Genomic DNA, 288,358 nt, shown 5'->3' with positions numbered 1-288,358 from the left:
ACGCCCCCTCTTCTTGGGAGCAGAGCGAGAGAGAAACTTCTTCAGAAGGATAAGAGCATTGAGGTTCTCCTCTGGCTCCCAGGACCTCTCTTCAGGACCAAACCCCCTCCAATCCACCAAATAAAAAGTCTTTCCTCTTACTTTCTTGGTGTCCAAGATCTCCTTAACCTCGAAGGTGTCTGAAGGACCGCTGGAGGCAACCGCAGGGCTAGGAGTCTTGGTAAAGCGGTTCAGAACCACCGGTTTCAGGAGGGAGACATGGAAGGAGTTGGGGATTTAGAGGGTAGGAGGCAGCCGAAGCTTGTAGGCGACAGGGTTGATCTGCTGTAGGATCTCGAAGGGTCAGAGGAACCTGTTAGCAAATTTGTATGATGGCACCCTCAGTCAAATATTCCTGGAGGACAGCCAGACCTTCGTGTCAGGGAGAAACTGAGGGGGTTCTCTTCTCCTAGTATATAGGGAATTGGTGAAAAACGGTTGGAGACGGCGCTCCTCCGAGATCTTAGTTGTTTTTTTGTTTTGTTTTTTCTTGAATCCGGCTGCCACCCACTGCGTTCCCTGGGAGGAATGATCCTCCTTTCAGGAACAGGTTTGTACGAAGGGAATATGTAAAAAAAATGCAGTAATTTACGGTATCGGCGCCAGGCAGAGAGGAAATGATGATGATGACAGACGGTATGATCGGTATGAAGGGACCGGTATGGTCCAGAAATGCGTCGTCCATTGAATAAAGAAAATAAGTCTTTTAAAGATCATACCATCTGTTATCATCATCATTTCCTCTCTGCCTGGCACCGATATCGTAAATTACTACATTTTTTTTACCTATACTCTTCTCCTAGTGTCCGCCTTCCATTTCATGCGGTCGACCGCCAGCAGGATGGATGATTGAGTCTGCTGCCAGATCTGCAGAAAGTCCCTAAAAGCAGCGTCAGCATCTGGTACCTCGGACGTATCAGGCATCGGGAGAGGAATTCGTGGGTGTTGGCCATACACAATAAAGAACGTTGCATTCCTTGTGGACTCGCTGGTGTGATTATTGTATGAGAATTCAGCCCACGGGAGCAACTTCACCCAGTCATCATGCTGCTTGGAGATGAAGTGGCGTAGGTAGTTCTCCAAGATCTGATTGATCCTCTCGACCTGACCATTGGACTGAGGATGGTAGGCTGAGGAAAAGTCCAACTTTACACCTAGGAGTCTGCAGAGGGCTCTCCAGAACTTCGAGCTGATCAGACACAATATGCTGTGGCAAGCCATGCAGGCGGAAGATGTGTTGGATGAAAAGCTTGACCAGTTGAGGAGCAGATGTAAGACCGGTCAGAGGAACGAAGTGGGCCATCTTCGAAAATCGATCCACCACCACCCAGACAGCACTGCATCCAGCAGAGAGAGGCAGGCCAGTGATAAAGTCCATAGCTATAAGCTGCCAGGGAGCATCGGGCTCAGGCAATGGCTGGAGCAGGCCATCAGGTCTGGAGTGAGCGACCTTGTTAGCTGCACACACTGAACAGGAAAAAACAAAGTCCATAATGTCTTTGGGCAGCGTGGGCCACCAGAAATGATGGGCAATCAGATCTTGGGTCTTACGGGTACCCGCGTGACCTGCCAGTCTAGAGGAGTGTCCCCAGTGGAGGTTTCTCCCTCTGTCAGCCAGGCGCACAAAAGTCCTCCCTGGAGGAATGTCCCCAACTTGCATGGGATTGACAGAGACAATGCAAGATGGATCAATAATGTTCTGTCTCCAAAGACCTGGACAAGGCATCGGCCCTCACATTTTTGTCAGCCAGGTGATAATGGAGCTCAAACTGGAACCTGGTAAAGAACAGCGACCACCTGGCCTGACGAGGATTCAGCCGTTGGGCCATCTGGAGATAGAAGAGATCCTTGTGGTCCGTAAAAATTAGGATAGGATGAGCTGTGCCCTCTAGTAGATGTCTCCACTCCTCCAGAGCCAATTTGGTGGCCAGTAACTCCCGATCCCCAATCGAGTAGTTGCGTTTTGCGGAAGAGAAAAGCTTAGAGAAATATCCACATACCATTGACTTGCCCTTGGAACCTCTCTGGAACAGGAGTGCACCAGCACTGACAGTGGAGGCGTCCACCTCCAACAAGAACTGTAGAGAAACATCTGGATGATGGAGGATAGAGGCTGGTGTGAAGGCACTCTTCAGGCTTGTGAATGCGATATTGAATAGATATTCATAGTGTCCATCACGGGTGTTAAATGCAATCTTCCATTCATCACCCCGGCGAATCCAGATTAGGTTGTAAGTCCCACGCAGGTCTAGTTTGGAAAAAATCTTGGCATCTCGTATACGATCAAACAGTTCTGAGATCAATGGCAACGGATACTTATTTTTCACTGTGATTTGGTTGAGACCCCAGTAGTCGATACAGGGACGCAGGGAACCATCCTTTTTCTTGTCGAAGAAGAACCCAGCTCCTACCAGGGAGGAAGATTTCCGTATGAAGCCCCGCTCCAAGTTCTCTTTAACTAGGTGGACATGGACAGGGTTTCTGGTAAGGAGAGAGGATATACCTACCACGAGGAAGGGTTGCCCCAGGAATCAGCTCCATAGGACAGCCATACGCCTGGTGTGGGGGCATCGTCTCCTCCTCCCTCTTGCTGAAGACGTCCGAAAATGCAGCATAATGACCAGGCAATCCTGCCAATGACTGAATCAGAGGAGGCTGAGCCGAACTAATCTGTTCCAGGCAACGGTTGTGACACTCGGGACCCCACTGGAGAACCTCTCCAGAGTTCCTGTCCAGGACTGGGGAATGTAATCGGAGCCAATGCAGGCCCAGCAGCACAGGGCTAATGGCCTTGGACAAGACAAAGAACCATAACAGCTCGGCGTGGAGAGCTCCCACTTGGAGCCTCAGCGGCTTGGTCACAGTTATAACTGGGTCTGGCAGAGATAGTCCATTTACCTATGCAACCGTCAACGACCTCTCCAGAGGGGTAGTGGGTAATTGAAGAAGATCCACCAGGTCTCTACAATTGAAATTAGCAGCGGATCCAGGGTCCAGATACGCAGAGACCCGATGCGTTTTCTCACCGGACACTATGGTCACGGGTATGGACAATTTGGACGGAAGTACTTTTTTACCCAAGGTTGTCTCTCCTAGCAACCCTAGGCTTTGGGACTTTTGGGGACACAAAAGCACAAGATGGCCTCCGAGGCCGCAATATAGACAGAGTCCCGATGTGCGTCTGCGTTGTTTCTCCTGGGTGGATAGCTTACACTGGTCCATCCTCACAGACTCCTTAGGAGGATAGGCACCTGAGGACAGCAGAGGCCTCCCTCCCGACGAGCTTCTTGGAGCCGTTCTCGGATCCTCATATCAATCCGGGCGGACAGAAGGATGTGGTCATCCAGGGTAGACGGTAGATCTCAAGCGGCAAGTTCTTTAATCTTAGGAGACAGTCCCTGCCAGAATGTAGCCACCAGAGCCTCTTTGTTCCACAACAGTTCTCCTGCCAGGGTGCGGAAGTGGATGGCGTACTCGCCCACGGATGTGTCTCCTTGGCGTAGGTTTAACAAGGAAGCCGCTGCAGATGAGACTTGTCCAGGCTCCTCAAACATGCGAAAAGTCCAGAGGAAGCCCTGGAAGTCACAGGTCTCTAGTCCTTGTCTCCCCCAGATAGGATTTGTCCATGCAAGAGCCTTGCCAGTGAGGAGAGAGATGATGAAAGCGACACTTGTGCCATCAGACGAAAATTCCCTTGCATACAGGCTGAAGTGGATCTGGCACTGGTTAAAAAAATGCACAACAGGTACCTGCGTCTCCATCATAGTGGTCAGTAAGTGGCAAAGAAAAATGGGGATCAACACTGCCAGGAGCTGTAGTCTAAGGTTCAACACTGCCAGGAGGTGTAGTAGGAGGAACGGCAGCTTGTGCCTCCTGCTGACATGCGAGAATGTTCAAGGCCTGGAGGAGTTGGTGCTGTCGATACCGGAGATCTAGCATATCCGCCCGCATCTCTTGTGACGTCATCTTGGTCTTGCATCGACCAGCAGGGTCCATGGCCTGAGCGTACTGTCATGTTGGGTTTTTGGACCCACTGGCCCGTACCGCCTTGTGGGTATGGCAGCTGGCCAACAGGGCGCAGGTCACAGTATATAGTTCGTATAGGGTACCTGTGGCAGCTCGGACAGAAGCAAGGCAGGCTCGACTGGGACTAGGCAGCAGGCAGACATCAGGTGTGGTGTAGCAGGACAGGCGTGGTATGCAGCACAGCATGACTACAGCTCAGAACGGCTCTTGACCAGGATAGCACGGGATACAGGATACAGGATACGGGAAACACTGGGAATTGGAAGACACTAGGAGACCATTTGCATAGACTAACTTAGGGTACTACAACAATGCTCAGGCATGGGAGGAAGGGGCTGGGCCCTTCTTATAGACCAGGGTGCTCATGGGCTAATTAAACATAAAAGTCTTGTGCGCGCGCTGACCCTTTAAGAGCGGGCACGAGCATGCGCACGCACCCTACGGGACCCGGCCGAGGTGAACGGAAGTGAGCGTTGGCGTCTCCTGAGGAGGAGACTGGGCCAGCGCTTGCAGAAGCATGGCTGCGGCCGTCAGGAGGTGAGTGAGCCTGATGGACATGATAGTGGGTAGGTATATGCAAAAAACGGAACCTCAAAAATAGCGCTGCTAACATCCAAAAAGGGGAATCCAATATTTCAAAATAAAACTACATTTATTTGAACAAGCATAAAACAGACTACGCGTTTCTACGCCGAACTGACGTGTTCATCCGGTAAAATTAGGTATTTGACAAGATGAAGACGCCAGTTCGGCGTAGAAACGCGTAGTCTATTTTATGTTTATGTCCGTAAATAGTGCGTGTGAACATACCCTTAAGGATAAGTTCACACTAGCGTTGTCTCCCGTTTAGGGTCTCTTCCGTCAAAGGAAACCACTAGGTTTCCGGTGGTTTTCAAGGCAGCAAAAGTGCTGCAGACTGTAGATTTGTAGGTGTAAGGTGGTAGTAGGTTTTCTCACCTTTTTGGATTGTTCTTGAGGTCACATCTTCCATATACGTATATATCTTTGTAGTTATTCCAACAGCTTGGCTGCCTCGATCAGCATCTGCTTGGGGCTGGTAACGACAAGAGTTTGCAGAGTAAAGAAGAATAAGGATTTTCATCGGCGCTGCCCGTAAAACCACAAGAGTTGTGAAGTTTTTAAAAAAACAAATATTTTTCACACAAAATATTTAAATTTTTATTAAAACTTTATAAGCCTTGTGGTTTATGGTCAGCGCCGTCAAAAACCCACATTCTTTTTTCCTGTGCTAACTTTCAACATTCGATGCTAACCTAGTATGGTCCTCACCAGTCCAATGCAGGCACCTCATTACCAGCTCCTTACAGTCGGTCTCTCGCAATGAAGCAGCTCTTACCACTTTCTCTCCTCTGCGTCCGCCATCACCCTGATACAGTACGGTATATGCAGCCTTAAAAATGACAGAGCTCTAAATTTATATGTAATCAAGCCAGGCACCGTGCCTTACCTGGTAAAAACAGTCAACAAACATAACAAGATGCAATATATACACAACGTCTTTGTTAACTAGATTGTTCACCCTCTTCTTCCATGCAGTATATCTTCTCCCATCATAGCCAGACCGTGGTCGGTTTTAACACTTCACAAGCGCCACCTAGTGGAGGGATAAAGAAGACAGCAGCAACAATACAACATAACAGTACTACAATATTTTGCTGGTGTTAAAATGACATTGTTACGATAGGCACAAAAATTAAAAAATACATTTTAACTTTGGGAATTCATTACCAGTATATTACATACTGTTTGTGGTTGGTGTTCCACTCTGGCCTGTTTATGAGGAAGAGAGCAGCTATCTCAATTTACTGTGAAGCCCAACATTAAAAAAAAAAATTCCCACAAAGAACATTTATCACTTATGACAGGGCTTTACAGTGTATAGTAAATAAGAATGACATTTATACAAAATATGGTACGTTTTTTCGAGCTATAGCAGAATACACATCATACAATAATACAATTCACCATCAGGTGAATGTTATACTTCTTTGCTTGGGTCACCTGACATTGAAATTATTATTCAAGGAGCACCTATTTGTTCTTCCCCTTATGCTTACGTCTTAGATTTTTGTCTTGCTGAAAAATAAATTGAATGCTGTATAACTTGTGACTGCTTTGTTCTTTTGTTTGAAGTTTTAAGGTGAGATCAGCATCTGCACTGCACCAAAACTGCTGTGAGAATCACAAGACTATGCAAGTTTAACCTTTCCCTAGCTTATCATCAAGCATCAAGTAAAATGTCACCTTTGCAGCCACCAACCTCTTATCACTCCATGAAGTACAGGATTAAGTTAGGGCTCCATGACATACATGTATGTCATGCTGATCGCGTGGGCGCAAAACCTGTGCCCGTGCGATCCACAGCAAAATCTCAGCGGTGATTGAAAACCGTGCTACTCCTTTAGATGCTAAGGTCAATAGACCGCTGCATCTAAAGTGTTTGATAGAGGGAGGGGCGTCTACCATTAGCATCTGCCTATTAGGTCATGCCTCCAATAGTTTATATCAATATAAGGAGACTACGGCATTCGATCCGTTGCAGGTAAAAAATTATTTTAATTTAAATTTTACATTTTCCATGTATTTTGAACAATTATTTCTCACATATACCTCAGTAAATCAGGTATGCCGGCATTTCAGTCCTACCAGGAACTAGTTCAAGCCAGTGACCTACAAAAATATATAGAGTATAGCATATCAGAATACATAATAAATCAAATTTACATCGCCTCTAAAAATATATATTTATCTATACAAGACATGGGCATATAATTAAGTACAAACCAACAAAAAAGAATGATATCCCAACCTCTAAATATCGCTTAACCTGTTCCCGCACCACGACGTAATAGCATGTCGTGGAGCAGGGGGTGATGTTTGCAGCGGGCTTACCCGCTGAGCCTGCTCCGCAGGCAGCGGATGTCAGCTGTGTATTACAGCTGACACCCATGACTAACAGCTAGGAACAGCGTTCTCGCTGTTCCTGGTCATCTAACCCCTTAACCCCTTAATGACCAGCCTATTTTAGACCTTAATGACCAAGCCATTTTTTACGTTTTTCCATCGTCACATTCAAAGAGCTATAACCTTTTTATTTTTGCGTCGACATAGCTGTATAAGGTCTTGTTTTTTGCGGGACAAGTTGTAATTTTTCATAGCACCATTTTGGGGTACATAGAATTTATTGATTAACTTTTATTAACTTTTTTTGGGGGGAATAGAAAAAAAAGTACAATTTCGTCACACCTTCTTGCGTCCTAAATTTACACCGCTTACCGGGTGGTATAAATAACACAATAACTTTATTCAGAGGGTTGTTACGATTGCAACGATACCAAATTTGTATAGTTTTTGTATGTTTTCCTACTTTTACACAGTGAAAACCCTTTTTTTTTTTTTAATTATTTGTTTTTGTGTCCCAATATTTGAAGAGCCGTAACGTTTTTATTTTTTCGCCGATGCAATTGTAGGAGGGCTTTTTTTTAGCGGGACAACTTGTAGTTTTTATCGGTACCATTTTAGGGTAGATGCGTCTTTTTTATCACTTTTTATCACATTTTTTTAAGGCTGAATTCAAAGAAAACAGCAATTTTTGATGGTTTTTTATTTTATTTTTTACGACGTTCACTGTGCGGGTTAAATTATGTAATAAGTTTATCGTTGGGGTCGTTACAGACGAAGCAATACTAAATATGTGTAACTTTTTAACTTTATTTTGTTTGTTAATAATAAAGCAGTTTGTAAAGGGGAAAAGTGGGTTTTTAAAAAAATGTTTCATTTTTTTTTTTTTCCGTTTTTTACTAGTCCCACTAGGAGACTTCACTATGCGATTATTCGATTGCACTTATAATACACTGCAATACTTTTGTATTGCAGTGTATTACTGCCTGTCCGTGTAAAACGGACAGGCATCTGCTAGGTCATGCCAGAGGCATGATCTAGCAGGCAGACCTGGGGGCCTTTATTAGACCCCCGAATGCCATCGGGGGTCTAATTACTTTTTGACCAAGTGGGTGTTGTGGAGAGTGTCATACACTTCTCCCCATTCATTTACTCAGCACATAGCGATATAGCTATGTGCAGCCACATAAACACACTATAACGTTACTGCAGTGTCCTGACAATGAATATACATTACCTCCAGCCAGGACGTCATCTCTATTCACAATCCTGACACTTCTGTAGCGTCTGTGTGAGATTTACAGCAAGGCAAGCGTAATCTCGCGAGATTGCGATGTAACCTGTCATTTAAAACGTGATTACGCTTGCCTTGCTGTAAATCTCACAGAGACGCTACAGAAGTGTCAGGATTGTGAATAGACATGACGTCTTGGCTGGAGGTAATGTATATTCATTGTCAGGACACTGCAGTAATGTTAGGGCGTGACCAGATGTGGCGTATTTTTTCCGCCACTGTCCGCATCAATGCCGCACATAATCTGCGTTGCAGATTCTGTTGCGGCTCTGCCTAAAATGGGCACTAAATTGATGCGTACTAGCCATTGCGTATTGAGGTGAAAGTACTTTCCCTTCTCTCTATCAGTGCAGGATAGAGAGAAGGGACAGCCCTTTCCCTAGTAAAAGTAAAAGAAATTCATACTTACCCGGCCGTTGCCTTGGTGACGCGTCCCTCTCTTGACATCCAGCCTGACCTCCCTGGATGATGCGGCAGTCCATGTGACCGCTGCAGCCTGTGATTGGCCTGTGATTGGCTGCAGCCGTCACTTGGACTGAAACGTCATCCCGGGAGGCCGGACTGGAGGAAGAAGATGGGAGTTCTCGGTAAGTATGAACTTCTATTTTTTTTACAGGTTGGTGTATATTGTGATCGGAAGTCACTGTCCAGGGTGCTGAAACAGTTACTGCTGATCGTTTAACTCTTTCAGCACCCTGGACAGTGACTATTTACTGACGTCGCCTAGCAACGCTCCCGTAATTACGGGTGCACACACGTAGTCACCCGTAATTACGGGAGCCCCATTGACTTCTATGGGCCTGCCCGTGCCGTAATAACGGCCCGTGATTACGCGCGTTATTACATTAGTGTGCATGAAGCTTCAGTCTGGCTGTAGACCTAGAAATACATAGGTCCAGCCAGAATGAAGAAAGATCATGTTCGTAAAACAAATACGCTATGCAGCACACATAACATCTGCAGACTTCATTGCAGAATTTTGACTCTCCATTGAAGTCAATGGAGAAATTCCGCAATGAGTCCGCAACAAGTCCGCTACACGTCCGCAACAACCAGTGTATGCTGCAGACACCAAATTCTGCACCGCAGCCTATGCTCCGCAGCGGAATTGTCCGCAACGTGTAAACAAACCTAACGAAAAAGGTGTGGAAAGCTATGGAGAAACGTGTCCGCAGCTGAATTCCAAAGCAATTCCGCCACGTCTGGTCATGCCCTTAGTGTTTGTGTATGTGGCTGCACATAGCGATATAGCTATATCACCATAGTTACATAGTTACATAGTTAGTACGGCTGAAAAAAGACACATGTTCATCAAGTTCAACCAAGGGAAGGGAAAAGGGAAGGAAGAATTTCTACACATAGGAGCTAATATTATTTTGTTCTAGGAAATTATCTAACCCTTTTTTAAAGCCATCTACTGTCCCTGCTGTGACCAGCTCCTGCGGTAGGCTATTCCATAGATTCACAGTTCTCACTGTAAAGAAGGCTTGTCGCCTCTGCAGCTTGAACCTTTTTTTCTCCAGACGGAGGGAGTGCCCCCTTGTTTTTTGAGGGGGTTTTACAAGGAACAGGATTTCACCATATTTTTTGTATGTGCCATTAATATATTTATATAAGTTAATCATGTCCCCCCTTAGTCGTCTTTTTTCAAGGCTAAATAGGTTTAATTCTTTCAATCTTTCCTCAGAACTTAAATTCTCCATGCCCCTAATTAGCTTCGTTGCTCTTCTTTGTATTTTTTCCAACTCCAGGGCATCCTTTCTATGAACTGGAGCCCAGAACTGAACTGCATATTCTAGATGAGGCCTCAGTAATGCTTTGTAAAGTGGTAATATTACATCCCTGTCCCGCGAGTCCATGCCTCTTTTAATACACGACAATATCCTGCTGGCCTTTGAAGCAGCTGATTGACACTGCATGCTGTTATTGAGTTTATGATTTACAAGTACACCCAGATCCTTCTCAACAAGTGAATCCGCCAGTGTAGCTCCCCCTAGGACATATGATGCATGCAGGTTGTTGGTACCCAGATGCATAACTTTACATTTATCTACATTAAACTTCATCTGCCAAGTGGACGCCCAAACACTTAGTTTGTTTAAATCTGCCTGCAATTCATGAACATCTTCCATAGACTGAACTATATTACATAGCTTGGTGTCATCTGCAAAAATAGAAATAGTGCTATTAATCCCATCCTCTATATCATTAATAAATAAGTTGAATAATAGTGGTCCCAGCACTGAACCCTGGGGTACACCACTTATAACCGGTGACCATTCAGAGAAGGAATCATTGACCACAACTCTCTGGATACGGTCCTTGAGCCAATTCTCAATCCAATTACAAACTATATTTTCTAAACCTATAGTCCTTAATTTACCCATTAGGCGTCTATGGGGGACAGTGTCAAATGCCTTTGCAAAGTCCAAAAACACTAAATCCACAGCGGCCCCTCTGTCTAGACTTCTGCTCCCCTCTTCATAAAAACAGATTAGGTTAGTTTGACAACTTCTGTCCTTAGTAAAACCGTGCTGGCTGTCACTTATAATGCTATTTATTGTCACATAATCCTGTATATAGTCTCTCAATAGCCCCTCAAACATTTTCCCCACGATGGATGTTAAGCTTACTGGTCTATAATTACCTGGGGAAGACCTAGAGCCCTTTTTGAAAATAGGCACCACATTTGCGCTGCGCCAGTCCCTTGGCACTATACCAGTCACTAGAGATTCTCTGAATATTATGAAAAGGGGGACAGAAATAACTGAACTAAGCTCTTTAAGAATTCTAGGGTGTAACCCATCTGGTCCCGGGGCCTTGTGCACATTTATTTTATTTAATTTAGCTTGGACCATCTCTACATTCATCCAATTCAGTATATCAACTGATATATTAACAGCACTGGCATCGGCTACATCAGCTGCTCTTTCTTCAGTTGTATATACAGAGCTAAAGAACCCATTTAGTAACTCTGCCTTCTCTTGATCCCCTGTGATCAACTCCCCATTACCATTATCTAGGGGTCCTACATGTTCAGACCTTGGCTTTTTAGCATTTATATACTTGAAGAATTTTTTGGGATTTGTTTTACTATCCTTGGCCACCTGCCTTTCATTTTGTATTTTTGCTAATTTTATTACATTTTTACAGATTTTATTAAGCTCTTTATATTTTACAAAGGCTACAGCTGTACCCTCAGATTTGTATTTTTTAAATGCCCTTTTTTTGTCATGTATTGCCCCTTTCACAGAAGGTGTAAGCCATGTGGGGTTTAATTTGAGTCGTTTATACTTGTTATCTATAGGAATAAATTTTGCACTATAATAACTCAAAGTAGATTTGAAAATCTCCCATTTATCATTTGTCCCATTATTTGACATTAGTTCTTCCCAGTCCATATCCTGAATTGCAGCCCTCATCCTGGGGAAATTGGCTTTCTTAAAATTAAATGTTTTTGCCCTCCCAGCCTGCGTTTGTTTTTTACAGTATAGGTAAAATGTAACTATATTATAATCACTGTTACCGAGGTTTTCACGAACATTGACATTCCCAACAAGATCTGCATTATTAGAAATGACCAGATCCAACAGAGCTTCACCTCTAGTCGGGTCTTCCACAAACTGGCCCATAAAATTTTCCTGCAACAGGTTGAGGAAATGTCTCCCCTTTGCAGTTGAAGCTGAACCATGACACCAATTAATATCCCGGAAATTAAAATCTCCCATTATCACTACAGTATCCGCCTGTGCAGCCCGCTCCATCTGTTTATATAGCTGAACATCCATCTCCTCAGTTATATTGGGGGGTCTATAGATTACACCAAAAGTAATTTTTTCAGTGTTTACCTCCCTTTCTAGTTCCACCCACAAGGTTTCAACCTCCTCACAGTATTCACCCACTATTGTCTCTTTCACACTCGCCTTCATATCATTTCTCACATACAGACATACACCACCACCTTTCCTATTTGTCCTGTCTTTCCGAAAAAGTGTAAAACCCTGTAGATTTACAGCCCAGTCATGTGAAGAGTCCAGCCATGTTTCAGCAACACCAACTATATCTATATTTTCTTCCAGTATCAAGGCCTCCAGCTCCCCCATTTTTCTTGCTAGACTTCTGGCATTTGTGAACATACACTTTAACTTGCCTGTCAGTTTTTCACTTTTATTATCAGAAATGTGATTTGACATTAATCGGGCCTTTTTATTTACACTGTTGTTTTGTAACGAAACGATCTCCTTATCATGTTGTCTAGTCCTCTCCCCACATTCTGTTTCTCCCCCCACCAATATAGTCTGACCCCTCTCTAACCTGGCTACCCCTTTTTTTTCTACATTGACCTCCCTCCTCAGCCCTAGTTTAAATACTCCGCCACCCCAGCTAGAATTCTCTCCCCCAGCACAGCGGACCCCCTTCCATTTAGGTGCAAATCATCTGCAGAATACAGTTTGTACCCCAATGAAAAGTCAGCCCAGTGCTCTAGGAACCCAAATCCTTCTTCTCTACACTAAGACTTCAGCCATGCATTTAACTCCCTGAGCTCCCGCTGTCTTTCCTGTGATGCGCATGGCACAGGCAGTATTCCTGAGAATACTACTTTGGAGGTCCTTCCCTTCAGCTTGTAGCCTAGTTCTTTAAAATTATTCTTAAGGCTCCTCCACCTACCATTTATTGTCGTTGGTACCCACATGGACCACGACAGCTGGATCATCACCAGCCCCTCCCAGCAATTTGTCCACCCGTTCCACCACATGCCGAACCCTGGCATAGAATCCCCTACGACTATCAATTGTCTTGGCTTACCTGCATTACCATCCCGCCGACTACTAGCTGGGCTGTTCTCCCGGCTGTTAGGGAGATCAGTATCCACTAGGGCTGCCATTTCTGAGACTGACACCCTCGCATCATCACCCAACTTGGCAATTTTGCCTGGAATGTCAGAAACCGGATCGGCCTTCCTTTTCTTTGACCCCTTTCTACTGCCCCTAACTACATTAACCCAGCTACTTACCTGATCCTGCTCACCCATGTCTTCACCCTCCAGTTCTAACCCACTAACTGCATGCTCCGTGAGCAGCAAGCTCAGCTCAAGATTGTCTATCCTCCTCAGTGTTGCATTCTGCTCCTCCAGATCTCTAATACGAGCTTCCAGGTGACCAACATGCTCACATCTGCCACAGAGATATTCACCCTGGAACTCCGGCTCCAGTCGTGCATACATATGGCAAACTGTGCACTGAAGAAAACCTCCAATCTTGCTATCCATTATCCAAGTTACAAAAAAAACAGCCAACAGGTGTTAATCAAAAAGAAAAAGAAGTAGAAGAGCACTTACTTGGGCTTTAACTCCTCTTTTCAACTCCGGTTTTTGGAACTCCACTTGATCTACAACCCACTTGTTTTTTCAAGCCACAGAACCATGTGCTGTGTAAATGAATGGGGAGAAGTGTATAATGCTGATTGGTCACTGATTGGTCAGCGTCATACACTTCTCTCCACAATGCCCACTTGGTCAAAAATTAGGATACGCCCAGTCGTCCATTAAGAAACTCATTAGCATAAAGCTAAAATAGGTCATAACTCCGTCAAAAATGATCGTTTTTCTAAATAAAAAAACACAGCTGTAATCTACATTACAGCGCCGATCATATTATGTACAATATAGGGCACTTATAATGTGGTGACAGAGCCTCTTTAACAGAAGTCTGTAAAACTGGCAATATACTGCAAAACATTAGTATTGCAGTTCATTATACCAGTGATCGTTAGATTCTGGTTCAAATTCCCTAGGAGGACTAATGAAATGTGTAAAAAAAAGTTAAATAATGATTTTAGTAAAAAAAAAATATATATATATATATATATATATATATATATATATATATATATATATATATATATACACAGTGGAGGAAATAAGTATTTGATCCCTTGCTGATTTTGTACATTTCTCCACTGTCAAAGTCATGAACAGTCTAGAATTTTTAGGCTAGGTTAATATTACCAGTGAGAGATAAATTATATTTAAAAAAAAAAACAGAAAATCACATTGTCAAAATTATATATATTTATTTGCATTGTGCACAGAGAATTAAGTATTTGATCCCCTACCAACCATTAAGCGTTCAGCCTCCTCCAGACCAGTTACACGCTCCAAATCAACTTGGTACCTGCATTAAAGACTGCTGTCTTAAATGGTCACCTGTATAAAAGACTCCTGTCCACAGACTCAATTAATCAGTCTGACTCTAACCTCTACAACATGGGCAAGACCAAAGAGCTTTCTAAGGATGCCAGGGACAAGATCATAGACCTGCACAAGGCTAGAATGGGCTACAAAACCATAAGTAAGACGCTGGGTGAGAAGGAGACAACTGTTGGTGCAATAGTAAGAAAATGGAAGACATACAAAATGACTGTCAATCGACATCGATCTGGGGCTCCATGCAAAATCTCACCTCGTGGGGTATCCTTGATTCTGAGGAAGGTGAGAGCTCAGCCGAAAACTACACGGGGGGAACTTGATAATGATCTCAAGGCAGCTGGGACCACAGTCACCAAGAAAACCATTGGTAACACATTACGCCGTAATGGATTAAAATCCTGCAGTGCCCGCAAGTTCCCCCTGCTCAAGAAGGCACATGTACAGGCCCATCTGAAGTTTGCAAATGAACATCTGGATGATTCTGAGAGTGATTGGGAGAAGGTGCTGTGGTCAGATGAGACTAATATTGAGCTCTTTGGCATTAACTTAACTCGCCGTGTTTGGAGGAAGAGAAATACTGCCTATAACCCAAAGAACACCGTCCCCACTGTCAAGCATGGAGGTGGAAACATTATGTTTTGGGGGTGTTTCTCTGCTAAGGGCACAGGATTACTTCTCCGCATCAATGGGAGAATGGATGAAGCCATGTACCGTCAAATCTTGAGTGACAACCTCCTTCCCTCCACCAGGACATTAAAAATGGCTCGTGGCTGGGTCTTCCAGCACGACAATGACCCGAAACATACAGCCAAGGCAACAAAGGAGTGGCTCAAAAAGAAGCACATTAAGGTCATGGAGTGGCCTAGCCAGTCTCCAGACCTTAATCCCATCGAAAACTTATGGAGCGAGCTGAAGATCCGAGTTGCCAAGCGACAGCCTCGAAATCTTAATGATTTACAGATGATCTGCAAAGAGGAGTGGGCCAAAATTCCATCTAACATGTGTGCAAACCTCATCATCAACTACAAAAAACGTCTGACTACTGTGCTTGCCAACAAGGCTTTTGCCACCAAGTATTAAATCTTGTTTGCCAAAGGGATCAAATACTTATTTCTCTGTGCACAATGCAAATAAATATATATAATTTCGACTATGTGATTTTCTGTTTTTTTTTAAATATAATCTATCTCTCACTGGTAAAATTAACCTAGCCTAAAAATTCTAGACTGTTCATGTCTTTGACAGTGGGCAAACTTACAAAATCATCAAGGGATCAAATACTTATTTCCTTCACTGTATATATATATATATACATATATATATATATATATATATATATATATATATATATATATATATATATATATATATATATATATATATAAGATAGATAGATATACATATATATATATATATATATATATATATTTAAAAAAATAAACCTTTTCCCATTTTTCCTCTAAAGTAATGTAAAAAATAAACAAAATTGGTATCGCCGTGTCCGTAAAAGTCCAAACTATCACAATATAACATTATTTAACCAGAATGGTGAATGCCGTAAAAAACAACAAATTAAAATGCCGGAATCACGTTGTTTTGGTCACTTCTTATCCCACAAAAAATAAAATAAAAAGTGATGAAAAAGTCTCATGCAGCCCAAAATTGTACCAATGGAAACTACAGCTTGCTCCGCAACAAATAAGCCCTCATGCCACACAATTGATGGAAAAATAAAAAAGTTAAGGCTCTCAGAATGTGGCAACACAACACAAATTTTATTTTTAACAATTAGTTTCTTCCTTGTATAAGTAGTAAAACATAAAAAAAGCCTATATAAATTTGGAGTCGCTGTAATCGTATTGACCGGTAGAATTAAGTTAACATGCAATTTTTACCGTACGGTGAAAGCTGTAAAACGAAAACTCACAAAAGATTGAGGAATCTCTGTTTGTTTCCTATTCCACCACACAAAGAATTTTTTTCCAGTTTCCCAATACATTATATGGTATATGATACAATAAACTGCAAATTATCCCGCAAAAAACAAGCCCTCATATTGCTTTATTGACGGAAAAATAAAAAAGTTATGGCTTTTGGAAGGTGGGGAGGAAAAACTGAAAACGAAAATCCAAAAAATGGCTGTGACGAAAAAGGGTTAAAATCGATATATCAAGAGATAAGTATTCCAAAAAAGTCATATTATAAATGTAGCCAACATTATGTAAGTTCTATAAATATGAGGCAAATTCTATTAGAGAACAGGAAATCAAAGGAAAAATATATATAAGACAAATAGAAAAAAATTAAATAGAAAAAATGAAAAAGAATAAGACAATGAAGAAGAATCCTTCAATATCATACTGCACAAATATTACTCGCCGTAAGTAGTATATATAATTAAGAATCACCAGAGAGCAAGGATCATTAAAGAAATTGTACAATTGTATCTCATTTACATATGCAAAGCAAAAATAGGCATTGAAATCCTTGCAGCAAAACAGATTGTAGTTTGCTGCAAGCATTATCTCATAGTTTACCTATCAGTGTATCACGTACAGACAATAATGCTGCCTAAGCGCAGATGAAAATTCAGTCATCATACTACCAAGCGTTCATCTGCGTTTGCGCATGTCCTGGAAACTAGCGCAAGCGCAGTCTGTTTTCTCCGAGGCTGCTGGTGGATTTGTCATGTCACATCACCCTACCTAGGTCTCTTGTTTGCGCAAAGGGTGCAATTATTCCTTGTAGTTTCTGAAGGAAAGAATCACTATGAGGCCTCGTTTACACGAGCGTGATATACGTGCGTGCGACGCGCGTGCTTTTCACACGTGTCGTACGCACCTATATTAGTCTATGGGGGCATGCAGACAGTCCGTGAGTTTTGCTCAGCGTGAGTCCGCTGAAAAAAACTCACGACATGTCCTTTCTTTGTTCGCGCATCACGCACCCATTGAAGTCAATGGGCGCGTGAAAACCACGCATGCCGCACGGAAGCACTTCCGTGCGAACTGCGTGATTCGCGCAACAGCTGTCAAACTCTGAATGTAAACAGAAAAGCACCACGTGCTTTTCTGTTTACAAACATCCAAACGGAGAGTCATAATGATGACGGCTGCGCAATAATCGCGCAGCCGTGCATCATACACTGATGACACACGGAGCTGTAAATAAGGCCTATAGGTGAGAGATTCTAACAATAGCTACAAGATTTTGGGTAACAAAATCATTATTACCAGACTATGTATGGGCGAGTAGAGTCCCCCGAGAGACTGTAGTTCTCAGTGGGGCATAGTCTGGGATGGAGTGAAGGCATGAGGCAGAAGATATAAGGGGCGGTTCCCCACGATCAGTTAACAGTATGTCAATGCAGTACATGGAATTTTGAGATGCGGAGAAACATGAGTATGCCCTGGTATTTGGATGCAGGTATCTCCAAGCATCTTCCAAGCCTAGACAATCTGCAAAAACTCGAAGGGAAGTAGACGAGGAGGCAGATGCAGAAGATACATTGGACATTCGATCAGCTATTCTGTATTGAGTTTTATTAAAGTCCACCAGCCACACAATCGATGTACCCTGACATCATAACATTGAATACAGGTTGTAGGATATCACATTAAAAGGGTGAAAGTACATATATACATGCCAAAATTAGCACTGCAGCGAAAAATAGTGCATTAATGAAGATATAGTGGTGCAGAAGACCCCTTGTCCTGCACTTAAAGAACAAAATTTGTCTTGTATATGTTTAATTGTAAGTCGCTACTATCATACAATATCAAATTGGACTTTATTGCTTACTAGAGTGAGTCAAGATCTGACTACACTGGTATGTTATGTGCACTACGTGTTTCAGCACTGGCTGTCAGTCTCTGAACATTGTATCTACTGTTCTGTGTACACTGATCGTTGCAATGTTTCTATTAGTAAATAGACATTGTATCAATTCCTTGGTTCTATGCTATGCACTGTTTGTGTCAATGTTGGCTAGCTAGTTCATAGAAATGTAAGGTTATTTAAATGCTCGTATTTACTGAAAAAATCAGCACTTGCTGCTAGTTGATATTCTCAAGATTGAATTACTGTTGGAGTATCGTGCTAGATTTTATAAAGTGTCTATTTTACAATTGTTATGTTAATATAACAGTCCACATTTGTTTGTTATGCCACGCTGGTCATTTCTACCAGAAATAGCAGTGATGCGGTAACCTGTGTGAATGAGCACTACAGGGAGTGCTCTGTTTCTTAATTGCTCAATGTCAGTTCCCACCCTGCGTTTGTGAGAAGTTGTGAATAGCAAGACTCTAAATGACGGCACTTTATAATGTTAGAATGAATGAAAGGTTTTGTGTTCCACTTTTGCAAGTGACATGCACCTACGATCCTCGTATTAGGGAACAGCAGCTAGATTTTATAAAGTGTCTGTTTTACAATTTTTATATTAATATAACAGTCCACATTTATTTGTTTTGCCACACTGGTCACTTCTACCAGATATAGCAGTGATGCGGTAACCTGTGTGAATGAGCACTACAGGGCGTGCTCTAATTCTTAGTTGCTCAATGTCAGTTCCCACCATGCGTTTGTGAGAAGCTGTGAGTAGCAAAACTCTAAATGACGGCACTTTATAGTGTTAGAATGAATAAAAGGCTATGTGTTCCACTTTTGCAAGTGACATGCACCTACGATCCTCGTATTAGGGAATAGCAGCAATGCAGTGATCTAGCTAGGTAGCCTTTACGTAGGTGAACTTAGTGAGTGCTATAAAATTAATTAGAAATGCACTTGCTGATGTGCTCTATTAGTTATCTGCTCTCTGTTTATTATCACCGTGTTCACGGAGAGGCAGTGAATAGCAGCACAATGTTAAATTAGCTGGCCTCTATACGTCAGCTGGCTTAGTTAGTGCTGTCAGGGATTTTACCCTGCAGCGTCTTTCAGGATACTCGCACCACTCTCCTATAAGGAGCAGCGCTTTTGCTTTTAAGTCGTTGCCGACTATTGATTGATATTTGTAGGTAGCATTCGATTAAGCTAGGACCTTCAACATTGAATTAGTTAATATATCTGGACACCCGACGCGCGTTTCGCCGGCATTCCGGCTTCCTCTTGGGGTGTAACCCGCCGGTTCTGGCGCCCTTATATATCAGAAATGCTGAGTGACAGCTAAGGGGGCCAATAGGATTGTTTTGATTGTAACAATGTGTAAGTGACAGGTAGATCAATTCAGAAGTCTGTCACAAGGCTCAATATTATGTCTTGACAGAAAAATCAATTTTGAATGATATTTTATTTAGATATTGATTATTATTCTTAGTTTCCTATATTTATTAAAGTTATGAGTTGCTAATATATATATGGATGGCAGTTATATTTCAAATTACTTTATATCAAGTTTTTACATATATATATATATATATATATATATATATATAAACATCTAGTTTAATCAGATATGCCAAGGGTGAATTCTTTAGTGTTATAGAGGTTGCTATGCTCAAATATTAGATGTTTGTTTTAATGTCCATATTTTTATCATCTGATTCTTGTTCTTTCATATATATAGGGAAAGAGAAAGGGGGACACAGAACGCCCATCGTGACGAACTCCCACAGCATCTCTCTCATGGTAAGTTTATGATAATGGTTTATTAATTATTTTAAGTTTTGTATCAAAATATTTATTTGTTTTTATAGATTTAAAAGGGATTTTTAGGGGATTTTTATATACACATATATATATATAATATATATATACATATATATACATGTCTCACAGAAAGCAACCAAAATTAAAGCTCTCATTTAGGCCATTTGGATTAACAGAATTCATCTGAAAAATCCACTGACTTTCTCTTTTTAGAAGGGCTTCATCCAAATTACCTCCTCTTATGCCCATTTTTAGCTGGCATATCGCCCATCCTTTGAGGTTTGTCCAATCTAAATTATGATGTTGTTTATAATGTCTAGCAATTGGGGTCGGGGTAAAGGGTTTATTTTGTGCCTGACTATCCTGTTTATTTTTCTCATAATTTAGGATTGAACCAATGTGTTCTCTGATTCTAACCCTCAATTCTCTTTTAGTCTTGCCTACATATCTGAGGCCACAAGGGCACTCGAGGCAGTAAATGACACCTGTTGATGAACATCTTATGTGTTCCCTTATTGTGTAAAAATTACCTGATCCATCCAGGAAGGTTTTTGTACTTCTTAAAATTTTGCACGCCCTACATAACTTGCAAGGATGGAATCCTGGTGCTAAGATTTTTGGTTGATTATTTGTTCGGGAGAAATGACTTGAAACCAAAATGTCTGAGATGCTTTTACTTTTTCGATAGCCTGTTGGAATTCTTTCTCCCAAAATTTGTTTCAGATCTATATCAGTTTTTAGGACATGCCAGTGTTTGTTTAAAATATCAAGCATTTTATTCCAGTCTTCATGATAGTCAGTGATAAATCTCGGTTGGCGTGGAAATTCAGAATCTTTTTTCTTTGGAGTTAAGAGATCAGTTCTATTAGTTCGTAATGCTATATTATAGCCTTCTTTTATGCTTCTATTGGAATAATTCCTAATCTGTAGTCTTGATTTTAATTCTGCAGCTCTTTCCTTGAAAATCCCAAATGTTGAACAGTTGCGTCTCAGACGCAGAAATTCTCCTTTGGGAATTCCCCTGATAGTGCTAGGAGAGTGTGCACTCTCAGCATCTAACAGACTGTTGGTGGCAGTTTCTTTCCTATATAAATCAGTATGTAACTCTCCATTATCATCTTTGTATATTTTAATGTCCAAAAATGGTATTGAGCTATAACTGAAATCCAGGGTTAATTTAAGATTTAGGTCATTATCATTGAGTTGGTGTATAAATTCATGAAGGTTGGAGACAGTATCACTCCAAACCACCAAAATATCGTCTATAAAACGCCGCCATAGACTGACATGGTTTGTGAAATACCTAATTTTGTCATCAAAGACGATCATTTCTTCCCACCAACCTAAATAAATATTAGCAAAGGTAGGAGCAACTGCCGCTCCCATTGCAGTTCCGCGAGTTTGTAAGTAGAAACGACCATCAAATAAAAAGTAGTTCCGAGTGAGAATGAATTTGAGGGCCCGCAGGACAAAGTTTTTCCGTATGGGGTTATAATCGGTGTCTTTTGATAGAAAGAATTCTACAGCTCTACATCCTCTGGAGTGGTCAATACTTGTGTAGAGACTCTCCACATCACAAGTCACTAGTATCTCATCTGGGTTTAGATTTATCCCTTCTATCTCTTTTAAAATCTGCATTGTGTCTCTGGTGTAGGAAGGAAGCTGGTAGACTATATCTCTAAGTTCGTGATCCAACCAGATACTACATTTTTCGGTTAAATTTCCCACACCAGAGACTATGGGTCTTCCTGGGGGATTCTCCTTGTTTTTGTGTATTTTCGGAAGCAGATATAGAGTAGATACTCTAGGATCTTTGACAGATAAATATTTTTTCTCATTGAGGGATATGGCTCCCAGGCCATAGCCCTCTTCTATCATGATTTTATATTCTTCTACGAATTGTGATGTGGGGTCACCCCATAATGGTTTGTAACAATTTCTATCTAGTAGTTGACGTTTTGCCTCATGTATATATTTATCCTTAGGCCAGATGACAATATTACCACCCTTATCGGATCGTTTGTAGACTACATCATCCCATAATTTAAGTTCATTTATCGCTTTTTGTTCTTCCCGCGAGATGTTATCATTTTTTATATGGGCCGGGAGTGACAAAATGTCCCTACTTACTAAATCCACAAAAACTTTTATAGCTGGGCATGTATCCATTGGTGGCATCGTGGTAGATTTTGGTTTGAGATGTTTTTTGGTTCCAAAAATTGGATTATTAGTTTCTTCTTGATTAAGGTTTTCCAAGAGAAGTTCTTCCAGATCCCTAATAGTTTCCATTTCTTGCTCAAGCAGTATGTCATCTGGAAATATCAAGTTTTGGTTTTCCAGCAAGGTATTTTGCTCATGTTTGGAGAAAATCTTTTTATAAGTGAGTTTACGTCCAAAAAGATGTAGATCTTTAATAATAGAGAATTTGTTTAATTTGGTTGTCAGGCAAAAATTTAGACCTCTTTTTAAAATCCTAGCTTGTGCTCCTGTCAGAGAGTGTTTAGAGAGATTTATGACTTGTAGTGAATCCAAAGGTACAGTTTTTGTATTATTTTGAGTTACATCCTTTGATCAAATCAATCCTATTGGCCCCCTTAGCTGTCACTCAGCATTTCTGATATATAAGGGCGCCAGAACCGGCGGGTTACACCCCAAGAGGAAGCCGGAATGCCAGCGAAACGCGCGTCGGGTGTCCAGATATATTAACTAATTCAATGTTGAAGGTCCTAGCTTAATCGAATGCTACCTACAAATATCAATCAATAGTCGGCAACGACTTAAAAGCAAAAGCGCTGCTCCTTATAGGAGAGTGGTGCGAGTATCCTGAAAGACGCTGCAGGGTAAAATCTCTGACAGCACTAACTAAGCCAGCTGACGTATAGAGGCCAGCTAATTTAACATTGTGCTGCTATTCACTGCCTCTCCGTGAACACGGTGATAATAAACAGAGAGCAGATAACTAATAGAGCACATCATTCACACAGGTTACCGCATCACTGCTATATCTGGTAGAAGTGACCAGTGTGGCAAAACAAATAAATGTGGACTGTTATATTAATATAAAAATTGTAAAACAGACACTTTATAAAATCTAGCTGCTGTTCCCTAATACGAGGATCGTAGGTGCATGTCACTTGCAAAAGTGGAACACAAAACCTTTCATTCATTCTAACATTATAAAGTGCCGTCATTTAGAGTCTTGCTATTCACAACTTCTCACAAACGCAGGGTGGGAACTGACATTGAGCAATTAAGAAACAGAGCACTCCCTGTAGTGCTCATTCACACAGGTTACCGCATCACTGCTATTTCTGGTAGAAATGACCAGCGTGGCATAACAAACAAATGTGGACTGTTATATTAACATAACAATTGTAAAATAGACACTTTATAAAATCTAGCACGATACTCCAACAGTAATTCAATCTTGAGAATATCAACTAGCAGCAAGTGCTGATTTTTTCAGTAAATACGAGCATTTAAATAACCTTACATTTCTATGAACTAGCTAGCCAACATTGACACAAACAGTGCATAGCATAGAACCAAGGAATTGATACAATGTCTATTTACTAATAGAAACATTGCAACGATCAGTGTACACAGAACAGTAGATACAATGTTCAGAGACTGACAGCCAGTGCTGAAACACGTAGTGCACATAACATACCAGTGTAGTCAGATCTTGACTCACTCTAGTAAGCAATAAAGTCCAATTTGATATTGTATGATAGTAGCAACTTACAATTAAACATATACAAGACAAATTTTGTTCTTTAAGTGCAGGACAAGGGGTCTTCTGCACTGCTAATTATTTTTGACCTACATTGATAAAGATAGAATTATTTTAACATAAATATATTAGTAAAGTTTATTATTTTTATTTCCTACTAGAACCACAGTTCTTTTCCTCTCTTCCTTTTTCCCAAATAATTTAATAAGCAATTATTGGTGGTATACACCTTTGTGGTTCTCTCTAACTCACTTTGTATATAATAAATAAGTGAGGGTATCAGCAAAATCCCTGTTTTTGAAGATATAGTGGCCATCTTAGTCAGTAGACAACTCTAAACATTTAAAAGCTACTGATAAAACTCTTCTAGTATTAGCAGTGATGGTGAAATAGTATTCCCACCAAATCTACAGTCTATGTAACCATCAAAGCCTCCACCCTTCCATATTCTTGAATACACATGACATCAAACATATGGAACTTAGGCCCCATGCACACGACCGTGCCTGTAATTACAACTCATAATTACGGGCAGGGCCGGACGCTGACAGTCGTCTGCATTTACAGGCCATGCTCCCATTATAAAGTATGGGAGCATGGTCCGTAAAATAAAAAAATAGGACCTGTCCTATTTTTTACGGACAGTTTCTACGACACGGACACCTTCCCATAAAAACTTGTAGTAAAGATCACCCCTTCGATATCCACTAGAAGAAAATAGACTATCGATATCTACACCGTGTTCCAAATTATTATGCACATTGGATTTAAGTGTCATAAACATTTCATTATTCATTTTTCAATTAAACTCATGGATGGTATTGTGTCTTAGGGCTCTTTGGATCATTGTAATCAATCTCAGACACCTGTGATAATTAGTTTGCCAGGTGTGCCCAATCAAAGGAAAACTACTTAAGAAGGACGTTCCACATTATTAAGCAGGCCACAGGTTTCAAGCAATATGGGAAAGAAAAAGGATCTCTCTGCTGCCGAAAAGCGTGAAATAGTGCAATACGTTGGACAAGGTATGAAAACATTGGATATTTCAAGAAAACTTAAGCGTGATCATCGTACTGTGAAAAGATTTGTGGCTGATTCAGAACACAGACGGGTTCGTTCAGATAAAGGCATAATGAGGAAGGTTTCTGCCAGACAAATTAATAGGATTAGGAGAGCAGCTGCTAAAATGCCATTGCAAAGCAGCAAACAGGTATTTGAAGCCGCTGGTGCCTCTGGAGTCCCGCAAACCTCAAGGTGTAGGATCCTCCAGAGGTTTGCAAGTGTGCATAAAGCTATTATTCGGCCACCCCTAAACAATGCTCACAAGCAGAAACGGTTGCAATGGGCTCAGAAATACATGAAGACTAATTTTCAAACGGTGTTATTTACTGATGAGTGCCATGCAACCCTGGATGGTCCAGATGGATGGAGTAGTGGATGGTTGGTGAATGGCCACCATGTCCCAACAAGGCTGGGACGTCAGCAAGGAGGTGGCAGAGTCCTGTTTTGTGCTGGAATCATGGGGAGAGAGCTGGTAGGCCCCTTTAGGGTCCCTGATGGTGTGAAAATGACCTCTGCAAAGTATGTAGAGTTTATGACTGACCACTTTCTTCCGTGGTACAAAAAGAAGAACCGTGCCTTCCGTAGCAAAATTATCTTCATGCATGACAATGCACCATCTCATTCTGAAAAGAATACCTCTGTGTCATTGGCTGCTATGGGCATAAAAGGAGAGAAACTCATGGTGTGGCCCCCATGTTCCCCTGACCTCAATCCTATTGAGAACCTTTGGAGCATCCTCAAGCAAAATATCTATGAGGGTGGGAGGCAGTTCACATCAAAACAGAAGCTCTCGGAGGCTATTCTGACATCCTTCAAAGATATTCAAGCAGAAACTGTCCAAATACTCACAAATTCAATGGATGCAAGAATTGTGAAGGTGATATCAAAGAAGGGGTCCTATGTTAACATGTAACTTGGCCTGCTAAGTTTTTTTTGATTGAAAGAGTTTTTGATTTCTGTAAATATGACCTCCTGATGCTGCAAATTCAACAAATTACCATTTTAGTTCTCTTTACAACCTTTAAAATATTTTGATCTCTGTTGTGCATAATAATTTGAAACAGTGCATTTTGAGTTTTTTACTTCTGCAAAAAAATCTGTTATCATTAGGAGATTTGTTCAATAAAATTTGCATTATACTCCAACGGTTGATGGCTTGAAGATTATACTGACTGTCATTTGCATAGACTATTTAGGAAAATCAGCGAAAAATAACATTTGCATAATCATTTGGAATGCGGTGTAGAGATCCGCAGTGAGAATGTGCGCGTGTTATTTGCAGAAGGATCTGGCCGTGATTTGATGTGTTTATGCCGGATATTGGGCGTGGTTAGGGGGCGTGGCTTAAAATTTCCCCCTTTTCCGAATTCAAAAGTTGGGAGGTATGGCACTAGGGGTTAAATTACTGGAATCTGAGTTTTCTCTGATACTGTGGTTGTCAATCACAGCCACAATTCTGCAGGTGATTGCACGTGCACATCTGTAGTGATCACAATAAAATACTTGCACGGTATCATGCAGGAACTACATTCTGAAGATGATGTACAGTACATTTATGTAATTTTTAAGGAAGGGGTTGAACAACGATCAGCTGCTTGGAGGCACTGGCTGAGCCTGCTCCATGCTTAGTGGCTGTCGGCATCTAAGCTGTTAGAAAGAGGGAGGGGGCCCGACCTTCATCCCATCAGCTAGGATCCCTAATGAAGGCCCCCAGGTCTGCCATCTTGGTCTTCTCATTAAAGAGGCTCTGTCACCAGATTTTGCAGCCCCTATCTGCTATTGCAGCAGATAGGCGCTGCAATGTAGATTACAGTAACGTTTTTATTTTTAAAAAACGAGCATTTTTGGCCAAGTTATGACCATTTTCGTATTTATGCAAATGAGGCTTGCAAAAGTACAACTGGGCGTGTTGAAAAGTAAAAGTACAACTGGGCGTGTATTATGTGCGTACATCGGGGCGTGTTTACTACTATTACTAGCTGGGCGTTGTGTATAGAAGTGTCATCCACTTCTCTTCACAACGCCCAGCTTCTGGCAGTGCAGCACTGTGACGTCACTCACAGGTCCTGCATCGTGTCGGCACCAGAGGCTACAGTTGATTCTGCAGCAGCATCAGCATTTGCAGGTAAGTAGCTACATCGACTTACCTGCAAACGCCGATGCTGCTGCAGAATCATCTGTAGCCTCTGGTGCCGACACGATGCAGGACCTGTGAGTGACGTCACAGTGCTGCACTGCCAGAAGCTGGGCGTTGTGAAGAGAAGTGGATGACACTTCTATACACAACGCCCAGCTAGTAAAAGTAGTAAACACGCCCCGATGTACGCACATAATACACGCCCAGTTGTACTTTTACTTTTCAACACGCCCAGTTGTACTTTTGCAAGCCTCATTTGCATAAATACGAAAATGGTGATAACTTGGCCAAAAATGCTCGTTTTTTAAAAATAAAAACGTTACTGTAATCTACATTGCAGCGCCTATCTGCTGCAATAGCAGATAGGGGTTGCAAAATCTGGTGACAGAGCCGCCATAATGGAGATAGATAAAAGTATAATAAACTGCAATGCACAAGTGGTACTAAAAAAAAAACCCCACATATGTGGGACTAAAAAACAATGTCCTTTTACTAATATAGAAAAAAAATATTAAAAGGTTAAAAGATAACCCCTTTTTCTATTTTTCCCTAATGTTTTGTAAAAGATAAAAAAGAAACATAATTGGTATTGCCGCATCAGTAATTATTTATCCAGAACAGTAAACGCTGTAAAAAAAAACCAAAAGAAATATCCGCCAGAATGGCTATTTTATTAGCTAATCCCCCCAAAAAATTCAATAAAAAGGCTCACAATCTAAATTCCCTATTGGTATGTTTTTGGGGTGTGGGAGGAAACCAGAGTACCCAGAGGAAACCCACACAAACACAGGGAGAACATACAAACTCCATACAGATGTTGTCGTTGGTTGGATTTGAACCCAGGACCTCAGCGCTGCAAGGCAATAGTGTGAACTACTGAGCCACCGTGCTGCCTGAAGATAAAATTCTCATGGTGCCACACACCATACCCCTAAATATAATAGCAGAATACACTTTGTCCCTTATTATAATAGCACCATACACTGTGTCCCTGATTATAATAGCACAATACACTGTTACAATGTGTCCCTGATTATAATAGCAAAATACACTGTGTCCCTGATTATAATAGCACAATACACTGTTACACTGTGTCCCTGATTATAATAGCACCATACAGTGTGTCCCACACAACACAGTGCTCCCTGTAGTTAGTGACCCATAGATCCTCCTGTATATAGTACCCACATACAGCCCCCTATAGATAGTGCTTCACATATAGCCCCCATGTAGATAGTGCCCCACATATAGCCCCCTATAGGTAGTGCTCTACATATAGCCCCTCCTGCAGATAGCGCTCTACAAATAGCCCCCCTGTAGATAGTACCTCACATATAGCCCCCCTGTAGATCATGCCCTACATATAGCCCCCCTGTAGATCATGCCACTCACACATTTAAGTGAAACAACAACAACTTTACATACTCACATTGATCCCATCCCCACGCCGTCCTGTGTCAATGCAGCCCTGCTCTCTTCTGAGCAGGTCGGCTGGGGCAGAACGACGCTTGCGTCGTTGCAGGTCGCTAATTGGCAGGGCAGAATGACTTGCCCCGTCAATCAGCTCCTTTCAACAATGGAAGCGGCGCAATGACGTCATCGCGTCGTTGAAAGGCGCTGATTGGCTGGACAGAATGACTTGCCCCGCCAATCAGCACCTTTCAACAACGGAAGCGCTAGCCATTTAGCACTTATGCATGTAATTGTATCTGCGTCCTATAGAAGCAGGTACAATTAGTGCAGGAGGGGAGGTGGCGGCTGGTTTCAGTTGGGGTGACTGGTCGCAGACCCCACCATCTCAGTGGGCCCCCCCCCCGCTAGCTACGCTACTGACTAATCAGGTGTCGTGTTTCTAAGACCTGCTCGAAAGTCCACTTCCTGGCACTTCCCTTTCTAGACAGAGCTCTTACGTCTGGCACTGTGCTAATTGCTGTCAGAAATGGACATTAACTTTTAAATTTCATGTAGTCTGTCCTTGTTGCAAATTGAATAAAGACTTTTTTATTTTTACTCTTTAATAATGGTTGGAAAACAGGGCTTATTTCTGCCGGCAGGCAGCCTTTTTTGAATTTAACTGTTGCACGCCCACCAACTATTGAGGTCCGCTCCATTGTATTTTTGCTAGATCAGGTTATGGCTTTAGCGGTACGACTTGACCGACGTCTCAGGGAACGACGACTTGAACGTGTTTGTGTATTCTCCTCTGACTTCCCCATGATGCCTCCCGAGGTTCCGTTGCTTCGTTCTTCCACGGAAGACTCGGAGGTACCTATGCAACTCGGGGCCTCCGTGTCCCCCCAACAGCGTAGAGAGTTCCGCAGGAAGAATGGTCTCTGCTTCTACTGTGGGGATGACAAGCATCAAGTGAACAACTGTCCTAGGCGTAAGAATAAGCAGCCGGAAGAACTTCCGCGCCTAAGTGACCATCGGGGAGGTCACTTGGGCGCACAGGTATTTCCCGTAAATATGAAACGTATTAAAATCTTGCTTCCCTTTCAGCTCTCTTTTGGTGGTAGGTCTGCTACCGGCAGTGCCTTCATGGATTCAGGGTCTTCTGCTAATATTATGTCTGTGGAATTTGCTATGTCTCTAGCTATGCCATTGATTGATTTGCCTAAACCTGTCCCGGTAGTGGGTATCGACTCCACTCCTCTTGCTAATGGTTATTTTACACAGCATACCCCTGTTTTTTAACTCCTTGTGGGCTCCATGCATTTGGAGCAGTGCTCTGTACTGGTGATGGAGGGATTATCGTCCGATTTGGTTCTAGGCCTTCCCTGGTCGCAGTTGCATAATCCCACTTTTGACTGGAATACAGGGGATCTTACCAAATGGGGTAATGAATGCATGACGTCATGTTTTTCTGTTAATTCTATTTCTCTCCCTGAGGAGGTGAACACTCTACCTGAGTTTGTTCAGGACTTCGCTGATGTTTTCTCTAAAGAGGCCTCCGAAGTGTTACCACCTCATAGAGAATATGATTGCGCAATTGAATTGGTACCAGGAGCTAAGCTCCCTAAGGGTAGGTTATTTAATCTCTCTTGTCCCGAACGTGAAGCCATGAGAGAGTATATCCAGGAATGCCTGGCCAATGGTTACATTCGCCCTTCTACTTCTCCAGTAGGTGCTGGCTTCTTCTTCGTAGGGAAGAAGGATGGTGGTCTTAGGCCATGCATTGACTACCGAAACTTGAATAAGGTCACTGTAAGGAACCAGTATCCCCTTCCTTTGATTCCTGATCTCTTCAATCAGGTTCAGGGGGCCCAATAGTTCTCTAAGTTTGATCTACGGGGGGCTTATAACCTTATCCGCATCAAAGAGGAAGATGAGTGGAAGACTGCGTTTAACACGCCCGAAGGTCATTTCGAATACCTCGTCATGCCCTTTGGGTTGTGTAATGCTCCCGCGGTCTTCCAGAATTTCATAAATGAGGTTTTAAGAGACTACCTGGGGGTATTTCTTGTAGTGTACCTTGATGACATACTTGTGTTTTCCAAGGACTGGTCCTCCCACATTGAACATGTCAGGAAGGTGCTCCAGGCCCTTCGGGAAAACAAACTGTTTGCTAAGACCGAAAAATGTGTGTTTGGGGTGCAGGAGATACCGTTTTTGGGTCAAATCCTCACTCCTCATGAATTCCGCATGGACCCTGCCAAGGTCCAGGCTGTGGCGGAATGGGTCCAACCGGCCTCCCTGAAGGCGTTACAGTGCTTCCTGGGGTTAGCTAATTATTACAGGAGATTTATAGCTAACTTCTCGGTCATCGCTAAGCCTCTTACGGATCTCACTCGCAAAGGTGCTGATCTCCTCCACTGGCCTCCTGAGGCTGTCCAGGCTTTTGAGGTCCTTAAGAAGTGCTTTATCTCGGCCCCAGTGCTGGTTCAGCCCAACCAAATGGAGCCATTTATCGTGGAGGCTGACGCGTCCGAGGTGGGAGTGGGGGCTGTCTTGTCCCAGGGTACCAGGTCCCTCACCCATCTCCGCCCCTGTGCCTACTTCTCCAGGAAGTTTTCGCCCACTGAGAGTAACTATGATATTGGCAACCGCAAACTCTTAGCCATTAAATGGGCATTTGAAGAGTGGCGCCACTTCCTGGAGGGGGCTAGGCACCAGGTTACGGTCCTTACCGACCACAAGAATCTGGTTTTCCTAGAATCTGCCCGGAGGCTAAACCCGAGACAAGCTCGATGGGCGTTATTTTTTACCAGATTCAACTTTTTGGTCACCTATAGGGCTGGGTCTAAAAATATTAAGGCTGATGCACTGTCGCGTAGCTTCATGGCCAGCCCTCCTTCGGAGGAAGATCCTGCTTGTGTTTTGCCTCCAGGTATAATCATTTCCTCTATTGATTCTGATTTAGTCTCAGAAATTTCGGCTGATCAAGGTTCAGCTCCCGGGAACCTTCCTGAGAACAAGCTGTTTGTTCCCCTGCAATTCCGGCTAAGGGTACTTAGGGAAAATCATGACTCTGCACTATCTGGCCATCCAGGCATCCTGGGTACCAAGCACCTCATTGCCAGAAACTATTGGTGGCCTGGGTTGCTCAAAGACGTTAAGGCCTACGTCGCCGCTTGTGAAGTTTGTGCTAGGTCCAAGACTCCCAGGTCCCGACCAGCGGGCTTACTATGTTCTTTGCCCGTTCCCCAGAGACCTTGGACCCATATCTCCATGGATTTCATCACCGATTTGCCTCCATCTCAAGGCAAGTCGGTGGTGTGGGTTGTAGTAGACCGCTTCAGTAAGATGTGCCACTTTGTGCCCCTCAAGAAACTACCCAATGCTAAGACGTTAGCTACCTTGTTTGTCAAACACATCCTGCGTCTCCATGGGGTCCCTGTCAATATTGTTTCTGACAGAGGGGTACAATTTGTTTCATTGTTTTGGAGAGCCTTCTGTAAAAAGTTGGAGATTGATCTGTCCTTCTCCTCTGCCTTCCATCCTGAAACTAATGGCCAAACTGAGAGGACTAATCAGTCTCTAGAACAATATTTAAGGTGTTTTATCTCTGACTGTCAATATGATTGGGTCTCCTTCATTCCCCTCGCCGAATTTTCCCTTAATAACCGGGTCAGTAACTCGTCAGGAGTCTCCCCCTTTTTCTGTAATTTTGGGTTTAATCCACGGTTCTCCTCCATTTCACCTAGTAGTTCCAACAATCCCGAGGTAGATGTCGTTCATCGGGAACTGTGCACAGTCTGGGCCCAGGTTCAGAAGAATCTAGAGGAGTCCCAGAGCATACAAAAAACTCAGTCAGATAGAAGACGTTCTGCTAACCCCGTTCTGCTAACCCCTTGTTTATGGTCGGGGATCTGGTGTGGCTATCGTCAAAGAATTTGCGCCTTAAAGTCCCGTCCAAGAAGTTTGCTCCCCAGTTTATAGGGCCATACAAGGTCATTGAAGTCCTTAACCCTGTCTCCTTCCGACTGGAGTTGCCCCCGTCTTTTCGAGTACACGACGTGTTTCATGCCTCCCTCCTTAAACGCTGCTCCCCGTCCTTGGCTCCCTCGAGGAAACCTCCGGTCCCTGTTCTCACCCCTGAGGGGGTAGAATTCGAGGTGGCCAAGATTGTGGACAGCAGGATGGTCCAAGGCTCCCTCCAGTACCTGGTCCATTGGAGGGGATACGGGCCTGAGGAGAGGACTTGTGTACCTGCCCGTGATGTTCACGCTGGGGTATTGCTCAGGAGGTTCCACCTTCGTTTCCCCAATAAACCAGGTCCACCTAGAAAGGGTCCGGTGGCCCCTCATAAAAGGGGGGGTTACTGTAAAGGATCTGCCAGACACAACTTCTGTGTAGACGCCCATAGGTAATCAGTCTGCACATGCTTCTATGTCTGTGAGACTGACTCCATCTTCCACCACCCAGGATGGCAGGCTTAGGAGTGGGAGAGCCTATCACAGCCTGGCCAGATGGAGCTAGCTCCCGCCCTCTGTCTATTTATACCTGCCTTTCCTGTTCCTCCTTTGCTTCTGATTCTTCTCTGTTTGTTTCCTGGCCCTGCTGCAGTTTCTTGAACTACTGATCCTCTGCTTGTGATTGACCTTGGCTTTTCTGACCACTCTTCTGCTCTGCGTTTTTGTACCTGGTTTGACTCGGCTCGTTCACCTCGCTTGTTGCTCACGGTGTTCCCGTGGGCAACTTCCCCATTTCCCTGGCTTCTTTGTACCCTTGTCTGTTTGTCTGTCGTGCACCTATTGAGTGTAGGGACCGTCGCCCAGTTGTACCCCGTCGCCTAGGGCAGGTCGTTGCAAGTAGGCAGGGACTGAGTGGCGGGTAGATTAGGGCTCACTTGTCTGTTTCCCTACCCCAACATTACAGCACTTGAGTAGGAAGGAGAGGGATATCCCCATGGATTGAATAACAGGGATACTCCTGAAAGTCCTAATAAGGCATGGGTACACATCTCAGCAAAAAAAACTGTAAACCATGGGAAAATATGAGTGACTTTGGAGGGGGAAGAGAGAAAAAAACGTGGAGGGGAAAGGGGGGGGTACAGCAGGTGTAATCCTTACATGTCAAACAGAAATACTCCACCTTAGTAGTCTAAGTTCTTAGTACTACAAACCTTGAGTAGTCGCTCAATGGTGTGAGAAATCAAGAGGTTGGAAATATTTTCCTGTTTAAGAGATAAAACCTGAATAACTGCAAAAACTTGAAATGTTAAAGTCATAGTATGACCCGCTATATTCTATGCAGACTCAAGGCAGTCAGGTGTTATGACGAAGGGTGTTGCATTTTTCTCCGGGTTTCTCCCATAAGGCAGATAGGTGAGAGTTCGCAGATGGAGACTGTGAGGCAGGGGTACCATCCCTGGAGATGATCTTGAACGGTAGTGAATTTGTGGCTGTGGTTTTGTTATGAAAAGATTAAGTGGATAGGAAATTCACAGCGATATCTAATATCATGGAGGCCTATAACTTGTAGCAATTGTTTGAGGGCCCACCTCAGTAGAATAGTGAACGGAGTGATGTCCGTGAAAATTTGGATTTCACGCTTTACAATTTTGAGGACGTCCTTGGATCTGGCTGCTTTCATAAGATTTTCCTTGGTTTGACAATAATATGTCTGGGTAAACCGTTTTGGCAGGGCCCCATTAGGGCTTGTATACACATAACAAAATTGTTCCAGAAAATTTCTGCAGCAATTCTGCAGAAACTAGCAGACATTCCACTGCGGAAAAACCGCACCATTTCCTGCGTTTTTTACTAGAGAAAATGGTGTGGAGTTTGCTACGTTTTTCTCAATGCTAGGAGATGGTGACATCTCCTCTGAATAACGCAGCAATTCAGTCCACTTTCTGCAGCAGGAATGGACGTGCTGCAGTACAAAAAATACTAGGCGCAGGTGAATTTCTGCTCAGAAATTTTACACACCCTCTTTGCTGCTACTGTATTCTGCTGCATATTTTCTGCCCGCATTTCTGGACGGAAAATACGCAGCAATTCCATTACATGTGCACAAGCCCTTAAGGCTCTATGGGATTATGGTTGGACTCAAATACGATTATTTTTTTTCCCCCAAATCTTCTATTTTGCTGTTGGCCATTTCTAGTAGAACACTAGTTAAAGTCAGAGATACTGTCTGGATTTTTATTAAATTTTGCCACTGTGGTATCCAGTTTACACTCTATTGGGTCTAAGTGTTGGCACAGGTCTTTAAATTCTATTTTCATCTATGAAGTTAATCTGCTGTAGACCTTCTCTAGTTTCTTTTGTAAGAGTTGGGAAAAGCGAGCATTAAGGACTTTGTCCCCCTAGTATCCTGACACTTGTGGTTTGGCTATTTCCCCTGCGTTTGAGGACTGAGAGATCATGTCTGCCATGGCTTGGTCCATTGAAAGCGGAGCAGATGCTGTTGGTACAAATAAATCTGACTGTGGGCTTTGAGCGGCTAGAAGTGGGCTAACTGCAAGTCTTTCAGAGTGTTGATTTACGGCAAAAATAGGTCCGTCTGAGAGTCAGTAGGGCCCTGTGGTTGATTTAATGCCATTGCTGATGTCAGAACTTGATCTGTAGTTTAAGATGTGGACCGGCCAGTGGGCATCTTTGCAGGGCTTTTCGCCATTCAGAAGAGCAGAAAAGAGATTCAGGTACTAGTAAGGATAATTCTGAAGGGTAGAAGAATGAGTAACTTGCTAATGATAGCATTAATATTGCTGAGGCGGCACAGGGCTCCATTATCACGTCTGTTATGGAGCTCTGGTTACTCCGCTCCCACAGTTCAAATCTATTTAGCGCAGCTTTAGCTTTTCAGAATTGTGGAGGTTTAATATATCTTTACAGATCCAATGTTTGGCTGCAGCTATGGAGATTCAGAAGCTGAACAATTAAACTCAGCTATAATGTCCCAGTATGTTACAGGAGCAAAGCTTGAATATTTTGTGTTGTTGAAGCTGAAGTTTTCCAAGTCTGTAGTGTTATATGAGGCTCTCACTGTGCTCACTATGTGATATGAGACCCAATATGGCCCTTATAGGAGACACTGACCTTTCCAGAAGTATTTTTGGGCAGGAGGGCCCTATACAGGGTTTGTAGTTTCTAAAGGCAGGCTACACTGCTTTGGGCTTTTTAAAAATCCATGCCGCGTAATTCAGCGTCTGTGGTAGTCTACAGATTTCCAGCTATGCTGCAGTCTGTGAGGCAGTGTAGGCCAGTCCTCAGTCCACTCTGACGAAAGATGAAAGTCTGGAACAGCGGCTGGGAGAGGCTGTATGGGCTTTGTGTTGGCAGGATTGCTCCAGATTGTCTTCTGAACCAACAGAACTCCACTAAACACGTCCGCCTCATTTTTTGTGGAGCCATGGTCCCCTGGACATTAATTTTAATAAAATATAACAGTATATTAAGTGGAGCTCTCAATGGGGCACAGTGACTTTTTTGTGTACGCCCTGGGTGACAGTTGTTTCATAGGCCAAGATGTTTGTTGGCCAATCATAGGGATCAGATTGTCAACCGGTCTAACCCCAATTTTCTGAATCTTCCAATCATTCATTGTTTATGGCATCCAATCCAGGTAGTAAAAAAACTAAATCATGATGTGTATGTGGTATTTGATTCACTCCTAAACATTGTCTTTAAAGGCTAACAATTGAAGAAAAGGCTGCATTCATCTCCTTATCGCAGAGTTGACCATTTTAATTTTCTTTCTAGAGACTTAATCCTGATTAGCAGCAAAGGTGATGAGGTTGATATTCCCACATAATTAAAGAACATTGCTTATTACCAGATAGTGATAGTAATGAGTATATCTTAATGCAATATCACATTATCTCCAGCAATCTCTTTATTATTTCTTCTTTTCTGAATGATAATTAATTTATTTCCCTCAAGGATAACAGGCTGAACCTTGTAAGCCCATGCTATTTTGGTTCTGGATCAATCATGATTAAGGTGTAGATGGTGTTTGGATACAAAGTTTTTAATTTGTATGAATGTTCTATGAAAGGAAACCATTTGCGATTACAAAAATACTCAGGGTAATAGCCAGTAAAACATTCAATAATTGTCCTACCTTCAAGGAGAGGTGTGGATCTCGGAACAAAAAGAGGTATTAGTAGTTAAATTATTACAACCTCTAAAATACAGATTATGGAGTTCAATTTAGAAAGATCTGTTCTATTTTTGGACGTCGTCTGTGTTAATCTTGCTTAGTTTCATAGGCGTCTTTATTATCTAGACCGGGTCTAAGGAAAAATGTGTTGTCTTTGTGGGGGTCTTTAATAAAAACACATAGTGACTCTTTTTCACATATCCAAAAGTAGAGAGTTACCACAGCACTGAACAGCCAGAACGGTGCACGCCTCTTCAGAACCCGGTCCAAGGTCCTCAGTATCAGGCAAAAATTAGACAAGGAGACAGCACTTCCAAAAATGTAGAAAACCTTTAATCACCCATGCAACGTTCCAATCCCTCAGGACCTTTCTCAAGAATGAGAAAGGTCCTGAGGGATTGAAACATTGCATTGGTGATTAAAGGTTTTCTACATTTTTGGAAGTGCTGTCTCCTTGTCTATTTTTTGTCTTTTTCACATATGAGATCCAGGAACAGGTTATTACATTTTTACACTTATCCATCCAGTTGTCAGAAAATGGGCACCTGCATACCAATATCTTCAGGAAACTTATGGGAACAAATAGCTTTTTAAGATGGGATAGTTGGCACTCACAAACCCTGTGCAAAGAGATCCATCCCTAAAGGACAATATTTGAAGGCCCGCAGGAATTGCTCAACCATCTCAGATTTAAAGATCTCTGCTGGGGAACTTAGAAATAGATTCCATAGGAGGGAATACCCAGATGGGATACTAAAGACAGCCTACCAACATTCCTTACAGACGAATAGAAAATAAACGTTAAACCCTAAAAGTAGATCAGAGGAGGGAACCTCTAGCCGGTTCACAGGAACCTATGATTCTGCGCATGCAGAGGCGCTAGAGATACTCCAAACATACTGAGATATTGGAGAAACAGTAAGCGGCAATCCGGTCATCGCCTATAGAAGGGGCCGTAATATTAGAGATAGACTGGTACACAGTCACATGAAACCTGTAGAAATCTCTCAAACCTAGTAAGGGAAGAAGACGGCCGGTACCTTTAGGTGTGGAGCATGTTCTGTTTTGATAGGCAAACTTGGTCCAACAATATTAAGTGTCCCTAAACTCCCTCTGTATGTTAGGCTTAAAGGGAATCTGGTGGAAGTGGGTGAAAAATCATTTTTATGTTACCTATAATTATCTTCTAAGTAGCTCTTAACTTTAGTATTCAGTTTTTTTGTGTTTCTGCATTGTATGCTAATGAGCATAAAAGAGTCATATCTTCGTTTGAAAAGAGTAATATCTTCATTCCTCAAGCCTTTCCAAGTTAATCCCGCCTCCCTACTTTTGATTGACAGGTTACTTTTGATTGACAGCATTCAGGGTAGGCCAGTTTTCACCAGTGAGTGGGCATAAGAAGAGAAACAAACTAGACTGCCGTATTATTACCATAAAAGGCGCAAAATGTTTGCAGACCATTATTTACGGTCGGAGGAGAAGTTTAGGAGAGGGGATAGCTCCAATGAACTTCTGACATCAGCGGCCAGCGAGGGGTGAGCAGCATTCAATAGGTGAAATGCTGGCGATAGGTTCCCTTTAAGTGCTCTGTTATATCAATATAAAACAATATATTCTGACGGTTAAATAATATTTAATGTCATGATCTTGTTTATTATTTTTTAGTTGCAGATGAGAGGAACATTAATGGAAACAAAATTAACCCTCCCCTTCTGCCTACCAATGTAAAGCAACTGACAGAAATCAATTTTCTAAGCATATGAAAACACTAAAAATTACAAGTGTGTCTGAATGCATACGAGTTAATGCCACCATAGCTCAGAAGTAGTTATTTTTCATTTTCATTATGTTGCTCGGTTATTTGCAGCTGTGTTTAGATAATACTAGGCCTTTCGGTGTGTGGGATTACCATGTAAAGGACTACAGCTCCCATGATTCCTCTCCCCTCTCACAGACATTGCCTATATTTAGAGCTGCCGGCGTGCCCCTCTATTACAAGTTGCAATGTAGTGCTGTAGTTACTCCCTGTCTACTGAGACACAGCTCTGCACGATCTACTGCCCAGCATGTGAAACATAATCCCTCCAGAGTCCAGAAGGGAGGTGGGAGAACAGGAAGTAGTAGAGACAAGAGGAATGTTATGCGTGACACCCAGTACGACAGGGAGGGGAGCTAACCATGTGTTCAGTGTAAAGCCACACAAGTAGTAAACACCAGGAGCGTGGTCATGTGTCTGCATGTGAGACTGACTTAGAGATTTTAGCTACAGACCGTATATTAGTAAGTGACTAATCTTACTGCAGTCAAACTATTTGATCGCTTCTATAATGCTTTGGTATACCCAGTACACCAAAGCATTATTGCCTGTCGCTGTAAAACTGACAGGCAATTTATCAGGCTGTGTCTTTGGTATGGCCTAATAGGCATATAGCCATGGCAGACCTGAGAGCCTTTGTGACAACCCATCGGCACCCTGTGATCGTGTTGCAGGGCACTGATGGCGTGACAAAGGGAGCCCCCTTTCTCTGTAGCCACTTAGATGCCGCAGCATCTGAGTGGTTAGATGGCCAGGATCAGAGGGTACACCGTGCCATACACTGAGCCTACCATTTCGTCCTATTGTGGTCAAAAGATAATGGTATGCCCATTTGCAGGAAGGGGTTAAAAAAAACTATTGCATTAACTGTTTAGGAATTACAGCCATTTTTTACATAGTCCCTCCATTTTCACAGGCTCAAGTAATTGGACAAACTAACATAATTATAGATATAAGCATTGATTTTAATACTTGGATGCAACTCCTTTGCAGTCAATGACAGCCTGAAGTCTGGAAACCATGGACATCAACAAATGCTGAAATTCCTCCCTTGAGATACTTTGCCAGGTCTTTACTGCAGCTGCCTTCAGTTGCGGTTTGTTTTCAGGTCTTTCAGTCTTCAGATTTGCCCTCAGTAATTGAAAAGCTCAATTAGGTTGAGGGCAGGTGACTGACCCAGATATGAAAGAATATTTAATTTCTTTGCCTTTTAAAGTTCTTGGGCTGCTTTCGTGGTATGTTTTGGGTCATTACACATCTGTACTGTGAAGTGCCGTCCTATCAATTGTGCAGTGAGTGTTTGACTGAATCTGAACTATCTCGCTCTATACACTTCAGAATTCATCCTGCTACTTCTAGCTGCAGTTCCATCAATAAATATCAGTGACCCAGTTCCATGAGCAGCCATAAATACCCATGGTATAACACTGCCTCCATGTTTGACAGATGATGTCCAGATATGCCTCAGATCAGGAGCTCTTCCTTTCCTTTCCCATACTGTTCTCTTCCCACCCTTCTGGTACAAGTTAATCTTGGTTTCATCTGTCCAAGTAACTTGTTCCAGAACTGGGCGGCTTTTTTAGATGTTTTGTAGCGGAGTGTAATTTCACCTTTCTGTTCTTCCATGTTGCCAGTAGTGTGCATCTTGAGATAAATCCTCTATATCTACATTCATGAAGGCACCTCCTGAATGTAGACTTTGACCTCCTTCTTGGCTTGACTAGATGATGTGAAGATGTGAAGGGGTATTAATATACCAAGGTAAACAATTCTGCGATCATCCACTTTAGTATCCACTTTATATCAAGTCTAGAGTCAACGCAGCCGTCTACCAGGAAATTTTAGAGCACTTCATGCTTCCCTCTGATGACAAGCTTTATGGAGATGCTGATTTCATTTTCCAGCAGGACTTGGCACCTGCCCACACTGCCAAAAATACCAATACCTGGTCTAATAACCACAGTATCACTGTGCTTGATTGGCCAGCAAACTCGCATGACCTAAACCCAATAGAGAATCTATGGGGTATTGTCAAGAGGAAGATGAGACACCAGACCCAACAATGCAGACAAGCTGAAGGCCGCTATCAAAGCAACCTGGGCTTCCATAACACCTCAGCAGTGCCACAGGCTGATCGCCTCCATGCCACGCCGCATTGATAACACCTCAGCAGTGCCACAGGCTGATCGCCTCCATGCCACGCCGCATTGATGCAGTAATTCATGCCAAAGAAGCCCCGACCAAGTATTGAGTGCATATACTGTACATACTTTTCAGTAGGCCAACATTTCAGTGTTAAAAATCATTTTTGGAAATGGGCTTATATAATATTCTAATTTTCTGAGACACTAAATTTTGGGTTTTCATTAACTGTTAGCCATAATCATCAACATTAAAAGAAAAAATGCTGGATATGGATCACTCTGTGTGTAATGAATCTATAGAATATAGGAGTTTCACTTTTTGAATTAAATTACTGCAATAAATTAACTTTTTGATGATATTCTAATTCATTGAAAAGGACTAGTATATACACACACACACACACACACACACACACACATATATATATATATATATACATACACACACACACACACACACACACACACACACACATACATATATATATATACACACACACACACACACACACATACCACACACATACACTACCGTTCAAAAGTTTGGGGTCACCCAGACAATTTTGTGTTTTCCATGAAAACTCACACTTATATTTATCAAATGAGTTGCAAAATGACTAGAAAATATAGTCAAGACATTGACAAGGTTAGAAATAATGATTTTTATTTAAAATAATAATTTTCTCCTTCAAACTTTGCTTTCATCAAAGAATGCTCCATTTGCAGCAATTACAGCATTGCAGACCTTTGGCATTCTAGCTGTTAATTTGCTGAGGTAATCGGGAGAAATTTCACCCCATGCTTCCAGAAGCCCCTCCCACAAGTTGGATTGGCTTGATGGGCACTTCTTGCGTACCCTACGGTCAAGCTGCTCCCACAACAGCTCTATGGGGTTGAGATCTGGTGACTGCACTGGCCACTCCATTACAGATAGAATACCAGCTGCCTGCTTCTTCCCTAAATAATTCTTGCATAATTTGGAGGTGTGCTTTGGGTCATTGTCTTGTTGTAGGATAAAATTGGCTCCAATCAAGCGCTGTCCACAGGGTATGGCATGGCGTTGCAAAATGGAGTGATAGCCTTCCTTATTCAAAATCCCTTTTACCTTGTACAAATCTACCACTTTACCAGCACCAAAGCAACCCCAGACCATCACAATACCTCCACCATGCTTGACAGATGGCGTCAGGCACTCTTCCAGCATCTTTTCAGTTGTTCTGCGTCTCACAAATGTTCTTCTGTGTGATCCAAACACCTCAAACTTCGATTCGTCTGTCCATAACACTTTTTTCCAATCTTCCTCTGTCCAATGTCTGTGTGCTTTTGCCCATATTAATCTTTTCCTTTTATTAGCCAGTCTCAGATATGGCTTTTTCTTTGCCACTCTGCCCTGAAGGCCAGCATCCCGGAGTCGCCTCTTGACTGTAGACGTTGACACTGGCGCTTTGCGGGTACTATTTAATGAAGCTGCCAGTTGAGGACCTGTTAGGCGTCTATTTCTCAAATTAGAGACTCTAATGTACTTGTCTTGTTGCTCAGTTGTGCAGCGGGGCCTCCCACTTCTCTTTCTACTCTGGTTAGAGCCTGTTTGTGCTGTCCTCTGAAGGGAGTAGTATACACTGTTGTAGGAAATCTTCAGTTTCTTGGCAATTTCTCGCATGGAATAGCCTTCATTTCTAAGAACAAGAATAGACTCTCTTTTTCTAGCCATTTTGAGAGTTTAATCGAACCCACAAATGTAATGCTCCAGATTCTCAACTAGCTCACAGGAAGGTCAGTTTTATAGCTTCTCTAAACAGCAAAACTGTTTACAGCGGTGCTAACATAATTGCACAAGGGTTTTCAAGTGTTTTCTAATCATTCATTAGCCTTCTAACACAGTTAGCAAACACAATGTACCATTAGAACACTGGAGTGATGGTTGCTGGAAATGGGCCTCTATACACCTATGTAGATATTGCATTAAAAACCAGACGTTTGCAGCTAGAATAGTCATTTAGCACATTAACAATGTATAGAGTGTATTTCTGATTAATTTAATGTTATCTTCATTGAAAAAAACGGTGCTTTTCTTGCAAAAATAAGGAAATTTCTAAGTGACCCTAAACTTTTGAACGGTAGTGTGTATATATATATATATATATATATATATACACATACATATATACATATATATGTATACACACACACACACACACACACACACACACACACACACACACACACACACACACACACACTGTTCTGTTCCACTCCATAGGCCATTGTTAGGGTATGTTCACACGCTGAGTCAAAAACTTCTGAAAATACAGAGCTGTTTTCAAGGGAAAACAGCTCCTGATTTTCATAAGTTTTTTAAGCCACTCGCGACTTTCGCTGTGTTTTTTTACGGCCGTTTTTGGAGTTGTTTTCTATAGAGTCTATGAAAAACGGCTCCAAAAACGTCCCAAGAAGTGACTTGCACTTCCTTTTCATGGCCATTTTTCAAAACGGTCCATCGGAACAGAACGCCGTTTTTCCCATTGAAAGCAATGGGCAGATGTTTGTAGGCGTTCTGCTTCCGATTTTTCGGGTGTTTACGGCCGTGTGAACATACCCTCACTGTTGCTTCTTGTTACCCAGTAGCAACTAAAGTTCTCCTTCAAAATTTGTCTTTTAATTTATGCAAGAACTGTTTCCTGATTCTGCTCCTAATTTCATTACTCAAGCCAGTGTCTCAGTAATTAATACAAGAAATAATTAAACATGAGTAGCTATTTCTGTCTGTGTATTTGTAAAGGTTATCTGTTTATAGAAATTGAACAGTTTACAGATTCCTAATATGCATCTTGCCAGTTTCCCTTGTACATTCAGAGGGTACTAAAGGAATAAATCATTTTAATTTCTTAATGTGTAATCAACTGTTTTTAATTTTCTTCATTACAGCTATTAACCAAGGTTATGATAAGCATGATTTTAGCACTTCTTGCACGTGTTATTTTTACTGCTGCACGTCACAGCTTCATTACTCTTTAAGGAGAATCTGTCACTATTCAGAAACGGTAATGAAAATGTCAAAAATGTACTATGGGGCCAGAACTTAGTTCTCTAATTTCAAATTAAGACACTAACTTTCTAAAACATTGAGGTGCAAAAGTCATATTGTAGGATATACAGAAGATCATGATGTAACTTGCGTGAAAAGTTGTGTAGCATGTCTGACTTCAGGTTATTATATCTCGATTCCCAAGCTTTAAATTATAGCAAATAATGCACACTATGCATTACAGAGGTGGTCTAGTTTAGAAAACCTTTTGCATTCACGCTATTAGAGAATGTTGAGTGAAGAGTGCCTAAAAAGAGTGTCTCTTGCTCTGGACTACCTGTCCTGAACTGCATTACACAGAGAACCCATTGATTTGAATGGGCACTGTATAACACCTTTCCCCATGGTAGCCCTATAGGGAAATTGAAGTCTTACTGCCGGGTTTCCTGTATGGATTACAGCTGATTGCTGGGGTTCCCAGCAGGGGGAAACTTTTCTATCTGCTTTTTGTTAATATTATTATTATTTTTAAAATGCTAAAACATCTGGTATATTTTACACATTCAGATGAGGTATCCTTTGAGCTATTACAGTGCATGACTGAGTAAACTAGATTAGTAAAGTGTAGTGTAATAGTTCAAGAAATTCGCATTTCCGACCAACTAACTCTTGACCTTGAGAAGACTTGGCAGGAAGGTTAAGATGTTGGTTAGGGTTTATGTGGGCAGTAATATCTGAGATGGCCTATACTCAGAATGTCATCCTGTTTCTAAGGGCTTGTTTACACGAACGTGATATATGTCTGTGCAACGCGCGTGATTTTCACATGCGTCGCACGGATCTATATTAGTCTATGGGGCCGTGCAGACAGTTGCGTGATTTTTACTCAGCGTCAGTCCGCTGAAAAAAACTCACGACATGTCCTAGATTTGTGCGTTGTTCGCGCATCACACACCCATTGAAGTCAATGGGTGCGTGAAAATCACGCATGCCACACGAGCACTTCCGTGGGACGAGTGTGATTCGCGCAACAGCAGTGAAAAGGATGAATGAAAACAGAAAAGCACCACGTGCTTTTCTGTTTACAAACATCCAAACGGAGTGTCATAATAATGGCGGCTGCACGAAAATTACCCAGCCGCGCATCATACGGGGCTGACACACGGAGCTGTTAAGTGCCTTTTGCGCACGCAAAATGCCGCGTTTTTGCGTGCGCAAAACTCACGCGCTCGTGTAAACCCGGCCTAAGGCTGGGTTCACACGACCATGTTACGTCCGTAATGTACGGAACGTATTTCGGCCGGAAGACCCGGACCGAACACAGTGCAGGGAGCCGGGCTCTTAGCATCATAGTGATGTACGATGCTAGGAGTCCCTGCCTCTGCGTGGAACTACTGTCCCGTACTGTAATCATGATTACAGTACGGGACAGTTGTCCTGCAGCGAGGCAGGGACTGCTAGCATCGTACATCACTATGATGCTAGGAGCCCGGCTCCCTGCACTGTGTTCGGTCCGGGTCTTCCGGCTGAAATACGTTCCGTACATTACGGACGTAACATGGTCGTGTGAACCCAGCCTTAGTGTGATAGTTGCTTGGCCATTTTGAAAGTTCAGATGTCTTAAAAAAAACACTAAACCTATGAAAAAAGTCAACAGGAGATAATCTTGCCAACACTGTTTACCAGTCTGCAGGATCTTCTGCATGTTCCTGAAACAGTCTTGTAGAAAACCTGCAGAGAACGCAGGGGTTATTGTCCTACTGGTTTGTTCCATTTTTGGCTGGTGAACGACTGAGGGGGCAGGGAGGCATAGAAAAAGAGGGCAGGGTTTAACAATCCTTGTGTCCTACTGCAGACAGGGCAGAGGGGGTAGGCTCCTGCTGTAGCCAGTTGTCTTACAGCAAGACACTTTATAGTGAGGAGGAGGTAGAATTGGCTGATCTCCTGAGACATCTTTATAAAGGACAACTTTATAAAAGTGTCAGTATTAATTGCAATGAGACAGAATAGGGTCAAATGAAAGCAGGAGATATTAGAGAAGAAATCTGAAGTAAAATGAGAATCTATTCTCTAACATTTTCAGAAAGTCTCTTTCTTTTTGAACTGTTGCATCAGCAGGTAAAAACTTGCCTTTTAAATCTTTTTTGTGGTCATAAATGATAACATTTTGAGATATTTAACTTGAGCATCTCTGCATTTTGTTGTATAACAATACAGCAGGTTTTTCGGGTCAGGGAGCTGCAGCCGTTCCAGTGAGCACTACCCCCCCCCCCCCACCCCACCAAACAATTCCTTATATCTGCTTACTGCACTCCTCTGTATAGGACATGGTGCAGGTGATTACTGGGGTTATCTGTAGTCACACTTGAAGTTCTAGGTTTTGAATAGGGCATTAAAGTCTTCAAGCAGTGGGCCCTATGTGTGGCCATTACATAGAGCCTCAAACTAAATCCATTTAAAATGTACAGCTAGGTAACACAGCATGAGGGTAGCCCTGACTGTCTGTAGTTCTTACAGGGTTCATGTAATGGGTTTATTTATTTTACTCTGGTCCCTCAAATTCAAGTTTCCAAGGTGCTCTGCACACTGTAGGTTCTTAACACCACAGGAGAAAACAAAATGGCTGCATGTTACAGGGCTGTACAGAAGAACTTGCCAAAATGATGCCCCTTCTCAGACATCACTTGGCTCTGCGGCTATTGCTGAAGCTTCATCTCACAGATGTACTGTTCTGCCCGCCCCATACATGAACTCTGAACATAATACTGAGAGCTCTCTGCTTCATATTATCTGCTTACTTGCATTTGTAAAGCTGAGAGAATATCTGGACTGCAGCAGAGGGCTCTCAGTATTACCAGCATTATGTACAGAGTGCATGCAGGGTGCGGGCAGAGTGGGATGTCTGAGGTAAAGCCGCAGAGCAGAGTGATGGTACAGGAATGTTGTTTGAACAACTTCTCTTGCACAGTCCAGTAACATGAAGCCATTTTGTTAACTATGTGGTTAAGGACGTACAATGTACAGAGCACCTTCGAAAGTTGCATTTGAGGGAACAGTGTAAAATGCAAATGTATGTTACATGACCTTAGCTTTCCGTTAACATTACCATTGATTTTAATTGTTTTGGCAGAATTACGCAATAGACTGCGCTATTGTTTCCGCAAAAAAAAAAAGACGGGAACCTTGTGGAACGGAGGCAAACCGATGCCATTAGCAACTGAAATCAATGGTAATGCTAACGGAGAGCTATGGCTTCCGTTTGCCTTTCCGTTGATGGGTTCCCCTGACGGAAAGGTCTGACTGAACCCATCAACGGAACCTAACGCTGATGTGAATAGGGCCTAAGTAGGTCAATTTTCCTAATCATGGAAATTTGCATAGAGTTAATGTTTTTGCCAATGCCGTTTTGCCAACAACCACAAACCGACATGACAGTGTACATTTTAAGGGTATGTTCTCACGGCCTATTTTCAGACGTAATTCTGGCATTTTACGCCTCGAATTATGCCTGAAAAAACGCCCCTAATACACCTACAAACATCTGCCCATTGATTTCAATGGGAATTACGATGTTCTGTTCCCACGAGAATTTATTTTACGCGTTGCTGTCAAAATACGGCGCGTAAAATGACGGCTCGTCAAAAGAAGTGCAGGACACTACTTGGGACGTTTTTGGAGGCGTTTTTCATTGACTCCATTGAAAAACCGCTCCAAAAACGGCCGTGAAAAACGCGAGTTGTTAAAAAAAACGTCTGAAAATCAGGAGCTGTTTTCGCTTGAAAACAGCTCCGTATTTTCAGACGTTTTTGCTCACTGCGTGTGAACATACCCTAAAGGTCCCTGTTCATAGTGCATCTCTCCATTGATAAGAGCACTTTAATGAGAAAACTGAAAATTTTAAGTCATTCAGCACAAAATTGGTGAAGTGTAACAGCAAATATAAACATCATTTAGCTTTAAGGGCCAAAATTCTGCAGTTATTGAATATCTTTATAGAAGTTGGAGCAATATTTTTTCTCAGAGCTCTAAATCACCTGCTTCCGTTCACACAGCCATAGAATTCAGGCCTCATTTACACGAGCGTGGGCGTTTTGCGCGCGCAAAAAACGCCGCATTTTGCGCGCGTTGGCATTGCGTTTTGACTGCGTATTCGCAGCGTTGTTGCGTTTTAAACGCGCGCACGACTAGCGTTTGCAACGCGCGTCAAAAATGCAGAGGAGAATCATGGCAAGCCTGCCTACAAATCTGCCAGCTAGCCCAACCCCTGCTTGCTTGTAGAAGCAGGTTTATCACCTTAATCTCCGCCTCTGCCGAGCTCGTCCATGTGTGGAATGTGCCTTTGGCATTATGTCCAGCAGGTGGCGTGTCTTTCTGACGCCAATGCAATTGTCCATGCAGAATGTGACACGCGTTATAGAAATGTGTGTCGGTCTGCATAACTTCTGCTGCATTCATGATGCTACCTTTGATGCACAATATATCCTTACACATGCAGGCAGCAGCCTCACTGTCCCGGTTACTCCTCTCGGCCGATCTCTCTCATCCTGCCCTCGCGTGTGGGATACTTTGGCGGCATATTTTGAGTGTCGATCTTGACCCGCACCGTGGGTGCGTGATGAACTTTGAAGGGTTCTCTGTTGTTTGTCTGCTTCCCTCCACACGTCACATGTGGCGTGTGGTTTTTTTGTTTTTCGTGGTTGGTGTTGGGTTAGGGACTTGCAAAACAAGAGGAGTCTTGACGCGGGTTGCGAGCTTACATCTTTCGGGGTTTGAGCAGGGCTTTAGAAAGTTGGCAACCCTCTTTCTGGAGATAGAATCTTGTGTGGGATAAAGTTTTGAAAGTCCAATTGCTAGTGGACATAGTTTGCCTCGGGGCCCATGACAGCACCTAAACATCCGCACCTCTTGCAAACCATATCACACCCCGAGTGTTTAACTCAAACCTCATATCACGTGTGTATGCATTGGACCCAAAGCCCAGAATTGTGCGAGAGTATAGGCAAAGGAAATGTGGCCCAAACATTGTGTTGTGTGGTATCAATGAATAACAACACGAAATCCAACCATTAAACATGCAATTTTTTACTACTGTGTTTTGCAAAAACACCCAGATTTAGCTTCCAAACAAAAACACCAACATGGTGTATAATAATAAACATCAAACCCAAAAAAGAACGGCGACTCGGCATCCCTGCACCACAACCAACTGTGGCGTCCAAAAATCAGGCCACCAACACACTCAAAGGTGTTGGTACTGGTGGCCCGGGGACGAATACGCATGCATTTCAGCACCACTATGCTGGACCTGGAGCTGTGTAGGTTGTTCCTCGCCAGCATAGTGGTGCTGATGTTGTCCCTGGTATGTTGGGCCAGGGAAGTGGGGAGCCATAGGGCGCATATACGGATGCGGCCGTTGCATCTGGGGGGCTGGGTGGAATGGGCCAGGCACCTGGGGCGTGGTGGCCGGCATGGCTGAACTGCGCCACTGTTCAATGGCCGTGAAGTACACGTTCGGATTGTGGGGCGGCCTGGAAGCGTCGATCAATGTTACGATCGACGCTTGCAGAAGTCCCATACGGTCCATGGGGACCAGCCGGAGGAGGGGAACGATGCTTTGGCCAAAGGCGTCGTTCCCGTCCTCATCAGCGGCTCGCCTTAGATACTCCAGGACACGGGTATCTACCTGGCCAGCTATGGAGGCCTGTTGAGCACGGGCACGGCGAGTGCGGGCACGCACGGGGCGCTCCTCTGCCGGCGAGGCGACGGCCCGTGCAGACTGCCCAGGGGCGGGCTCCAGGGGTGTCGGCTCTGGGCTGGGGGGCAGGACATGGGCTGCAGGAGGTTCTGGCAGAGACTCGCCAACGTCTGTCTCCTCGGCGGTGTCCTCCAAATTGTCGGTGGTTCTAGAAGGAGAAAATAACGTTAGAACAGAATATTGAACAATGCCCACAACAACACGATGGCAAACAGGACATGGGCGAACACACATTAGACACATGCAAAGGCAGAAACTCTTACGTGCGCATCTCCATGATGTCCTTCAAGAACATCAGTTGCTTGGTGTACATATAGGGTCGCTTGCGAGATGCGCCATCCCCGCTGCGTCCCCTTTCACCCATTTCACGCCGGAATTGGTCACGGCAGCTCCGCCACCGTGTTTTGATATCTTGGACTGTTGGATTAAAAAACACATATCACGCCATCAGAACTATCACCTCTCACTTCTAAATGATGGGCCCTGCACTGCCAATGACGTGGTACACGGTGATGCGCCTGCTCCACCAAAGTTCCTCGTGCTAATGCGCAGAAGACACATACAGGGCCCCAGGTCTTCAATAGGGATGACATGCATTGCCAGAAAATGCCTGGTACTCACCCAACCGACTGCGGTCCCGGGTTCGGCCACTCTCCCACTCCTGCTCGAAAAGGTCCTTGGCGACCACCTCCCAGGCGTCCTCCTTGACCGTCCGGTTGTGGTACGCCTCCAAGCGCGTGTTCCAGATCGCAGGATGTTCCTGGACAAGGACGATGAGGCGCTCCACGTCCATCCCACGCGGCATGGCAGCAGATGATTCACAGAGGAAGATACCTTCAACAGTCTCCAGTCACTTACTAGCCTTGCCCACTCGCAGTGGAAACGCAGCACTTCATGGTTTTTGTTTGCTTTGTCCAGCTTTATAGACTGTTTTTCATGGACATAACAACTCATGCGTGATTTTCGCGCATGCAACGCAGGAGCGTCCGTGTGTCATGCGTTGTTTTCACGCACCCATTGACTTCAATGGGTGCGTGATGCGCGAAAAACGCAAGATTTTAGAACATGTCGTGAGTTTTACGCAACGCACTCGCACTGCGCAAAATTCACGCATCGTCTGCACTGCCCCATAGAGTGAAAAGCACGCGCGTCGCACGCGCGTATATTACGCTCGTGTAAATGAGGCCTAAAGGCTACGTACACCTTTGAAATTGTAAAAAAAAATTTTATAACGTTTTTTCCAGTGTGATTGGTGCAACTTTCAAAATACTTATTATTAAAAATTATTTTAACTTTTTGAAACACAGCTGCTTTGTATTCTGTATACAGGGCAGCTATATCTAGCGCTGAAACCTGTATCCGTCAGATTTAAGATTTAATATATAAAGTAATACCTTTACCTAGTAGTTAGCTTGTTAGGTCCACTGGACACGGCCGAAGCCATAATCATTATCTGTGATTAAGGCCTCATTTACACGAGCGTGTGCGTTTTGCGCGCGAAAAACACACTGCGTATTGCATGCGTTGCCATTGCGTTTTCTATGTGTATACGCAGCGTTGTTGCGTTTTTAACGCGCGCACGACCAGCGTTTAAAACGCGCGTAAAAAACGCAGAGATCGTTAATGCGAGGCCAGCCTACAAATAGGCCTGCTGGCCCAACCCCTGCTTGCTGTGAAAACAGGTTTTGCGCCTTAATTGCAGCCCCTGCGGAAACCCCAGTGTGTGTTTCACCATTTGAGAAGTTTTTTGAGTTGCAAGGCACAGTTATGCCTTCTCAGTCGCTGGCACGTGTGCTTCTTACGTAGATGACCTCGCGTAGTTTTGGGGAACGGCGACCCATGCTGCAGCACCAGACGCGTGGAAGAAGTTGCATTTGGGTTCATCCACTTGTGGCCCAAAGAACCTCCAAAGGGCATTTTCATACTCTGTATGAGGACTTACGTCGGCACCCCGAAAAATTTAGAGCGTTCTGCCGCATGTCTGTGGCCACATTTGATCTTCTGCTTGAGCAGATTCGCCCTGGCATCACCTACCAGAATACCAACATGCGGCGCTGCATTTCCCCCGAGGAACGTCTGCTTGTGACCTTGAGGTATGTGTGCACTTGCAATTACTTGTTCAATGACGCTGTCTGTTTTCCAAGTCCCCACTAACATGTGTTGTTGCTCGCTTTTGCTTTCTCTTGGATTTTTAGATTTCTGGCCACAGGCAGTAGTTACCATTCGTTACATTTCTAATTTCTTTTGGGAGTGACCACCATTTCCTTCATTGTGACATCCACCGGTGTTGTGCTGTGGCAGAGCTTAAAGACCACGGTCATGCCTCAGCCCACGACAGAACAGTGGCTACGAATTTCGGAGAGATTTCTTCAAGCAACTCAATTTCCTAACTGTACTGGTGCCCTAGACGGCAAACACATTCGGGTGAAGAAGCCCCCACGCAGTGGCTCGCGATACTATAAATACAAACAGTTTTTTTCTATGGTATTGTTGGCCTTGGCGGACACAAATTATTGTTTCACTATTGTTGACATCGGCTCGTATGGAAGCCCTGCAGATGCCCGCATATTCCGTTCATCAAGAATGGGGAAGCGACTTTTGAATAATCGACTGGCGGTGCCGGAACCTTCCATCCTCCCTGGCTCCAGCGGACCCCCAATCCCATATGTCATCGTTGCGGATGAGGGGTTTGCCCTGACAAGGCAAGTCATGCGGCCTTTTGCAAGAAGGGGCTTGGATGACCGTCGCCGCATGTTCAATCTCCACCTAGGCCGAGCTTGCAGATGTGTAGAATGTGCCTTTGGCATTATGTCAAACAGATGGTGGCAATGCAATTGTCCATGCAGAACGTGACACGTGTCATACAAGCGTGTGTAGTTCTACATAACTTCTGCCGCATTCATGATGCTACCTTTGATGCACAATATATCCTAACACATGCAGCCACCAGCGACACTGTCCCGGCTATTCCTCTCGGGGGATCTCTCACATCCGGACTTAGTGCGGGATACTTTGGCGGCATATTTTGAGAGCCCATCAGGAGCCGCACCATAGGGGCGTGATGACATTTGAAGGGTTGGCTATTTTTTGGAGGTTTCAGGACACAGGTCCCAAGTGGCCAGTGTTTGTTATTTTAGGTTATGTTCGTGTAGGGTTAGGGACTCGCAATACATGAGGACCCTTGATGTGGGTTGCGAGCTTACATCTGTTGGGGTTTGATCAGGACATTTGCCATTCGGGAACATGTTTTCAAGAGATTGAATGATGGTCGGCCAATAGTTAGGCGACTCCAATTGCGACTGTCCTTAGTGTGCCTAGAGTCACATGACAGCACCCAAACTTTCTCATCTCTTGCAAACAATGGCAAACCCCTATAGATGAACTAATACCTCATAACACGTGTGCATGAATTTGTGCCCAAGCCCAGCAGTGTGAGTGTATAGTCAAAATACATTTGTGGCAAGCATTGTGTGGAGGGGTGTGAAATAAAAACACCACGCAATTGAAACAGTGAACAACCTGGTTTATGTTTTCTCTTCACAGTATAAACACGGACTGCAAAGAAACACAAGTAGTCATCAAACTAGAAACACCATGGTGGAAAAACGGCAGAGGGCAGAGTTTACAGCCCTTCAAAACTCTGGCTTGAAACGGCCAGCACACCAACACGTTCACAGGTGCTGGTAGTGGTGGCCCGGGGAGGAGTAAGCGTGCATTTCAGCACCACTATGCTGGCCATGGAGCTGCTGAGGATGTTCCTCTCCACCATAGTGGTGCTGATGATGCCCCTAGTAACTTGGGGCAGGGAAAGGGGGAGCCATGGGTCTCATATAGGGGTGAGGGCGTGCGCTAGGGGTGGGTGGGTGGTATGGGGCGGGCAAATTAGCAATGGTGACTGCCAGGGCAAATCCGCGCCACTGCTCGATGGCAGTGAAGCAGTGGTGCGGATTATGGGGGGGTGTGGACGAGTCGATCAAGGTTATGATGGCTGCGTGTAGGCGGGCCATCCGATCCTCGGGGACCCTCCTTAGCAGAGGAACAATTCCCCGGGCGAAAAAGTCCTGGCCGTCCTCGTCCGCCGCTCGCCTAATGTACTCCAGTACCCGCGTATCCACCTGTCCCGCGGCGGATGGCTGCTGAGCTCGTCGGCGTCGTGTTGTGGGTCGCGGGGGGCGCTCCTTAGGTGGAGAGGCGACGGCACGGCAGACTCTACAGGGGCGGGGTCCAGGGGTGTAGGCTCCGGGCTAAGGGGCAGCTCTTGACCCGCGGGAGGTTGCAGCTGTGACTCTGGCAGGTCAGTATCCTCTGTGCTGTCTTCCAAATTGTCGGTGGTTCTGGAATTTGAAAACATCATGAGAACACAATAGAGATCATTGCCCCAAACAACACGATGGCAAACATGACCTGGTCAAGAAAACATTTTACACATGCAAAAGCACTATTTCTTACGGGCACATCTCCATGATGTCCTTCAAAAACATGAGCTGCTTCAGATATATGTAGGGGCGCTTTCTCGAAACACCATCTCCACTTCTCCCTCGGTCCCCCATTTCTCTCCGGAACTGGTCTCTGCAGCTCCACCATATCGTTTTGATATCCTGGACTGTTGGAGGACAAACAAATACATGGTCACACATTGCGACAATGCCCGAACAACTCAGCCCTAAAATAAATGAGGGGCCCTACCCTGCAAATGACATGCTACACGGTGATGCGGCAGCAACAGAAAAGGTCAGTTGGCCATTTAGCTAAAGACACATACAGGGCCACAGTACTTCAATAGGGATGACATTGCATCGCTTCTAAACACATTGTACTCACCCATCCTACTGCGGTCCCGGGTTCTGCTGCTCTCCCATTCGGCCCCAACAAGTGCCTGGCCTATCTCCTCCCAGGCGTCCTCCTTGGCCGTGCAGTCGTGGTACGACTCCGCGCGGGTGTCCCATATTGCAGCTTTGGCCTGTACCAGACTGATGAGCCTCTCGACTTCCAGCCCATGCCTGCAGTTCTCTTCTCTGTGCACTTTCTCCAGACTGGCCCACTCGCAGAGGAAACGCAAGCACTTCCTGGTTTGTGCTTGTTTGGACCGGCTTTATAAACTCTTTCTCATGGACATAACAAGTGATGCGTGAAAAACGCGCATGCAACGCAGGAGCTTCCGTGTGTCATGCGTGTTTTTCACGCACCCATTGGTTTCAATGGGTGCATGATGCGCGAAAAACGCACGATTATAGAACATGTCGTGAGTTTTACGCAACGCACTTGCGCTGCGCAAAATTCACGCATTGTCTGCACTGCCCCATAGAGTAATATAGGTGCGTACGATACGCGTGAAAAGCACGCGCGTATTTTACGCTCGTGTAAATGAGGCCTAAGACTACAGCCGGCCGCAAACAGTCGTCTGCATTTGAAGGCCATGCTCCCATTATAAAGTATGGGGAGAATGGTCCATGTCCTATTTTTTACGGAAGCTTTGTACAGCTCGGACACCTTGCTATAAATATACGGGAACGTGTCCGTCGGCCATAGAAATGAATAGGTCCGTAATTACGGATGAAATCTACGGTCGTGTGCATTGGGCCTTAGTCAGCAGATCTGTAAGAAATCGTTCACATCTGTGTTGGAGACTCCATTAGGGGCCTCCGTCACAGGTCCAGCCAAAAATACCGGAAACCATAGTACAGCATGTTGTGCTATTGTTTCCAGTAAATTGACAGAACTGTTAAGGTCAATGGGTTCCGTCAAGCGCCAATGTTAGTCGTGCAATTAAAATGGCGCTTCCAGTACTTTCAATTTTCTGCTCCTCTGAAAGAGCAGAACTACGGGAACACTAACGCAAATGTGAATGAGGCCTAAGGCAGGAATGCTCAAGCAGAGAACATTTTTTTTTTGAGGGGTTTTAATTCAAATACAATAATTATGAGCACTGTCCCTGCTCTCTGTAATTTATGTTTCAATGGAAGTCAGATTTCCTATTTATGGCCAATGATACTCCATATTAAATCTAAATTAAAACAGCTTCTTGACGATAAAGAGAACTATATTTACATTCTTATAAGAATCTAACATGCTGTTCAGCCTGTTTTTACAAGAAATTACTTCACATTGTGCATTTGTTTAGCGTTAATAGTGTCACAACAGGGAGGATACATTTAAAACATTTTATTTTTTATACCACAGCGAAAGCAGAATGGGAGTTTATTACTATACATAATTTGAAAAACATTAACTTTTTACTGTATACACACACACACACACACACGGGCTGATGAACCGATGGTGGGATTTGGCAAGATGTATAAAATGTAGAAGATTAAGTAATTTAAAATAAATGATAAAAATATGTTAAAACAGACAAGCTGTATAATTTGATTTAGTTAAGTGGAAAACAGACATAAAACTCAGCATAAGAACGACCTACAAATAATATACAAGGTCAAATGACTAACAAAATTATACACGTATACAAAATAGTGCTGGATGAGCAGAAAATTCCTTATGGTAGGTTATTTTCATGGTCGAGACAGCTGAAGAGCCACAAGTTGGGAACCACAGGTGTAGAAAAAAATTAAAATGTGTAGGAGCAGCTATTCACACTAAATGTTGTCCTCCGTAAATATTGCAATTGAACAAATTTACTGGAAATCTCCAATACGAGCGGCTGCTTTTTCACTTCGCATAACTTCACTTAGACTATACATATTTTTATTTTCTGCCGTTGAATCCCCTAAAGACATAAGCAGACAGCGGGAAATAAAGTACTGATGGTCACCAGTCATGTGAAAATGAAAGTATCATAGGATCATAGTTTGTAAAGGTCCAAAAAAGACAACCGTTCATCCAGTTCCACCCATTATTCTCCTTCAATTGTCAATTAGGTTTTTATTTAACCAGGGCCTTTTCATACCAACAAGAAAATACATCAGCTATAACCTCAGAGAAGCAATTGATGCGGTTCCTCAATCTGGGTAGGGTTATAAGGACATCTCCAAGCAATTTGAAATTCACCATTTTAGTGAGAGGAGTGGTTTAGAGGGAAAAAAAAAAAAAAAAACACCTACAAAAACAGTTGCCAATCTTAACAGGAGTCGGTGTCTTAAAATTCAGTCCAAGGTCAGACCAGTTAATGATCAGAGATACAAAGAAAGACCCACGCTACATCACATGACCTCTTGTACAAGCCTGTGCAAGCACAGTAAAGTTTTATGTTCATAACTGCACAATTAGGAAAAGTATGGCTTTCATAGACGGGTGGCTAACAAAAAGCCCCTTCTCTCCAAAAAGAATATGGCAGCACTACTGAACAAACTCTGAATCTTCTGGAACAATACCCTTTGAACTTTTGAGCCCAAGGTGGGAATGTTTGGTCAACATAAACAGTAAGATGTTTCGCGAAAACCAAAATAGAATATCACCACAAATACCCGAAACCAACTATCAAGCACAGGACCGGGATACTTGCAGTCATCTAGATAATGAAATCCACTTTATACCAGAATATTCTTGAGACGCATATAAGGCCATCTGTCTAGAATCTGGGTTGATATTGGTTCATCCAAAAGGGCAACGAGCCCAAGCACACCAGAAAATCGACATTTGATGGACTAAAAAAAATAATCAATCAAGGTGTTGGAAAGGCAAAGTCTAAGTCTAGACCTCAACCCTATTGAGATTCTGTGGCAGGATCTCAAGAGTTACAACAAAGGCCCCCAGGTCTCCCTTCAGTGAATGCCTATTAGGTGCTACCTTACACTTCGGGTCACGCTACTACTTTTTTAAGCATGGGTAAGTGCACTAGTTAGGCTCTGTCAGGTTTTATATGTATATCCAATGCACCAGCCACTTTAAGCATGTGTAAGCTCTCATACTGAGCTTCTTACTCTTCCTCTGCGTTATCCTGACCGATGCCTATTTGTGTAGATATATCCCAGATTGGAGTTAATATCAATTTGACCTCTCATGCTATACATATTGTGTGTACAAATCTTTGATTAATGTACATGTATATTGGTGATCCAGATACAGACTTGTTTTAGATTCTGTTTTTTGTTATTAATAAAGATTTTCTATTTTTCATACTTGATAATTATGGACTCTGTTGTTCTCTAGTTCGTATATTCCATTGTTAGAGTCCTTATCTCTAATAACCTTAGTGGGTGGTTGAGACTTTTGCTTTACACCCAGATATTTATGTGTCCTGTGAGACTTTCTGTCTAAATAAATGGCCTAATAGATGCCTGTCAGTTTCACACTAATAGGCATTACACACTGCAATACAGAAGTATTGCAGTGTATTATAAACGCAAACTATATATTGCACAGTAAAGTCCTCCAGTGGGACTAAAAAAAAAATAAATTTACAAAGTTGAATAAAGTTTATAATAAATAAAAATCCCAAGTAATGAAAAACCCACTTTTTCCCCCTCACAAAATGCTTTCTGAGAAAAATAAAAATAAAATTATATATATATATATATATATATATATATATATATATTTTTTTTTTTAAAAGCTACACATATTTGGTATTGCAGCGTCCATAACGACCCCAAATCTAAGACGATTGTTATTTACCCTGCACGGTGAATGTCATAAAAACTAAATCATGGTAGAACTGCTGTTTTCTGTTCATCCTGCCTTCCAAAAAATGTGATAAAAAAAAGTAGGCTGTACCCCAAAATGGTACCAATAAAAACTACAAGTTGCCCTACAAAAAAATAAGTCCTCGTACTGCTACAGAAAAGTTATGTTAGAACTGTGCCCGACAGACCCCATTGAATTATAATGGTTTCCGTTGCGGTGTCAATCATCTTAGCAGAAAAAAAAATATCGCTGCATGCTATAACATTTCTTCCGTCAAATACGATAGATTTTTCACAGCTGGTGCTAGAGACGCCCAAAAACCTCTGGCTAAAACAACTTTTTTTTTTAAATTGGATTCTTGAATGTCAACCTGAATGCAAGGAGGGTGTGTGTGTGTGTGTGTGTGTGTGTGTGTGTGTGTGTGTGTGTGTGTGTGTGTGTGTGTGTGTAATAGTCTCAATATGCCGTATTGTGGCATCATTTTTTATTTTAAAATGATTTCCATCAAATGTTAGTGTTTAGAGGTGATAAATTAAACAGAAAGGGAAGAGCTTTTACCCCGATTGAACATAAGATCTTTGCACTTTGTCTTATCTTTTCAAGATTACCGTGATTTACCATGTTTCCAAAACATTATTTCAATTTAAAGGGGATAGAGATATATATATCTCACACTCACACACACTTTATTTTTCAAACCTGCAGGGATTTTAGGTGTTCAGTGTTCGTGGCATAGACCCGCAAATTCTGAGCTGCTTGTTACTGTGAAGGGTCGACAAAAGCTCTGGGGGCAAGAAGTTCTCTACTCCTCTTGGTGTGTCTATGAAGGGCTAGCCGTCTGACTCATTCTGTCAGCGAAGCCAGCCCCATCACACTGGGTCAATTTAAAGTAGCATAGATTGGCAAAACATCCTCATTCTTCACATATAGCTCCGTCACAATGCAATGAAATGCTGGTACAATATACGACAGGAGTTTATTAAAGTGCAATGAATTACAGTGTATGATTAGGTTACTTTAATGCTCTGGTGTTATTACAAATTAAAAAAAAGACATATTTATGACATATCACAATTTGGACCGTGGAGGTATTTGGTATTGTGTATTTTTCCATTGCAGGAAGATAGGCACGTATCACTGATAAAGGGGTCAAGGAGTCTTCTTCTACCTATTGAATAAAATAACCGCATGATTCATTTGACTTCCCTTCTTCCACACAAACAAGTCACGATTCATTTTTAACTCATCCCTTGGTATAGCATTTACTGCCAAGGCATGATAAGGATTCCACACTGCAGAATAGCTTTTCCACACCAATAAAAAGATTGTTCATCACAACAGTGCTTTCCTAATTAATATACCGATTATCCTCCACAACAATACTTCTGCGTGGAATAGTGTCCATTTCTACAACTACATACTGAAATTCATACTTCTTGCTTTGTGGGTTCTGCAAAATAAAAGGGAGAGAAGGTCTATATTGGTAAAAAGAGCATGGATTTCATGGGGCTGGGCATAAATAATACAGAAAATAGAATATACCTCTTTCAAATCCACATGCACAACACCTTGCAATCTTGGCTCTGAACCGGAAATGTAAAACTTCAACCGCATATACGTCACGCCATCTTTTAAGTACTCAGTGGAGCTAAAAACAACAAAACAAAATCAAACACAACACAGGATGAGACATAGGACAGTAAACTTACAAATGCTTCCATCATTAAATTAGCATAGTAACAGCTCATCAGACTCTGGTATTTTCACCGGCAACATACACACAATACATACGCTATATGGCTAAAAGTATGTGAACACCTGGCCATTACATCCTATATTAGCTTGATGGACATCCTATTCCAAAACCATGGGTGTCCATATGGAGATGGGCCCCCTTGTGTGGTTATAACAGCCTTCACTCTTCTAGGAAGGTTTTTCACAAGATTTTGGCGTGACTGTGGGAATTTGTGCACATTTATTCAAAATAGCAGTTGTAAAGTTAGACATTGATGTTACACGGAAGGTGTGGCTAGCGATTGGCGTTTCTATTCATCCTAAAAGTGTTTGATGAGGTTGAGGTCAGGGCTGTCTGCAGGCCACTCGAGCTCCTCCACACTAAACTCTTTTTGTGCACAGTCTTAGGCCTCATGCACATGATCGTAGCCATGTACACGTCCGTGATTTTTGGGTCGGCCGGCAGCGTCACCTGCAAGCCGCCCGCAAATCGAGGGCTGTGCACATGGCCACGTCCATTATTTCCTACAAGCCTGGACCGCAGAACACGGCCGTAATAAGATGCCTGTTCTTTCTGCGGTCCGGGCTCCTGGGCCATGCACGGACTGTGGAAACCACAGTCGTGTGCATGGCCTCATAGGAATGAATGGGGTCGCAATTTTCCCGTGGATTTTCGGGGGAATTGTGGCCGCAAAAGCACGTTCGTGTGCATGGCGCATTACTGGAACAGGGAAAGACTTTGCCAAACTGTTGCTACGAAGTCGGCAGCATACATATGTGTAAAATGTCTTTGTATGCTATAGTATTAAGATTACCCTTCACTTGAAATAAGGGCCGAGTCTAAACCAGGAATAACATCCACATACCATTATTCCCTCCTTCCCATATTTTACAGTAGGGACTATGCATTCCGGTAGGTATCCGCCATACCTAGATTCATTCATCAGACTGTCAGATAGTTTAATGCGATTCATTACTCCGGAAAACATGCTCCAAAGTCCAGTGGTGGCGTGCTTTACACCACTCCAGCTTGCGCTTGGCATTGTGCATGGTCAGCTTAGGCTTGTGTGCAGCTGCTCGATTATGGAAACCCATTTAATGAAGCTCCGAACGCACCGTTCTTATGCTGATATCACTTCCAGAGGAAGTTCTGATCTCTGTATCGAGCGATGCAATAGACAATTTTTACACAGCAAGCACTTTAGCACTCGGCAGCCCTGTTTTGGGAGTTTGCATAGTCTACCACTTCATGGCGGAGTTATTTCTGGACACTTCCACTTCAAAATAATAGCACTTTACCCGGGCAGATCAGAAATGTCACAATCTGACTTGAGGGAAAGGTGTCATCCTAGGACAGTCCCATGTTTAAAGTCACGGAGCTCTTCAGTCCGACCTATACTACTAATGTTTAGTCTATGGAGATTGGATGTTTGCAATGTGTGTGGATGAAACACCTGAACTATGGAAAAACTGTGCGCTGCACTTAGTCAGCTACAGACATTGAATGGAGCGACAACGGACATGTGCGACCGCCACTCAATTTAAAATCCTCCTGTGGATAGGTGATAAATGTTAGGGCCCATTCACACGAACGTGAATCTCATTCGTGTGCTGCGAGTGATTTGCGCATCAATTCCATTAAAGAAAAAAAAAAAAAGTGCCTTGCGAGTGCGTGAAAAACATGCCACTCGCAAAGCACAGATGCAATAACGCGCGTAAGTCTGTCACGCTTGTGTGAACGTAGCCTTAATTGTGGGAAATATGAGCGTAAAAGATCTTGTCAGGCGCTGCTCATCCAAAGATGGACACATTGAATGTCTTTTTTAATGAACCTGATTTTATATAGATCTGAGAGCATTTGGTTACAGTTAATGTCAAGTAATGATAAAAAAAAAAAAATATTACATACAGATTTTCCAGTGTAAAAAGTTTGAGAAACGTTGCTTACATTGATATTAGTGTGCCGTATTTAAAGAATTTTAAGAAAATTATCCCTTTTAAGGGGTTTACTTTGAATCTCATACTTACTATTTCAAATCTACGTAAATGTTCAATACCCTACATTAATACATACGCAACATGCTGTCGTCTTCCACGCCTCGTGGCCTCTCCGAATGCCTTGATAGGCTCACCAAAAGCTCCAATAACCTGTGCATATATAAATAAGAAAACAACAACATGAAAAACTGTGATTAAAATGAATTTTTCCCACAATATAGAGAATAACGTAAACCGCAGGGCCACAGAATTTCTGACGTTCTATTTTACTGGTGAGCCAAATTGTATTGCTTTGTTCTTAACCCCTTCACAACCGGGAGAATGTTCACGCTTAAAACCTGCATTATAAAATAAAAAAAAAACATTATACCCCCCCATACCAATATATTTTTATGAAGGAAGACCCCTGGCACAATTTCAAAATGCCACCCAGCACGTAACACCTATGGAGCGCCTTCATGCAATTTTGTAGTGTAACTTTTGTAAAAAAAAAAAAAAATCTCTGCAGAAAAATGTATGCTTGCAGCTAAAAAGTATGACCCAAGTAGAGCCGGAGACACAACACCTCCTAAAAATAAATGTTCAAGATCTACAGAGTTCATACATGCCATTTTTGCAAATATCTTCACAAAATCACCATAAATGGAGACCAAGACGATCAGCAATCCAGATGACGGAAAATTTGCATGGATAATATATTTTTTCTTAAAGAAAATTTATTGCAAAGTTGCTAGAAACCAGGTATAGTATTAGATCAGCATAAGTTGTATGAAAAGTTTATGTCCATTGAACTAAGCGTTGTGCTTACCTCGGGGTGTTTCCGGCACTTCTCAAATGCTATTCCATATAATTTACTGGGACTTGAAGAGGAGAACAGTTCTGTGAACACCACATATAAGAGTCCCCCTGCACAGTAACAGAAGTAATGTTAATGCAAATATACACACAACTATTGCTGCAGTGACCAGCCGAAAAAAAGATTCTACCTACCGGTAACCCCAGCTCCAATAATGGCTACAATCAGATAGGTAAAGTCGGCTCCCGCTCGCTTCACTGCAAAACAGGACAGCAATGGATGTAACAAGCACTGGCGTTGTGTCCTCATTTCCCATTCCCTGGCCGTAGTGTCACATTTTAGGTAACAGCACAAAGATTCGGACGATCTCTAGGTATTGTGAAGAAGTAGTTGGTGGCTTTCTGCTATGTGGGTTCTCTGATATATGGCGCTATTATCTACATACCTTTGATGTTTCAGTTTCCGGTCACTAGGCAGTGGGGCCCATCACACTTTACTATGGGGCCTATGAATTCTGTTTCCGGTCTGCTTACTGACATATTTTAGTAAATGTGCTGCTTTATCACTACTGTAAAATATATATATACCAACTATGTGTGTGCGAAAATGACCAATTCTAACAGTGATACCAGTGAGAGACCGCAGTGCCCCATGATAAAAGTGAAAACCGAGTCTCTCTTTCATTCTTTGTGCTTGGGCAGATAACTCGGCATATAGGAGTGCTCATGCCCGGTCGTTACCCTAAGGAAGGCAGCTTATGAGTGCCATGTGGATTTGCCTACCCCTTGGGCATCATGGAGTTCAGCCAATAGCGTTTAGCATGCCCTACTCCTGTATGAACCTTTGTAAGCATGTTGTGAAGTGTGCGAACCAGACATGCTACTCTTTATATAAAGTGTATATGTTTATGTAGAATTCCTTAAAAAAAAATTACGGTGACAACTCTCAGAAAAATGCAACATTGCAAAATGCAGGTACCTTTCTGGGCTGCAGTTAATGGAGGGGCCCCTTCAGCCCTGGCCTGCAGAGAAGTGCGCTTGTTCTGCTCCCGAACCTGCGACAAGCACCTGCCTGTGAAGATGGGCTGCACCCAGCAGCGGCCAGTAGAGGGAGCTCTCCAACCGTGGGGCAGTAAGAATAGGCTGCTATTGGCGGACCTGTAACTGTATTCCAGAGAATCCGGTGAGCAGTAAAGGAGCGGCCGCCTTCTCACCGCAGCTCTCCACAGAAATTGGCACAGACTCATGACTACCACCAGTTATGTTATCAACGCTCAGTTGCATGCCTGTCACTGAATGAACTTCATGTGTCCTGCCTGCCGCTAATACAGGCCCCACTACTGACCTCTGCACAGCCTTGTGGGAGTTGTAGTTCTAAATGACTCGTCTCCTCGTGCGAATACTCAGAACAGGACTACATATCCCGGCGTACACCGGATGATGACCCCCAGTGGCCGGCGCGTCACGTTAACCCTCTTTACAGTACCTGTATGATAGGCAGCAGTATGACGGAGTGTTTAGAACGTGTCACTGCATCCCTCCGTATAAATATATTGTCCTTGCTGTGCACAGGAGGATTCTGAGAATCGGTGGACAGCTGCTCCTGGCATCGCCAGTTGTGCATATTGTAGCATCGCCTGGTAGCACACAGCATGTACTGTGGGGTGTAGGAGTAGCCTCCCTCGCCTTGGATCACATCGTGTCTCTCATCCTCACTATAGCACATTCTTAGCACTCCAGCCTACACAGTCGAGCTCATTCTGCCACATGGACCATAATAAATGATACGTTTATGTTTTATTCCACAAGACATTATGATGAGATTTTATTTATATATATATATATATATATATATATATATATATATATATATGTATGTGTATGTTTATATTTAGCTATATAGACCACGGCGCACAGCTATCACTGCACAATGCAAGCGGCAATAATGATACGCGGTGTTCTGCTGGTAATTCCCGTGTATGGTCTGTAGGGGGCAGTGCAGAGTCCGCACACATAGGACCGCCTCCGTCTGTAGATGCTGCATGTCTCCAGTGGTTACCGGCGCACGGAAGCGTACACATTCAGGTGAGGGGAGCGTTGCTGCTCTATGATGATACTGCTCAGTGGATTAGAAACTCATGAAATCTTTCTGGTCTGTTCACTTTATATAGCTTTCAGCTGTTGCCGGACTAACGAGCTGAATGACCAATGTCCACTCCACATAATAGCCCGTATGTGTATAAACTAATAAATGGAATAGGTGCCCGTAGCATCCCATCAAGTGTTTTCTTCTATTTTCTGACTAAACATTAATGGGAAATGCGGTGGGCAGCTGGCTCTCTTGCCTGCATTAGTTGTTCTGTGGTATAAATATATGAGGGAAAGGGGGTTCAAAGGCCAAATTAAGGCCTTCAGTAATACCTTTGGATGGGAACACCCACCCACCGCCAGTTTATAAGAACATTTCTGTGCCCAGATATAGGGCTTCATTTATATAAACTAGTGCAGATAAAAACTATCAAGAGCAACCAATAAAATAATTTCTTTTATTTTTAAACCTGACCTATTGAAATGAAAGATTCAACCTGATTGGTTGCTATGGGCAGCATCCCCTTAGTGCTGGAGACTTGGATAAGGTGCTCGGCTTATATAGCGCTGATCACCAATGCTGGTTTAGGTTCGTTTTCTCTAATCTAATTCTCTGTTCACGTTTGCCCAGTACGTTTCGTGTCTACACCACTATAGACTTATTTTCTGAGAGGAGAAGACGATACTTTTTAGTATAACAAGATAACACCATTTTTTTTATTTCTAACGTTTTAGCCCTATATATAACGTATGCGCCGGGAAGCTCGCAACATATACTAAGGCCTCATGCACACAACCGTAGCTATGTGCACGGCCATGATTTCTGGGTCGGCCGGCCACGGAGTGACAGCCGCGAGCCGCCCGGAAGTCGCGGGCTGTGCACATGGCCGCCGCGACTATTTTCAATGAGGCCGGACCACGGTCGTGTGCATGGCCCCATAGGAATTAATGGGGCCGCAATTCTCCAGTGGATTTTCGGGGGAATAGCGGCCGCAAAAGCACGTTCGTGTGCATGGGGCCTTAAACGTCTGTTAAACGACTGTTGACACAACGGCCGGCACACGGACCTTTATAATTCAATGTGGCCATTCACCCCGCCATTGTTTCAACATGTCCTATTTTTCACGCATCCCTCCATAGACTCTAGTCTATGGGGCATGCGTGATATCGCATCCCGCAGCGCAGAGCACGGATGCACTTCAGACGTGAAAAACTGCAGTTTTTCACGTCCGAGATGTGCAACGCCCATGTGAATCCAGCCTTAGGCTATGTTCACACGGAGTATTTTGGGGGAGGAATATCTGCCTCAAAGCTCCAAACGGAATTTTGAGGCAGATATTCCTCCCCCAAAATACTCCGTGTGAATAGCAATGATCGCGCCGTTTTTCGCCCGCGGCCATTGAGCGCCGCGGGCAGAAAACACGCTTTCTCCTGCCTCCCATTGAAGTCAATGGGAGGTCGGAGGCGGAAGCGCCCGAAGATAGGGCATGTCGCTTCTTTTTCCCGCGAGGCAGTTTTACTGCTCGCGGGAAAAAGACGCCGACGCCTCCCATTGAAATCAATGGGAGGCGTTCTCGGGCCGTTTCTGCCGAGTTTTGCGACGCGGTTTCCGCGTCAAAAAACTCGGCAAAAGACACAGAGTTTTTTTTTGCAGGAGGAAAAAATCTGCCTCAAATTTCCTTCAGATTTTGACCTGTCTGCAGTTTCTTGCCACGTTATTTTTGTGGCACTTTTTTGGCCGTGGACATTAAGCACCGCAGGCGAAAACCTCTTGCTCTGCCTCCCATTGATGTCAATGGGAGGTCGAAGATGGAAACGTGGGAAGAGCATCGGGATACATACACACGTTGCATATTTTGCTGCAGAAAATATACAACAAAACCGCAGCAATACACAGGAAATTCGCAGGTATAAACCGCACCTAATAATGCATTTTTCGATTTGTTACAAATTCGTTTTTAGATGCGTTTTTTACGGTTTAATGCGTTTTTCGGCGCATTTTCACGCGGCAGGTTTTGGTGTGATTCTCCACAGCACTAGGCCGATACCATTCGCAAGCGGAAATGCAAGATAAATTGACATTCTGTGAGATCTAAAATACGCACCGCAGATCAATTTCTATCCCGAAAAATACCACAGAGCGTACATGAGATTTTCACACATCAGGGTATGTTCACACGATGAGAGGCATTTACGTGTGAAAAGACAGACTGTTTACAGGAGAAAACAGCTGCCTCGTTTCACACGTAAATGCTCCTCCTCGTAATTTACGAGGCGTCTGAGACCCTCTGAGACGCTCGTAAATCTTGAGCTGTGCTTCATTGAGTTCAATGAAGAACAGCTCAAATTACGTGGCAAAGAAGTGCCCTGCACTTCTTTGCCGAGGCAGTCCATTTACGCGTCGTCGTTTGACAGCTGTCAAACGACGACGCGTAAATTACAGGTTGTCTGCACAGTACGTCGGCAAACCCATTCAAATGAATGGGCAGATGTTTGCCGACGTATTGTAGCCTTATTTTCTGTCGTAAAACGAGGCATAATACGCCTTGTTTACGCCTGAAAATAGGTCGTGTGAACCCAGCCTCATACACAAGTCACACTTTGCGTAAATACTGTGGATTTTCCGCAACAGAATTAGTTTGCGGAAAATCTGCATCAAATTTAGTAGCAGCAAAGTGGATGAGATATAACAAATATCATCCACACGCTGTGTAAATAATGAGCGGAAAAAACGCTCAGAAATTGACCTGCGGTGTGGAATTGTATTCCGCATCATGTCAATTGTTTTGCGTAAACGCTGCTTATTTTGGTAAATGTTATGTAGAGTGAATGTATATGTATCCAAAAATTATTATTATTTTTTTTACATAAAACGCTAAGGGCCTGTTCACATCACCGTTCGCTATCCGTTCAGGGGTTCCGTCTGAGTTTTCCGTCGGGTAAACCCCGCAACGAAAAGTGAAACTGAAACCACAGCTTCCGTTTCAGTCACCATTGATATCAATGGTGACAGAAACATCGCTAATGGTTTCCGTTCGTCACCATTCCAGCAGGTTTCTGTTTTTCCGACGGAATCAATAGCACAGTCGACTCCGCTATTAATTCCGTCGATAAACCGGAAACCTGCCGGAATGGTGGCGAACGGAAACCATTAGCGATGTTTCCGTCACCATTGATGTCAATGGTGACTGAAACGGAAGCTGTGGTTTCAGTTTCACTTTCCGACGGAAACCTCAGACGGAACACCGGAATGGAAAGCCAACGCTGATGTGAACAGGCCCTAAATACTAACGTACACTAATCTTCCTTTTTTTTTAAATTTTACGACACTAAAACTGACTAAACTGCACTGACAAAAAGATGATGACTGACAATCGGACGCTGATTGTCTGACCCTGACTAACAGATGATCTGACGCTGATTAACCCCTTAACGACGCAGCCTTGTTATGGCCTTAAGGGGGGATTCACACGAGCGTGTATTCGGTCCGTGCGGGCCGCGTGGTTTTCACGCGGCACGCATGGACCAATACAAGTCTATGGGGCAGTACAGACAGTCCGTGCTTTTTGCGCAGCGTTTGTCTGCTGCGCAAAAAGCGCGACAGGTTCAATAACTCTGCGTATTTCGCGCATCACGCACCCATTGAAGTCAATGGGTGCGTGAAAATCACGCGCACCACACGGAAGCACTTCCGTGGGACGAGCGTGATTCGCGCAACAGCAGTGAAAAGGATGAATGAAAACCGAAAAGCACCACGTGCTTTTCTGTTTCCGAACATCCAAACGGAGTGTCTTTGCGATGAGCGAAGCCGGACAAGCGTACCGAACTTCACCGGGTTCGGCCAAACTCGTTTTGGCCGATCCCGGCAAAAAAATTATCGGTACGCGACGTCGGGAGAGATTCACTGTGCATGGTGCTGAAAGAGTTAAACTGTTTCAGCACCATGGACAGTGACTTGCGATCCCAAAATACATGAACCTGTAAAAAAAACCGAAGTTCTAACTTACCGATTACTCCTGTCTCCTTCCTGCAGTCCGACCTCCCGGGATGACACTTCAGTTCAAGTGACAGCTCCAGCCAATCACAGGCCAAGCACAGGCTGCAGCCAATCACAGGCTGCAGCGGTCACTTGGACTGCCGCATCATCCAGGGAGGTGGGGCCCGATGTCAAGAGAGGCGCGTCACCAAGGACGCGTCACCAAGGACGCGTCACCAAGGCAACGGCCGGGAAGTTCTCGGTAAGTAGGAACTTTATCTTTTTTTTTTACAGGTTTTTCGCTGTTGTGTTCGGCATTCACTGTCGAGGGTGCTGAAAGAGTTAGCTCTTTCAGCACCTTGGACAGTGACGGGCGTCGACAAGCCTCATCTCTATGATGCCGGCTGAGCGAAAATCACGCAGCCGCGCATCAGACACGCATGACACACGCAGCTGTCAAATGTTTTTTGCGCTCGCAAAACGCCGCGTTGTTTGCGCGCGCAAAAACGCAACGCTCGTGTGAATCTCCCCTAAGTCTCAGAGCCCATTTTTCAAATCTGACATATTTCACTTTATGTGGTAATAACGTCGGAATGCTTAAACCTACCCAAGCGATTCTGAGATTGTTTTCTCGTGACACATTGGACTTCATGTTCGTGGTAAAATTTGGTCGATATATTCAGTGTTTATTGGTGAAAAATTGCAAAATTTAGAGACAATTTTGAAAAAATAGCATTTTTCAGAATTTAAATGCATCTGCTTGTAAAATAGACGGTTATACCACCCAAAATAGTTACTAGTTCACATTTCCCATATGTCTACTTTGGATTGGCATCGTTTTTTGAACATTTATTTTATTTTTCTTGGACGTTACAAGGCTTAGAACATAAACAGCAATTTCTCATATTTTTAAGAAAATTTCAAAAGCCTTTTTTTTAAGGTACCTCTTCAGTTCTGAAGTGGCTTTGAGGGGCCTATGTATTTGAAACCCTGATAAAACACCCCATTTTAAAAACTAGACCCCTCAAAGTATTCAAAACAGCATTTAGAAAGTTTTTTAACCCTTCAGGCATTTCACAGGAATTAAAGCAAAGTGGAGGTGAAATTTGCAAATTTCATGTTTCTTGCTGAATTTCAATTTTATTCAATTTTTTTTCTGTAACACAGAAGGTTTTATCAGAGAAACACTACTAAATATGTATTGTCCAGATTCTGCAGTTTTTAGAAATGTCCCACATGTGGCTCTATTGCGCTCGTGGAATAAAACACAAGCCCTAGAAGCAAAGAAGTACCTAGTGCATTTTGAGTCCTCTTTTTTATTAGAATATATTTTAGGCAGCATGCCAGGTTTGAAGAGGTGTTGAGGTGCCAAAACAGTAGGAATCCCCCAATAGTGACCCCATTTTGGAAACTACACCCCTCAAGAAATTCATTTATGGGTAATGTGACCATTTAGACCCCGTAGTTTCTTCACAGAACTTATTTGAATTGGGCTGGGAATTAAAAGAAAATTATTTTTTCCAATAATATGTCGTTTTAGCTAAAAAATTCTTATTTTCACAAGAAATAAAATACTCCATTTTGTTGCCCAATTTGTCCTGAGTGCGGCAATACCCCATTTGTGGTGAAAAACTGCCGTTTGGGCCCATGGGAGGGCTCAGAAGGATTAGGAGCGCTATTTGTTCTTTGGAGTCCAGATTTTGCTGGATTGGTTTTCGGGTGCCATGTCGCATTTGCAGAGCCCCAGAGGTATCAAAGCAATAGAAACCAACCACAAATGACCCCATTTTGGAAACTACACCCCTCAAGGAATTCATTTATGGGTGTTGTGACCATTTTGACCCCATAGTTTTTTCACAGAACTTATTTGAATTGGGCTGGGAATTAAAACAAAAATTTTTTTTTCAAATAATATGTAGTTTTGGCTGAAAATGTCTTATTTCCACAAGAAACAAAATACCCCATTCTGTTGCGCAATTTGTTCTGAGTGTCGCAATACCCCATTTGTGGTGAAAAACTGCCGTTTGGGCCCATGGGAGGGCTCAGAAAGAAAGGACCACCATTTGGCCTACTGGGGATTTTCTAGTGCGAAGTCATGTATGCAGAAGCCCCTGAGGTACCAGTACAGTTGAAACCCGCAAGAAGTGACACCGTTTTAAAAACTACACCCTTAAGGCATTCATCTAGAGGTGTAGTGAGCATTTTGACCGGAGACCTACACCCCATAAACTGTAATGTGGGTTCTCCCGGGTATGGCAATACCCTACATGTGGCTGTTATCAGCTGCCTGGACACACAGCAGGGCCCAGAGGGGAAAGATGAGGGGGGATAAGCTGCGCGGAGTGCATCAGGGTAAGCAAAGATGGAGTAAATTATAAAGCAAGGGATGTATGATAAATTTTAAAACACTCTTTCATACAGAGCTCTGGTTTTTCGTGACACGTGTCACATTGATATATTGTGTCATCCCTTATCGCCCTCTTATAGCAGACTTTGCACCTCTTTTGACTTTTTCCCTTCTTGCCAGTTTGGGGAACTTCTCCTGGAAAGTGCTGCCGCCCTGGTACGATGCGTGTGGCCCCGCTTCCAGAAGTACTGGGTGCCCGCCCCCCCCTTCTTGGTCTCTAAAGATTAGGTTCTTGATAATCACCTCTTGAAATTCCAGGAAAGTTCCCCTCTGGCCTGTACATCGATGTAGCACGTACACATTGTACAATGCCATCCGTATGATGTGCCCGGCCAGCTTCTTATACCACACCGCATGGCGCTGTAGGGCTTCAGGATTTGATCTTACAAGTCCATCCCTCCCATGTACCTATTGTAGTCCAGGATGCAGTCTGGTTTGGGGGTGGCCTTTCCTTCATATATCCTAAACCTGTAGGTATACCCTGATGCGCTCTCGCACAGCTTATACATCTTCACGCCATACCTTGCCCTCTTACCCGGCAGGTACTCGCGAATTGAACCCTCCCTTTAAAATGTATCAGGGACTCATCAATAGAAATACACTCTCAGGGGTGTATGCTTGGGAAAACCGGGTACTGAAACGGTCTAATAGGGGTCTCCGTTTATACAAACGGTCAAAACTGGGGTCATCTCGGGGTGGGCACGGCTCATTATCAGTATAATGAAAGAAGCGAAGTATTGCCTCATTTATTTATTTTTTTAGGTTCCAGTTCAGTTCTGAAGTTGCTTTGAGGGGCCCATATATTAGAAACCCCTATCAAACACCACATTTTAGAAACTAGACCCCTCAAAGTATTCACAACAGCATTTAGAAAGTTTATGAACCCTTTAGGTGTTTCACAGAAATTTAGAGCAAAGTAGAGGTGAAATTAAAAAATTGTTTTTTTTGTCAGAAAATCCTCTTTATACAATTTTTTTTATAACACAAAAGGATTTATCAGTGAAACGCAACTTAATACTTATTGCCCAGATTCTGCAGTTTTGAGAAATATCCCACATGTGGCCCTAGTGCGGTAATGGACTGAAGCACCGGCCTCCGAAGCAAAGGAGCACCTAGTGGATTTTGAGCCCTCTTTTTTATTAGGCACCATGTCCGGTTTGAAGAGGTCTTGTGGTGCCAAAACATTGGAAACCCCCCAAAAGTGACCCCAATTTGGAAACTAAACCCCTTGAGGAATCCATTGCAGTTTTCTTGGGGTGCATGCAGCTTTTTGATCAGTTTTTATTCTATTTTTAGGTGGCGTGGTGACTAAAAAACAGCAATTCTACTATTGTTTTTTTATTCTATTTTTTTTACAGCGTTCACCGTGCGCTATAAATGACACATTCACGTTATTCTGCGGGGCGATACGATTACGGCGATACCAGATGTTTATAGGTTTTTTTTATGTCTTATGGCGTTTGCACAATAAAATAAGTTTTGTAAAAAATCATTCACTTTTTGTGTTACCTTATTCTAAGCGCCAGAACTTTTTTATTTTTCCATCAATAAAGCCGTGCGAGGACTTATTTTTTGCGTAACGAACTGTAGTTTCAATCAGTACCATTTTCCATTTTTCGGTACATGCGACTTTTTGATCTCTTTTTATTCCATTTTTTGGGAGGTGAAGTGACCAAACAATTGTGATTGTGGTACAGTTTATTATTATTTTCTTTTACGGAGTTCACCGTGCGGGATAAATAACGAAATAATTTTGTAGTTCAGGCTGTTACGGACGCGGCAATACCAATTATGTATAGTTTATTTGTTTGTTTATATATTTTTATTAATAATAAAGGACTGATAAGGTAAAAAGGGGGATTTTTACTTTTAATACTTTTAAAACTTTTATTTTCTTATTTGTACACATCTTTTTTTTTTTTACTTTATTACTTTGTCCCACTAGGGGACTTGAGGGCAGGAGGCCCTGATCGCTATTCTAATACACTGCACTACATGCGTAGTGCAGTGTATTAGAACTGTCAGCTACTCACTGACAGCAAGCATAGTGGGTCCTGACGTTGTCAGGACCCACTAGGCTTCCGTCTATGGCATAGCCGGACGCCATTGTTTGGTGTCCGGTTGCCATAGTCACCATCGCCGGCCGCTATCGTGTAGCAGGCCGGTGATGGCAGCTTAACCCCTAAAAAGCCGCAATCTCTATAGAACGCGGCTTTTAAGGGGTTAATCAGCGGGGACACAGCGATCGGTCCCCGCTGTAGGAGCTGTGACAGCTGCTGTACGAGACAGCAGCTGCCGCAGCTCCTGTGTGTGTCGGGAGGACGGCCGAAACGACCGTTACTCCCGAGACGTACTATTCGGTCATGGAGCGCGAACGATACAGCTACCAATGGTACGTCCAGGAGCGGGAAGGGGTTGAGGCCTGATTCACATGAACATGTGGGACGGCCGTTTAAACAGCGGCCATTCCACGGACCTAAGTAATTCAATATGGCCGTTCACACAGCCGTTGTTTCAACGGACTGTGTGAAAATAGGACATGTCCTATCTTTTCACGCATCACGCATTACGCATCCCTCCATAGACTCTCAACTATGGGGGATGTGTGACATCACGTCCCGCAGCGCTGAGCACGGATGCACCTCGGACGTGAAAATTGGCGGTTGTACACGTCCGAGATGCGCAGCGCTCGTGTGAATCAGGCCTGACAGACGGTCTGAAAGTAAGTGACACTGTCTAACACTGACTAAATTGACGCTGACTAACTAAACTACACTGACAAAAAGACGATCGCTGACTGATTGACAAACAGACGGTCTGAAACAAAGGCTGGGTTCACACAACCTATTTTCAGACGTAAACGAGGCGTATTATGCCTCGTTTTGCGTCTGAAAATAGGGCTACAATACGTCGGCAAACATCTACCCATTCATTTGAATGGGTTTGCCGACGTACTGTGCAGACGACCTGTTATTGACTTCTCGTGTGCACATACCCTAAGGGTATGTGCACACGATGAGAGGCTTTTACGTCTGAAAAGACAGACTGTTTTGAGGAGAAAACAGCTGCCTCGTTTCAGACGTAAAAGCTCCTCCTCGCATTATGCGAGGCGTCTTTGACACCCGTAAATCTTGAGCTGCTCTTAATTGACTTCAATGAAGAACGGCTCAAATTACGTTGCAAAGAAGTGCCCTGCACTTCTTTGCCGAGGCAGTCAACGTACGCGTCGTCTGCACAGTACTTCGGCAAACCCATTCAAATGAATGGGCAGATGTTTGCCGACGTATTGTAGCCCTATTTTCAGGCGTAAATCGAGGCATAATATGCCTCGTTTACTCCTGAAAATAGGTTGTGTGAACCCAGCCTAAGTGACGCTGACACTGACTTACACTAAATAAATTGACGCAGACAAACACCGACTAAATGGACTCGGACTAACACTGACTTTTTTTTTAGAGTTTTATGAAATTTTAAAAGAAAAAAGAAGTTCCCTTATAGACTGGGAGAGGAAGGGGGGGGGGGGCTGATCACAGTTAGGCTGGGTTCACACGACCATGTTACGTCCGTAATGGACGGAACGTATTTCTGCCGCAAGTCCCGGACCGAGCACACTGCAGGGAGCCGGGCTCCTAGTATCATAGTTATGTACGATGCTAGGAGTCCCTGCCTCGCTGCCGGACAACTGTCCCGTACTGAAAATATGATTACAGTATGGGACAGTTGTCCGGCAGGGACTCCGAGCATCGTACATAACTATGATCAAGACTGTGATCAAGGGGATAATGGGGATATTACAGAGAAGCTGGTTTGTAGGGAGATAGCAGGCACCATTAAAAAAAGTTATTCCATTTTTTGATGTGAGGCGCGTGGTGTGATGATGTATTTAACCTCCACGTGCCTTACATTAATAGCAATTAATCCAATCATGTTTCTCAGTCATAATGGGTTAATGTGTAAGGTACATGATGGGGTTAAGTACTATTAATGTGAGGCACATGGAGGTTAAATTCATCACACCTCGTGCCCCACAATAATAAGTGATAGAAAGCAGTATTTATTTTCTTTTTTTACAGCGTACACATCATAAATGATGCAAGAAAATAGTTGTGCAGGTTATTACGGCAGCGCCAATACTGAATGTGTGTATATTTTATGTATTGAGACTTATTTTAATGTTTATTGTAAAAAAGATGTATGTGTATTTTTTTAAATTTAACATTACTTTATGTTTTTACTTTATTTATTAAACTTGAATGTACTGGCATATATCAGATATATGCCAGTACATTAGCCTGTGTACAGATAGTACACAGGCAGTTGTTAGGACACACCTAAGTATGCCCTAACAGGAAATATGGTAAGACAGCCCTGGGGTCCGTCAATAGACCCTGGGCTGTCTGCCCATATATGGTATGTCCGTCAATCGCGTCACAGGAATTCCCTGTGACGCGATCCAAGGGGCATCCCCCTTCTCATTTTCCCCTGAATGCTGTAGTCCGCTGTGATCGCAGCATTCAGAGGAATAGCGGCGGAGATGAGAGGTTTCTTTGATCTCCGCCAGCGGGACTGCGGCTGTGTAATACAGCCATTGCCCTTCTCCTGACAGGAAGTGCGCACGCGGTCAGCATGAGGAGATGCGGCCGGCGCTACACTAATGAGCGGCGGTTCAGGCACTGCAGACAGAAGATGGGGGTGTTTTGCAGTGCGCCCGCCATGTTCTGTCTTCAGTGCCGCCGCTCATTAGTGCAGCGCCGGTCGCATCTCATCATGCTGACCCCGCTCACCTGTTATCAGGACTCAGGAGCGGGGCAATGATTGTATAACACAGCCGCAGCCCCGCTCTCATACATTCATGTGTTACTATACTGAGCTGTGCGGCCGCACAGCTAAGTATTGAAATACATGAAATAACGGTATCGAACCGTTTGGAGATGCAGAATATCGAAACCGTATCGAAGTTTCGATGCATCGTGCATCCCTAATGTGCACACGGCTGAAAAATCGGAAGCGGAACGCCTACACACATCTGCCCATTGATTTTACTGTAAACTTTTATTCTGAGGCTCAATATGATAAGTTGTCGTTTTTACCAGCCTTAAAAACGAAACCCAAAAAACAATGGAGGAATCGCAGTTTTTTTCCAATTGCAGGCCGCAAATAAGAAAAAAACTTTTTTTTTTTTCATTTTCCCAGTGCATAATATTGTACTTTAAATGGTGCAAATAGAAACTGCAACTCCTCCCGCAAAAGATAAGCCCTCACACCACTGTATTGACGGAAAAATAAGAGTTATGGCTCTTGGAAGGAGGGGAGTGAAAAACCAAAACTAAAAATAAAAAAATGGCCTGGTCCTGAAGGGGTTAACCCCTTCCCGCACCTTGGTGTAAATGAACGCCCAGATGAGAAGTACATTCGCGCATCTGGGCGTGCAGTTACGTCCGCGTTTTAACAGTTAACCGCCGCTCGGAGCTACACCGGTTCAGGGTGGATTCACACAAACGTGTATTGCGTCCATGCGGGCCGCGTGGTTTTCACGCGCCACGCACAGACCAATACAAGTCTATGGGGCAGTACAGACAGTCCGTGCTTTTTGCGCAGCGTTTGTCTGCTGCGCAAAAAGCGCGACATGGTCAATATCTCCGCGTATTTCGTGCATCACGCACCCATTGAAGTCAATGGGTGCATGAAAACCACGCAGGTCGCACGGAAGCACTTCCGTGCGAACTGCCTGTTTCGCGCACAAGCTGTCAAAAGGATGAATGTAAACAGAAAAGTACCACGTGCTTTTCTGTTTACAAACATCCGAATAGCGTGTCATAATGATGGCGGCTGCGCGAAAAGCACGCAGCCGCGCATCATATGATGCTGCCTCACGGAGCAGGCAAGTGGCTTTTGCGCAGGCAAAACGCTGCGTGTTTTGCGTGCGCAAAAACGCCACGCACGTCTGAATCAGCCCTTACTGTGTGGCTGCCCTGCTCTCCCCGTTGCCTATCATCGGCCTGTCGCCGCTGAAATTGGCAATTAACCCCTTCGATGCGGTGGTTGATTGCGATCGCCGCATTGAAGAGGTTTAGAGCAGATCAGCAGCCCCCCACATGCATTTGCGGGGGGCTGACTATCCTTATCACGGCAACCAGAGGCCAGACAATGGTCTCCGTGCTTGCCATGTGTAATGGAAGCCTCAGAGGATCAGCCTCTGGCCGGTTCTCCGAGGCTTCCTGTCAGTTTGACTGTCACTTCACAATGACAGTTAGGTAGTGTAATGTGTTCTAGCAGCGATCAGAGCTGCAAGTCTAAGTGTCCCCTAGTGGGACAAGTTAAAAAAAGATAATAAAAATGTTTTTAAAAAGTGTAAAAATAAACGTTCTAAGTGACATAAACAAAAAATGCTTTTTTTCCTATAATAAGTCTTTTATTATAGGAAAAAAATTAACACATTAAAAAAAGTACATATATTTAGTATCGCCGCGTTCGTAATGACCCCAACTATAAAACTGTAATATTATTTTTTTCCCGCACGGTGAACACCGCAAAAAAATAAGTAAAAAAACAATGCCAGAATTACTATTTTTTGGTCACCACCCCTCCCAAAATATACAATAAAAAGTGATCAAAAAGCCGCATGTACGCCAATATGGTACCAATACAAACTACAACCCGTCCCGCAAATAACAAGCCCTTACACAGCTTTTTTGACTGAAAAATGAAAAAGTTATCGCTCTCAGAATATGGTGACACAAAAAATAATTTATTTTATAAATAAGTGATTTTATTGCACAAACGATGCAAAACATAAAAAAAACTATATACATATGGTATCGCCGTAATCTTATCGACCCACAGAATAATGTAAAAAAGTCATTTATAGCCCAGGGGAAACGGCATAAAAAAAAGAATAAAAACTTTGTCAGAATTGATGGTTTTTGGTCACCTTGCTTGCCAAAAAATGGAATAAAAAGTGATTAAAAAAAAAAATGCATGTACCAATGAAAACTACAGATTGTCCCGCAAAGACTAAGCCCTCAAACTGCTCCGGTGGAGAAAAAATAAAAAAGTTCTGGCTCTCAGAATATGGCGATGCAAAATGTGCAGAGTGTTCCAAAAGCGGATAAGATTGGGCGCAATTTATCAGTGCGTCACCAGCCACACATCTGCGGATTATTATTTATTTACCCCATTATTATACCCTCTTATTTTCCCTGATGTTCTCTCCGCAGATAACATATGCCCCCACATTATAAACTGAAATGCCAGCAAAACCCAAAACAGAACTAACAAGCTAAATCTGTGCGCCAAATGCCGCTCCCTCCCTTCTGAGCCCTACATCATGCCCAAGCAGCAGTTTACGTCCACTGACATGGCATCACCAGACCCGGGAGAACCCGGTTCATATTTTATGAGGTATTTGTCTTCAGTGGCACAAACTGGGCATAACATGTAGTGCACTAAAATGACATATCAGTGGAAAATTGAAAATTTTCACTCTGTACCATCCGCTGCACATTAACCCCTTCACGCACCACGACATAGCATGTCGTAGTGTGGGTGGTGAGGTATGGAGCGGGCTCACGTGAAAAATAAAGAATTTAAAATGTCAAAATCGCTCTACCAAACAATTTAATAAAAAGTGCTCAAAAAGTTGTATGTACCAAAAAATGGTACCAATAAAAATGACCGCTCGTCCCTCAAAAGAAAAAGCCCTCATACCGCTCTATTGATGGAAAAATAAAGAAGTTATGGCTCTTGGAAAGCGGGGAGGGAAAAACTAAAAAGGAAAATAAAAAAATGGTTCAGTCCGGAAACTTTCTAATGAAAAACCATTTATGACCACATGTGGAATATTGACGTACTCGGGAGAAATTGCTTTACAAATGTTGGGCAGCATTTTCTCCTTTATCCTTTGTGAAATTGAAAAAAATTCTGCATTTTAGTGGAAGAAATGTTGATATTCATTTTCACGGCCTAATTCTAATAAATCGTGCAAAAGACTTGTGGGGTCTAAATGCCCACAATACCCCTAGATAGATTCTTTTAAGTTGTGTAATTTCCAAAATGTGGGTCACTTTTGGGGGGTTTCCACTGTTTTGGCCTCTTATGGGCTTTGCAAATGCGACATGGCACCCAAAAATCATTTCAGCTAAATTTTAACTCCAAAAGCCAAATAGCGCTCCTTCCCTTCTAAGCCCCTCTGTGGGTCCAAACAGCAGTTTATTACCACATATGGCATATTTCCGTAATCGGGAGAAATTGTTTTACAAATTTTGGGGTACTTTTTCTCCTTTATTCCTTGTAAAAATTAAAAATGGCTACCTTTTTTCAGAAAAAAAGTTGATTTTTACCTTTCCAATGATTTTTACCATTTTTACCGTATAGACTATTTACGGCGGCACTTCAGAGACTGTGCACGCGCGATCGCGTGCACCCAGCTCTATGCCCTGGCTGTTGCTAACAGCCATGGGCACTGGGCAGAATGTCAGGGGCCAATCTTTTGGCCCCTGAACATGTGATCGCTGTGACAACCAATCACAGCGATCACATGCATTTCTGCATATAAAACAGTGTGCACGCGATCGCGTGCACACAGCCCTGTGCCCTAACTGTTACCAACAGCTCTGGGCACTGGGCAGAGTATCAGGGACCAATCTGATGGTCCCTGAACATGTGGTCGCTGTGAAAACCTTTCACAGCGACCACATTTGTTTTATTTTGACTTTTCTGGCAGTAAATCTCCTGCCTCTTTTCTTCTCCTCAAACATTGTTTCAGTTTGAGGAGAAGAAGAGACTCGAGAGAATTGCTGCCAGAAGATTACAGTGAAAAAAAATACAGTTACACTATAAAACATTCTCTGTATAGATAGATTTCTATCCATCTATCTTTTTTTCTATCTATCTATCTATCTATCTATCTATCTATCTATCTATCTATCTATCTATCTATCTATCTATCTATCTATCTATCTATCTATCTATCTATCTATCTATCTATCTATCTATCTATCTACCTTTCTTTCTTTTATTCTATTAGAATAGGCAGGTAGGGAGTATATAATTATATATATATATATATATATCCACTTATATATAATATATATAGCAATAGCGGTTTATTTTTTTCTTAGCGGTAGTGTAGACATATATACCAGTTTGTGCGTTTTATAAAAAAAATTAAAACATTTTTTAGTTAGTGTTCGTGTTAGTTACGTTATGGCGAGGAAGTTGTTTAGCGCCGAGGAGGCATACGCCATGCTGTGGTCTGAGTCGGAGACCGCATCAGAGATGGCGTCAGAGATGGAACCTGTTTTAGGTAGTGACGATGACCGCGTCACTTCAGGTTCATCTTCAGGGGACGTTGTCCCTGATGCAGTTGAAACTGCAGAGCATGAAAGCGCAGGGCCAAGTAGCGCTGTAGCACGGGACAGCCTGGTCCCTCCAGTCCAGGCTCTTGTATGGGCACCTGCCCCATCTTTTGGGCCTAGAATCCACGGATTTACTGCCACTCCTGGCATAACCGTGGACAATACAAATTTTGTCCAAATGGATTACTTCCATTTATTTATAACGGACGACATCCTAAATCAGATTGTCCACGAAACAAATATATAAGGCAGAAACCTTCATCCACCCATGCCAGAGATTGGACGCCCACCAATTTGCAGGAATGAAATTTTTTTTTGGGGCTCACCCTAAATATGGGTATTGTCAAAAAGCCCTCCATTAGGTCTTACTGGTCAACAAGACCCGCCCAAGCCACCCCAGTATATTCTGCAGTAATGCCCAGGTCTCGTTATGAGACAATAATGAGGTTCCTCCACTTCAATGACAACGCACAGGCCCCCCTGTGTTCAAAATAAGACCACTGATAAATTCCCTGAATAATTTATTTCTGCAACTCTACACCCCTGAGCAGAATGTAAGTGTGGACGAATCCCTCCTCAACTTTCATGGCAGACTTAGCTTTCGCCAATATCTACCTTCAAAAAGGGCAAGATATGGCGTTAAGCTCTACAAATTGTGTGAAAGCGGGTCAGGATATACCACCGCCTTCAGGATTTATGAAGGGCGGGACCGCACAATAAATGTTCCTGGATGCCCCCCTGATCTTTCCACCAGCAGTAAGATCGTGTGGGAGATAATGCAGCCTCTGCTTCACAAGGGGTACCACTTGTACTGCGACAATTTTTATTCCAGTGTGCCCCTGTTTAGGCATTTGCATGCTGCAAGGACTGGGGCATGTGGTACCATGCGCAAAAACAGAATTGGTTTTCCACAGCAATTAGTGGGGAAGCGCATGGTAAAGGGGGACTCCTGTGCTTATGCATCTGAAGAATTGCTGGCGGTCAAGTTCAGGGATCGCAAAGACGTGTATGTGCTAAGCACGATTCATACCGCAGGAACAGTGGCAGTGAGGGAAAGGGGGGCAACATCGGACAAGCACAAACCAGTGAGCGTGTCCGAATAGAACAAGTACATGGGGGGGGGGGGTGGATTTAAGCGACCAGGTTTTACAGCCCTATTTAGTAAAACGCAAAACTAAAGCCTGGTACAAAAAAAGTGGCCATTTATTTGTTACAGGTGGCAATCCACAACTCATTTGTGCTCTACAAAAAAAACAGAGGCAGAGACACATATCTGGATTTCCAGGAAAAAATTATTGAAGGGCTCATTTTTGATGTTCAGGACACCCGAGAATGCCCCCAGTCTGAGGATGTCACGCGACTGACTGAAAGACACTTCATCAGTCGGATTCCCCCAACACCAACCAGAAGCAACCCCCAGAAAAAGTGCCGCGTCTGCAGAAAAGACGGGCACCGCAAAGATTCCCGATATTTCTGTCCCTCATGTCCCTCGCAACCAGGCCTGTGCATTGAGCCATGTTTTAAAAAATACCACACTGTTCTGAATTATTAGATTTTAGTTAATTTGTTGAAAATATATTTGCCCTACATTACTTTTTTATTTTTCCCCTGATTTCACTCCAAGGGTGAGGGAGGGAATGGGTGGGGGGTGGATGTCATGTTTGATGTTTTCCAAAGTTCATCTGCTGGAGAGCTCCATTTGCATAAACCTGCAATTTCTTATTTTAGAAAACCCCAAAAAATAAATTCCCATTATACCCCTAGATGAATATTTTGGGACCTCTGCTTCAAGAGCAGATATTTTGGAAGTGTTCTAGAAACTCTGTTGAGTTTTGTAAAACCAGCTTTGAAAAAAAGCGATTTGTGAAATAATCTTCTTCTATCGTCCGCCCTCCTACATCTCTATGTGATAAATAAGGCCACATATTTGGTATCCCCATGCACAGGAGAAGTGGCAGAATGTAAAAGGAGATTAATTTTGTCCGTGGTCTATGCCGTGTGTGAAAAATGCTGGTATAAACCGACGCATTTGCTAAAAAATTGCTAATTTTATTTTAATCCATCTTATTCAAGAAACTTTCAGAAGAAAACGGGACTGTCTAAAAATATGATAAACCCCTTGAAGAAAACCTTGTGGGGTCTACTTGTGTGAATGAAGTCATTTATGGGGTGTTTCTAATGTTTCAGCAGCATTACGCCCCCAGAAAACAGTATGCGGCTATAAAATCAAATGCAGAATTCCTGGACCGAAAAGCCTCCTTTTATGCCAAGCCCTGGCACATGCCCGTCAATAAAGCACACATATTTGGTATCCCCATGCACGGGAGAAGTGGAAGAATGTGAAATGCGATGAATTTTGTCCGTGGTCCATTCTATGTGTGAAAAAGACTAGCATAAACTGACGCATTTGTTAAAAAAAAAAAGCTAATTTTATTTTGTTCCATCTTATTTAAGAAACTTTCAGAAGAAAACTGGACTGTCTAAAAATATGATAGACCCCTTGAAGGAAACCTTGTGGGGTCTACTTGTGTGAATGAAGTAATTTATGGGGTGATTCCAATGTTTCAGCAGCATTAGGCCCCCCAGAAAACAGTATGCGGCTATAAAATCAAGTGCAGAATTCCTGGACCGAAAAGGCCAAAAAGCCTCCTTTTATGCCAAGCCCTGGCACATGCCCGCACAGTGAAAAAGGCACATATATTTGGTATCCCCATGCACGGGAGAAGTGGAAGAATGTGAAAGGAGATGAATTTTGTCCGTGGTCCATACCGTGTGTGAAAAATGCTATCATAAACTGACGCATTTGCTAAAAATGCGCTGATTTTATTTTGTTCCATCTTATTCAAGAAACTTTCAGAAGAAAACTGGACTGTCTAAAAATATGATAAACCCCTTGAAGGAAACCTTGTGGGGTCTACTTGTGTGAATGAAGTCATTTATGGGGTGTTTCCAATGTTTCAGCAGCATTACGCCCCCCAGAAAACAGTATGCGGCTATAAAATCAAATGCAAAACTCCTGGACCGAAAAGGCCAAAAAGCCTCCTTTTATGCCAAGCCCTGGCACATGCCCGCACAGTGAATAAGGCACACATATTTGGTATCGCCATGCACGGGAGAAGTGGAAGAATGTGAAAGGAGATTAATTTTGTCCGTGGTCCGTACCGTGTGTGAAAAATGCTAGCATAAACTGACGCAATTGCTAAATTCTTGCATTTTTTCCCAATTTTGCCCACTTTAGAGAAAAAAATTAAAATGATATATACTGACAAATGCCACTAAAACAAAGCCCTATCTGTCCTTTAAAAAGAGTGTAAAATTCAAAGATTAACTTTATTCACCTGCTGAGTTATAGTCATCTAAATAAGCGCATAGCAAAATTGTGAAATTTGCTCTGGTCATTTAGCTGTAAAACAGCCTAGTCCTTAACCGGTTAAACTAGCCCTATATAGATGTTTTTATGTCAAGCCTCTATCCTGGCCCTGAATGAACTTGATGGAGTCAAGGGCCATGTATGCAGCAGACTAATGTGGAACACTGACCACTATATATTTTGTTTTCTAGGTACATTTCTAGGCTCTTCTATATAATGGCATCAGGACGTGGTTGGATTCATCAACAGCACACCAAGACGTTACAGAATCCCGGACCTACAGCACAGGTCCGGACTCCATTACAATCTTATCAATCTACTTTGAAAGGTCAACAAAGATGGTAAATATTTAACATTGATCAGTTTTTGCTGTATAGTGCTAGGTAGACATTGCAAACTATACTTGAGATATAATATTATTTTTTTTATCAAATTTGTTGCTCTTAGGCCTCATGCACACGACTGTAGCCATATGCATGGCCATGATTTTCGGGTCGGCCGGCGACGGAGTGTCACCCACGAGCCGCCCGCAAATCGCAGGCCGTGCACATGGCCGCTTCCATTATTTCCTCTAAGGGCTCCTGGACCATTCACGGACAGTGGAAACCACGGTCGTGTACATGGCCTCATAGGAATGAATGGGGCCGCAATTCTCCTGTGGATTTTAGGGGAAATTGCAGCCGCAAAAGCACGTTCATATGAATGGGGCCTTAGTGGTATTTGTGGAACATTTTAATCTCTGTTGATTAAAAAGTAAGTGGCCCACATTTTCTAAGACTGGCGGCTCTATATAAATGAAGTAGTTGAAATATTTGTGCCAAATTTTGCTCATTTTTAACTGTCTGAAAATAAGAAGGCGTATATTTGCGCCATTGTCACGTATGTTTCCTAATAAATGTGGCCCTATGTCTCCTTGGAGAGGAGTGGGTAAAAACACCCACTTTTCTCATCACTTTCCAAGTTTGGCAAGTGACGAGAAAAGTAAAATTTTTTTACCACAACTTTGTCAGACATTACCGTACGGAATAGTAAATGTGGATGATTGTTTCTAGGACATATGGACATTATAGAGGCATGTTTTCCACTACAGCAGAAATATATGGCATGACTCATGTTCTCCAATTAATAACATCTGATTGACGGGGGTTTCTGAATCCAGAACTACAACCATCTGCTAATTGCCTGAGCTTGTTGATTTAACCCTTTCAGGACCAAGGCCTTCAGATGCCTGAATGGCCAGAGCAATATTTCACCTTTTTGAATGACATGTTCTAAGGCCAGGTTCACACGTTGCGTGATGAATACTGCAGTTTTTCTGCAACTTATTTTGTTGCAGAAAATCTGCAACATAATACACTAGCAGCAAAGTGGATGAGATTTGAACAAATGCTATCCACACGCTGCGTAAACGTTAATCCGCTGCATGTCGATTGTATTTGCGTAATCGCTGCATTTGTGTTGCAGGTTTTCCCTATTGAATTCAATACCCGCAACAAATAGCAGATGTTGCATTTTTTTGCGCGGAAAAGTCTTACACTTACCCAGATTTTGTGCTTCTTCAATCAGGTCAGCCTCCTGGGATAACGTCTCATCCCATGTGACCACTGCAGCCAATTCCCTGTGGCCGCCAGGGTGGATATGCTGTGTACCTTTACGCAGCGTAGCCGCCCTTTGTGAACGCAGCCTAAGGGTGACATCTTTTTTTGTGTTTTACTTTGGCTACAAATGGTTTTCCTTATTTTTGCAGCACACGTGGGGCTTTATTATGGTACCAAAACAGACCCAGTAACTAGAAAAAAAAAATAAAAAATTTCCTTCTTTTTTCCCCTTAAATATTGAATATAATTACTCTAACCAAAAACCTTTATAGCACATTATAATCCTTTTATTCTCTCATGTATATCGACATTCCCAACATACATCTTTGTTATAAGGGTATGTTCACACGCACTGTTTTCAGACGTAATTTGGTCGTTTTACGCCTCGAATTACGCCTGAAAAAACGGATCCATTACGCCTACAAACATCTGCTCATTGCTTTCAATGGGTTTCCCGATTGTTCTTTTCCCACGAGGTGTAATTTTACACGTCGCTGTCAAAAGACGCCGCGTAAAAAGACGCCCGCGTCAAACAAGTGCATGTCATTTCTTGGGACGTTTTTGGAGCTGTTTTTCATTGACTCCATTGAAAAAAAAGCTCCAATAACGTCTGTAAAATACGCAGCGAAAAGCGCGAGTAGTTACAAAAACGTCTGAAAATCAGGAGCTGTTTTCAGGCGAAAACAGCTCTGTAATTTCAGACATATTTTGCTACTGCGTGTGAACGTACCCTAACACCCGAGAACAAAGGTCCCCATGTTCATTTTTTTGTTTCAATGGTTTTTATTAAAGTTTTTCATGTAAATACAAATACAAACTTGTCATCTCCTAATGTATAAAAACATATCCGCATCATATGCCATGAATCTAACTTACAGCAATTATATGGTTAGCTTATCTTTATTCAACATTCATGAGCATACAGATAGTCCTTCTATTTTAATATACCTTATCTGGGGTCACCAGAAATTGTGTGATGACATAAACAACATATATAAACATCATATAAACAACATATGCCAGCAGAACCGTCTTCCCGAACATTTATATTATTTCTGTGTTTATTCTTCTTTTGATAGTGATAGTGACTAGCCTTATCAGTAATTTGTTCTAATCTTATGGGAATTGTATTCTTCTATTATTTGAGGCAGAGAGGATATTCTATCCATGCCTTCCAATGTTTTCCAAAAGTATCGATCGTAAAGTTTCCATATGCCATCGCCCTCTCGTAAGAATAAGAAGTGTTAATAGCTGAGATCAGTTCATCCATTGAAGGAATTACCACTTGTTTCCAATAACGTGTTATAACTAGTTTTGCCATAACTAATATTTTACACATCAGCCTTCTGTGTTCCACTGGAATCATATCCAGTTCTAAAAACAATAATATAAGTTGTGGGTTAGGCATCAACTCCATAGAGAATATATCAGATAATAATTTAATCACCTCTATCCAATAACTTCTGATACTCGTGCATTCCCATAATATATGAATGAGCGAACCTTCCTTTCCGCAATGCCTCCAGCATAGTGGGGATACATTTGTAAACATATAGTGTATACGATCTGGTGTGTAATACCACCTCAGAAAAGTCTTGGTTGCTGCTTCTACATGAGAAACACATTTTAATGAGATATGCATCCATTTGAATGCTAATATCCAATGGTGATCTGTAAACGTTTTCCCCATGTCTTGTTCCCATCTCCTAATAGGTCTGGTTTTCTGGAATTCAGTGTGGAGAGACATAGAATCATAAAGATGTTTTAACCCTTTTTTCCCTTTGTTAAATCCACTTATTACTACCAGATTCCCCTGGAATAACAGATTAGCTTGACTGTGGAGGAAATGTTTTACTCTAAGGTATGTGAATAGTTCCCTCTGAGGAATTCCGTGTGTAGATCTTAGCTGTGCAAAACTTATTATTTGGTTATTTTGGAACAATTGATCACAGGAAGTTAGTCCTCGTGTTTTCCAACCCTTGAGCGTTATATATGGCATAGCTAGTTCTATAAAGTCTAATGGTATATATGACCTAGATATTGGCAATTTCTGTGTTGCAGAAGTATGTAAAAATGACCAACATGCCAAGGTAGTTTTGGTCAGGGGTGAAATTTCACTTGGAATTGGTATGTTCCCTAATGTAAGGAATAGAAGCGATTTTAAGTTACCCGATTTTAAGTAAGATGTTTCCATGTTCACCCAGGGTTTCGTAATGCCCTCCTTCCACCATATCCCTGCTTGTGCAGTTATTGTCGTGACATAGTATCCAAATAAATCAGGGACACCTAAGCCTCCTACACTTTTATCTTTGATAAGAATATGTGATGCTATCCTCGGTTTCTTTTTATCCCAAATGTAATTTAACATAATACGTTGGAGACGAGAGAAGTATGAACTAGGTATGTGTATGGGAAGTGTTCGGAATAAATATAATAACTTTGGTAGGAGAAGCATTTTGAACGCGGCGATTCTGCCCAACCATGACACTTCCACTTTGAGCAACCTATTCATTTCTTCTTGAAGACTTTGTGCCAAAGGGATATAATTTACCCCAAACAGCTCTTTATGTTTTGCTGACAAAGTGAGGCCTAGATATGTAATTTCCATGTTATTCCATTGAAAAGGGTATTTAGATTGAATAAAGTGTAGGGTTGAGGTATTGAGGTTTAGGGGGAGGCACTGAGATTTCTGTGTATTCAATTTATATAAAGATACCTGACCAAATTTTGTTATACACTCCATTGCAGTCTCCAAAGAACTCTCTGGTTCAGCTAACGATAATATCACATCATCTGCATATAAAGATACTGTATGTGTTGTCGGCCCTACCTGAATGCCCGTTACTTCTTTATGTGATCTGAGCAATTGAGCTAGTGGTTCTATGGATAATACAAATATGAGGGGTGATAGTGGACATCCTTGCCTGGTACCGTTCGAAATATCAAATCCTCCAGAGAATACACCATTTGTGTATATCTTGGCAGAGGGTTTTGAATATAAAGCTTGGATGGCCGACATTATATTCCCCGAGAAGCCCATATATTCTAATGTAGAAAAGACGTATTTCCACGATATGCGGTCAAACGCTTTCTCCGCGTCTAACGCTAATAGTACGGCTGGGATATGATTCTTTTCAATGTGGTGTAGTAAACCTATCACCCTTCTAGTGTTGTCTGAACCTTGTCGTCCCTTTATGAAGCCAGTCTGGTCTTCTGCTATTAGATGTGGTAAAATGGGAGCCAGGCGGTTCGCTAATATTTTGGCGTATATTTTCAGATCTATATTCAGCAATGAGATGGGCCTGAAATTTTGTGGTTGGTCGTTTTGTTTCCCAGGTTTGGGTAGTGTAATTATAATTGCTTCTTGATTTTCTTTGGGAAAAGCCCCCGAGGATTGGGCTGCCTGGAAAAACCTACATAGGTACGGGGAAAGGAGTTTATGGAATGTTTTGTAGTAAGCGTTGGTTAGACCGTCATTCCCAGGTGCCTTATCTGGTGGTAAGGATTTAAGAATGTCAGATATTTCCGTCTCTGTAATTGGAGCGTTTAACCGATTTAATTGAGTCGTTGATAATTTTGGTAGAGAAATGTCGTTTAAGAAATTTTTGATGTTATTTTCCGTTGGTTGTGATGTGAAAGGGTCTCTATTAATGTTATAAAGTGCTTCATAAAAATCTTTAAATTTGTTAGCGATATCCACCGGATGTAAAATTTGAGCTTGTTTGTTTGGGTCTATAAGATATGGGATTCTAGATTTTTGATGATGTTGTTTTAGACGAGCCGCCAATAATTTACCCGCTTTGTTGTTTTGTGAATAATATTTTGTTTTTGTTTTGCGTAAATTTTTCTCGTATTCAGAGATCATGGTCAATCTGAGTTCCTGGCGCAAATTATATAACTTAGTTGTTTGTATAGGGGAAGGGGTTGTTTTATTAAGTGTTTCTAGTGATTGAATTTGTTCCGTTATCTTCGTTATGTTACTTAGACGTATTTTCTTGGCAATGTGACCCACTCTTATCAGTGATCCTCTTATGAACGCCTTATGGGCATTCCACAGTGAGTTAATATGTATTCCACTTTTATCATTCATTTCAAAATATTCCTTCAAATCTCGTACTAAATCTAGTTGAAATTTAGAATGTGCTAGCAGAAACGGGTTGCATCTCCACATAAATGTGGGATTAGATATATGGTGTTCTTTTAAGGAAAGCGTTATAGCTGCGTGGTCTGACCATTTGATGGTTTCTATGGTGGTTTTGTCTATAAGGAGTAAAAGATTCTTATCTGTAAAAAAAATGTCGATTCTGGAATAACAGTTATGTGGGTTAGAGAAGAAAGAAAAGTCCCTCTCAGTGCCATGCTGAATCCTCCAACTATCATATAATTCTTTGTTCCATATCAGGTTCCTCAAGGAGGTTTGGTCTGTTCTATTACTAGATGTGGAATCTAAGGCTGTGTTCATTACCATATTGAAATCCCCACATATTAGTAATTTACCTTCTCTGATTTTCTCTATCTTTCTGAACACTTTATGTAAGAAGTGTATTTGACGTGTATTAGGTGCATACACTGTTACCAAGGTATATTTAACATTGTTAATCAAGCATACCAACAGGATATATCGACCATTGGGGTCAATGTGTACTTTTAACTGCTGAAACGTTAGTGAATTCTTAATCGCCATCATCACCCCCCCTAGATTTGGTCTTATAATGAGATTGGTAGATATGTGGGAAATTATGACATTTGATGCGGTGAGCATCTTTAGATAGGATATGGGTCTCCTGAGCACAAAATATGTCGCATGCTAATATTTTTACCTCTGCCCACATAAAACTCCGTTTCTGAGGAGCATTAAGGCCCTTAACATTTAGGGATGCAATCTTAATAGTCATGGTTTAAAATACTATTAGTGATGTCCGTCAATAATACTCCTCCTACATGCCAATAAATGAATCTATACATCCCACATTTCCCAAATTTGACTATGGGGATATAAGTACTAGGTATCAACATATACTTTACAGGTTCAATCGATCGATACGGTCTTCCGGTGATGTGGATATGGTCTCGTCTGCCACAAGGCAGGAACTGTGATAGTCTCGATGCGTGATCCTGTCGTTGTCTATGTTCATGGACTAGTTCTGCAAGGCAAAAAACTGTGTAACAAAGCCTGTATAACATACAGATAGGGGGGGAAAAAGTCATCCTGAAGTCGAACCAAGATGGACGTCTCGAGCACCCATAAGTGTTCTATCGCCTCAATATTGGAAAATCCTGACCTTCAGTGTTGTGTGGATCCATGTTTAGATATTTTCTTCCATTCTTCTCTAAGGTGTTGTGGAGGGTTCCCCAATGTTGCTTTTGAGTGCGTAATCGCAATATTCCATCTGTTTAGAATCTCTTTGCCTTCTTCCAGCGTTTGGATTACATGTATGTTATTCTGGTGTTTGACCAGTAATTTAACTGGAAATCCCCATCTATATAGGATATGGTGTTCTCTGAGTGCCAAAGTGATTGGGTTCAGTTGTCTGCGCATTTGTAGTGTTGTTGCCGAGAGGTCAGCAAATACCAAAATCTTTTGGAACTGTGGCGGTCTCCCTTCTTTCTTTCTAGTCACTTCCATTAACTTTTCCTTAACGTGGAAGAAATGTATACGTGCCAACACATCTCTCGGAATCTCTGCAGCAAGATGCTTCGGGTTAGGTATACGGTGTATACGATCTATAATCAGATCACTTTGTGAACATTCCGGAACCATGCTTTTAATAAATTGTTGTGCAAATTTATTTAGGTCTTGTCTTAGTATGTCTTCCGGGATTCCCCTGAACTTTACGTTGTTGCGTCTTGTCCTGTCTTCCATGTCAGCCATTTTGGCTTTAAGTTGAGTGACATCTTCCACTAGGCCATAATGAGCATCTATTACTTCATTGTGAGAGGAGGTGATTTCTCCCATTTTATTTTCAAGATGTACTACCCGTTGTTCCACTTCTTGTATTGAAGTAGATAATGGCTGGATAAGGCCTGTCAGGCTATTGTGTATAGATTTATGCAATGCTTGCAACATGTTTCGCATCATGTCTGCTGTAATTGGGTCTGTAGAAGGAGGTAAGTGACCTAAGAAGTCAGGCGTCTCTGTCTCCGACAGGGGTATGATACTGTTATTTGTGAGATTTCTTACCCCATCCAAGAGATCTCCTGGTCTGTGCTGTTGTTCGGGCATTCGATCTGAGCTTCCGTCCAGGGGTGAAGATGGCGCCGATCTTACCGCACCACGTGGTGTGGAGCGCTGCGGTCTCCCCGTTCGCTCCTCCGTCTCGTGGTGCCGCTGGCTCCCGGCATTGAATCTCAACCCCGGACTCCCCGTCGGTTCCGAGCTGTGTCTGGAACGTATGGGGGTTCTCTGTTTCCGGCTCTGATTGTATTCCAGAGGTATTTCATCCCGCGATGGTTCCTCGTCCTCCCCTTCTTTTTCTTCGAATGACTGGCGGGGATAGAAGTCAGTCAATTTCACCGGTCTTGTTACCACTCTCTTCTTCCTCGGCATCTTAGGAGTGTTCGGATCCACTTCAGGTCTCAGTTTGACCATGTAATAGGTCTTACTCTGTTGTATTGCCGTTAGGGTGCAGGAGCTCTCTGCTTATGCGTCCATCTTCCTCAACAGCCAGGCCACGCCCCCCATGTTCATTTTATCTTGTCCCCCACTGATACCTCGTGCATGGGATCTGCAAAGTAGTCGTGTACAAACATTTTTTTATTTTAGGTAGCTAAGAATAGATAGGTCAGGGTTACAGAGAGAAAGTAGTGACAATGAATTATTTGGGGGGAATAGTATTGATGCTTAATTACATGGGCCCATGACACCCACGTAACTTTTGACCATATATAGAGAAGTTACGGCAATCAGAACAATGATGGTGCTAAAGTAGGATTCCACTCCGTTATAATATAAAACTTGTCACTCAAGTTTTTGTTGGAAATTTTTTTATTTTGCAATCCACAGGATTGCAAAACATTGGCCGCTCAACACAGCAATGGATGTTGCTTTTGAGAGTGTGTTCCTACAAGGCATATGCTATTTTTGAAATTATTATTTTACCCAGGCAATCCGCATTATCTGATGAAGGTCTTGTTAGACCGAAAACGTTCATAAACAATATTGTGGATTGCAAAGTATTTTTTTTTTTTTTTTTTTTAATAAAGAACTTGAGTGCCGAGTTTTACATTTATATGTAACCTGTGTCTATCTCACAGAGGGGTGCTCCTGATGATATGGTGGGGGAGGGATTTAAAGGGGTTAGCCTGGTTGAAAAATTTCTTACTAAGGGCTGCAAATGTCCTGAAAAAAAAATTGGTTCTCACCAAACCTTTGCCTTGACAATCCAGCGCTGATCTCCGGTGGCCCTCCCGGTAATTGTTCATATGCGGACAGGATTTGACCTCTGCAGCCATTCAGGTCATGTGTTATATTCAGTAGCTGAAAGAGAGAAGGTCCCCCCCCAAAGTGACATCAGTGATGGCGTTGTGACAATGGGGCTAATACTGACCCTCCACGGCATGTCATTCCTTCCAAAATCGGTGTGGGCACAGCACTAATTGACCATATCTTAGTGGAGGGTAAACGCAGCAGATTTGGAAAAGGAAGGTATTTAAAATGGATGTTTGTTATGTTTGTAGCAAGGGGAAAGAGGGGAAAAAGAGTTGGAGAACCTCTTTTATTTTATTTATGTTTTTATTGTGCAGGTGCCTTTCATTATTTGAATTCATTTTTATTTATTTTTCTATTTATATATTTAAAAAAAAATTATATATTTTTTTTACAGATTTGTAAATTTTTTGAACACTTCTTACCGGAACACTTATTACCCTGGGGCTGGATGCTGGGATGACATGAGCTGTGTCCTGCTCTGTATGCTGATCGGATATTATAGTTCTGTAATGGCTTCTGGCTATTAGATCACTATTAGCAGTGATCTGCACACAGAGGAATGCTGGAAGGACATAGATCAGGTCCTCCCAGAATGCTCCTCTGCTTTAAGTCACAGTTGGAAGCCTGTTACTTGAACTGGTTTTGCTGCTGTATATATGTACTGAGCTTGAATCTGGTGCTGTTTATATGTACTGAGCTTGGTTCTGTTGTATATATGTTCTGAGCTTGGTTCTGTTGCTGTAGTTTTGTACTGAACTTGGTTCTGGTGCTGTATTTATTTACTTGGCTTGGTTTTGGTGCTGTATTTTTGTACTGAGCTCGGTGCTTGTGCTTTATTCATATACTAAGCTTTGTTCTGGTGCTGTCTTTATGCACTGAGCTTTGTTCTGGTGCTGTATTTATGCACTGAGCTTTGTTCTGGTGCTATATTTATGTACTGAGCTTCGTTCTGGTGCTGTATATATGTACTGAGCTTTGTTCTAGTACTGTATTTATGTAATGAGCTTTGTTCTAGTACTGTATTTATGTAATGAGCTCTGTTCTGGTTCTGTATATATGTACTGAGCTCGGTTCTTGTGCTGTATATATGTACTGAGCTTGGTTCTGATGCTTTATATATGTAATGAGCTTAGTTCTGATGCTGTATTTATTTACTTTCATTGGTTCTGGTTCTATAGTTATATACTAAGCTTGATTCTGGTGCTGTATTTATGTTCTGAACTTGGTTTTGGTGCTGTATTTATGTACCAAGCTTAGTTCTGGTGCTGTATATATGTACTGAGCTTTGTTCTGGTGCTGTATCTATGTACTAAGCTCGGTTCTGGTATTTTATTTTACTTGGCTTTGTCCTGGAGCTGTATAAATGTATAAATGTAATAAGCTTGGTACTAGTGCTTGATATATGTACTGACCTTGGTTCTATTTCTGTTTATATTTACTGAGCTTTGTTTTTCTGCTGTATTTTTATTAACGTTGCTTGTGCTGTATTCATATACTAAGCTTGGTTATGGTGCTGTATTTATGTACTGAGCTTTGTTCTGGCACCGTACCTATGCATTTGGCACACTGTTTATTAACCTTCTCACAGTGCATAGCTATGCACAGTTAGCTTGCTTAGTCTACATGCACACGTTCTACAACTAAATACGCACTAAAAACCGCAGCAATACGCAGGAAATTCACAGGTAAAAACCACAGCTAATTGAGCGGTTTTTTTTATGCCTTTTTCAGTGCGGTCTTTACGCTCTGATGCGTTTTTCGACGCCTTTTCATGCAGCTGGTTTTGCTGCGATTTTCTACAGCACTAGGCAGACACAATTCGCAAGTGGAAACGCAAGATAAATTGAAATGCTACGGATTTTAAAATATGCGCCGCAGGTCAATTTCTATCCCGAAAAAACTGCACTGTGTACATGAGATTTCCTGGAAGCTCATTAACTATGCTGGTACTGTATTAGGCTGTGCACTTGTCGCACACAAATCCGCATGGCAAAACCTCCTGTAGTACTCCTAGTGTGCATTGAGCCTTAGGGCCAGTTCACATCAGCTTTGGCTTTCCGTTCCGGCGTTTTGTTGGAGGTTTCCGTCGGGTGAACCCCGCAACGGAAAGTCAAACTGAAACCACAGCTTCTGTTTCCGTCACCATTGACATCAATTATGACGGAAACATTGCTAATGGTTTCCGTTCGTCACTATTCCGGCTGGTTTCTGTTTTAATGACGTGATGCAAGAGCTATAATTTTTATTTTACGGTCAATGAAGGCTCATTTTTTGCTGGGTGGTCTGTAGCTTTTATTGGGACTATTTAAACTACTATATAATGTACTGGGATACAAAAGTCTTTGTGGGCTGGATTTGGAAAAAAATTGTGATTCCTCCAAAGTTTTTTTTGTGTTTTTGTTTTGACTGCTTTCACCATGCGATAAAAATGACAACTTAATTTTATTCTGCAGGTCAATACGATTTATATAATTTTTATATCTTTCTCTACTTTTACAAAGAAACGATTTGTTGATAGCCATAGCTTTTTTATTTTTCCGTCGATTTGAGCGGTGTGAGGGCTTATCATTTGCAGGGCAAGCTGTAGTTTTTATTGGTACTGTTTTTTTTATACCAAAGACTTTTTTTGATCAACTTTTATAAAAAAAATAATTCTGCGCTAAGGTGACCAAAAAACAGAAATTCTGTTGTTTTTTGTTCTTTCTGCGGGTCAAATAATGTCTAGTTCAGACTTTTATGGACACGGGGATGCCAATTATGTTAGTTTTTTTTTACATTACGTTAGAAAAAAAATGGATAGAGGTTTTTTTAACTTTTAATATTTTTTTTATTTTTTGTACACTACTAAAAACTTTATTTAACTTTCTTTATCAGTTCCTGTAAGTAGACTTGAACCAGCGAACGTTGGATCGCTAGTACAATACACTGCAATGTATTTCTGCTGTGGTTAATTCATCAGAAAATACGCACCATAAATGAAATGGACCCTATTGCTCTGCCCGGATATTGGCATAGTCTCTTTCATTGACTGCTGATGAGCCTATAGACGCTACCTAGGCATCATAAAAAAATTCGGGAGCCCGCTCTCCACATGGATTCAGGGGTAGGATCCAGCTGGTTCTCCTGAACCAGCTGTTAAAAGAACAGCCAGTTTGTGGAACTGAGGAGGACCGGGATCCAGAGCTGGTCCCCCTGCACTCAATTGTATCCGCGCCCTTAGGATTTGGATACAATTGAGCAGTCTTCTTAGCGCTGGCAAGGCAAGGGAACTTTAATTTGCTTTCCCCGCCCTTCGACACTTTACCTGTGATTTAGCCTGTGCGATGAAGTCCTCGCGCCAAATGCGTCGTTCCACAGTAGAAGGCGTCGGTCCGCGGCCGTGGATGTTACAGTATACCCCTCTTACGCCCCCTCCTCTTAGGGCCAGAACGGGAGAGCAAATTCTTCAGGAGGGTAGAAGCATTGAGGTTCTCCTCTGGCTCCCAGGACCTCTCTTCAGGACCAAACCCCCTCCAATCCACCAAATAAAAAGTTCTTCATCCTACTCTCTTGGTGTCCAAGATCTCCTTAAAGAGGCTCTGTCACCAGATTTTGCAACCCCTATCTGCTATTGCAGCAGATAGGCGCTGCAATGTAGATAACAGTAACGTTTTTATTTTTAAAAAACGAGCATTTTTGGCCAAGTTATGACCATTTTTGTAGTTATGCAAATGAGACTTGCAAAAGTCCAAGTGGGTGTGTTTAAAAGTAAAAGTCCAAGTGGGCGTGTATTATGTGCGTACATCGGGGCGTTTTTAATACTTTTACTAGCTGGGCGCTCTGATGAGAAGTATCATCCACTTCTCTTCAGAACGCCCAGCTTCTGCCAGATCACGCTATGACGTCACTCACAGGTCCTGCATCGTGTCAGACGAGCGAGGACACATCGGCACCAGAGGCTTCAGTTGATTCTGCAGCAGCATCGGCGTTAGCAGGTAAGTAGCTACATCGACTTACCTGCAAACGCCGATGCTGCTGCAGAATCAACTGTAGCCTCTGGTGCCGATGTGTCCTCGCTCGTCTGACACGATGCAGGACCTGTGAGTGACGTCACAGCGTGATCTGGCAGAAGCTGGGCGTTCTGAAGAGAAGTGGATGATACTTCTCATCAGAACGCCCAGCTAGTAAAAGTATTAAAAACGCCCCGATGTACGCACATAATACACGCCCACTTGGACTTTTACTTTAAAACACATCCACTTGGACTTTTGCAAGCCTCATTTGCATAACTACAAAAATGGTCATAACTTGGCCAAAAATGCTCGTTTTTTAAAAATTAAAAACGTTACTGTAATCTACATTGCAGCGCCTATCTGCTGCAATAGCAGGTAGGGGTTGCAAAATCTGGTGACAGAGCCTCTTTAACCTTGAAGGTATCTGAAAAACTGCTGAAAGGCACTGCAGGGCTAGGAATATTGGTATAGCGGTTTAGGACCACCGGCTTCAGAAGAGAAACATAGAAGGAGTTAGGGAACTTTGTATGATGGCACTCTCTGTCGGATATTCCTGAAGGACAGCCAGACCTTGGTGCCTGGGAGAAATTAAGGAGGTTCTCTTCTCCTTGTGTCTGCCTTCCGTTTCATGTGATTGACCGACAGCAGGATGAAGGATCAAGTCTGCTGCCAGATCTGAAGCAAGTACCTAAAAGCAGAATCAGCTGCTGGTACCGGGTGAGGAATTAATGGGTGTTGGCCGTAGACAATGAAGAACGGTGGGCTTCTTGTGGACTCGCTAGTATGATTATTGTATGAGAACTCGGCCCACGGAAGAAGCTGGACCCAGTCATCATGCTGCTTGGATATGAAGTAGCGTAGGTAATTCTCCAAGATCTGATTGATCCTCTCGACTTGACCATTGGACTGAGGATGGTAGGCTGAGGAAAAGTCCAATCTAACATTGATGAGTTTACAGAGGGCTCTCCAGAACCTAGAGGTGAACTGGACCCCCTGATCAGACACAATATGCCGCGGTAAGCCGTGCAGGCGGAAGATGTGTTGGATGAATAGGTTGGCCAGTTGAGGAGCAGAAGAAAGCCCGGTCAGCGGAACGAAGTGGGCCATCTTCGAAAATCGGTCCACCACCACCAAGACCGTACTGCATCCCGCAGAGGTGGCAGATCCGTAGCAAAGTCCATTGCTATATGCTGCCAGGGAGCGTCAGCCACAGGTAGCGGTTGAAGCAGGCCAGCAGGTTTGGAGTGAGCGAACCTTGTTAGCTACACACACCGAGCAGGATGAAACTAAGTTTAAGATATTTTTGGGCAGCGTGGGCCACCAGATATGGCGGGCAATCAGGTCTCGGGTCTTACGGGTACTCGCGTGGCCTGCCAGTCTAGAGCAGTGTCCCCAGCAGAGGATTCTCCCTCTGTCAGCCAGGCACAAAAAGGTCCTCCCTCGAGAAATGTCCCTAACTTGCAGGGGGTTGGCCGAGACAATGCAAGACGGATCAATAATATTCTGTGGAGATTCCACGATGTCCTCCGTCTCGAATGACCTGGACAAAGCATTGACCCTCACATTCTTGTCGGCCGGGCGATAATGGAGCTCAAACTGGAACCTGGCAAAGAACAGCGACCGCCTGGCCTTATGAGGGTTCAGCCATTGGGCCGTCTGAAAATAGGTGAGATTCTTGTGGTCCGTGAAAATTCGGATGGGATGAACTGCGCCCTCTAATAGATTGTCCAGGGCCAATTTGATTGCCAGTAACTCCCGATCCCCAATCGAGTAGTTGCGTTCTGCGGAAGAGAAGAGTCTAGAGTAATAGCCACATACCTTTGCCTTGCCCTTGGGACCTCTCTGGAACAGAAGTGCACCAGCACCGACAGAGGAGACGTCGTCCTCCAACGAAAACTGTCTGGATACATCAGGATGATGGAGGGTAGAGGCTGACGTGAAGGCACTCTTTAGGCTATTAAATGCGGATTCCACCTCTGGAGTACACACCTTGGCGTTCATGCCCTTTTTGGTGAGGGTAGAGAGGGGAGATGACAGTGAAGAGAAGTCTGGGATGAATTGTCGGTAAAAATTGGCGAATCCCAGAAAAGTCAGGAAATATTATAAATTAGATTTTAATTTATAACATTTCCACGTGCTGGTCACTAGAGGGAGCAGTTCCCAAAATTGCAGCATGGTCACTGTGGTAAAGTAATACCAAATGCTGCAAATTTGGCGTGGACACACTCTCCTCTAGTGTCCTCACACAATCCCCCTCCGTTCGTCTGGCTAGCGCCAGGAGAAGGAGTTTGAAGGTCTTCAAAGCTCCTACACTGTGTGCCGCCATTTTTGAGCAACTGCACAGTGTAGGAGGATTAGATACACGGCTCTGCAGACAGTATAACACGAACATAATACACACATCACATACGCAAACATAATTTACCTGCTCCTGCCGCCGCTGCCTCCGCTTGTCTACGCTCCTAGCGCCTTCGCTTCGTTGAACATATGGCCGGAAGCCGCGGCCGGAAGTCGTCATCTTGCTGTCCATCAGCGGCTTCCGGTCCACATAAAAATGGCGCCGGATTGGCGCATGCAGCGTTCCCACACAGACGGCGTACGCTTCTGAGAATGGAACGGCTCTCGTTCGCATTCTCTATGGGGTTGTATGTGCCGTATGCCATCTCTGTATGTGTCGTTAATCAACACATACAGAGATTAAACAAAATATGGCAGACCCCATACAGAAGTAAAAGTAAGGACACCGTAAAAAAGTCACAACACTAATAAATAACATTTTTGTTTATATTTTATTAAAAGCAATATAATAAAAAATAAAATAAAAATCATAACACCTTCCCTTTAAGCCTTGAGGGCGTGACCATTCCAGTATGGCCACTTTCTCCGGATCCGTTTTAAAACCCTGCTATGAGATTATGTAGCCCAGGAAGGGTAGAGAGCTCTTCTCAAACATGCACTTCTCCAACTTGGCATACAGGCGATTCTCCCTCAATCGCAGAAGAACTTGGCGGACATGTTTCTGATGAGTCAACGGATCTGGAGAGAAAATCAAGAGATCATCAAGATAGACCACAACACAAACATAGAGGAGATCCCGGAAGATGTCATTGACGAATTCTTGGAAGACCACGGGAGCGTTACATAGGCCGAAGGGCATCACAAGATATTCATAGTGCCCGTCTCAGGTGTTGAATGCCATCTTCCACTCGTCACCTCGACGAATCCGAATTAGGTTGTAAGCCCCACGCAGATCTACTTTGTAAAGTTTTTTTTAGCTCCACGTATGTGGTCAAAAAGTTCAGAAATCAATGGCAGTGGATATCTATTCTTGATCGTGATCTGATTGAGACCCCGGTAGTCGATACAGGGTCGCAGAGAACCGTTCTTTTTATTGACAAAGAAGAACCCGGCTCCTGCCGGGGAGGAGGACTTCCATATGAAACCTCTCTCCACATTCTCCTTAATGTAGGCGGACATGGACTGAGTCTCTGGCAAGGAGGGAGGGTATACCTTACCACGGGGAAGAGAGGCATCAGGAATACGCTCGATAGGACAGTCATACACCCGGTGTGGAGGCAGCGTCTCCGCCTCCTTTTTGCTGAAGACATATGAAAACATGACATAATGAGAAGGCAATCCCGTCAAGCACTGAGGACGAGGAGGCAGGACCAGATAGATCTGCCCCAGGCAGCGGTCCAGGCACTTGGGACCCCACTGGAGAACCTCTCCGGAATTCCAGAACAGAACTGGGGCATGTAGTCGGAGCCAGGGCAGACCCAATAGTACAGGATTGACGCCCTTGGGTAGAACAAGAAATGAAATAAGTTTGATATGAAGAGCTACTACCTGGAGCCTCAGTGGTTTGGTCACAGCTATAATCGGGTCTGGCAGAGGTAGTCCATTCACTGAGGCGACGATCAATGGCCTCTCCAGAGAGGTCCTAGGCATTTGGAGGAGATCCACTATATCCTTGTGGATAAAACTGGCTGCCGATCCAGAGTCAAGGTAGGCAGAGACCCGGTGGTTCTTCTCGCCGGACATAATAGTCACGGGGATGGAGAGTTTAGAGGAAAAGTCTCTATCCAGCGCAGTGTCGCCTAGGGTTGTCTCCCCAACCAATCCTAGGCATTGGGGTTTTTGGCTTCTGATGGCACAGCCGCACGACATGGCCTCCGAGGCCGCAATAAGGACAAAGTCCTGAAGTGTGTCTGCGTTTTCTCCTGTACGGATAATTTAAGCCAGTTTACATTCATAGGCTCTTCAGGTGGGCCACCTGGTGAGGGTAACGGAAGCTGCTGGAAAGTGGGGGCCAGCCTCAAGTCTTCTCTCCCAACGAATCTCCTGGGATCGTTCCCGGAGCCTGATATCAACCGGGGTGGCAAGCAAAATGAGGGCATGGCAGATCACGAGCAGCCAATTCGTCCTTGATCTCGGACGACAGACCCTGCCAGAATGTAGCCACTAGAGACTCGTCGTTCCAGGACAGCTCTCCTGCCAGGGTGCGAAATTGAATGATGTACTCACCCACGGGGGTGTACCCCTGGCACAGGTTCAACAAGGGGGCCGCTGCTGATGACACTCGTCCAGGCTCCTAAAACACTGTACGAAATGTCCGTAGGAATCCCTGGAAATCACGAGTCTGATCCCTGTCTTTCCCAGATTGGGTTCGCCCATACTAGGGCCCTGTCAGTGAGGAGGGAAACTAAATAAATGAAACTAACTAAAATAAAGGCAATGTTGGCGCCGTCAGACAGAAACGCTTTGGCATGTAGAGAGAAGTGGATCTGGCACTGATTGAGAAACCCTCTGCAGGTACTCGCGTCTCCGTTATAACGAGGTGGTAGTGGTAGCGAGAATCGGGGTTCAACACTGGTGCTGACAGGAAGTGTTGCAGGAGGATCAGTCAGAACAGGAGCTAAGGCGGCTGCATCTTGTGCGTCTATCCACTGTGCAATGGAATTCACTGCCAGGAGGAGTTGGTCTTGTGGTGAACGCGGATATTGTAGGTCTGCCTGCATCGCTTGAGACAACGACCTAGTCTTAGGCGGACCAGAGGGTTCCATGGCCTGAGCTTACGGTCACTTAGGGTACGTGGACCCAATGGGCCGTCCCGCCTTGATGGTATGGCAGCTGGCCAACAGGACACAGGACGAAGTCTATAGTTCAATAGGTGTACCTGTGGTAACTTTCAGACAATAGCTGGACAGGCTCAGACGGGACTTTGGCAGCAGGCAGGCACCAGGCTTTGTGTAGCAGAGCAGGCGTAGACTCCAATACACTTGGACCAGGATAACACGGGATACAGGTTACAGGAACACTGGGAACTGGAAGACACTTAAGGGACCATTTGCATAGACGATAGACGAACATAGGTAACGACAACATAGCTCAGGCAAGGCAGAAAGGGGCAGAGCCCTTCTTATAGCCCAGGATCATGGGCTAATTAATAACAGATTCAGGTGCCTGCGGGACACAGCAGAGCGAAGCAGAAGTGAGCGCTGGCGTCTCCTGAGGAGGAGATGCGGGCCAGCACTCACAGGACCATGGCTGCGGCCATTAGGGGGTTAGCAAACCTGACGGGCCGCATCCATGGATGTTACACCCTGTTTGATCTGCAGCAAGATGATTGGTGGTAGCATTATACCGTAAGAGAACCAAGCTCCGTACAGAAGTACGGCACTAGAATCAATCTCGGTACATATTTACAGCACCAGAACAAAGCTCAGTACACAAATACATAACAAGAACCAAGCTCAGTACATATATGCATCACCATAACAAAGCTCAATACATACCTACAGCACCAGAACAAAGCTCAGTACATATATACAGCACCAGAATAAAGTTCCGTACGTAAATACATCACAAGAAGCAAGCTCAATACATGTATATAAAACCAAGCGGAGTACATATATACAGCACCAGAACTAAGCTCTACATATATACGGCACCAGAACCAAGCTCAGTACATAAATACAGTACTAGAACAAAGTTCCGTACATAAATGCAGTACTAGAACAAAGCTCAGGACATATATAAAGTACCACAACAAAGCTGGTAGAACCAAGCCGAGCCATCTAGCATTTTTCACCTATCCAGTGAATAGGTAAAAAATGTTGGAGACTGGATTACCTATTTTAACCCCTTCGCGCACCTGGACGTGCCATTACGTCCGGGTGCAGGGGGCGATGTTTGGAGCGCGCTCACGCGCTGAGTGTGCTCCGTATGCAGCGGGTGTCAGCTGTGTGTTAGAGCTGGCACCCGGGACTAAAGGGCAGGAGCAGCGATCCGCTATTCCTGGCTGTTTAATACATCAAATGCTGTGGTCTATTGTGACCGCAGCATCTGAGGCATTTAAGAGAGGGGGCAGACAATGACTAGTGTCGGCCGAATGAATAGTGTCGTGCATACACCGGGAGACTGTACAGCACGCAATAGGTGCACACCAGCCATTAGGTGTTGAATATAACAATTAATGTGACCCCTGATGATGCACTCCAAAAACGAGGGGTGTAGAAACGCGTAGGGACGCAATTTCAGTGGTAACTGTGACCAAAGTGTTCTCTAATAAGAAGGGAGAGCGATATGTTGGTGCTGGAGGTGTATATGGATGTGTGATACCTTTATTGCACCCTCCCGTTTGGTCATACTACTTATGTCTGCTTAGTATTCTGGCTAATGATCCATTTTCTAGTGTCTTGAATTACCTTAATAAAATTCGGTTTTTATTCGTTTACACAGGCCGTGATATAATTTTCCCATTTTTCCCTCTAAAGTAATGTCAAAGATAAATTTTTAAAAAATAATTGTTATTGCTGCATCCGTGAAAGTCTGAAATATTACAATATTGCGTTATTTAAGGCGAATGGTGAACGATGTAAAAAAAAAAAGTAAACTGACAAAATCTCTTTTTTTTTTTGTCAACATCGTTCTAAAACAAATGTAGTAAAAAGTGATCAAAAAGTTGTACGAACCTAAAAATGGTACCAATAAATACTACCGCTTGTCCTGCAAAAAATAAGCCTTCACACCACTCTTTTGATGGGAAAAAAAAAAGTTATGGCTCTTGCAAAGCGTAGAGTGAAAAACGAAAATAAAAAAATGGCTCAGTCCTGAAGGGGTTAAAGTACTTCATAGGACTTATCTCATCTCTTAAAAACTGCATCATCTTTACCCATCCTATCCCCTTCCCTTACTGCTTCAGAGGATGCGATTACATTCTCAATCATTAACGTGTTTGGTGGAGCTGCCCTCTAGTCTCAACATTTTTGAATAACACCCCCAACCTTGCTTCTAGAGTTTTTATTTGCTTTTTTCCGGCCTCACCTCAGGTCCTCTTTTTAGGTGATAAACCACCAAGCCTCAAATATAGGCCGCAAAAATCACAATACATGTTCATGGCTTTCAAGAAAACATATTGCATCCAAATGGAAATCACCTTCCCTGTCAGTAACATATGTTCAAGACCAAGTTTCAAGAATGAGGATTTATAAAAAAAATATACATTCTATCAAAACTAATTCTATGGATTGCTTTTAACCTGGCAACCATGGATTGATTTCTTAACATCTATAGGCCTTTAACCCCTTCCCGCAAAATCACGTACACTTACGTGATGGGAACTGGTGTTTTAGCACATTCCCATGTTACTGTACGTGATTGTGATGGAGCTAGCTCAGGAGCTTAGCCAGCGCCATCACTGCCGGGTGCCAGCTGTATGTTACAGCTGGCACCCTGATGTAACGGCCCTGATGTAACCCTCCAATCCGGCCGATTAACCCTCAGATGCTGCGTTCAATAGAGATCGCAGCATGTGAGGAGTTTTTAGCCACAATGTTTTAGCCTTATACTGGCCTCCCGGTCTGCCAGCAATGGAAGCCTCCTATTCCCCGCTCGGTGGTGGGGGCCTGAAAGGCTTCCAGTACCATCGGCAAGATGGCGCCGACTCCGCTTCCAGCTCAGAAACTGAGCCAGCGTCATCAGCAGTGGGTGTCCGCTGTATGTTACAGCGGACATTCCACTGTAATGGCAAGAACTGGAGCTAGATCCGATTTCTGCCATTAACCCCTTAGATTCAGCGATCACCATATCTTAGTGGTTTGTAGCAAATAGGCAGCCATACCATCCGATTGCAAGGCTGACGACTGCTACCATGGCAACTGGAGGCCTTACAATGGCCTCCTGTCTGCCATTACGGAAGCCGATTAGGCCCCATTCGGAGGCGAAACCTGATCGGCTTGCTGTCAGTGAACAACTGACAGTTCTAATACATTGCACTACATAGGTAGTGCAATGTATTAGAACATCAGTCAAACAGTTAGTTTCAAGTCCCCTAGTGGGACTAAAGAAGAGTGTAAAAAAAAGTTGTCAAAAATACAATAATAGTTTCAAGTAATAAAATAAAACACAATCACCCTTTTTCCCTTATCAAGTCATTTATTATTGAAAAAAAATAATAAAGCCATACATATTTGGTATCGCTGCGACCGTAACGACCAGAACTCTAAAAATTGTATGTTATTTATCCCGCGCAGTGAACGCCGTAAAAAAAAAACGAAAAAAATATTGCCATAATTGCTGTTTTTTTGGTCACTTTGTCTTCCAAAAATTTAAATAAGTGATCAAAAAGTCGCATGTGTCCAAAAATGATACCTATAAAAACCTATAACTCGTCTCGCAAAAAACAAGCCCTCTTACAGCTCCGTCGACGAAAAAATTAAAAAGTTATGACTCTCACAACATGGCAACAGAAAAAATACATTCTCTTTACAAAAGTAATTTTATTGTGCAAAAACAGCTGTAAAACATAAAACAAGTGCTATAAATTAGGTATTGCTGGAATCTGACGGACCCGCAGAATAAAGTTATTATACCAGGACAACACTTTCCCAGTGAAATTCCTCAAACTGCAAATGTGCAAAGTGTGGACCAAAAGGGGGATAAGGAAGGATATTTATCAGTGCGACACCGGCCTGTGCAGAAAGGATTGTGTCACAGCGTAACGCACATCTATGGATTATTTTATTCTTTTTTTTTTTACCTTATTATTATACCACCTGACTATGCCCCTTTAATCTGCCGGTTTACATGTACCCCCCACATTATAAACGGAAACATCAGTAAGACTCCAAACAAAACTACTACCAAGCAAAATCCACACTCTAAAAGCCAAAAGGCGCTCCCTCCCTTCTGAACCCTACAGTGTGCCCAAACAGCAGTTTACTTCCACATATATGGCATCGCCACACCCGGAGAACCCTTTTAACAATTTTTGAGGTGTGTTTCTCCAGTGGCACAAGCTGGGCACAACATATTTGCCACTGAACTGCATATCTAGGGAAAAAATAAAAATTTTACTTTGCACCTTCCACAGCGCAGTCATTTATGGAAAAGACCTGTGGGGTGAAAATACTCACTACACCATTTAATAAATGCCTTGAGGGGTGCAGTTTCCAAAATCGAGTCACTTGTCAGGGGTTTCTTTTATTTCACATCAGAGCCTCTGCAATTGTGAACCAATTCTTTGTAAGTCGCCAAATTAGGCCTCAATATTACATAGTACTCTTTCAACCCTGAGCCCTGTCAAATGTCCAGGCAAAAGATTAGGGCCACATGTAGGGTGTTTCTAAAGCCAGGAAACACGGCATAATAATTAGAGAGCTGTCTTGTTATGGTGGCACAGGCTGGGCACCACATATTGGCATATCTATGGAAAAAATCCCATTTTCAATCTGCAACATCGAGTGCATACCAATTTCTGCCAAACACCTGCAGGGTTAACATGCTCACTACAGCCCTAGGTAAATACCTTGAGGGGTGTTTCCAAAATGGGGTCACTTCTGGGGGGATCCACTGTTTTGGTCCCACAGGGACTTTGCAAATGTGACATAGCGCCAAGAAACCAATCCAGCAAAATCAGTACTCCAAAAGAAAATGGCGCTCTATCCCTTCTGAGCCCTGCCGTGTGCCCAAACAGCAGTTTATGACCACATATGGGGTATTGCCGTACTCTGGAGAAATTGCTTCACAAGTGTTGGGGTTATTTTTTTCCTTTATTTGTTGAGAAAATGAAAGATTTTGAGCTAAATCTACGTCTTATTGAAGAGAATTTTTTTTTTTAAATTTTTACTGCCCACTTCTAATCAAATCTATAAACACCTGTGGGGTCAAAATGTTCACTACACCTCTAGATTAATTCTTCAAGGGATGTAGTTCCGTGAATGGGGTCACTTTTGGGGAGTTTCCACTGTACTGGTACCTTAGGGGCTTTGCAAAAGCGACATGGTGCAATGAAACTAATCAAGCAAAATCTGTACTCCAAAAGTCAAATGGCGCTCCTTCCTTACTAATCTTTGCCATGTGCCCAAACAGCCGTTTATGACCACATATGGGGTATTTCCGTACTCCAGAGAAGTTGCTTTACAAATGTTGGGGTTCTTTTTTTCCTTTTATATGTTGAGAAAATGAAAAATTTTGAGCTAAAGCTACGTCTTATTGAAGTAAAAGGATTGTTTTTATCTTCACTGCCCAATTATAATAAAATCTATGAAACCCCTGTGGGGTCAAAATGCTCACTACACCCCTATATGGATTCTTCAAGGGATGTAGTTTCTTAAATGGAGTCACTTTTCTGGTGTTTTCACAGTTTTGGTCCCTCAAGGGCTTTGCAAATGCAACATGGCCTCCGAAAACCATTCCTGCTAAATTTGCGCTCCAAAAGACAAATCACGCTCTTTCCCTTTTAAGCCCTGCCGTGTCTCCAAACAGCCATTTATTACCGCATGTGGGGTATTGTTTTACTTGGGAGAAATTTCTTTACAAAATGTTGCGGTGCTTTTTCTCCTTTTAGTCCTTGTGGAAATTCAAAGTAAATGTAGGTTTATTGAATTTGTTTCTAAAGAATGTAGATTTTCATTTTCACGGCCTACTTCCAATAATTTCTGCAAAAATCCTGTGGGATCAAAATGCTCACTATACCCCTAGATAATTTCTTCAAAGGGTGTAGTTTCCAAAATGGGGTCATTTTTGGGGGATTTCCACAGTTTTGGCACCGCAAGAGCCCTTCAAACCTGACATGGAGCCTAAAATATTTTCTAATAAAAAGGAGGCCCCAACATCCTCTAGGTCAGGGGTCTCAAGCACGCAGCCCCTGGGGCTGTCATCTGCGGCCCGCGGGACACAGATCCACTAGTACAGACTCGACTCTGGAATTCCCTGACATCGCTGTCCACTTATGAACAGCGATGTCTGGGGCTTCCCCAGAGCCGGAGTCCCGTGCAGAGCGCTAGTATAGTCTCTGCTCCGGGTCTCTGTGGAATTCCATGACATCGCTGTCCATATATGGTCAGTGTGTCAGGTTCTTCCCCAGAGCGGAGTCCCGGGCAGAGCGCTTGTATCGGCTCTGCTCCGGGACTCTGCGGAATCTTCTGACATCGCTGTCTACATATGGACAGCGATGTCTGGGGCTTCCCCAGAGCTGGAGTCCCGGGCAGAGCGCTTGTATAGTCTCTGCACTGGGACTCTGGGGAAGCCTCTGACATCGCTGTCCATACATCGACAGTGATGTCAGGGGCTTCCCCAGAGCAGGAGTCCCAGTGATGTCAGGAGCACAGCTGGAGTCCCAGGAAGAGCCTACTATCGCTATTCCCGGGACTCCAGCTCTGGGTTTGTCCCTGACATCCATGTCCATATATGAACAGTGATGTCAGGAGCAGAGCTGGAATCCCAGGCAGAGTGTTAGAAGCGACTCTGCTCCGGGACACCAGCTCTGGTCAAGCCCCTGACATCATTGTCCATATATGGACACGGATGTTAATGGCTTCCCCAGAGTTCCGGCGCAGAGCCTATACTATATACTAGTGCTCTGCTCCGGGACTCCGGCTCTAGGGTTGCCCCTGATAGCACATTCCGGTCCAGGAGAATCCCCTGACATCACTGTGTATGGACAGTGACATCAGGGGCTCCAACAGTAGAGGAATCCCCAGCCAAATTGTCGGCAACGCTCTGGCTGGGGATTCCACTCCTAGAGGGAGCCCCAATGGAGCTATCTACTTGGGGTGTGTGTGGCCGCATCTGCGGAGGGCACTGTGGCAGCATCTGGAGCCTAAAATATTGGCAGCATCTGCGGAGGGCACTGTGGCAGCATCTGCGGAGGGCACTGTGGCAGCATCTGCGGAGGGCACTGTGGCAGCATCTGCGGAGGGCACTGTGGCAGCATCTGCGGAGCTCACTGTGGCAGCATCTGCGGAGCTCACCGTGGCAGCATCTGGAGCCTAAAATATTGGCAGCATCTGCGGAGGGCACCGTGGCAGCATCTGCGGAGGGCACCGTGGCAGCATCTGCGGAGGGCACCGTGGCAGCATCTGGAGCCTAAAATATTGGCAGCATCTGCGGAGGGCACCGTGGCAGCATCTGCGGAGGGCACCGTGGCAGCATCTGCGGAGGGCACCGTGGCAGCATCTGCGGAGGGCACTGTGGCAGCATCTACAGAGGACACTGTGGCATTATCTAGGGGTGTGTTGCATTATCTACAGAGGGCACTGTGGCATTATCTACAGAGGTATTTTAAATGTGAAAAAACATGGATCATAAACGGAGCTGCTACTTAGTAATAAAAGAATATGGATAATAAAACGATTTATTATAATTGTGGCTACGAGTTTCGATACAAAACCGGTATCTTCCTCAGACCATATAAAATATGCATACAGACATCCGTACTTAAATACACTGAGTGGTTTAAAAAAAGCCGCTAATGTGACCAGGGTCAAAGTACCTCAATGATGTCATCTGGCAAGGTCAAGGGTTAAAACCGTAACGAGTGAAGAAGAAAGTTATTTTGTATAAACCTTAAATACACAGCAAAGTACTTGTAAAAAAAATATATCAATAAATACATTGAGCAAAAAATACAATAAACAGCCTTCTAAAAATGAACATAATCACAGTACATTAGGGTACTAAACAGATCGTTAATTAAGCACTCAAACATGGGGAATTTTCTAAAAATCAAACTTACATTCTAAAATATTTAAAATGTAGACATTGTTCAATGTTTACTTCTGACAGGAAATAAATATATAAAAAAAGAACCAGCTATCGTGCTGCAGGTTGCACAGGTACACAGGAGACGCCAAAGCGTCCCTGGAGTCAAGGCAACCAAAAGCAGCTACGGAAGCCAATAAGGGTCAAAAGAAGAGACTGAACATGCAATAGAAACGCTAATAGGAAGGTAAGTCAAACATACTAATCTATAAGCATACAATGTCTTTAGCAATTCACCATACCATTAAAAGATTGTACATTTATTAAGTGGATATAACGGATAATCAATTAGTTCTACAGCGTCTAATTATCAGTCGAGGGATGTTTCCGCAATGTCATTCAAACCTTTTGGATGAAGTGTAACAAGTTTGAAAATCAAATAATTCTCTCTTTGTTTTAGTTTTTGAAAACGATTTGGAGCATCAGGGGAAATTTGTTCTATGGGGGTAATAATAATTCTATCAAATTGGCAATTATGCGAAGAGTCACAGTGACGAGAAACACTGTTTAAGAAATCCTTTATTAACATTGGACCTGTGTTTGTTAATTCGAGTCCGTAAACATTGGATTGTCCTCCCTATATATTGTAATCGACAAGAACATTCTAAAAGATATATAGCGTACATACTCCCACAATTCAGGAAGGACTTAATGGGAATGGTTTCTGTGGTGGCAGTGGAAGTAAAAATGTGTGCAATATTAATACAGCATACGGTGTACATGACCACATTTATAAGAACCATTTAAAGTTGGAAGTATTTTAGGAGTGAATGGTTTGGGATTGTATATTCTGCTTGGAGCAAGGAGATTTCTCAAGTTCAATGACCGTCTGAACGTAATGACTGGTTTATCAGACAGTACATCTTTCAGAAAAGGGTCGTTTTTAAGGATATGCCAATATTTGGATAGAATTAATCTTACAGATTTATTCCCACTATTAAATGATGTAATGAAGTTATTTTTACAATTTTTTTTTTTACCTCCTTTTTCGTTTTTACTTGGTTAACACACGATTCTTGGGTTAGTTTAGCAGCTCTAGAACGTGCCCCTTTTATGAAATTCGATGGAAAGTTTTTATCTTTAAATCTTCTTTTCAGAATATTGCATTCTTTGAAGAAATTGTCAGAAGACCAATTTTTCCTTACTCTTCTATAAATTGCCCGAAGGGAACATTTTTAATCCAGGGTGGATAGTGCACACTCCTAGAATCAATGTAACTGTTGACGTCTACAGGTTTAAAATGTGTTTTAGTATCGAATCTATTAGTATTTTTATCAAAGCCAATAGTGAGAGCCAAGAAATCAATATATTTAGTGGAGAACGTGTGAGTAAATGTTAAACCGAAATCATTCAAATTAAGTGTATCAATAAAAACAGAGGCCTCTTCTTCCTCTCCTTTCCACACAAAAAACAAATCATCAATGAAATGTCTGTACAGTAAAATTCTATCTTTAAAACAGTGCTTACCATGGATGTGTTTATCCTCAAAGGTACCCATATATAGGTTGGCGTATGCCGGCGAAAACGAGAACCCATTGCACAGCCTTTTATCTGGTTATAATGGTTGTTGCCAAAACTAAAAACATTGTGTTTCAGGATATATTCTATACAATTAGTTAAAATACGTGTTTGTTCAGTTGGAATATCCGGACTGGATGCTAAAAAGGATTCAACTACTTCCAAACCCCTATCATGGGGAATGTTACTGTAAAGGGCTGTGACATCCGCTGTTAAAAAGTACACTGGAGATGTAGATGGGTCAATGTTTAAATCCTGTAAATCTTTAATAAGCTAGGTGGAATCTCTCAGATAAGATGGTAAATTAAGAACAAAAGGTTGGAGGTGTAAGTCTACAAAGTGGGAAAGATTGCTTGTGAGGGAACCTATACCAGAAATAATAGGGCGGCCCGGCGGGTAAATAGGTGATTTTTGGATTTTGGGCAGGTGGTAAATAAAGGGCATGCTCGGAAAGGGTACATCAAGCAAATTTCTTTCCTTTTTGGTTAACAACCCATCTAAAAATGCTGCGTCAATTTAGATTTTTATATTCACAAATAAAATTAGGAAGCGGATTAGCAGATAGCTTTAAATAAAACGTACTATCTGATAGAATTTTTGAAGTTTTGCTTAGATAATCATGTTTATCTTGAATAACAATGCCCCCCTTTGTCCGCAGAGCGGATGACAATGTCATTATTTTTGCATAGCGTTTTAATTGCACTTCTTTCATAGGTAGTGAGGTTGTCGGGCATAGTACATGGTTTATCCAATGTTCTAAATTCATTCCCAACTAGTGTAGAAAAGGTATCCAGGAGGGAACCCTGATGGTGAAGAGGGTAAAAGTTAGATTTGGGGTGAACATCTACACTGACAGCTGAATGGGTTGGTTTATCTCCCATAGGGTCAGATTGTAGGATAGGTGTAGAGGAGTAGTCCGACATAGAAAAATGCCTAATTAATGTCAGCTTTCTGACAAACCTATTAAGATCCATAAAAAGTTCAAATGTATCAGGGGGGGGGGGGGGCTACGGGGCAAAAGGAAAGGCCTTTACCTAGCAAGTTTATTTCATGGTTATTTAAAACAGAAGTAGATAAATTAAACAGTTTCACTGTTTGTTCCTGTATTTTTCCGGTTGTACCGGAAATAGCTGGTTTTCTCGGTTCCTACCTCCTCTCTTTCCTCTGTATCTGTGTCTAATTTTATTTTGCTCTAAATTTTTTATATTTTTGGGAAGAAATTGGTTATAATCTGTATCTTTGGATTTGTGATATATGGTATAAATAAATCTTTGCTTTTGACCGTGGGGGTGATCAACTGGGACGGAAGACCTAAAAAAGAAGTCGTGGAAATTGTATTATCCATAGATAATGAGGGATAATCTGAGATAGGGTTAACCGTGGTATAGATTTGTTCATTCTGTGCAGTTACATGTCGGGAATTGTGTGAAATATTGGAAGATGTCACAATATGTAAGGAATGATTAAAACTAGATTGTTCAATGGATTTTGGAGTACTATGTATAGATAACTGCATTAAAGATGTTAAACTATCCTGTTTCTGTGAGTCAATAGAATCATTAAACTGTGGGGATGGTGGGCAAAGAGTTGATGTATCTCCTGATAATAAGTTCAAGCGTAAAAGCTGGGTGTCAAGGTAAGATGATTTGAATGCATTAACGGGTATGTTAGAAAGTTGGTATCTAGGAGAAAGGGGAATTATATGTGAAGTTGTTGGTAACATAAGAGAAGGAGAAGAAGGGAGTTTATTGGAGGTTGTCACATGACAGAGAGTTATTAGGTTAATTGACTATTAGTGTTATCTGATAAAATATTCACTGCTAAATCATTAATAGTTTTACTAGTGTTTTTATATTTAAAATTATTTCTAAAAGATCTGCTGTGAGCAGAAAATGTATTATGAAATAATTTTAAATATAAAAACACTAGTAAAACTATTATTGATTTAGCAGTGAATATTTTATCAGATAACACTAATAGTCAATTCACCTAATAACTCTTTCAGTCGTGTGACAACCTCCAATAAACTCCCTTCTTCTCCTTCTCTTATGTTACCAACAACTTCACATATAATTCCCCTTTCTCCTAGATACCAACTTTCTAACATACTTGTTAATGCATTCAAATCATCTGACCTTGACACCCAGCTTTTACGCTTGAACTTATTATCAGGAGATACATCAACTCTTTGCCCACCATCCCCACAGTTTAATGATTCTATTGACTCACAGAAACAGGATAGTTTAACATCTTTAATGCAGTTATCTATACATAGTACTCCCAAATCCATTGAACAATCTAGTTTTAATCATTCCTTACATATTGTGACATCTTCCAATAGTTCACACAATTCCCGACATGTAACTGCACAGAATGAACAAATCTATACCACGGTTAACCTTATCTCAGATTATCCCTCATTATCTATGGATAATACAATTTCCACAATTTCTTTTTTAGGTCTTCCGTCCCAGTTGACCATGCCCCCGGTAACCCCCACGGTCAAAAGCAAAGATTTATTGATACCATATATCACAAGTCCAAAGATACAGACCATAAGCAATTTCTTCCCAAAAATACAAAAAATTTCGAGCAAAAGAAAATTAGACACAGATACAGAGGAAAGAGAGGAGGTAGGAACCGAAAAAGAAAACGCCATTTCCGGTACAACCGGAAAAATAAAGGAACAAACAGTGAAACTGTTTTAATTTATCTACTTGTGTTTTTAAATAACGATGACATAAACTTGCTAGGTAAAGGCCTTTCCTTTTGCCCCGTAGCCCCCCCCCCCCTGATACATTTGAACTTTTTATGGATCTTAATAGGTTTGTCAGAAAGCTGACATTAATTAGGCATTTTTCTATGTCAGACTACTCCTCTACACCTATCCTACAATCTGACCCTATGGGAGATAAACCAAACCATTCAGCTGTCAGTGTAGATGTTCACCCCAAATCTAACTTTTACCCTCTACACCATTAAGGTTCCCTCCTGGATACCGTTTCTACATTAGTTGGGAATGAATTTTAGAACATTGGATAAACCATGTACTATGCCGACAACCTCACTACCTATGAAAGAAGAGCAATTAAAACGCTACGCATAAATAATGACATTGTTATCCGCTCTGCGGACAAAGGGGGGGGGCATTGTTATTCAAGATAAACATGATTATCTAAGCGAAACTTCGAAAATTTCTATCTGCTAATCTGCTTCCTAACTTTATGTGTGAATATAAAAATCTAATTGACAGCAGCATTTTTAGATGGGTTGTTAATCAAAAAGGAAAGAAATTTCCTTCATGTACCCTTTCCGAGCATGCCCTTTATTTACCACGTGCCCAAAAGCCACAAATCACCTATTAATCAAATGTAAGTTTGATTTATTTTATTGTATTTATAGCTCAATGTATTTATTGATATATATATATATATATATATATATATATATATATATATATATATAGGGTGGGCCATTTATATGGATACACCTAAATAAAATGGGAATGGTTGGTGATATTAACTTCCTGTTTGTGGCACATTAGTATATGGGAGGGGGGAAACTTTTCAAGCTGGGTGTTGACCATGGTGGCCATTTTGTATCCAACTTTAGTTTTTTCAATGGGAAGAGGGTCATGTGATACATCAAACTTATCGAGAATTTCACAAGAAAAACAATGGTGTGCACCGCAGAAGAAATGCCTCCCGATCTGACCCCCTTAGACTTTTATCTTTGGGGTCATCTGAAGGCAATTGTCTATGCTGTGAAGATACGAGATGTGCAGCAACTGAAACTACGGATACTGGAAGCCTGTGCTAGCGTTTCTTCTGCAGTGTTGCTATCAGTGTGTGAAGAGTGGGAGAAGAGGGTTGCATTGACAATCCAACACAATGGGCAGCACTTTGAACACATTTTATAAGTGGTCAGAAACTTGTAAATAACTCATGAAAGAATAAAGGAACGTTAAAACCAAGCACACCATTGTTTTTCTTGTGAAATTCTCGATAAGTTTGTGTCACATGACCCTCTTCCCATTGAAAAAACTAAAGTTGGATACAAAATGGCCGACTTCAAAATGGCCACCATTGGTCAACACCCAGCTTGAAAAGTTTCCCACCTTCCATATACTAATGTGCCACAAACAGGAAGTTAATATCACCAACCATTCCCATTTTATTTAGGTGTATCCATATAAATGGCTCACCCTGTATATGTGTGTATATATATATATATATATATATATATATAGCAGAAGAAAATTTGCAGCACTCCAACATGAAAAAAATGGTGGTTTATTCAATCCAAAATAACAGCAACGTTTCAATCCTACAATAGGATCTTTATCAAGCCTAGTGACACATCTACTCAGCAAGTATATATATGTTTGAGACTCTTTTACATAATTAGTCTCATTATAAAGCAATCAAATGCAAAGTGTATGAAAACAAACATCATATATTGTGTACGGTATCATCATAAACATGGATATGATACAGAAAATACAACAGTGTGTATGTGACATCGTGAATAACAATACATAATAACAAAAACATTAAAAACAACTGATTACATTATAATCATTTATGCAGCAGTGGTGTAAAATCAATTGGCATATTGTCACTCACCAATCAGAACTTCAGACTCAACTACTCCATTCAAGTGTGTTACAGCACTCTGCTGCATCCCTCGTGGTAATTGAAATTTGACCCATCAGTGTAATCCCCCGAGGCGGAAGTAGATCATCGCTCCGCAGCAGAGAGCATGGAACGCATCCATATGATGTAATGCGTGTCAATGCGTTCCACTGAGCCGCCCCGTGTATCATGGCATCATAAGTTGCTAAGCAACTGCTGTAACATTATTATAGATATCCATTGACCCGGCTATGTCAGTCAAAAAGTCATGAATGTAAAAAATACAGATATATTAGTGAATGCTCCCTATAGTAAGTGATGGAGATATTAGAAATATCTATAAGTAGCTTTATATCGGCTTTTAAAGACGATCCACACGTGGGTTCAAAGACCTCTGTATACAACCAAGTACTCAGAACGATCTTGTTCCCAGAGTTATGGGACCACATAGACACGTCTTCACGTGTCCAGGATGTCACATTATCCTCATACGTGTAACGGACCCATATTATCACACTAGTGATATGATATACCATAAGGCAAAAAAATGCATGAGAATCCCTCTTGCTTTTAATATCTCTCTATCACTTTGAAACCTAATAGGAGACTAGAAACAATTCAACAAATAATAAATATATTTTATTGATGCAATAAGACTTGATGCATTGAACATAGCCCCATCAAATATCATAGTACAATAACATTGAAAAATAATTAAAGAAGTTCCGAAGCTCTGTTGGGAGTGGTATTCCAATCTAAAAAAATACAAAACATAATTGTTTTTAGTATTTATAAGTCATTGACAGTAAATATGAGATATAGATATTGATATTGATGTGTCAACAATCATCATACTGAAGAGAACATCAAGAGAACACAAAGGAGCGGAGCTCATAAGGCTATTCTATCTACAACAAATTCTACATTAAGACCACAAGGTTTTAAGGTGTTCAATAAAAATATCCATCTTAATTCTTTTTTGTGTAAAACCAGATGGCGATCACCGCCAAATTGTAATGGAGGAACATGGTCCAGAATCATAAATGTTAGATCCCTTTCATTGTGACCATGTTCCGAAAAATGCTTAGCTACAGGTAAATCAAGTTTCTTTTTTCGTATAGAGAAACGGTGATTGTTTAAACGAGTTTTAAAGGAACAGGTGGTTTCACCCACATATAGGAGACCACAGGGACACCATAGCACATATATGACCCACTCTGAGTCACAGGTAAAATTATGTTTAATTTTAAACTGTTGTCCAGTCAACGGATGTCTAAAAAATTCGTGAAGACGTGTCTATGTGGTCCCATAACTCTGGGAACAAGATCGTTCTGAGTACTTGGTTGTATACAGAGGTCTTTGAACCCACGTGTGGATCGTCTTTAAAAGCCGATATAAAGCTACTTATAGATATTTATAGATATTTCTAATATCTCCATCACTTACTATAGGGAGCATTCACTAATATATCTGTATTTTTTACATTCATGACTTTTTGACTGACATAGCCGGGTCAATGGATATCTATAATAATGTTACAGCAGTTGCTTAGCAACTTATGATGCCATGATACACGGGGCGGCTCAGTGGAACGCATTGACACGCATTACATCATATGGATGCGTTCCATGCTCTCTGCTGCGGAGCGATGATCTACTTCCGCCTCGGGGGATTACACTGATGGGTCAAATTTCAATTACCACGAGGGATGCAGCAGAGTGCTGTAACACACTTGAATGGAGTAGTTGAGTCTGAAGTTCTGATTGGTGAGTGACAATATGCCAATTGATTTTACACCACTGCTGCATAAATGATTATAATGTAATCAGTTGTTTTTAATGTTTTTGTTATTATGTATTGTTATTCACGATGTCACATACACACTGTTGTATTTTCTGTATCATATCCATGTTTATGATGATACCGTACACAATATATGATGTTTGTTTTCATACACTTTGCATTTGATTGCTTTATAATGAGACTAATTATGTAAAAGAGTCTCAAACATATATATACTTGCTGAGTAGATGTGTCACTAGGCTTGATAAAGATCCTATTGTAGGATTGAAACGTTGCTGTTATTTTGGATTGAATAAACCACCATTTTTTTCATGTTGGAGTGCTGCAAATTTTCTTCTGCTATATATTATTATACGTCCGAGGATCGGGACGTTTTTGCCTGGCACCTGGTCGATTATTTCTATGTGAGTGCTGCTGTCTTCTTGTGTGCTATATCTGGATTCCATTAGCTTGCACCACGTTTTTTCAACCATCATTTACTCGTTTAACATGGAGCAGGTCAATATGCCTGCTGGGAATGTTTCATCCAATACTGCTGCTGTTTTTACTGAAGAGGACATTGAAAGAATCCTGAGTGGAGCGGAGGGTGATGTGTCATTTCTAAGTGTTCCTTCTATTACTGACATCAAGAGAAATCTGGAATTTGAGTCACGACGTCTGATTAATGTTGAATTACATCTACTCACATTGGGACAATACTATAGAAACAACATGATCCCACGGGGGATGAGAATTTTACTTAAACCAACGATGCATATGCAACACGAAGAGTTCAGGAATAAAAATGAGCAACTCGCAAGCAAATATGCCTTGGAAACTATATTACTTAATATGGATTTTTTGCAGAGAGATCTGAGATCTTTAAGGGTGAAAGTACAAGATTTGGAGAATACACTTAAAACGTTGGTGCAAACTGATGATTTTAATATACACATGGAGAAATTACGTATGACGCTTAATAAAGTGAGGATGGATATAGAAGAAACCAAAAAGAAGAAATGGTTCCGTGATCAAACAGATTATTCTATGGGACGTGTTTACACATGGGATAATTCTCTCAATTATGCTGACGGAGCCTTTAGACGTGACAACAAAAGAAGCAATGAACCGGCTTTCAATAAAAGCGATTCCCGTAATCAATTCCATACTAAGAAATATCCTCCAAGTAATAATGAAGATTTTTTAGATTCCAGTCCACTGGACAAATCAAAAAGAAGAAAACCAGACGAGCAGGTCGTAGGAGAAGCAGAGGAAGGAAGAACCCGTTTTCAAAAATCTATTCATCAGAAAGGGCAGAAACCGGTGCAGGACAGCACCAAGAGGACTCTGCCCAAACCACAGTGGTAAATATCTCTCAACATCAATTGTCTCATACACAATTACAATTATTATCAAAAGGGTTGTCATTTTGCCCTAATCAGCATATTGATTGGTTTCAATTAGAGTTGGATATTTACAGTTTTGTTAGAGCTATTAAATTGAAGGTGTGGTTTGAAACACAACCGGTTAATACAGTAAATCAGGATACCCTTCCGATATTATCACTTAAAAAACTGGGGTTATTTAATAAGAGTGTGTTCCAACCTCCTATAGCATCACATGCGATAGAAACCTTTAGAGAACTAGTACAGAAAGATATTGCTTTACTTAGGTCTCAAACGTGTGAATTGAGCTTTAAACAGCCTAATATGACTACTCTTGATATGGTGGCATTAGATGAGTTGATCCATAACCATGATCTCACTATAAAACCTGCTGATAAGGGTGGAGCAATCGTGGTTATGGATTCAGATATGTACTTGAGAGAATGTTATAGACAACTAGCAGATACCAATGTATATAGAATACTAAAAAATGATCCTAGACAGGATATTTCAAAAAGAATTACTTCACTTATTAAAACAGCTCTAGATGAAGATATAATTGATCAAATGCTACATAAATTTCTCACTGTTGAATTTCCTGTTACTCCTTGCTTATATATATTACCAAAAATCCACAAAGATTTAATGAACCCACCAGGTCGCCCTATTGTATCTGGCCGGGGCTCATTAATAAGTAACATCTCTATCTTTGTGGACAAAGTGCTGAGAAATTTTGCTATTAACTCCAAATCTTATATTAGAGACACCACTGATTTTCTACAAAAATTAAAATCTATAAAACTACCAGAGGGGTCCATTTTGGTCTCCTTTGATGTCACATCTCTTTATACCTCGATTGATCACAACAAGGGTATTGATGCTGTACGACGTAAATTATTGACTTCTGACTATGATAATGCTACTTGTGAGTTTATTATTTCATTAGTGGAACTCATTTTGACATCTAACTATTTTATATTCAAAGAGAGTTATTATATTCAGTTGAAAGGAACGGCCATGGGGTCTAACATGGCCCCCACGTACGCCAACATTTTCATGGACAACATTGAGGAGGTGTCGGTCTATGTATCCCACCACTTCTCACATGTTTTGAAGTGGTGGCGATACATAGATGACATCTTCCTCATTTGGACTGACACTGTCACTACATTAATTGATTTTCACAGGTTTCTTAATTCAATAGATGATGACATTCAATTTACGATGATACATTCCATGGATAATATCCAATTCTTGGATGTTACTGTATCCATTGTGAATAATATAATCAGAACTAAAATGTACACGAAAGAGACCGATAGGAACACTCTGCTACGATTTGATAGTTGCCATCCGAGAAATATGGTAAGGTCCTTGCCATACAGCCAAATGATTAGGGCTAAACGTAATACCGACAGACAGGAGGATCTTGATATATCTTTAGACACTATGGTTAGCAACTTTTTACAAAGAGGTTACCCCAAAACATTACTGTGGACTCATAGAAAGAAGATTGATAATGTAGCAAGGGACAGTTTATTGCAGCCTAAAAAACCGTCAGCGCATGGAAAACGGAAACGTATTCCATTTATCTCTACTTATAATGATAGAAGTGGAGACATTTCCAAGATCATGAATAGACATTGGCCAATCATCAGCAATAGTTTTGGACACATTGACGTATTGAATAATGATCCACTTATGTCTTATAGACGCCCACAAAATCTTCGAGATAGACTGGTGAAAACCAGAATGCCAGATCATAAGAAAACGATTCAACCTATTTTTAAACCACTAAAACCTGGCAATATTCCATGTTACAGATGTGTCAATTGTGCTTTGATGTGCAAAGGGGAATTTTTTAGACATCCGTTGACTGGACAACAGTTTAAAATTAAACATAATTTTACCTGTGACTCAGAGTGGGTCATATATGTGCTATGGTGTCCCTGTGGTCTCCTATATGTGGGTGAAACCACCTGTTCCTTTAAAACTCGTTTAAACAATCACCGTTTCTCTATACGAAAAAAGAAACTTGATTTACCTGTAGCTAAGCATTTTTCGGAACATGGTCACAATGAAAGGGATCTAACATTTATGATTCTGGACCATGTTCCTCCATTACAATTTGGCGGTGATCGCCATCTGGTTTTACACAAAAAAGAATTAAGATGGATATTTTTATTGAACACCTTAAAACCTTGTGGTCTTAATGTAGAATTTGTTGTAGATAGAATAGCCTTATGAGCTCCGCTCCTTTGTGTTCTCTTGATGTTCTCTTCAGTATGATGATTGTTGACACATCAATATCAATATCTATATCTCATATTTACTGTCAATGACTTATAAATACTAAAAACAATTATGTTTTGTATTTTTTTAGATTGGAATACCACTCCCAACAGAGCTTCGGAACTTCTTTAATTATTTTTCAATGTTATTGTACTATGATATTTGATGGGGCTATGTTCAATGCATCAAGTCTTATTGCATCAATAAAATATATTTATTATTTGTTGAATTGTTTCTAGTCTCCTATTAGGTTTCAAAGTGATAGAGAGATATTAAAAGCAAGAGGGATTCTCATGCATTTTTTTGCCTTATGGTATATCATATCACTAGTGTGATAATATGGGTCCGTTACACGTATGAGGATAATGTGACATCCTGGACACGTGAAGACGTGTCTATGTGGTCCCATAACTCTGGGAACAAGATCGTTCTGAGTACTTGGTTGTATACAGAGGTCTTTGAACCCACGTGTGGATCGTCTTTAAAAGCCGATATAAAGCTACTTATAGATATTTCTAATATCTCCATCACTTACTATAGGGAGCATTCACTAATATATCTGTATTTTTTACATTCATGACTTTTTGACTGACATAGCCGGGTCAATGGATATCTATAATAATGTTACAGCAGTTGCTTAGCAACTTATGATGCCATGATACACGGGGCGGCTCAGTGGAACGCATTGACACGCATTACATCATATGGATGCGTTCCATGCTCTCTGCTGCGGAGCGATGATCTACTTCCGCCTCGGGGGATTACACTGATGGGTCAAATTTCAATTACCACGAGGGATGCAGCAGAGTGCTGTAACACACTTGAATGGAGTAGTTGAGTCTGAAGTTCTGATTGGTGAGTGACAATATGCCAATTGATTTTACACCACTGCTGCATAAATGATTATAATGTAATCAGTTGTTTTTAATGTTTTTGTTATTATGTATTGTTATTCACGATGTCACATACACACTGTTGTATTTTCTGTATCATATCCATGTTTATGATGATACCGTACACAATATATGATGTTTGTTTTCATACACTTTGCATTTGATTGCTTTATAATGAGACTAATTATGTAAAAGAGTCTCAAACATATATATACTTGCTGAGTAGATGTGTCACTAGGCTTGATAAAGATCCTATTGTAGGATTGAAACGTTGCTGTTATTTTGGATTGAATAAACCACCATTTTTTTCATGTTGGAGTGCTGCAAATTTTCTTCTGCTATATATTATTATACGTCCGAGGATCGGGACGTTTTTGCCTGGCACCTGGTCGATTATTTCTATGTGAGTGCTGCTGTCTTCTTGTGTGCTATATATATATATATATATATATATATAATGACATCATTGAGGTACTTTGACCCTGGTCACATTGGCGGCTTTTTTTTAAACCACTTGGTGTATTTAAGTACGGATGTCTGTATGCATATTTTATATGGCCTGAGGAAGATACCGGTGCGGTATCGAAATGCGTAGCCACAATTATAATAGTTTTATTATCCATATTCTTTTATTACTAAGTAGCAGTGCCGTTTATGATCCATGTTTTTTCACATTTAAAATACCTCATTTGCGGTGGCCTTTTGGTCCAACCGGTTTTTCATCCTGGCAGCAGCACTTTTCACATCCTGTCACACTGTTGACATATTGACGTGTTTATCTATCTGAACTTAGGTGAGTATACCTCCTGTTTCTAATTGCTTACACCGCCTTGGATTTACCTGCACCATGTGGCGCCGTGCTTTTTTCTTCTATCTCATTATCTGCAGAGGGCACTGTGGCCTTATCTGCGGAGGTCACTGTGGCCTTATCTGCAGAGGGTACTGTGGCCTTCTCCGCAGAGGGCACTGTGGCCGCATCCGCAGAGGGCACTGTGGCCGCATCCGCAGAGGGCACTGTGGCCGCATCCGCAGAGGGCACTGTGGCCGCATCCGCAGAGGGCACTGTGGCCGCATCCGCAGAGGGCACTGTGGCCGCATCCGCAGAGGGCACTGTGGCCGCATCCGCAGAGGACACTGTGGCACTATCTAAAAAGGAGCTGCCCAATCTTGACATGTGCTAACTGAGCCTCCGGACTGCATTTAGCGACACTTAAACTGGATTGTTGAAATAAGCACGTGGAGAAATCTCTCAAATTTTAAACCTAGCGGTATTATTATAGTAATGTAGTATTATTATAGTAGTTCAAATAACGAATTGATTAACAATAATTTTGTATTGTATCAAATTTGAAAGTAATGCGGCCCGTCAACTTCCCATTTTTTCTATATGTGGCCCACTTACCCGGCCGAGTTTGAGACCCCTGCTCTAGGTGCTCCTTTGCTTCTGAGGCCTGTGCTTCAGTCCATTAGCACACTAGGGCCACATGTTGGATATTTCTAAAAACTGCAGAATCTGGGCAATAGATATTGAGTTGCATTTCTCTGGTAAAACTTTCTGTGTTACAAAAATATAGATTAAAATTGAATTTCTGCAAAAAAAACAAAACATTTGTCAATTTCACATCTACTTTGCTTTAATTCCAGTGAAACATCTAAAGGATTAAGAAACTTTCTAAATGCTGTTTTGAATACTTTGAGGATTGAGGTTTTTAAAATGGGGTGACTTAATATATAAGGCCCTAAAAGCCACTTCCCAACTGAACTGGCCCCTGTAAAAATAGCCTTTTGAATTTTTTTTTAAAAATGTGAGAAATTGCTGCTAAAGTTCTAAGCCTTGTAATTTTCTAAAAAAATAAAAGGATATTCAAAAAAACAATGGCAATCTAAAGTAGACATATGTGGGATGTTAATTTAGCAATATTTTTGTTTGGTATTACTATCTGTCTTACAAGCAGATACATTTAAATGTAGAAAAATGATAATTTTTGCAATTTGTGGCTAAATTTTGGTGTTTTTCACAACTAAATACTGATTGTATCGTGCAAATTTTTCCAGTAAGATAAAGTCCAATGTGTCACGACAAAACTATCTCAGAATCACTTGGATAGGTAAAAGCATTCTGAAGTTTCACTTTATGTGGTAATAACATGTCAGATTTGAAAAATGAGGCTTTGTCCTGAAGGTCTAAAGTGGCCAAAGAGGGAAGGGGTTAAAGATCACTTCAGCTTTAGGCCCTCTGCTTGACTTGTCCCTCTTTTGTACACAAATCGAAGTACCAGGAATACGCGTCTTTATAATTTGTGTTTGGTTATTCAACCCCTGTTGTCTCATGGTCAACCTGCTTAACCCCTTCATGATCAAGGGTCATTGATACCCCTGTGTCCAGGAAAATTGTTCTATTTCTGATATGCACTTCTTTAACCCCTTCCCGACCACCCCACGTAGATTAACGGGCTGCAGCACTGGTCCTTGTGCCTGCAGCCCGTTAATTTACATGTACTCCTAAGGCCGGATTCACACGAGCGTGTTCAGTCCGTGATATATTTTGATCCCTATTTATTAAATTTTTGGGGATCTGAAGTGACAAAAAAATTGCGATTTTGGTACCTTTTTTTTTGTTTTTTACTTTTTATGGCAGTCACCGTGCGGGATAAATTACAGTATATATGTATAGTTCAGGCCGTTACGGATGCGGCAATACCATATATGCAAAGTTTTTTTTTTTGTTTTTTTTTCAAATAATAAAGGACTTTATAAGGGTAAAAGGGCAATTTGAAATGTTACTTTTGTAAATTTTTTGGGGAACTTTTTTTTACTTCTTTTTAGTCCCACTAGGGACTTGAAGATCCAATTGTTGGATCGTTATAATACCCTCCACACTGACAGGGGGCTTATCAGGTTCTGCCTGTGGCAGGACCTAATCACCTTCCATAGATGGCAGACCGGAAGGCTTTGTTAGGCTTCCGGTTGCCATAGCAACAATCGGCCCCCGGAAACGCGTAGCGGGGTGCCGATATTGTTGTAACAACTTAAATGCTGCGGTCACTATTGACTGCCGCATTTAAGGGGTTAATCGATTCGGATCACCGCTGTGATCCAACCCGATGTTTTCCCCCAGTACTAAGGCTGCTAGTAGCAGCCACTACTGGGAGATGCTCGGATTCACACGAGCGTGTTCAGTCTATGATATACGGTCCGCAGGTCGACCGCATTTCTCGGACTGAGCACACTGCGGGAAAACTGTCCCGTACTGAAAACATGTTTTCAGTACGGGACAGTAGTTCCGCGGAGAGGCAGGGACTCCTAGCGTCATAGATCACTATGATGCTAGGACCCCATCTCCTTGCAGTGTGCTCAGTCCGGGAAATGTGGCCGACCTGCGGACTGTATATGACGGACTGAACACGCTCTTGTGAATCCGGCCTAACAGAGCGCACAGGCACTCCCCGCAGCCCGGCATCTCCCAGTAGTGGCTGCTACTAGCAGCCTTAGTACTGGGGGAAAACATCGGGTCGGATCACAGCGGTGATCCGAATCGATTAACCCCTTAAATGCGGCAGTCAATAGTGACCGCCGCATTTAAGTTGTTACAACAATACCGGCACCCCTCTACGCGATTGCGGGGGCCGATTGTTGCTATGGCAACCAAAAGCCTAACAAAGCCTTCCGGTCTGCCATCTATGGAAGGTGATTTAGGTCCTGCCAGAGGCAGAACCTGATATGCCCCCTGTCAGTGTGGAACTGACAGGTATAATACCGTGCAATACATAAGTATTGCAGGGTATTATAACAACGATCCAACAATTGGATCTTCAAGTTCCTAGTGGGACTAAAAAAAATAAAAAGAAGTAAAAAAAAGTTCCAAAAAAATTTATAAAAGTAAAATTTTAAAATAATAAAATTAAAAATCGCCCTTTTTCCCTTATAAAGTCCTTTATTATTAGAAGAAAATAAATAAACTTTGCATAATTGGTATCACCGCGTCCGTAACAGCCTGAACTATAAATATATAATGTAATTTATCCCGCATGGTGACCGCCATAAAAAAAAAAAAAAAAAAAAAGGTACCAAAATTGATATTTTTTGGTCACTTCAGCTCCCAAAAAATTGAATAAATGGGGATCAAAAAGTCGCATGTACTCAAAAATGGTACCAATAAAAACTACAAAGCCCTCACACGGCTTTCTTGATGGAAAAATAAAAAAGTTGTGGCGACACAAAAACGAAATATTTTTTTTAAAACCGTGATTTTATCGTGCAAACACCGTAAAACATAAAAAACCTTTATACATATAGTATCGCCTTATCGCATCGACCCGCAGGATAAATTAAATATGTCATTTGTAATGCACGGTGAATGCCGTAAAAAAAAGGATAAAAAACTATAGAAGATTTCACAGCCTAATTACACTGAATTCAGCAAGAAAAAAAACTATGGTTTCAAAATGCTCACTATACCCCTAGATAAATTCTTTTTATGGCTGTAGTTTCCTAAATGGGGTCACTTCCGGGGGATGTCCACTGATTTTGTCCCGCAGGGGCTTTGCAAATGCGACATGACACCACAAAACCAATCCAGCAAACTTGAGCTCCAAAAGCCAAATAGTGCTCCTCCGCTTCTGAGCCCCGCCGTGTGTCCAAACAGCAGTTTATTACCACATATGGGGTAATGCCGTAATCAGGAGAAATTGCCTTTCAAATCTTGGGGTGCTTTCTCTTCTTTATTCCTTGTAAAAATTGGTAATTTTAAGTTTTATTGGAATATATTTAGATTTTTATTTTTACGGATTAATTCCACTAAATTCAGCAATAAACCTGTGGGGTTAAAATGCTCTGTACCCCTTGATAAATTCCTTGAGGGGTGTAGTTTGCCAAATGGTGTCTTTTTGGGGGTGTTTCCACTATTTTGGTCCAACAAGACCTCTTCAAACCTGACATGGTGCCTAATATATATTCTAATAAAAAGTAGGCCCCAAAATCCTCAAGGTGCTACTTTGCTTCTGAGGCCTGTGTTTCAGTACATTACCACACGAGGGCCACATGTGGGATATTTTCTAAAAACTTCAGAATCTGGGCAATAAATATTGATTGCGTTTTTATGGTAAAACCTTTTGTTACAGATAAAAAAATTCTGACAAAAAAAATAAATATGTAGATTTCCCCTCTACTTTGCTTTAATTCCTGTGAAATGCCTAAAGAGTTAAGAAATTTCTAAATGCTGTTTTGCAAACTTTGAGGGGTGCAGTTCTTAAAATTGGGTAACTTATGGGGGTTTCTAATATATAAGGCCCTCAAAGCCACTTCAGAAGTGAAATGGTACCTATAAAAATAGGTTTTGGCCATTTTCTTGAAAATGTGAGAAATTGCTGCTAAAGTTCTAAGCATTGTAACGTCCTAGAAAAATAAAAGGATGTTCAAAAAACGATGTCAACATAAAGTAGACATATGGAGGATGTTAATTAGTAACTATTTTGTGTGGCATTGCTATCTGTTTTACAAGCTTATACATTTAAATTTAGAAAAATGCTAATTTTTGCACATTTTCTCTAACGTTTGCTGTTTTTCACAAATACTGAACTTATTGATCACATTTTTCCACGAACATAAAGTAAAGTATGTCACGAGAAAATGATCTCTGAATCGCTTGGATAAGTAAAAGCATTCCCAAGTTATTACCACATAAAGTGACACATGTCAGATTTGGAAAAATCTGCTGCGTTCACAAGGCCAAAACAGGCTCAGCCCTCAAGGGGTTAAACGATATCTCTGCAACCGCTTTGAATATCACAACTATTTTTACTTTATTTTTTTTACAAGACTGATAAGGCTTTCATTTTCTAGATTAGTTTTACCCCTTTTGGACACAGCCTGTTTTGGCCTTGTGGACACAGCTGTTTTTTTTTGTGTTTTTTTTTCAAATCTGACGTTACTTTATGTGGTAATAACTTCAGAATGCTTTTGCCTATCCAAGCGATTCTGAGATTTTCTCATGACATATTGTACTTTGTTAGTTAAAAAATTTGGTCGATAAATCCAATATTTATTTGTGAAAAACACCAAAATTATGAGAATTTGCAAAAATTTGCCTTTTTCTAAATTTAAATGTATCTACTTGTAAAACAGATTGTAATAGAACACAGAATAGTTACTAGTTAACATTTCCCATATGTCTACTTTATCTTTGCATCATTTTTTGAACGTCCTTTTATTTTTCTAGGACACTAAAAGAGTTAGAACTGTAGCAGCAATTTCTCACATTTTCAAGAAAATTTCATAAGGCTATTTTTTCTGGGACCAGTTCAGTCCTAAAGGGGCTTTGAGGGCCATATATATTGGAAAGTCACCATAAAACACCCCCTTTTAAAAACTGCATCCCTCAAAGTATTCAAATCAGCATTCACAAAATTTCTTAAGCCTTTAGGCGTTTCACAGGAAATAAAGAAAAAGTAGAGGGGAAATTTACAAATTCAATTTTTTTGCAGAAATTCATTTGTAATACAATTTTTTTTTTCTGTAACACAGAAGGTTTTACCAGAAAAATGCAGCTCAATTTTTATTGACCAGATTCTGCAGTTTTTGGAAATATCGCACAAGTGGCCCTACTGGACTGAAGCACAGGCCTCAGAAGCAAAAGAGCACAAGTGACCCCATTTTGCAAACTACACCCCTCAAGGAATTTATCTAGGGGTATAGTTAGCATTTTGACCTCCGTTTTTTTGCTAAATTTATTGGAATTAGTCTGTGAAAATGAAAATCTACTTGTTTTTCTGAAAAAACTTAGACCTTTTTTAATTTAAAGATATAAAGCGTCTTCTTCCAATTACGGCAATACCCCATATGTGGTAATGAACTGCTGTTTGGACCCACGGCAGGGCTGAGAAGGGAAGGAGCGCCATTTGGATTTTTGAGTGCAGATTTTGTTTGGTTTTCGGTGCCATGTCGCGTGTGCCCTGAAGGGACCAAAAGTAACCCCATTTTTAAAACTACGCGCCACAGTGAATTTTTCTAGGGCTATAGTTAGCATTTGTTTCTTGCAGAATTTAGTGGAATTAGGCTGTGAAAATTAATGCAAACATTTTTGTCCACTAAAATGTTGCATTTTTTCATTTTCACAAGGGATGAAGGAGAAAAAGCACCCCAACATTTGTAAAGCACTTTCTCCCGCGTACGGCTATACCCCACATGTGGTAATAAATGCTTTTGGTTAGAAATTAATTAACCCTTTCAGGACTGATCCTTTTTTTTTTGCTTTTTCATTTGATTTTTACACCCCTCTTTCCAAGAGCCATAACTTTTTTTTATTTTTCCACTAATAGAGTGGTTGGTGAGGGCTTATTTTTTGCGGTAGGAGTTGTAGTATCTAGTGTCACCATAAAGTGCCGTATAACTTACTGGGAAACTGAAAATAAAATTCTTTGCAGGCTAAAATTGGAAAAAACTGCGATTCCTCCATTGTTTTTCAGGTTTCCTTTTTACGGCTTATACCGTGCAGTAAAATCGACAACTTAATGTATTCTGCGGTTCAATACGATTACGGTGATACCAAACTTATATAGTTTTTTCCTATATTTTACTACTTTTACAAAGAAAAAATTATTTGTTAAAAAAAAAAAATATTTTGTATCACCATATTCTGAGAGCCATAATTTTTTTTATTGTTTGGTAGATTGAGCAGTGTGAGGGCTTATTTTTGGCGTGACAAGCTTTAGTTTTTTATTGGTATCATATTTTGGTACATAAAACTTTTTGATCACTTCTTATAAAATGTTGTTTTTTAGGGTATATGCACACGACAGCGTCCATTACGGCTGAAATTACGGAGCTGGTTTCAGGAGAAAACAGCTCCTGAATTTCAGACGTAATGGCAAGTGCAGGCGTTTTTCGCTGCGTCCATTACGGACGTAATTGGAGCTGTTTTTCCATTGTGTCACTGGAAAACGGCTCCAATTACGTCTCAAGAAGTGACATGCACTTCTTTGACGCGAGCGTCTTTTTTACGCGCCGTCTTTTGACAGCGGCGCATAAAAAAAAATTACCGCCGACGCTTTAAAGCCGTATTTTCGGACGTAATTCGAGGCTAAAACGCCCGAATTACGTCTGTAAATAGGGTGTGTGAACCCAGCCTTAGGCCCCATGCACACGACCGTAAAAACTCCCGGAATTACGGCCCGTAATTACGGGCCCATAGACTTCTATTGGCCACAGGTACCTCCCCGTTGAAAAAGATAGAACATGTCCTATTTCAGGCCGTAATTACGGCACGGGCAGCCCATAGAAATCTATGGGGCTCCCGTAATTACGGGTGATTACGTGTGTGCACCTGTAATTACGGGAGCGTTGCTAGGCGACGTCAGTAAATAGTCACTGTCCAGGGTGCTGAAAGAGTTAAACGATCGGCGGTAACTGTTTCAGCACCCTGGACAGAAACTACCGATCACAATATAGATAAAGCTGTAAAAAAAAAAAAAAAAGACGTTCACCCAGAACTCCCTGCTTCTTCCTCCAGTCCGGCCTCCTGAGATGGCGTTACAGCCCATGTGACCCCTGCAGCCAATCACAGGCCAATCACTGGCTGCAGTGGTCACATGGACTGCCGCGTCATCCAGGGAGGTCGGACTGGATGTCAAGAGAGGGACGCGTCACCAAGACAACGGCCGGGTAAGTATGAATTTCTTTTACTTTTATTCTGGAAAGGGCTGTCCCTTCTCTCTATGCTGCACTGATAGAGAGAAGGGCTGCTGATTAGGGCAGTGCAATTTTGCAGCCAAAAACGTGCCCGTAAATACGGGTGGAATACGGGTGACAGCGGACCCGTATTTACGGGCACGGGTCCGTAAATAGTGGTGCAATACGGGTCGAATACGTGTGATCAAGGACCCGTATTTAAGCCAGTATTTACGGGTGGACAAAAATACGGTCGTGTGCATGAGGCCTTAGAGCTAAGGTGATATAAAAACAGCAATTTTGGCGTCTTAAATTCTTACGGCATGCACCATGCGCTATAAATTACGTATTACTTTATTTTGCGGGTCGATACGATTACGGTGATACCATATGTATATAGTTGTTTTTTTTTATTTTGCGAGTTTGCACAATAAAATCACTTTTTTTTATAAGATAATACATTGTGTCACCATATTCTGAGAGCCATAACTTTTTTTATTTTTCAGTCAAAAAACCTGTGCAAGGGCTTGTTTTTTGCGGGACGGGTTGTATTTTTTATTAATACTATTTTGGGGTAAATGTGTTTTTTTGCCGACTTTTTATTCTATATTTTGGGAGGGGCGGTGACACAAAAACGAGCGATTCTGGCATTGTTTTTTATTTTATTTTTTTGCGGGGTTCACCGTACTGAAAAAATAACATAGTTTTGTAGTTTGGGTCGTTACGAATGCGGTGCATGTGTACTTTTTTTTAACTTGTTCATTCTCTTCCTATAATAAAAGCCTTATTATAGGGGGGAAAAAAAGTTTGTTTTTTAATGTATAACTTTTATTTTTACACTTTTATAAAACCTTTTTATTAACTTTTTTTTTTACTTGTCACCCTTTTCTTTCTTTTTTACCTTCAGCACTTTTCGCTGCTAGAATACATTACACTATACTTTACTCTGTACAACGCCCACTTGGTCTAAAGTAAAAACACGCCCAGTTGGGCATTAAGAAACTAATTAGCATAAAGCTAAAATTGGTCCTAACGTGGTAAAAATAGATCGTTTTTCTAAATAAAAAGCACTGCTGTCCCCTACATTATAGCGCCGATCTCCTTATGTAGGAGATAGGGCACTTATAATGTGGTGACAGAACCGAAATCCGGGGTAAAGGACCGCTGGCCGGCAACAGTGGAGTGTCCGCTGTCGAGGACAGCTGACCTGGTTCCCGGTGTACACTGTCGACGACAGTGTGCATCGGGAACAACTCGTTAACTATACGTCGTTGTGCGGGAAGTAATCTCCCGCGACGATGTATAGTTACTGAGTGGGGTGGCTAGGATTTAATTAATTCTTTTGTTTTTATTATTTATTTTTATTATGAGCAGACAAATCACAAAGAAATGTGAAAAAAACTTTTGTAATTTTCTATACACACACATGAGCTGGCCTGCGGTGAGTAATTTTCGGACCGCATCATGTAAATTCCTGCTATGGAAAGTGTGCAGAATTGCTGCGTTTTTCATAGATGTCTCCATCTCCTAACATTGGTAAAAACGCAGCAATTTACGCACCATTTTCTGCCCCATAAAGCCTTTGACTTTTTTCTGCAGCAATTCCGTTGAAAGTAGCAGACTTTCCGCTGCGGGAAAAATGCATCATTTCCTGCGGTTTTCACTGCAGAAAATGGTGCGTATTTTGCTGCGTTGTTCTCAATGCTGCGTGATGGTGACATCTCTTCTGAAAAACGCAGCAATTCAGTCCACTTTCCGCAGCAGGAATTTACATGCTGCGATCTGAAAAATGTCTGAATTTCTGGTCTGAATTTTTACGCAGCGTGTGGATCAGATTTATTAAATCCGCGGACGGAAAAAACACCGTAATTACGCAACGTGTGGACAAGCCCTGAGAGTTCAGAGCTGCTTGAAAAGATTCTTAAGCAAACAAACTCTTCTATGATCACCATGATTAGACAGTCATGGTGATCATCCGCTCCTTATCTCCCATAATAACGAGCTTACTGGCTCCGTTATCTCTAGGCAGAAGCCGTGGACCAGGGGAGAAGGAGGGGGGAGGTGCCCTCACTCGGGGAGAGAGCATGGAGAGATAGAAAAGTGCAGCACTGCTTCAGTGTGAGCAGCGCTGTACTTCTAAGCTTCGTTTCATAAAACAACCATGTGGTTTTTTTTATGAAACGAAGTGAAAGAGGTGCTCACGACACTTGTAGAAAGAGCCGACACAAATTAGTGCAGAGCTACTCACACTGAAGCAGTTTTGCATTGCACGCTGCCAACGTCTATATACGTGACAACTGCATCGTGAAGGGGTTAAATAATCTAAATGTTCTTCCTGTACAAGTTCAATTTTTAAATAAAAAATGCCCTAAGTGTCCTGCAAAAAAAGAAAGAATATGCGGCTAAACTAAGAAATTAGACAACTACTACCTGCTACAATGTAGAAACCATACTGTAACCATGAATACAGGAAGAACAAAGCATTTGCAATGAGCAGAACATATGCAAACACTGAGTGGTGGCGGACGATATATTTTAATAGAATATCAAAAAAGAAAATAAATCCAGTGTTGTCCTTGCAGTGTGTAGAATCTCATTTAAGTTTCTGCATCGTTAAAGTAACCTTTTGTCCTTAGAAATTCAATTAATGTAATTGTTTGTATAAGAGCCTGTGTTCATGATCACTTCAGGGTTTAGTACACACATGCCAAAACTGGAAGTGTCAGCATCCAATTTCAGTAATGGTCCTGTTTTTTCAATGGTCAATGGGCCAATTCTGCAACTGTTTTATTCGCAGGTTACACTTTTTTTTTTCTCTGTTTAACATTTTTCACTATTACCTTTCAGCCATATTATCTATTGAGACATATTAGACTTTTTTGTCTTATGTACAACGTTCATTGAAATGGAAGAAATAAATACAGAAATAATTTCAGAAATTAATGTATTTACTTAGTTTTTTTTTTATAAGGACCAGTCCGGTTTTGGCAACCAATTTCGGTGTGTAGGGTGTTTGGTATTGTTACATCTATTAGACATTTATGACATATCATGTGGATCTAAGTCCCTCTTTCCCTCTGGCCGCCACACCAAGATGCATGCATGCTTGGCTGTTTCCGTTACTCTCATAGAAGGGAATGGAGAGCGCTCACCATTCCGTTTCTGCCTGGATGAAGATCCCAGAGGTGGGACCTGCATCTATTAGACATTTATTGCATATCCTGTGGATATGATATAAATTTGTGAGTTGGAAATACCCATCTAACCCTTTCATGCACATAGATGTAACTGAAGTATGGAGCAGGCTTACGCTACTATTACTACTGATACCCTGCACTAACAGCAAGGAACAGAGATCACTCTGTTCCTGGCCGTTTAACCACTTAGATGCCTCAGTCAACAGCTCCTCCTGCAAAAAATAAGCCCTCAATTGATGAAAAAATAAAAAAAGTTATGTTTTTCAGAATGTGGTGACACACAACTTTTTTTTTTTGTAAAAGTAGCAAAACATAAAAAAATGCTGTCACAGTCTTCGTCTTTCCCCGCTGTTCATGATCAATAAAATAAGAAACCGTCAAATTGGAGTGCAGCTCTCTTTCTTTTCTCTATCCTTGCCATAAAAAAAACCTATATAAATTTGGTATTCCCATAATCTTATTGAGAATAAATTAAGTTGTCGTTTTTACCGCACGGTGAAAGCCGTAAAAGCAAAAACCAAACAACAATGGAGGATTCACGTTTTTTTCCAATTCCACCCCACAAATATTTACATTATTGTAAATAGTGCCAATAGAAACTACAAGAAGGTTGCCTGCAAGCAACCAAGCCCAATTTCCCAACTACCAAAAATGAAATAAATAAATAAATAACCTTTATTCAGCTACGTATAGCTAGACAGACCACAAAAAATAGATTAAAATTACCACTACCTAGTGGTCGGACATAAGCCATGTGTTACCAGGCATATGTAGTAATTGACATAGGAGCACTAGTATCTTCCCTAGCCAGTTAAATTGTTAGAGTAACTAATGTATGACAGTAAGTCCGGTCAGCGGTAGGTGTTTAAAGTCTTAGCAGCCCCCCCGACATGTTTCGCTACTAAGTAGCGTCCTCAGGGGTACACGGGGCTAATGGCGGCGCGGAATGAAAGAGATCCTAATATAGATGTGTCAGATGACAGATCTGAGGGTGTGTCAGGACAGGCAGCCTATGACAGTGACTAATTCATATTCTAATCCTAAACTAAACACAGTGTTCACTGACTTCTCTGAGTCGGATACTTCAGGCACGGAGGGATCGAGAAACAATACCGACAGTTTGAGACTCGGTACCAAACGAAAGATTAAGAACAATAGACCAAGTTTCTCTAAAAGAACTCTGACTGTATCTAGACAAACAACAACTAACGTTCCTAACCGCATCACAACATGTCCCTCTTTTACACCAAATTCCTCATCTATTTCATCTATTCCTGTCTCTGCATCCATGCTAAACCTTATGAACACACCGTCCAGTTCTCAATCCTCTCGTGCCAATCTAAGCCTAAGTGGAGGGGACAACACAACCAAGCATTCTACTGGTCCCCACGCCACTTTTCCTTTTTTAGGCCCACCCAGTCTGAACTGGGGGATAAAACCTTAACATCTAATATACAGGCACTAAGGGATGACGAGATGCAGATAATAAATCTATCCTCCTGTCAACTCAATTCTAATAAACTAACCTTGCTTAAGAAGGGCTTGTCATACACTCCAACTCCATCCTATGATGAATTTGTATGGGTAAAGGACATTAACCTCTTTGCACGGAAACTGGCCCTACATAAGTATTTCAAGGGTAATATATCTGAGAGAACATCTCAAGACCATGCAGAATCCAACACCCTGAGAGATCTGGAGAGTTTGCTCTATGAGAGCGAATTCGGTGTCATGGATGCTGTTGGACCACTTTCGACTCTACGTCCCAAGTCCAAGCTTACACCTCCATTCTCACAGTATAGCCACATCGACACCTTTGTCAGGATGGTGTGTAATGACCTTTAAAAAATTAAAAACTAATAGGTCCAGCACCTTCGGCAACCTTAGTAACGATGAAAGACTGGCATTGGATGACCTATGCAGGGACGACAGTTTAGTCCTCAAACCCTCTGATAAGGGAGGTAATATAGTGATCATGGACCATGCTGACTATGTCGGCATGGTTCATAGGTTACTTGATGACAATACCACCTATGTCACCTTGGGAGGTAATCCCACGGTAAATTACCTGTCCGAATTGTATACCCTCCTAAATGTTGCCAAGAACGAGAACCTCATTACTACTGATGAATTTAAATGCCTCTATAATCCTACTCCTACTTTGGCAACCTTTTACGCGTTGCCAAAGGTTCATAAAGCAACCTCTCCTCTCCCTGGAAGACCCATTGTGTCGGGTAACGACAGCCTAACACAGGGCATTAGTCTCTATGTCAATGAGATATTAACACCATTTGTCTCCTCTCTATCCTCTTACCTTAGGGACACTAAGGACACCGTCACCAGGATCCATGAGATCAACGTTACCTCTACCACTATGATAGCGAGCATAGACGTGGAGTCACTATATACCAATATTCAGCACGATTTAGGACTCACTGCTGTCAAACATTTCTTAAGCACTAAAGGCACTCAATTCCAACGACACAACGATTTTGTTCTGTCACTCCTACGTTTTTTACTTACTCACAATTATTTCATTTTTGATCATAAATATTATCACCAAATTAAAGGCACGGCCATGGGCACAGTCTGTGCACCCACTTACGCGAATCTTTTTTTGGGGTGGTGGGAAGACACCATTGTTTTTTCTGATAATTTTCTTTTTTTCACTTCACATATTTCTTTCTGGGGAAGATACATTGACGACATTCTCATCCTTTGGGATGGGGATGTCAACACTTTTGGTGACTTCATGTCTATGCTCAACGCCAATTCCATTGGCATGAAATTTACGTATGAAATTCATGATCATACTATTAATTTTCTTGATCTCAAGATATCTTTGGATCCTGATGGCGGTGTCCAAACGGACATTTTTCGTAAAGCTACTGCCACCAACAGCCTTTTACATTGGCAAAGCCACCATCCTCCTGCCCTTAAGAAAGGGATACCTATAGGCCAGTATTTGAGAGCCAGACGCAATTGTTCTAACGAACTATCCTTTCAAGCTGAATGTGATGGACTCTTTAATAAGTTTAGAGCACGTGGCTACCCAAAAAAGTGGCTGCACAGGGCATATGCTAGGGCGAGGGCTTCTGAGAGAAGCGACCTATTGTCGAATAAGGGAAGTAAATCTATTAAAGCAGGATCATCTAGTGCCATTCGGTGTATAGGCACTTATGATGCCTGTTCTCCCCAGGTTGTCCAAATCCTACAGAAACATTGGGCTATTCTCACTGCTGACCCTGATCTTAAGGATGCAGTGATGGCCAATCCTAGTATCACCTATCGTAGGGGAAAGAATTTACGGGAGTTCTTAGTACATAGTCATTATTCCAGACAATCCAATACTCCTTCCACATGGCTTAAATCACCATTAAAGGGTTTCCATCCGTGTGGCAGATGCTCTTTCTGCCCCCTGATGCCGACCGTTAAGAACTTCTCTAATCCTACCGATGGCAAACTATACCGAATAGAACAATTTTTGAACTGCCAAAGCAGTGGGGTTGTTTACATTGCCAAATGTCCCTGCCCGAAGCTGTATGTGGGTAAAACCATCCAGGAGTTGAGAAGACGTGTTTCTAAGCATATAAGTACTATAAATTGTAGTGAGGACACAACTCTTTCAAGACATATCACAAAATTTCATGGGGGTAACCCTAAGCTGCTTAAATTCTGGGGCATTACCTGTAAAGGATCTGCCAGGCACTACGTCTGGGTATACTCCCAGGATTAATCAGTCGACACGTGAGGCCAGACCTCTGAGACTGACACCTGCTCCCACCAATCAGGGTGGCAGGCTCAGGAGTGGGAGAGCCTATCGCGGCCTGGTCAGTCAGAGTTAGCTCCGCCCCCTGTCCATTTATACCTGCCGTTTTCTCTTCCTCCTTGCTTGTTATTCTTCTTGGATTCCTGGCCCCACTGCTGCCTTGCTCCAGCCTGCTTCTGCCGTGCTTCTGCCTTGCTTCAGTTCCGTTTATCCTGCGTTGCTCTGCCCCTGGCTTGCTTCTGCTCCGTGCTCCCGTTTGTATACTCCACTACTTCCTGATCCTGACTGGCTCATTCACCGCTCCGTTTCCTCGCGGCGTTCCGTGGGCTACTGTATTCCCTTGCGTGTTCCCTGTTTGTACTCCCTTGCACTTAGACAGCGTAGGGACCGCCGCCAAGTTGTACCCCGTCGCCTAGGGCGGGTCGTTGCAAGTAGGCAGGGACAGGGCGGTGGGTAGATTAGGGCTCACTTGTTCCCTTCACCTCCTTCCTGCCATTACATTACCCAAATTAAAATGGGCCCTAGAGCGGGTAATCTAAACCGGAGACTCCTGCAAGAATAAGCGCGGTGGATTCACCGGCTTAACACCATGTCCCCCTCAGGTCTGAACGAGGGCTTTACCTTCAGTGCGTTTCTTTGACCCTATAGCAATAAATTGAGAATTCATTTTCTGCTCCATTTCCATCTACATTACTAAGTGTTTGGAGAGGTGTATACATATACAAAAAACTATAATACTACCGTATACCTGTCACATACCGAGTGATTTATATGTACGTTAAGAATTTTTTCAAGTAATATAATGACCATACATATCTTAATGTTATGGTCTGGTGATACGTTTATAACTAAACTACCATTTTGACCACATAATGGCAGCGGCTTGTTGTCACAGATACGATATACCTATTACTGATCCTGAGATATTTGTCAGATGTACTATATATCCCCATTTGGGGATCTCTGGAGTACTGTCAGAGTTCACGAATAGTAGTTTTATATAGGGGATTAACCTCGCTATCTAACATACTTACCGTATTCTATATAGGAAGCGGCCCTTTCTAACCTGTAATTCTAAGTACGTTTACCCCAGTAATGCGCATGCGCCTCTCCCTAGCGATGTTCTGAACATCAATTCGGAATAATCAACTTACTAACATCCAAACCCTGTCTGTAACTTAATCTGCGGCATAAGTGCTTTTAATTTAATTTTATACTCATGGTTGTGGTGATATAGGGTACACAAGGTCCCTCTTTATTACTATATGTAATCTTCGTCCTTTATTGTTTACTGGTGCTAGTCCTATTTATTAAATACTTATTTTCACCCTTCATAGCCACAGGCCCCATTACCCCTATTCTCCGCAGTACCAACATATCCTAAGAATGCACATATGCCGGTCATCGACAGTCCGATGATGACAGAAATTTTTACCTTTTTATCCATTGGCTAAATCCTGGGCTTGTAGAGCGAACTTGCTGGCACTAAGTTGAAACTTTGCTTATTTGCGCATGCGCTCGAAACCCACTCGGATAGTTACTGTCCGGGTGATGCTGGCTACACTAAGTTTCCGTTTCACTGCTACACGCATGCGCCGCCTCCTGTTCCTCATTGGAGTGTCTTACCCCATTGCTCATTCGTCGGTCAGCTACAGCTGAGATGCCATAGTGTGTTCCTCACTGTCATAGGCTGCCTGTCCTGACACACCCTCAGATCTGTCATCTGACACATCTATATTAAGATCTCTTTCATTCCGCGCCGCCATTAGCCCCGTGTACCCCTGAGGACGCTACTTAGTAGCGAAACATGTCGGGGGGGCTGCTAAGATTTTAAACACCTACCGCTGACCGGACTTACTGTCATACATTAGTTACTCTAACAATTTAACTGGCTAGGGAAGATACTAGTGCTCCTATGTCAATTACTACATATGCCTGGTAACACATGGCTTATGTCCGGCCACTAGGTAGTGGTAATTTTAATCGATTTTTTGTGGTCTGTCTAGCTATACGTAGCTGAATAAAGGTTATTTATTTATTTATTTCATTTTTGGTAGTTGGGAAATTGGGCTTGGTTGCTTGCAGGCAACCTTTTCTTTTGTAATTGTATATTGTGCCCGCCAACTACCAGGGGTCATATTCTTGTATTGTTTCTATAATAGAAACTACAACTCCTCCCGCAAAAAATAAGCCCTCACACCACTCTATTGACAGAAAAATAAAAAAGTTACAGCTCTTGGAAGGCAAGGAGTAAAAAATGAAAACGAAAAAACAAGAAATGGAGAAGGGTCAAACACTTTAACCCTCTTTCAATGATTTTCTTGAAATGGAACCCTATGAGTGTACCTATACCTATGTGTATTACTCTGTGGCTTTTGTAATTCAGTTTTAGCTAGCCTATCTGTCCAAATGAAATGTTCTTAAAAATGAATGTTAAGGGTACACGGAGAACATGCCTACTACACATTTCAATGAACCGGCGGCATATCACCTGGAAACAAGTAAATGAACCCGCGAACCTCATATATACTGTGATAAAAGAAACATTGATAATAGTAAAAGCCGTGCTATTCACTGTTGGGGCCGGTTCATACCTTCGTTGGAGGCTCCCTTAGGGGCCTCCGACGCAGATCCAGCGAAAAATACAGGAAACAATAACGCATCATGCTGTGCTATTGTTTCCGGTAAAACCACGGAAACCTGATGGAACCCATTAAAGTCAATGGGTCCTGTCAGCTGTCTGTGGTGTCCGTGGTGCAACGGAACTGGAGCTTCTGGTTATTCCTTTGTTCTGCTCCTCTAAGCACCTTCATGCATCTTGACTACAGTACGATGTTTGTTTGTTTTTTGTGCAAAAACTGTGTATAACTTCATGGTTGTTACTAAATCTGTCAGCTTTCAAAGGTTTTCCCATAAAAAGCAAAGATTCATACTGTACGCAAGTTTAAGTCCACATGAGTATATTCATACAAATGCAAGACGAGGTTTTCAGCAGCCAAAAAAGTAAAAGGACTAATACAAATTAAAAGGGGTTGTCCTGCTACAGCAAGAAAGTATATGCTATAACGTACTGATTGGTGGGGACTCGAACCACTGGAATCCTACACAATGTGTAAACCCGTCAACCTGGCATAAGGGCAGGCAAAGCAGTGAAAATAATCTCAGACAGAATATAGTGTTATAGAATGCTGATTTTTTTTTTTTAAAAAGGCTTTATTTTCAAAAACTTTTGCAATTTGTTACAGTACAAAACAAGTATAGCAAATAAAACAATAGAAACAAGACAAATTACAAGGCATCTGGTAGGCACTATACTGCAAGAATATTATCAGAAGAGATGTAGCACATATATAACATACTTCCCCAATGACATAAGAATAGTGTACCCTGTCAATGCCTCACAAGAAAACAACAGTCATTCTATGCCCCATTCTTCCCAACCCCTTCCAATCCAACCGGAATTTTTTCCACCTTTAAACCGCAGATTCAGATGTCTCCAACAATCTGGACCAGATCTTATCAAATTTATCAGGACAATTTATGTTTAAATATAATTTATGATACATGGGTACATATTTATTCACCATTTGCTTCTAGTGAGCCAAACTAGGGCCCTCCGTGGCCTTCCAAGCCATAATCACAATCTTTCTAGCGCAGAATAGAACAAAACATAAAAGATTTTTTCATAGTAATTCTGTGCGACATCATTTATGATACCCAAAAGACACACCTGAGGGGCGAATGCTACTTTACCTGCTGCTATATAAGTCTTTGAGGTAGAAATCGGAATGGGCCCAGTGCAATAAGGTTAGGATTCACTGCTCTATCCAATAGTTTACACATAACTTTCTACAAAATTTCAAAAAAAGTTCATGCATGCCGCTAATGTGTAGGCTGCAAGGAACTGCAGGAGTGCAAAATATTGTAAAGTCAGTAAAACACAGATTACAGACCAGAAGGTATTACCAAGCCCCCAAAATACATACCCTGAACAGAGCTCCAAATTGCCTGAATAGCTATAGAGATAGTGAATAGACTTCTTTATTAGTGGAAGCTCAGAAGCTTACTGCATGTGATTTATACATATAGTAAGCCCCACCTAGTGGTGACTTTACGCATCCCAAATTTTTGCATTTAACTCTATGGCTGTGTAAAGGGGAAAAGGATTTGTAGCTCTGCTTTAGAAAAACTGAGTTCTGCCCCCTATGGAGATATATTAAGAAATTAATCAGCACAGAATGTTTGACCTATAAATGATATGATGTTTAAAGGTGAATATTCAAATGCATGAAAACAAAAAAAGTCACTTAACCCTTTAATGATTAGTAATGGATATATCTGCGGTGGTGAGTGCTTCATCCCGCTCATCGATTAATTTGTCTGTCACTGTACCCACTAGATCACGACAATAACACAGCCGTGTTCCTGCTGTAAATGCCAGAATCGGAGATAACTCTGATCCCTGTCGTTTATCCCCCTTAGATACCACAGCTAATATCGACCACTGCATCTAAGGAGTTTGAAAGAGAGAGAGAGAGCTCTTTCTGGCAGCCCATTGGCGGCCCCCATTATACATTGACAGGCAATAATGCTTTGGAATACTATTAATTCCAAAGCATTATTTATACGATCAAGGGATCACAGTTTGAAGTCCCCTAATGGGACTTGAGAAAATTTAAAATACATTTTAACCACCTACCTGCCACTAAACGCTTTCACAGGGTGCTGATGTGTTATAATAGCAGCTGGGGGCCTAACAAAGGCACGACCTTATAGACAGCCTGTCCGCTTATCACTGTAGGGCAATAATGTTTTGCTATACTGAGTATACCAAAGCATTATGAAAGCATTTGGTAGATTTAATTGTGAAGTCTCCTAGTGGGACAAAAAAATAAAATAATTGGAGCTTAATTAAGTTTATCACAAAAAAGTAAAAAAAATTTCCATAAAAAAATTGATTTTCCATGGCTGTTTAAAAAAAACAAAACCTCTATAGTATCGCCCCAATCGTAAAAATAGTTATTCCCCTTCCCACCCAAAAAAATAAATAACGTTAAAAAGGATCTGTCACCAGATTAGTAATGCCCAATCTCCTAGCTAATCTAATAGGCGCTGTCACACTGATAATGCTAGTGAAACTTGTCACGAAAAGTTTATTATTTTAAAAGTTATGAGCTTTTTTATAAATATGTAAATAAGCCTATACTAGACAAGTGGGTGTCAACACCAGCGATTCTCCTGATGTGGAGCTACCTTATAGCCTCGGACGCTGTCCTATCAGTATGAAGCTGCTTCACACAGTGTAAGAGACTGAGGCTGGAGAGAAGGGAGAATCACTTACAATAGCCATATCTCCGGCTTTGGTGGCATATGAAAGATGAGATTCTAATCTTTAATATGACAACAGGATCACAGAGCTAGCTGTGAAACAACCGGAGATATCACCAGTTGAAAACACAGTCGGGAATGGAAGCTGTATACTATATAATCTGCTGGGCTGGGAAGAGGAGAGCTGTATGAGCTGATTGGATAGCGTCATACAGAAAACATTACACCGCCCAGATTGAAAATAAAGAGTTACCTCCCATTTGGCAAGTATAGCCAAATTACCATATTTAGAAAAATGCACATAACTTTGCAAATAAACGTTTTTTGGAAAAAAATTACACTGTAGTTATCAGCATCATAGCGCCTTTAAGATTAGTTAGGAGATAGGGCATTAATAAACTAGTGACAGATCTTCTTTAATCAATTTATATATACCTGAAAATGGTTCTATTTAAAAAAAATCTCATTCCTCAAAAATCAAGCCAACATACGGCTACAGTAATAGAAAAATTAAAACGTTTTCATAGATCATGACAGTACGCTCAGGTCATGGACCCCACTGGTCAACCCAAGACAATGACGAGGTCACAAGCCATGCAGGCAGACCTGCAAGACCTTCAGTCACGACAAGACCAACTCCTCCTGGCACTGAACTCCATTGCACAGCGACTGGATGAGCATGCGGCAGACATCACGGCACCTGTTGCTTCGGCTGTTCCTCCTACTACACCTCCTGTCAGTACCGGTGCCGTCTCCCGATTGTCGCTGCCACTACCTGCCTCGCTACGAAGCAGAAGTGAGTACTTGCAGGGGATTTCTGAACCAGTGCCAGATCCACTTCAGTCTACATGCCAGAGTATTTCCTTCCGATGGCGCAAGGATCGCTTTCATCAGCTCTCTCCTTACTGGCAAGGCCCTAGCATAGGCAAATCCTATCTGGGAGCATCAGGGACCAGAGACCCATGACTTAGTGTTACCTACAGACTTTTCACACAGTATTTGAGGAACCTGGACGAGTCTCATCAGCAGCTGCATCTCTGCTGACCCTTCGCCACAGAGACCTCTCTGTGGGCGAGTACGCCATTCACTTTCGCACCCTGGCGGCAAAGCTGTCCTGGACCTTGGTGGCTACATTCTGGCAGGGGCTGTCTTCCCAGATTAAAGAATAACTTGCCGCTCGTGATCCGCCACCTACCCTGGATGACCTCATTCTTCTTGCCACCCGGATTGACATGAGGATCCGGGAGCGATCCCAAGAGGTTCGTCGGTAGAGAAGATTCCCCAGGCTGCCTCCTACTCACCAGTTGTTCCACCAGAGGAGCCTATGCAAGTGGACCGGCTCAAATTGTCAGCCTAGGAGATACAACGCAGACGCACTTCGGGACTATGTCTGTATTGCGGCCTCGGGGGCCGTGTTGTGCATTTGTGTCCTCAGAAACCAAAAAGACATCAATGCCTAGGATTGGTTCGAGAGACAACCCTTGGTGGAACAGCGCTGAATAAAAAATTCTCTTCAAGACTGTCCATCCCCGTGACCATAGTGTCCGGCGGTAAGACGCGCCGGGTCTCTGCCTATCTGGACTCTGGGTCCGCAGCAAACTTCATCCAGAAAGACCTAGTGGATCTACACCAGTTACCCACAGTCCCTCTGGAGGCATCTTTGGCTGTTGCTTCGGTGAATGGACTGCCTCTGCCTGACCTGATTGTATATGAAACCAAGACCTTAAGCTCCAGTTGGATCCCTTTATACAGCGTCTTGTTTTGCCTAAAGACATCAATCCTGTCCTACTGGGCCTGCCTTGGCTCCGACTACATGCCCCAGTCCTGGACTGGAATTCCGGAGAGGTTCTCCAATGGGGCTCCAAATGTCACAGCTGCTGTCTGTTGTAGATCCATCCTGTCCAGCCTCCTCTGCCTCGATCATTGGCAGGATTTCCCCCTCATTTCTCTGTTTGCGGATGTCTTCAGCAAGAAGGATGCTGAGATGCTTCCCCCACACAGGGCTTATGATTGTCCCATTGAACTGGTTCCAAATGCATCCCCTCCCCATGGACGGGTATACCCTCCCTCCTTGCCAGAGGCTCAGTCTATGTCCGTCTATATCAAGGAGAATCTAGAGAGGGGTCATACAAAAATCCTCCTCCCCGGCCGGCGCCAGGTTCCTCTTTTTCAAGAAAGAAAGACGGATCTCTTCGACCTTGTGGTCTCAATCAAATCACAGTCAAGAACAAATGTCCGTTGCCACTAATTTCCGAGCTATTTGACCGCATGCGAGGAGCCAAGATTTTTTCTAAACTAGACTTGCGTGGTGCTTACAATTTTGTCTAGGTCTGCCCGGGTGACGAATGGAATACGGTATTCAACACTCGAGATGGGCACTATGAATACCTGGTAATGCCCTTCGGTCTGTGTAACGCTCCCGCGGTTTTCCAAGACTTCATTAATGATATCTTCTGAGATCTCCTCTATGTCTGTGTTGTGGTCTATCTCGATGATATTCAGATTTTTTTCTTCAGATCCGACAACTCATCGGAGGCATGTCCGTCAAGTTCTGCTGCGATTAAAGGAGAATCGTTTGTATGCCAAGCTGGAGAAGTGAATTTTTGAGAAGAATTCTCTACCCTTCCTGGGCTACATGATCTCCGACAAAGGCTCCAAGATGGATCCTGAGAAGGTAAAGTCTGTCCCGGAATGGCCAGGTCCTCAAGGCCTGAGGTCCATACAGCGTTTTCTGGAAATCCCCAACTTCTACCGGCAGTTTATCCCAAACTTCTCTTCACTGACGGCTCCCATCTCTACCCTCACCAAAAAAAGTATGAATGCCAAGGTGTGGACTCCAGAGGCAGAATCTGCATTCAATAGCCTTAAGAGTGCCTTCACGTCGGCCTCAACCCTCCATCATCCTGACGTATCTTGACCGTTTTCGTTGGAGATGGACGCCTCCTCTGTTGGTGCAGGTGTATGTGGCTATTGTTCTATTGGGGATTGGGAGTTACTGGCCATCAAATTGGCTCTGGAGGAGTGGAGACGTCTACTAGAGGGTGCAGCTCACCCCATCCTAATATATACCGACCACAAGAACCTCCCCTATCTCCAGTCGCCTAACAGCTGAACGCCCATCAAGCCAGGTGGTCGCCGTTCCTCACCCGGTTCTAATTTGTGCTCCACTACCATCCCGCTGACAAAAATGTGAGGGCCGATGCCCTGTCCAGGTCGTTTGAAACAGAGGACACCGTGGAGTCTCTGCAAAGTATTGATCCGTCCTGTTAGTCCTCTGCAAGTTAGAGACATCCCTCGGGGAGGACTTTTGTGCATTTTCCAGACAGGAGGAGAATCCTTCGCTGGGGGCATAGCTCCAAAGTGGCTGGGCACGCTGATGCTCGTAAAACCCGAGATCCGATTGCCCGTCATTTCTGGTGGCCCATGCTGCCCAAAAATATTGTGGACTTTGCCTCGTCCTGCATTGTGTGTGTTTCCAACAAAGTTGCTCACTCCAAGCCTGCCGGTCTGCTCCAGCCCCTGCCTGTGCCCAATGCTCCCTGGCAGCATATAGCAATGGACTTTGTCACAGACCTTCCGTCCTCTGCAGGATGCAATACGGTCTGGGTGGTGGTGGAACGGTTCTCGAAGATGGCTCATTTTATCCCGCTGACCGGTCTACCTTCTGCTCCTCGACTGGCTAACTTCTTCATCCAACACATCTTCTGTTTGCATGGCTTGCCTCTTCATATCGTGTCTGATCGGGGGGTTCAGTTTACCTCGAAATCCTGGAGAGCCCTCTATATACTCCTAGACGTGAAGTTGGACTTTTCTTCAGCTTACCATCCCCAGTCCAATGGCCAAGTTGAGAGGATTAACCAAATCATGGAGGATTATCTTCGCCACTTCATCTCCATGCAGCATGATGACCGGATACAGCTTCTTCCATGGGCCGAGTTCTAATACAACAACCACACAAGTGAGACCACCATTTCCACACCATTCTACATTGTGTACGGCCAACATCCATGAATCCCTCTTCATGTTCTGGCTACCTCCCAGGTACCCACAGCTGACTCTGCATTTAGAGACTTTCTACAGGTCTGGCAGCAAACCCAGTCCTCTATTTTGCAGGCAGTCGATCACATGAAGCAAAAGTCGGATACTAGAACAAGAGAGCTGCCTCAGTATCTGCTGGGTACCAAAGTCTGGCTGTCCTCTAGGAATATCTGTTTAAAGGTGCCTTCCTACAAGTTTGCTCCCAGGTTCCTCGGACCCTTTGAGATACTACAACAAACAAACCCGGTCTCCTATAAGCTTCGGCTGCCTCCTACCCTCAGAATCCCCAACTCCTTTCATGTGTCCCTCCTGAAGCCTGTGGTCCTGAATCGCCATAGTAAGACTCATTGTCCCGCAGTGGCTCCCAGCAGTTCATCTGACGTGTTTGAGGTGAAGCAGAACCTGGACTGCAAGAGGGTAGGAGGAAGGACTTTTTATTTGGTGGATTGGAGGGGGTTTGGTCCAGAGGAGAGGTCCTGGGAGCCAGAGGAGAACCTCAATGCTCCTACCCTCATTAAGAAGTGCCTCTTTCGCTCTGGCCCCAAGAAGAGGTGGCGTAAGAGGGGGGATAGTGTAAAGTCCAGAGCCGCAGACCGTCGTTCTTACCTGCCCCCTGATGGCCACAGCCATGGACGAGTGAATGCTGGGCAGCATCTCCCTCCTGAGAGACGCCGGCACTCACTTACGCATCGCTGCACTGGTTCTCGTAGGGTGCGCGCTCGCATCCAGCCTTAAAGGGCCAGTGCACACACATGAGTGAGATCTGTAATTAACCCATGATCACCCTGGACTATAAAAAAGGTCTCTGCCCTTTCACTCATTGCCGGAGCGTTGTTGTGTTTACCCATGTAAGGGGCCGTTCACATATGTCCGGCGTCCACCTCCGTTTAACTCCGGCGTGTTGAAAAAAAGCCGGAGGCAAACTGATGCTAGAACTGATCCCATAGCTTTCTATGGAATCTGTTCTGGCACAGGGGGGACATCAGTTGTGGCGCCAGACCTTCCTGGGACCCGGATCCCAAAACTTTACCTGTAGCATTTTGGGTTCAGTCTCCCAGGGAGGTCCGGCGCCGTATCCGATCTGTTTTAATTGTGGCCGTATGAACTCCGGGTACTGCTGCATCCACCTTCTAGCAACGTCGGCAACGGGGATTCCGCACAAGGTGTAGCCACTGACATCACTGTCCATATATGCATAGTGGTGTCAGGGGGTCCTCAGAGAGGTAATCCCCGGCCACAGCGTCTGCAATCCTCTGGCTTGGGATTCCTCTGCTAGAGTGACCTTCAGTGGCACAATCTACAGGGCAAGGGGGGGTAGCACTATATACAGTTGGGGAGGCACTATCTACAGGGGGGCGCTATGTGGCACAATCTACATGGGGCGCTGTGTGATGCCTCCATACAGCTCCCCCTGTAGATAGCATCTACAGGGGGGCTGTGTGACTATCTAGAGGGGATACTGTGGCATTATATACAGAAGGCACTGCGGCATTATCTACAGGGGTTGTGTGGCACTATATAGAGGGCACTGTGGCATTCGCTACAGGGGGTGTGTGGCACTATATAGAGGGGTGTGGCACTATCTACAGAGGGAGCTCGGGTATTAGCTACAGGGGGTTTGTGGCACTATATACAGGGGGGGTGTGGCACTATCTACAGAGGGCACTGCGGTATTATCTAGAGGGGGTGTGGCACTATTTACAGAGGGAACTGGAGCATTATCTACAGGGGGTGTGTGGCACTATAGACAGAGGTCTCTGCGGCGTTATCTACAGGGGGCACTGTTTCATTATCTGCACTTGCAATTCATCTGTTTTTTAAAATTTGTAAAAAACATGGAACGGATGTAATTCGGCCGTCAAAAACTGACCTATATGGCTGTTTTTAGCAGCCAACACCCGAACACTGTTGTGTGAATCCCTGCGTGGTGTGGGGTGGGTAGGAGATGCAGAGTGGTATTGGGTATTTGTAAAGGCGCCAAAAACGATCTACTCCCTGAAGTTATGGCTAGTGTTTGGTGTCTTTTCAGGCTCCCATGGCTGCTTCGAAGATTTGATCTGAGGTCAGTGGACAGCAGCTGCCTTCTGGGCTCTCTCTTGGTGCCGGCCTTGGCGCTTCGCTGAATATGACACACGTGACATTACAATGTGTATGTCAGACTTCAGTGTAGCGCCATGGACGGAGCAGAGAAGGAGAGCCCTGACATGGTACACAACCAGTATCTAATCTATCATGTATCCAATCTATCACAAACTATGCACCACTCTTATAACATTGGCACATTTTCAGAGCCTAGACTACCTTTTTGGTGGACCATTGTGGTAAAAACTGATGACCACTGATAATTTCGTAGTAAAAATCATGAAAAAGCCTGATAGATTTTTGCATCAGTTGTAATCACCTGAGAGACAAAAAAATTTACGCTAATACAACTGATATATGTGAACGCACCTTTATTCTTAGCAAATGGTCCCTTAGTGTTATCCTGTTCCCGTGCCCTGCTACCTGTATCCTGTATCCAATGCTATATCTGTTCCTGTGCCTTAACCTGTTGGAGTCGTGTTGTGCCTCCAGTCACACCTGCTGATATACACCACGTCTCGTGTCTACAAGTTAATCTGTGCCGAGCCTCCATTACTGTCTGGAATATTAAAGGTACTAAGGTGCTAGGACTGTTTGGCCAGCTGCTACTCCGCTATGGCGGAGCAGCCTAGTGGATCCACATACCCACGGATCGTGACACATAGCTTGCTATGCTACGCTGTTTCTGTAACTCCTATAGAAGTTACGAAAACCGTGTAGTAGTTCCGTAAACAGCGTAGCCACTGAATCCATGCAGAGACTGTGTGGAAAGGTGACCAGGCTCGCTGTTCTACCTTGTTTATGGATTTCCAATTTACTTCTATGGGAGTTACGGAAACCGCGTAGCACACCCAGCTACACTTTTTACCTAAACCTAGTCACCTTTCCACTCAGTCTCTGCCTGGATTCAGTTGCCAGCAGCCGCTACACCATACTGGGTCGGGGAACCTCCAATCTCGAGATAGGTATAGGTCCTAGAGTTAGGACCCGCATCTATCAGACAGTTATGCCATATCCTGTGGATATGCTATAAATGTCTGAGATGGGAATAACACTTTAAATGGTTAAACAGGTTGGTAGAAATAACATGTTACGTGGTGATAAAGGTTTTAAAAATGTATTACAATATTACATAGAGCTGATGTGTTCACCTGTGCACAGCCTAGCGTTTCTCCTCTTACCTGTAGCTTTCTAAGGTAAAAACAATCACTGATGTCATCAGAGAGCAAAAGAATTAGAAGAGCTGAGGCTGCAATTTCTTAATTAATTTCATTACATAACAATAGCAATAGCGCAGTCAGCAATTGTGCTATCATTCTATAATGAAAATTAGTTTGTGTTCTCCTGGTTACCTTTTCCATTTCCTTTCCATAAATATAAAGGGGGGGGGGGGGGTTTATGTTAAATGTGTATTTTTCATGTATGTATGTGGTGAAAATCTGCAGTCTGCCATCCGGAAGCCTGAAAGGCGAAGAAGCGCTGCTGTTTGATTGGCATTGGGAGTTGAATAGATCAGCAATAGTTCGTCCTATTGGCACTATAATAGGCTCTGAGGAAGGCATGCTTAAATTGCATTAAGGTAAACTCTAGCATGATTCAATATTGTCGTATACTGGTTGTGTGACCTAATACTGCGCCAAAATCACATCTGGTAATTTAAGTCAATATTATTGTGCCAGGTGTCACGCAAACTTTGTTGCATACTAAAGGCTTTGTTGGGGAGCAGATGGTAGGATCTGCCACCTATTAGTACTTACTGTATTGTACTCTGAATCGGGCAGCACAGCTGCAGTCTACGTCACTATACACTTTATAGTTTTGAAAAGAAAAGGGTTGCAATGAGAATGAGGTGTGGAGCTCTCGGGGTTGGGATTAATTCCCGAAATACCCCAGCACACACAAGGAAAGAAGGATAAATATTCTTGCTGATCAAATTGTATACGGTTTTCATATATTGTATTTCATATAGAGAAGATGGATTTATAACAAAAGTAGTTTTGAAAAGAAAAGGGTTGCAATGAGAATGAGGTGTGGAGCTCTCGGGGTTGTCTCAATAATGGTTTGTCATTCATCTTCTCTGCCTGATGCCAAACTTCTCCTACATATTATCACAGAACTGACTAATAAGCCATCAGCAGCTAGAAAGTTTACCCTATTCAGGTCAGTTTGAACAAGTAGAGTCACAGACTGTGGCCAAACTTCTCCTGCGCTTTAGCGCAAATCCTTCTTCGCTGAGCCTGCATGTGTCACTGAAGTCTGTTCCTGTTATGCTGCTCTTCTCTGTGTCACCGCCCCTGAGACGTCGCCCAAGTCCCAACTACACTAGCCGGGAACCGGCATCCAGTTATGCTCTTGGGCATTACACTTGCACACTGTAAGAAGTAAATCTTTGAATGTCCTTATCTAAGCTTTTGCTTTCTAAAGATACTAGAGCTTCTTTTTTCTGTGCAATTGCTTCCTATAGAAATGCTGCACAGTCACCTATTGTTCGTCCATCAAAATAGTAAAGAGGCAGGATAATAATATGACAGTGTCATTTTAATATTTAAAGTGCTCTTATAAAGTTATAGTTGGTCTGTACATAAGTCAAGGAAAGAAGGATAAATATTCTAGCTGGGTTGGACTTCAGTTGTGACTGGCTCGAATTGTAATCCAATTGTGGTATAACTTGATGTATTGTTGAATAGTTTTCTCTTTAGACCAGAGCTTCTTTGTGTCTGAACTCACGAGTGTGCACACTTGAAGCAGCTGAAAATATCATTGCATGATTCACTTATATGATGTCGGAGAAAATTCCTGCAACAGTATGTCATTGGCAGTTCAAGGATTGAAGGGATTATGTGGGGACAGAAAAGTATTAGCAGTGTACTCACTGCAGTATGTGAGTACACTCCCTTATAAATATTCCGGTTCCCGTTGCACTGATTATGAGATTTTAATACATTTTTATAGCGCTGGCGTGGGACCGGAAGTCTAGTTGCACAGTTTTCCTTCATGACAACACGACTTTCGTCATGTGACCAGCCCCGTTGTACTCCTATGTAATCACTGTTCTACTGCTACTTCTCGTACATGGAGTACAGCGGAGCCGGTCACAAGATCAAGAGTTGTGCTGTCATGAAGTAAGTATGTGCAACTAGACTTCCGGTCCCCTGCCAGCGCTCTAAAAATCTATGAAAATCTCATCAGCGCGACGGGGGACCGGAATGTATATTAGCGCGTGTACTTCAGTGAGTACACTGCTAATACTTTTCGGTCCCCACATAACTCCTTTAGTACCAATGGGAAAAAAAGGACTTTAGATGCCAATCCAGATCTAGTTTTGGGATTATATTTTTCTATAAATGCAATCTTGTGTATTTTGTCAAACAAGGGACTGTAAACTAACACGTCTCGGTAATGATCTAGTTTTACCATCTCTTTAAACAATTGAAACCTGAGGGTTGTATGTCCCAAGCTGACAAAGTACTGATCATCACACCACACATTTTTTTATTTATTTTTTAACAAAATAATATTTTCAATGTGCATTGTAAAAAAATTGTTCATTATATTCCAGGGACAGTTACTTGGTAATTAAAATTCAAAAATTACAGTGTAATAGGTGTACGTTTCCTTTTATTCAATTATAATTATTCTGCCTGTGTAAACGTTTAAAACCAATTTTAATTAGCAAAATTTATCATTAAAAAATGTGGGGCAAGGAGTGCCAAAGAATCCAGATACAGGCGTTGGCAGGCAAATCCAGATTGCACACAAAGGCTTGCAGAGTATAGACATGCAATTAGCACCTAAATACGAGTGCCCGACATGTCACATACACCCTGCACATTTAAACCTGCCACGTGTGCTGAAAAATATTCAAACGGATCTGCTTGCCACAGATATAACAGACACACTTCCCAACGCGTTTCTGCACCACATAGGGGAGCGTCCTCAGGGGTATATTTTGTCTAGTTATCTTTATTAGTGAAAAGCCGGTCAGCATGTATTATGCTGTTCATTTAAATTTCGGCGCGCATGAGACATCTGATATCGGTCCCAGTGCGCGCCGGGGAAATGCTGAAGTCTTCTACACATCAGACCCCACCTCCCCAGCCACGAGCAAAGTCGAGCCAAGCCAATAGGATCTTGAGACGTCTAAACCGACGCCCCATCAATCGGCCGGCTCCCCGGTAACAACATGGCCAATAGGATCAATGCATGCCGCATCATTGGTAACGGGGGTAGCCAAAGGCGGCTAGACATACTGAACCGACAGCACCGAAACGAATGCTGTGCAATAGCAAGAGAAGGGGCTCAGAGAGTGACAACAACAATTAAGTAGGGATTCCCTGTCAGCCACCATAGCATGCTGGTATGCCGACTTCAACACATTACTAGGGTACCCCCTATACTCAAACCAATTCCTCAGACCAGTAGCAGATGTTCTAAAGTCGGATATAGTAGTGCAGTTGCGCCTGGCTCTTCTATATTGTCCTTTAGGTATTCCCATCTTTAAAGGTCTAGGATGTCAACTCTCCCATCTTAACAGGTTATTCGTAGCAGTAGTTTTCCTATACATCTCTGTCTTGATGTGTCCCTGATCCGTCTTCTCTATCTGGATGTCAAGAAATGTTATTCTTTTTGTCCCTGATCTCCGAGGTGAAAAAGAGACCCAGGTCATTAACGGGTCATACGTGCGTGACACGATGGAGGTTTTGTGCAAATTGGAGGGCATCAGAGTTGACTCTGATGTTCTGTTGGCGAGTCTCGATGTAGAGGCTCTCTACAGCTCCATCCCACATTCTCTTGGATGTGAAGCTGTGGAGTATTTTTGTGAAGGAGAGAGGTGCTCAGTTTTATGCACATAATCAGTTTGTCCTTCGGTTGCTCCGTTTTGTGCTTGAGCACAATTTTTTTGTATTTGAGCGCAAGTTCTTCCACCAGCTCAGAGGAGTGGCCATGGGTAGCCCTTGTGCTCCCAGTTATGCCAATCTTTACCTGGGCTGGTGGGAGAGAGAATTTGTGTTCTGCGACAGAATGGAGAGGTATCTGTCTTCAATTCTGCTGTGGATAAGATTTATCGATGATGTCTTTATCCTATGGTCAGGTACGACAGCGGAATTTAAAGAGTTTGTGTCTATCCTAAATGTTAATGACCTGGGTCTCTTTTTCACCTCTGAGATCAGGGACAAAAGGATAACATTTCTTGACATCCAGATAGAGAAGACGGATCAGGGACACATCAAGACAGAGATGTATAGGAAAACTACTGCTACGAATAACCTGTTAAGATGGGACAGTTGGCATCCTAGACCTTTAAAGATGGAAATACCTAAAGGACAATATATAAGAGCCAGGCGCAACTGCACTACTATATCCGACTTTAGAACATCTGCTACTGGTCTGAGGAATCGGTTTGAGTATAGGGGGTACCCTAGTAATGTGTTGAAGTCGGCATACCAGCATGCTATGGTGGCTGACAGGGAATCCCTACTTAATCCGAAGATACGCCCAAAGGAGGATAATGTTATTAGAATAGTCGGTACCTACGATGCTGCACATCTGGAGGTCAGGAAAATACTTGCATCCCATTGGGACGTACTTAAAACTGACCCTGATTACATTTCGGAGAGGCCGGAACTTAAAGGACTGATTGGTACACAGTAATCTGGAGGGAGCGGTTGCTACCACATGGCTGTCTAACAACACTGTGGGTTCATATAAGTGTGGTCGATGCAAAGCCTGCGCTTCTGTCCTTAAGAGCAAGACCTTTAAAAGTAATGTAACGGGAGATGTGTTCTACAACAGAGCATTTATCAACTGCCTTACAAAAGGGGTAGTATACCTTATAACCTGCAGCTGTGGGCTGCAATATGTGGGTAAAACGAAGAGAGAATTCAGACGTAGAATTCGGAACCACGTATGTGATATTAATGGCAAAATCGACACTACAATTTCAAAGCATGTCTGGGAATGTAATTCTGGAGACTCTTCTGTCATTAAGTTTCAGGGCATGGAATGTGTCAAGGCACCAATTAGAGGAGGTGATTGGGACAAACGTATCCTACAGAAGGAGGCCCGGTGGATTTTCAGGATGCAAACTGTTAAGCCACTGGGTCTTAATGAATCGATCTCTTACGTTCCATTCCTCTAACCATATGGGATGCCCTGTTGTCACTTCTCCTCATTTGTGATCACTTCTTAGCGCATGGCACATTTGGCATTTTTCCTTATACTTCATCATGTTGATGCGGCTGTGCCATCCCGGCTGGTCCGGGCCGCTGGGGTCCATTTACATTATGTGTGGGATTACAGCACTCCACTTTTACTATCTTACCTATGTCGAGTGGTGCTCCACTAGTCCACTGTTGTGACTCCATATCGGTTGCTGACACTGTCTACTGGGTCATGATTATGCATCATATGCCTATGATACTCCGTTCACATGGCCCTTTTTATCTAGGGTTTTTTTTGTTCACCGTGTCGTGTTACTAATGCTATGTCCTATAATCTGGCATGTGTATGTGGTTTATCTATGTGCCTTTTCATCGTTCCCGTTTTTATTGTTTGCGAGTTTGTTGTTGTCACTCTCTGAGCCCCTTCTCTTGCTGTTGCACAGCATTCGTTTCGGTGCTGTCGGTTCAGTATGTCTAGCCGCCTTTGGCTACCCCCCTGTTACCAATGATGCGGTATGCATTGATCCTATTGGCCATGTGGTTACCAGGGAGCCGGCCGATTGGAGGGGCGTCGGTTTAGACGTCTCAAGATCCTATTGGCTTGGCTCGACTTTGCTCGTGGCTGGGGAGGTGGGGGTCTGATGTGTATAAGACTTCAGCATTTCCCCGGCGCGCACTGGGACCGATATCAGATGTCTCATGCGCGCCGAAATTTAAATGAACAGCATAATACATGCTGACCGGCTTTTCACTAATAAAGATAACTAGACAAAATATACCCCTGAGGACGCTTCCCTATGTGGTGCAGAAACGCGTTGGGAAGTGTGTCTGTTATATCTGTGGCAGGCAGATTCGTTTGAATATTTGTCAGCACACGTGGCAGGTTTAAATGTGCAGGGTGTATGTGACATGTCGGGCACTCGTATTTAGGTGCTAATTGCATGTCTATACTCTGCAAGCCTTCGTGTGCAATCTGGATTTGCCTGCAAACGCCTGTATCTGGATTCTTTGGCACTCCTTGCCCCACATTTTTTAATGATAAATTTTGCTAATTAAAATGTATTACTTAGTAATTACTGTCATTTCTAGGCAGCTATTAAGTTAATTGTGCTATGAACAGAGAACCCACAGCTATTTTACTGTAACCCAACAGATAATACTGGAATTTAAAAAAAAAAAAATTCTCAATAAATACAATAAACCCTAATCCAGTATAGTTTGCTCATTGCTTCTCATTATAAAACTAAAGTTGTCTGAATCCTGGAGACTGCATTTGGTAGGATACCCATATCTCTATCTTTTAAAATGTATAAGCATGTATGAAAAGGCTCTAACCGGGGACTCCAGTCTCGGAGAAGCTCCTGACGTCACTGTCCATATATTGACAGGGACGCCAGAGTATCCTTCTAGGAGTAGAATTTCCGGCCAGAGCATCGGCAACGCTCTGGGGGGATTCCGTTTTTAGACAGGGGCTCAATTTAGGAGCGGAATCCCGTTCCTGGAGGAGCCCCTGACATCATTATCCATATATGGATAGTGACGTCACAGGCTTCTCCAGGAGCGGACTCTCCGTCCAGAGCGTCGGCAACGCTCTGGCTGGGGATTCTGGTTCAGGAAGTTCAGTCCCTGTCGATATAGGTCCATAATTCCTAGGCAGCACGCCCGCTGTTTCGGGGTTATTTTTGACTCAGATCTTACCTTTACTCCTCAGATTCAATCATTTTCTCGCTCCTGTCATTTTCCCCTCAAAAACATCTTCAGAATCCGCCCTTTTCATACTGAGGAAACAGCCAAAACGCTCATTGTTGCTCTGATTCACTCTCGTCTTGACTACAGTAACTACATCAACGCCTCTACTCTATGCCAGTCACTGCACTGGTTGCCCATCCCCTTCAGAATTAAATTCAAACGTATTACTCTCACCCACAAAGCTCTCCACAGTGCTGCATCTCTTTACATCTCCTCCTTCATCTCTGTCTACCACCCTACTCGGGCTCTACGTTCTGCCAACGACCTTAGATTAAAATCCTTCATAATCCGAACCTCCCACTCCCGTCTCTAAAATTTTTCTCGTGCTGCACCAGTATTCTGGAATGTGCTACCCCGGACAATCAGATTCATTCCCAATATCCACAGTTTTAAACGTGCCCTGAAAACACATCTTTTTAGATAGGCCTATTACATTCCATAATCTGACTCATTTACTTGGCCCCATTAGTCATCAGAATAAGATTCTCTCATACACCTTGCACCCTAATGAACTTCATGTCCATCATACACGGATACTGGCTGGTGATCGGCTCATGCAGCTTTATGTGTACCACCCCATGTGTATAAATGATGGCTGGACCATTGTACTGAACAAACACTTTTACAGTTTGTGTCTCCCTTATTTCCTCATAGATTGTAAACTCTTGCGAGCAGGGTCCTCAATCCTCCTGTCTGAATTGTAAATTCGCTTTGTCACTATGTGATGTCTGATATTGTCTGTTTATGTTCCCTCTAAATTATAAATTCTGCGTAATGTGTTGGCGCTATATAAATAAAGATTATTATAATTATTTTGGACAGTTACGACAGGTACTACCTTTATGAATGTAATCTCCGGCCAGAGTGTCAGCAACACTCTGGGGATTCCGCTCCTGGAGGAGCCATGTATGCAGCGTTAAGCACTCGGCAGCCGAGTGGGCACTTGCCCGGGTTCGCCGGGTGCTGACGCCGACCTGGCATCCATCCATCTCTTCTAGATATTACGAAAGGTGCAAGTAGTTAACAAGATTTTTAATTACCAGCTTGAAATCATATTAGAGAAAATTACAGTAATATATCCAAACAATAATGGTAACAACACCAGAAGACTTAGTCTTCTTAGGCCTTATTTACACAGTGCAGTTTTTGAAGCCACAACCAAGAGTAGATCGTAAAGTATATAGGAAAGATTCTACTTCTCTCCTTTTTTTTTTTTTTTTTTAATCCACTCCTGGTCGTGGCCACACTAAAACTGCACTGTGTGAATACACCCTAAGAACCAGAAAAAAAACCTGACATGGTTTCCGTTTGTGGATTTTTATTTGCAAATCAAACCTAATTAAGTTCCCCAGTGCAATGAAAATGGCATCATGCATCTTGCCAGAACGAACGGTAATTAGATGGAGCAGTCTAATAAAGAGCTGATGTCTATAATGTTACTCCGTGGTTCCCAGAGAGGGGAAAGAGCCTTCACCTGGGGAGCAATGAATCAACATTATTGCACGTTAGCACTTTCTTCAGCTGATCTCACTAATGAGCTCTCCTAGAAAGATGCATGTGGCTGCGTTTGATGTTCTTCAAGACGTCTCTCAATGTGTTTACAAAGAAACTGATATCAGCACCAGCATTTTTAAACTGTTTTGAACTGTAAAAGTTGAGTTTTATTACACATGAAGAACTACTGTTTGTGTTCTAAAAGTGCTGTACAATGGCCAAGATATGTATTAAAAGCATTTTTTTTTTAAATAAAAAGGTGTCCGTGTGATTAGTGCAACTTTTATAACTAGTTTTTATCCAAAATTATTTTTACTTTTTGAGATACAGCTGCTCTGTTTTCTGTATACAAAGCAGCTGTATCGTTCGCTAAATCCTGCTCCCGTCAGGTCCGCGGGACTGACGAGTTCCTGCGTGTCTCTGACATGCAGGATCCACCTGTAATCCATCACATCTAAGTTCTTAACTTTAGATGTGATCGATTACAGGTGGATCCTTAGGCCTTATTCACACGAACGTGTTATACGTGCGTGCTACGCGCGTGATTTTCACGCGCGTCGCACGGACCTATGTAAACGAATGAGGCCATTCAGACTGTCAGTGATTTTCACGCAGCTTATGTGCGCTGCGTAAAACTCACGACTTGTCCTATACTTGCCCGGGTTTCGCACGTGATTCACGCAACAGTAGTAAAAAGAATGAATGAAAACAGAAAAAGCACCTTCTGCTTTTCTGTTTGTAAACATAAAAACAGAGTGTCATAATGATGCCGGCTGCGCAAAAATCACGCAGTCACGCACAAAATGCTAATGCCACATGGACCGTTTTTTGCATGCATGCATGCGCAAAATGGACACGTCCGTGTAAATAAGTCCTTAGAGTTAGAGACACGCAGGACCCGCTGACACTGAATCCATCAGATCCACAGGACTGACGGATTCAGGTCATAGCGAAAGATACAGCTGCTCTGTTTAGAGCAGCTGTATCTCAAAAAGTAAAACAAATTTTTCATAAAAACTATTTATAAAGTTGCACGAATCACACTGACAGACCTTTTCTATTTAAAAAAAATAAATAAAAAAATGGCACATAGCCTTTAACCCCTTCCCGACCACCCCACATAGTTTAACGGGCTGCAGCACTGGTCCTTGTGCCTGCAGTCCATTAATCTACGTGTGCTCCTAACAGCACACGGGCATTCCCCTATGCCTGGCATCTCCCAGTACTGCTACTACTAGCAGCCTTAGTACTGGGGGAAAACATCGGGTTGGATCAGAGCGGTGATCCTCGCCAATTAACCCCTTAAATGCGGTGCTCAATAGCGACCACCGCATTTAACAACAACGGCACGACGCGGTGCGATTGCGGGGGCCGATTGTTGCTATGGCAACCGAAAGCCTAACAAAGGCCTCCGGTCTGCCATCTATGGAAGGCGATTAGGTCCTGCCAGAGGCAGTTCCTAATATGCCCCATGTCTGTGTTAAACTGACAGGTATAATACCCTGCAATACATAAGTATTGCTGGGTATTATAACAACGATCCAACAATTGGATCTTCAAGTCCCTAGTGGGACTAAAAAAAGTTACAAAAATTTTTTTACAAAATTACCCTTTTTCCCTTTATAGTCCTTTATTATTAGAAAAAAAGAAATAAACTATGCATAATTGGTATCTTAGCGTCCGTAACGGCCTGAACTATAAAAATATTATGTCATTTATCCCGCACGGTGACCGCCATAAAAAAAAAACTATACCAGAATCACTATTTTTAGTCACTTTTGCTCCCCAAAAATTTAATAAATAGAGATCACAAAGTCGCATGTACCCAAAAATGGTACCAATAAAAACTACAGTTTGTTCCGCAAAAAACAAGCCCTCACAAAAATTTCTTGGTGGAAAAATAAAGTCGTGGCTCTTAGAATATGGCTAAACAAAAACGAAATAATTTTTTTTAAACCGTGATTGTCACGTTGGGTTCATGGACCCACTGGGCCGTACCGCCTTGGCAGTATGGCAGCTGGCCAACAGGTCGCAGGTGAGAGTTTATAGTTTATATAGTGTACCTGTGGCAGCTCGGACAGTAGCAAGGCAGGCTTGGCAGGAACTAGTCAGCAGGTAGACGTCAGGCGTGGAGAAGCAGGACAGGCGTGGTATACAGCACAGCACTGCTACAGCTAAGTACGGCGCTAGATCAGGATACAGGAGCAGGAAACACTGGGAGCAGGAAACACTAGGGGACCATTTGCAAGACAGACTTGGAATACAACAAAGCTCAGGCGTGGGAGGATGGGGCTGGGACCTTATAGCCCAGGGTGCTCTGGAGCAATTCGCTCAATCACCAACATGCGTGCGCTCTGGCTTCTTAAGTCTGGACTGAGCTCGTGAGCGCACCCTTGTGGTCACTGTGGAGCAGGACGGCCGTATGTGTAGACATCTCTTGAGAGAAGGGCGTCGACTGGATGGAAGGAGTTTGTGGTCAGCGACCACGGACGTTAGAGATTTTATCATGCAAACACCATAAGACCTAAAAAAAACTATATACATATGGTATCGCTGTAATCGTATCGACCCACAGTATAAATTAAATATGTAATTTATACTGCACAGTGAATGCCATAAAAAAAAAGAACAAAAAACAATAATAGTTTTCACGGCCTAATTACACTAAATTCAGCAAAAAACCTATGGGATCAAAATGCTCACTATACCCCTAGATAAATTATTTTTAGGGCTGTAGTTTCCCTGGGGGGGTTACTTCTGGGGGGTGTTGTAATTACGGGGTAGGGAGACAGACAGGTGAGCCCTAATCTACCCGCCACTCAGTCCCCGCCTACTTGCAACGGCCCGTCCTAGGTGACGGTGTACAACTGGGCGATGGTCCCTACGTTCAATAAGTGCATGACAGACAAACACAAGGGTACACAGAAGCTAAGGGAAATGGGGCAGTTGCCCACAGCAACAGAGTGAGCAACAAGAGTAGTGAACGAGCCGAGTCAAACCAGGTGTGCACGAGGTACAAATTTCAGAGCAGGAGCGTAGTCAGTAAAGCCAGGGTCAAAAATGAAGCTAGGTCAATCATAGCAGGAGCAGAAGAGCCAGGAAACAGAAAAGAATCACAGGCAAAGGAGGAGCAGGAAATGCAGGTATAAATAAACAGAGGGCGGGAGCTAGCTCCGTCTGGCCAGGCTGTGATAGGCTCTCCCACTCCTCATCCTCCCAGCCTGACTGGTAGAAGATCGTGTCACTCTCTCAGACTTAGGAGCAGGTGCAGACTGATTACCCACGGGCGGCGACACTGTGTCTGGCAGATCCTTTACAGGTGTCCACTGATTTGGTCCCGCAGGGGCTTTGCAAATGCGACATGACACCCGAAAACCAATCCAGCAAACTTGAGCTCCAAAAGCCAAATAGCGCTGCTTTGCTTCTAAGCCCCGCCGTGTTTCCAAGCAGCCGTTTATTACCACATATGGGGTATTGCCGTAATCCGGAGATATTGCTTTACAAATCTTGGGGTGCTTTTTCTTCTTTATTCCTTGTAAAAATTTATAACTTCTAAGTTTTATTGGAAAAAAATTTTGATTTTAATTTTTACGGACTAATTCCACTAAATTCAGAAAAAAAAACTGTGGGGTTAAAATGCTCACTATACCCCTTGATAAATTCCTTGAGGAGTGTAGTTTGCCAAATGGTGTCTTTTTGTTAACCCTGTTTTGGCTCCACAAGACCTCTTCAAACCTGACATGGTGCCTAAAATATATTCTAATAAAAAGGAGGCCAAAAATCCTCTAGGTTCTCCTTTGCTTCTGAGGCCTGTGTTTCAGTCCATTACCACACTAGGGCCACAAGTGGGATATTTCTAAGAACTGCAGTATCTGGGCAATAAATATTGAGTTGCGTTTCTCTGGTAAAACCATCTGTGTTACAGAAAAAAATGGAATAAAATGGATTTTCTGACAAAAATAAAGAAATTTGTACGTTTCCCCTCTACTTTGCTTTAATTCCTGTGAAGCACCTAAAGGGATCAGAAACTTTCTAAATGCTGTTTTGAAAACTTTGAGGGGTGCAGTTTTTAAAATTGGGTGACTTATGGGGGTTTCTAATATATAAGGCCCTCAAAGCCACTTCAGAACTGAACTGGTACCTATAAAAATAGGTTTTGGAATTTTTTTTGAAGATGTGAGAAATTGCTTCTAAGGCCTCATGCACACTTAAATCACCGTTTTCACAGCCGTTTTTGACGGGTCCGTGAACCCGTTTTAGCGGCCGTGTGACTTCCGTGTGCACTACCGTGTGCACTCCGTGTTTCCGTTTCCGTGCGCCGAGCATGGTACTGTCCAGGGTGCTGAAAGAGTTCATGGGGGGCACTGATCGCTGGTAACTCTTTCAGCACCCTGGACAGTACATGCTTGGCGCGCGGAAAATAAAATTTTAATGTAATAAAAAAAAATAAGTTCATACTTACATTCCTCCTGTCCTGCCTCCAGCGATGACGTTCAATCCATGTCGCCGCTGCAGCCAATTACAGGCTGCCGCGTCACAAAAGAAGGTCAGACTGGAGAAAGAAGAGGGACTCGTCTCCAAGACAACGACCAGGTACGTATGGAATGCTTTTTATTTTATTTTTAATCAGCAGCCTCTTTTCTCTATCAGTTATTGATAGAGACAAGTGGCTGCCGATTAGTGTAATGTTTTTCTGCCCGTCCGGCGGTTGCTAGGCAACGGCTCCGTCACACACGGACGGCACACGGATGCCTTCCGTGTGCTTTCAGTTTTTTTGACGGCCCCATTAACTTGCATGGGCCTCACAGTTACGGAATCCCGGACCAAAGTAGGACATGCTCTACTTTGGATCGGAACGGAGCAACGGACCGTCAAAAAAACTGTAGTGTGCATGGCCCCACTGAACTGAATGGGTTCAGGGTGCTATCCGTGACAAAAACGGATAGCACCCTGAAGGAAAAAAACTGAAGTGTGCATGAGGCCTAAGCCTTGTAATGTTCTAGAAAAATACGATGTTCAAAAAATAATGCCAACATAAAGTGGAAATATGGGAAATGTTAATTAGTAACTAGTTTGTGTGGTATTACTATCTGTTTTACGAGCAGATACATTTCAATTTAGAAAGATTCTAATTTTTGCTAATTTTCTCTAAAGTTTGGTGTTTTTCATAAACAAATACTGAATTTATTGATCACATTTTTCCACTAACCTAAAGTACAATTTGTCACATGAAAACAATCTCAGAATCGCTTGGATAGGTAAAAGCATTCCCAAGTTATTACCACATAAAGTGACAAATGCCAGATCGGCTGCGTCCACACGGCCAAAACAAACTCTGTCCTGAAGGGGTTAAAGGGGTTTTCCGGAACCAATTAGTCCAAACCTGTTAAACTAAACATGTCAAACCAAATCTTTTTGTAATGTACTTGCGTTTGAAAACATTTTCCTAGCGGCGTATCTCAACTTCTATCACGTGATGCCTCGCTAACCCGAAATCCTAACTTCCGCCTCAGCCCCGTCCATGAGCTCTAACTTCCATTTTCCGGCAGTCTGAGTGTACGGTCACGTCATAAGTTATGTAACTGTACACTGTCTTAGGGGTTTTAACATGTTCTCTTACGCCTATTCAGAGCATGCGTGGTTGATACACACTGTGTCTAACACACATGCTCTATTCCAGGGTTCAGCAACCTCCCGCACACGTGCCACAGCTGTCACGCGGGGCCTTGATCTCTGGCATGCTCTCCCCTTGTTCAGCGCCGTTGTATGCTGCGGCGCTGAAGACAGGGAGGGACTCGGGGGCAGAGCGGATAGACAAAGGGGCAGAGCGACACAGTGGCAGAGCGGGGAGACACACTGGCATACTCTCCCCATGTTCAGCGCCATTGTATGCTGCGGCGCTGAACACAGTGGGAGACTGAGGGGCAGAGCGGAGAGACTGCGCCAGAGCGGGGAGACACAGTGGCAGAGCGGGAGAGACAGGCGTAGAGCGGAGAGACACAGTGGCAGAGCGGGGAGACACACTGGCATGCTATCCCCTTGTTCAGCGCCGTTGAATGCTGCGGCGCTGAACACAGGGAAAGATTCAGGGGCAGAGCGGATACACAAAGCGCCAGAGTGGGGAGAGGCCGGGGCAGAGCGGAGAGACAGTGGCAGAACGGTGAGACACACTGGCATTCTCTCCCCATGTTCAGCGCTGTTGTATGCTGCAGCGCTAAACACAGGGAGAGACTCAGGGGCAGAGTGGGGAGAGACAAAGGGAGAGACAGGGGCAGAGTGGAGAGACACCGAGGGAGGCCGGGGAGACACAGGGGCACAGCGGGTGGAGACCCAGGATCTGCATGGGGAGAAAATACTAGGGGAGGAAACATCGGCGCTTTGATTCATTGGATTTGTAGTCTTTATTCACAACAGGAAACGGCCGGTCACAGCAAAATAGCGATGTAAACAAACTGGAAAATAACCTCAGGGAGCGTAGAATGAAGAAATCGAATCATAAAAACAGGTGGGGAACATAGATTGAACAGAAGTAACAGATATAAATGTTTATTAAAGAGGCTCTGTCACCAGATTTTGCAACCCCTATCTCCTATTGCAGCAGATCGGCGCTGCAATGTAGATAAGAGTAACGTTTTTTGTTTTTTTTTTAAACGAGCAATTTTGGCCAAGTTATGACCATTTTTATATTTATGTAAATGAGCCTTTCTAAAGTACAACTGGGCGTGTATTGTGTTCGTTACATCTGGGCGTTTTTACTTCTTTTACTAGCTGGGCGTTGTGAATGGGAGTATCATCCACTTCTCTTCAGAACGCCCAGCTTCTGGCAGTGCAGACACACAGCGTGTTCTCGAGAGATCACGCTGTGACGTCACTCACTTCCTGCCCCAGGTCCTGCATCGTGTCGGACGAGCGAGGACACATCGGCACCAGAGGCTACAGTTGATTCTGCAGCAGCATCTGCGTTTGCAGGTAAGGCAAGCCAGGAAAAGGTTTTGTCCGGCTCCCATTTTGGAGTGATTGTGCAATGCAGCTTGTAGACGCTATAGGACACACTAAAAGGCTAAGGGTATGTTCACACGCTTACTAAAAAACATCTTAAAATACGGTTCTGTTTTCAAGGGAAAACGGCTCCTGATTTTCAGCCGTTTTTTAATCAAACTTGCGTTTTTCACAGCTGTTTTGGGAGCTGTTTTTCTATAGAGTCATTGAAAAACGGCTGAAGAAGTGACATGCACTTCTTTTTCGCGGGTGTCTTTTATGTGCCGTTTTTTGTAAGTGAGGCGTAAAAAAATGCCCCGTTGGTACAGAACGCCGTATTTCCCATTTAAATCCAAGGGCAGATGTTTGTAGGCATCCTGCTTCCAATTTTTCAGCCGTTTTTTGAGACTTTTACGTGCTTTTCTGTTTACAAACATCCAAACGGAGTGTCATAATGATGGCAGCCGCGCATCATACGCTGATGACACATGGAGCTGTTAAGTGTCTTTTGCGCACGCAAAACGCCGTGTTTTTTGCGTGCGCAAAACGTCCACGCTCATATAAATCAGGCCTTAGAATGATGAAAGTGAAGTTTGACTTTTTTACATGCTTTTTTGGCACATTTTACGTGCCAAAAAACGCTTGATTACACTTTTAATTTACATAACTGGTAAAGTGCGCTGTTAGTACATACAACGCGCTTTTTTACACGCGCGTTTTTAAAAAATGCGTTGTGTAAATAAAGAAGTGAGTCAATTCCTTTGCACGTAAAATGTGCCAAATGTTCTCATAGTCAATAGGAGTCCTAATTATGCGCCAAAAAGCGTCAAAAGCTTGATTAACCTTCCTATTTACATCAATGGGAAAGTGAGCCGTTCTTTACGCAAGCGTTTTTTTAAAACGTTGTGCGTAAAAAATGAACGGGGGTGTGTGTGGCACAGTTGCATGTTTGGGGGAATTTGTGTGTGTGTGTGGGGGGGTGTGTGCTCGCCGCTGATTCTTCAAAACCGCTGTTAAGCAGCTATGAAGGATCAGCGACGCCCATGCCTACTCCGCTGCTCAAAAATAAAACACAGCTCTTCTGCGCACACTGCACACACACAGCTCTGCTACACACACACAGCTCTGCTATACACACACACACATTTACAGCAGGTGTGGGGGGGCCGCGAGAGGTGGGGGTTGCGATGGGGGGTGTAATCTATAGACCCCCCAATGTAACTGAGGAGATAGAAGGTCAAATATATAAACAAATGGAGTGGGCTGCACAGGCTGGTACTGTAGTAATAATGGGAGATTTTAATTACCGAGATATTAATTGGTGTCATGGTTCGGCTTCAACTGCAAAGGGGAGAAATTTCCTCAACCTCTTGCAGGAAAATTTTGTGGGCCAGTTTGTGGAAGACCCGACTAGAGGTGAAGCTCTGGATCCGGTCATTTCTAATAATGCAGAGCTTGTTGTGAATGTCAATGTTCGTGAAAATCTTTGTAACGGTGATCACAATATAGTTACATTTTATCTATACTTTAAAAAACAAACACAGTGTCATGTCCGTGGCTGCAGGCAGTCTGCTCCAATCTCCCCCTGACAGTTGCAGCCAGGAGTCAGCAAGCGCTGGCCCCAGCGCCTCCTCAGGAGACACTGGCGCTCGCTTCCCCTCACCTCAGCTGGATCCCGTAGGGTGCGTTCACACACTCGTGCCCGCTCTTAAAGGGGCAGCGCGTGCACCAGACTTTGATGAACATCAGGCCGAGTACCCTGGACTATAAGAGGGGTCCAGCCCCCTGCTTTGATGCCTGAGCGTTTTTGTTTTCCTAGTTTGTCTATGCAATGGTCTTCTAGTATGTTCCTGTTCCCTGCATTCCATACTATCCTGGTCGTGTGCCATGCTGAGCCTAAGTCGTGCCGTGCTGTATACCACTCCTGTCCTGCTTCACCACGCCTGACTTCTACCCGCTGCCTAGTCCCAACCGTGCCTGCCTTGCTACTGTCCGAGCTGCCATAGGTACCCTATACGAACTATAGACATTGACCTGCACCCTGTTGGCCAGCTGCCATACCGCCAAGGCGGTACGGCCCAGTGGGTCCACGAACCCTTCGTGACACACAGACTGGAAGGGCAAAAACACTTAATCTTAAGAAGGCCAATTTCCCCAGGATGAGGGCTGCAATTCAGGATATAGACTGGGAAGAACTAATGTCAAATAATGGTACAAATGCTAAATGGGAGATTTTCAAATCTAATTTGGGTAATTATAGTGCAAAATTTATTCCTATAGGTAACAAGTATAAACGACTAAATTTAAACCCCACGTGGCTTACACCTTCTGTAAAAAGGGCATTTGAAAGCTACAAATCTGAGGGTACAGCTGTAGCCTTTTTAAATTATAAAGAGCTTAATAAAATCTGTAAAAAGGTGATAAAATCAGCAAAAATACAAAATGAAAGGCAGGTGGCCAAGGATAGTAAAACAAATCCCTTAAAATTCTTCAAGTATGTAAATGCAAAAAAAACAAGGTCTGAACTTGTAGGACCCCTAGATAGTGGTAATGGGGAGTTGGTCACAGGGGATCAAGAGAATGCAGAGTTACTAAATGGGTTCTTCAGCTCTGTATATACAACAGAAGAAAGAGCGGCCGATGTAGCCGGTGCCAGTGCTGTTAATATATCAGTTGATATACTGAATTGGATGAATGTACATATGGTCCAAGCTAAATAAAATAAAATAAATGTACTCAAGGCCCCAGGACCAGATGGGTTACACCCTAGAGTTCTTAAAGAGCTTAGTTCAGTTATTTCTATCCCCCTCTTCATAATATTTAGAGATTCTCTAGTGACTGGTATAGTGCCAAGGGACTGGCGCAGGCAAATGTGGTGCCTATTTTAAAAAAGGGCTCTAGGTCTTCCCCGGGTAATTAGAGACCAGTAAACTTAACATTCATCGTGGGGAAAATGTTTGAGGGGTTATTGAGGGACTATATACAGGATTATGTGACAAAAAATATTATTATAAGTGACAGCCAGCTTGGTTTTACGAAGGACAGAAGTTGTCAAACCATCTGATTTTGATTTTATGAAGAGGTGAACAGAAGCCTAGACAGAGGGGCTGCTGTGGATATAGTGTTTTTGGACTTTGCAAAGGCATTTGACACTGTCTTTCATAGACGTCTAATAGGTAAATTAAGGGCTATAGGTTTAGAAAGTATCGTTTGTAATTGGATTGAGAATTGGCTCAAGGACCGTATCCAGAGAGTTGTGATCAATGATTCCTACTCTGAATGGTCCCCGGCTATAAGTGATGTACCCCAGGGTTTCGTGCTGGGACCACTATTATTCAACTTATTTATTAATGATATAGAGGATGGGATTATTAGCACTATTTCTATTTTTGCAAATGACCCCAAGCTACGTAGTATTGTACAGTCTATGGAAGATGTTCATGAATTGCAAGCGGATTTAAACAAACTAAGTGTTTGGGCGTCCACTTGGAAAATTAAGTTTAATGTAGATAAATGTAAAGTTATGCATCTGAGTACCAACAATCTGTATGCATCATATGTCCTAGGGGGAGCTACACTGGGGGAGTCACTTGTTGACAAGGATATGGGTGTACTTGTAAATCATAAACTAAATAACAGCATGCAATGTCAATCAGCAGCTTCAAGGGCCAGCAGGATATTGTCGTGTATTAAAAGAGGCATGGACTCGCGGGACAGGGATGTAATATTACCACTTTACAAAGCATTAGTGAGGCCTCATCTAGAATATGCAGTTCAGTTCTGGGTTCCAGTTCATAGAAAGGATGCCCTGGAGTTGAAAAAATTCAAAGAAGAGCAACGAAGCTAATTAGGGGCATGGAGAATCTAAGTTATGAGGAAAGATTAAAAGAATTAAACCTATTTAGCCTTGAAAAACACGACTAAAGGGGGAAATGTTTACCCTATATAAATATATGAATGGCACATACAAAAAATCTGGTGAAATCCTGTTCCATGTAAAACCCCCTAAAAAAACTAGGGGGCACTCCCTCTGTCTGGAGAAAGAAAGGTTCAACCTGTAGAGGCGACAAGGCTTCTTTACAGTGAGAACTGTGAATCTATGGAATAGCCTACCGCAGGAGCTGGTCACAGCAGGGATAGTAGATGGCTTTAAAAAAGGGTTAGATAATTTCCTAGAACAAAAAAATATTAGCTCCTGTGTGTAGAAATTTTTACCTTCCCCTTTCCCATCCCTTGGTTGAACTTTATGGACATGTGTCTTTTTTTCAACTGTACGAACTATGTAACTATGTAACATTGATCCAGCCTTGAGCATAGACATGATTGATATTAGTTGCTAATACAAGTAACTGAAAGGAAGTATATTTGCCATTATTAAATATAAATTTGGGCTCTACGTCAGACATATACTTATTTTCTGGCAGTCACGTTTCCAGCAGAAATTCTAGGGGCAGAAGTGCTGGTAACATTCCATCATTGAGCACCAGTAACACTTGCAGGCTAAATATAGGCAATCAAACATGGGGATTTAAAAAAATAGTTCACCCTAATGAATAATTACAATATGAAACTTTTTCCCTTTTAGGGACCCATTAAAATCAGTTTCATAGTGCTAATAGTCTCGTGTTTTGGTGTGGAGCTACACTTACATTATGAGCATTGTCAAAAAATCAATACAGCACTGTAGTTTTGTTCTGTCTTTTTACATTAAACGTAGGCTGTGATAAATGCCTAACAGTGGCATCTGTCGCCCATAGGCTATTGTGGCATCCATTTACCAGATATGTAATGAGCTTTCAATAGCTTTTCATGACGTATTCGTTTAACCCGCAGACTACCATGTGAAATCAGTGGGATTGAATAGCGTAGTCTACTGCACTTTTCCATACCTTTTTTTGTGGTATACTGACATATACCAGCCAAAAAGAGGTTATAAGGACACTCATTTTGCCCTAGTCTGACAATGGAGCCCTATGGAAACGTTTAGCGTGCACGTCGGAACATTTCCTGACGTACACACTAAACGTAAAAAAAAACGTGCCGTGAACAGGGCCTAAGCCATTTACACAGTTGATTTAAACATTTAATAGGTGAAAATTGCTGATCATAAAGTGTTATCTGGTACTAAAAAGTTGTGAAAATCTTCTCCACCCCCACCAAGTGAGCTCATACACTATGGAATACATGCTTTATAAGTTTTTTCTGGTTGTTAGTTGTAAATAATATGAACTAAGGGAGAGATTTTATCAAAACTAGTGCAAAAGAAAAGTGGAGTAGTTCTGCAAAATAAGGTCTGATTGGTTACTATGGTTAGCTAGTCCACTTTTTCTTTGCACTAGTTTTGATAAATTTCCCCCTTGGGCACACAGCGTATCCGCTCTGGGAGCCGCAGGGAATTCTGGCCGAAAAACCGAAACAAATTGTGGTGCAGCTTTTCATCTGGAATGTCCGCTGTGGAAAACTGCCCATAAAAAAAAAAGTCTCATACTTACGTAGCTATGGCGACCCGTCCCACTGCCGTCCTGCGGGCCGGCCTCCAGTGATGACGTTTCATCCCATGTTACTGCTGCAGCCTGCGGTCACATGGGATGAAATTTCATCTCAGGAGGTCTTTCGGAATCATATTTCATTCTCTGCAAAAAACGCAACACAAAAGCAGTGATTACGCAAATACAATTGGCATTCTGCGGATTAAAAAATCGCACCACAGTTCAATTTCTGAGCGTTTTTTCCCCTCGTCATTTACGCAGCATGTGGATGAGATTTGTTCACATCTCCTCTACTCTGCTTCTACTGTATTATGCTGTGGATTGTTCTCAACAAAACCAGTATTTACACTACGTGTGAACTTACCAATAGCATTTACTTTTCTATTATCTCGAGAAATGCACGTGGAGTAGTACAATGATAGGATATTTCCTTATCCATGTCCCATAAACCATCAGTGCTGTGGCCAACAAGTTCATACAAAGAACAAATGGTGCAAAATATTCTCTTCAAAATTCCGAGCCATTACGCTCCTGTGCCATCATTAGTTCTAAAACATATACTATAGAGAGTGGCTGGTTGCATGAAATTCTTATTTAGCGCCTACTTTATACTAGGGCTCAGCAATTATTCATTAAAAAAGATATTCAGCAGATATTACCAACGTCATCTTGCGCATTTCATTTTTTTCCCTGGTTTAAAAACTATAAATCTTATGGTAGAGCAGGGAGCCGTCCGTTCCCTGCTCTAGTTTTCACTATGTAATCACAGCCGCACGCGGCTCCTCGCAGACAGGCGCAATTACATCACTGCCTCGCGCTTGTCTTTGCCGAACAGTAAGTGTTTTGGGACGCATATTTTCATGTTCTGCTGGACGTCTGCCATATACGGGCGTTTTAGGCATCCTATTAGTCCACGGTGTCTTAAATATCCGCCCCATTCACTATTATTGTCCGCATCAATGCCTGCTCTATTTACTTCTTGTTTATCCTCAATTCCCGCACGCCATGGCGATTGGCAGTGTTTGCCCCAATTGTATATACATGGATGATGGGGTTATATACAGGGTTGATGGGAATAAAATAGAGGGATGATGGGGGTCCCTGTATATTACCCCCATCATCCCTGCATATAAGCAACATAATCCCTGTAAATTACCCCCATCAACACTGTATATCGGGATGATGGGCGTTATATATGGGGATGATGGCTGTCTGGTATATATGTGGATGATGGGGGTTGTATACAGGAATGATGGCTGGTATATAAAGGGAATATGGGGGTAATATGCAGGGATGATGGGAGTTATATACACGGACCCCATCATCCTTGTATATGCCAACCCACCAACCCTGTATATAACCCCTATCAACCGTGTATATAACCCCCATCAACCCTGTATATACCATTGGGGCGGGCACTGTCCACTCGCTGTGGTGCGTGGGCATTAAGGCTAAGTAAATTTGGCGGGCATTGAGGACACCGTGGACTAATAGGATGCCTGAAACGCCGGTATACGGCAGAAAACCAGCGGAATCTGAAAGTATGCGCTAAGCCACACAGACCGGAGGAGCAGAGAGATCTCTTCCACTCGTCTTTGGAACGGGGTTAGGTATGTATTTTATTAATTTTATTAAGCACTATTGAGGCTGTATGGGGCACTATGCTGTATGGGGCATTATACTGTGTGGGGGCAGCTGTGGGGCATTTTACTGTGTGGAGGGTTTCTATAGGGACGTTATACTGTGTGGGGGCAGCTATAGGGACATTATACTGTGTGAGGGGCAGTGTCAAGGGTATATTATATACAGTACTATACAGCAGGATCAGGGAAGCTATATTAATACAATCGCGTAGCATTCAAATAGGGGTTGTGGCATGCAAAAGGGGTGTGGCCTAAATATGTTCATTAATCGTAATCGAGGTTACATGTTCAATTCATCATGATTTTGATTTAGGTCATAACCCAGCATTACTTTTATATTTTTCTTCTTTTTTTTTTCATTGAAGCTCAATGGAGAGCTGAAACTTTGGCTTCTAGCTCAGCGAACGTGATGTCAGTGAGATCATATTGCAGAGAAATAGCCCCTGTTTCATGTGGTGGTCACCCAACCATCACACTCTTCTTAGATAAAGCTGTTCATCACATCAAAAGGATTACGCCAGCCCCAAATCCAACCCCACACACTTCCCCATTCTACTGTCTCCCATCTTTTGTGTCAACTGCAACATTTCAAAATAAACAAAAAAAACGATCTCTATTATTTGTGTCTAGAAGAATAATGCCATGGAAGGAAATGTTCATGTATTCCACATTAGACTAGTACACTGAAATTAATCCTACTTGGCAGATAGAAGGTCGGTTGTATAGACTTTCTAGCAGACTTATTGCCTTTCTTGTACTTCACTTAGATACACCTGGTGCTTTTTTTCCTTTGGCCACATGATTAGAAGCCTTCATGTCACTATCCTACTTTTATGTTGTCTAATACAGATAAAATGAATGGCTATTAGAGATGAATATGTTCCTTTTTCTCTGCCCTTCTACTCTATCTTTATGCTTCCTGGGAGACAGAGGTAGAAAGGTTAATGTAATTGCCTTCTCTGCTATAGTCTAACATATGGTATTACCCTGCATTGTTAGGCTCAGACATGATGGCACTATCTTATTTGTAGATTTATGAGAAACAAATGGTATTTCGACTGTTCTCATTCCACACACATTCTTCACACTGTACGTCGTTACTCAATTTGATGTTCTCATAATCAGTTTTTTAGGTTAGATCTTTCATGGGAATGCATATATATATATATATATACACACGTATATGTATAAATATATATATATTAGTATGAACTGTCCTCGTTTAAGATCAATGCTGCCAAATGTTTTGTCTCTTCCTATTGATCGACATAGGAAACTCTTCTGATGCCTGTAAATTTCTGCCACTGCAGAGAAAATCCCCACACTTCCCATCTTAGTTTTTACAAGACAGGTTTCTTACTTTGCTTCTGTCTTGACCATCAATCACTATAACATTTTAAGCCTGTGGATGAGGTTTGGACTTTAAAGTTTAATGGCTGGTATGTTGCAGTAAACGGAAGAGTGGTGCTGGCTTTTACAGTACTTTTGACATAAAATGCAATGTAAATAAAGGTGTATTTTTTTCCCCTCATCTTCTATAGCTCTATGCTCGACCGTTATTTGAAAGTGAAATGCATTTAACTACGTTTGTGAAAGGTTTTCCTGTTTTTCTCTCCTGTTTCTGGCAAGAAATATATGGCCCACTAGTAGACTGTAAAGGCTTGGTTCACACCTGTGTTGTGACATTTCGTTCTTCTCAGTCAGAGGAGCAGAACAAGGGAATAACTAAAGCAGCGGTTCCGTTGCACAATGGACACCGCCGGTGGCCGACGAAACCCAATGGGATGATTAACGGACATGCTGCACTATTGTCTCCGGTAATACCTGCCGGAGCAGTGACGAAGGCGACTGGCGGAGCCTCCAACCCAGATGTGAATGAATACTTATAAACATATGTCTCAACAGGAAAATGGTTATGAGGGCTAGGTCACCAGCATGTGCGGATTTAAACCTCCCTTTGTCAGAATAGAAACTCCAAAATAATTATGAAAAACACTAGAAACAGAAGGAGTCATGCACTATTGTAATACAATTTGCCAATGGCATAGAAAAATAATTTTTATTGGACAATACAAAATACATAGAGTTAAAAAAGACTACAAATCTGAAGACTGTATACCTCCCAAGTGGTGAGGATGAACCTAAAAGAATGAAGCCTAATACAAAGATGTAAATGCAACCTGGTTGTACTTTTTCTAGGAGTTTTTGATAGACTTTGGAGATATTTAAGGGTGGATCCTGCATATTTTGATGAAATCTACTGACAGTCTAATGTACTAGTCCTTCTCAAAAAGTATGTACAGTATATGCACTCAGGAGTCAACGCAGTCGTCTACCAGGAAATTTTAGAGCTTTATGGAGATGCTGATTTCATTTTCCAGCAGGACTCGGCACCTGTCCACACTGCCAAAAGTACCAATACCTGGTCTAATAACCACAGTATCACAGTATCACTGCGCTTGATTGGCCAGAAAACTCGTCTCATCTAAACCCCATAGACAATCTATGGGGTATTGTCAAGAGGAAGATGAGAGACACCAGACCTTAAAAGGCAGACGAGCTGAAGGCCGCTATCAAAGCAACCTGGGCTTCCATAACACCTCAGCAGTGCCACAGGCTGATCGCCTCCATGCCACGCCGCATTGATCACACCTCAGCAGTGCCACAGGCTGATCGCCTCCATGCCACGCCACATTGATGCAGTAATTCATGCAAAAGGAGCCCCGACCAAGTATTGAGGGCATATACTGTACATACTTTTCAGTAGGCCTACATTTCGGTATTAAAAATCATTTTTGAAATTGGGCTTATATAATATTCTAATTTTCTGAGACACTAAATTTTGGGTGTTCATTAACTGTTACCATAATCATCAACATTAGAAGAAAAAATGCTGGATATGGATCACTGTGTGTAATGAATCTATAGAATGTAGGAGTTTCACTTGTTGAATTGTATTACTGAAATTAACTTTTTGATGATATTCTAATTCATTGAGAAGGACCAGTATATACTGACATCTGCCTGACTGACATCTGCTGCCTAAGGAAACAAGTGTTAGGCCGGGTTCACATGGTTCGGATACGCGGTTTAAAACTATGCAATGAATCCAACCTAGAACCCGCAGCACATTCCGTACGAAAACCGCACCACATTTTGGAGCAGTTTTTTGGGCGGAATTTCCGCTGTGGAAAGCAGCGCAAGAAAATAAAAAAAAACTTTCATATTTAACCCGGCCGTAACCAGTGCGTCCCTGTGAAATGATTGTAAAGTGAGGGCTTACTGTACTATCTGTTTGTGCACACACATTTTTTGTTATTGTTGGTTTTGGTATGACCAGAGAATTGTGAATTATAACAACATTTTACTTCTCAATTTTTATTTAACTATCTCTATAAACCTAAATTGGGTCCACCAAAAGCAACTTATTTGTGTTGTGGGGCATCTATTTACTGCATTACTAAAGATAATCCAATACAATGATGTAAATTTGACACTTAAAATGTTTTGTATCACAAAAGAACAACGGATGTGGAGTTTCTCTCCATTAACATTCGCTTCAAAGATCCTGAATGTTTGTTGAATATGAAATGCATTGGCTCTTTTAACCAAGCGGATTGATGTCCTGTAAGGCTTTATCCTAATGATCGTGTCGCTGTAATTTCTGTTATGTGTTTTTATATTGCAGTGCTAAAATTTCAAAGGAAGCGCCGGAAAAATATGGTCCATTATTAAGAAAACCCAGGAAGAACATAAAACTACTTGCGAGAACCTGCCTCAGTCATGCCGCCTACATAGACAGGTACAGTATGTGGCCTTTGAGAGAGAAATGCTTGATATACGGCTTGTTGGAAGTGCGGGAATCTGGCATGGTTATGTTTATTATGTGCAAAGTAGCAGTGTCGAATTTGAGATAAATGCAATTCTGCAAATCGTTTTGTATGAGTCACGAATGAACGCATCACTTGGAATCTGCTCTTCTCTGATATGCTTTTTAAGCTGAAGCTATGCTGTGACTTTCGATTTGTACATTTTTCCTGTAGAGCCCTACTTGCATGAAAGTCTATTAGTCATTATTTGATTATTTTACCTTTTAAAGGTACAGATTTCATTTCATGTGGACATATTCCTAGTTTTTATCATTTGACAGCTGAAATATGTGGGGTTCAAATCCGCAGCATAATACAGCAACAACAAAGTAAATGATAGTTGAGGAAATCTCATGTACACGCTGCATATTTTTTCTGCATGTAAATTTACCTCCGGTGCAGAATTTTAAAATCCGTACCATGTCAGTTTACCTTGCATTTCCGCTTGCGAATTGTATCTGTTTAGTTGTAAGGAAAAACGCACCAAAACCCGCAGCATGAAAACACACCGATTTACGCATCAAAATGTATAAACCGCACCAGAAAATGTATAAAAAAACGCATGATTAGTTGCGGTTTTTACCTGCCAATTTCCAGCATTTTCCTGCGGTTCTGATGCTTACTTTCTGCAGCAAAATACGCAATGTGTGCATGTAGCCTTACACTTTCTAGGTCCGTATTCTGGCATAGAAATGCTGCAAACTTTTCTAAAAAGTCGGTGGAGTTTAGCAGAAGGGGGCATGGCCATTCACATCCCGACGCATTTACCAGAATTTGACCTAAATTACAGTGGAAATCTACACCAGCTGCTGGCTGGCGTAGATTTCATTAAGATGCGCATGGACAGCTAAATGGTGTGTGTCTCTTAATAAATTTGTCACATCTTACTCCAGCTTGTTCCTTATTAAGACTGGCGCAATCTTAATAAATCTCCCCCAAACTGTTCTTCCATTAGGGCATATGTCAGTAAGAGATTGCACTCCTCTTCTTGGAACTCTACACAATTAGTCAGGATGAAAAACTTCTACAAAAGTGACTCTTCGGGTATATTCACTCAAGGTATAGACGCTGCAGATTGTACGGATTTGCGGACGGAAGATCTGAAGCTTAATACAGTAGCCGCAAAATGGATGACATTTTAAAATGTTACACAGGAAATGCATAAATTGATTTGCGGTATTTTAATCCGCAGAATTTCAATTTATTCTGCGAATTTGATGCGCATTCGTGGCAAAATTTCCCAATTGAGTTCAGTGGGGAAGTGAAATTTTCGCATTTTACTTTTATTTTTTTTGTCCTGAAGCATAATTTCTTAGTACCACAGTGTGTCTTCTCTTTTGTTTAGTGTAATTGAACCACTGATTACTATGGCTTAGCATCCTGCTTATTTTTTATTATTATTTTACAATGGTGAATGTAACATATCTTTGCATTTTTTTATACTATGTCGTAGAGATTTCAGCATAACATTTTATTATATATGATGGATATATAAAACTCTATCACTTTTTTAACACTTTTATAATGTTTTCCAGAGTGATATTATACTTTTTAATTTCTACATTTGAGCAGTAAGACTCTGTTCACATTACGTTATGTGAACATACTTAGTATAGTGGCAAATGCCGATGTATGCCACTTTATAACTATACAGTAGTGTACATTAAAGCCTTACATTGGAGATATACAGTACTTTGCAAAAGTTTTAGGCAGTTGTGGAAAAATGCTTCAAGGTAATAATGCTTTAAAAAATATAAGTGTTAATCGTTTTTTTTTTTATCAATTAATAAAATACAAAGTGGATAAACAGAAGAGAAATCTAAATCAAATTAATATTGGGTGTGACCACCCCTTGCCTTCAAAACGGTATCAATTCTTCTAGGTACACTTGCACAAAGTCATGGGTTTTGTAGGATTATAGTCAGGTATATGATTAACCAATTATGCCAAACAGGAGATAATGATCATCATTTTCATATGTAGGTTGAAACACTGTCATTAACTGTAGCAGAAACAGCTGTGTAGGAGGCTTAACCAGTTCAGGACCGGGCTATTTTGAGCCTTCAGGACGAGACGCCGTTTAGCCGTTTTTAGCACGTGTTAGTTAAATGGCTATAACTTTTTTATTTGTTGAGCTAACGACGTGATTTTCACGATGTTTTTTCCGTAGACAATGTAGGTTTCTTTTTTTTTATCGTCTTTATAAACATCCTTTTTGCTATTTTAGAATTTTTATTCTTAAAGTTTGAAAATAATAGCTGAAAAGTAAAAAAGCTTATTTTTTTACTATTTTTTTTTGTGGTAATAACATAGTTTTACCCTAAAAAAAGACCTTTTATTTGTGATCGTCATTGTCTACCGTAAATTTTAATATATTACATATCTATATTAGGGTAATTGGGTCCGGGCTAGCATTACAACAATGATTGGCGGGAGGGGAAAGTTTTTTTGTGGTGGGTATTTTATGTGTATTTATTATTAATTTTTTTTGCACTTTACTTTACTTTTATTTTTTTATTACTATGGTCTGTCCCTCAAAGGTCAAAAAAGACCTTTGGGGAACTTTTATATATATATTTTTCTTCTTCTTTTACACCATGCTTTTCCCCTGTAACTGGAGCTGCACAGCAGCCCCAGTTACAGTGGAAATCAGCCCTCTCATAGTGACGATTGTCACTAATAGGGCTGTGCTGGGTCTAGTAAGACCCAGCAGCAGTCTGCCACTAAAGGCACCGGCGATCATGTGACTAGTCACATGGACACCGGGAGCAATAGAGATAGCGGCGCGGCTGCTGCCTCTATTCGTATACACAGCGCTCATTGAGCACTGTGTACAAGTGATCAGAGAAGACAGAAGCAGCGAAAGCTGCTCCTATCCTCTCCTCAGGGTCCCCGGCAGTCACTGACAGCCGAAGACCCGACATTCAGCTGCCCGATCGCTCGGGCAGCAGGTTAAAACCCGAGCCGTAAAAAGTCTATGGCTCTGGTTTTAAGGACCCTGACCGCTGGCCGTAAAAACACAGCCAGCGGTCGGGAAACAGTTATAACTGGGTGAGGAACAGCCAATCTCTTCTGCAAAGGTGAGGTTGTAGAAGACGGGTTCATGTCACAGCTCCACTATGGCAAGACTGAGCACAGCAACAAGACACAAGGTCGTTATACTGCATAAGCAAGGTCTCTCCCAGGCAAAGCAGACTGGTGTTTCAAGATATGCTATTCAAGCTCTTTTGAAAAAGCACAAAGAAACAGGCAACATTGAGGCCCATAGACGCAATGGTCATCCAAGGAAACAGTGCAGCAGATCAAAGACACATCATGCTTACTTCCCTTCGAAATCGGAAGATGTCCAGCAGTGCCAACTGCTCAGAACTGGCAGAAATCAGTGGACCCAGGTACACCCATCTACTTTCCGGAGAAGTTTGGCCAGAAGCGTTTTTCATGAAAGAATTGCGGGCAAAAAGCCGTACATTCGACATGGAAACAAGGCCAAGTGACTCAACTATGCACAAAAACAGAAACTAGGGTGCAGTAAAATGGCAGCAGGTGCACTGTACTGATGAGTCAAAATGTGAAATTTTTGGCTGTAACAGAAGGCAGTTTGTTTGCCGAAGGGCTGGGGAGTGGTACAATGATGAGTGTCTGCAGGCAACAGTGAAGCACTGTGGAGGTTCCCTGCAAGTTTTGCGTCATTTCAGCAAACAGAGTTGGGGATTTGGTCAGGATTAATGGTGTCCTCAATGCTGAGAAATACAGGCAGATACTTATCCATCATTTAATAACATCAGGGAGGAGTCCGATTGGCTCCAAAGTTATTCTGCAGCAGGACCACAACCCCAAACATACAGCTAATGCCATTAAGAACTATCTTCAGCGTAAGGAAGAACAAGTAGCCCTGGAAGTGATGATATGGCACCCACAGCACCCTGATCTCAACATCATCGAGTCTGTCTGGGATTACATGAAGAAGCAGAGATGGGATCAGCACTCCTTTTATTACCTGGTAGAATAGTGATGCAAGCCAAACCACAGGCATGGCCCCAGCCTCCCCAATAGTACAGAAAGATAGAACCAGTAGGCAGCACTCAGTTAAGGTGTAGATGAATCGCCAATGGTTTATTCCAGTATTCAGCGATGTTTCGGCTTGTGTAAGCCTTTATCAAGCATACAGACAACAGGTCTCATGCAGGTTTATATAGCAGTGAACATCATGAAAAACAGTGTGGTGAGCAATTAAGCAATCAACTAATCAGAGAGCCTGAGATACTAGGTGCTGGGTGGCAACAAACTTGTCCTAATCTGTTATATAAACCTGCATTCAGACCTGTTGTCTGTATGCTTGATAAAGGTTTACACAAACCGAAACGTCACTGAATACTGGAATTAACCAATGGTGATTCATCTACACCTTAACTGAGTGCTGCCTACTGTTTACATTTTTTCTGGGATTACATGAAGAGACAAAAATATTTGAGGAAGCCTACATCCACATAAGATCTGTGGTTAGTTCCACAAGATGTTTGTAACAACCTCCCTGCCGAGATAGTTCAAAAACTATCAAGTGTTCAAGTGTAACTTGAAGAATTGATGCTGTTTTCAAGGCAAATGGTGGTCACACCAAATATTGATTTTGATTTAGATTCCACTCTGTTCATTCACTTTGTATTTTGTTAATTGATAAAAAAAAACTATTAACACTTCTATTTTTGAAAGCATTCTTACTGTGCAACATTTTTCCACAACTGCCTAAAACTTTTGCACAATACTGTACCTCCACCATATGGCTGTGACGTAATGAGAACAGAGCCTAAATTATGTATTTTCCTTGTGTTTTGCAGTGTGCCATGTGAGATTCTGATGAAAATATTTTCATATTTAGACCCATTATCTCTGATGTCTTGCGGTAGTGTCAATAAGAGATTCTATGAGCTATCCAAGGATAAGTAAGTGAATGTGTGTTGCAGCTGTGTAACATCTGTGTCTCCAAGATGAAATAAATACAATGAAATGTATTTAATTTAACCTCCAATAATCCACAGAATCTGATAATCTGCACTTGTTTGCAGCATTGGATTGAGTGCATAATGTGGATTTTCACAAACCAGAAGCAGAATCGAAGAGATTGTGGCAGATTCTGTGTCAACATGGTTTGCATAACTGTCCTACTGATCGATCCCTGTCCTTACAGGTGCCATATATTTCTCTTATTACCATCCAATAATCCGCCTCCCCCACCCTCCTTCCTGTGATTAATGGCTTTCTGCTATGTATCTAAACACACAGCAGCCTGTGAATTCCTGCCGAGAGGGGGTGGCGGGAGTGCTCTCCTTATGAATACCCCATATGTATTCTTTGATCGCTCCTATTAGCCAAATGGCACAATGTTTTTTTGTGCTGTTTTGGCTAATAGGAGTGCGGATTTGTCCCTTTTAATATACTTCCCTTACCTAGGGCAGCATATTTAGCTGACAGATCCACTTTAAAGTAATTTCACTGTTAATACCCTTTTAGCAATATTTGTTGCATCTATAGATAATGAGTCTCAAGGCCTCTCTGGGGTAAGAACTGTTGCCCGGGTTCTGGACAACATCTGCATGGAGTTTGTACACTCGTGTCATGCTTGTGTGGGTTTTTCCTGGGAACTCCACTATCCTCCAACATAAAAAAAACGTCAATTTCCTTCCTATTAAATTGGCTCTAGTACGTATGAGATAGGGGGCAGGGACTGATGTGAGTGATTACAATTTGTGTACAGAAAAAAGGAATATGTAAGCGATGTACATATATAAAATAAATAAAAAATTATTTATTTTGGGTTAACATCACCTTAAGCTTTAATTTGGGAATTAGATTTTAGTATTATATTTATCAGATCTCTTATTGGTATTATATTTATTGCCCTAAGTTCATAGAATCTCTACTACATGTGAATATTATTAATACTATATCTGATTTGTGAGGTCTAAAATGTCGAAACATTTACTCAATTAAGATAATCTAAAGAAAGCCTGTCACCAGCCCCTTGAAGTTAGAGCTATTAGATGCTATATGACAAACATCTCAGCAGGTGTTATACACACTGCAAGTAAATTATGTTGCCACTTAGCTGGATTGGTAGGGAGAAGTACATACGTAAAAAATGCGTATTTGCATATTATTTGTTCTATATTTTTACCAGACTCTTTTGTTTCTTGTCAGCTTAATATGGTATAATATTTGTATTTCACGTTGGAAAGTTAATCAGCGCTGGAAATATGGCTCCGTCAACTCGCTGGAGAAGAAATTAAGCGACACTACTATTTCAGATGCAGATTTTGGCTTTTGGAAGAAGACATATATTAGCGAATTGATAATGATTAGAGAAAAGGAAATGACTCGGATTATGGAATCTGTAAAGCGTTCCAGTTCCAGGGGCATACCAGTTAATATGGAAAAGGCAGTAAAGTAAGTAGCTTTATGCATCATTTGCAATGACTTCTATTCATTATGCTGTTGCAATATGCTTTGGACTGCATCAGAAATATCCTAAATTTAGACTGAAAATAAGAGTATTTCAATCCGATTTTTAGGATCCCCACCGATATCAAGAACAAAAGGATAAAAAGTCCCTTTGGAATATCTCCTGCACGCGACCCTCTGTGCAGGGAATTGCAGCATCATTCCTAAAGTGAATGGGGCTGTGCTGCAGTTCCCTGCACAGTGGGTGACTAGGAGCATTGCAAGCAGACAAAAACTGAAGCAGTTAAAAGGGTGTAGTAGAGGATTAGAAAAATATGGCTGCTTTTTTCCAAAAACACAGGTTGTATCAAGCTAAACTGTGAATTCAGACAATACCCATGGGGAGGTATTGCTATGTTTCTGGAAGATAGCAGCTATGTTTTTCTAATCTTGTACTACCTCTTTAAAGGGAACATGTCACCGGCATTTCACCTACTCACTCTACTCACCCCTCGCTGGGCACTGCTGTCAAGTTTAATGTCGTTATCCCCTTTTCTAAACCCCTCCTCTGACCGTAAATAACGGTTTGCAAACAATTTAATCCTTTTATGGTAATAATCCCTCAGTCTCGTTCGTTCCTCTTCTTATGCCCTCCTACCGCCGAAAACTGTCTTCTGAATGCTGAAATCTTGTCTTTGATAGCGCACATGCACCCGTCATGTATAGTCCAACACCCTTCCCTGCTTCGTTCAGGCCTCAAATCTAGTTACTTTGCATGCACCGCTATGGTGTCCTGTTGTGCGCACACACCATAACAGGACATCGATGTGCAAGCGCTGGATTTCATGTGTGCTGCGGGAAGGGGAGGCGAAGGGCTGTCAATCAAAAGTAAGGAGGCGGGGTTAACTCGGAAAAGCTTGAGGAATGAAGATATGACTCAGTTCGATCTAAGATATTACTTTTTTATGCTCATTAGCATACGGCACAGGAACACAAGAAAATAGAATACTAAAGGTACAGAGCCTAATTAGAAGATAATTCTAGGTTACATAAAAATGATTTTTTCACCCACTTCCACCAGGAATTGCTGCTTTAGTAGGTGAAATGCTGGTGACCGGTTCTCTTTAAAGGGAATGTGTTGCCAGCAAAACATGTTTTTTTTTTTTTTAGTTAAACAATTAGTGTGTAGGTGATTAAACATTGTTCTAATTTTTTTTTATTTTTTTCACGAGTCAGGAAATATTATAAATTGGATTCAATTTATAATATTTCCCAGCACTGGTCACTAGATGGAGCAATTCCCAAAATTGCAGCATTGCATGTGGTAAAGCAACCACATTGCTTTATGCTGCAAAATTGGGAAAAAATCCCTCGCTCTAGTGAGCTCTCAGAATCCTCCCCTCCTTTATCCTGGCTAGTGCCGGGAGAAACGAGGGGTTTGAATGGTCTAACCTCCTACACTGTGTGTCGCCATTTTTTGAGCTAACACACAGTGTAGAAGATTTACATACACTAGAAAACACACACTAAAACACGTACATACACAGAAATCACTTACCTGCTCCAGTCGCCGCCGCTCCCTCCGGTCCGTCCGCTCCGTCTGCTGCCGCTGCTCCATGTGCACAAGTCCGGAAGCCGCGACCGGAAGTAGTAATCTTACTGTCCGGCCGCGACTTCCGGTCCACAGGAAAATGGCGCCGGACGGCACGCATTTCAAATTGGACTGTGTGAGAGCGGCGCATGCGCCGTTCCCACACACACGGCATACACCATAGTGCATGGATTCCATGTCTGTATGTGTCGTTAATTGACACATACAGAAATGGAAAAAAAAATGGCAGCCCCCATAGGGAAGAAAAAGTGTAAAAATAGAAAAAAGTAACACACAAACACACAAATAAATATAAACGTTTTTAATAAAACCCTAACATAAAACTGATATAAAAAAAAAAATGTTGGTGACACTGTTCCTTTAAGTGCTGCAGCCCCCTTATTCTTAGAATCAGTGATGTTCCCTGAGGTTAGAAAATATCTCTAGCTCGTACAAAACATAACTTTTAATAAATATGCTGTAAAACCCTGTGACATAATCCCCCAAAAAAGATAGAAGACCAAAGAAATGGGTCCAAAGAACCACTGGTTCATAGCCTCAGTAGTAAGATAACAAAACACAGTTTTAAGTGCAGTACTGAAAAAAAAAATTAGGGTCTGGGAGGGAATAATATTTGAGGGGACACTATATCCTTTCTCATTTTCCTAGATGTCCTACCTGCCACAGAGCACCCATCCCAAAGGGAAAGTAACCCTTGTGCATCCTGGTATTTCCCTGTATAAACGTCTCAACACATTTTTCCCATTCATTAGGGTTCATCAGTGGATGTGAAAGGGATAACAAAAACAATCATAGATACGGGGTATAAACAAGGTAAAAAAAATAGACCGAAGGCTGCACAGGATACACTGCAGCTACAACCTTGCTTTAAAAAGTAATGATAACCAGGCGCACAATGGAGCCACTCCCTCAGACCTCAGCGCTAATGTAGAGGTGTCACTGAGGTCAGACCCCCACGATCCACAATCCTAGCAATATGCCGCCACTTTCTCCAGTGGGAAATATCCTTTAAGAAGCCAGATTGATTTTAATTTGGAAAAATTCTAGGCGCAAAAGCTACCTGACTCCTGGGATTTGTCCAGCCCTTATCTCCATCAATAAGGTAAATCTCTTCACTGTTTTCTCATCTCTGCTGTTTTTACAGGCAGTCTGGACTAATTTGGGCCCTTACCTTTCAAGATGTCCATGGGAAGAAAACCGTAATTGAACAGACTGATATTCATTTCAGGGATAGTTCACTTACTCTTACTTGGAATAGTTACCTTTGGCCTGAGTTTCGTTCCTTGACCAGAATTCAGCTACATGGAATAACACCAGTGCCATCAGATAAATTTTTGAAGCCTATTAAAAATGGGTGTGTATGACCTTAAAATACTAAAATTTGAATTGGCGTCATCATCTTGTGGTCAGTTGTCCAGCTTTACCTCTGCTCAGACATGTGATATAATGCTATTAACTGCATGTTAGCATTTCCAATTTGGTTTTGTGTTTTTTTTAGTATAGTAAATGAAACCTCCACAACATACACTGTTCAGCCATAACATTAAAACTGCTGAAGCAAAGTGAATAGCATGGATTATCTCGTGACAATGGTATCTGTCAAGGAGTTGGATATATTAGGCAGGTATAATAGTGGAATGGGAGAAGGAAAGTATGTGGTCTTGTAATATATAACTTTTATTTATTTGATTAAAATAGACCATATTAGCTCCATACGGCATCCCCACATTTCTGCTCTGCTCTAACTAGGGAGCACCGATGTGGGAGATTGCACTGTCTGGACCTCATTCAGACAGTGCTGCATGTCAATTATACGGAGCACAGCACTAACGTGCTATTCTTATTATGGTTTCAGTGTCAGTGACAAATACATGTCACACTGTTTATTTGGCCTACAGGGTATGTGAGTTGGGGGGTCACTCACACATACCCAATTTCACTAATTGGAACTTTTATTACATATTGTCTATTTTAATCAAATAAATAAAAGTTATATATTATTAGACCACATACTTTCCTTCTCCCTTTCCACTATTATACATACTTACCTAGGTGGTGCACACCAATGTGGTCTATCTTTCACATATTATATGTGTAATTGGTGTCCTCCTATTCATTATTTAGATATATTAGGCAGCAAGTGAACAATCAGTTCTTGAAGTTAATGAATTAGAAGCAGGAAAAATGGGCAAGTGTAAGGATCTGAGCGACTTTGACTAAATTGTGATACCTAGACAACTGGGTTAGAGCATCTTTAATACAGCAGGTCTTGTAGTGTGTTCCCGATATGCAGTGGTTAGTACCTATCAAAATTAGTCCAAGGAGGGACAAATCATGAATTGGCGACAGGGTCATGGGCCCCCAAGTTTCATTGATGCGAGCAGGGAGCAAAGGCTAGCCCGTCTGGCCCAATACCACAAAAGAGCAACTGTAGCACAAATTGCTGAAAAAGTTCATGTTGGCTATGATAGAAAGGTATCAGAACACACAGTTCATCCCAGCCTGATACGTTTGGGGCTGCGTAGCTGACCGCTGTCCGCCACTGAAAGTGCCCACAGTGGGCATGTGAGCCTCAGAACTGGACCATGAAGCAATGGAAGAATGTGGCCTGGTCTGATGAATCACGTTTTCTTTTACATCACGTGGATATCTGAGTGCGTGTATGTCACTTACTTGAGGAAGAGATGGCACCAGGATGCACTATGGGGAGAAGACAAGCTGGCAGAGGCAGTGTGATGCTATGGGCAAACCTTCGATCCTGGCATTCATGTGTATGTTACTTTGACACGTACCACCTACCTAAACATTGTTGCAGGCCTAGTACACACTTTTATGGCAATTCTGTTCCCTAATGGCAGTGGCCTCTTTCAGAAGGATAATGCTTCCTGCCATACTGCAAAAATTGGTCAGCAATGGTTTGAGGAACATAAAAATGAGATCACGGTGTTGACTTTGATTTTAAATTCCCCAGATTTCAATCCGATTAAGCGTCTGTGGTATGTACTGGAAAAACAAGTCACATGCATGGAGGCCCCACCTCACAACTTACAGAACTTTAAGGATCTTCTGGTGACGTCTTAGTACCAGATACCACAGGACAACTTCAGAGATCTTGTGGAGTCCATGCCTCGACAGGTCAGAGCTGTTTTGGCAGCATAAGGGGGACTTGCACAATATTAGGCAGGTGGCTTTAATGTTATGGCTAATCGGTGTATTTACAACTTTCCACAGTAAAAATCGATATAAAATGCTCAATATCCTTGCAAATGCTTTACTTTACTGATGTTACTACTATTTGTTGCAGAAATGTCTAACTCAAAATCCATTCCATACATCTGAATGGGGTTCTTTCCGATTCAGATTTATGGAACAGTCCCAATAAATCGAGGAGCGCCTGCGTTTTTTTTTTCTACAGCAAGTGTTACTGGTCTTTAAAGTGAATGCCCACCCTTAAATACCATTTAGTTGTTTTTTTTAAATTATAGATAAGTTAATAATTCTGTGCGGATTCATTTTTTAATGTATCATTATAGTGGTCAGATCCTAGTTTCTCTGATCCCCTTTATAAAGGCCTGGCCAAAAGTTTTGAGACTGACACAAATTTTGCTTTTCACAAAGTTTGCTGCTTCGGTTTTTATTTTGGAAATTTGCATTAACTCTAGATTGTCATGAAGTCATTCCTTGCCATGAAAATTAACTTAATCCCCAAAAAATCATTTCCACTGCATTTCAGCCCTGCCACAAAATGACCTGCTAACATAATTTCAGTGATCTTCTCATTCGCTCAGTAGAAAGTGTTAATTAGGACAATGCCACTGATATTACTCGGTCATGCTGATTGAATTATAAGAGCAGACTGGCTGCTTTAAAAGGGAGATGGTGCTTCAAATCATTGTCTTCCTCTGTTAACCATGGTTACCTCCAACGAAACACGTGAAGTTATCATTGCTTTGCATCAAAAGGGCTTTACAGGCAAGGACATTGTTGCTGGTAAGATTGCCCCTTAATCAACCATTTATCAGATCATCAAGAACTTCAAGGAGAGAGGTTCAATTACTGTGAAGAAGGGTTCAGGGCACCCAAGATAGTCCAGCAATTGCCAGGACCTTCTACTAAAGAGGAATCCGCTATGGTATCGGTTCAACACCAGTGCAGAGCTTGCTCAGGAGGGCAGCAGGCTGGTTCCAGTCCAGATTTGAAAGCTGGCATGCTGACTCTATTGGTCCCAATGCTTTTGTATTAAAACTAATGTGCTCAGAAACATGTTTTCTTCATTTTTAGGCCTCATACATACAACCGTAATTTTAATCCGCAATGCCGGATCCGTAATTATGGATAAAATACTGAAAGCAGTATAACCTGTATACCCTGTTACATAGACATATGGGTGTGACGTGCTATAAGAGATGCTTCCAATATCTATAATTAACGTAGCATATATAATAAAGCACGAGTCAAAAATTGCTCAGTCATTTTTCTTTGTAGCAAAAAATATTTCATTGACCAGAAAAAACAGTGTCACAATACATTCTTGATCAGATATATATGAAAAATGTGATATCACCCAATGTGCTGTAGTCCATTAGAGAATCCGGCTGATTTCTTCGGTCTCCTGATTCAAGGACTAGCAGCAGAGACTACATGTGGAGGGATGGTCGACATCTCACAACACTCGATGCGACGTTTCATGGATATGCCCCCTTTCTCAAACAATGCCAAAACGTTGCATCGAGCATTGTGAGACGCCGACCATCCCTCCACATGTAGTCTCTGCTGCTAGTTCTAGTATCAGGAGACCGAAGAAATCAACCGGATTCTCTAATGGACTATGGCACATTTGGTGATCTAACATTTTTCATATATATCTGTACAAGAGTGTATTGTGAAACAATTTTTTTTCTTGTCCGGCCACGGACTACTTCTCGTATATTTATGGGTGTGTGTCTGGGCCGTAGAAATGACCCCCAAAAAATAGGATATGTCCTATTTTTCGCATTTATACTTATTACTGTGAGCACGGTCCACAAATGTGAGTGACATTCCGTGGCCCATCCGTTCAGTATTTACTGACCGTAAATACTGCACGGTCTTGTGCATTGAGGCCTTTCTCTGATTATTAAGAATTTATTTTATGTTTAACAAAAAAAAAAACTGTATGGCATACATTCCTATGTCATGACATTAGCCTAGCTATATTATAGACCAAGGGCAAAATTAAGCATAGTAATCTATGCCTTAAATGCACGCACTTTTACTGGACATCCCCGAGTTCCTCGCTTAGACTTGGGGCTGTCCAGTCACAAAAGAAACCTCTGCTGATGACATCCGTGGAGTTGAGTGCAAAATGTAGCTGGTAATTAGAGGAAAAAATAGCTTTTTGCTGATATCCATTGTTAGGAATGAAGGATCACTGCATGTAACAGCCGAACTTCCTCATATTTTCTTGGGAAGGAGCATGTGGACGTACAAGTACATCAAAATGCCTTATCTTTCTTAAGCATTTGGACGTAAATGAACATCCAAATGCATTATGATAGTAGCAACATTTTTTACAAATGCATTATGGTGATAGTGGTAAAAAAGGTATAAAATAATATTTTTGTAATTCAACATTTTTATATTATTTAGGCTATTTGGTAAATATTTTTTTTTTCTTTTGTCTGTTATTTTATCAAGTCTTCGAAGGCTCTCCCTCATTTCTGAATATGACTTGGGGAACAAAAAGGATCCGGGCAGATACATTGGGCAAGACATGCACATTAAACTTTACCACCTTCATCCTCATCTAATTGTTGGATTGTGGAAGGTAAGCTTTTATTCTGGGGGAAATAGATATCCCACAACAGAACAATTTATATTTCACACTTTATTCAACAGGCCTGCTAAAGGAAAACAATCAATTTACTATTTTTATTATCACTGTAAATCAATAGGTTTAAGGCCCCATGCACACGACCGCAATCGCGGTCCGCAAAAACTGAGCCATTTACTTTCATTGAACACTGACACCTTTCCGTAGCACTACGGAAGGGTGTCAGTGCCGTGGAAATGTTCCGGGAATTATGGAACATGTCCGTTCTTTCGCATTTTGCAGGCCGTGCTCCCATACTTTGTATGGGAGCACGGCCCGAAAATGCGGCTGTCAGTCAGCGGCCGGCCGTGCCCGCAATCGCGGGCCGTGATTGCGGGCACGGTCGTGTGCATGGGGCCTTAAGGTTTGCATTGTGGTATGGATATAAATAACAATAAATGTCTTGATTTGATTGAACTAGATGGACTTTTTTCAACCTTACTATGTTATTTGGAAATCTTGTGTGGAATGTAAATTAGAAAATAATTTTGCACTATTGGCTGTTAAGTGGCACTCGTTTGACTTTTATATTTCCCCTGTATGCAGTTAACTTTAAGTGTGTTTTCTGGAACTTTCTTTTTTTCCTGCTGTTGTGATCGCAATGAGGTCACTTTACGCCTTGATCTCCATGCAGGTTCAAATCAGGTGGGGGGGGGGTGCGAGCTCGGAGAAGTAACAGATACACTGAGACGTTTCTCAAAGTAAAAATCCTTCTAACTTTATTTGCAGAGACACAGAGTTTATATAGTAAAAATATCACATGACTACGTGCAGACACACATGAATCATTTACATTCTTGTGGTTTCTTCCCTCGTGATTTATGTCTCTATGTACATTGTTCTTGGCTCTTACATCTAGTTGTTAATCTGGTGTCTGGTCCTTATCTATCTTGGCTGTATGCACAGAACTCAAACATCATATAAACAGACTCCTTTGTGTCTGGTAAGTCCTTGTACGGGCCCCAATTTCTACTATCTACAGAATGTCTGCAAATCTATTCCATTACCTTTCTCAGAAGATATTGTAATACATGTTTTTCTCTTCAGCATTGCACTCTTTGAGGTCCCAGATACATTATACATATATTTATACCATAACAATCCCACCTTTTGTGATTTTACCAACACCTAAATTCCAATGCTACTTCTATCTCCTGATAGCAAGGCTTCGATCCATTTCTTCACTTGATTCACACAGGTATGTAGGTGGGGTAATCTCACAACACTCTTTCATCATAATGTATAGGCCTCTGACTGAATGCTTCCCTTATCTTGCAAAATGCATAACAATTGAAACATGTAAGCAATATAAACAATATTATGAAACATATCAAGGGTTGGAATAACACATGAAGTATCTTAGTGGCAGTGGGGGAAAATCCTGTAAATATGTCATACCAATGATGGGCACTGGCATCTTTTATTGCTGACGATAAATTTATTACTTCCCTAGCTGCTATTGTAGCCAATATTTTCACTTTACTTAGAGTTACATTATGGGCTGCTATCAATTTCTTTACGTCTTTAGACTTTTGTAACACTTGTTTTAACTCTTCCAGTGGCAAACTAAAATTTCCATAGGGCAAAGGTTCAGGTACCCATACAGTGGACATTATTTCTTCTAAAGTAGGCAGGAACACTACAGTTTGGTTCCCCTAAGTCAAATGCGTCACATTGTATAGACATCCTGAAAATGGTCCTATGAGATTAAACTGGCTAAGGGTCTGCTTGTTGTTAGTTATTAAACATACATGCTGTGGACCTACTTCAATATAAACCTGTAGGTTAGCTTCTGGGATTATAGTGAGTGCGCATACATTATCCTGGTGCTGCATTAGACAGGGTTCATATATCCCTGACTGTTGATTACATACATATCCTTGCTCTGTTAACTGGCACAAATCTATATTCCTTGTCTTATTTTGAGAATCTATGTGTGTTCCTTTCATTTCCGGCATCCAATATTGTCCTAATAATGTCACCGGATCAATCATTACCATTGGCATAACAATAAATTTGCATAATAGAGTAGGATTTTTCACATTGAATGCTATTAGTCTTCCTGCACACCATTTAGGTGTACACTCAGTATACTCAGGCTGTAACAATAACCACGTATCATTTCTCTTTCCTATGGGCAGAATGTCTGTCCATTGCCTAACATGACTACTAAACAATTTATTCTTCAAATTATTCATCTGTTCTTGTTGCCACATCGTTTTAAGCGTACATACTGTCCAATTTACTAAAGTTGATACATTCTGTAATGTTCTATATTCGGTTAGCATACTTTCATTAAAAACATTTAGAAACGATGTGGCAACAAGAATACAAAATACATTCTATTTCTTATTTCGCTGTTATTCATACATAATATCATCCCATCAGTTTCTTTTATTACAATCGTAGAGTTGAGCCTCTCCTTGTTGCATCTTTCATAAGTCTTATTTATCATTTCGTTTCTATTTTTACTGGTTGTATATTTCTGTAGATACTGTAAATCTGGTTCATAACAACAAAGCAACAGCCCCGGCGTCTCTTCTTGTATGCTAATGTTGGCTGTTTTGTCTATGTGAAGGTACACAGTCCCTCCATGTGGTCCTTTTTTCCGAGTCCCTTCGGTTGTAGTCACATTTGTAGTATAACACGGGGCATTGGCCTTACAGGTGTAGTTACCCTGCTTTCTATCCACTGTGGCATTCGCCCACCCTGTCCTGAACTGTTCCAGTGATTCTGTACTGATTACGTGTACAGGAGTAGCAGTTCTGCCTTTTTGTATAAGAGCACACGCAACAACCGCCGCAACAACCGCAAAGATCTTCATTCTTCTGGCTAAAGAACCTTTTTACAATGACTGGCGTGAATCCAGCTTGCCTTTCCTTCGAGCTTCACTGAGGTGCTTGTAACGAGTAGGACTTGAAACGGTCCATCAAACCGTGGCTCAAGGCTCTTCCTCACGTGTCTTTTGACAACGACCCAATCTCCTGGTTCTAGCTTATGCGTCCCTTCAACTGAATCAGGATCTGGAATGGAAGCAAAGACTTGTGCATGCACCTTGGTCAATTGTTTGTTCAGCGTTGATACATAATCTGTTAGTCTACCATACTGCATTTGGAGCACCTGTGGAAAATAACATCCTAATCTGGGAGCCGACCCAAATAAGATCTCATATGGGCTGAGACCTGTTCTTTTTGTGGGCGTGTGTCTTACTGAGAACAAGGCTAATGGTAGACACTCGGTCCATGGTTTCCCGGTTTCTACCATTGCTTTTTGGATTTTCAATTTGAGAGTCCCATTTAGTCTCTCAACCTTCCCACTGCTCTGTGGATGGTATGGTGTATGTAGGGCTTGACTTATGCCTAGAGCTGACAACACATGGTTCATGATTTCACCCGTAAAATGAGTTCCTCTGTCGCTCTCGATCACCTCTGGAACTCCATATCTGCACACCACCTCGTTGATCAGTTTCTTTGCTGTGGCTACGGCTGTAGCTTTGGTTACTGGAAAAGCTTCTGGCCATCCTGAAAAGAGATCAATACAAACAAGCACATACTCATAGGTACCGACTTTTGGTAATTGAATATAGTCTATCTGCAGTCTCTGGAACGGATATATAGGTCTGGGTGTGTGCTTCTGTGGTACTTTTACAGTTCTTCCAATATTATGTGTTGCACAGATCATGCATCCTTGTGTAAAACTGCTGGCCATCACACTAAACCCTGGGGCATACCACACCTTGTTTACCAAGTCCATCATTGCCGTTTTTGATTGGTGAGTCGCTCCATGTGTTATTTGGGCCATCATTGGGAACATTGTCTTAGGCAGGCACAGTTTATTCTGGCATTGCCAGAGGCCATCTTTTCGTAGCGTTGCTCCTTGGGCCGTCCACTTGTCTTTTTCTTCTTTTGTTGCTTGTCCTTGAAGTTTTTGCAGTAGTTCCGGGCTTACAGCTGGTCTTGTTTCCTCTGGATCTTTTATCTGACATACAGCTGCTAACACGGGTAGCTTCTGTGCTGCTTGCTTTGCCGCTTCGTCTGCCAGGGCATTTCCCCTTGCTTCTGGTGTGTTGGCCGTAGTGTGAGCTTTTATCTTTATTACTGCTACTTCTGTGGGTAACATCAGGGTCTCCATCAACTATTTTACAAAGTCTGCATTCTTTACAGGTGTACCTGCAGAGGTCAAAAATTGTCTTGCCCTCCATATGGGGCCATAATCGTGTGCAATCCCAAATGCATACCGAGAGTCAGTGTATATATTTGCTGTCTTTCCTTCTGCATGTTGGCATGCTGCTGCCAGGGCCTTAAGCTCCGCTTCTTGTGCTGAGCGGGACGCTGGTAAGGAGGCTGCTTCTAGGACTACATCTTCGGTGGTTACTGCATATCCTGTAAGAAAAGATCCTTCTACAAAATACCTTGAACCATCCACAAAGAGTATTAGGTCTGGGTTTTGGAGTGGGGTATCTTTTACATGTGCGAACCCCACTGTTTCCTGGGCCATAAGGGCCATACAATCATGTTCATCAGTTTCAGGCAAAAATTGTGACCATACTTTACCTACGTCTTCTCCCCCTTGCTCCAAAGGCAGTAAGGTAGCTGGGTTCAATGTAGTACAGCGGTGTAAAGTAACCTGCTCAGGAAGAAGAAGTGCACAGGTTAATCTCAAATGTCTTGCTGTTGACAAATGCTTCGGCTGTACTTGAGTAAGAATAGCAGTAATATCATGTGGTACAAAAACTTGGACTGGAAATGCCAGAACCAAATCTGAGGCCTTGTTTAACATTGAATTTACAGCAATGATAGCTCTCACACATGATGGGGAACCTCGGGCCACATGGTCTAGTCTAGCTGAATAATATGCTACCGGGCGCTGCTGTGGTCCATGACTTTGTGTGAGAACTGCAGTGGCATGTCCATTTTGTTCAGTACAGTACAAAGTATATGCTTGGACGTATGCTTGCGTAGAGGTACTCCATGGATTGGTGTCACAAGCCGCTATCAAACACAACTCCTCCTCATTCAGCTGATAATCTAGAATACTTTGAGAATCTCACTTTTATCAGGTTCTGCAAATACTTGATTAATAAAAATAAAACATTCCTTAAAACTTTACATCAAATTAACAATGTCCAGACAAGTTTTGTTTTGCCTTCTCCCTCATCTAAATCCATAAAGACTCGTGTGAGTGATATCACATCGCCTCCTGTGTAACTTTGCTGGAGGGGGATGGTCTCTTACACATAAACCAAAATTGTACCTGATCAGTTCCTTCACCCTTCCCCCCTTTGTGGACTCTGCGAGAGTGATGTAGCAGAGTTCAAAACTACATCTCAACATAACACTAATTTAACCCCCTGTAATGTACAACAGCCTGAAACAAAAATGACTTTTTCCTGACAAATACATGTTATCTTTACAATGACATAACTCATGTGTGAAATCAAAAACAAAACAATTGTAGTTAGTTATTCAATAAAACAGAAAATATTATCTCTGATAACATTAATTACTGCAAACCAATAAACTGTATATAAAAAATAGGGAACGGTGGGGGCACATACATTTTCAAAACCCCGTGTCTCACAGTATCTAAAGTTTAATACATCTGAATTAACATCAAAACACATGAAATCTGATCACATCATAACACATAAATATCGTAACTTTTATAACCAACAGCGCATGCGCAAAAGAGAAGAAATTTATTTCAGTTTGTAGACATTACTGATATATATATATCTCTCAGCAGTGCATATTGAAATCCCTTTGTCTCATCAGCCCTGCAGACTGCACCCAGTCAGCCCCCCTCCTCCTCCTCCCAAACACAGCACACTTTAGGGGGGAGGGAGGGGGGTCACAAACTCACAGCTTCTCACAACTTTTAGTCTCACAATCTTAACACTTTCAATGCTGGCAAAACAACATACGTATCTGCAATCATTTATCACACCATTGTATAGGAATTATCTACGTTAATGTTTAACAGTACAATCTGACGGCCACCATCTCTATATTATGATTACGTGTTGTTTCATCAGTGAACTAGACTGGAACTTCTGTAAATAGAAAAAAACACTACAAATGACAAAATTAACAAGCTGATTATTTCATACTGATTTGGTTGGGCCGGGCGTGGCCACATCAGGGGCAGGGGGGGGCAGCCTCTCCCATTGGAAACAGTGCGCAGGGGGTTTCCCACCAACAATGAGGACCCACTCAACATGAGGTACGGACGCCATTACCGGGCGTCGGCTGGTCCTGTTTTCTAATACATACAATACCTTTCTTATTCCTAACTTCCTCTTCTGCAAATCCCTCTAAAGCACTTTCCATCAACTTACTACCTTCCAACCCCCCTTTGTTCTCCAGAATACCTTTTGCCCAATCTGCGTCTTGGAGCCGCCCTCCTCTTTTTCCCTCTGCCAGTTTACATGCCTTGATCAGGGCAAGCAACTCTGCACTCTGTGCAGAATGTATGACAGGATCAAGGGTCTCATAATATAAGACAGAGGTGTCTGGTGGTTTGGCTGTGAAGGACTGCTTATACATTTATCACTTTTCCTGATTCAATCTACAAAATGACACAAAGTTATACAAAATATCTATATCAGCATTTAATGTTGTGTCCATTCATTTCAAGAACAAGATTACATTTCTTATCTCACTAGCAGCTGTTCTTCACCTCCCCCTTCTCTTATCACACTAGTTGATTCTAAATTATACCATATGAGAATTTACTATAAGGTCATTTGCAACATTAAAACAACTACTACTTCTATAACTTCCTTTGCTTTTAACTTTACTTTATAAAATATGAATTTCCTCTGACAACCTCCTCGTACTACTTCTGACACTTTTCTCCATGCTTCTGCTTTCCCCTGTAACTTTTTATCTTTCAACCATCCACGTTTTGTGACACAACATTCATTCCATTTTTCTGCGTCTAACCGTCAATGGGATTCTAGACCACATGCTTTCATTAATTTTTTTGTTCCCTGCGTTGCCTTTTTACCTTCTCTTTCTGCTACTGCCTGTTTGGCTGTCAGTCCTTGTGGGTGCTCATCTCGTAATAGGAACACCAAGTTCCCCATTGTTCACTAGTTATAAGTGGTCGCCTATGGGCAGACCCTAAGTTATGTAGGGGGTAATTTTCCTGATAGGTGAATTCCTTTCTCACCTATTTTAGACAGTTACTTATCCCCTCGAAACTTCTTAATAGGAACACCAAGTTCCTCATCTTGTGACTGTAAGTGGTGGCCTTTTGGCACACCCTAAGTAATGCAAGGGGTAGTTTTCCTGATAGGCAAATTTCTTTCTTGCCTATTTTCGACAGTTACTTATCCCCTTGATACTTCTTATATGTTACAGATTTTAGCTACTGACAGATGAATTCCATTCTCATCTATTTTAGACAGTTTCTAGTTTTCCGTACTTACTTTTCTACTCTGGCCAGAGAATCTTCCCTTTTACAGTCCTTTTATAACTAGCTTACTTTCTTCGTCTGAGACACCACTCGAGTACGTGCCCTCCGCACCATAAGAGTAATATGACAAATATTCCTAATCCAAATAATAAGGCAAACGTAAAATCATGCTGTTCATTTGACATGCCGGATTATCAGATTGCAGAAAATTCTGGAATTTTGAGCTGAAAATCAGCGCATGATAATCCCCGCAAGTACTCCAATCGTGTACACACGTTCTCGGTATTTTGCTGGATTATCGGAATTTTTTTTCCAAAAACAATTTCCTTATTCTAAAATGCATTTGTGACACAAAACTGGGTTTCTACAACATTCATACAAATACTGTCATGGAGATCAGGCACTTTATCCTGAGGGTAGGATTACATATAGACTTGACCAGATTTTTACACTAAAAATACCCTCATGTGGCCCCTCTATTCCTCAGGAGTACTACCGGGAAGGTGACCTACCAGACAGGAAGGTGCAGAGCAGAGTTTGTAAGAATTAAGTCTTCTTACCTTGCTGCAGCAGTGGTCTGCACGTTCCTTTGTCCGGGAGGTCGCCATTCAAGTCCCGGGAGATCCCCTAGGTGGGGTGCCGTCCTTCTGGTCAAGTCCCTGTTCGGGCGCCAATTTCTGTGATCGCAATGAGGTCACTTTACGCCTTGATCTCCATGCAGGTTCAAATCAGGTGGGGGGGGGGGTGCGAGCTCGGAGAAGTAACAGATACACTGAGACGTTTCTCAAAGTAAAAATCCTTCTAACTTTATTTGCAGAGACACAGAGTTTATATAGTAAAAATATCACATGACTACGTGCAGACACACATGAATCATTTACATTCTTGTGGTTTCTTCCCTCGTGATTTATGTCTCTATGTACATTGTTCTTAGCTCTTACATCTAGTTGTTAATCTGGTGTCTGGTCCTTATCTATCTTGGCTGTATGCACAGAACTCAAACATCATATAAACAGACTCCTTTGTGTCTGGTAAGTCCTTGTACGGGCCCCAATTTCTACTATCTACAGAATGTCTGCAAATCTATTCCATTACCTTTCTCAGAATATATTGTAATACATGTTTTTCTCTTCAGCATTGCACTCTTTGAGGTCCCAGATACATTATACATATATTTATACCATAACACTGTCATGAACTGAAAATGAAAAAGGAAAACACTTCTCAATATAGTGTCATTATGAATTCTGTCCCCAATCTGTATTGTCCAAGACCCTGGCTGAATGTAAAGAACCTATAACTAAAGCTTGTCCTTGTGACATTACATCACATAATCATGTAACCGCATTTTCTATTGGCTCTGGTGCTGTATGTGTTATAGTGATGTCACTTTTCTTAAGTGGATTTTAGGAGCGCACTTCCATTTATTTGTCACCAATTTTTGAGGTTTAATAAATATTTATTTAATGATATATTTCCTACAGGGACATTCAATTAAATAAAATGTATTTTTTAAATTTTATTAATATATTTTACTTTTTTAGTGTGTCTTGGTGCCGTTTTTCAGTAACACAAAAACACATCAATATCGCCAAAGGCAAAAAGATTAGCCCTTGTTTCCCAGATACCTATTGAATGCTTACTAATATTGTGACGTATAACTTTATTATGAATAACTATAAGCATACAAATGAAGATTAAAAGCGCAATATGAACTGAAAGTCTCCATATAATGATCCTAATAATACTCTGTAGTCTGTACCATCTAAGTGCAGAGTCAAACCACCATCTCTGATGGCCGCAATACCTATAAGAAACTACTATGATTCGCGGCTGCAGTCCGCTTGAAAAGGGACTTAAAATTGTCAGAACAAATTTTAAAAAAGAAGAAAGAGCCCCCCCCCCCCCCGACATGTTTCACCACCGAAGTGGCATCCTCAGGGGAAAATGGGGCTAATGGCGGCGAACGCGGCTGAATCGCCTATTTATGACCTCACTTTTGACGTCATCTAAACTGATGTTACCAATCACGATGATCCTCATAGGAACGGCCCCTAGATGGAAAAATATGCTCCAAGCTAGCGCCTAACCATTGAGGGACTCACAATCGCTCTTTCGGTAAGAATGATTGACAGCAATATACTCCAATCCCACAGCGCTACTGCCCGACCAATCGGGAACTCGCTTTCGCGCCTGCGCAGTGAAAAAATATTACGCCGGATAAATAAGTATGAAAATCAGTTCACTGCGCATGTCAGTGGACTTAGAACTTGAAGCACGACCGTATTACAAGTATAGTGAAGATATCTATCACTGTTTTTCAGTAACATTCACTTTGGAGAGAATGAGTCTAAAGAGCCAGTTTGTCTCTGAATGAGTCTAAAGGCTGGCGCTGCAGTAAGGGCTCTGACCATTTGGATTCAGTTCAGCTAATCCAAGTATGTCAGGTGACATGATCGACCAATCAGTAGCTAAATTCTGTATTCTTAGAAGGATGGATAAAGACAGAACCCCCTAATAAAAGATGAATTGCAGCCATGTTGTTAAGACACAGATATAATTCAGAGCACCTGCTGTATAAGTTCCTGGAAGATGATCACAGTCACAAAGTGCAGAACATATGTATCATATGAGTCGAACGGTTGCTCCAAAGGCATAGAAAAACAGCATTTTGGTGACAGATGCTCTTTTTACATTCTTGAGTCCTTTTTATGTCCTTTTTTTTTTTTAAATCGATCCATCAGTTTCTTAGTTATATACAAATGGTGGAAAGCAAGAGTAAAAACAATATGATCACCATAACAGCTATACAGGGGTGTCCCCTTCTTTTCCAGAGTAGTTTGAAATCCTCCTGGATATGCAACAATGTGAAAGCAGGAGAAATGACAATCACTTGGGGATGGACAGATTTGCTTAGCACAGAGTGACCGCTCCGTTAGGTGCTTTAGGCCTAGTTCACACGGAGGAATTTGCAGGCAGATTTTGACTTGCCTGCACTTTCTTGCCGCCGTTTTCGCCGCGAAAAACGCTTTCTCTGCCTCCCATTGTTTTTCAATGGGAGGTCAGAGGCAGAACCGTTGCAAGAAAGAAAATGCCGTTTTTTTTCCCGTGAGCGGCTAAAAGAAAGGGAAGAAGTACATAGAACTGTGTGGCAGAACTGGGCAACTCCTTTTAATAGGGTTTTTACCATCATTTTGCTCTTACAGACTTGGGCTGTCCATCTATTTCATGGATGGGCATTCATTTGAATGGCAACCATGTAATACTACATTTCCCCTGCAACGGCCAATGCTACCCCAGTAGAGTCACCTGTTTGCCAGAGGTCTCAGTAGTTGGACCTGCAAAAACTGGCTGCTTGCCCTGGTGTCTCCCATATCAAGGAGTTATTTAAAGAGGATCTGTCCGTTCTGAGTAAAACACAAAAGGTGTCAGTAGATGAAATGATAAGATTTCTTATTCATGTCATTAGCAGAAAAGAGGATTTCCCTCAGTATTAAAGCAATACAGTTATTACTTTTATTTTGGCAACGTGAAGTCTTGTGATATTTTGACTGTGCTGTAAGAATTTTTAATTCTCTGGGAGGTTCCAACTCTGCGGGGGAGGACCTGATTCTATACAGCATCTGAAGGACAAAGTGGAGCATTGTGCTCAGATCTGGCTAGGAGAAGGGGTGAGCAAAACAATTTGCTGTTTTGTTCATTTGCTGATCCATATTATATAATGGGAGAATTGATTTCCCTCTTTTCTGATACATTTTCCAAAAGCGAATCTCTAACCTGTTGAATTAATTCACAAATGTCTTGTAATAGTAGGCGTTCTTGAAGTCTGGAGCCTGAGCTTCATTATGTATATTATTATTTTATCAGCCATGTAATAACATTTCCCTGAATATAATGGAGTCCAGAGGAGGAGTTGACAACTGCTTGTACAGGGTTAATCTGCTAGAGGAGGAGACAGCCTCTTGTAAAGGGTTAATTTGCTATGGGAGGAGGAGACAGCTGCTTGTAAATGGTCAACCTGCTAGAGGAGGAGACATCTATTTGTAAAGAATTAATCTGCTAGAGGAGGAGACAGCTGTTTATAAAGGGTTAACTTGCTAAGAGGAAGACACTGCTGCTTGTGAAGGGTTAATCTGCTAGAGTAGGAGACGACAGATGCTTGTAAAGCGTTAAAGGCGTTATGTGGGAAGCGAAAATTATTAGTAGTGTACTCACTGCAGTATGTGAGTACACTCGCTCATATACAGTCCGGTTTAGATTTTTATAACGCTGGCGGGGGACCGGAAGTCTAGTTGCACAGTCTTCCTTCATGATGACACGACTCTTCGTCATGTGACCGGACCTTCTGTACTCTATGTACAAGCAGTAGTTACTGCTGAAACATAGATTACAGCAGGGCCGGTCACATGATAGAAACGTGTCCATATGAAGGCTGTGCAACTCGACTTCCAGTTCCCCACCAGCGCTATAAAAATCGATTCAAATCTCATAATCAGTGTGACGGGGGGACCGGAATGTATATTAGCTTGTGTACTCACGTACTGCAGTGAGTACACTGCTAATACTTTTCTCTCTCCACATAACCCCTTTAAAGGGGTTGAACAGGATTAGAAAAACATGGTGGCTTTCTTCAAAAAACTGTGCCAAACCTGTCCACCGGTTGTTTGTGGTATTGCAGCTCAGGCCCATTTACTTCAATAGTGCTGAGCTGCAATACCAGACATAACCCATGGATAAATGTGGTGCTATTTCTGGAAGAAAGTTAATGTTTTTCTAACCATGGACAGCTAAAGGGTTTGCAAAGGGTTAATCTGCTAGAGGAGAAGAATACAGCTGCTTGTTAATGAGTCTCTCACTACATACACACAGAACCAGCAGCAGCCACCGGGGAGAAAGCTGTGACAGGATTTACCTCTTCTGCTTCTTCTAACCCCCTCCTCCATAATACACAAGAATCTATCTTACGTAGATAATATAACAATAGCATGAAGTAAGATAGCAGGAGAAATGTCCCTTTTTTACATGGTGTACGCTCACAGTCTCCCCTATCACAGTGGACTCTCCCGGCTCAGAAACAGGAAGTCTCACAGAGCAATGAAAATCTATGAGACTTGGACTTCTCACTGCTGCACGTGGAGAGCCCTCATCTAAGCTCTTAAAGGAACAGAGCACTAAATTAGACAAGACATTTTTAAAATTTCCTAATTTTATATATTTGAGAGGTTTTATATTTTCGTCTCCTGCTACTTTTCATCTCCTACTACTATCAGGAAGTGATACGTCCTCTTTAAATATGCCGGCAGTTGCAGAGATGGAGAAGAAAAAAAAATACATATGTTTCTCAATTGAATTCTCAGTTATTGCTAAATGCTACCTATGCTGTAGGGGCAAAATGTTTTATGTTGTGGTGGTCCTGAAATTCTGTTCAGTTTTGCATAGCATCTTGTCTATTATTTACTAACCATAACTCTTGTTTATTTCAGAAAACTCCTGACATAGCATTTGTAATAGGCACACTGCATTATCATCAATTGCTGGAGAAGGGTCTTTTTGGATCTTCAGACAGGTAATATATATTTGGATGTTTTATACAACATATCTCTTAAAGTATCTTTACGTGTCTTAAAGTATGTTACACTTTGTCCCACAGGATCCGATTACTGGATAGTCCTAATATTGCATTAAAGAGTTTGTCTAATAAACAACCCCTGTATTTATGCCCTATGGCTATATGGATATTCTATGGAGGGGTGTTTATAAGTTAACTATGGGCTCATGTTAGCCAGAGCAGATCACCACGGGGCAAGTGGTTCCTGCTTTGGTGGACAAAATTCAAACATAAATTACACGGGTGCCCATTCATTTGAGTGGGTGTCTGTTGTGTAATATTACATTTTTTCTACAGAAATGTGTGAGCATCATTGTGATATAAGCAGCTAGACCTACGGCAATCCGGTTAACTTTTAAAGTGGTTTTTCCAGTGGGGGCATTGACATATTAGAGACATATGTATAATGTAAAGAAACTAGTACCGTAACCGGTTAACGACCACCCACCATCTTTTGACGGCAGGCGGTGCAGGTCCTAGGTCTACAGCGACATCTATTGACGTCGCTGAAGAAAGGCTTATGAGTTCTCCAGTGAGCGCTCATTCTCTAAGCAGTAACTGTTACAAACACCTCCTGTTCTTACAGAAGCCTGCTAAATACAGGTGGGAGTGGAGAAAACGCTGACCTCAGCTGTTTAACCCTTTGATCGCTGCAGTCTGTGACTGCAGCATGCTCAAAGGGGACTCCCCTCTTCGATTGCTACACCGGAAACCTGGTTATGCGATCGGAGTCTGGGGGGGGCCTTCTGCAGTCAGTCTTGGAGACCTAAAAAGGACCCCAGGACTGTCTGTTCAGTATGCCTGCAACACTCAGTGTTCCCTATCCGCAGCCTGTGTCATAGTTACACAGTGTAATGTATTAGCAAACAGGAATATGCTAATACGTTATAAGTAAAAAATAAAGTTGTTAAAAAGTTAGCCCATCTGGAATTAAAAAAAGTTAACAAAAACAGTCATTATTAAGCATAAAAAATATTTTATTGCCTGTACGTTAGATAAAAACAAAAAACCTACACATATATTAGGTATCTGCATGACCGTAACAACTTGAATAATTAATTTAACAGGTTATTTAGTGTAAAACGTGATAACATTTTTTTTTTAAAAAAGCATTGCAGAAAATCGTTTTTACTATATTCACGACGCAAAAATAAATTACATATATTACACAACTTGTAACCCTAACTGGGCAGGAAACAAATACAATTTCTCCCGCCTTGTCAATGGAAAAAACAAAGTTATGGCTGCTGAAACGCAAAATTGAAGCAAAAATGAAAACATTTAGCTGGTCATTTAGGCCTTTTCAGGCCTGGTCATTAAGGGGTTGAAAGGTAGAAAGAAAAACTAAAAGAAAACATTAATATAGGTCATTAAGGTATGTTGTCTATTGTATTGTGAAAACCTTTTTCTGCCATGGCAATCATTTTAGTTTGTGGGAAAGCTTGATGACCACTATTATTGCTACAATTATGACTCCCACAGAGGTTGTCACATATCTTTTCTAGTGCCCGGAAATCTTCCCACAGTGGATTTGTTACTGTGTTACTAGACAGATTTCCATTCAGGTGCTGGGACAGCTACCTACAGATGTAGCCGTCTTTGCCTTGACTTTTAACGCATTAAATAAACAATGGCTCGATCTCTTATCTTGACATTTTCAATGGCTTTTGTTGTGTGGTATCACGCTGCAGCAAGTCATCAGAATCCAGTTAAAGATGGCTACACCTGTAACAACCCCCTGTGTGGGACCTATGATGACCTGCTTTGGTTGTCACCCAGCTTTGAAAATGTTATACATATATATATATATATATATAATGAAACGGCTAAATAGACATTCTCTAAACTTGACAGAGGACAACTCAAGGACATATTTTTAACTAACTTTTTTGGGGGGTGTTGCTCTTTAAGTTATATCGGATAGATGACTAGTTTGCAGTGCATCCAATCTACTCTGTTGAGCTTTGTATGTTCATTATGTTATTTCCGGTTAATAATTTGAGGACACTTTTTCTGACGGGAAATAGAAGATTGTTTTACTGTTTCTCAAATATTTAACAAGGAGTCTCTAAACGAGCCTATGTAACATCCAAACAACCAATCTTAATTAGTGGCATATAATCTCCTTTATAACCCTAATTAGCACATTTTCAGTCCTTTGGAAAGACAAATATAGTAAATCACAAATGAACTGCAAAAAGAATATTCCTAGTAATATCTACTGCATCACTGAGTAATTAATAATTCAATTCTAATAATGAACGAATACGAAAGACGCCTCAGACGGTGTAGGAAAATATATGATTGAAGTGCAGCCATTACAAAATATAGTCAATGTAATTTCTGGCTGGCATGTGGCTTTATTTCATTTTTTAGAAACTCGTATTATTTTTTCATGGATCCACACGAGAACAATTCCTGAGAGCAGTAGCACTACTAAAGGGTTCCCAAAATCTAGAGCTAAATTTGTCATATTTAGTGCAGTTCTATTTGGGTCATCACTGGTTTTCCATATGACAGAAGGTAAATCTACTAAATTTCTGACAATAAAAATCAGTGTCAAAGACATTCATTTGTAAAGATAAGCATTATAAATAATATACTTTACATTAATATACATTATTAATAAAATAGAAAAGAATTCTTAACAAAAATATTTATAGATTTTGCAGATTTTATGAACAATACTCTGTGTTAATATATCATCAATCAGATGACCTCGAGGGGCTGGCACTGTGACTGATTCCCTCTTAAGTCAGCCCCTCCTTAGTCCTGGCCACATGCAGAGCCTATCAGAGGCAAGGCATGGGCGGGGAATAGGCTAAAGTCAAGTAAGAAATGGGATATGTAGATTATCAGTGCAAGCTTAATCCCTAGGTCCCGGAAGCAGAAGAGCGTTTGTGTCCTGCAATATCGCGGGTTGGTTAATGGCACTAAATTATTATTTTCTTTTAGGAAATGATGTAGTACCATTAGGGAAATGATATACATATATTGGGTAGTTTTTTTTTCTTTTTGGGCCGTCGGACAACCCCTTTAATTGTCATTGATCTATTTTGCAGCCCTTACATGTTTCCTCCATATGTTCCCATATTGGATGATATTGACTCTCAGTATGGACTTCATGGATACCAGCTTCATATTGACATGTACAGTGGACCAAGAACATACCTATGTAGAACATTCCGTGGTTTGTTTTGTCGAAAAGGTAAAATTTGCTATATTAAAGCCTCATTCCACTTCAAAACCACTTTGTGGTTACCTAATCTAATAACAATAAAATACCCTGCCCCCTGCTGCTGTGCACCCCTCAGATTCCCCCTTATTTTTTTTTCCTTCTTTTCTACAGCAGTTATTGGCTTTCTGTATCGATGACCACGCTGCCTAAACACATAATAGATACAATATCCGTGGTGACCAGTAGTGTGTGTTGTAGTATTTCATACACAAACTCCTCTTGGTGGCTCAGACGGTGCTGCTCAGTTATCATATTGTCCCTATGTAGTGCAGTTGATGTATGAACTATGTTGACTCATAAAATGCTCATAACAGCTTTTCTCTGACTCCCTAGCAAAACGCCACTTTGCCAGAATTCAAGTGGCAGTTTCTAGCCTGTGCTAAGGAGCCAGTGAGGAGCAACTGACAGAATTTTATTTGTGCCGCTCGTAAATATGACAGTGTCTATAGTAGAATTAAGTTGAAGAATTTTGTATAATGCAGAGGGAATAATATCACAGTCTGCAAAATTCTGGGGGTTTAACATTGATGGCGTATCATAAGAATAGGTCATTAGTGTTTGATCGGTGGGGGTCCGAAGTGAAGGGCTCTTCATTGTTTACACCTAATGGGTTAAGTGCCGATGAACACACATGTCCAATAGCACAGCCCCACCGCTTGTATAGTCTTGAACACCAGCAGTGGATTCATTCCTACTATTGTGTAGAGCAACCAATAAGAATCAGTTCTCTAGAAGTGGAAAATCACATAAAAGATAATAAAACACCACCAAAAATGTAATAAAAATATGTTAATAATAAAATCCTGATTTAAAAATTATGTAATTTTCTGAAGATATATTCTATTTAAATTAGAGGCAGCAGGTAAGGCGGACCAGATGACTGTCAAAATACATCAAACTCGAATGATATGCATTTATTTTAGTATTCATATCACAAAAACACCAAAATGCGTATTTTAGACCAATAAACCTGATCTACTAAACCTACGTTAACAAAGAGGACCAAAGCAAAGTTTATACAAATGCCTTTGGTTAAAGTGATCCCATAATTAACATTCAACAGATATACCAAAGTGATCCAAGAATATTGCTGACCTGACACCACAATTATACCTAAATTAAGGACGACTATTCTTTAGTATGTGGGCACTTTGGTTGTTCATCTGATAGACCAAAAAAAACAAACAAATGAGGAAATTGGACCAGAAACACTGCTGACATGGCATTATAATTACAAATAAATGAGTGGGAAGAAGGCCCAAAGCTGACTTTCTTAATACAGCGACCATTAAACATATTAATCTGGCTACAATTTGTACGTGCCATCATGTGACACAAGACCTTCTGATTGTTGGTTGCATTTTTCTCACCAGTAAATGTCAACTTGTTGAAGATTTACTGAATGCTGCAAACACTATTAATTCACCTTTTCTGAATTCTATGCTTATTTTGAACTACGATGATGGCAACAGATTTTGATAGCATGCTATAACACGGTTTGCCAACAGATGGTGCTAGTGTTAACTTCACAATAGGCGATAGTCATTCTGAGCTGTTTGAAGCAAAATGTGTTTTCCTGGTTTTTTTGTGAGGTTTGTGTGAAAATGTATTTGGTATGAAACCCTGCTAACTTGTGGTGGCCAATGCCTGCAGGATTTTGCAGCGTGTGAACCCAGTCTAACTCTAACTTTTATTGAGACAATAGCTTCGTACATTTAGCACCCAACCGAGCCTGTAGGGCTCCGTACTAGGGAGATGTAAGCCTCTGAGTGTTGCCCTACAGGCTTTGTGCACATTGGTGCTGTATGCATGAGGCCTTAAAGTAATTATTTATTTTTTTTAACAATTATTTACTTTAGTAATATAACTGTGCATAGATAAAATGAACTAGGCTAATTTTTTGCAAATATTGGAAATTACAAAATAAATCAGGAATCAAGTTCTCACAATAAGAGCTTCTGCACACTGGCAAGGAGCCTGTCCGGTTCATTTAGTACAGATCCGAACAGCCTCCATGTACTTTTGTACAGTCTCCTTAGGACTCTAGAGTCCGATGGAACAGGGCGTTTTTTTTTCCTGTGGATTTTTTAATTTTAGGATCAGATAACGTCTTGTAAAGGGATTCATTCTACTGGTAAGTATATATTAGAGAATGGTCATTTATGCTGTTCCCCATTACATAGGTTTGTAGGTTTACCTTATACTTTATGACTTTGATGTTATGCCATAATCTAAAATATATTTTGTTGTAATGAAGCGATAGAAATGGTTCTCGAACACGGTTTGTTAACATTGCAACTGGTATTGAATAAAGGGTAAGTAAGGAGCCGCAGCTGTACAATGGGCCGTAGTCAAGCCTAGCACAGATTGCTATGCAGCTGCATAATGACATCTTACTACAGCAACACCATTTCTCTGCCGCAATCACCTTAGACAGGGTTCCCTATTGTGTTGCTAAGTATTCAATCGGCAAAGGGGGACTATTCTTTAACCCTTTCATGCCTCTAATATGTAGATTCACGTCCTATTTACATATGCCCCGTGCAGCTAGGACTTGAATCTACAGTCCTGTGTTTGTGTTTTTAAACACACATATACATAGTATAAGTTACAATTATATATAAAGTATATACTTTGTATTCCCTGTGCCCCTTTGTGTTAGAATAGGCAGGCAGAAATAGTAGTTTAGTTATCTAAAAAAAAAACACTAAAATATGGTTAAGTTATCCAAAGTAGTTCAAAAGTTATGACTATGTAAAATAATGTATGACAAAACCTTAAATTTAGGCCTGGTCATTGAGGCATCGATGACCCTTGATTTTGAAAGGGTTAAGCACCGGTGCAAATGCTTCATGTTGGAATTGTGTGAATATAAATTAACACTTTCCATTATATATATATATATATATATATATATATATATACACACACACACACACACATTTGCAATGCGATCGTGGGGTGCAGATGGTTGTCATGGCAGCCTTGGGGCCTAATAAATGCCCCCATGTCTGCCATCTTTCTGCTAATTAGGCTAATACTCCACAACCCACGACCAGGATCTTTGTTATATACGAATGGTCAGTGCTCTATACACTGCAGAACACCAGCTGAGGACTTGTACAGCGAGGTTCATGAAATAATTTTGCCTTTACCTCCAAGGGAGCTAACAATCCACGATCTGGATAAGGCAGTGTTAGTTTGCTTTCTAGCAATATAGTAGTATCATATCTTAAAGCCCAAAAAAAGAGCTTTTCCGCACCCATCGTACTACGGATCCCAACTATTCCTGATGGACCCCATTGACTTATAACAGGGTCTGGGTTTCATTGTGATTTCCGTAGTTTGAATGGCAAGAATAGCGATGCATGCTGCTCTATTCTTGCTATGAAATCTGACGTAACTGCTGACGGAGCCACCAATGGCAGTGAGAACATAGCCTAAAGCTCCTGAGCAGACAATATCCAGAAAAATATTTGTTTACACATCTTTTTGTGTTACTGGTATTTTATTTTTGTATTCATTATTTATCTAGTGCCTCCATATTCTGCACTTTTTAAAGTAAATGTTTTTAATTACTCTTTTGGTCAAAATCTCAGCCACATATAGTCTCCATACTGCTAACCACTGTACAACATTAATATATACCAGGGTAGAGTTAGCAGTCTCTGAACAGATGAATATCACAACTATCAACTAGCATGAACATAGTACACTTTCTCCTAAGAGATTTCTATGAAAGAAGCCTAGAATCCAGCTTTTAGTTCTTGAGCTCTTCATGAAAACACGAGTTCATTGTTCATTCTCACAGGATGTTCTGCCTACCTGGGAAGCAAATTTAAAGAACTCCAAGCAGCTATTTTTTCTTACTGCCAGTTATATTACTGATCAATACATTTTTACAATGGTTCTTTTAATGTTGGGGACAGTAAGAGAGAGCTATTGCTTTCTCTCCGCTTCATTAAATGTATCTTCCCTTGCCCTTGCTGACAATTGTTTTTAGTTGTTGAAGTTATAGAGGGCTTGTCACTTCAGTTCAGTACATGTATATGATCAGTTTGCAATGCTAATATAAAGTGAAGCTATGGTTAAAAGCACTTCAACTAACAATAATTGTACCAACAAACATACCTAAATTCATTGATGGGGTAATAAAAAATATATATTGCTACGTAAATTTTTGGCAATTTTTTTTTCTGTTCAAAAATTATACGTATGTAATGCTGCTACATGTAAACAGACATTATATTATAAAAGTAAATGTACAGGTCTTATTAGGTTAAAATAAAAATAAAATGTATTCCTGGACAACCCCTTTAATTTATTAACCTGCACCACCAGCTGTCAAAGCTGAACCATGCCTCAATTTTATACTTAAAGGGGTTTTCCTACTATTAATTGTTATAGAAATATAATTCGGCATTAAAAATTAATCAGGTTTTTATTTTGCCTTATGTTACAAAAATGCTTCCGTTGTGAGATATTCTCTGCACTTTATACACACGGGAATCTTCAAACAATATTGTGTCAAAATTTATTTTTTCATAAAAATGCATAAAAATTTATATTTGAGGCTAAAAGTGTGACCTCAGCAGAAAATTAGAAGCACCACACTTCCTAAAAATAAAGTCCAAGATATGCACAGTTCATACATACCACTTTTGTCTACATGCACATATCTTCACAAATTCACCAGAACCAGAGACCAAAATCTGGTTTAAACTGGAAACGAAAAAAAAAGTTACAACCCCCAAACCCAATGTATTTCCTGAAAGCAGACATCTGCAACTGACAGCCATTTCCACCTTTACATGAAAACTTTGTGAAAACAGGGAATTATTATTTATAAAATGCTTAAAAACACATTTCCACGCAAGAACAATGTAAAAATAATATATCAGGGTGTGCAACGTTCATAAGTATCACAGGCGTCAACACCAACAAAAGCTTGTGCTCTCAAAAATGCTAAAACAGAGTGCAAAGTATAGTGTAAAAAAATACAACTTAATATGTTTTTCACACCAATCACCTTGACGCAACTCTGCAAAAAATTGTACTTGAAGCGTAACTAAACGTTCGATCAACTTTTTATTTTCTAACAGCATGTGTAATATAAATATATTTTGTAATATACTTGATTAATGAATTTGGGCTCCTTTTTGTGTTATATGTGTTTTAAATGGCCACTCTGACACTTTTCTACCACATTTTATTTCTTGTATTTCTCCTGTTGCTAGCAGAAATCCGTACACCGTTTGAATGTATCAGTGTACGGATTCTGCTGCCTGTGAGTACAGGTAGGAGGAGGCCCCATCCTGACGTCAGATGTGCACGCCCACATTGTGACGTCAGAAAGGTCTCTCTGCCTCTATACACTACACAGTTCTATATAGAGAAACCAACAGCAGCAGAACGCATGGAAGAGACTGTGCGCACTGGTCTCTGTGCCTGGATGATTCTCCCCCTTCCCTCCGGCAAAGAGTCTCAGGACACTGTAATCTGAGCTGCTAATTAGCATCAGATAAGACTAGGACTGCGCCGTCCGTCCCCCCCCCCCCCCCATCACCCTTCTGTCCTATCTTATCTTCCCTGCACTTGCCAGGGAAAGTGAAATAGAAAAACTCTGATTCCTTTCTTCTGGAGTGTGCAGAGATGTTGACTTCTCTATATATAATGTGTTCTGCTGTGCATAGCTCAGTGCACACTCACAGTATTGTAGTTATCACCTCAGAGTTCACTGCCCATGAAAGATACAGACAAATCGTAACATCACACACGGTAAGACGCGCCCCTAGCAACTGCCAGAATCAGGACGTGTGAGAAAATAGATGTGGACGGTTTCACAATAAAAAAAAAGCTGCAAAAAAGGTACTTTGAAGTAAAAAAAATTGCTAGGAGTAATGTATTCACATAGAAGGACATAATAGCAGTTTAAATATTTTTCTTTTTTTGCGAAAGTTTAGCTATGGTTTAACCACTAAAATGCGTACTCTAGCAGACTCCTTAGCAAACAAAATGTACTCTGTAAAAATTGTAAGATGTGAGAAGTTCATAAATACTACACATTTCAATGTCCACAGGTGCGTTTGTTAAACGCCAAAACCGCAGGAATGTACCAACCAATTTTTGCATACAAATTAAACTGGGAATTATATAGGTATATCATTTTCAATCTCCCTGTACAAACTTTAACCCTAATCCATAAACGCAATTCCCTAAATGGTCTACAGATTTTACGCTAGAGATATGGTAGGGACAGGACAGGGACAGTGTAAAATATCTAAACTTTATTGATATTTGTGTGTGGTGCGAGTGTTTGGTGCGACTCATTTGATGCCACAATCCAGATGCTGGTAAACGTCTGAGTCCAGGAGTAAATACATGGCACAGAGGGGTGATTAGATAAGCTACTGTTCATCTTATCACTCCTTTTCTGGGAATAAAAGGACTCCCATATTTAGCAATCAGAGAGCAAGTATGCTCTCTTATTGATAAGAGGGGTGATAAGATGAAGTTCATGCTATCCCTTCCCCTGGGGTCATATGAAGCTATACAGGGACAGGAGGAAAATCACAGATCCTCCTCCCCCCTCCACGCTGGGCTGGAGGGAGAGCTGCAAGTATATGTAGCTCCCACTTCAACCTGCTCTAACTCAGGCTAAATCCTTGAAGGGAAATAGTTGTGGCCTTTCAAGTGCAAGCTACTCTTTGATCTCACGTATCAATTTCAATATCTGTATTGCAGCAGCAGTAAACTCGGATATATTCTGGAACTCTATGAAACAAAATGTTCAACTGAACAGTTCTGTCTGATTTGAATATTTAAATGATTTCCTCACGTTAGAGCCTCATGCACAAAGCTGAATATTGCTGCTCAGTTTTGTACAGAGCTCTAATAGGGCTCCATTAGAGGTGGAGGAGCCCTCTACTGTATCTCCTTATGCCTATGATTTTATATGCATTAACTCGACAGAAAGGCCATGCAACTCTGTAAACTACTGTTCTCTGCCGTGTGCTTGAACTCGTATATAATCGTAATTATTTTAGGTTGATTAACCCCTTCACGACTGCCATACGGCAATATACGTTCTAACTGCCGATGCCGCGTACGGTTAGCACGTGTATAGTCGCCGACAGCCTGGAACAGGTTTAATGAGTGCAGTGCTAAAGTTAAAAATGCAGCGCTGCTCACAATGAGGCAGTCACACTTGTCTCTCTCTTCCCCATGTGTCGACACCTCCCCCCTCCTTCTCCTGTGGCTTCTGCCCACAGATAACGGAGCCAGTGTACTTCGTTATCTGGGCGGATAAGGTACTAAAAGTTTTGTTTCAACTCTTTAGTCTTCTCTCTCCTGGAGAGTGAAGAAGGCTAACTGATAATGTTAAAGAGGCTCTGTCACCAGATTTTGCAACCCCTATCTGCTATTGCAGCAGATCGGCGCTGCAATTTAGATTACAGTAACGTTTTTATTTTTTTAAAACGAGCATTTTTGGCCAAGTTATGACCATTTTTGTATTTATGCAAATGAGGCTTGCAAAAGTCCAAGTGGGCGTGTTGAAAAGTAAAAGTACAAGTGGGCGTGTATTATATGTGTTACATCGGGGCGTTTTTACTTCTTTTACTAGCTGGGCGTTCTGACGAGAAGTATCATCCACTTCTCTTTAGAACGCCCAGCTTCTGGCAGATCACGCTGTGACGTCACTTCCCCAGGTCCTGCATCGTGTCAGACGAGCGAGGACACATCGGCACCAGAGGCTACAGTTGATTCTGCAGCAGCATCGGCGTTTGCTGGTAAGTCGCTACTGTACTTTTTTTTCAACACGCCCACTTGAACTTTTGCAAGCCTCATTTGCATAAATACAAAAATGGTCATATCTTGGCCAAAAATGCTCGTTTTTTAAAAATAAAAACGTTACTCTTATCTACATTGCAGCGCCTATCTGCTGCAATAGCAGATAGGGGTTGCAAAATCTGGTGACAGAGCCTCTTTAAAGAGCAGCAACAGTGTGTGTGTGTGTGTGTGTGTGTGTGTGTATATATATATATATATATATATATATATATACACACTCATATAGATACCAGATAAATATATACAAAAAGTTACAAAAGTGTTTTTTTTCTCACATTTTTTGTGATTTGTCTACTCATAATAAAAATGTAAAACATGGAATTAATTAAACTAAACTAGAGAATGAAAGCCTCATAAGTCTTGTAAAAAAAAAAACAACAAAGATAGTTACGATATTCAAAGCGGTTGCAAAGATATTATCATTTAAAGAAGTGCACATCAGAAATTTAAAATTTGACCTGGACACTGGCATCAATGACCCTTGGTCATGAAAGGGTTGAGCACCCTTTTATGTATATATAAATGAGTTGACAATTTATTAGATGCACCCTTGCCTTAAGCAAAATAAACATGGTGGGTTCTAAAGAGTGAGAGATGCTCTTTGTAGCCACTCTTCATTCTAACCGGATCTACTGACACATGACGTGTATGCTCGTCATGAGCGGCAGGATATTGCTGTATAATGACGAGCATACACTTTATGCTGATTTCACGGGCACAGCAAGTGTTCACAGCAAGAATCCCTGTGACGTGAACGAGGAACATACAAATATGGGCAGACAGCCCAGGATCCATTGAAGGACCACAGGGCTGTCTGACCAAATTTCCTGTTGTTAGGGCATACCTAAGTATGTTCTAACAACTGCCTGTGTACTATCAGTACAAAGAATAATGTTCTGGCATTTAGATATATGCCAGTACATTATAGTTAAAAAATAAAAATCCCCCTATGGGATTATTTTTTTTTTTATAATTTAATAAATATTAGTAATGTTAACTAAATAAATAAAAAATCTGTAAAAAAAAATACACACATGCATGTATATTTATACAATAAATAACTTTATTAAATAGAAGTCCCAAAACATGAAATAATGTGTCACAACCGTAACAACCCACATAACAAATTTATAGCATAATTTATGATGATGGTTGTATGCTGTAAAAAAAGAAATAAATATTAATAATAATTGTAAAAAAATTAATACAAATTGAACAATAATGTAAATGTACCAAAAAATGCCACCAATGTGAAGTACAACTCGTCCCACAAGAAACAAGGTCTGATATAACTTTTTTGTTAGACAAAGCTGTGAGCGCCGGGATGTAAAGATGAAAAAATCAAGAAATTTGTTCGGGTCCTCAAAGCTGAAATTGGCCCTGTCCTTATAGGGGTTATCCCACCACATCAACTTATCACCTATTGTGTGGATAGGTGAGAAGTGTTTGATCGCTGGGACCCCCACTGATCAAGAGCACGCCGATTCCCAAGTCCCCTGAACGAACGGAGCGGCGGTCCCACTCATTCTCTATGGGACTGCCAGAGATAGGCGAGCGCTGTACTCGATCAAACGATCAAACACTTATCACCTCTCTTGTGGATAGATAAGAATTGAATCTAACAAGGAGAAAAAAGTATTTTTATGCAGTTGGTCAGAAACCTGTTGTCCATTGGGTGGAGTTTTCTATTGAAAGCTATTTTACAGGGTATAAATTCAGCCATAATATAAGCACTCTCTCATGGGGACAGAAAAACGATATATATACAGTCTTACGTTTAATTCCACAAAGTGCAATGTAATATGTTTATTGCCAAAACAATCCAAGCAAGAACATGGAATTAATCTTACTTTATTGATTCCTTCTTACAGGGAAGCATAGTTGAGTATGAAACACTTAGATAAGCCCATGAGATTGTAGAATCTGCCTTCATAGCTAATGCTGACAGTTTTTCACCAATTGCAACCAATTTATATTTGCAATCATTACTTGTGTGACACTGTATTACACCGATGACTTAGTGGAATGTTATTAGTCAAGAATAGAGGAAATCTAATTCATATGTTCTTTGTTTTTTTTATTCAGTCAGAGGTTGGTGTATTATTATCTCTTTTTGAGGTCACTGGCGAAAAAAAAAAATCTAATTTATAAATATCTAATTTATAAAAAGTGTTTTGCCGATAATTAGGTTCCCATTTTGACCATACATATTGTTATGCAAAAAAATATTGATTTTCAAAAAGCCATTTGAAATATGTTAGATCAGTTAAAGTATTCGATAATTATTCATTCTCATGAAAAAAAAAAAATAGAAAGAAGAATGTATTCTCCTGGCACCAGTTTAAAATAATATTGAGCTTCAGTCCTTTTTGTCATTTATTAAAATTTCGTTTCACCTTCTAATACAAGTATTAGCAAGCAAGTACCAATTGGAGACATTGTAAAAGCTATTACATACGTAAAATGCAGAAAAGCTGTGTTGTAGAAAATAAGTGGACTGAATTGTCTCAAGTTTGTGGCAATGGACTGCAAGTGACATCAGGTATTTGGTTATTGAGGGAACAGCCTGGGCCGGCTCCAGGTTTATGTGGGCCCTTGGGCGACACAGACTTAGTAGGCCCCTTTGCGGGGAAACTCACGAGGCCAGAAATGGCAGAAAACCTCACTTTGTGCCCCCATATAGACGTTAGGCCCTGTTTATGCCCCCATATAGAAGTTAGGCCCCCAGTTTGTTCCCCCATACATTTAGTGCCCTCTGTAGATAGTGCCACACAGCCCCCCTCCCAGGTAGTGCCACACAGCCCCCCCAGGTAGTGCCACACAGCGCCCACCGCCCAGGTAGTGCCACACAGCCCCCTCCTCCCAGGTAGTGCCACACAGCCCCCTCCTCCCAGGTAGTGCCACACAGCCCCCCTCCCTGGTAGTGCCACACAGCCTCCCTCCCTGGTAGTGCCACACAGCCTCCCTCCCTGTAGGTATTGCCTTTGGGGTTCCCTCTAGGAGTGAAATCCCCAGCCAGAGCATTGCTGATACTCTGGCTGGGGATTCCACTTCAGGAGAAACCCATGACGTCATTGTCCATATATGGACAGTGTTGTCAGGTTAAACCCCAGAGCCATAGTCCTGGGCAGAGCACTACTAGCACTCTGCCTGGGACTCCTGTTCTGCTACTGACATCACTGTCCATATACGGCTAGTGATGTCAGGGGCAACCCCAGAGCCAAAGTCCTGGGCAGAGTGCTACTAGCACTCTGCCTGGGACATTGCTCTGCTCCTGACAACACTGTCCATATATGGCCAGTGATGTCAGTGGCTTCCTGAGAGACGGAGTCCCAGAGCAGAGCCGCTAGCGCTCTGCCTGCGACTCCTTTTCTCCCTCTGACATCACTGTTCATATATGCCTCCCTCACACTGTCCATATATGGACAGTGATGCCGTGACGATGGCAGCGACAGCACCCGGCGGCCAAGTGGGCCCCCCAAGAGTGGTGAGCCTTAGCACTTGCCCGAGTTCACCGGGTGCTGTCGCCAGCCCTGGGAACAGCCAACATGCGCCCGAAGAGCTGATAAAAAGCCTGCAGTTCAGACTATAAGTAGGATTGGCCAGTTCTATAAGTCACCTATAAATGACCAGTTCTTTTTATCATTAGGCCTTATTCACACGAACGTGTTATACGTGAAAATCACGCGCGTCGCACGGACCTATGTTAATGAATGGGGCCGTTCAGACTGTCAGTGAATTTCACGCAGCGTATGTGCGCTGCCTAAAACTCACGACATGTCCTATATTTGGCCGTGTTTTGCGCAGCACGCACCCATTGAAGTCAATGGGTGCGTGCAAATCGCGCACGGAAGCACTTCCGGGTGCCGCGCATGATGCGCGCTGCAGTAGTAAAATTAATTAATGAAAACAGAAAAGCACCACGTGCTTTTCTGTTTGTAAACATAAAACCAGAGTGTCAAAATGATGCCGGCTGCTCGAAAATCACGCAGCCGCGCACCATATGCTGATGCCACATGGACCTTTTGCGTGCGCAATACGGACAGGTCCGTGTGAATAAGGCCTAAGGCCTCATGCACACGACCGTGTTTTTGCGTCCGCAATTCCCCCGCAAATCCACGGGAGAATTGCGGACCCATTCTTTTCTATGGGGCCGTGCACACGACCGTAGTTTTTGCGGTCCGTGCACGGCCCGGGAACCCGGACCGCAGAAAGTACGGACATGTCCTATTATGGTCCGGAGTTGCGGTCCGGGCTCATTGAAAACAATGGCCCGGCCATGTGCATGTGCGGGCGGCTTGCGGCTGACAGTCCGCTGACAGTCCGCAGCCGGCCGACACGAAAATCACGGGCGTGCACACGGCTACGGTCGGGCTACGGTCGTGTGCATGAGGCCTTAGTCAGATTCAGATATATTTCACGTTACCATAACAAAATATTAACATTTTGTGTGAATTAATGCATTTTATTAAAGGCTCGCATATTCTTCTTAAGTTAGTAAAAATTACATAGGAATACCAACCTTATTGTGGACTGTATTTTCTGGTGCTTAAAATGTACATTTTAATATAATATATAACTAATTAAACAAATTAATCTCCGTTTACTGATACTCAAAATGTTTATTTAGTATTGTAATATTTACTATCAGTGGGCTTCATTTTCAATGCCATTTTCATTCTGTTGTCTTGTGAAATTAGGTTCTTGAAGTATAAAGACAAACAATTGTTTTCACTGTTCCTTAACCACTTCCTGACCAGAAGCTTTACCCCCTTCCTAACCAGGCCCATTTTCAAGTTTTAGCCGTGTGCCAATTTAAGAGCAAATTGTTGTTCTTTTACTCTTCTATCCTACATGTATTTGGTCTAGTTTTTCTCAGAACATATTGGGCTACTATATTATAAAATAATAGACATATTTTACTATTTTTTAAAACATGAAAGGAAAATGGGGAAAGAAAATGGAAAAAATTGTGAATAGGTGATTTTAGATGTTGTTTTTTTTTTTACAACTGGTGCATGCCACTGGGTAATCACACCTGAATACAGATTTGGCAACTTCTGCCGACTTCAGCGATACCAAATATGTGTGCATTTCTTACCTGCTGGGTGCAAGGCGGAGCTTACAATGAATGGTGCGCAAACTGGCTATTAGATAGCAATTTTCCAAACCTGGTTTGCTGACACCATACGACCATTACAGATGTTGTGAAGTGCCAAAATAGCATTAAAGGGATTGTCAAGTCCCAATAAATTGATGGCCTATCCTCCGGATAGGTCATCAATATCTGATCGGTCGGGCTCCGTCTCCCGCACCCCCGTCGATCAGCTGTTTTGAAGGGGACACAACGCCAGTACGAGTTATGCTTCCCTTTTATTTCCTTTACTGCTAACACTGTGAATAACAGACACACTTGTAGTGGCGGTTCTCCCATTCAAGTGTATACTGTAATACTGTGAACCGCCGCTACAAGTGTGTCTGTGATTCACAGTGTGAGCAGTGACAGGAATGAAGGGGAAGCAGTGCTCGTACGAGCGCCGCAGCCCCTTCAAAACAGCTGATCAGCGGCGGTGCTGGGAGTCGGGCCCCCACTCATCAGATATTGATGGCTTAACCTGAGGATAAGCCATCAATTTTTGTGGACTGGAAAACCCCTTTAACACCAACAAAATGAGTCAAAATGATTATGGAAAGTAGACCCCCCAAGGTATTCATTTAACAACATAGCTAAGATTTTAAAATCTGCAGTGTAAAATGTATGCAGCATGTGGGTGAGATTTCTAAATTCTCATCTACTTGCCTTGTACTGTAATCCACTGCAGACTTTACCTGCGCAAATGTGCAGGTAAAATATGCAGTGAATCCGCCACATAATCACCCTAAGGGTATGTTCACACGGCCTCTTTTCGGCCGTTTTCTGGGCCGTAAACGGCCGAAAAACGGCCGAAAAATCGGAAACAGAACGCCTCCAAACTGCTGCCCATTGATTTCAATGGGAAAAACTGCGTTCTGTTCCGAGGGGCCGTTTTTTTTTATGCGGCCGTTTTGAAGAGAAGCCACGTAAAAAAACGTCTGCGAAAAAGAAGTGCAGGTCACTTCTTGGGACGTTTTTGCAGCCTTTTTCCATAGACTATAGACAGCTCCAAAAACGGCCGTAAAAAACACAGTGAAAAATGCGATTGGCTTAAAAAAAGTTTTTGAGTTTGCGTGTGAACATACCCGAAGGCTTGGGCTATATGGTAACTGGCAGGCGACACAGGTCGCACAGCCAAAGATAGCTATGTCCCATAGCCTGCACTTCAAGTAATAAAAGTCAATGTGGTTGCGTGGCAACCTGTAAGTAACTGCTACACAACAGTTTGGATTTCTTGCAACGGTCGTGTCGGGACAACTTGCACGTTGCGACACAACCACATTGATTTTTATCACTTGCAATGTAGGCTACGGGACATAGCGAACGTTGGCCGGGTGACCTATATCCGGCCACAGTCAACATGTAGCAGATAGACAGACAGATAAATATATTTATTGAAAAAAAATATCTTTATTGGAAAAAAAAGTGTGTTTTTTTAAAATTACTAAGGCCTAGTTCACACAGGAGTATTGTGCAGGCAGAAAAAATTTGCCTCAAAATTCCAGATTAATTTTGAGGCAGATTTTGACCTGCATGCGATTTTATGTAGTGGCTTTCGCAGCGTTTTTCCTCCGCGGTCATTGAGGAGCACGGGCAAAAAACGCAGCGGAAAACCCTTTTTCTGATTTCAATGGGAGGTCAGAGGCGAAACCGCTAAAAGCCCCCGAGAAAAAACATACTCCTCCGCCTCTCATTGAAATCAATGGGAGGCAATTTCGGACATTCATTGGCGCTGATTCTGACGCAGTTTCCGTTTCGAAATCATCGCCAAAAAACTGTGTGAACTAACCCTTAGGGTGTATTCACACAGAGTGGTTTTGCCACATTTTTTTTGCCATGGTTTTCCCGCGCGGCCAAAAACCGCATTGAAAAATGCATCAGTTTTTACTGTGATTTTGCAAAACCACACAGTGTGAATACACCTCTACTCTTCTTTCTCTCTGGCAGCCTGCCAGAGGAAGAAGATGCAACTGGAAAATTATATTTGCTAACAAACTTTTATGTGACCACCCGGACATTTATAGTCTATGGGCGGTACGGAACAGGTTGAAGGGGTTGTCTCAATGCAGCTGATTTTGCAATGGGAAGCCGTGACCATTTAATACTACATGGTGGCCACTCAGATGTATAACCGTCCATGTAATACATGAACGGCTTGACTCTGCCAGAGCGGTAGCTGTTCTTAAACAGCAGCTCTCCGTTCTGGCTCATAGAGTGGAATTCTGAGCGGGGTACCCCACTCTATAAGGTCAGTATGCTCTGATAGGGCATATGGACAAGGGTTGTCTTCATGAGACAACCTCTCTAAAATGCATGTTTAGGTCCTTCTGATACAGAACTCCAAATCCCCTCTATAGCCATAGAGGTATGCAATTACATTCTGGCTGCCTGCAGCCACCACTTGGAGTAACTTAGGAACTTCGTTCATTCAGATCTATGTATAAATTCAAATGCAGTAATCTCCCCCTAGTGGTGGCTGTAGGCTTCTAGGATTGTCTCATTTTACTCTGTGTCTGGGACAGAATGGGAATTGGGTGCTCTGTATCATACAAACAGAGCTCCAGACCCAAGAGAAAAGGTATATTATGGAATTAGTCAGCACAGAATTTTGTACTACATTAGCAAAAAAAGAAAAGAAAAACAAGCCAAAAAAATAATAATGGTGTTATGCTCACTTTAAGGTTAATACAAAATCTTCAAATTAAATTCCCTTGCAATTTGTTACACAAAACTAGGCATTAATGTGTTTTTTTCTATTTGGGCATTCAAGAAAGATAGTTTTGAACACTGTGAAGATTTACCCTTGCATTAGTTTTATAATATTAAATATGTGACTTTATTCCTGAGGCTTACTGCCAACAAAGCTTGGACTGAATATCAAGCAAATGATTGTATTTCTCTCTCATAGATTGCTAGTGTCTGCTTTTTGGTTAACCTTGACAGATGCCCTACAAATCCTCAAACTCTCTCACCCTTGAGATGTACACATTTCAGACTCTTAGCTACAAACAATATTTGGAATGTGCAAGGGGAATTTAGGCGGGAGTAGGGTAAATCACTTGTTTGTTTTTTTTTCCTTTGGATAGCAATCTTGTATTTGTCATAAAACACTTTGTTTCATGCATATGTTATAATATATTTCCTTACCTTGACTCATCAGAGGCACCCCCTTTAGTATGGAGCTACCACAGTGATCAGCGGATTGCCACGGGTTTAGCTCCTGACACCCCAGGCAAAAAGCAGATTTTTGCCAAGGAAGTCAAGGCCAGCCAGGCAGGTCCATGCAGCGGCCACTTTGGTGAAATGTAGTATTAAATGGCGGCTATTCCTCTTTGAAAAATCGAAAAGTCCTGCCTACTGGTTAATGTTTGCAATATTTAAAAGTGGTTAATATGGTAAAGGTTTGATAAAGGCCAACATTATCTACCTTCTGGTAGTATCTCTGATGGCACCAGATTAGGTTGTTACATTTGTATCACATCCTTGGTATATGTTTGCCATCCAGCCTGCCTTTCAGACTTTGACACTGTTTTCTGAGAGTTGCCAGCATAGTTTTACCCGTAGAGGAACACTCTCGGCAAAATTAATAATGCAAGACCCGAAGGATTCAAAGAACAGTCAAGAAAGAATCCCTATACAATGCACCACGCAGTTCTTGAAGGCCCTGCACTATGCCCACAAAACACATTCATCACCTATCCATGGGTGCACGGAAAAAGCCAAGTATAGCGCTCGGCTATCTCCCTCAGTTCCATAGACAATGAATAAGTAGTGCACACGTGTGACTACGTCTCGATTCAAATAAGGGACACAGGACCCTTGTTTTTGTGATTGCTGTGGGTCCCAATGATCAGATTGAATGATCCTGTGGATAGGCGATAAAGATTTTTCGTGGGACAACCCCTAAGTGGATATTCTGCTTGTTTGAATTTTGGGTGCAAGCTGAAAAAGTATTAAATACATTGTATATTCATCTAGTTGTAGTCCTAACAGTGCCTTACAAAATGTTTCAAACCCCTAAACAATTTATTTATCTGGATTACACATGATATTTACATATATTACCCTGACAATTGGATTACATTTGGCCCCTACCTTTGAATCATGTAAAAAGGGTCAGTTTTTCTGGATAAAAGACCTCCTAATTTAAGTGCTACTAGTGAGACTGCTAATATAAAGAAAAGCTGTGAAAATAAAGAGGATAGAGCATTCTAAGGGCTCATTCAGATGAGCGCGTTCTTCGTCCGTGTGTTGTGCGTTGAAATAACTCAGCATGTGGACCCATGCTATTCAGGCAAGTGTTGTTTTTTACGCAGCGTGTGTCTGTTGTGTAAAACTCACTGCATGTCCTATATTGGTGCGTGTTTGCGCATCACATTTAAGTCTATGGGTGCGTGAAAACAACGCACAGCACACTTATTGTGTTATTCACACACAGTTGCTACGAATATTGGGAAAAAAAACAAACAGGAAGTGTTTGCAGACCAGTGTGGACAAGCTAGTGGAGGAGTTGGAGGAAGATTGTACCACCCTGATCGTACAATGATCGCATGAAGAAAGTTGCAGCATGGGAGGCCATTGCTAAAAATATGTTCCAGCAGCAGTGGTCCAGTGCGAGGCATGCCGAAAAAACAAAGTTTGGTAAGTGCAACCATAGTAGAGCCTCTAGCTTTAAATATTGTATATAGATGCCCTTTAGCCATTTCTGCCATGTGCCGTAGTTTTTGCATTTTTTATCGTTAATAAATATTTTATCCATTACCGCTATGTGGCCCTGATAGATGTGGTGTCACCATAAATACCCCGTTTATATAGTAGAATCTTGAGTCCCTGTTGAGCAAGTTTTAGTGTAAACAAATATTTCAGTCCTTTATGCCATGTGCCCCTGATAGAGCTGGTGTCACAATGAAAATGAAGCATTCATGTCATGTTGGCCTTGTAGAACAGGTTTCGTATAATAGCCCCTCGAATATATACAAGGTGGGCCATTTATATGGATACACCTAAATAAAATGGGAATGGTTGGTGATATTAACTTCCTGTTTATGGCACATTAGTATATGGGAGGGGGGAAACTTTTCAAGCTGGGTGTTGACCATGGCGGCCATTTTGAAGTCGGCCATTTTGTATCCAACTTTAGTTTTTTCAATGGGAAGAGGGTCATGTGACACATCAAACTTATCGAGAATTTAACAAGAAAAACAATGGTGTGCTGGGTTTTAACGTTACTTTATTCTTTCATGAGTTATTTACAAGTTTCTGACCACTTATAAAATGTGTTCAAAGTGCTGTCCATTGTGTTGGATTGTCAATGCAACCCTCTTCTCCCACTCTTCACACACTGATAGCAACACCGCAGAAGAAATGCTAGCACAGGCTTCCAGTATCCGTAGTTTCAGTTGCTGCACATCTCGTATCTTCACAGCATAGACAATTGCCTTCAGATTGTCTAAGGGGGTCAGATCGGGAGGCATTTCTTCTGCGGTGTTGCTATCAGTGTGTGAAGAGTGGGAGAAGAGGGTTGCATTGACAATCCAACACAATGGACAGCACTTTTAACACATTTTATAAGTGGTCAGAAACTTGTAAATAACTCATGAAAGAATAAAGTAACGTTAAAACCAAGCAGACCATTGTTTTTCTTGTGAAATTCTCGATAAGTTTGATGTGTCACATGACCCTCTTCCCATTGAAAAAATAAAGTACTTTATGGCTTCTCCGGTGCTCCTCCCTAGGATCCTTAGTGCTCGAATAGAGGACTTGGTGATTTCAGACCATTCACCGGTTTCTCTGATCTTGGCAGATACATTTAGAAGGGGGTCGGATATATTGTGGAAATTTCCGTCGTTTTTGGCAACTGATGAATCCTTTCAATCATGCTTGAAGGGGTGGTTATGGGAATATAGTCAGGAAAATCAAGCTCATAGAGAGAACAGTCACTTGTTTTGGGACACAGCCAAGGCAGTGCTGAGGGGGAGGATCATTTCTTATGTGGCGTCGCTTAAACGAAAAACCAACAAGCATTATAACGAGTCTAGTAGAAATCTTTGCATGAAATACACAGCGTACTTGGCAAACTCTACACTAGCGCTTAGGGGGGACTGGCTCACGGCTAAGGCAGAGTTTGAAATGAGGCTGGATAAAAAAGAAAGGTTCCAGAGAGAGCAAACAACTGCGCATTTTTTTAGATATGGGAACAAATCAGGCTCCCTGCTGGCCAAAATGGTGAAAGGACAATTTCGCCCGACTCACATAGGGGGGTTGAGAGATGGGAACGGGGAAGTACAGAAAGATCCAAAGATCGTCAATGATATACTGGGAGATTATTACACTGCGCTATATGCACAGGACACTTCGGAGAGGACTGAGGGGAGGGAGTTTCTGGACTCCTTAACGTTACCATCTCTCTCGGACTCTGATAGAGAAGCATTAAATGCATTGATCACGGAACAAGAGATCATATCGACCATTAAATCATTGACGAATAACAAAGCGCCAGGGCCAGATGGATTTTCTAGCGATTTTTACAAACTTATGAGGGAGGAAGTCACGCCCATTTTATTGCCGGTATATAATCATATGCTGTTAAATAAGGAATTCTTGAAATCGGGCAATGTAGCTTATATCAAAGTATTGTACAAGGAAGGGAAAGACCCGGCTAACCCGGGGTCTTATCGCCCAAACTCTTTGATAAATCAGGATGTTAAAATATTGTCGAAGATACTGGCCGACAGGTTGGCTATGTTTCTCCCGACTTTGATTGGGCCACACCAGGTGGGTTTTGTTAAGGGGAGATCGGCGGTCAAAAACATACGCACGGTTTTGGCGGTACAAGACGCAATGAGGACTTCTAATATGGAGGGACATGATTCGCCAGCACTTTTAACGCTAGATGCCGAAAAGGCCTTCGATAATGTCCACTGGGATTGGCTGAGGTTAGTTCTAGATAGATTTGGGATACAAGGATTGTTTAGGAATTACCTGGAAGCGTTATATTCAGAACCTCTAGCTAGGGTGTTCACTACAGGTTTTCTGTCAGCACCGATACATTTACAGAAGGGAACAAGGCAGGGATGCCCCCTGTCTCCATTGCTGTTTGACTTGGCTTTGGAACCGCTAGCGAGACATCTTTTGTCCTCCAGGGATTTTGAAGGGATAATGGTTGGCAGTCAGGAGATCAAACTGACATGCTTTGCTGACGATCTTCTGTTGTTTCTAAAATCGCCTGGGCATCATTTGGGGGGGGGGGGGGGGGGCTGGAGAAGCTAAGATACTTTGGGTCATTCTCAGGCTATAAAGTCAATGCGCAAAAGAGTCAATTACTTTACCTGAAGGAATCAGGGGCAAGACCACCCTTGCAGGGTACGGTGGAAATAGCCAGATCTTATATCACATACCTGGGGATTAAAATAGGCAAATTTCCCTCTTCCCTCTTTAAACTAAATTATTCACCCTTGTTTGAAAAAATTCATAAGGAACTAAATCGATGGGCGTCACTGCCGTTGTCATTGTTTGGGAGAGCTGCTCTTTTAAAAATGATAAGCTTTGCTCGTCTGCTATATCCAATGCAAGCCATACCCATATTGATCAAGCATCTAGATAACCAGAAATTACAGACAGCATTTCTACAATTCTTGTGGCAAAAGAAGAGACCTAGGATTGCATATAAAAAATTGGCACTACCCAAAGTGGATGGAGGCATTCAGCTACCACTTATACGATATTACAATTTAGCGGCCATCTGCAGGCATATAGGGGATTGGATACATAATACAAATTTGTACTCCAATGTTCAGCTGGAGCAGGATTTGGCGGGATCGGTTCCGCTGCAGGCCCTGTTACATCTGCCATATGCTCAACTGCCTACTAATGTTAAGTCAAGTCTGTTGCTGAAAGATACAATCGGCGCCTGGAAGGCGGTGCGGAAGCTTTTTGGTCTTCCGTATGGTCTTTCTAAATTCTGGCCGTTGTGGGATAACCCCATGTTCCCACAGGGGAGTCAGAATAAATTGTTTTCGCAGTGGAAAGATGAAGGGATCAATGTCCTGGGCCAACTCATGAATGTTGAGGAGGGAAGATGGCTTACGTGGCAGGAGGTCTCTAGCAAATATAATCTGAGGGGAAATCAGTATCTGCAATATGCTCAAGTAACAGAGCTATGTAAAACCAAAGTTTGCAATATTGATGTAGTGGAGATGCGGGGAGCATTTGATGGGATGGTGCCGCAGGGTGGTACGGGAAGAAGTCTTGCAAGTTTATATGGTAAACTTCGGAATGCTCATCTTGATTCCTTTAGTACTTCCTGCTTTAGAACGCGGGAGGGAGCTGGAGGATCCAGAAATCTCCAGCAAAATTCGAGATGGATGGGAGAGGGTGAGGAAGGTCATGGTAAATGAACAGTGGCGTGAGATGCACTTCCGGCTTATGCACAGAGCGACATACGCCTTTAATTTATCCTATAGGGACGCTCCAGCACACTATCTGCGTAGTTGTCCTAAAGGCGACTTACACAAAGCTAATTTACTTCACGGGATGTGGTTGTGCCCACAAATTCGGACGTTTTGGGATCTTGCTCTACAATTTATTAAAGACACCTGGGGGGAAGAGGTACACGCAAACCCACAGGCAGTGTTGTTTCACTATATCCCCTTGGATCCAGGTGGGGGGGACCACCTATAGTGGCCCGGAAAGGAATACATATGGCATTATTGGCTATCAAGAAGTGCATCTTTCGCCACTCGTTACAGGCATCGGTCCCGGAAATTGCGGAGGTCGTGACTACTCTCAAGACTTTATTGGGATATGATAAAACGGACCTAGAAAGACACAAAGAAAGGTCTACAGAACAATTTTTTAAAACTTGGCGTACATTCATTGAACAACATTATCCCACAGCAGAGATAGGGGTGTTCATGCGCACATTTCGACACACATCATGGTATAGCTCACAGAGTATCCAGGGCACGCTAGGCATGCTGATAGCTAGTTAAGAAAATGTTCACCGAGATGGAGGAGAGTTGGGGGGAGGGAAGGGAATTGTTGGCTTTGTTTTGCCTTATTAATTGCTTTGTAACTTAATGATGACAAGTAAAATTGGAAAATAATTTTGAAGCTGGAACACATTGTCATTTGATGTACGTATTATTGTATGTGTGACACACACTGCATACTTGTAACTGTTCTGGCTTTGAATAATAAAAATATATTTGAAAAAAATAAATAAATAAATAAAATAAAGTTGAATACAAAATGGCCGACTTCAAAATGGCCGCCATGGTCAACACCCAGCTTGATAAGTTTCCCCCCTCCCATATACTAATGTGCCACAAACAGGAAGTTAATATCACCAACCATTGCCATTTTATTTAGGCGTATCCATATAAATGGCCCACCCTGTGTATATATATATATATATATATATATATATATATATATATATATATAACGTATATATGTATAAAACGAGCATGGAAGCAGCACTCACGAAAAAAAGTGACGTTTATTCACCCAACCAGTGCAACGTTTCACTTCCTCAATGGAAGCATTTTCAAGCAAACAGTGATAGTATCACATGAGTATAAATACAGAGAACATAGTTAAAAAACAAGGGTTATAATTAACCCCTTCAGGACTGAGCCTGTTTTGGCCTTCAGGACGAAGCCGATTTTTAAAATCTGACGTGTCACTTTATGTGGTAATAACTCCGGAATGCTTTTACCTATCCAAGCGATTCTGAGATTGTTTTCTCGTGACACATTGGACTTTATGTTACTGGCAAAATTTGCCTGATAGATTCAGTATATAATTGTGAAAAACACCAAAATTTAGCGAAAAATTGCAAAAATTTGCATTTTTCTAAATTTAAATGTATCTGCTTGTAAAACCGATAGTAATACCACACAAAATAGTTACTAGTTACCATCCCCCACATGTCTACTTTAGTTTGGCATCGTTTTTTGAACATTATTTTATTTTTCTAGGACGTTACGAGGCTTAGAACTTTAGCAGCGATTTCTCATATTTTCAAGAAAATTTCAAAAGGCGATTTTTACAAGGACAAGTTCAGTTCTGAAGTGGCTTTGAGAGTCTTATATATTAGAAAGTCCCCATAAATCACCCCATTTTGAAAACTGCACCCCTCAAAGTATTCAAAACAGCATTCAGAAAGTGTATTAACCCTTTAGGCGTTTCACAGGAATTAAAGCAAAGAAGAGGTGAAAGTTACAAATTTCATTTTTTTTATACAAAATTCATTTGTAATACATTTTTTTCTATACCACAGAAGGTTTTTCCCAAAAAATTTAACATATTATTTATTGCCCAGATTCTGCAGTTTTTAGAAATACCCCACATGTGGCCCCAGTTCGGTCATGGACTGAAACACAGGCCTCAGAAGCAAAGGAGCACCTAGTGGATTTTGGGGCCTTCTTTTTTTAGCATATATTTTAGGTACCATGTCAGGTTTGAAGAGGTCTTGTGGGGCCAAAACAATAAAGACCCCCAAAAGTGACCTCATTTTGGAAACTACACCCCTCAGGGAATTTATCTAGGGGTATAGTTAGCATTTTGAACCCACAGTTTCTTTGCTAAATTTATTTGAATTAGTTTGTGAAGATGAAAATCTACTTTTTTCTGAAAAAACGTAGAAATTTTTAATTTTTTCAAGGTATAAAAGAGAAAAAACACCCCAACATATGTAAAGCAATTTCTCCTGATTATAGCAATACCCCATATGTGGTAATAAACTGCTGTTTGGACCCACAGCAGGACTCAGAAGGAAAGGAGCACCATTTGGATTTTGAAATTCTGATTTTGCTGGAATGGTTTTCAGTGCCATGTCGCGTTTGAAATGCACTGGAGGGAACAAAATAGTGGAAACCCCCGGAAAGTGACCCCATTTTGGAAACTACACCCCTCAAGGAATTTTTCTAGGGGTAAAGTTAGCATTTTGACCACACGGTTGTTTTGCTGAATTCATTGGAATTATTCTGTAAAGGTAAAAATCGAGGAATAAAGGAGAAAAAGCACCCCAACATTTGTAAAACAATTTCTCCCGATTACGGAAATATGCCATATGTAGTAATAAACTGCTGTTTGGACCCACAGCAAGGCTTAGAAGGGAAGGAGCGCTATTTGGCTTTTGGAGCTCAAATTTAGCTGAAATGGTTTTTGGGTGCCATGTCGCATTTGCAAAGCCCCTGAGAGGCCAAAACAGGGGAAACCCCCCAAAAGTGGAAATTACACCACTTAAAGAATCTATCTAGGGATATAGTGGGCATTTAGACCCCACAAGTCTTTTGCAGGATTTATTAGAATTAGGCCTTGAAAATGAATATCGACATTTCTTCCACTAAAATGTTGCATTTTTTTCAATTTCACAAAGGATAAAAGGGGAAAAAGCTGCCCAACATTTGTAAAGCAATTTCTCCCGAGTACGGCAATACCCCACGTGTGGTCATAAATGGTTTTTCATTAGAAAGTAATTAACCCTTTCTGGAGTGATCCATTTTTTTATTTTCCTTCTTAGTTTTTTCCTCCCCGCGTTCCAAGAGCCACAACTTTTTTATTTTTCAGTCAATAGAGCGGTATGAGGGCTTATTTATTGAGAGACGAGCGGTCGTTTTTATTGGTGCAACTTTTTGGTACATACAACTTTTTGAGCACTTTTTATTACATTTTTAGGTAGAGCCAAGGTGACCAAAAAAACAGCGATTTTGCCGTTCTAAATTCTTTATTTTTTATGTGAGACGCTCCATACATCACCCCCCACACTAAGACATGCTATGTCATGGTGCGCACAGGGGTTAATGCGCAGCGCATGGTGCGGAGTGAAAATTACAATTTTCCACTCATATGCCATTTTAGTGCACTATATGTTATGCCCAGTTTGTGCCACTGAAGACAAATAACTCAAAATATTAACCGGGTTCTCCCGGGTATAGCGATGCCATATCTGTGGACGTAAATTGGTGTTTAGGCACGCTGCAGGGCTCAGAAGGGAGGGACGCCATTTGGCTTTTGGGGCACAGAGTTTGCTTGGTAGTTGTTCTGTTTGGGGTTTTACTGGTGTTTCAGTTTATAATGTGGGGGCATATGTTATCTGTGCGGAGTACATCAGGGTACATGTTATCTGTGCGGAGTACATCAGGGTACATGTTATCTGTGCGGGGTACATCAGGGTATAATAAGAGGGTATAATAATGCAGTAAATAAATAATAATCCGCAGATATGTGGCCAGTGTCGCACTTATAAATGGCGCCCGATCTTATCCGCTTTTGGAACACTCTGCACATTTTGCATCGCCATATTCTGAGAGCCAGAACTGTTTTATTTTTTCTCCACCGGAGCCGTGTGAGGGTTTATTCTTTGCGGGACAATCTGTAGTTTTCATTGGTACCATTTTGGGGTACCAGAAATTTTTTTGATCACGTTTTATTCCATTTTTTGGCAAGCAAGGTGACCAAAAACCATCAATTCTGACAATGTTTTTTATTTGTTTTTTTTATGGCCTTCACCCTGGGCTATAAATGACCATTATACTTTATTCTGCGGGTCGATACGATTACGGCGATACCAGATGTATATAATTTTTTTATGTTTTGCAGCGTTTGTGCAATAAAATCACTTATTTATAAAATAAATAAATTTTTGTGTCACCATATTCTTAGAGCCATAACGTTTTTATTTTTCAGTCAAAAAAGCGGTGTAAGGGCTTGTTTTTTGCGGGACGGGATGTAGTTTGTATTGGTACCATTTTGGCGTACATGCGACTTTTTGATCACTTTTTATTGTATATTTTGGGAGGGTTGGTAACCAAAAAATTGTGATTCGGGCACTGTTTTTCGTTTATTTTTTTCGCGGTGTTCACCGTGCAGGAAAAATAATATTACAGTTTTATAGTTGGGGTCATTACAAACGCGGCGATACCAAATATGTGTACTTTTTTTAACGTGTTAATTTTTTTCCTATAATAAAAGTCTTATTATAGGAAAAAAAGCATTCTTTGTTTATGTCACTTCTAACTTTGATTTTTACACTTTTTCAAAACATTTTTATTATCTTTTTTTACTTGTCCCACTAGGGGACACTTAGACTGGCAGCTCTGATCGCTGCTGGAACACATTACACTACACACGTAGTGTAATGTGTTCTAACTGTCATTGTGACGTAACTGTCACACTGACAGGAAGCAGAGGAGGAACGGCCGGAGGCTGATCCTCCGAGGCTTCCGTACATGGCAACCCGGAGGTCATTGTCTGGCCTCTGGTTGCCATGATAAGGATCGCCAGCCCCCGCAAATACATGTGGGGGGCTGCCGATCCGCTGTAAACCTCTTCGATGTGGTGATCACAATCGACCACCGCATCGAAGGGGTTAATTGCCGATTTCAGCGGCGACAGGCCGCTGATCGGCGACTCGGAGAGCAGGGCTGACACCCTGCACAGTTAACCGCCGCTGCGGTGTAGCGCCGCGCGGCGGTTAACTTTTAAAGCGCGGACGTAACTGTACGCCCAGGTGCGCAAAGTTACTGTTTATCTGGACGTACAGTTACGCCAAGGTGCGGGAAGGGGTTAATAGCAATTTATACAAAACATATAAAAATCGCACAATGTGACCATGTACTAAAAAACATGTGGTTTAAGAGTCTCATCCGGACATATAATAATAGAAATCGCAAATGTGTACTATCTACCATATACATGTAACCACGTATATTCTGCAGATTAGGTGTCATTAGTGATTTAATAATAAAACAATAAAACATAAAAACAGCTGACACTCACCACACTGAGTTGAATGCCAACCTCATGGACTGAATGACTCATGTGCTAATTACTTAAATCTCTGCATTTCACACGCCGAACAGCGCCTGCCCACATCCTAGCTGTCTATTGGGTAAGACCATCCTCGTGTTCCAAGGTTGCCATGACAAAGTACAACAACATGGTGTCAAAAAATAAATCACAGCAGCTGAAAAAGGCCGTTCCGGCCGTGCAATCATTTCTAAAAATGTGCTGTGTACCACCATCTTTATTAAGGGCAGAATTTTTTTCCGCGACACCTGTCCTTTAACATGTAATTTAAACTGCAAGGTGAACACTGTAAAAAAATAAAATAAAAACCGCAAACAACTATGGTGGAATTGCTATTTTTTTCCATTGCCCCAAAAAAAGGAATAATAAAAGTTCATTGATAAGTCCCATGTACACCCAAAAAGTACAAATGAAAACTACGTCTCGTCTCCCGCAAAAAACAAGTCCACATATAACTAAATTGATGGAAACCTCCGACTGAATCACTGAACGGCAAGCGAACGGTGATGTGAACAGGCCCTTAGTGACGGACATTCAGTTTTTTTAACTGAAGTTCGTTCACTAAATTTTTGATAGCGTAGCGACCGTTTTAGTATAAATTTACAGCTTATAGTTAGTGTCAGTTAGGGCCTGTTCACATCACCATTCGGCTTCCGTTTTTAACGGATCAGTTAAACTGTAACGGAAACCCTGTTAAAACCGGAAACAAACGGAAGCCCTCATTTGTGTTGTTGACGGATCTATTTTGACGGATCCGTCAGTAAAACGGATCTTTTACATTACGTTTGCGTCCGTTCGTATCCGTCTACAACGGATCCGTTATTGTTGATACTACTTGTTTTTGTTTACATTTTTAAAAACTCCTCCTATTGGATGAAGGAAAGAGATAACCAGGAAGAAGGAATGTTCCCAAATCAAATCTGAATGCAAACCTTGCAGAGGAGAGTATCATTGTGCTTTGGGTATTGCCAGAAATTCTTTAGAAATGCTGCCTGCACAAGTGTCCTATATGTTGTGTGCAAAGAAAATATAACATTTTTGGCAGCGTCCTTTAACCCCTTCCCGCACCTTGGCGTAACTGTACGTCCAGATAAGCAGTAAATTCGCGCACCTGGGCGTACAGTTACGTCCGCGCTTTAAAAGTTAACCGCCGCGCGGCGCTACACCGCAGCGGCGGTTAACTGTGCAGGGTGTCAGCCCTGCTCTCCCCATTGCCGATCAGCGGCCTGTCGCCGCTGAAATCGGCAATTAACCCCTTCGATGCGGTGGTCGATTGCGATCACCACATCGAAGAGGTTTACAGCGGATCGGCAGCCCCCCACATGTATTTGCGGGGGCTGGCGATCCTTATCATGGCAACCAGAGGCCAGACAATGACCTCCGGGTTGCCATGTACGGAAGCCTCGGAGGATCAGCCTCCGGCCGTTCCTCCTCTGCTTCCTGTCAGTGTGACAGTTACGTCACAATGACAGTTAGAACACATTACACTACGTGTGTAGTGTAATGTGTTCCAGCAGCGATCAGAGCTGCCAGTCTAAGTGTCCCCTAGTGGGACAAGTAAAAAAAGTTAAAAAAAGATAATAAAAATGTTTTGAAAAAGTGTAAAAATCAAAGTTAGAAGTGACATAAACAAAGAATGCTTTTTTTCCTATAATAAGACTTTTATTATAGGAAAAAAATTAACACGTTAAAAAAAGTACACATATTTGGTATCGCCGCGTTCGTAACGATCCCAACTATAAAACTGTAATATTATTTTTCCCGCACGGTGAACACCGCGAAAAAAATAAACGAAAAACAGTGCTCGAATCACAATTTTTTGGTTACCAACCCTCCCAAAATATACAATAAAAAGTGATCAAAAAGTCGCATGTACGCCAAAATGGTACCAATACAAACTACATCCCGTCCCGCAAAAAACAAGCCCTTACACCGCTTTTTTGAGTGAAAAATAAAAACGTTATGGCTCTCAGAATATGGTGACACAAAAATTAATTTATTTTATAAATAAGTGATTTTATTGCACAAACGCTGCAAAACATAAAAAAATTATATACATCTGGTATCGCCGTAATCGTATCGACCCGCAGAATAAAGTATAATGGTCATTTATAGCCCAGGGTGAAGGCCATAAAAAAAAACAAATAAAAAACATTGTCAGAATTGATGGTTTTTGGTCACCTTGCTTGCCAAAAAATGGAATAAAACGTGATCCAAAAAATTTCTGGTACCCCAAAATGGTACCAATGAAAACTACAGATTGTCCCGCAAAGAATAAACCCTCACACGGCTCCGGTGGAGAAAAAATAAAACAGTTCTGGCTCTCAGAATATGGCGATGCAAAATGTGCAGTGTTCCAAAAGCAGATAAGATCGGGCACCATTTATAAGTGCGACACCGGCCACACATCTGCGGATTATTATTTATTTACTGCATTATTATACCCTCTTATTATACCCTGATGTACCCCGCACAGATAACATGTACCCTGATGTACTCCGCACAGATAACATGTACCCTGATGTACCCCGCACAGATTACATATGCCCCCACATTATAAACTGAAACACCAGTAAAACCCCAAACAGAACAACTACCAAGCAAACTCTGTGCCCCAAAAGCCAAATGGCGTCCCTCCCTTCTGAGCCCTGCAGCGTGCCTAAACACCAATTTACGTCCACAGATATGGCATCGCTATACCCGGGAGAACCCGGTTAATATTTTGAGGTATTTGTCTTCAGTGGCACAAACTGGGCATAACATATAGTGCACTAAAATGGCATATGAGTGGAAAATTTTAATTTTCACTCCGCACCATGCGCTGCGCATTAACCCCTGCGCGCACCATGACATAGCATGTCATAGTGTGGGGGGTGATGTATGGAGCGTCTCACGTGAAAAATAAAGAATTTAGAACGGCAAAATCGCTGTTTTTTTGGTCACCTTGGCTCTACCTAAAAATGTAATAAAAAGTGCTCAAAAAGTTGTATGTACCAAAAAGTTGCACCAATAAAAACGACCGCTCGTCCCTCAATAAATAAGCCCTCATACCGCTCTATTGACTGAAAAATAAAAAAGTTGTGGCTCTTGGAACGCGGGGAGGAAAAAACTAAGAAGGAAAAGAAAAAAATGGATCACTCCAGAAAGGGTTAATTACTTTCTAATGAAAAAACATTTATGACCACATGTGCGGTATTGCCGTACTCGGGAGAAATTGCTTTACAAATCTTGGGGTGCTGTTACCCCCTTTATCCTTTGTGAAATTGAAAAAAATGCAACATTTTAGTGGAAGAAATGTCGATATTCATTTTCACGGCCTAATTCTAATAAATCCTGCAAAAGACTTGTGGGGTCTAAATGCCCACTATATCCCTAGATAGATTCTTTAAGTGGTGTAATTTCCACTTTTGGGGGGTTTCCCCTGTTTTGGCCTCTCAGGGGCTTTGCAAATGCGACATGGCACCCAAAAACCATTTCAGCTAAATTTGAGCTCCAAAAGCCAAATAGCGCTCCTTCCCTTCTGAGCCTTGCTGTGGGTCCAAACAGCAGTTTATTACCACATATGGCATATTTCCGTAATCGGGAGAAATTGTTTTACAAATGTTGGGGTGCTTTTTCTCCTTTATTCCTCGATTTTTACCTTTACAGAATAATTTCAATGAATTCGGCAAAACAACCGTGGGGTCAAAATGCTAACTTTACCCCTAGAAAAATTCCTTGAGGAGTGTAGTTTCCAAAATGGGGTCACTTTCCGGGGGTTTCCACTATTTTGTTCCCTCCAATGCATTTCAAACGCGACATGGCACTGGAAACTATACCAGCAAAATCAGAATTTCAAAATCCAAATGGTGCTCCTTTCCTTCTGAGTCCTGCTGTGGGTCCAAACAGCAGTTTATTACCACATATGGGGTATTGCTATAATCAGGAGAAATTGCTTTACATATGTTGATGTGTTTTTTCTCTTTTATACCTTGAAAAAATTAAAAATGTCTACGTTTTTTCAGAAAAAAGTAGATTTTCATCTTCACAAACTAATTCAAATAAATTTAGCAAAAAAACTGTGGGTTCAAAATGCTAACTATACCCCTAGATAAATTCCCTGAGGGGTGTAGTTTCCAAAATGAGGTCACTTTTGGGGGTCTTTATTGTTTTGGCCCCACAAGACCTCTTCAAACCTGACATGGTACCTAAAATATATGCTAAAAAAAGAAGGCCCCAAAATCCACTAGGTGCTCCTTTGCTTCTGAAGCCGGTGTTTCAGTACATGACCGAACTAGGGCCACATGTGTGGTATTTCTAAAAACTGCAGAATCTGGGCAATAAATAATAAGTTAAATTTTTTGGGAAAAACCTTCTGTGGTATAGAAAAAAATGTATTACAAATGAATTTTGTATAAAAAAAATTAAATTTGTAACTTTCACCTCTACTTTGCTTTAATTCCTGTGAAACGCCTAAAGGGTTAATACACTTTCTGAATGCTGTTTTGAATACTTTGAGGGGTGCAGTTTTCAAAATGGGGTGATTTATGGGGACTTTCTAATATATAAGACTCTCAAAGCCACTTCAGAACTGAACTTGTCCTTGTAAAAATCGCCTTTTGAAATTTTCTTGAAAATATGAGAAATCGCTGCTAAAGTTCTAAGCCTTGTAACGTCCTAGAAAAATAAAATAATGTTCAAAAAACGATGCCAAACTAAAGTAGACATGTGGGGGATGGTAACTAGTAACTATTTTGTGTGGTATTACTATCGGTTTTACAAGCAGATACATTTAAATTTAGAAAAATGCTAATTTTTTCAATTTTTCCCTAAATTTTGGTGTTTTTCACAATTAAATACTGAATCTATCGGGCAAATTTTGCCAGTAACATAAAGTCCAATGTGTCACGAGAAAACAATCTCAGAATCGCTTGGATAGGTAAAAGCATTCCGGAGTTATTACCACATAAAGTGACACATGTCAGATTTTAAAAATCGGCTTCGTCCTGAAAGCCAAAACAGGCTCAGTCCTGAAGGGGTTAAAAAGTCATATTTACACACCGCTGCAATACCCATATACACCCAAAAACAGCCAAATGCATAGAGAGCCCACAGAGCAGACCGCTTCAATAGCCATATACACCCCAAAACAGCCAAATTCATAGAGACCCATTACAGAGCAGACCCCTGCAAAACACATATACACCCCAAAAAAGCAAAATGCATAGAGAGCCCGCAGAGCAGACCGCTTCAATACCCATATACACCCCAATCCAGCCAAATGCATAGTCGACTGCGCTATTGATTCCGTCGTTAAAACGGAAACCTGCCGGAATGGTGACGAACGGAAACGTTTCCGTCACCATTGATATCCATGGTGACTGAAACGGAAGCTGTGGTTTCAGTTTGACTTTCCGTTGCGGGGTTCACCCGACGGAAAACTCAGACAGAACCCCGGAACAGAAAGCCAACGCTGATGTGAACAGGCGTGTAAAATTTTAAATCTAAACTTAAAAACTATGACAAAACCCCAAAATACCTTTTTTTTTTTTTTTTTAGTAGAGTGAGCACTTCTCTGCTCAAAATGGAGTGTCTGTGTTTTTTGCAGACTGTGCAAGTTGCAACAATTTCTAAACCTGCTCAGCTCTGCAAAATGATGTGTTTGGCGGACAGCATAACGGAATGCCTTCAGTTTGCTTCCGTTGGCCCATTGACTTCAATGATAAAACGGAAATGTAATTTCCGTTAGGGATCCATTCTATCGACGGAAACAATAGTGCTGCAGGCTGCGTCATTGTTTCCATCCAAAAAACGGATCCCTAACGGAACGGAAGCAAACTGATGCCAACGGACACTTTAATAAATTCCATTGAAATCAATGGTAATACAAACGGAACGTCTACTTTCCGTTTGTCTATTCCTCTGACGGAAGAGATAAACGGAAAGCCAAACGGAAGCCGAACGGTGATGTGAACAGGCCCTTAGTGACGGACATTCAGTTTTTTTAACTGAAGTTGGTTCACTAATTTTTTGGTAGCGTAGCGACAGTTTTAGAGTCAATTTACAGCGTTCTAGTTAGCATTAGTTATTCATTTGTTAGTGTCAGGTAGTCAGGAATTTTTTACAGTTTTATATTAAACGTTCAGTAAATTTCTTTCTCTTAAAGTTTTATCTTATTCTTTTCTTCTTGTTCTTCTCTTCCTTTTTTTTTTCTATAAATTGAATGTACACGTATGAAAGCACAACATACACAACCACCTCTATAAAAATAAATTATTACACGTGTTGAAGCACTACATACCCCCCTATTAAAAATGTCCCAATCATCCCAAAGGCTCTATTCAGCCGAGGAGGCATAAGCCATCCTGGCCTCTGACACTCAATCGGCCAGCGAGGGAGAAGAGGAAATTGCCCCATTCCTCTTGAGCTCCTCCTCATCATCCTCATCTAGTGATGAGGAACCCCCACAAAGGCGCCCCAGGACATCAGCTCAGGCAACTCCCCAAATTAGTGATATCATATGGAACCCACCCCCTGGTAATTATGAGCCTCACATTCCGGAATTCACAGGGAGCTCAGGAATTCGATTTGAGACTGCAGGCCTCACAGAAATGGACTTTTTCAACGTCTTTTTCTCTGAGGATTTTGTTAATTTAATGGTGACCCAGACAAATTTATTCGTCCAGCAATTTTTAGCCCAAAACCCCACGTCATCATTTGCTAGGTGGACCCCCACAGAGGCAGCAAAGATGATGACATTTTGGGGCCTTGTCCTACGTATGGGCCTAGTAAAAAAGCCAGAGATTAGGCAATACTGGAGTATGGACGCTTTATACAGCACCCCATTTAATCGCATGGCAATTACCCGGACACGTTTTGAAATGATTCTGAAATTTTTGCATTATAGTGATAATTCACAGTGCCCGCCCCGTGATGACCCCACATACGACTGCCTATTCAAAATCAGGCCAGTCATTGATCTTTTCTGTACCAAGTTTCAAGAAGTGTACACCCCCGAAAAGAACATAGCAATAGACGAGTCCCTTGTACATTTTAAGGGGAGACTAAAATTCCGCCAATACCTGCCAAGCCAGAGGGCGAGGTACAGAATTAAAATGTACAAGCTGTGCGAGAGCAGCTCAGGATACACCTACAGGTTTAGGGTTTATGAAGGGAAGGACACCAGGATAGAACCCCCAGAATGCCCCCCTGTCCTGGGAGTTAGTGGGAAAATAGTGTGGGATTTGATGCACCCACTGCTGGACCAGGGTTACCACCTTTACGTGGATAACTTCTTCACCAGCATCCCACTATTTAAATGCCTCTCCACCAGAAATACTTCAGCATGAGGCACCGTGTGCAAAAAACAGAGAGGCCTCTCTAAAAATCTGATTGGGCAACCAATAAGAAAGGGAGAAAGCAGGGCACTACACAGCGATAACTTGTTGCTGGTCAAGTATAAGGACAAGAGGGATGTCCTTATGTTGACCACAATACACGGTAGCGGCAGCACCCCTGTACCTGTCCGAGGTAGCACTACAATGCCAAGCCAGATTGCATCCTCGGCTACAATAAGTACATGGGAGGGGTTGATCTCTCTGATCAAGTACTAAAGCCATACAGTGCCATGCGGAAAACAAAGGTGTGGTACAAAAAGCTGGTTGTGCACATGGTACAGATGGCATTGTCTAACGCTTATGTGCTATACCAATGTGCAGGCCGGACAGGGACATTCCTTAATTTTCAAGAGGTGGTTATCAAGGCCCTTGTATTTTGGAAGGGGAGGGCCCCAGTACTTCTAGAAACGATGGTCCACGTATTGTACCAGGACAACACTTTCCCAGAGAAATCCCCTCCACTGGTAAAAATGGAAGGACCCAAAAAAGGTGCAAAGTGTGTTACAAAAGGGGGAGAAGATGAGACACCATTTATCAGTGCGACACCTGCCCCGAAAAACCTGGCCTGTGTATAAAGAAGTACTTCAAAGTTTATCACACATCCATGGATTTTTAATTAGATAATTTATTTAAATGCTCACTATACCCCAAATAATTTCCTTTTGCGGCATAGTTTCCCAAAAGGGGTCAATTTAGGGGTGTTTCCACTGTTTTGTTCCCTCAGGGGCTTTGCAAATGTGACATTGCCTCAGCAAACCATTCCTGATAAATTTGAGCTCCAAATGGCGCTCTTTCCCTTTTCGGCCCTGCCGTGTGTCCAGACAGCCATTTATGACCACATGTGGGGTACTGTTTTACTCGGGAGAGATTGCTTTACAAATTTTGTGGAGCTTTTTCTCCTAATGCCCTTGTGGAAATGAAAAAAAAATTAGCTAAGCCTACATTTTATTTGAAAAAATGTAGTTTTTCATTTTTACGGCCTACTTCCAATAATTTCTGCAAAAATCCTGTAGGGTCAAAATGCTCACTAAACCCCTAGATAATTTCCTCAAGGGGTGTAGTTTCCAAAATGGGGTCACTTGTGGGGGGTTTCCACCGTTTTGTCCCCTCAGGGGCTTTGCAAATGCGACATGGCCTCCGCAAACCTTTCCTGCTAAATTTGAGCTCCAAAAGCCAAATGGCGCACTTTCCCTCCTCAGCCTTGCCGTTTGTCCAAACAGACGTTTATGACCACATGTGGGGTACTGTTTTACTTGGGAGAGATTGCTGTACAAAGTTTGTGGAGCTTTTTCTCCTTTCGCCCTTGTGGAAATTAAAAAAAATTTGCTAAACCTACATTTTATTTGAAAAAATGTATTTCATTTTCACGGCCTACTTCCAATAATTTCTGCAAAAAAACTGTGTGGCCAAAATTCTCACTTTGCCCTTAAATACATTCCTTGAGGGGTTTAGTTTCCCAAATAGGGTCACTCTTTGGGGATTTCCACTGTTGTGTCACCAAAAGACCTCTTCAAACCTGACATGGTGTCTAAAATATATTGTAATAAAAAGGAGGCCCCAAAGTCCACTAGTTGCTCCTCTCATTCTGAGGCCTGTGCTTCAGACCATAAGCACGCTAGAGCCACATGTGGGATATTTCTTAAAACTGTAGAATCAAGGCAATAAATATTGAGTTGCATTTCTCTTGTAAAACCTTCTTTGTTACAAAAAAAATGGATTAAAGTTAATTTCTGCAAAAAGAAAAATGAAATTTGTAAATGTCACCTCTACTTTGCTTTAATTCCTGCGAAATGTCTAAAGGGTTAAGAAACTTTCTAAATGCTGTTTTGAATACTTTGAGGGGTGCAGTTTTTAAAATGGGGTGACTTATTGAGATTTTCTAATATATAAGGCCCTCAAAGCCACTTCACAACTTAACTGGCCCCTGTAAAAATAGCCTTTTGAATTTTTCTTGAAAATGTGAGAAATTGCTGCTAAAGTTCTAAGTCTTGTAACGCCCTGAAAAATAAAATGATGTTCAAAAAACGATGCCAATCTAAAGTACACATATGGGGGATGTTAATTAGTGATTATTTTGTGTGGTATAAATGCCTGTCTTACAAGCAGATACATTAAAATTTAGAAAAATGCTGATTTTTGCAATTTTTCGCAAAATTTTAGTGTTTTTCACAATTAAATACTGAATGCAACGAGCAAATTTTGCCAGTAACATAAAGTCCAATGTGTCACGAGAAAACAGTCTCAGAATCGCTTGGATAGGTGAAAGCATTCCGAAGTTATTAGCACATAAAGTGAAACATGTCAAATTTGAAAAATGAGGCTCTGTCAGGAAGGTCAAAAGTGGCCAAAGAGGGAAGGGGTTAAATGCGACAATGGAAAAACTGAAAAAATTGCTTTGTCATTAGGGCCTAAAATAGGCTGGTCACTAAGGGGTTAAAGGAGCTACAGAGTTTAGTGAGTCTGCAGTGAAGGTTCACCAGTCAAATATATTAATAGCTTTGAATTAAACTGGTTCGTATAAAAGGATGGTTAGAGTATGTTCACACACAGTTTTCAGGTGTATTTCGAGGTGTAAACGCCTCGAAATACGCCTGAAAAAATGGTAGATAAACGCCTACAAACATCTGCCCATTGAAATCAATGGGAAAATTGCATTTCGTTCAGATGGGGTGTCTTTTTTTACACCACCGTTTTAAAGAACGGCGCTTAAAAACATGCTGCGGAAAAAGGAGCATGTCATTTCTTGAGCTGTTTTTGGAGCTGTTTTTCATTGTGTCAATAGAAAAACAGTTCCAAAAACGTCTAGAAAAAAAGCCTCAAAAACTTTTTCAGCTTAAAAAACGGCTGAAAATCAGGGGCTGTTTTCTCTGAAAACAGCTCTGTAATTTTCAGTCATTTTTATTCGTGGTTGTGAACATACCCTTTGAAATAGGATAATATAGAAGAAACATAAATTAAATTATTAATTAAAATTACTGGTTGGAACAATCTGTGTGTAATAAAAGATGGGTGTAGCAGCTTCTGCCACCTCATGTTAAGGTTTTCTGCGATGTAAAAATGTGTGTTTTATTAATTCCTCGGAATTGGCTTGTTTTAATGCACAATGTGCTTAGAGATGTAATTAACTGTACAACACGAGTGGCAACTTGTTTAAGTGAATCAGACAATTCTGTTGTGAGGAAATGCTAGACCTCCGACTGCTTTTTTTATTGTTTACTAGGTAATGAAAAGTGACTTGTGGGCTTAGTTACTTATTGTATCACAGTAGAGTTTAATGTCTCTTTGCTTTAATTATTTGCAGTAAATGTGGCATAACTTAAAAAGAAAAAGGAAAAAGATTACCATTCCCATTAGAAAAGTGAATTTGTATAATAAAGAGTTATTCTAGTCGCAATTAATATTCACATTAATTCATTCAAAATAAAGTTAAATAAAGGCATTTTAAAAAGGAAGCTTTTCAAATTTTTCAAGTAATGCACTTTTTAGGACCCAAAAGAATAGTGACAGAAGAAAGAATGAATGCCCTGACCAAATTTCATATGAATAACTAAACCTAGCTATATCTGTACTCCTTTTTAATGCGAAACAGACAAGCATTTGTAATCATTGGATCGCCAACTAAAATATTTAGATTTCAGACGTATTTTTGCATTTGCCTTGGTTATTGAGTGTTGTGTTTACTTGTGACAATCTGAACAGTAGTGAACAGTAATTCAGAATTTGACATGAACTTTCAGAATCAAGCATACTGTATACAAAATTATTACAAAATTATCAGTTGGGGCCTATTAGGGTACAGTACATGGACTTTATAGAGTGGTCCTGTTATGTCCGCGGTCGCTGAGCACCGGCACGTCCCACTTTCCGGCAGCCATGACTGCAGGACTGTATGTTTATGTCGGCGTCTCCCTCCTCAGAGATGCCGACACACAGGGCTGCAGCACTCTCCTGTGACCGGTAGGGTGCGTGCGTGCGCTCACTCCCAGCCTTGAAGGGCCAACACACACACCTGTCTAAAGTTTCCCAACCAATCCAGTGAAACCCTGGACTTTAAAAAGAGCTCTGCCCTTCCTCTCCTTGCCTGAGCGTTGTTAGTCTTCCTGTGTTCGTCTACGCAAATGGTCCCTTGATTGTATCCTGCTGCCTGTGTTCTCATTTCCTACTTCCTGTATTTCGTTCCTGTTCCTAAGCCTATTGTTGGAGTCGTGTGTGCCTCATCTGCCACGCCTGGTATCATCTGCCACGCCTGGTGCCATCTGCCATGTCCTGTGTCATCTGCCACGCCAAACATCACCTGTGCCATGTGTCTGCTACTCCGAGCATTTGCCTGAACATCCTCGCTGATACTCTTGTCCGAGTGGCTGTTATTGACTATTGTTTGGCCAGCTTCTCTTCCGCTATGATGGAGTGGTCTAGTGGGTCCACATACCCCACAGCCGTGACAGTACGCACAGGCCATGGACCCCGCTGGTCTGCCCAAGACCACGACGGCATTCCAAGTGATGCAAGCGGACATGCGAGACCTTCGGTCATGGCTGGATCAGCTCCTACAGGCAGTTAACTCCATTGCGCATCGATTCGATGCTCCTGCAGTCGCCACGGTACCTGCTCCTGCTGCAGTCGCCACGGTACCTCCTCCTGCTGCTCCTCCTGTCAGTACTGACTCCAGAATCTCTTTGCTGCTACCACCTCGCTACGACGGGGAAGCGAAGACATGCAGAGTATTTATTAATCAATGCCAGATCCACTTCAGGCTGCACGCAAGGTTGTTTTCCTCCGATGAGAGCAAGGTCTCTTTCATAATTTCTCTCCTTACTTGCAAGGCCCTGGCATGAGCTAATCCTATTTGGGAACGTTAGGGCCCTGAAATCGCCAACTTTCAATTGTTCCTACAGACTTTCCACACTGTTTTTCAAGGTACCTGTCTGGTCATCTTCCGCAGCTGCATCCCTTCCTACCCTCTACCAAGGTGACACCATGGTTGGAGAATATGCAATCCAGTTCAGCACCCTAGCAGCAGAACTGGCCTGGAACAATGAGGCCTTAGTTGCGACTTTCTGCCAAGGGATGCCTTCGCAAATAAAGGATGAGCTTGCCCCCCGTGACCTTCTATCCACCCTGGATGCCCTTATTTTGTTAATAACCCAGATCGGTATTACAATCCAGAAGCGGGTCCAGGAGGTTCATCAAGACAAAAAGTACCCTAAACTGGCACCCAAGTTTCAGTAACCCCCTTCTACCCTTTACTGTTGTGCCACCTGAGGAACCCATGCAAGTGGAGCGAGTCAAATTATCCATTCAGGAAAAACAGCGTAGACGCACGTCTGGACTTTGTTTATATTGTGGCCTTGGAGTCAATGTCCTCAGAAGCCGGCAAACTCCAGCGCCTAAGGTTGGTTGGGGAGACAACCCTAGGTGGAACAACGCCAGTAGCCAAATCCTCTCCCAAACTGTCCATTGCTGTGACCGTTGTTTATTGTGAAAAAAACGCATAATGTCTCTGCCTACCTGGATTCCGGATCTGCAACCAACTTAATTCAATATGATCTAATGGATCATCTCCAATTGCCCACAGTTCCTCTATAAAGACCCCTGGTTGTTGCCTCGGTGAATGGGCAACCTCTGTCCGATTTTATATGGTTCAGTATTAAAACCGTTGAGACTTCAAGTCGGAATCCTCCATGTGGAACAAATTGTCTTTGTCCTACCTAGAGCTGCCAATCCTATTTTGCTGGGCCTGCCTTTGCTTCGTTTACTTGCTCCGGTTCTCGACTGGAACTCCGGAGAGGTCCTCCAATGGGGCTCCAAGTGTCTTCACCGTTGCCTTCCACAGGTTCGTCCTATCCAGCCTTCTCTGCCTCAGTCACCCTCTGAACTCCCTTTACATTATGCTGGCTTCGCAGACATCTTCCGCAAAAAGGAAGCTGAGGTTCTTCCTCCTCACCGATCCTACGATTGCCCAATAGAACTGCTTCCAGACGCCTCACCTCTTCATGGATTGGTATATCCTCTCTCCTTGCCAGAGACCCAGGCCATGTTGGCTTATGTCAAGGAGAACCTTGAGAGGAGGTTCATTAGGAAGTCTACTTCTCCGGCCGGAGCCGGGTACTTTTTCGTAAAGAAAAAAGATGGATCTCTTCAACACTGTCTCGATTACAGCAGTCTTAACCAGATCACAGTCAAGAACAAGTATCCCTTGACGCTAATCTAGGAGATCTTTGATCCCATACGTGGAGCCAAGATTTTTACTAAGCTGGACTTACATGGGGCTTGCAACTTGGTCCTGATTCGTGAGGGTGATGAGTGGAAGACCAAATTCAACACCCGAGACGGACACTACAAGTATCTTGTGATGCCCTTTGGTCTTTGTAATGCTCCAGCAGTATTCCAGGAATTTGTGAATTACATCTTCCGGGATGTCCTCTATGTCTGCGTGGTGGTGTATTTGGATGACATCCTGATCTACTCACCAGATCAAGCAACGCATCGGAAGCATGTTCGTCAAGTCCTGTTGTGGCAAAGGAAGAATCGTCTATATAGTAAACTAGAGAAATGCATCTTTGAGAAAAAATTTCTGCCTTTTCTGGGCTACATTGTCTCCGATTTGAGGTCTCAAAATGTATCCAGAGAATGTGAAGTCCGTCTTAGAGTGGCCACGTCCTCAGAGCCTTCGGGCCATACAGCTATTTTTGGGATTTGCAAATTTCTACTGGTAGTTTATCCCAAACTTCTTGTCACTGACTGATCCTATCTCTATCCTTAATAAGAAGGGAGTGAATGCTAAAGTGTGGACCCCAGAGGCAGAGTTTGCATTTAACAGCCTTCACTTCAGCCTTGATTCTCCATCATCTGGACTTATCCCGACAGTTCTCTTTGGAGGTTGAAGCTTCCTCTATTGGTGTAGGCGCACTTCTGTCCTAGAGAAACTCCAAAGGTAAGGGAGTGGTGTGTGGCTACTACTCTAGACTTTTTTCCCACCGCTTAGCGCAATTACTCCATTAGGGATCGGGAGTTACTGGCCACCAAATTGGCCTTGGAGGAATGGAGACATTTGCTGAAGGGCGTGATACATCCTATCCTCATCTTTACCGACCACAAAAATCTTCAGTCTGCTCAGTGATTAAATACTCGTCAAGCCAGGTGGTCGATGTTCTTCGCCCGATTCCAGTTTGTGCTCCACTTCAGTCCCGCTGACATTAATGTGAGGGTCGTTGCTCTGTCCCAGTCGTTTGAGACGGAAGACTCTGAAGAGACCCCTCAATATATTACAGACCCTTTCAGTGTTATTCCCATCAATCCTCTGCAAATTAGAGTCATTCATCCTGGGAAGACCTTTGTCCGCAGATAGGAGTAAGATTCTCAAACTGGCTGGGCACTCTGGCGTCCGTAAAACTAGGGACCTAATTGCACGCCAATACAGGTGGCTCACACTGCCTAAAATATTGTGGACTTCGTCTCCTCCTGCATTGTCTGTGCCTCTAATAAAGCTGCTCATTCCAGAACTGCTGGCCTGCTCCAACCCCCTACCAGTGTTCGATTCTCCTTGGCAGCATATTGCAATGGACTTTATTACGGACCCTCCTCCTTCGGCTGGATGCACTACTGTTTGGGAGTTGGTGGACCATTTTTCTAAGATGGCACATTTCATCCCACTAACTGGTCTTCTCTCTGCACCTCGTCTGGCTAACCTCTTCATACAACATATCTTTCGTCTGCATGTCTTGCCTCTCCATATCGTGTCCGATCAGGGGTTTCCATTCACTTCAAAATTCTGGAGTGCCCTCTGTAAACTCCTTGATGTAAAATTTAAATTTTCATCCGCCTATCATCCTCAGTCTAACGGCCAAGTCGAGAGAAATGACCAAATATTGGAGAATTATCTTTGTCACTTCATTTCTGTTCAGCATGACAACTGGGTGCAGCTTTTTCCTTGGGCCGAGTCCTCCTACAACAACCACACAAGTGAATCTACTGCCTCTACTCCATTCTTCATCATTTACAGCCAACATCCACGGGTCCCTCTTCCAGTTCCTGCTACAACTCAGGTACCCGCAGCTAACTTTGCGTTTAGGGACATTCTTCACATCTGGCAGCTGTACAGGTCATCTATCCTACAGGTGGTCGACTGCATGAAGAGAAATGCTGATAGACGAAGAAGATAACCTCCTCAGTTTCCCCCTGGAACCAAAGTCTGGTTATCTTCCCTCTTATAAATTTGCTCGCTGGTTCCTCGGACCTTTCGAAGTCCTGAAACACATAAACCCTGAGTCCTATAAGCTTCGGCTACCTCCTACCCTCAGAATCCCCAACTAATTTCATGTATCTCTCCTGAAACCTATGGTTCTGAACTGCTACAGTAAGTCTCCTTGTTCTGCAGTTTCTCCCAGCGGTTCTTCTGACATCTTTGAGCTGAAAGAGCTTCTGGACTACGAGAGCGTAGCAGGAAAAGCATTCTATTTGGTGAACTGGAAAGGGTTTGGTCCTGGGAGCTGGATTTGAACATCAATGCCTCAGTTCTCATCCAAAATTTCCTCTTACGCTCTGCACCTAAGAGGGGGGTACTGTTATACCCGCAGTGGCTGACCACGACACGTTCCACTAGCTGATAGCCACGACCACAGGACTGTATCTTCATGTCAGCGTCTCCCTCAGACGCTGATGCATGCAGCTGCAGCGCTCCCCTGTGTCCTGTAGGGTCTGCACGCGCGCTCACTCCCGGCCTTAAAGCGCCAACACGTGCACCTGTCTAAAGTTTCCCAACCAACCCAGTGACACCCTGGACTTTAAAAAGGACTCTGCCCTTTCTCTCCTTGCCTGAGCATTGTTAGTTTTCTAGTGTTTGTCTATGCAAATGGTCCCGGGATTGTATCCTGCTCCCAGTGTTCCCGTTTCCTGCTTCCCGTATCCTGTTGCTGTGTTTCATTCCTGTTCCTAAGCCTATTGTTGCAGTCATGTGTGCCTCATCTGCCACGCCTAGTGGTATCATCTGCCACGCCTAGTGCCACCTGCCATGCCTGGTGCCACCTGCCACGCTAAGCAAATGTTTGCAATGAAAGCAAGGTAAGCAAAACATTCTGTTAAGTGTATCTGTCACCACCTCCTCTGAACTCACCAGACATCAGAGATGTGGAGAGGCAGAGGTTAATGGTGTTAAATCTGCTCGGTACATAGGAGGGGGCGTGGCTAGAAGGTCCTTGCAGATCAGTACCTGCATAGATTAACTGTTCTGTGTGTACTAATGTCTGTGTTATTTGCTCACTGAACAGTCAGATTTGACAGAACTCTGTGTGTAAAATGTGACTGTTCAGTGAGTAGATAACACAGAGTTCTTTTACACACAGCACAGGGCAGCACATGCTGCTTCCATTACACCGCACTGCAAGGACCTTATAAAGCTCGGAGCTGCTCCAGCTTCTCCATACATTGGCAGCTGGTTGCCTTCAGGAGATAAAACGCAGCAGGAGATTACAGCTCAGATTCTAAGATTAAAAGTGCGTGTTATAATCCAAAAAAGACAGTAAATTTTAATCAGTGCAGCGCTCGCATCATGCTGTGAGGAAGTGTCTGGCATATTCATGAGGTGCCGATAAACCCACTCTTCCGCCGCTGATTGACAGTTTTCTCCCTATGCAATAGGAAGAAAACTGTCAATCAGGTATGGGGTTGCGGCACCTCATGAATACACCGGACACTTCCTCACAGTGCGATGTGAGCAGTGCACCGATTAAATTGTAAATTTTACAAAAAAATATACCTCATCTCCACATAATACTTATAACGCTAAAATCAGCATCTCTGACACTATCTTTTGCTGCCTTGAGTGACTGCAACAAAAAGGTGGTGACAAATGCTCTTTAATCCCTCACCGGATTATCCCTCAGGGTATGTTCACACGTAGTCAACCAAAACGTCTGAAAATCCAGAGCTGTTTTCAAGGGAAAACAGACCCTGCTTTTCAGACGTTTTTTACCAACTCGCATTTTTACCAACTCATTTTTTTACCAACTCGTTTTTGGAGCTGTTTTCATTGGAGTCTATGAGAAAACAGCTCCAAAAACGTCTGAAAGAAGTGTCCTGCACTTCTTTTGACGAGGCTGTATTTTTACGAGTCGTCGTTTGACAGCTGTCAAACGACGACGCGTAAATAACAGGTCGTCTGCACAGTACGTCGGCAAACCCATTCAAATGAATGGGCAGATGTTTGCCGACGTATTGTAGCCCTATTTTCAGACGTAAAACGAGGCATAATACGCCTCGTATACGTCTGAAATTTGGCCGTGTGAACATACCCTTAGGGTATGTTCACACGGCCAAATTTCAGACGTATACGAGGCTTATTATGCCTCGTTTTACGTCTGAAAATAGGGCTGCAATACGTCGGCAAACATCTGGCCATTCATTTGAATGGGTTTGCCGACGTACTGTGCAGACGACCTGTTATTTACGCGTCGTCGTTTGACAGCTGTCAAACGACGACTCGTAAAAATACAGCCTCGTCAAAAGAAGTGCAGGACACTTCTTTCAGACGTTTTTGGAGCTGTTTTCTCATAGACTCCAATGAAAACAGCTCCAAAAACGAGTTGGTAAAAAAATGAGTTGGTAAAAATGCGAGTTGGTAAAAAACATCTGAAAAGCAGGGTCTGTTTTCCCTTGAAAACAGCTCTGGATTTTCAGACGTTTTGGTTGACTACGTGTGAACATACCCTTACGGTGTAGACCAGAAGTAGATATCTCCGTGTTTTCTCTGCCAGTAAACGAGCTTGCCGAAAGTCTTGCAGGTGTTTTTTTTTTTTTGTTTTTTTTTTACTCCTTCATTAACAATTTTGTGCTATTTATGGTTTGCACAAAGCTTAATCTTCTTGCCAACTCCACTCATCACCCTTGCTATGACTCTCCCTTACTAGAGATGTGTATCATATTTTGGTTTAAGGAGCAAAAACATGTTTTTATGCAATTACTTGTATTGTCTAAAATCACATCTGTGTGTAATAGAGAGTCCAGAAATGAAAAATGTTAAATTATATGTGCCACCATATACACTGTATGGACAAAAGTATTGGGACACCTACACATTACACCTACAGTGGCTTTTATGAAACCCCATTCTAAATCTATAGGCATTAATATGGAGTTGCCCCCCCCCCTCCCTTTGCAGCTAAAACAGCTTCCACCCTTCTGGGAGGGCTTTCCCCAAGATTTTGGAGTGTGTCTTTGGGAATTTTTGCCCATTCATTCAGAAGAGCAGGTGAGGTAAGACACTGATTTTGGATGAGATGATTTATGACTGATGTTTTAGTTCATTCCAAAGGTGTTCGTTGGGGTTGAGGTTAGGGCTCTGTGCTGGCCAGTCAATTTCTTCCTCATCAAACTCACCCAACCATGAATTTATAAATTTTGCTTCTTGAACTGGGGCACAGTCAATCTGGAACAGAAAATGGACTTTGCCAAAGTGTTCCTACAAAGTTGGAAGCAAACAATTGTCCAGAAGGCCTTGGTATGCTAAAGCATTAAGATTTCCCTTCATTGGAACTAAGGGCCTAGGCAGGGTCGGACTGGCCCACCAGAGGATCCTCCAATGGGCCCAGGCTCTATCACAATAATGGGCCTTAAAGGTCCAGCACAAGACAAACCCATTTGGAGCTCTTTGGAGCAAATCTCTTGCCACTAGGGTCTATTTCTCTTGGGATGATTCACAAATTATCTATTAGACCTTATTGAAGATATATCCTGTGTGTACAATGATAACAACAAGGACAGTGATGAAATGAATAGTGGACATGTACGTGTTCTATTTAGATGGAGGGTGGGCACTTAGAATCATCCCCTCTGGTTTCCCCCAAGGTATCCCAGTCCGATGCTGGACCTAGGCCAACTCCATAGCATTATCTCTCCACCAAACTTTACAGGTGTCACATAGTAGTCAGACATGTAACGTTCTCCTGGCATTCGTCAAACCCAGACTCGTCCATCAGACTGCCAGATAGAGAAGCGTGATTCATCACTACAGAGAACATGTTTCCACTGCTCCAGAGTCCAGTGGTGGCATGCTTTATACTACTCCATCCAATGCTTGGCATTGTGCTTGATGATATAAGGCCTGCATGCAGCTGCTCAGCCATGGAAATGTTTGGAACTCTGCAGTAATTGAGTCAGCAGAGTGTAAGTGACTTTTATGCACTATACACCTCAGCACTCCGCGACCCTGCTTTGTTGCTTTACGTGGTCTGGTCGTGGTTGAGTTGCTGTGGTTCCCAAACACTTCCACTTTGCAATAATACCTCTCACAGTTGATCATGGACTGTCTAGGAGGGAAGAAATTTCACAAACTGACTTGTTGTAATGGGGGCATCCTATTACAGTAACACGCTCTAATTCAGTGAGCTCTTTAGAATGACTCATTTTTTCACAAATGTTTGTTCCTGCAGACTGCATGGCTAGGTGCTTTATTTTTATACATCTTTGGCAATGCGACTGAAGGAAACACCTGAATTCAGTGATTAAGAGGCATGTCCTAATACTTTTGTTCATACAGTGTATGTCACTATACTTACAGAAAGTGTATTCACCACTGTCATACTTCAAACTTCCTTGTGAGCCGTCTATGAAAACTATGATGCCTGTCCCCATGATTCCTACCCTACTGTTACATGTAATAACAATAATAATCTTTATTTATATAGCCCTAACATATTCTGCAGTACTTTACAATTCAGAGGGTATATGTACAGACAAAATCAGACATTACAGTGACAAAGCTAATTAACAGTTCAAACAAGAGATAGCGGGCACTGCTTCCCAAGAGCTTAAAGAGGCTCTGTCACCAGATTTTGCAACCCCTATCTGCTATTGCAGCATATAGGCGCTGCAATGTAGATTACAGTAACGTTTTTATTTTTTTAAAACGAGCATTTTTGGCCAAGTTATGACCATTTTTGTATTTATGCAAATGAGGCTTGCAAAAGTCCAACTGGGCGTGTATTATGTGCGTACATCGGGGCGTTTTTACTACTTTTACTAGCCGGGCGTTCTGACGAGAAGTATCATCCACTTCTCTTCAGAACGCCCAGCTTCTGGCAGTGCAGATCTGTGACGTCACTCACTTCCTGCCCCAGGTCCTGCATCGTGTCGGCCACATCGGCACCAGAGGCTACAGTTGATTCTGCAGCAGCATCAGCGTTTGCAGGTAAGTAGCTACATCGACTTACCTGCAAACGCTGATGCTGCTGCAGAATCAACTGTAGCCTCTGGTGCCGATGTGTCCTCGCTCGTCCGACACGATGCAGGACCTGTGAGTGACGTCACAGCGTGATCTCTCGAGAACACGCTGTGTGTCTGCACTGCCAGAAGCTGGGCGTTCTGAAGAGAAGTGGATGATACTTCTCGTCAGAACGCCCAGCTAGTAAAAGTAGTAAAAACGCTCCGATGTACGCACATAATACACGCCCACTTGGACTTTTGCAAGCCTCATTTGTATAAATACAAAAATGGTCATAACTTGGCCAAAAATGCTCGTTTTTAAAAAATAAAAACGTTACTGTAATCCACATTGCGGCGCCTATCTGCTGCAATAGCAGATAGGGGTTGCAAAATCTGGTGACAGAGCCTCTTTAAGGCCCTACTACACTGGCTAATTTTGGCCGATGCAACGAGCGCCGATCAACGAGACAGCTCGTTGATTGGCGCTCGTTAGCGCCTGTCACAAGGAGCTATGTATGGGGATGAGCGCTCCTTAATCTAATCACTCGTCCCATACATTATTATCGTGTCGGCAGGTAGATGTGCTGCCGACAACGATAATATTTGAAGAAGTTTTTTTTAATTATTCGATCAGCAGATAAAAGAGCGTTTGCTCGTTCAGTACCATGCATGTACTGATCGCTGCCCTGTTTACACAGGGCAATTATTGTCAACGCGTTCTATGAACACTTGTCTGCCCGATAATTGCCCAGTGTAAAAGGGCCTTTACAATTTATGAGGAAATAGGTGTGAGACAAATTATAAAAAGTTCTTCTTTCATACAAATCCAGCCATCTTTTCTAAGAATACGGTAGTACTCATAAAACTGCATGAGCCAGTCACCCAGACAGTATCTGTGTATGCACAGATATGAAGTGCATTAGCATGCAAAAAGTGTTGGGGATACTGCTGAAATGTAAATATGAGGTTCTGAGGGTTAATGTAATAGTGGGTGGGGGGTAAAAGATAGAAGTCCGAATAGGGAATGTGACAGGCCTATCTAAAAAGATGTGTTTTCCGGGTAAGTTGGAATTAATCTGATTTCCCAGGGTAGCACATTTCAGAAGAATGAATCATTACAAAAAATTTCTTGGGTAACTGAGTGAGAGGTTCGGATAATAAATTATGTTTATCTTAGATCATTGGCAAAACGTATAGCATGGTTAGGGTGGTAGGCAGAGATGAAGGAGGTGCAGCACTGTGGAGAGCTTTGTGGGTGAGAGTAAATGGTTTAAATTAAATTGTAATGTGAATGGGCAACTAGTGCAGTAACTGGCACAGGGTAGAGGCATTGGTGCAGCAGTTGGACAGAAAGATGAGGTTGCTGCAGTCAGAATACAGATGTGTCCTTCCTTAAATGAACACTAACTTTTTAAACAACTTATGCTAATCTAATAGTATACCTGGTATATATCATCTTTGTAATTTACTTACTGTTAAAATTTTGTTGATTTATCCATGCAAATGATGTGTAAAATTACTGCCACTAGTAGTGTCCCTTACTGTATTCTGCTGTCCACCCCCTCTTGTCAAGCAAAATCCCTCTGTACTTATGAAGCAGAGATAGACTGAAGAAAGTGGGGGTGAATCTCTTCACAGCCCTGCCATAGAAGTCTATGGAGAGGAGAGGGGGGAGCAGGAGGAGGAAACAGAAGCAAATAGAAAAACAGACATGGTGCCCATAGAAGTTTATAGAGAGGGAGGGAAAGCAGTGAGAGACACAGACATGCTATCCATACAAGTCAGGGGAGAGGGGAGAATGAATCAGACACTTCCCATAGAAATATATGGAGGGGGAAACAGTAGGAGGTTACACGAGCAGGGAGAGAGAGAGACAAAGACTGTTGCACATAAAAGTCTTGGGAGAGAGGGGCAGCCGGAGATAAGAGTTATATGTCACCCCAGTGCTGGATTCTCAGCTTACACTGCTCATTACTGCTATAAAAGCTACTCCATGATGCATCTACTTCTATATATGTGACGGATCGAGAAAGGAGAGGATTCTCCACTTCTCTATGTGTTTATAGTAGACATGATACGAGTTAGTCTCCACCCACTAGCTAAGAGAAATCTGGGAATTCGAGAGTCTGCAGAGGGTGAAACGGCTAAAAATGCAGACTACACGGCCTATAATAGCGAGAAATAGTGTTATTCCTCACTTACACACATATATAATAGCCTATTCTGAAATGTCACCTGAAAATTTAGGCTTTGTTAATATCACGTTTTGGTCGTACGTTTAGCGTGTACGCTGGTAAAGTGCCCGACATACAGTACGCGCTAAATGTGTGCATAGGGCTCCATTGGCAGATGGAGGCTAGAAGATTGTCCTTTCAGCCTCCGTCTGGCCAGTATACATTAGTATACCGCAAAGAAAATGGTATGGAGTAGTGTAGTATTCCATCCTTCAGAGTCCAGTAAAGAAAACATGTATGTTAAACGTATACCTTTTTTAACATTGTAGCCTATGGGTGATAAATGCCACTGTATGACATCCGTCACAGGCATCCATTAAACAAATACGTCATGGGCTTTTGAAAAATGGTCAAAAGTCGGCAGCAAATCTCACTGTGTCAACGGGGAGATGTACTGCCAACATGATGCAAATGTATGTGGATTAACGAACGATCGTTAATATGATATTAACGATCGTTCGTACACAGACATTCTGACCGTTGCGCCCTTGTAAATGGATCGAATTAAGCGCTGATCGGCGCTTGTTTTACCGACCAGTAATCCGGCCGTGTAAAAGAACCTTAAGGGCATTGTACTGTTACATGTTCTGTAATTGGGAAAACACTGCCATTACCTTATAATGTGCAGAGATTTACCTTATTATTAGCAGCCAGTAAAATATGTTAAATATATAACTACAGTATAAGAATTTTTGGAGATTTGTAACTTTTTTTTAGTTGTTATTCATCTCTGTTTTTTGAGCCTTATACATATTTGTAATTACATTTGCCATAATATTTTTATAAAGTTGTTTGTTTAATTTTTTTTAATTTTTACTGTATTACCTTTCATAGGTCAAACAAAGTTAAGTGCTCTATGCAACAAAACCAGATCTTGTTTAAATTGCATTGTGCAGGGAATATTGTGTTGAACCTGATATTAATTAAGTGTTAATAACAGATGGTCAGGGCATTGCTGCCGCTATAGTAATTTTGGCTGGGGGCCATAAAGGACATAATTAAATATTTCCACATTGTGGACATTTCTTTACAGGTATAGCAGCTGCCTGTCCAAATCTTAAATAAGAGATTTTTTTTTGTGTTTGAACAACCTTGTAGAAAGATGTCTTATAAATCACATACATTCTTCAGATTTTTTCCTCTGCATATAGATGCACAGTAGTAATAAACTTCTTACATGCCACAAAGATAAACATATTGCTTACTTTATTTTTCTGATCATTGCTTGGTATTAATAAGCCATACCTGTAGGCCTCAAAAGATTGTAGTTACAAATAACGTGTTGCTAATCACATGTTTTATTAAAGAAAATAATTGATCTAGCCATTTGAATGAATGTTTTCAGTATCCTTCAACAGTTCCATGAGCTGCACCATTCCCAAACCTTAAAGGACCTCCAAGGGTATGTTCACACGGCTTATTTTCAGCCGTTTTTTGGGCCGTAAACGCCCGAAAAAACTTCTGAAAAACCCCTTCCCTCTGCGGCCACTTTTGACCTTCCTGACAGCCTTATTTTTAAAATCTGACAAATCTCACTTTATGTGGTAATAACTTTGGAATGCTTTTATCAATCCATGCGATTCTGAGATCCATCTTAGTGAGGTTAGAGATGGGAGAAGTCAGTAAGGAGAAGTTTGGAATAAACTGCCTGTAAAAATTAGCGAATCCCAAAAAGCGCTGTATGGCCCTCAAGCCTTGAGGATGTGGCCATTCCAGAACAGACTTTACCTATAGACTTTACCTTAACCGAATCCCTAAGCCTAAACATATTGCTGCGCATCTTCCTAGAGATACGCTTGCTCCATTTCTTTCATGTGGAAGACGAATTTCTGAGAGGATTGAAAACATCCTCCGATTTACCGGACCGATTTAAAGATATTGCTTTATATCCAGATCTTTCAGTAGCGACCATGCTGAGACGCAAGGAATTTGCATCGATGACAAAAATTCTACGGGATAAAGGCATTTTATATAAGTGGGGTTTTCCAGTAAAGCTCATAATTACTAAAACCGGCAGTCAACACGTATGCCTATTGCCACAATCTGTGAAAGATCTTCTGGGGTCTTTTATCATCCCCTCCTCAGAGTCCTCATCTCAGGAACACTGCCCGGCCGGAGTTTGTTACACCTTTGTGGTCTGATAAAGTTAGTAGACCCAAAAGGAGACTAGCTGACTAATGACGGTGCCTCAACTGTGCAAGTTATTCGTCAAGGCTTTCCAATTCTCATCTGGACGCTACTCCTCCTTTCTGACGTTCTTGTAGCCTTAAGCTAACTGAATAGCCGAACTTTTGTCTCTGCACCCTTTTCCCTGAAAGGGAAGTTCCTTTGTAACTTTGCTATATTGCCTATTTGTATCCATTTGTTGTTTTTTTTTTTTTTGTACTATTCTGGTTCTATTTTGTTTTCCCACCCTTTTTAATTAATTTCTCCTTATGTCATAATGGGTCTCAAACTACTTTCCATTAATGCTCGTGGCTTGAACTCTCCTTTCAAGAGATTCCTGCTTTGGAAGGAAGCTTTCAAGTCTACCTGTGATATTTTTTGTTTAGGAGTCGCATTTATCCTCACGAGATTGTAATTTATTTACACATAAGAAGTTCCCTCATGTCTATTATGCGTTCAAAGATGTAAAAAAGGCTGGTGTAATTATTGCTGTAAAAGAAACTATTGCTTTAAAATGTCTTACTTCTTATACTGATCCTCAGGGTAGATATATAATTTTAGTTTGCAAACTAGATAACCTCATATACACCATAGCTTCTTTATATGCCCCTAATACTAGACAAATTCCTTTTATTAAAAAAGTACTGTTGAAAGCTAAATCTTTTCAAAAAGGGGGTTTAATCCTATGTGGGGAATTTAATGTTGTGGTAAATAAGGATATGGACCGTTCTGTTGGAGGTGCTAGAATGTCTCCTGAATTGATTTCTTTGGTCATGGAGGAAGAGTTACATGACATATGGTGAAACCAATATGCATTCAAAAAGGATAATACGTTTTATTCTTCTTCACATAAGATGTATTCTAGGATTTACTTCTTTTTTGTTAATAGGGAGATTTTACTAAATTAGTTTTCCTCGAGAATAGGTTTAATAACCTGGTTGGATCATGCACCAATTGAACTTACGCTATTTGATCAATACACTGCCCCTCGTAACTCCTCTTGGAGATTAAATACTTTCCTTTTAAATTCCCCAACACTCCAGGCATCCAAAGGACAGGCTTTAAAGGAACTTTTTGAGATTAATGCCCCTACGGCCTCTTCCCCTGAACTCCTTTGGTGTACGCACAAAGCTTTTGTTCGAGGTTTGTTTATCCAAGCAGCCGCTAGAGCTAAAAGGGACAGAAACAAAGAGTTTGATTCTCTTTTTGGAAGTATACAATCCTTGGAGTTTCAAATAAAACTAAATCCTTCATCGTCTCTGAGAAAAGAATTACGGAGTTATTGGGATAAATTGCGTAAAGATCATTTTTTTTTATACGAGAAAAACTAAAATGGAACTTTTACGTCCAGGGGAATAGACCAAGTAAAATACTTGCTAAAAGCGTATAACAACATATAGCAAAGTCCACAATTTCCTGGTTAAAAACATCGGAGGGATCGAGCGTATATGATCCTCAGGAGATTACTGAAGCATTTGCGAACTATTATAGCTCCATATATAATCTTAAAGAGGATAAACCGCTTCCTGAAGTGTCTAAAACCACTGTTAACTCCTTTTTGAATCAGGTGAATCTCCCGGTTTTATCCGATTTACAACTCAGTCAATTAAATGCCCCTATTTCTGCTGAGGAAATAAGACTATTGATTCTGAGGGTATGTTCATACGCACTGTTTTCAGACATAATTCGGGCATTTTACGCCTCAATTTACGCCTGAAAAAATGGCTTCATTACGCCTACAAAAATCTTCCCATTGCTTTCAATGGGTTTTACGGTGTTCTACTCCCACGAGATGCTATTTTACGCATCACTGTTAATATTCGGCGCGTAAAAAGACGCCCGCGAAAAAGAAGTGCATGTCACTTCTTGGATGTTTATGGAGCCGTTTTTCATTGACTCTATTGAAAAACAGCTCCAATAATGTCCGTAAAATACTCCACGAAAATCGCGGGTTGCTACAAAAAACGTCTGAAAATTAGGAGCTGTTTTCGCCTGAAAACAGCTCCGTCTTTTCAGACGTATTTTGCTAAGCCGTGTGAACATACCCTTCGGTCTAAACTAAATAAATCTCCTGGGCCTGATGGTCTACCAAATGAGTATTACAGAACTTTCCCAGAATCTGCAAAGTACGTTTATGGGAATTGCGTCTAATCCAACCCCTCCTCCGGAAATGTTACAAGCCACCATTGTCACACTTCCTAAACCGGGAAAAACCTCAGATTCCCCAGCCAATTTCCACCCGATATTCCTTTTAAACTGTGACATAAAATGATATGCTAAACTTTTATAGACTAGACTGAATGACTGTTTGCCTTCATTAATAGCGCCAGACCAAGCAGGGTTTTCAAAGGTGGCCAAGCAAGTGATGGTACTCATAGAATTTATCCAGATAGCCAGAGAATCTACGAATCTACGAATGCATCTCTTTTAATTTCCCTGGATGCCGAAAAGGCATTTGACAGGGTTAATTGGCAATATTTGGAGGGTACTTTTGATAAATTTGGTTTTCATTCCTTTATAAAGACGGCCATTCTCTCACTTTATTCTTCTCAGTCGGCTGGGGTCCTTTCTTCTGGAATTTGTCTAGATCTATTTCTATTACCAATGGCACTAGACAGGGTTGCCCTTTATCTCCATTAATATTTACTTTATGTATGGAACCATTTGCGGAAATGATCCGTAGTTCCAATAACATTTCAGGTATTTAGGTAGGAACGACAGAACATAAAATAGGTGTAATTGAGCCCTAATCTACCCGCTACTCAGTCCCTGCCTACTTGCAACGACCCGACCTAGGCGACGGGGTACAACTGGGCGACGGTCCCTACACTCAATAGGTGCACGATAGACAAACAGACAAGGGTACAAAGAATCCGGGGAAATGGGGATGTTGCCCACGGGAACACCGTGAGCAACAAGCGAGGTGAACGAGCCGAGTCAAACCAGGAGATGAGCGAGGTACAAAAACGCAGAGCAGAAGAGTGGTCAGTAAAGCCAAGGTCAAATACAAGCAGAGGGTAGTAGTTCAAGAAGCTGCAGCAGGGCCAGGAAACCAGCAGAGAAGAATCACAAGCAAAGGAGGAACAGGAAAGGCAGGTATAAATAGACAGAGGGCGGGAGCTAGCTCCGTCTGGCCAGGCTGTGATAGGCTCTCCCACTCCTAAGCCTGCCATCCTGAGTGGTGGAAGATGGAGTCAGTCTCACAGACATAGAAGCAGGTGCAGACTGATTACCTATGGGCGTTGACACAGAAGCTGTGTCTGGCAGATCCTTTACAGTACCCCCCCTTTTATGAGGGGCCACCAGACCCTTTCTAGGTGGACCTGGTTTATTGAGCCTTGGACCACTCTGCTGTCCACAATCTTGGCCACCTCGAATTCTACCCCCACAAGGGTGAGAACAGGGACCGGAGGTTTCCTCGAGGGAGCCAAGGACGGGGAGCAGCGTTTAAGGAGGGAGGCATGAAACACGTCGTGTACTCGAAAAGACAGGGGCAACTCCAGTCGGAAGGAGACAGGGTTGAGGACTTTAATGACCTTGTACGCCCCTATAAACCGGGGAGCAAACTTCTTGGACGGGACTTTAAGGCGCAAATTTTTTGACGATAGCCACACCAGATCCCCGACCACAAACAAGGGGTTAGCAGAACGTCTTCTCTCTGCCTGAGTCTTTTGTATGCTCTGGGACGCCTCTAGGTTCTTCTGAACCTGGGCCCAGACTGCACAGTTCCCGATGAATGACCTCTACCTTGGGATTGTTGGAACTACCAGGTGAAACGGAGGAGAACCGTGGATTAAACCCAAAATTACAGAAAAAGGGGGAGACCCCTGACGAGTTACTGACCCGGTTTCATAAGGGAAAATTCGGCGAGGGGAATGAATGAGACCCAATCATATTGACAGTCAGAGATAAAACACCTTAAATATTGTTCTAGAGACTGATTAGTCCTCTCAGTTTGGCCATTAGTTTCAGGATGGAAGGCAGAGGAGAAGGACAGATCAATCTCCAACTTTTTACAGAAGGCCCTCCAAAACAATTAAACAAATTGTACCCCTCTGTCAGAAACAATATTTACAGGGACCCCATGGAGACGTAGGATGTGTTTGACAAACAAGGTAGCTAACGTCTTAGCATTGGGTAGTTTCTTGAGGGGCACAAAGTGGCACATTTTACTGAAGCGGTCTACTACAACCCACACCACCGACTTGCCTTGAGATGGAGGCAAATCGGTGATAAAATCCATGAAGATATGGGTCCAAGGTCTCTGGGGAATGGGCAAAGAACATAGTAAGCCCGCTGGTCGGGACCTGGGAGTCTTGGACCTAGCACAAACTTCACAAGCGGCGACGTAGGCCTTAACGTCTTTAGGCAACCCAGGCCACCAATAGTTTCTGGCAATGAGGTGCTTGGTACCCAGGATGCCTGGATGACCAGATAGTGCGGAGTCATGATTTTCCCTAAGTACCCTTAGCCGGAATTGTAGGGGAACAAACAGCTTGTTCTCAGGAAGGTTCCCGGGAGCTGAACCTTGATCAGCCGCAATTTCAGAGACTAAATCAGAATCAATAGAGGAAATTATTATACCTGGAGGCAAAACACAAGCAGGATCTTCCTCCGAAGGAGGGCTGGCCATGAAGCAACGCGACAGTGCATCAGCCTTAATATTTTTAGACCCAGCCCTATAGGTGACCAAAAAGTTGAATCTGGTAAAAATAACGCCCATCGAGCTTGTCTCGGGTTTAGCCTCCGAGCAGATTCTAGGAAAACCAGATTCTTGTGGTCGGTAAGGACCGTTACCTGGTGCCTAGCCCCCTCCAGGAAGTGGCGCCACCCTTCAAATGCCCATTTAATGGCTAAGAGTTTGCGGTTGCCAATATCATAGTTACTCTCAGTGGGCGAAAACTTCCTGGAGAAGTAGGCACAGGGACGGAGATGGGTGAGGGACCTGGTACCCTGGGACAAGACAGCCCCCACTCTTACCTCGGACGCGTCAACCTCCAAGATAAATGGCTCCATTTGGTTGGGCTGAACCAGCACAGGGGCCGAGATAAAGCACTTCTTAAGGACCTCAAAAGCCTGGAGAGCCTCATGAGGCCAGTGGAGGAGATCAGCACCTTTGCGAGTGAGATCCGTAAGAGGCTTAGCGATGACCGAGAAGTTAGCAATAAATCTCCTGTAATAATTAGCGAACCCCAGGAAGCACTGTAACGCCTTCAGGGACGCAAGTTGGACCCATTCCGCCACAGCCTGGACCTTGGCGGGGTCCATGCGGAATTCATGAGGAGTGAGGATTTGACCCAAAAATGGTATCTCCTGCACCCCAAACACACATTTTTCGGTCTTGGCAAACAGTTTGTTTTCCCAAAGGGCCTGGAGCACCTTCCTGACATGCTCAATGTGGGAGGACCAGTCCTCGGAAAACACAAGTATGTCATCAAGGTACACTACAAGAAATACCCCCAGGTAGTCTCTTAAAATCTCATTTATGAAATTCTGGAAGACCGCGGGAGCATTACACAACCCAAAGGGCATGACGAGGTATTCGAAATGACCTTCGGGCGTGTTAAACGCAGTCTTCCACTCATCCCCCTCTTTGATGCGGATAAGGTTATAAGCCCCCCGTAGATCAAACTTCAAGAACCATTGGGCCCGCTGAACCTGATTGAAGAGATCAGGAATCAAAGGAAGGGGATACTGGTTCCTTACAGTGACCTTATTCAAGTTTCGGTAGTCAATGCATGGCCTAAGACCACCATCCTTCTTCCCTACGAAGAAGAAGCCAGCACCTACCGGAAAAGTAGAGGGGCGAATGTAACCCTTGGCCAGGCATTCCTGGATATACTCTCATCAGCGAAGTCCTGAACAAACTCAGGTAGAGTGTTCACCTCCTCAGGGAGAGAAATAGAATTAACAGAAAAACATGACGTCATGCATTCATTACCCCATTTGGTAAAATCCCCAGTATTCCAGTTAAACGTGGGATTATGCAACTGCAACCAGGGAAGGCCTAAAACCAAATCGGACGATAATCCCTGCATCACCAGTACAGAGCACTGCTCCAAATGCATGGAGCCAACAAGGAGTTCAAAAACAGGGGTATGCTGTGTAAAATAACCATTAGCAAGAGGAGTGGAGTCGATACCCACTACCGGGACAGGTTTAGGCAAATCAATCAATGGCATAGCTAGAGACATAGCAAATTCCACAGACATAATATTAGCAGAAGACCCTGAATCCACGAAGGCACTGCCGGTAGCAGACCTACCACCAAAAGAGACCTAAAAGGGAAGCAAGATTTTAATACGTTTCATATTTACGGGAAATACCTGTGCGCCCAAGTGACCTCCCCGATGGTCACTTAGGCACGGAAGTTCCTCCGACTGCTTATTCTTACGCCTAGGACATTTGTTCACTTGATGCTTGTCATCCCCACAGTAGAAGCAGAGACCATTCTTCCTGCGGAACTCTCTACGTTGTTGGGGGGACACGGAGGCCCCGAGTTGCATAGGTACCTCCGAGTCTTCCGTGGAAGAACGAAACAACGGAACCTCAGGAGGCATCATGAGGGAGTCAGAGGAGAAAACACAAACACGTTCAAGTCGTCGTTCCCTGAGACGTCGGTCAAGTCATACCGCTAAAGACATAACCTGATCTAGGGAGTCAGAAGAGGGATAGCTAACTAGCAGGTCTTTCAGGGCGTTCGACAGACCCAATCTAAACTGGCACCTTAAGGCAGGGTCATTCCACCGAGAAGCTACACACCACTTCCTAAAGTCAGAACAATACTCCTCAACAGGTCTCCCACCCTGACGTAAGGTCACCAGCTGACTCTCGGCAAAGGCAGTCTTGTCAGTCTCGTCATAAATGAGCCCGAGAGTAGAAAAGAAAATATCAACGGAGGAAAGTTCAGGGGCGTCAGGAGCCAAGGAGAAGGCCCATTCTTGGGGCCAGTCCTGGAGCCGGGACATAATTATACCCACCCTCTGGCTCTCAGAAAATAGAGCCTACAACTCTCCCGAAAGGAGAAAAAAGTCTTCCGGTCCCCTGAGAACCGGTCAGGCAACTTGAGGTGGGGTTCAAGAGGTGAGGTGAGGGGCACTACCAGGGTAGCATCAGGCTGGTTGTCCCTCTGAGCCAGGGCCTGGACCTGTAGGGAGAGGCCCTGCATTTGCTGAGCCAGGGTCTCAAGGGGGTCCATAGTAGTGTCAGGGACCGGGGTAGACTAGGTATATGGGCTTGTGATTATGTAATGTCGGGGTAGGGAAACAGACAAGTGAGCCCTAATCTACCTCCCACTCAGTCCCTGCCTACTTGCAACGACCCGCCCTAGGCGACGGGGTACAATTGGGCGATGGTCCTTACACTCAATAGGTGCACGACAGACAAACAGACAAGGGTACAAAGAAGCCGGGGAAATGGGGATGTTGCCCACGGGAACACAGTGAGCAACAAGCGAGGTGAACGAGCCGAGTCAAACCAGGAGATGAGCGAGGTACAAAAACGCAGAGCAGAAGAGTGGTCAGTAAAGCCAAGGTCAAATACAAGCAGAGGGTAGTAGTTCAAGAAGCTGCAGCAGGGCCAGAAAACCAGCAGAGAAGAATCACAAGCAAAGGAGGAACAGGAAAGGCAGGTATAAATAAACAGTGAGCGGGAGCTAGCTCCGTCTGGCCAGGCTGTGATAGGCTCTCCCACTCCTAAGCCTGCCATCCTGAGTGGTGGAAGATGGAGTCAGTCTCACAGACATAGATGCAGGTGCAGACTGATTACCTATGGGTGTTGACACAGAAGCTGTGTCTGGCAGATCCTTTACAATAGGCTTATATGCAGATTATGTTATCTTAACCTGCACTTCTCCCCTTTCGTCTTTGAATGAGTTACTACTTATCGTTTCTATGTTTTCGGTGGTATCCTATTATAAGTTGAATATTTCTAAATCAATGATGTTACCAATGCATATTGAGCCTCCGCCGAAAAGAATCTGGTCTGCATTTCACATGGCTGGGGCCACATCAGGACTTCCATACTTAGGGATAAAACTCTATTCTTCAGTATCTCAAATATTACATGGCAATTATTCGGACCTTCTTGTGGGTATGAGGTCAGAATGTGAGAAACGAAATACTTTTCAGCTGGATTGCTCAAATTAATTTCATTAAAATGTTATTGCTTCCCAGATACTTGTACTTTTGTAAAACTATTCCTTTTCTTGTCCCTACTTCTATTGCCTCACAAATTCAGAGATTATTTCTCAATTTTATTTGGAACAACAAAAGAGCGAGAGTAGCTAAAAACTTATTATTTCGTAAGGTCAGGGCGGGAGGATTGTGAGTTCCACATGTGGTTGCATACAAGATACCTGCCATTCTGGATCAACTTTGCTCGTTTATGGAACTCTCCATGAACTTCTTTATGGTCTCATATGTTCCCTCACTCTTCCTTAAAAATCCTTATGGCTGCGACTTATGTGGGAGCAAGGTTACCTATAGTGACAATGCAAACCACTTCTGATTCCTTGAATATTTGGAAGCTATATGTCTGTAAATATAGATGGGTTCAACTATCATATGACCACATACCGATACAAGCTTTTCAATCTTTTGTACTGCATATAGCTTTGTTAACTTGGGAGACGGCAGGCATAACAGTCCTTTCTGATTTGTATGACAATGGGAACATGCAGTCTTTTGAAAATTTAGTACAGGTGTATGGCATTCCCCGTAGCTCGTTTTACAAATATCTCCAGCTTAGACATTTACTTCAATCGATAACTTTCCCTGCAAAACCCACTATTCTCTCGTCCTTTCATAAGTTTTTATTTCAGTGGCAGGGGTACTGTAGGTGACTTTTCTGCAGTTATGATCTTCTCTTGAACAAAAATACCTCGGGAAAGTCTGCTCATATTTTGAGGTGGGAACGAGAGATGGGAGCTACGTTTTCTATTGATCAATGGCTGAAAGCCTCTAGTTGGATTCTTCGACACTCTAAATGTATTAATTAAATAGAGCTCACACGGAAAATTCACCTTCGATGGTATTTGACTAGATTCGCTAATTTCTTTACTGGCAGTTTTAACTTTTGCTAGAGGGGATGTGGTTCTCTTGGATCCACCCTACACATGTGGTGGTCGTGTTCCACAGTTAGAGTTCTGTGGACAGAAGTTTTTAATTTAATATTAGACCTAACTAGTGTATCTATTCCACGTAATCCGGAATTGGCCATATCTGATATAGGGCTGGAAGATATTCCTTTTATCTTTCGAGTATTGGTACATCAAATTTTCATAGCCACTAGAATGGCCATAGCCAAGTCCTGGAAGTCTCCCATCTCTCCTTCCTTGTCAGAAGTAATTGGTAGGGTGAATGTTAATTGTCATCATGGAACTCTTTTATTGCAAAACTCCTCCGTTCTTAATAGGAATTTATGTTCTTGGAAGCTTTGGATAGACTCAAAATATTATTTCTAATGACATGCTTATTTATTTTATATTTGATATCAAGGGCACAGCATTGTTGATATATGTTTGTGTATGTATTGCGTGTGTTTTTTATGTTGCTATCACATGTACTTTGTGTATTGCTTTTCATCTGTGTTCCTAGGACCAAAGTCTTGTTATGTACTGTTGGAAAAATGTGGAAAATCTCAATAAAAATGTATTCATTTAAAAAATAAATGCAGATACCTGGTGGCCAACAGTCACTGGTGAGAGAGGCAGTGTTAAGCGTTTCCCTCATGAATACAGTGGACTCATAACTATGAGTCCACTGTATTCTTTCTTGGCTCTATTAGCCAAACAGCATTATTTTCTTTCCAGCTGTGTGGGCTAATAGTGCCTGTCCGCATACTATGCTGCCCTTAAATAGAGCATCATAGTATGATGACAGATCCAATGCCCTTTTATGTTTGACGCATTCATCAGGAAAATCTCATGACTTTATGTGCCAGATGTAAAGCCCCAAACTCATGCGCCGAATGTAAAGCCCTGACCTATGCAACTTTATACTGGCAGGCTAGACTTTCCTTTTAAAATAATAAAAAATAGGGATACCTACATTAAAATCAGTTGTCAAGAGGGCACTTGGGAGCATTTCCCAGTTCATGTGTCGAAAGTACACACCAAATGCTCCGTGAACATAGCCTTGAAGGGGTATTCCCAGAATCGACAATTATCACCTATCTACAGGATACTGCTGGAACACCCACCAAAATGGAGTCCCGAACCCCCTGTTCCTCCTCGTTGCTCAACCGTAGTGAGGAGGACTTCAGTGGAGCAGCGGTCGAATAGGTGCGCTGCCACCCCATTCAAAGTCTATGGGAATGACAGAAATAGCCGCATACAGTACTTGGATTTTTCTGTCAGTCCCATAGACATTGAATGGAATGGCGTGCGAATGCTCGACCGCCCCTCCATTCAAGCTGCTACTCACTGCAGGGGGTGTAGTAAGGATCATCTGGGGGTTCGGAACCTCCTTTCTCGTGATTGGGGGGGGGGGGTAGCAGCAGTGGGGCCCCAGCAATCGGACAATTATTGCCTATTCAGTGGATAGATGATAATTGTTGATTCTGGGACAACCCCTTTAACTACAGACTACAAACTGTCACTTTTAATATTCGAGTGAATACTCATAGATTGTAATCTGTTGCCTAGAAGGCAGGGAGAAGCAACTGTGAATTTGAAATGACATGCGGCACGTGTCAAGGTAACAATTTTTTTCCTTATCTGTGAATTTTTGTTTAATAAATTATTGCTAAGACAATTTGTTCATTTTTTTTAAATTCCATGACATCACCTTTATCCTTATATACTGTTTGTTTCCATATGTGTTAAAAAAAATAAAAAAATTTACTGGGGTGTCCCTACCTTTTCACTGTATTTAAGATGTTCTGGAATAACTAAAATAAGCATTCTTACACTATACAAGAAAATATACAGTATATTGGGGTCAAGTGATCAATCAATTATGTATATTTGCCATATACTGTATCTACAGTAGATGTTTCCTATATGCGTGATCTGTTTAACATAAGGTTATGTCTGTTTAGGTTAAGGTGTCTTTAGGGTTTATTATCATATGGAATATTATACATTTCTAACTGTTTTACAGACTATATAAAGAATGGCTATTTACGAATGGCAGCCATAGGATTGTTGAACAACAGAAAGCACGCCCCTGTTATGGGTAATGTTGATTTTTTGTGGGAGACTCTGACACTAAGTGGAATCATAAAGGTAAATTGCATTTCTACAGAAATAAAAATAGTAAACATAATAAGAAAATATAAATTTTCTTCCTCGTTCAATTGGTTTTGCTAGCCCTTAATGGGAGGAGCAGGGGAAACAAATCTTTACCATATGCAGCTTTAGGGCTGTGAGGATGGAGTCACCTCCCTTGCATAATGGGGTGAATTACCAGATTTACATATCAGGAGCATGTATCTGTAGGTACACAATGGTCGCAAAGAAGATTCTAAACATCCAATGTAACACACAGGAGCAATACTCCATGGATACCTAAAATGTTACCAGCGATAACTAAGCAAGCCAATGTTTAAAAATTCTGTTTCACCTTCCACATAGTCCTTTTGGGGTTTTCGCTGAACTTTTAATATTCTCAAGGATCATAGGAGAAATGATGACGCATATAAGAGAAGCTTGTTTGATTTCCTTATCTTATCCCTCCTAGGGACTCACCCCCTATACCTACTGCCAGGGTCCATGGTACTCATAGACAGATGTGACCTCCAAGTTCAAGAACCTTGAAGAGCCAGTTTGAGCCAATAAGTTGCTATCTTGTAGATGGAGCAGTTAGATGTCAAGCATATTTATTGTTTTTGCCTTTTCCTCATTTTCACAGCCATAACTTTTTTAATTAACTTTAACATAATTGTACAGGTTGTTACAATTATAGGGATACCAAATATATGGCCCTTATTACCCATGTGTTTTGTTTTATACACCAGGAAATAAAGTAGTGAAGATGCTCTGAAGTTGGTGAGTGCCATGCTGATATTTCTTCTTATTTATTCCTCTATGTGACCTCTTTGCACTTTGATATGACGCAGCACTGAGCACAACCATCATCGACTGGAAAGTTTGCTGTTGCATGGATAACGCTACACATTGAATTACATGTGAATGGTGTATGTGCCAATTGAATCTTCTGTGATTATATATATATATATATATATATATATTTACATGTTAGACAGGATTATAATGGGGCAAATGAGATTTCCATCTAGGTACCACCAACACTTTTTCTACCCCATGTACAGTTGAGGGGCATACAGAGAAAAATATATGTCAATTTTTTTTTAAAAGAACAAAAAAAAAACATATATTCGGTATCCCTATAATTGTAACAACCTGTACAATTCTGTTAACATAGTTAACTGCATAAAAGAAGAAAAAAGTTGTGGCTGTCCACATGAGGAAAAGGCAAAAACATAAAATTTGCTTAACATCTAACTGATACAAGAACCAATTTTCTTTACAATCTATAAAGTCTGTTAGCTGTCTACAAGTGGTTAATCTGCTAATAGACAATTCTTTCATTTTATAGAACTGCTTCATGATGGATGTAACCGTTTCAGATGAATCGGAAACTCCATATTGGTGTTTTAGTGCTCCAGTTCAGCTATGTGAAATGAAATCCTCAGAAACGCTTTACGACTTCATGGGGCAGAGCTTTGACCTGAACTACAAAGATGATGTGGGAAAGGTTCATGCTGAACTTATTTGGATGAAAGAAACAGAGGAACATTATGTCATAAATTTGGTCTTGTACTTAAATACAGAGAAAGTCAACAGTTACTATGGAACAAATTACACAGTAAGTAACGTAAATATCCATACGTAAAACATACTTATCATTTTACTGTGATAACTTTTATGATCATATCACTGTTCTTGCAGTAAACATATAAGTATAAAGATTAAAAGTTTTTTTCATAAATAACTGTTAACTTCATACTGTACTATTATAGCGTTGAAGAGAGGTGCTGTTTAACCCCTTAGTGACCAGCCCATTTTAGGCCCTAATGACCAAGCTATTTTATTCGTTTTTCTATAGTCGCATTCAAAGAGCTGTATGAGGACTTGTTTTTTGCGGGATTAGTTGTACTTTTTACTAGCACCATTTTTGGGTACATATAATTTTTTTATTAACTTTTATTAACTTTTTTTGGGGGGATTATAAAAAAAAACTGAAATTCCGCCATTATTCTATGCGTTTTTAAATTGACGCCGTTCACTGTGCGATGTAAATAACATGTTACCTTTATTCTATGGGTCGGTACGATTACGGCGATACCACATATGTAGAGGTTATTTATGTTTTACGACTTTTGCACAATAAAAACACTTTTGAACTAAAATTATTTGTTTTTGCATCGTTGCTTTCCAAGAGCCGTAACTTTTTTATTTTTCCATCAATGTAGTGATTTTTTGGGCTTGTTTTCTGCGGGACGAGACGTAGTTTTGATTGGTACTGTTTTGGGGTGCATGGGACTTATTGATTCATTTTTATTATGACTTTTTTGGGGGGCAATGGAAAAAAATAATAATCTCTCCATTGTTTTTTGCGTTTTTTTTTACGGTGTTCACCTTGCGGTTTAAATTACATATTAACTTTATTAATGGAGTCATTATGGTCGCGGCGATACCATATATGTGTACTTTTATTTATTTTATTACACTTTTACTAAATAAAACCACTTTTTATGGAAAAAAATGGTTTTATTTATTTTTTTACTGTAAATTTTATTATTAATCTTTATTTCACATTATTATTATTTATTTCACTAGTCCCACTAGGGGACTTTACTGTGCGATCTTCAGATCGCTGCTATAATGCTTTGGTATACTTCGTATACCAGAGCATTATTGCCTGTCAGTGTAAATCTGACAGGCAATCTGTTAGGACGTGCCTCCGGCGCGTCCGAACAGGCATATGTCCAGGGCAGACCTGGGGGCTTTTATCAAGCCCCCCGGCTGCCATGACACCCCATCGGAGACCCGCGATTGTATTCGCGGGCCGCCGATGGGTGACAGAGGGAGCTCGCTCCCTCTGTAAACAAAGTTAAATGCCGTGGTCGCTATTGACGGCGGCATTTAACGGGTTAAACGGCCGCGATCGAAGTAAACTTCGATCGCGGGTGTTGGAGCAGGAGCTCAGCTGTCATCAGACAGCAGAGCCCCGGCTCCAGCCTGCACGGGAGACCCGTGCAGGACTTAGACTAGGCGAACGTGAAAAGGCGTCAGCCTAGCCTAAGGCCCCTTAGTGACCAACGTAAAAAGGCGTATTGGTGGTCACTAAGGGGTTAATAGTGGAAGGTTATAAACGGACAGGCAGTAATACACTGCAATACAAAAGTATTACAGTGTATTATAAAAGCAATCGGATGATCGCATATTAAAGTCCCCTAGTCGGACTAGTATAAAAGTAAAAAAAAAAGTTGAATACAGTTAATAAATAAAATGTGAAAAAAAATAAATGAAAAACCCACTTTTTTACCTTACAAAATGCTTTACTATTAAAAAAAACAACACAATAAAGCAAAAAAATGACACACATTTGGTACGGCCACGTCCATAACGACCCCGACTATAAAGCTATTACATTATTTAACCCGCACGGTGAACGCCGTAAAAAATAATGGAAAAATTGCTGTTTTCTGTGAATCCTGACTTAAAATAAATGTGATAAAAAGTAACCAAAAAGTCGCATCTACTCTAAAATGGTACCAATAAAAGCTTCAAGTTGTCCCGCAAAAAAAAAAGCCCTCATACAACTGCATCGGTGGAACAATAAAAAAGTTATGGCTCTTCAAATATGGAGACACAAAAACAAATAATTTTGAAAAAAAAGTGGTTTTACTGTGTAAGTAGTAAAACATACAAAATCTATACAAATTTGGTATCTTTGCAATCGCAACAACCCGTTGAATAAAGTTATTGTGTTATTTATACCACACGGTAAACGGCGTAGATTTAGGTCGCAAAACTTTCAGGTTTTCTTCTCTCCCTCCCCAAAAAAAGTTAATAAAAGTTAATCAATAAATTAAATGTACCCCAAAATAGTGATATAAAAAAAATACTTGTCCCACAAAAAACAAGACCTTATACAGCTATGTCGACGCAAAAAGAAAAAAGTTATAGCTCTTGGATTGCGACGATGGAAAAATATAAAAAATGGCATGGTCATTAGGCCCCAGAATGCAAGCATGGGGAAGGGGTTAAGTAGGAACTTCACATTTGGCCACCTCTCCACTGAATCTGGGCAACAGAGCCTGCTTTTTTTTTTTTTAGATAACAATAACCAAACCTTCTGACATTTATGACATGTCATATAATTCAGTTGTGGGAAGACCTCTTTAAGCACTTATTCAACATTGTCTTTAACAACTTATTTTAAATGTGTTGTTTTGACCGCATTCATTGACAGATTTGCATTCAATTCACCAGCTCAATATATCACAAAACAGGTTTTGTAGGAATCTATGACCTGCAAAAAATATATGACAAAATATCACAACTGCCTATCAACAGCTAATGGTTTTAGGTGGCTAGCCTCCAAAGTGCCGTTAAAAAAGTGATTGCATGCACAATAACACATACCCCTTCCCCAAAATATAAATTTTATATCTCACTAAATAACCTAAAGGTGTACTAAGGAAAGTAAGTACACTATTGTAACTTATGTACAATCTGTATATTTGCTTGTGAATGAGAACTGTGTCAGAATATAAAAATGTAGCTCCTAGCTGGTGAGTACCAAAAAACACCTGTACGATCCCTTGCTATTCAGGATAATATTGTGTACAATCGAGTCAAACATAGAGATCGGTGGGGGTCTTAGTGCTCAGACTCCCACAGATCAAAACTTCTGACATTTTTTAAAAGTTGAGCTACACTTTAAACAGGAATTTCATTTACAATGGTATTATGATAAGTTATAGATACATGTGCCTGATCTCAGGCCACTACTGATTTCCAGAATGAAAGGCCCCTATAAAGTGCTTAAACCCTTTGGCACTGCTCAGAGATTCTGGTTACTCGAAAGCTGACTCCACATTCTAAACGTGGATCTAATCATATCAAAATAAATATATACAGTGGCGTAACTACCGCCGTAGCAGCCGTAGCGGCTGCTACGGGGCCCGCAGCATTAGGCGGCCCGTGTCGCCCGCCGGCACGGGCCCCCACCATGGCCGGAGGCTCCGCTAGCAGCCACTATAGCTGCTACAGCGCGACGCCACTGAACACTACGGCAGAGCAGGGAGGTATCTCCCCACTCTGCTATTAAACAAAAGACATGTATCCCCTATCCACAGGATAGGGGATACATGTGTGATCGCTGGCATTGATAGGGAGAACGGGGGACCGAAAGTCCCCTGAAGTTCTCCATCACAAACCTCGGACTTCCGGGGTCAGTGTCGTCAGCTCCGTAGAAATGAGTGGAGGGGGCTGTATGGAGTGATCTACAGAGGGGGCTGTATGGCGTTATCTACAGGGAGGCTGTATGGCGTTATCTACATATATATATATATATATATATATATATATATATATATATATAGAGATATATATATATATGTTTATATATATGCTTTTTTTACACTGGAAATCAGTGGTGGTCCAAGATCGCAGGCGTCACTACGTGTCTCTGACATATCAGAAGATCATTTTGACTGGATTTCCCCTTTAAGGTTAGCTGCAACAAGACAGTGATCCAGAGCGGAAAAGCAAGAGACAATTCGATGTACAGCAGAGTATATTGTACGGTAAGTCGGTTTCAGCACAATATGTACTTTATTCATTATGTACATGTACAAATAATTGTCCTAAAGCAGAATATAAAACTGCACACATTAAATAGATACATAGGTCATTTAATTGCATTTACTTACAATTGTTAATCATTTTTTTATGTTTTAGGATTTCTCTGGTTGATAAGGCATATTATTCCTTGAAGTATTCACCCACGACTGAATCTTGAAGAAGAAGACTAGGAATTTTACAAACTCTGTTGCAGTGTATCTAAATAAAACTACTTTACAGTACATTAAATTCCAGTACAGATTTATTACGAAGTATCTCCATTACTGTAATCTATGGGTCAACCGAAGAGTATTTTTTTTAGTCAACTTATTTCAAGTTATTTTTAGTTGTTGATGATTGTTTTTATGTTTTATCCAAAGTTAAGGCTTGGTTATAAAGGCTTTCTTTAACCCCTTCCAGACATTTGTCGTAAGTAAGTGACATGGAAAGCCAGCTCTTCCCGCAAAATGTTGTATACTTACGACAAATGCATGGCACCGGCTCAGAAGCTGAGTCGGTGCCATAATCCCCGGATGTCAGCTGTATCTGACAGCTGACATCCTGCTATAACGGCGGGGACCGAAGTTAGCTTCGATCCCCGCCATCGACACCCCAGCTCATCGACATCCCAGCAATGAAATCGATGGGGGGGGGGGGCGGTGGCTGCAATGGCAACCGGAGGCCTAATACTGGCCTCCCGGTGTGCCTAGCACAAAAAAACTTCCAGCCCCCGCCCGGAGGCAGGGCCTGAAAGGCTTCCGTAGCCGCTGGCAAAATGGCGCCAGCTCAGGAGATGAGCCGGTGTCATCAGCGGTGGTAATCAGCTGTATGTTACAGCTGACATCCACCTGTAATTGTAGGAACCGGAGCTAGCTCCGATCCCTGCCATTAACCCCTCAGATCGGCAGCTGTACCCTGCAATCGCACGACTGCCGACTGCTATTATGACACCAGGAGACGTAGGTAGTGCAATGCATTAGAAAAAATCTGACAGTTGGACCTTCAAATCCCCTAGTGGGACTAAAGTAAAGTGTAAAAAAAAGTTGTAAACGATATAATAAAAATTTTAAGTAATAAAATAAAACACAATCGCCCTTTTTCCCTTATCAAGTTCTTTATTATTGAAAAAAATAAACCATATTTGGTATCGCCGCGACCGTAACGATCTAAACTATAAAAATATTATGTTATTTATTCCACGCGGTGATCGGCGTAAAAAAAACCCATAAAAAATAATGGCAGAATTTCTGTTTTTTGGTCACTTTGCCCTACAAAAATTAAAATAAAAAGTGATCAAAAAGTCGCATGTATCCAAAAATGGTTCCTATAAAAACTATAGCTCGTCTCGCAAAAAACAATCCCTCATACAGCTCCGTCGACGTAAAAATGAAAAAGTTATGGTTCTCACAACATGGCGACAGAAAAAATACATTCTTTTTACAAAAGTAATTTTATTGTGCAAAAAGTTGTAAAACATAAAAAAGTGCTATAAGTTTGGTATCGCCGGAATCGTATGGACACGCAGAATAAAGTTAACATGTAATTTATAACGCATGGTGAACGCTGTATAAAAAAAACCTAAAATAACTATGCCAGAATTGCTGTTTTTTGGCAAGGTGCCTTTCAAAAAATAGGATAAAAAGTGATCAAAAAGTAGCATGTACCCCAAAATGGTACCAATAATAACTACAGCTCGTCCTGCAAAAAAACAGCCCTCTTACTACTACGTCTATGAAAAAATAAAATTAGTTAAGGCTTCCATAAGTCAGGAAATAAAAAATATGCAGTTGTGCAGATCAGAGGGGAACATTTCATCTGTTTCAAGAGGCGATTTATCGGGGCCCTAAAATTAGGGAACCAGGAAGGGGGGCCCAAACATATCTGCTAGAAGCGAGGGTGCCCGTATTATACCAGGACAACACTTCCTAGCAAAATTCCCCAAACTGCAAAGGTGCGGAGTGTGGACCAAAAGGGGGATAAGTAAAGACACCGTTTATCAGTGCGACACCGGCCTGTTCAGAAAGGATTGCTTCACAGCGTAACACACATCTATGGATTATTTTATTGTTTACCCCATTATTATACCACCTGACTATGCCCCTGATGTACTGTAATGTCGGGGTAGGGAGACAGACAGGTGAGCCCTAATCTACCCGCCACTCAGTCCCTGCCTACTTGCACGGCCCGTCCTAGGCGACGGCGTACAACTTGGTGACGGTCCCTACGCTCAGTATGTGCACGACAAACAAACAGAAAAGGGTACACAGAAGCTAAGGGAAATGGGGCAGTTGCCCACGGCAACACCGTGAGCAACAAGAGTAGTGAACGAGCCGAGTCAAACCACGAGTGTACGAGGTACCAAACACAGAACAGGAGCGTAGTCAGTAAAGCCAGGGTCAATTTGAAGCAGAGGTCAATAGTACTAGCAGGAACAGCAGAGCCAGGAAACCAGACAGAATCACAGGCAAAGGAAGAGCAGGAAATGAAGGTATAAATATACCGAGGGCGGGAGCTAGCTCCGTCTGGCCAGGCTGTAATAGGTTCTCCCACTGCTCAGCCTACCAGCCTGAGTGGTAGCAGATCGAGTCACTCTATCAGACCTAGGAGCAGATGCAGACTGATTAACCACGGGTGTCGACATAGAAGCTGTGTCTGGCAGATCCTTTACATGTACTCTGCCCAGCTTAGATATGCCCCACATAACTGAAACACCAGTAAAACTCCAAACAAAACTACCACCAAGCAAAATCCACGCTCCAAAAGCCAAATGGCGCTCCCACCCATCTGAGCCCTACAGTGTGCCCAAACAGCAGTTTACTTCCACATATATGGCACCGCCATACCCGGGAGAACCCTTTTAACAATTTTTGGGGTGTGTCTCTCTAGTGGCATAAGATGGGCATGACATACTTGCCACTGAATTGGCAATTCTGGAGAAAAATTGTAATTTTTACTTTGCACCATACGCAGCGCATTTATTTATGGAAAAGACCTGTGGGGTGAAAATGCTCGCTACACCTCTTTAATAAATGCCTTGAGGGGTGTAGTTTCTAAAATGGGTTCACTTCTGGGGGGTTTATTTTATTATTTCCCATCTGAGCCTCTGCAATTGTGAACCAATTCTGTATAAATCGCCAAATTAGGCCTCAATTTCGCTTGGTACTCTTTCACTCCTGAGCCCTGTCAAATGTCCAGGCAAAAGATTAGGGCCCCATGTAGGGTGATTCTAAAGCCGGGAAACACAGTATAATAATTAGAGAGCTGTCTTGTTATGGTGGCACAAGCTGGGCACCACATATTGGCATATCTATTGAAAAATCCAATTTTTACTCTGCAATATCGAGTTCATAGCCACATATGGGATATTACCATACTCGGGAGAAATTGCTTAACAAATCTTGGGGTTCTTTTTCTGCTTTATTTTTTGAGAAAATTAAAAATTTTGCACTAAAGCTACGTCTTATTGAAAAAAAAATGTAATTTTTATTTTTACTGCCCAATTCAAATAAAATCTATGAAATATCTGTGGGGTCAAAATGCTCACTACACCCCTAGATTAATTCCTCAAGGGGTGTAGTATCACAAATGGAGTCCCTTTTGGGTAGTTTCCACTGTACTGGTACCTTAGGGGCTTTGCAAAAGCGACACGGTGTCAAGAAACCAATCCAGCAAAATCTGTGCTCCAAAAGCCAAATGCCGCTCCTTCTCTTCTGAGCCCTGCCGTGTGCCGAAACAGCAGTTTATAACCACATATGGGGTATTGCCGTACTCAGGAGAAGTGGCTTTACAAATGTTGGGGTTCTTTTTTTCCTTTATTTGTTGAGAAAATGAAAAATATTGAGCTAAAACGACTTATTGAAGAAAAAGGATTGTTTTTATTTTCACTGCCCAATTCTAATAAATTCTATGAAACACCTGTGGGGTCAAAATGATCACTACACCCGTAGATGAATTCTTCATTGTTTTGTCCCCTCAGGGTCTCTGCAAATGCGACATGGCCTCCGAAAACCATTCCTGCTAAATTTGAGCTCCAAAAGCCAAGTTGCGCTCTTTCCCGTCTAATCCCTGCCGTGTGTCCAAACAGCCGTTTATGACCACATGTGGGTTATTGTTTTACTCGGGAGAAATTGCTCTACAAATGTTGGGGTGCTTTTTCTCCTTTAGTCCTTTTGGAAATTAAAAAAAATTAGCTAAACCTACATTTTATTTGAAAGAATGTAGATTTTCATTTTCATGGCCTATTTCCAAAAATTTCTGCAAAAAAACTGTCCGGTCAAAATGCTTACTATACCCCTAAATAAATTCCTCGACGGGTTTAGTTTCCCAAATGGGGTCACTTATGGGGGGTTTCCACTGTTTTGGTACCACAAGATCTCTTCAAAGCTGACATGGTGCCTATAATATATTCTAATAGAAAGAAGTGTCCAAAATTCACTAGGTGCTCTTTTACTTCTGAGGCCTGTGTTTCAGTCCATAAGCACACTAGAGCCACATGTGGGATATTTCCTAAAACTGCAGAACCTGGGCAATAAATATTGAGTTGCGTTTTTCTGGTAAAACTTTGTGTTACAAAAAAATGGATTCAAAATTAATTTCTGCAACAACAAAAAATGAAATTTGTACATTTCACCTCTAGTTTGGTTTAATTCCTGTGAAACGTCTAATCGGTTAAGAAACTTTCTAAATGCTGTTTTGAATACTTCGAGGGGTGAAGTTTTTAAAATGGGGTGACTTTTTGGAGGCTTCTAATATATAAGGCCCCAAAAGCCACTTCACAACTGAACTGGCCCCTGTAAAAATAGCCTTCTGAAATTTTCTTGAAAATGTGAGAAATTGCTGCTAAAGTTCTAAGCCTCGTAACGTCCTAAAAAAATAAAAGGATGTTCAAAAAGCAATGCCAATCTAAAGTAGACATTAGGGGATGTTAATTAGCGACTATTATGTGTGGTATAACTGCCTGTCTTACAAGCAGATACATTTAAATTCAGAAAAATGCTAATTTTTGCAATTTTTCACTACATTTTGGTGTTTTTCACATTTAAATACTGAATGTATCGATCAAATTTTGGCAGTAACATAAAGTCCAATGTGTCACGAGAAAACATTCTCAAAATCGCTTGGATAGGGGAAAGAATTCTGAAGTTATTACCACATAAAGTGAAACATGTCAGATTTGAAAAATGAGGCTCTGTCAGGAAGGTCAAAAGTGACTAAAGAGGGAATGGGTTAAATTGTTTATGCACATCGTTCAATGATTAAAGGAAGAAACACATCACTGTCATAAGAGCTATTCTTTGAATGGGTTTAATAACTTACAGTATTTGTTAGTTCATAAAGCATACCCAATTCCTGTGTGCACATGACAGTACTGTGCTGTAATCATTGCACTAACTTGTATTTCACATCATGTCAATTTGAGGGTATCACATCAGTTCAGGATACATTAGTCATCTACCCATGGAAAAAAACAATGAAATCTACTTACAGAATTCTTTATTTAAAGGGGTAGCCTCATGAAGACCACCCCTGTCCATATGGATGTAACGGTATATGGATGTAATAGAGGAAGGTCCCCACTAGATCACGCTACTATAACCCAGAACAGAGAGTTGCTCTGGCAGACCTTGCCTGTCCATGCATTACATTGATTGCCATTCACGCAAATATGTGTCAGCTTCCAGAAACATCTTCCCCCGGTGATAACAGCTGATCGCCAAGGGTTAAAGAAGCTGGACCCGTGGCGCTGAACCCGCTTCTATTCAAAAAGGGGTTTTCTTCGTGAGGCAACCCCTTAAAATATATAAATTTAGGTGAATCCTACATGTGTTAAATGCAGGGCTATGGAGTCGGTAAGCAAAACTTCTGACTCCTCTTTTCTTTCCACTCTCCAACTCCTTCATAAATGGCCCATATATAATATGCCTGGTTGTCTGTTCGCTGTGTATAAATGTATGTGTAGTTGGTAATGTTATAAGAAAGGAGAGAGCAGTCTGCAATCCGATACCTCTATACAGCTAAATATGTCCTGGAAATCAGGTGAAAGCCAGGGCCGCCTTAAATGAGTTCTCTGGGCAGTTTATATTGATGGCCTATCCTGGGGCGACGAATGCTGCGGTCCAATCAATCACCTGATCGGCGGGGTGCCGGGAGTCGGATCCCCACCGCTTTGATATTGATGGGCTGTCCTAATATAAAATGGCTGGAGAATCCCTTTAACCATAGGACAAACGTTGCACCTGCGTGAGAGCAACAGGGTTGTATGTCTTCCCCTATGTATGTGTCCACTATGCTCTTGCATCCTTCACCTTATTTGGTTGTCTGTCTTTCTTCTCCCCTTCTGTGTCGGTCCGGTCATTCTCTGTCCTGTAGTTCTGTTCATAACCTGCTGTTCGCTGCAGTGCTACTGTACACTCTGTAGCATTTATGGTTGTCAGGGAAATAGAGTTTCTCATGCGGCCAAGCTTGGAAGGAGGAGGAGTGCAAGGTCAGTTTGTTCTGAGCCCAGCGCTGATTCGGCGGAGTGGCACCACGCCAGTGGATTGACTAGGCACCGAGGAGGAAGATCATATTGGAGCAGGGAGGAGGCGGGTGCTGTAGAGCGGGAGACCATGTCATAAGTACAGGACACAACAGCACAGCCCTAGTACTCAGAGCCCTCAGCGCAGCCCGATCAATGGGAACAAAGACAATATTAACCCTCAGCGCTCCATTCTGTTCAGGGGAGGGTACTTTAATGAAACTTTTGCACTAGGCCTACCAAAGTGTTAAAAAGGCCCTGTGCCCAGTCTACAGAGGAGGAAATTCACCACTAAGCATGTGCACAACAGATTTGTACATTTTAACTAAGGACCTTCGAACAGTAGTATGAAGATACTTAGTCTAATCGAGCGGAGAGAACAAACCAATTTTCTATCAAGGCTGGAACATCTTAGTTATCACTGGTTTTTGATAAATACTGACCTTACTTTGATAGAAGATAACATATTTTTATATGATTAAAGTTTCTATTATTTCCATAATTCCTATGACAGTAAAACAAGCTGTGCATTTAATAAATTAATACAATATTAATAATATATGATATTTAATATTTTTATTTTGAATCCAGAGTTGGAGTCTGTACAATTCTACTGACTCTGATTCCACAAAAAACAGACCCTGTCTCCACGACTCTGAATTTCAACAGCCCTGGTTAAATGCTTGCAATGCTCATAGCAGTCCATAGACCAATCACATGCATGTAAGGACTGCTTGTGTGTGTTTGGGCTAAGTTTAAATGCTATGTAAACCTTTAAAAGACTTTATTTTTTTAATAAAAAGTTAATTCAGTGTGATTAGTGCAACTTTCTAAATAGTTTTTATTAAACATGTGTTTTACTTTTTGAGATACAGCTGCTCTGTATTCTCAAATTATAGCAGCTATATCTAGCACTAAATACTGCTCCCATCAAGTCTGCGGGAGTGACAGCAGGTCCTACATGTCTCTGTGACAGGCAGGATCCACCTAAAATCTATCACATCTAAGTTCAGTAATATGGCAGAAAACGTCACTTTGTGCCCCCATATAGAAGTTAGGCCCCCAGTTTTTACCCCCCATAAATTTAGTGCCCTCTATAGATTGTGCCACACAGCTCCCCTCGTAGGTACTGCCACACAACCCGCCTCGTAAGTATTGCCACACAGCCCCCCTTGTAAGTACTTCCACATAGTCCCCCTCGTAGGTACTGCCATACAGCCACCCTCCCAGGTAGTGCCGCACAGCCACCCTCTCATTTAGTGCCACACAGCCTCCCTCCTGGCTAGTGCCACACAGCCTCCTCCCAGCTAGTGCCACACAACCCCCCCTCCCTGGTAGTGACACACAGCCTCCCCTACCTGGTAGTGCCACACAGCCCCCCTCCCAGCTAGTGCCACACAGCCCCCCTCTCAGCTAGTGACACACAGCCCCCCTCCCAGGTAGTGCCACACAGCCCCCTCACTGGTAGTGCCACTCAGCCCTCTCCCTGTAGGTAGCGTCTTTAGGGCTACCTCTAGTACTGGAATCCCTAGCTAGAGCTTTGCTGATGCTCTGGCTGGGGATTCCTCTCCTAGAGGAGCCCCTGATGTCACTGTCCATATATGGACAGTAAAGACCGGGGCTCCTCCAGGAGTGGAATCATCGCCCAGAGTGTCAGCAACGCGCTGGCCAGGGGTACCGCTTCAGGAGGAGCCCCTAACGTCACTGTCCATAAATGGACAGAGACACGGAATTCCCGGACAGAGCGTCTATAACGGATTCCATTCCAGGAGGAGCCCCTGACATCACTGTCCATATATGGACAGTGATGTCAGGGGCTTCTCTGGTAGCAGAATCCCCAGCCTGAGCATCAACAATGCTCTGGCTGGGGATTCCACTCCTAGAGAGAGCCCCAAAGGTGCTAACTACAGGACTGTGTGGCACTACCAGGGATGTGGGATTCCGCTCCTATTCAGGGGCTATCTCTAGGAGTGGAATCTCCGGCAAGAGCGTTGTTTGCTTTATCCACAAACATGAATTATTATGCTATTTTTTTTTTTTTTTTAAATGTACAAAACTTTTGATGCAACAAAGTGTTGGGTGGCATTTTCACAATGCACCAGATGTTTACTTTCAGAAAATATAGTGGTATCCCATGATTATTTTTATTTTAGAACTCGTGTATGTCAAAAGTGTGAAAATTGTCCCAAATTCTTTAGTAGGGAAATGGTTAGTTTATTATCACATTACCATATTTGATCTTATTTTATAGGTTGCCATTGTAAAATCCTTTACAGCTTCTTAAAAAAAAATCTGATGTTTTGGCATTGACCTGCTCCTTAATAACTGACTTGTTGAGAAATTTTCATTTGACCTCACATCATACTTAAATCCAGATACCAATCATTACCAACCACTTCTAACAAAAAAGCTATTTTCCAATCATATACATGACAGAACTTAGAAGTTTATCCCATATGAGGAGAATTGGAAAAGGCATCGGTAAAGGAGGAAAATCCATTTTAGATAATATTTATGTTTGTTGCATTATTGAAAAAAGTAAGTTTAGTTATATAGTCAATATGCTTGATTAATAGCCATGGCCGGTACTTAAGAAAAACACAAAATAATTGGCAAAAAAATTGTAAGTGATTTCATTTTAATGTTATCACGATTTATGTTCAGGCGTATTTCAGTTTCCCATTGATTTGAAAGGGAAATACATTGCGTAGCTCAGGGGTCTCAAACTCGGCCGGGTAAATGGGCCGCACATAGAAAAAATGTGAAGTTGACAGACCACATTACATTCAAATTTGATACAATACAAAATTGTTAATCAATTAATTATATGAACTACTAGAACAATACTACATCACTATATTAATACAGTTCGGTTTAAACTTACCGGAAATTTGCAAATTTACTCCACGTGTATTTTAACAATCCAGTTTAAGTGTCGCTAAATGCAGTCTAGTGGCTCGGTTGGCAGTGTTTGGCAGACACAAGAATTTCCAGATTGAGCAGCCCCTTCTTAGATCATGCCACAGTGCCCTCTGTGGATAGTGCCACAGTTCCCTCTGTAGATAGTGCCACACCCCCTTGTTTACGCCACAGTTCCCTCTGTAGATAGTCCCACAGTGCCCTCTGTAGATAATGCCACACACATACACACACACACACACCCTTGCAGATAGTACCACATACACACCCCCTATAGATAGTGCCACACACACACCCCTGTAGATAGCTCCATTGGGGCTTCCTCTAGGAGTGGAATCCCCAGCCAGAGTATTAACGACGCTGTGGACGGGGATTCCTTTGCTGGAGGAGCCCCCGATGTCACTGTCCATAGACAGTGAATAAAATGGGAAGAAGGAAAAGAGGCTGGCACTGCTGGACCCGCTCAATCGGAACGGGAGCATGAGAAATGGCTTTCTTGTTATTTGGATAATTGCAGGTAAGTTGCCACGGAGTTGCTCATCGAAAGTATAGCACAACCAGCTAAATATATTGTAGAAGAATGATCGAGGCACTCACCGAAGCTGGCAAAACAATTTCTTTATTTCAAAAGATCTTGACAGGACACACAGGATTTCCTGTCAATAATAATGGATTTTGGTTGGCAAAAAGATTTTAAATTGGCTAGTATTGACGTTGAGAGCCTATACACCCGTATCCCCCAGGATGCCGGTGTACAGGCTGTTAGACGTCAATTGCAGTATGCTAAAAGTGATCACTTGTTCATTGATTTTATCTGTGAAGCATTACAATATGTGTTGAGTCATAATTCCTTCCAGTTTGATGACATTTGGTATCGTCGAAAGTCGGGAACGGCTATGGGTACTCCTGTGGCTCCGACTTTTGCGAACTTATTTTTAGCGGATTTTGAAGAACAAATGATATACAATCTATCTAATCCCTATGCAAAATACCTACAGTTATACCTGCGTTATATAGACGATATTTTTGTAGTATGGTCTGGTACACAGCAAGAGTTTCTAGATTTTGTAAAATACCTAAATATGAATACATCGAATATGAGTTTTACACATAAATTTGGTAATCAAGAAATTGAATTTTTGGATGTATATGTAACAATAGAAGGGGGTGCAATTCAGACTAAAGGTTATCGAAAACCTACAGCCACCAACACACTGTTGCGATACGATAGTTATCACCCTAGACATATAACTAAATCCTTACCTTACGCTCAATTTTTACGCTTAAGACGAATTAATAGCAGTGATTTGACATTCTATGAGCAGGCAGATGAGATGAGTCAAAAATTGGAAACAAGAGGGTACCCGGTACAATTGGTAAAATAATCTTTAAATAGAGCTAGCAATATTAAACAGACATCGTTATTACACCATAAAAAACAGAGTCGAAAATCTCTTATTAAAAAAGATAAGAGATTTATTTTATCCTTCGGTTATAGCCCAATGTGTAATGTGATTCGAACCAGTATCCGAAAAAATTGGCATCTAATTGAGAACGACCCATTACTTACGTAGGTCGCAATTAGGAAACCAATAGTATCCTTCCGTAGATGTAGGAATTTAAAAGACATTGGTCAGGGGCCGTTTTTCCCAAAAAGAAAAGGGCAATGAGAATTGGCTGAAAGCTAATAGTCCAAAGGGTAATCATAAATGTGGACAATGCAATTATTGCAGTTCCATAATACGTACAAGGAACCTGAATTTAGGGGGCATTACGTTTGAAATTAATGAATTAATAACCTGTAGGACCCAATATGTTGTATATGCAGTGATCTGTAATTGTGGTAGATTTTATATAGGAAAAACTATACGACCTATGTACATAAGATTTCGTGAACATATACGATCACTAATTACATGCGAGGGATGTCCTAGGTTGATACAACACATGCAGGAGAAACATGAAAATAACGCTCGATGCATGCGATTTGTGGGCATAGTTCACATTAAGCCATCGGTGTCAGGAGGAGACAAACACAAATCTCTATTGCAAAGAGAGGCAGAGATAATTTCTCAGGGGCGCTAGGACCGCTCGGTCTTAATGACCGGAACGATCTTAGTTCGTTCTTAACATGAACCTTGTTGTTTTTAGATAAAGTAAGTAATAAAATTTAATATTAAAGCATTGTCATTTGAAGATGAATATAGAATTGATGCATGAATCACAAAAGTATACTGTGCATTTTCCTGTCTTTTTTTAACTTTTACTTGTTATGTAACAATGTGCACTGATTTGTAAATAAAAGGGCAGGTGAAGGAAGTGACGCCAGGGCCTTGAGAAAGCGTGTACGCACGTGAAACGGCCGTAGGCAATTCCACATCCTGACCGAGATCTTTTGAAATAAAGAAATTGTTTTGCCAGCTTCGGTGAGTGCCTCGATCATTCTTCTACAATATATTTAGTCCATAGACAGTGACATCAGGGGATCCTCCTGGACCGGAATATGATGTCAGAGGCAACCCCACAGCAGGAATCCCCAGCAGAGTGGTACTAGCACTCTGCCTGGAACTCCAGCTCTGCTCCTGACATCACTGTCCTTATAGGTCTGAGTGCTGACATAATACCAATATGCTGTGCACAAATAACAGCGTCATATAATGCCTTAATAATGCCAGCAAGCAGTGCTGAAATAAGAGTGCCAAACAGTGCCCACATAATCCTTCAAATAAATAACATTACTAGCCATATGTACAAAATCGCTGGAGATAGAAAGTTAATACAAGGATTTATTTTGATTGCTATATTTTAATCCCTTCCAGCTGCAGCCACTTTTGACCTTCCTGACAGAGCCTTATTTTTAAAATCTGACGTCACTTTATGTGGTAATAACTTTGGCAATTCTGAGATTATTTTCTCGTGACACATTGTACTTTAACCTCTTCACGCGCTGCTCCGCAATAGTACGTCCTGCACAGGGCTTGCATCCCGCATCCTATCCCAGACGTACTATTGCGGAGTAGTTCCCGGCGCACACTGTCCTAACGGACAGTGTCTGGGAACCGGGAGGTCAGCTGTCCCCGACAGCTGACACTCCAGCCTTGCCGGTCAGCAGACCATCGCCGCTGATTTCGGCAATTAACCCCATAAATGCGGCGACGGATTGCCGTCACCGCATTTAAGTTGTTTGAAGCACATCGGCAGCCCCCACTAAGTGATCGTGGGGGCTACCGATGCTTGTCGTGGCAATCGGAGGTCAGACAATGATCTTCGGGTTGCCATGTACGGAAGCCTCGGAGGAGCAGCCTCCTGCCGGTCCTCCGGGGCTTCCTGTCAGTGTGACGGTCACGTCACAATGACAGTTAGAGTACATTACACTACGTGTGTAGTGTAATGTACTCTAGCAGCGATCAAAGCTGCAAGTCTCGTAGTCCCCTAGTGGGACAAGTGAAAAAAGTTAAAAAAAAGATGATAAA

The 288,358-nt window shown here is 42.0% G+C and overlaps 2 protein-coding genes across 6 annotated transcripts; one reads left to right on the top strand and one right to left on the bottom strand.

The window, feature by feature from the left end:
• Positions 1-52,861: 52,861 nt before the first annotated feature.
• Positions 52,862-63,982, bottom strand: TIMM21 (translocase of inner mitochondrial membrane 21). 3 transcript variants are annotated; one of them, XM_075826481.1, is made up of 7 exons: positions 63,449-63,982; positions 62,665-62,727; positions 62,483-62,580; positions 61,751-61,824; positions 59,485-59,590; positions 59,304-59,392; positions 52,862-53,962 (listed from the first exon to the last, which is right to left on the bottom strand). In XM_075826481.1, exons 1-7 carry the CDS (start codon positions 63,714-63,716, stop codon positions 53,710-53,712), a joined length of 951 nt encoding a protein of 316 aa, XP_075682596.1. In that variant the 5' UTR covers positions 63,717-63,982; the 3' UTR covers positions 52,862-53,709. The 3 variants fall into 3 exon arrangements, with proteins under 3 accessions (XP_075682596.1, XP_075682598.1, XP_075682597.1); XM_075826483.1 differs by lacking the exon at positions 52,862-53,962 and adding an exon at positions 58,894-59,110 and having other exon boundaries at positions 63,449-63,972; XM_075826482.1 differs by lacking the exon at positions 52,862-53,962 and having other exon boundaries at positions 58,894-59,392; positions 63,449-63,967.
• Positions 63,983-64,476: 494 nt separating this feature from the next.
• FBXO15 (F-box protein 15) lies at positions 64,477-275,698 on the top strand. 3 transcript variants are annotated; one of them, XM_075826478.1, is made up of 12 exons: positions 64,477-64,554; positions 83,858-84,007; positions 176,514-176,627; positions 181,530-181,634; positions 182,890-183,135; positions 185,886-186,095; positions 190,418-190,547; positions 203,495-203,577; positions 206,682-206,827; positions 269,733-269,857; positions 271,191-271,460; positions 275,567-275,698. In XM_075826478.1, the coding sequence occupies exons 1-12, from the start codon at positions 64,505-64,507 to the stop codon at positions 275,579-275,581; spliced, it is 1,644 nt and encodes a 547-aa protein (XP_075682593.1). In that variant the 5' UTR covers positions 64,477-64,504; the 3' UTR covers positions 275,582-275,698. The 3 variants fall into 3 exon arrangements, with proteins under 3 accessions (XP_075682593.1, XP_075682595.1, XP_075682594.1); XM_075826479.1 differs by lacking the exon at positions 64,477-64,554 and adding an exon at positions 65,083-65,146; XM_075826480.1 differs by lacking the exon at positions 185,886-186,095.
• Positions 275,699-288,358: the final 12,660 nt, after the last annotated feature.

This window comes from Rhinoderma darwinii, chromosome 5 (genome assembly GCF_050947455.1).
Source record: "Rhinoderma darwinii isolate aRhiDar2 chromosome 5, aRhiDar2.hap1, whole genome shotgun sequence".
NCBI lineage: Eukaryota > Metazoa > Chordata > Amphibia > Anura > Rhinodermatidae > Rhinoderma > Rhinoderma darwinii.
The sequence above is the reverse complement of the archived record's forward strand: the minus strand, read 5'-3'. Positions and strand labels throughout refer to the sequence as shown.

What these genes read in the sequence shown, in the direction of transcription:
- TIMM21 (XM_075826481.1), bottom strand. Translation starts at nt 63,716, where the DNA reads ATGAGTCTGTGCCAATTTCTGTGGAGAGCTGCGGTGAGAAGGCGGCCG. An exon ending in TATTGGAGCTGGGGTTACCG is followed by an intron (nt 62,581 to 62,664) that starts GTAGGTAGAATC and finishes GTTACTGTGCAG; the next exon opens with GGGGACTCTTATATGTGGTG. An exon ending in ATTGTTGTGGAGGATAATCG is followed by an intron (nt 53,963 to 59,303) that starts GTATATTAATTA and finishes GTCCTCCAACAG; the next exon opens with TCCAGGATATCAAAACGATA.
- FBXO15 (XM_075826478.1), top strand. Translation starts at nt 64,505, where the DNA reads ATGCTGCATGTCTCCAGTGGTTACCGGCGCACGGAAGCGTACACATTC. An exon ending in TATGAGCTATCCAAGGATAA is followed by an intron (nt 181,635 to 182,889) that starts GTAAGTGAATGT and finishes GTTTCTTGTCAG; the next exon opens with CTTAATATGGTATAATATTT. An exon ending in TAATTGTTGGATTGTGGAAG is followed by an intron (nt 190,548 to 203,494) that starts GTAAGCTTTTAT and finishes TGTTTATTTCAG; the next exon opens with AAAACTCCTGACATAGCATT.